This window comes from Brienomyrus brachyistius, chromosome 9 (genome assembly GCF_023856365.1).
Source record: "Brienomyrus brachyistius isolate T26 chromosome 9, BBRACH_0.4, whole genome shotgun sequence".
In the NCBI taxonomy this organism is placed as follows: Eukaryota; Metazoa; Chordata; class Actinopteri; order Osteoglossiformes; family Mormyridae; genus Brienomyrus; species Brienomyrus brachyistius.
In genome coordinates, this window is record NC_064541.1 from 24,238,565 (window position 1) to 24,526,922 (window position 288,358).

The 288,358-nt window shown below is 40.4% G+C and overlaps 11 protein-coding genes and 3 long non-coding RNA genes across 36 annotated transcripts; 4 read left to right on the plus strand and 10 right to left on the minus strand.

The window, feature by feature from the left end:
* Positions 1-8,350: 8,350 nt before the first annotated feature.
* On the minus strand, positions 8,351-40,278 carry bmper (BMP binding endothelial regulator). Of its 3 annotated transcripts, none has more exons than XM_049024812.1 (16): positions 40,089-40,278; positions 39,403-39,550; positions 37,315-37,400; positions 33,451-33,550; positions 31,378-31,460; positions 27,513-27,603; positions 26,672-26,754; positions 22,302-22,401; positions 22,079-22,188; positions 21,695-21,835; positions 20,988-21,092; positions 19,711-19,756; positions 11,487-11,813; positions 10,908-11,244; positions 10,196-10,326; positions 8,351-9,771 (listed from the first exon to the last, which is right to left on the minus strand). In XM_049024812.1, the coding sequence occupies exons 2-16, from the start codon at positions 39,521-39,523 to the stop codon at positions 9,590-9,592; spliced, it is 2,043 nt and encodes a 680-aa protein (XP_048880769.1). In that variant the 5' UTR covers positions 39,524-39,550; positions 40,089-40,278; the 3' UTR covers positions 8,351-9,589. The 3 variants fall into 3 exon arrangements, with proteins under 3 accessions (XP_048880769.1, XP_048880771.1, XP_048880770.1); XM_049024814.1 differs by lacking the exon at positions 40,089-40,278 and adding an exon at positions 40,060-40,079; XM_049024813.1 differs by lacking the exon at positions 40,089-40,278 and adding an exon at positions 39,695-39,877.
* LOC125748562 (uncharacterized) lies at positions 38,745-55,540 on the plus strand. The gene is made up of 3 exons (XR_007399591.1): positions 38,745-39,294; positions 43,641-43,720; positions 55,349-55,540. It is a non-coding gene; the product is annotated as an uncharacterized LOC125748562 (long non-coding RNA).
* bbs9 (Bardet-Biedl syndrome 9) lies at positions 42,946-149,927 on the minus strand. Of its 5 annotated transcripts, none has more exons than XM_049024805.1 (23): positions 149,814-149,927; positions 147,743-147,859; positions 144,338-144,488; positions 141,376-141,440; positions 140,616-140,729; positions 137,373-137,547; positions 135,374-135,458; positions 134,925-135,108; positions 134,262-134,391; positions 131,786-131,967; positions 129,983-130,059; positions 127,125-127,178; positions 126,909-127,011; positions 123,376-123,480; positions 120,561-120,701; positions 118,589-118,684; positions 115,861-116,033; positions 109,635-109,787; positions 87,981-88,163; positions 80,600-80,819; positions 71,649-71,753; positions 44,836-44,893; positions 42,946-44,022 (listed from the first exon to the last, which is right to left on the minus strand). In XM_049024805.1, exons 2-22 carry the CDS (start codon positions 147,852-147,854, stop codon positions 44,877-44,879), a joined length of 2,625 nt encoding a protein of 874 aa, XP_048880762.1. In that variant the 5' UTR covers positions 147,855-147,859; positions 149,814-149,927; the 3' UTR covers positions 42,946-44,022; positions 44,836-44,876. The 5 variants fall into 5 exon arrangements, with proteins under 5 accessions (XP_048880762.1, XP_048880763.1, XP_048880761.1 ...); XM_049024806.1 differs by lacking the exon at positions 42,946-44,022 and adding an exon at positions 44,187-44,727; XM_049024804.1 differs by lacking the exons at positions 42,946-44,022; positions 44,836-44,893 and adding an exon at positions 59,817-62,612.
* Positions 149,928-149,969: 42 nt separating this feature from the next.
* Positions 149,970-152,258, plus strand: LOC125748560 (uncharacterized). Its single transcript, XR_007399589.1, has 3 exons — positions 149,970-150,052; positions 150,841-150,919; positions 151,164-152,258. It is a non-coding gene; the product is annotated as an uncharacterized LOC125748560 (long non-coding RNA).
* Positions 152,259-153,113: 855 nt separating this feature from the next.
* nt5c3a (5'-nucleotidase, cytosolic IIIA) lies at positions 153,114-160,588 on the minus strand. The gene is made up of 9 exons (XM_049024846.1): positions 159,159-160,588; positions 154,965-155,063; positions 154,818-154,887; positions 154,667-154,713; positions 154,446-154,531; positions 153,986-154,075; positions 153,683-153,845; positions 153,367-153,567; positions 153,114-153,277 (listed from the first exon to the last, which is right to left on the minus strand). Exons 2-9 carry the CDS (start codon positions 155,061-155,063, stop codon positions 153,176-153,178), a joined length of 858 nt encoding a protein of 285 aa, XP_048880803.1. The 5' UTR covers positions 159,159-160,588; the 3' UTR covers positions 153,114-153,175.
* Positions 160,589-160,739: 151 nt separating this feature from the next.
* On the minus strand, positions 160,740-180,475 carry LOC125748546 (pleckstrin homology-like domain family B member 3). Of its 3 annotated transcripts, XM_049024827.1 has the most exons (17): positions 180,296-180,475; positions 179,695-180,031; positions 179,530-179,594; positions 173,633-173,792; positions 173,435-173,545; positions 173,079-173,216; positions 172,667-172,795; positions 171,216-171,371; positions 169,594-169,704; positions 167,763-167,864; positions 167,580-167,664; positions 166,858-167,017; positions 166,100-166,187; positions 164,036-164,182; positions 163,528-163,732; positions 163,337-163,422; positions 160,740-161,695 (listed from the first exon to the last, which is right to left on the minus strand). In XM_049024827.1, the coding sequence occupies exons 4-17, from the start codon at positions 173,777-173,779 to the stop codon at positions 161,543-161,545; spliced, it is 1,818 nt and encodes a 605-aa protein (XP_048880784.1). In that variant the 5' UTR covers positions 173,780-173,792; positions 179,530-179,594; positions 179,695-180,031; positions 180,296-180,475; the 3' UTR covers positions 160,740-161,542. The 3 variants fall into 3 exon arrangements, with proteins under 3 accessions (XP_048880784.1, XP_048880785.1, XP_048880786.1); XM_049024828.1 differs by lacking the exons at positions 179,530-179,594; positions 179,695-180,031; positions 180,296-180,475 and adding an exon at positions 179,274-179,486; XM_049024829.1 differs by lacking the exons at positions 179,530-179,594; positions 179,695-180,031; positions 180,296-180,475 and adding an exon at positions 174,204-175,321.
* A 5,509-nt stretch (positions 180,476-185,984) lies between these two features.
* On the minus strand, positions 185,985-191,668 carry LOC125748553 (persulfide dioxygenase ETHE1, mitochondrial-like). Of its 4 annotated transcripts, none has more exons than XM_049024838.1 (8): positions 191,379-191,668; positions 190,984-191,179; positions 190,338-190,482; positions 189,678-189,826; positions 189,320-189,449; positions 188,921-189,010; positions 187,369-187,485; positions 185,985-186,365 (listed from the first exon to the last, which is right to left on the minus strand). In XM_049024838.1, the coding sequence occupies exons 2-8, from the start codon at positions 191,176-191,178 to the stop codon at positions 186,319-186,321; spliced, it is 873 nt and encodes a 290-aa protein (XP_048880795.1). In that variant the 5' UTR covers position 191,179; positions 191,379-191,668; the 3' UTR covers positions 185,985-186,318. The 4 variants fall into 4 exon arrangements, with proteins under 4 accessions (XP_048880795.1, XP_048880796.1, XP_048880794.1 ...); XM_049024839.1 differs by having other exon boundaries at positions 190,984-191,208; positions 191,411-191,662; XM_049024837.1 differs by having other exon boundaries at positions 190,984-191,208; positions 191,379-191,641.
* Positions 191,669-195,068: 3,400 nt separating this feature from the next.
* On the minus strand, positions 195,069-206,983 carry LOC125748545 (DNA repair protein XRCC1-like). Its single transcript, XM_049024826.1, has 17 exons — positions 206,458-206,983; positions 206,157-206,249; positions 205,349-205,456; positions 204,974-205,132; positions 204,419-204,496; positions 203,621-203,741; positions 203,365-203,468; positions 202,333-202,495; positions 201,289-201,529; positions 200,536-200,652; positions 199,761-199,836; positions 199,454-199,559; positions 196,954-196,996; positions 196,728-196,873; positions 196,559-196,649; positions 196,329-196,404; positions 195,069-195,814 (listed from the first exon to the last, which is right to left on the minus strand). Exons 1-17 carry the CDS (start codon positions 206,506-206,508, stop codon positions 195,707-195,709), a joined length of 1,881 nt encoding a protein of 626 aa, XP_048880783.1. The 5' UTR covers positions 206,509-206,983; the 3' UTR covers positions 195,069-195,706.
* Positions 206,984-207,043: 60 nt separating this feature from the next.
* Positions 207,044-209,210, plus strand: LOC125748559 (uncharacterized). 3 transcript variants are annotated; one of them, XR_007399587.1, is made up of 4 exons: positions 207,044-207,304; positions 207,903-208,101; positions 208,188-208,805; positions 208,941-209,210. It is a non-coding gene; the product is annotated as an uncharacterized LOC125748559 (long non-coding RNA). The 3 variants fall into 3 exon arrangements; XR_007399588.1 differs by having other exon boundaries at positions 208,752-208,805; XR_007399586.1 differs by having other exon boundaries at positions 208,188-209,210.
* Positions 209,211-211,881: 2,671 nt separating this feature from the next.
* Positions 211,882-222,173, plus strand: LOC125748547 (sialoadhesin-like). 2 transcript variants are annotated; one of them, XM_049024830.1, is made up of 8 exons: positions 211,890-212,132; positions 212,878-213,267; positions 213,663-213,968; positions 214,125-214,388; positions 214,717-214,986; positions 215,230-215,335; positions 219,023-219,191; positions 220,066-222,173. In XM_049024830.1, the coding sequence occupies exons 1-8, from the start codon at positions 212,093-212,095 to the stop codon at positions 220,168-220,170; spliced, it is 1,650 nt and encodes a 549-aa protein (XP_048880787.1). In that variant the 5' UTR covers positions 211,890-212,092; the 3' UTR covers positions 220,171-222,173. The 2 variants fall into 2 exon arrangements, with proteins under 2 accessions (XP_048880788.1, XP_048880787.1); XM_049024831.1 differs by lacking the exon at positions 219,023-219,191 and having other exon boundaries at positions 211,882-212,132.
* Positions 222,174-225,519: 3,346 nt separating this feature from the next.
* Positions 225,520-226,458, minus strand: LOC125748885 (free fatty acid receptor 3-like; the record flags this gene model as incomplete). The annotated part of the gene is made up of 1 exon (XM_049025553.1): positions 225,520-226,458. A coding segment is annotated over one exon (939 nt), but the record flags the coding sequence as incomplete, so codon positions are not given.
* Positions 226,459-234,233: 7,775 nt separating this feature from the next.
* LOC125748548 (prolactin regulatory element-binding protein-like) lies at positions 234,234-246,624 on the minus strand. Its single transcript, XM_049024832.1, has 10 exons — positions 246,465-246,624; positions 239,136-239,303; positions 238,542-238,737; positions 238,205-238,434; positions 237,812-237,892; positions 236,676-236,800; positions 236,052-236,225; positions 235,888-235,960; positions 235,641-235,800; positions 234,234-235,178 (listed from the first exon to the last, which is right to left on the minus strand). Exons 2-10 carry the CDS (start codon positions 239,268-239,270, stop codon positions 235,084-235,086), a joined length of 1,269 nt encoding a protein of 422 aa, XP_048880789.1. The 5' UTR covers positions 239,271-239,303; positions 246,465-246,624; the 3' UTR covers positions 234,234-235,083.
* A 9,213-nt stretch (positions 246,625-255,837) lies between these two features.
* LOC125748543 (myelin-associated glycoprotein-like) lies at positions 255,838-274,802 on the minus strand. 8 transcript variants are annotated; one of them, XM_049024818.1, is made up of 14 exons: positions 274,662-274,713; positions 271,041-271,415; positions 266,939-267,015; positions 265,969-266,056; positions 265,705-265,773; positions 264,952-265,320; positions 264,054-264,350; positions 262,890-263,147; positions 262,228-262,488; positions 259,972-260,280; positions 259,342-259,441; positions 257,984-258,086; positions 257,586-257,642; positions 255,838-257,401 (listed from the first exon to the last, which is right to left on the minus strand). In XM_049024818.1, the coding sequence occupies exons 5-14, from the start codon at positions 265,748-265,750 to the stop codon at positions 257,243-257,245; spliced, it is 1,959 nt and encodes a 652-aa protein (XP_048880775.1). In that variant the 5' UTR covers positions 265,751-265,773; positions 265,969-266,056; positions 266,939-267,015; positions 271,041-271,415; positions 274,662-274,713; the 3' UTR covers positions 255,838-257,242. The 8 variants fall into 8 exon arrangements, with proteins under 8 accessions (XP_048880775.1, XP_048880774.1, XP_048880778.1 ...); XM_049024817.1 differs by lacking the exon at positions 265,969-266,056 and having other exon boundaries at positions 274,662-274,712; XM_049024821.1 differs by lacking the exons at positions 265,969-266,056; positions 271,041-271,415 and adding an exon at positions 273,842-273,954 and having other exon boundaries at positions 274,662-274,675.
* A 1,288-nt stretch (positions 274,803-276,090) lies between these two features.
* On the minus strand, positions 276,091-283,626 carry LOC125748542 (lipolysis-stimulated lipoprotein receptor-like). 2 transcript variants are annotated; one of them, XM_049024815.1, is made up of 11 exons: positions 283,407-283,626; positions 281,609-281,938; positions 281,193-281,312; positions 280,853-280,909; positions 280,120-280,266; positions 279,714-279,905; positions 279,314-279,370; positions 278,542-278,670; positions 278,110-278,419; positions 277,375-277,948; positions 276,091-277,184 (listed from the first exon to the last, which is right to left on the minus strand). In XM_049024815.1, the coding sequence occupies exons 1-11, from the start codon at positions 283,444-283,446 to the stop codon at positions 277,149-277,151; spliced, it is 1,992 nt and encodes a 663-aa protein (XP_048880772.1). In that variant the 5' UTR covers positions 283,447-283,626; the 3' UTR covers positions 276,091-277,148. The 2 variants fall into 2 exon arrangements, with proteins under 2 accessions (XP_048880772.1, XP_048880773.1); XM_049024816.1 differs by lacking the exon at positions 280,853-280,909 and having other exon boundaries at positions 283,407-283,625.
* Between the last annotated feature and the right edge of the window lie 4,732 nt (positions 283,627-288,358).

Genomic DNA, 288,358 nt, shown 5'->3' on the forward strand with positions numbered 1-288,358 from the left:
ATTCACAAGGTTCTGAATTGTTTTGATTTGCGATTCAGTATATGATTAATAATATGATTCAAATAGGGATATTTTAGTTCAGTTTCAGTGGAGAGATTCTCAGAGAACTAATGCTATAACTTGTATAAGGAACCCTCTAACCTGGTGCACTATTAAAAATAATATTATACGCATTAAGAATTACCCAAAAGCGGCTGTATTAATTAATTTTTTATTTAAAATTACCAGTAAGTTTCAGATTGGTCATTTTTTAGATTGCGCATTTGGATGATATTTCATTTAATGGTTTCTGAGATTTGTAGTGGTCATGCGTGGACAGAATGGAGGATGTGGGAGCAAGCACTGGGGCAAACAAAAGAAGGTTTATTAAAGAAACTGAACTGAACAAGAAACAAACATGATCACTTGGGATCAAAAGGGAGGGTAGGGAATAGATAACCAGACAGAACAACTTCAATGATGGAACTGGGGATCACTAGACTGGGAAGCACTTAAATACTGGAGTAATGAGGGAACAGACAGGAGGCAGCTGGGTGTGATGAACAGTTGGGCAGGAATGAGAGATGAAGCTAATGAGCACTAGGTGTGGCTTGTTAGAGCCACATCAGGGAGGAGACATGGGGGTCAGGCAGGGCAGGACATGACAGGGCATTTCACTGGTTTAAGTGGGAGATCTTGGAACCTGCGGAAATCTACCACCAGCTCCTTGGTTTTTCCAGGGTTGATCCGGAGGCAGTTCCTGTAACACCAGTTCACTAAGTCGTGGGACAGTTCTCAATACTCCCTGTCAGTGATGAAACCAACCATTGCTGAGTCATCAGAGAACTTTTGCAGATAGCAATTGGTGGAGTTATAGGACAAGTCTGCTGTGTAGATGGTGAAAAGAAATGGAGCAAGAATTGTTCCCTGTGGAGCTCCCGTACTGGAGATGACACTGTCAGACACGCATCATCTGCCCCAACGCCAGGCTGATAGGCAAATTGAAGTAGTTCCAGCAATGGGCTCACCAGGGGCTGAAGATGAACAAGGAACCCTTAATATCAGTGAGATACATCAAAAGACAAAAGGAGAGTCAGACTTCAGGCTGCCAGCTTGTTTAATTTGAACCAAAATGAAATATATATTACACTTTACACTCTCTTTTCTTAAGAGCTTCATCCATGGTAATATAATAATGCCAGGTCTGTACTGTCTCCTCTCCTGCATCAGTCCCTCACCCTGCCAGCTTTATTTTCTGTTTAAATTCCTAATTTTTAGACAGAAAGACAGAAACACACACATACACACCCACCTTTGAGCCATACATCACCTAGTATGTGAAAACAGATAACATGGAATTTCAAGTTTCTAAACGGTAAGGCAACACATTTTCATAACAGTTTATTGGTTACCATTGATTACATTTAAAGTACACCAACCTCTGTTTTGCCTGTACATTGCTGACCAGGTTCTCGAAACCCATCAAGCTGAACCCATCTCATAAAATGATAATTAATCCCAAAATAATGATTAAATCAGTACACAGACATTGAAAAGCTATTCACACTCGGACGTGCCATCACCCACTCTGGAGAGCCCATTTCAGTTCTGGCAGGAGACCAACACGTCTCGAGAAAGTGCCGGGTAATGCGCGCTCTATCCCATGGCTGAGCTCCAACCAACACCAAAACCTTCCCCTTCCTTTATAATAATTTTTGGGCATTACATGTGGGCAGGAGACGAGCTAGCCAGGCTCACCCCTCCCCCCAGGCAAGGAATTCTCTTCTCTTGTCCAGGTAATGTGGCTTGCGTTTAAAATTAAAAATACAAAACAAGTTCCCCTTTTCTCTAGATAAAATCAGTATCCCAAACCAATTACTAGATATGGTTACAATTAAAAATAATTAAGCAAGTATCCTTGAGCAGTGCTTTCCCTTCCCTTGGAGATAAGGCAGGTTTCTCATGTACTGACCAGTGATGTACAAACCATATTGAGCAACACTTTTCTTCAGCAAGCCCCTCCAAAACCCAAGGAAACATGGTAAGTGTCCTTGAATAGGGTAAGCATGCCAAAACAAGGATTCTTTCACATAAGATAAGGATACTCTGAAACCAGTCATTTGTGAAAAACAAGTTATATGAGTGATCAGAAAGAGAGGAAAAATCAAAAGTAATTGGACAAATATCCTTGAACAGAATAAGTATCATAGAACAAGAGTTCTTTGGACAAGATAAGCTGATTCTTCTCATGAAAAACAAGTTATACAATTCCATCTTGACACAACAATATTATGAGTGAATCATGGACGATATGGGCGCTGTATCTGAAGTTCAGGATGATTAGTCCACACACGGTTAGAATCGATCCACACCTCAATCACCTCGCATGTATGTCTGCTAGGTGGAGTTGGAGGTACTCCACCAAATAATAAGTACTGTAGTGAAGCTAGACAATTACTACCTCCCAAATCATCACAGTCATGGGGAGACATTCAACATATTTCTTTAATTCTATGCTACTGGAACGACCTGGCCAGTTATAGGACCACCTGTGAGTTTGTCTTAATGCAGTGGTCATGGCCCAGTTTAATCTCGTTGCTTTTACCGTCTACCCCACACAGGAGAAATTCGATCTGTGCTGTAAGGATGACCTGTTAGAGATTGCAGGCTTCTTTAACGTTTCGGTCCCCGCTGAGGGTTCCAAGTGGGCTATAAAACAGGTTCTGCAGGATGAATTAAATCGGCAAGGTATTCTACCTGAGTTAGGCAATTCTCCAGGTGTTGCATCTAGCCCCATCCGGATATCTGCTGTAGCGGAAGCTGGGGTTGGGACTCCGCATGGATCGCAGTGATTTTTGTTTGGCCAGGGAGGATCTCCTTCTTATGATTCGGCTTAGGGAGCTCCAACTGGAGATCAAGAGGCAGGAGTATCAGGCTCAGCTACTCCATCTCCGGGCGGAGGCGATCGAGGCTGATAAGGAGGTGCTGTTGCAGAGGCTGAGCATGAGTCCACCCATGACCGAACCGGTGCCCTAGACACTCCTCAACCTAGCCTCTGTTCTCCCTCAGGTTGGCCTGCCTCCCAGGAAATTGAAAATTCAGGATTTGATGTTAGCCGCCACATCGGACTTGTTCCTGTGTTTCGGGAGAATGAAGTGGATGCTTATTTTTCAATTTTTGAGCGTAGGAAGTTTTTTCGGCTCTTGCGTTAGAGCAAAGCTTGGATTACGAGACTGTGAAGGCTACTTTCTTAAGGGCATATGAGTTAGTTCCAGAAGCTTACCGGAAGAATTTCCAGAAGCTTGATGATTCGCCAGCCAAACCCATATTGAATTTGCTCAGGAGAAATCATTACTGTCCGCTTCACTCGCAACAGAGCTCAGATGAACTGTGACATGAACGAATCATTTCAGAAAGTGAAAAAAGTTTATCAATCAGGACAAAAAGTTTATCAATCGGATTCTTTCCACGCCAACTTATCTCTAGACAGCCTTAAAGGTAATCAAAATACATTTCAGTTGTATCCGTAAAAAACTTTAGCATCCTGGAGCACAGTGAAATTCTGAACAGTTTAGAAATTTTTATAGACGAGTGCTTCGAGAGAATTGCTATTTTGAAATCAGACAAAACGCAGACTTCCTCCACCTGTAAAAACAACTCGTCCTCCAAGAGAAGCCGCCCAGAGGACTCCACAGAAGCAGCTTCTCCTAATACCAACGACATGAAGGACATTTTGGAGTCCATAGATAAACGACTATCTAGCTTAGATGCGCGTCTGTCCATAATGGAAATTCTCCATAAAGAGTTCCAGGCTTTGCGCGAGTCACTGGAGTACAGCCAACTACAGGCGGAATCACTCGCTGCAGAAAATGCGACCCTCAGGGAATCTGTAAAATCCCTCACAGATGGAATGGCGTGCCTTTCGGAGGAAAATAAAAAAAATAAAAGAAACTATGATTGACTTCCAGGCCCGCAGCATGAGAGACAATTTAGTAATTTCAGGCAACCCGGAGAAAGCAGACGAGGATCCAGAAACAACGGTGAAAGAGTTCATCCAAACTCAGCTAAAACTCCCGGAGGACACAGTAAAAACCATCAGCTTCCATCGAGTTCACCGCGTAGGAGAGAAGAGACCCGATGAACGCAGACCTAGACCAATAGTGGCCAAATTTGAGCACTTTAAACAAAAAGAACTGGTTAAAAGTCGCAGGCCGGGAATTAAAAGGAACAAACTTTAGTATCAATGACCAGTTTCCCAAGGAGATCCTGGAAAGAAGGAAGATCCTGTTCCTTATACGGAAAAAATTAATCGACGGAGGCTCCCGTGCTGTCATCACAGTCGACAAACTGTATGTCAGTGGACGGCTCTATCGCGACCAGAATTCCACCCCCTGGCTGTTCTGAATCTGCAACAAGTGATCTGTATCCAAACCAACATTCTCGACGTTTTGCAGATAGATCTAGATATGATAATTGCCGGTCTAATGAGCTTAAGTTATTGTCGTCGTCTGTCTTCCTTTATTATTATTATTATTATTATTATTATTTTATCCTTTTCTTCTCTTTTTCTTTTTGTCCCTTGTTTTTCCTCTGTTGATTGCTGTTGTCACTTTGGGATGTTGCTTTGGCTCCTGCACTGTTTTAGTTCACGTAAGGCTCCTTCCACATTTTTTCACTATTTTTTCTCTGCGTCACATTTCTGATACCTTTCAATTTCCTCCAATGTTGCCATTTGCTCAGTGCGCAGCATAAATAATGACACAAAGTATAGTCAGGGCCAACACAAACACAAGCATACAACACAGATATATATATGTTCACTTCAGACACATACAAATAAGACAGATACACACATGCAGGTCATACATGATGCACACAGACACACACACACACACACACACCTTTAGCAAACATCAAACATCTTAACAAGTAATATAAAGATGTCCACACTGAGATTTATTGTATAATGCTCTGGGAAGAATGCACTGAGATAATGCTCTCCCCGTCTATATCATAAGCGGGAGGGGGGCGTATCCCTTATTCTGACTGGGCGGGGAGCATATGGTTTAGGAGATAAGGGTTGCCGTTAAACTTTAATAGAATGAAAATACATTGCATGTATTTGTATTATTTCTAATTACGTTTTTAAGGATTAATAAAACATATAGCAGGATGAATGCAAGCTAGCGCATAAACGTCCAGCGGGGGTCTGTCTGGCCGCAGCCACGTGTTCTTAGGAGTAGGCACAAGCGCCACGGTGTATTTTAAAAGAAGAAAGCACCAAAATGTTTTAAAGAAGAAAAACTTTAGCGTTAATTCTTCTTTAAATGGGCGCATGCGCTCTCTCTCTTTCTCTCTGATTCGCTCTCCTGTAGCACATACGCGTAGAGCCACACAGTATTTTCTTTAATGAGTCAACTCGTTGCGTCAACCAGCTGTCAAATTGGACAGCTGACTACCAGTGGAAATTGTTGTCGTAATGCTAACTGTTGGCCCTAGATTGTGAGAAGCACGCCACCATCCTGGCAGAATGCACATTAACTCTATATGTTAATCTTGTTTATTTGTAAATAGTATAAAATAATCTATTTCTAATTTAAATAAAAGTCGATCTCTAAGATCAAGCTTCTAGTACACTAAGAGGCATCCAGATGATGATGTGGGCATCTCCAGGTTTTGTGAGTTACGTCCAGTTTGGTGCAAGATGGTAAACGCCTCTGGTATGCACTCAGTTTGTGTATGCCAGATCCACCAAAATGTGAAACTAATGACTGCAGCCCTTCCAGGATCAGATACATAAAAGGACATTCTTGAGAAAATGGTGTGTTGAAAATGGCTGGGTCCATGCCTCTTGATCTCCCGGGAAAGGGAGGGGACACCTGCGCCGGGGTTGGGTCCCACTGGCCCTTCCCCCTAGCTCGCTTTCGTTCCCCATGGTTGTACCTCAGCGGTTGCCTGAGGTTCCCCTGGCTTCGGCTCGGGGGTCACCCTCGGTTCCACCTTCGGTTCCACCTTCGGCACTTCGTTGACCAGCTGCAGTCCTGCCTCTGACGTCTCGTCAGTCGACTGCAGGTCTCCCGTCGTCGACTCATTGGTCACTTGCGCCTTGGCCGGCTGTGGCTGCACCTTCACTTGCCACGGCTGCTGTTCCCTCCTCGCCTCCTCAGTTGTCCCCTTCACTTTCCTCCTCGCCCCCTTTGTTGGTCCCTCCGCCTTCCTCCCTCACTCTTGCTGAGGGTCCCACCTGCTGTAGCCTCATGGTCACCTGCTGCCCCTGCAGCTTCCACTTCTTGGTTGCCGGGGTTCCCTTTGGCTCCCCGTGTCCCCCTATCCTTTGCCTCGGTGCCCCCTGCCTTTGCGCTAGTTTGAGTCTGAGTCTTTTTGGGAATGTATGGCTTTCTTTAGCTATTTTCGTGGAATACCCCTCAGATGAAGCTTCCGGAAGCACTGAAGCTGTGCTGTCAATTGTTTTGAAAAGTGGTTAATTTCTCCATGCTTTGAATGCTCACTAGCAACACCTGGTGGTGAAAAGAGCTTTGAGGAGGACATGGTGCAAAACACAGACTAGTGCAGGGTTTCCCAACACAGTCCCTGGGGGGGGGGTGGGGGGGGGTTCAGGACAAATATATCATTCCTAAGGTAAGCCCTATGAAAAATAGTTTGAATACTACTGCGCTATATTAAGGATCATCATGGCTGTATCACTAACATACCAGGATTACAATAACCAGTTACATTTTATAGTTTATACAAATTGTCATCATATAATATTTTATCTCCTTTGTGGAACTGGCTCCATCTCAGACTATCACAGCTATTACTCAGCACAACCTCAACAATCTTTTTATTGTCCAAATAAGCAAGTACTGCATTTGTGGAAACAAGCCAAAAAAGATTTTTTACTTTCCTTTTTTACTCATAAAATGCAGAACTGGCAACACTGAACCTAGTACAATTTTACTGTATATTCCCTAAGTGAAGCTGCAAATGTTAATATTATTGCAAATGTTATTGATATTTGTCAATACTATACATGTGTTGATGGAGAACCTCTGTACAAACTAATAAAAACATTTTACAAAGCGCTTTCCACAGATGCGTTTAGACCTCGGTTTTAATCTCACCATGATACAACGCACAACGCATGGGGGATTCATTTAGGTTTATATAGGATTCAAAACTGCAAATGAAGAAGTAGCAGGTCTTTTGTTATTAGTGGTGGCCAGATGAAGCTTAAAGCACTAAAGCTGTACTGCCAATTGTGATGAAAAGTGGCTCATTTCTCATAGCAGGTAAAAGCTTTAGTTATATTGTGTTACTCAAACAGTTTATCCCTTTTTCCATATCCCTTATTCAGATATTTTTATCATAAATAGATGCATTTATTTAAAGATACAGGAATTGATGTTTTGTATACGGTATATGTAATGAGCAGAGTGACTTGTCATGTCCCAACTTGACCACCAGATAGAGTCTTGGAGCAAATTCAGATTTTTCTCCCTGCAGAACAGTTTTGCTAGAAAAGTAGAGAAAACCCATACTTGCATTTCTGAAGCCTTGTTCATTTTGGTGGAAACTTGCATTAGTGTTTTACAGTTACTGTTTAGATTTGTTAAGATGTTAAGATCCATTTTTTAATATATATTGTTTTGCATGTATTTATGTTTGAACCTCTGATGAAAAAATTGCAAACAGTATCTCTTGGAGTTATTTAATAAGTAGCCTACTAACTTGCATGCGGGTTCACAAATACTTCAGGGGAGGTGTATCAGCTCCTGGCTATGTTAAACTTTGTGACACAGCATTATCACTACTTGAACAAGCTACAATTTAAGTTTGCTCCTTCCTATAGAATGTAAATTTACAATGACGGAATAAGTTGAATAGCTTTAGCAACATTTAGTTATTAGCCAAATGTTAGACTCAGCACTATGACAGTTCAGGAGTAGTAATTCACCTGTTATAGCTTACTCATTTACCTATTTTGTCATTTATTTACTGAAACTCAAATAAGCTGAGCTGAATGAATCAAATATTAATCAAACATCTGTTTTGTATTCCCAAATAGCCAGTCACTGGCTTTTTGGTTTAATTTAAAGTGGCAAGCCAAAAAGAGGCAGTGCTTTTACTGCAAATTTTCCAAGACAGGACTAACAACATAAAATATAACACAAACCAAATGACCACGAAACAACGGCTGTCGGGTTCAAATCACATTATTAAAAGAGCATTTTTAGAAGTCAGTAAAAGATGATAAAGACAATAGTAAAACAAAATTACATTACATAGTTTTTTTTTTTACAGTGAGAACTACTTTTACAAAAATACAATCTGTGGAGCTACTGAGTTGTGTGCGTTGGGGGGGGGGGGGGGGAGGCTGTTATTTTTGCTGACCTTTTCTCCTACATTTTCTCGTAAGTTTTGCTAATTTTGAATCCATCAGATGAGACTGCTGGGGGAAACTAAGAAACACACAAGCCAAGAACATTTATTGGAATAAAGCATAAATCTGAAAGGCCGATGCCATGAGAGGTGCAAAAAGGTCAGTAGTAGAACATGGCATGAGCATTTAATTCCATATCAAAATCCAGAAATTGTTTCAATAAAATAAATTTGAGGTTCAGACCCCATGAAGCCATTTGTATTGCCACTACTAGAGTTCCTGACGGGCAATGAATGGGATAATGTGATGTATAGTCAATAACTTTTTATTTACATGAAAAACAATTACATATAATGCTAAATAATTATATATACTTCTAATTTGTAACTGAACTGAATACTAATACCTTAAATTATCACAATACTTCTAATAACTGTGGCTTCACTGAATAGAGCCAAACTGTAAACTGTCAAGAAAAAAAACACAATATAAACACAAGATTACTCTGTACACTTTACAAAATGAGTTAATCTTTGTTACTGCTACAAAAAATCCAACTTTTTAAAAACCAGAACTGAATGTCAGGACAAATATATATTTACCCATATCAAATCACAATATTTATGATTTTGTATTTGCTACAATGGTACATTTATGATACATAAATTAAAATGGCAATATAAGCATATGTTGACTAGATTCTTCTTGTTATGGCATATTAATTAGGTGGACCATTTGCTATATTCCTGGTCAAGAAGTTGGATGATTCACTTCATCTCCTCCCCAAACCTTTTATTATTTTTAAAATTATCTTAAAAAATAATGGTTCCACCTCTACTGCTCCACCCTAATGTTCTCATTGTTGCTTTTTAAAGCACCATTTCGACAACAGACTATCTAAGCTCACAGAGCATATTACCTTTACTTTGTGGAGGCAGACATCTGTGGATCTTTTATTCAGGGAAGTTTTGTAATAGACTACAGTTCCGGGGAGAAAATGTGCCATTCTGGTGGTACTGATATGATGGTGGTGGGGAGGATTTATGTCACAGTAAGGTTGCACATCCACGTTACTTTAGCTGAGGTAGTTTCAGGTAAACAGCAGATGCCCAGTCTTCCTCCTGTCTCCTGGTCTTTCACTATGTCGCCTCCCCCACAGTACACAAATCCTAGTCCACTGTCCCACATGACCCCCCCCCATCCACAGCACAACCATGGCAGTCAGTGTCACTGCCCAGGGCACAGAATTGGCCTGATGCAGCGGCCTTGGAAAAGCACCAGGTCAGCGGGGCAGTGGCAGCCAGCCACACAGGGCTTGTTGCAGGGCCCAATCTCATTCCAGTTATCACATGTCTTGGCACAGCCAGGACCGCAAGTGTCATAAACAGCACCGTGTTTGCATTGGGTGGCTGAAGGGATTAGAAGAAAAAAGGAAAAGACAAAAACATTATTGTGTTTAAACTGAATCATTTAATGTTATGAAGTTTAAGTTTTCAGTCCTAGCCTAGCTCTGCATATAGATTGTGTTGTTAGAGAAACAGTGTATTCAAGCTATTCTTCTTCACAAGCTGCAGGAATGAGTACAACTGGAATGTTTATGTGTATAAAAAGGTACAAAATGCATGCTTTTATTTGGTCACTTTTATTACTGAGACAGTATAATTCCCTGTTTGAATGAACTAGGACACATCTGTCATTCAGTTACTTAAAGTCTGTGAACTATGAAGTAAAATGACATCCAGTATCCTTATCTTCTCCAGAACAAAATTGTCTCCCTTTTTTATGATCATTGTTTTAAAATATAAAATTAAACAATTGTTTTATGCCCCTTACCCATGCAGTTCTGCTCAGGCTTCCAGAGCACCGGCGAACCCTCTCTCTGGCAGGCACGGCTGTAGGCTATGAAGGATTCACAGTAACAGTTCTTGTGCACGGGACACTCACACATGTCTGTGACACAGGACCTTAGAAGCAAAATAAGAGGGCACTAAGAATACTGAGCATTTCTGCCAACAAATAGGCTACAGAATGACCAAGGATGGAATGTATCTGAGAGTTTAATTGTGAAACTTCTATTCGAATTTCCATAGCTGCCCACCCAACATTAGTGTTAGCCTTAGTTAGGGCCCATGGCAGGAGTAGCATGGCAGGCCCTGGATGCTTCGGGGAGTAGTGATAGAAATTTTTTAGGATGACGTGGCAGGCCGAAGGAATCCTTTGAAGATAATGACATAAAGGTTCTGCTGTAGTTCATTTATTTCAAACAGCCACCAGGCTTGTAGTGGAGGGGAAACTTTCACTCCCAGTTTTGGATCAGGAGACTTTTTATTTTTTATTTTATTCATTTTGTACTTTACTTGGGTGGTTTATCATCAGTGTTTTAATCTGAATGTTATGTCATTATGTCATACAGTTACAGCACCATCCATCGGGTGACTTTTCTTCATTACCATGAATTACTCAAAAGCATGTTAAATGGGAAGGGACTGACTTACCACAGTCTGTCCAGAGCAACCATTCACAAATTATCTTCTTTCACACATACCTGTAGAACGGCAGGAAGTCTACCACAGGGTGACACTTCTCAAACTCCCAGGACTTGAGCTTCTGGCATTCACGATGGGCACGGAGTTTGACCTTGACCAAACCAGGGCACAGGTGGAGGGTGGGCTTGTGCGGAGGTTGATTACAGATCTCATTGCTTTCCACCCGCCAGCTCTCAGCAAACTCATCCACATCAAACTTGAAGTGACCATCACCGCCAATGACATCATCCTGCTTGTGCCCGTTGTAGTTTCCGCAGAGACCGCAGAGGCTGTTCTTCAGGTGAGGTGCAGCCACCACCTCCACAAAGCTGTCCCCATCCCATGTTACCTCCAATCCTGCTCCAGGAAGGGAAAGCGATACAACCATATTTATCTGACCTCAATGTACAGGATAAAACAGCAATAAATGCATGTAAAACAAGGCAAAACAAATCTAGATTATATTAACAACTTTACTGTTTGTTTAATAATGGCAGAAACAGCCATAGATTTTACTACATTAGCTTAAAGCACTATAGGAAATGGTTTGTGACAAGAATTGTCCCCTGACACCCAGAGCGAAGGCCACCCCAGCACACCTGCACTGGTGCTGAGCTTAAGTAGGTAGCTGTCCAGGTTGATGTGTACTCCAGCTCCACTGTACGGCAAGGCAATGCGGCTGCCATTCAGGCGTACAGTGAGGTGCTGGTGTAGACCTACACTGAGACCCGCCATCTGCAGCTCCACGGACTTGGTCCAGGAGAAAGAGCGTGTGCGGCGGGCGTCATTCCTCACCAGCACCTGGAAGGCGGCTGCTGGTGAGCAGTCCCGGGTCAGCACGTACTGGCATGTACCCTGGAAGTTAAAGGTGCGCCCATCGAATGTGTTGTAGTGGGGGTCCCCAAACGCTGTGCACACGCCAGGTTCTGAGGATCAGGATGAAGGTCATTAAAATACAGATATCCACATGCCATTACACAGTACATACACAGACATACAGCTCAGGAATCTTTACTATCTATGGGTAATTTCATCAAAAAAGATCTGCAACTTGGTATTCACCAGCATTGATGGCTCACTGATTCTGTGAGAAATGATTTTCCTTTTACAAATTTAGTTTATTACTGTCTGGCTTAAAAACAAATATCTACATAGCTTTTTCAATACCACAATGTCCTCTGATACGTATTTAAAATGAGCAGTAAAATTGAAATCAATTTATTTGTTTAAAACTTGTAGGCTCTCTCTCTCTCTCACACACACACACACACACACACATACAGGTTTGTAATTACATCTTTGTGGGGACTTTCCATTCATTTCTATGGGGAAAACTGACAACAACTCATGACGATCTTAACCTCTACCCAGCCCTAACCTTAACCATAAGCAATCAAAGAAACCATGAATCCTTTGCCATTTTCTCTTTTTTGACTGCATTGACAGATCTTTGTAGGGATCTGAAAATTGGTCCGCACAACATCAAAATAAGTTATTACATTGTCGGGGACATTTGGTCCCCACAATGTAATATAAACCTAATCCACATCCACACACACACCCAACGTGATTCAGATAATAAGGCAAAGGAAGGCCAGCATTCCAAGTTTTATGGCTTAGGGATTTAGAAACCCAAAAATAACTACTGTTTGAGCTTTGTTTTGAAGATCCAGCGTAGCGCAGGCTGGTACCCCCTTGTGACCAAGTCTGCGTGGGTGAACACTTAGATACTGATAACAGAATGAAACAAAGAGCGCTGGTGTTTTAAGAATCCAACATGCACCCCCTCCCTCCTCACACACAGTACCTCGAAGAGAATGACCTGTATTCAGATTTGCTTGTTGTGTGTGTTTTGTCTAAGTGAGTACCATTTGTCAGTATAAATATCTAGATGTTATGTCTATAGGTTCCTTTAAATGATCTGAATAATTTTGCTACCCTCACATAAAGTATTATTGCCTATTCTATATTCCTCACATAAACTCTTTCCCTCTATATATACACTGCTAAAAAAAATAAAGGAACACTTTGAAAACACATCAGATATCAATGGGGAAAAGAAACATGCTGGATATCTATACTGATGTAGACTGGGTAATGTGTTAGGAATGAAAGGATGCCACATTGTTTGATGGAAATGAAATTGTCAACCTACAAAGGGCTGAATTCAAAAACAAAATGAAATGAAAAATGAACAAAATGAAAATCAAAGTGAAAAATGATGCGGCAGGCTAGTCCTAAATTTCATTAGTAACTCAGAGTCATACTCAGTAGTTTGTATGGCCCCCACGTGGTTGTATGCATGTCTGACAATGTCAGGGCATGATCCTAATGAGACCACGGATAGTGTCCTGGGGGATCTCCTCTCAGATCTGGACCAGGGTACCACTGAGCTTCTGGACCTTCTGAGGTGCAACCTGGTGGCATCGGATGGACGAAACATAATGTCCCAGAGGAGTTCTATTGGATTTAGTCCAAAAACATGCTGAGACATGCTGTCTAATTGGAATTACTAAATTGCCCATAGGTGTGCGTGTGTGAGTGAATGGTGTGTGAATGTGCCCTGCGATGGGCTGGCCCCCCATCCTGGGTTGTTCCCTGCCTCGTGCCCATTGCTTCCGGGATAGGCTCCGGACCCCCCGTGACCCAGTAGGATAAGCGGTTTGGAAAATGGATGGATGGATAAATACATATATGTATACATATACACACACACACCAGCCACTTTATTAGGTACACTGGTATTAAGTACCGGGTTGGACCCCCTTTTGCCTTCAGAACTGCCTTAATCCTTCGTGGCATAGAATCAACAAGGTACTGGAAACATTCCTCAGAGATATTGGTCCATATTTACATGATAGCATCACACAGTTGCTGCAAATTTATCGGCTGCACATGATGCGAATCTCCCGTTCCACCACATCCCAAAGGTGCTCTATTGGATTGAGATCTGGTGACTGTGGAGGCCATTTGAGTACAGTGAACTCATTGTCATGTTCAAGAAACCAGTCTGAGATGATTCGAGCTTTATGATATGGTGCATTATCTTGCTGGAAGTAGCCATCAGAAGATGGGTACACTGTGGTCAAGTGTGCTAAGAAAATGTCCCCCACACCATTACACCACCACCACCAGCCTGAACCGTTGATACAAGGCAGGATGGATCCATGCTTTCATGTTGTTGACGCCAAATTCTGACCCTACCATCCGAATGTTGCAGCAGAAATCGAGACTCATCAGACCAGGCAACATTTTTCCAATCTTCTATTGTCCAATTTCGGTGAGCCTGTGAGAATTGCAGCCTCAGTTTCCTGTTTTTTGCTGACAGGAGTGGCACCAAGTGTGGTCTTCTGCTGCTGTAGCCCATCTGCCTCAAGGTTCGACGTGTTGTGCATTCGGAGATGCTCTTCTGCATACCTTGGTTGTAATGAGTGGTTATTTGAGCCTTTCTATCAGCTCGAACCACTCTGGCCATTCTCTGCTGACCTCTGGCATCAACAAGGCATTTTTACCCACAGAACTGCCGCTCACTGGATGTTTGCCCTTATTCGGACCATTCTCTGTAAACCCTAGAGATGGTTGTGTGTGACAATCCCAGAAGATCAGAAGTTTCTGCAATACTCAGACCAGCCCATCTGGCACCAACAACCATGCCACGTTCAAAATCACTTAAATCACCTTTCTTCCCCATTCTGAAGCTTGGTTTGAACTGCAGCGGTTCGTCTTCACCATGTCAACAAGCCTAAATGTATTGAGTTGCCACCATGTGATTGGCTGATCAGTAATTTGCGTCAATGAGCAGGTGTGCCTAATAAAGTGGCCGGTGACTGTGTGTGTGTGTGTGTGTGTGTGTGTGTGTGTGTGTGTGTGTGTGTGTGTGTGTGTGTGTGTGTATATATATATATATATACATACACACGCACACACACACACACACATTGCATAGTTTGTTTATTGGAAGCGGTATACGCAGTTGAAATCGTGGTATACAAAGCGGCGCTTTGTTTTTTAGAATGCATACACCAACTTGTTCATTGATAGTGGTTTTACTTGAGTTTATTTTATTAACTGAATTAGCATAGTTTTATAATCTGTCTTTCTGATTACAGACAGAGGCTTTGTCCACTTGACTTGCTTTTAGGCAATATAGATTCATCAAATGGATTCACCACTTAAGAGTAGGTGAAGGAACAGCAAGAGCACCTTTCCGCAGTCTACCAGCAGGCACGGACACACCTTTGTGGAGTCGGCAGCTAGTCGAGCAAGACATCAAGCGTTCCCTCTTCTGATTTTACCCCCTGGCACGCTGGTGTATTGTCGATCACTTGTGTCTGGCTATAATATTCACGACCGCTGGGACAGTATTTTGTACAAGGTTGTAAGGTGTTTACAAAATTAGACCTAGGGGCCAGCCAGGGCCAGAGAAGAATATACACTGGCAGGAGTCACACGCCCTTCCTATCAATCCATCTACATCCTTATTTGTACCTGCAGTTGTGCAATATAGTCCAGAAGGTCTACATCTGAGAGTGGGGGACTTAAACGGTAGTGTAGAGGAGGAGGGTGACCCTGCACTATTGGTGGTGGTTGATCCACCTTGTGCAGATAGGCGAGTTGGCACCCTCTCCCCAACTCCGGCTGAACAACAGGACAAGGTAATCGAAAAGTGAGGTGACCAGGTGATACGGTCACAGGGGATTGATGGGGATGGGGCATTGTTAGTGTCTGCGGGCACTCAGGTGTTGAGGAGGATCAGTAGGACAATGGCCCGACACCATTCAAATCCTTACAACCTCCCATGTACAACAGTTTGACAAGTAGAGGGAGAGGAGGGGTTTGGAGTTTCTTTTATAGTTGGTTCCCTTATGGCTGACTTTAGGCCCTGGATGTAGTGGGATTTCTTGTCACCGGGATGGTGACATTAAGGGGGGCGTGAATGTAGAATGTATGGTGGGGAAGGATGGAAGCGCCACTTAATTGTGCCCCGCCCCTTAGTGTTGATTAGCCCAGGTGGCAGAGGTGATTTTTTCCTTTAAAAGAGTTGGAAGACTCGGTCGAGAAAAGGATAGCGTTGAGGTGATTCGGGAAGTTGTGGGTGCACATAGTGCAGAAGGAATTATGTGAGTTTCCTCTTATACTGCCTCCAGTTATATTGTGGTTAATTGGAACTAATTTGGAGTGTTTTGTTTGTAGTGCGTTCTGATATTGGAAGCGGTATACGCAGTTGTGAGCCAGCAGAAGCAGCGCTTTGTTTTGGAGAGAGGTCTAGCGTCATAAGATTCAGGCCTTATTGCTTACACCGACTTGTTCAATGGTACTCATTGGTACTGATTTTACTTGAGTTTATTTTATTATCTGAATTAGCATAGCTTTACTTGCATCTTTCTGATTACAGGCGGAGACTTTGTCCACTTGGCCAACCACTGTTTTTCCTGTTTTTTCCTGTATTCGATGTATTTTTCCTTTTTTTTTCTTGTTGTAATTTGGTGTTTGATCTCAGACAGTAGTTATTTTTGGGTTTCTAAATCCCTAAGCCATTAAAACCTGGAATGCTGGCCTTCCTTTGCCTTGTTATCTGAATCACCTTGGGTGTGCGTGTGGATGTGGATTACGTTTATATTACAAATGTCCCCCACAATGTATTAAAAAACTGTTATTTTGATGTTACCCGTAGCAATGAGATCTCCACCTGTGCTCTATTTTTAGACTATTAGCCCCAGTATAGTTCCTTTATTTGAATAGCCTGCAATGTTTATAGCGTCTATACTGGTGCAGATTTGCTAGGTTAACGGTGGAAGCTGTGTTTCTTACCCTTTGTGCGGGTCACACATATATATATATATATATATATATATATATATATATATATATATATACACACACACACACACTTTAAATTAAAGTCCACTCTCTTCAGCATATGGTCATAAATTCATCAAACCGTTATAACACCCCTAGACCAAGGATCCAGTCAACTGTCCCAGATCATTGGTCCAGGTGTTGAATTCCCAGTGATCAATATTCATGGACTTTAGACTTCAAATTCACACCCCTTGGGATTCCATTGGGGGGGTGGAGCAGAACCGTAAGACTGACGATACCTGCGTGGAGACCAGCCGCTGACCAAGGGGAGAAGTAAAAACTGCAAACTACGAAAAAGCTGCAAGACGCAGAGATTCGCTCTAGACCTCATCCCCGCTGATCATCTCATCACCTCTCCACCAAACTTCCAGAGGCTCCATCCACAACCATGTAAATTCACTTTCATTCATTTGATAATATATCGTGTTCATCCATTTTATAATTTGGGTCTTGCTTTCAAGATCAAGGACTTGTATTTGAACTGTATTTCCCTTGTAGGGTACCAATTTAAATTAAGTTACTGCCTTCCCATATTCCATCCACCTCATTGATTTTATTCAGTTTTGTTCTGTTATTTTGTGTTTGTTTTATAATGTCTGTTGTGTGTTAGTTGTAGTGTTAGAAATAAATGCATGCCTTAAATACATCTTAAATATCTATTGTCTGCATCACTTCACTGGTGGGAAATCATTACTAAACAGAGTTTTGCCACAGAGTTGCTACATACCTAGTAAGAATTACATTCACGGAATGAACATTCTAACCCAGGTTACGTAGTGATACTGTAATTAATAAATTCCATTCATATCATGGAACTAAAACTTCCAGTAACTGATTAATTGAAATCTCCAAGAAAAATAAACCATTCAAGCATAATAATTAATTAATAATTAAATAATTATTAATTTCCCTACATATTGGTAGAAATTATTGAACTTTTTCCCTACATACTCAATACTCTCCAAAACCTTCTTCCCAAATTGTATATGGTAGCTCATTTTCAGAGACATAATTAACAGAATGTCATCCTACATGATACATCCATCCATTCTCCATCAGCACTAGCACAAAGTGGATTAATATCCAGAGGTAACTGAAACACTGCTAAATATAACAGGCCATGTACACTGATCAGCCATAATGTTAAAACCAGCTGCCTAATATTGCATTGGTTCCCCTCATGCCAACAAAACAGCTCTGACCTGTTGAGGCAAGGACACCACAAGACCTCTGAAGGTGTCCTATGATATCTAGGACCAAGACGTTAGCAGCAGATCCTTTAACTTCTGTTAGTTGCAAGGTAGGGTTTCCATGGATCGGACTTGTTTGTCTAGCACATCCTACAGATGCCCTATTGGATTGAGATCTGGAAAACTTGGAGGCCAAGTCAACACCTTGAAATCTTCATATTCCTCAAACCATTGCTGAACAATTTTAGAAGTATGACAAGGTACATTATCCTGCTTAAAGAGGCCACAGCCAGCCAGGAATATTGTTGCCATGAAAGGATGTACTTGGTCTACAACAATCTTTAGGTAGGTGGTACGTGTCCAAGTAACATCCACATGAATGCCAGGAGCCAAGGTTTCCCAACAGAACATTACCCAAAGCATAACACTGCCTCCGCTGGTTTGCCTTCTTCCCAAAGTGCATCCTGGTGCACTCTTCTCCAAGTAAATGATGCACAAACACCTGGCCGTCCACATGATGTATCAGAAAACATGACTTATCAGACCAAACCACCTCCATGGTTCAGTTCTGATGCTCATATGCCCATTGAAGGCACTTACGACAATGGACAGGAGTCAGCATGAACATATGGCTAGCATGTGGTTACGCAGCCCCATAAACAGCAAGCTGTGATGCACTGTGTGTTCTGACATCTTTCTATCATAGCCAGCATTAACTTTTTCAGCAATTTGTGCTACAGTAGTTCTCTTTTAGGATTGGACCAGATGGGCTAGCCTTCGCTCCCTATGTGCATCAATGAACCTTGGACACCCATGACCCTGTTTCTGGTTCACCAGTTTGCATTCCTTGGACCTCATTTGGTAGGTACTGACCACTGCATGCTGGGAACACCCCACAAGACCTGCCACTTTGGAGATGTTCTGACCCAGACATATAAGTATCACAAATTCTCCCTTGTCAAAGTTGTTCAGGTCCTTACGCTTGCCAATTTTTTCTGCGTCCAAAACATCCATTTCAAGAACTGACTGTTCACATGCCAAATAAATAATGGCATCCTTGACAGGCATCATCGTAATAAGTTAATCAATGTTATTCACTTCAACTGTCAGTGGTTTTAACATTAATACTGATCAGTGTATTTTTTCCACAAATAATGTAATTTTTTTCAATTAACAAAAAATATTTGACTAATCTCTGGATTGTTTGATTACCTCAAAGTATTTTCACAGGGATACAATACTTTTGCAATGCAAAATGTCAACAATGACACTTTAAGCCTACTTAAAATGGAATCTTAATCTTATACAAAGACAAATGAAGTCATTAAATCTGTCAAATTTTACTTAAAGGCATAAATGAGTGTCGGAGACAAATATTTCATTCTAAACAACCCTGATGATCAACTGATAACATTAATTCTAGAACAAATGGGGATGTCACTGAGGACCATTTAATGGCTGGGAAGCCATTTCTTTACAGAAAGCATCGTTGAGTGTCCAAATACCCAAATAGTGTCAGACAGTTATGTTCTTATGGTGATCTGCTTGGTGATAACATTCCCATCACTTCCGTTTGGAGTTGGAAAAAGGGACTCCTATTATACTAGCAGCAATCTTGCTTGGTTACAGCTTTAGCCAAGAAATTCATCTACAAACACACAAATAATCCAGTGTCAGCCACAGTAACTGTGTGCACTCTATTTAAAAGAGGGTGCAGGGAGGTGGTGACAGGAAGTAAAAAGAATAGTAACAAGATCTATAACTTACTCACTTTCAGTACAAACGGGGCAGCAACCAGTCCTGTTGAGTACTTTATTCTGTGAAAGACAGGCAGAGTGCCAGAACATTAAAGGCTGAGAGACAAGCTCTGCCTCTGAAATAAGAGACAGCTGGCAGAAACGGGAGCTTGTGTCAATCTTTCCATGGAAGGGCACATCAGAGGACTCTGCCCCCCCCCATCTCTGCCAGTGCCCCCAGGCAAGTTGCACCCCCAACTGCACATATATACATTTCATTCTTTCAAGTCTTCAGAGAGACACAGAGCCGACTTTTCACTTGCTAAATATAGAGTACAATTTGGCCGTGTTCAAGCAACCACTTTGACATTAAATCGTGTAAATGTCCAAATCAGAGGCTTGGATGGTGGCGAGGGGCCAGTGGGTAAATGATGCATTGGCCCCCAGGAGACATGCACCACAACTCTTTGCTTTCACAAAGCATAATTACACCATGGAAAAGGGGGTGTTAAACTCATTCAATATGTAGTCTGGCAGTCGCAGGTTTCTCATGGCAGGAAACTCTTAAGTTTTTTTGAACTGATGAAGAATGAAAGAGTCAGAAGTTATTCTTAACCCTTAGACTTCATGATGATGTAATGACACTAAACCCTCCAGTAGTACAGCTTGTAAAAACTATTAACTACATTCTGATTATCACCACCACACACCAGAGATGTATGCTACAGTTTACCAATACATACCAAACAATTACTATGTGTGTCCAAGAGTGTCTTATAAAGTAGTTTTGTTGCTCTTAAAGTAGGTGTTTGTCATCTATTAGTGTGACTGATAATAGTGTGTTTTAAAGGAAAGTGCACTCTTTATTGAATTATAGCTTTCTGACAGATACAATACACATTTAGATGCACAATGCTAAACATGAAATTTAGAGCAGAATATTAGATAGTTCTTCTCTCAAGCCTTATATTTAGCTTGCTATATTTAATGTCAGACAGGCAATTCCACATTGTACTTTCCTACTCAGTAAACAGACTGTCAACATGACAACAAGCCTGTGTATGATTCCGGAGAGTGGATCTTTGTGGTATGTTTAATGTGTCGACACATTTGCCGCCATCATTCCAAGCCACCATAAAATGCATCATGGAATGATAATTCCTCTCTTGTTGTCGTCTTTTTTTAGATGTTTTATATGCTTTTTATGCACCATATTTTTATTTTTATGTTGCCTTAATAATCACACCATTGTAGTACCTGAGCATAGGAATGGCCAGGGGGAGAAAATGAGCCCTTCAAAGGGGACACTCACCGAGGGGCAGGTTGTGATTGGCACACATTGTTTCGTGTGACACTCTATGGTCCCTTTAATGCATGCACATAGTGTGCAGTTCACTGATGACCATCGGTCCCCATCCTTAAGAAGATAAATAAAGCATTAATTTCTTTAATTAATTGCTTTATCATCATATTCCCCTATATAATATAATACCCCATATAATACCCTATATATTCCGCCTGGATGTGATTTTTATTTATAATTAAGTTTTTTTAATTAGGAATTCCACCAAAAAAAAAGAAAATAATGTTCCCTATTTTTTTTACACTCAAATACCCAGTCAGGATCACAGTGACAGGCCATTGAATGTGTATGTTTTAATTATACTTGAAACACATAATTTTAGTTTGTTTAATAGTCAGCCAGCACAATAGCATGAGCATATTATCATAAGTATGAGTGATTTTTAACTTCCATGAAACAGAAATGTTATTCCATAAATCACACACCAGGCGGATCACAGTATCTAGATGTTATTATTGTATCACATGGAAAAAAAAGAGTATAACTTAGCATTCTACTTTTCAAACACTTGCCAACTTCTCTCTTGGCAGGGTATAAATTACTTTTTGTACCAACTTGCTCTGAGGCACTGTGGGAGTGAATATATGTATAATCTGCCATTTGATAGTGGTCATGCACTCATGTTCAGCCTACCAGATAACACTAGGTGTTCTCACCCTGTAGACTTTGTTCCTGACACGGCAGTACTTGATATCCTCCACCTTCATGTATGACAGACACTCATCACAACAGTGGTCTGAACTTCTCTGGCAGCTTCCAGGCTTAGAGCATCTCTTCCTGCATACTATCGTAGAATCCTAAGAAAGAATGGCACTCTGAATGTTTCTGTGTGTACAATATGTTAGAACTGGCTCTTTTCAGAGTGTGCTAGTGTTTTTACTTGCTTGCATTATTGTATGTTCAAAATGATAGTGTACTGCTAGCAGAAATTTTCATATAGCACTGATGTTTAATATAACATGCAAGGTAAAAGATGAGCAAAAAATCCTAAAGAGCAGTTAAATTCATATCTGTACATTCTGATTATAACCAATACTAACCTTGCAGGTACAGGAGGTGCAGTTATCGTATTTAAAGGAGGTGCCATTTTCATAGACCTCACTGCGGAACAAGCAGCTTCCCAATGAAAGGTCAAACACTTTTCTCTGGCCTGCAACAAAAAGAAGTTCTCTGTGTGATCAGAAAGCTTTGGTAGGATTGTGAACATTATCAGAAACACAGGTTCAGCCTATGAGAAAATGATACAGCGGGACTGAGAGTTACCTAAGCATTTAGGGCAGCACTTTCCAGGTGGGGTGTGACTGAGGTAGGCGGGGCAGGATAGTACAGGACACACCTCCCTCCTGCACATTGTTCTTCCACCCTGACAAGAAACATTCAAAGCTACATCAACTGCACAGACCCCAAGTAGGCCTTTTGCAAGTGCAAACACATACACAGTCCAATTAGGTTAAAGTCCTAAGATGTCTTGAAATCATAAATAAGCATTGTAATGACCTGCATCTAACAGTCCAAATATTAGTCAGTATACTATTAAATGCAAAGGTGTGAAGTAAGCAATGATGGATAAGAAACTTTCTGCAACCCACTTCAAAGAAAGTACTATGACATATTATGATGAACCAAAACATTATGTAAAATTGTTAATGTCAAGGTCTGGGATATATTGGATGGTAAGCTAACATTCAGTACATGCTGAATATCCAAATAATTTATGCAAGATGACTGCCTCAAAGCATCTTCAGAATGGCAAGGCTTGTGTGTCAGCCAAGCTCAGCAATAATCAGCACCTACTGAGCATGGTCAAAGGGGGGGGGGGGGGAATTAACCGCCAACAGGGTGTTAGGCGGCCAAGACTTGTCGATATGAGATGGAGCGAAGACTATCCCATCTGGTGCAAACCAAAAGAAGGGCCACTGTGGCACAAATGCCAGGCGATTTTGATGATGGTCACAGGAGTAATGTGTCATAACACACGATGCAAGTCCTGTTGTGTATGTGGCTGTATTTTGGATTTGCATTTGGATACTTTAAATACAGGTAATCTTTTTTATTTATTTGGAATAAATAAAAGGTCTAAAGGAAAAAGCATAAAGCAGCCAATGCCAAAGTGTGCGCATAGCAGCCAATGCTTTATAGAACCTTAGAACTCTGACCTAATAGGCCTGTTTATTGAGGCATTCAAAACGAAGGATGCATCAGTACCATTTTTTCAGACCGCGTAAGAGCTCGCTGTCTGGTATTCACCGAAACCAATGCCACTTAGGGAAATACAATATCTAAAAAACAATATGTGATATTTCATAATTAATTGATTGATTGATTGATTAAAATATCGGGATAAGCAATAATATCAAAATTACCCCACAAACAACTGGGCACTAAGCGACACATTTGAATTCTTTTTGCCGAAACAAAAGAAAACTTGAAAGCAAGAAAAATCATATATGGACAACACGGCAAACCACAAGCATTAAAAAATTAAAACTTGTTGATTAGCGGTGCTGACCATCAGGTATTTATCAATACCAAGAACTAATTATCTAAGTTCAATCAGTCAATTAATCAATCAATCCTCTTCATCCCTTGTGGGACATAAGGCTTCAATGAGCTCTCTCCATCGCATGCAGTTCTTTGCAGCATGTTGTGCTTCTCCCCATGACAGATTCATCTTTTGAAGTTCCTGTACCACAGTTCTACGCCAGGTGTTTTTGGGTCTTCCAGATTTTCTTTTTCCAGGTGCTGTCCATCTTAAGGCAACTCTTGGGATGCGGTTTTGCTCCATCCTTAACACATGTCCAAGCCATCTTAAGCGTCTTAATGTAATGTCGTTGGTGATGCTTTGACTGCTTCCTTTCTTGTATAGTTCTGGCAAAGATCTGGCAGATTCTTCTGAGGCATCTGTTGTGGAAGACCTCAAGTCTCCTCATGTCTGTACTGACTGCCAACACTCTGAACCACACAGGAGGACAGACTTTACATTGCTGTTGTACAGGATCATCTTTGTTTTTAGGCTGTATTGTTTAGTTGGGTAAAGGCACCCTGAGCTTTTCCCAGCCTTGCTCTAATGTCTTTATGGACAGTGCTGTCCTTGCTGATAAGGCTGCCAAGGTAGGCGAAGTCCTCCACAAACTTGAGTGGTGCTCAATTCACCTGGATGGGTGCTGTGGGGGTGGAGTTTATGCACATCACTTGGGTTTTGGAGGTGTTGATGTTAAGTCCGGCCTGTCTGGCATATTTGTTGAGCCTGTCAGTTTTCAATTGCATGTTGGAGTGGTTTGCTGAAAGGAGAGCAAGGTCGTCTGCAAAGTCAAGGTCTTCCAACTGAGAGGACAGGGTCCATTGGATGCCTCTGGGTTTGTCTGCTCTTGTGTTGGTTGTGATCCAGTCTATTGCAAGTAGGAAAAGAATGGGAGAGATGATGCACGCTTTTCTCATTCTGAACTGTACAGAGAACCATTCAGTGAAAGTGCTGCCCATAAGCACACAGCACTCAAATTTTTCATAGAAGATTTTTATCATTGTAATTATCTTAGGTGGGATTCCGTAGTATTGGAGTATCTTCCAAAGAGTGTTATGATGGACACTACCAAATGCATTCTTGAAATTGACAAAGTTGATATATAGGGGTGTGTTCCATTCTAAGCACTGCTCTAGGATGTTTCGCAGTGCCAATGGTTTTGTCCATACACCCTCTTCCTTTTCTGAAGCCTACTTGTTCTTGTCTGAGCCTGGAGTCAATGGCTGGCCCCATTCTGTTAAGAAGGACTGCAAAACACTTTGCTTGGGATGGACAGAAGGCTGATTCCTCTCCAGTTGTCACAGTTTTCGGTGTCGCCTTTCTTTGGGATTTTGACTATGAGGCCTTTAGACTAGTCTTCGGGGATGGTATCACTGTTCCAGATGTTTTGGAAGAGATCAGTAAGGACTTTAGTTGATGTTAAAATGTCAGCCTTCAGCATCTCCGCATGGATTGCATCCAGGCCACATGCCCTGTCACTATTTAGGGATAGGATGGCAGTTTTGACCTCGGAAAGGTCAGGGGGGTTGATGTTGATATCCAAGATGTAGTCTGTTGTTGTGATGTTGGCAGGTTGTTCTGGCTCAGGGTGATTGAGCACTTCCTGGAAATGTTGGCCCCATCTAGCTGCTTGCTCACACTCTGATGAGCGTTGACCCCAGAGGGTCAATGGCAAATCATAAATCTCTATGTTATTAAGCTTTGTGTGTAACCTAAGCCTACCTCCCCAACAAAGGTGATAATCGCTGGGTAGTCACTGTGAGATACAGACACGGGGTTACTTGTCTGATATCGATTACCTATAATATCATATTGCAGAAGCCAAATACGGCTATTTTATTTCTACAATTTGGACAGTTACAAACAGGGACAGACTTACCATAAGGCAAGGGTAGGGAGCCACCTGGGGCCACCAAAAACAAGGGACCCCAGGAAATTAGAATCTCCAGAAGTTATATTTAAGGATATAACATAATATGATCACTTAAATTAAAGCACCATATCTCTTATTTGCATTATCAATGACTGTTTTCAGGATAGACAAAGATGCCCCCCACCCCAGCAGTAATGGACTATTCCGAAGTTGAAACACTACCTAGCTTTCTTTCTACGCTAGAGTCTAGTAATAAGCTAGACTGCTAGATTGGTGTTTCACTGCCAAATGAACAGGCACAAAGTACCCTAGAAGAAAACGGTCCAAAGACACAAGACTAACATTACAGTTCCTGTGTCTTTTATACTATTTCATTAGAATGGTATACAAATTGTAAATATGGATAGAACTAAATTAAATAAAGCATGAAAAAATTGAAGGCTAACCTTAACCTCAGGCGTGGATAAAAGGCACAGGCTATCCTAGGTTACGGCCTAGAGTCATGGCAAAACAGGGAACGGATGGACTTCCTAAATTTGGCCAGATGATCCACCGGCATGGTACTCTCCTCCCCGAGATCGGTTTTACCAAATTGCTTACATGGCTCATTACTTGGAATAAAGTGTTTCAAAAGACTCTGTGCAAAGAAGACTTCCATAGAAGAGATTGTATAAATTGTAGAATGTTGCTGCTGGTGGCAATTTTGTCATACTTTATTATGTTCAGTTTTTAGATGTTTTATTGGATTACTTGTGTTATATGAACTTGTTTTCGTATCTCTTCTTGATATGTTAACAAAGCACAGTATGCTTTGGATTTTATTGCTCATTCTGAAGTCCTTCCACACTGCGGACAACTTGTGATCCACTTTATTCTGCCCAATAAAGACAATAAACTATGTCATCATATGGTATCGATGATAGGGATCAATGCATTGTCACAAGAATGAATACCAGTACATAAGCACTGTATCAGACCAGACTGATGCACTTCTATTCAAAACACTGCAGATATCACCCCAAGCAGAGGTTTTTGGATGCCTTTATCTCAAAATGTGTTTTTTTTTTGTAGCAGGTTTACTGATTATGTTTGTTTAATATGCTAATCTTTTTCTTTGAAAATGCATGTTGAAGGAGAGAAATGCAGTGCAAAGGCTAACTGAGGGCAAGATCAGAAAAAGCTCCAGAGACCAATGGGCCAGAAGAGCAATTGTTTATGAGCAAAGCAAAGAGCACTCACAGTGCAGGAGCAGGTGATACAGGGTTGTCCCTCAGGGTGGAATTCCTCCTGCTCTTTATATAAATGGCCTTCAAAGATGCAGCCTGAAAATGTAATGGAGGAATTACGGCAGGATCCACCATTCTCCTTGCTCAGATCAACTGACCTGTTCCTATACCAAACACTCCAGGAACAGACTTATCCTATGGTCGACTTGGCAAAGAAATAGCTTTTTTTTAACCCAAACAAGAACAGGCAGAACCATTGCCAATCTTGCAATGTAAGAAGTGAATGACACACTTTGTACTAAATGATGGTCAAATAATGCGTTATGCGTTATGTAACCAGCTGCTAAGCAAATCATTTAAGTCCACCCGTTGTCAGAGTACTTATTCAGTACAGGTTCACTGACAGCCTGGAGCAGAAAGCACAGGGCACCAGGCAGGAGGTACCCAAAATAGAAAGCCAGGGCATCTCAGGGCACACATACGCTATGAACAATTTAGAGACACCAGTTCACCTAACTGCATATAAGTGAGCTGCAGGAGGAAACTGGAGTCAAGCCCAAACATGCAATCTCCACACATTAAAGAGAGGCTGGATTTTAGTTCTCCAACTTGGAGATGCAAGGCAACATTGCTACCCACTGCAGTTAACTAATAAAACATGCTTTATGAAAGTGTATAATAAAATAATATGAAATCACATTTAACTACCACCAAAATGAAGAATGACTTCTGCATTAAAATTAAACCTTGCCATAAAAGATGACATTATATAGTGCAGCTAAAGTATTTACACATGAATGCTGGACACTGGGATGTTTTAAAAAGGGGTGGCATTCAGCAACAATCAAACTTACCAGGACAAGATGGGCAGCATTTCTTGGGGTGAATCTTGGGGTTCTTACAGTGGACAATACATCGCACCACGGCTTCTGTGATGACACCTTCCTGAGACCCAAAGGCACATAAGATGTAATATGTTAAGTCAAGGTTAACTTACTGGACCCAAGGTGCATATCGCTTCTCTATCATCAGGACTTTCACACTGACATCGATTACGCAAAAAAAAAAAAAAAAGAACTGCATTCCAGTCCTCACATTTTAAAGCTTTATTCTAGTGTCCTTAGCCTCGAAGGCATGAAACTTACTAAAATAAAGCTAGTGCCAAAACTGCAAAAAATGTCTGTTAAAGGCCACATCACTATATCAATGAAGAATATTATCAGAGGTGGATATTTCAGGTCCAGAAAGGTAAAAAGATTTTGTTTCAACCAACCAGCTAAGTAGAAAGAGTCACAGAGTACTCAACTGCTTGTTTCAGGCAAAATCTTGGTTTGATTTTTACTTTCTGGCCCTAAAATGTCCACCTCTGAATATTATGCCATCTTTGGCAACAAAATAAACTCCACCCTCTTATCTCATTCATGTCTTTTCAATTGCTGCAAGCTGTTAAGATGCTGATATCGAACAGCTTGAAGTGCACCATTCAGTCATAAGGCATTTGGCTAATTTTGCAATGAATGGAGTTTAATCCATGCACTGATCTTCCATAACTCATTATCTACAGGGTTATAGTGAGTCTCGAGTATACTGCAAGCGACATAAGACAGACATCACCCTCAACATTCACACAGTCCATATTTTCTCCTGAATCCTAAGACCAGAAATATATTGTACGGTGTTATAAGCTAATGCTCTTCATCTAATAGTGCAAATAATATATAAACAGACCAAATAAAAGTCTGGCTTAAATAAAAAAAGACTTGTGATAAGCCTCCTATGACAGTCTTTCAGGTAAGAACAAGTTACAATTTAATCCGGATGGTGTGATTGATCCCCCCACTCAACCACCTCCTTGTTAGCAAAATCTACACAGGAGGACCACCCTCACAGAAAATTTTGCTGGGTTGCATAAGAACATAAGAAATTTACAAATGAGAGGAGGCCATTTGGCCCATCAACCCCGTTTGGGGAGAACTTAACTAATAGCTCAGAATTGTTAAAATCTTATCTAACTCTGATTTAAAGGACCCCAGGGTTTTAGGTTGCGCTACACTAACAGGAAGATTATTCCATACTCCTACATTCTGTGTAAAGAAGTGCTTTCTCAAATTCATTTTAAAATGTTCTCCCGCTAATTTCCACTAATGGCCACGAGTTATAGTATTTAAACTAATATTGAAGTAGCCATTTAGCTGAACAGCATCCAGACTTGTTAGAATTTATATACCTGGATCATGTCCCCCCTTAGTCTCCTTTGCTCAGATTCAGCTCAGCTAACCTCTCCTCATAAGACATTCCTCTAAGACTAGGAATTATTCTTGTAGCCCTATGTTTCTCCCTTTCCAAGGCAGCAATGTCCTTTTTAAGGTATTGTACGATCATAGCATCACCTCTCTTGACTTAAACGCCACACACCTAGAGATGTAACCCAACATCCTATTCGCATTTTTGATTGCTTTCCCACACTGGCGAGAGTGGGACATGGAAGCATCAACATATGCACGAGGTCTTTCTCATAATCAGCTAGCTTTATTTCAGAAGGAACCCATAAGATATCTATACTTTATATTTCTGCTCCTTGCATGGATTATCTTACATTTATCTATGTTAAATCTGCCAGATATCAGCCCAGTCGCTAATTAAATCAAGATCCCATTGTAGCCTCTGAAATGCTAGTTCAGTATCTGCTATACCACCCACCTTGGTGTCATCTGCAAATTTAACCAGTTTCCTGTCTGATAACCAGTTTTCAATCCAAGCTGCTACAGTTCCTAAAATCCCTGCAGCTTTGAGCTTAAGCAAGAGCCATTTGTGGGGGACAACATCAAAGACCTTCTGGAAATCTAAGTAGATCACATAGTAGGATTTTTTGTGATCATTTTCTCTTGTGGCTTCCTCAGTAGATTAGTTAAACAGGATCTACCTCTCCTAAATCCATTTTGGCTATCCCTCAGAATGTTATTTGAACAGCAGACCTTGGTTTTATGTCGCTGATGTAATTTGGACCTTAGGTAAAAATAATTGAGTACCTCTGGGTTAGAATGTCAAACACATAGTGGAGTGGGGGGGGTTGGCATGCACATATTGTGCTGTGGAAGTTAAATAATACCTATATCTATGTTTTCATAACAGTCATGTGCTGTGTCAAGCAAGACGGAGCAGGTTTGGTTGCAAAACTAATGGGCGGTTTTATTGACTCAAATGAACAAAGACTGGAAATAAACTTGATCTCAAGGGATCAAAATGGGAGGACTGGAGGAAGCAGGGCACAGTCAACACAAGGGTACAACATCAATGACTGGCCTGGGGAAAACAGGACTGGGAAGCATTTATATATTAAATTCATGGGGGAGCAAACAAGAGGCAACTGGCTTGATTAATACAGGGGCAGGAACAAGAGGTAAGACAAATAAGCAACAGGTGTAGATTGTTCGGGCCACGCCAGGGAGGAGACAGGAGGCTCAGGTGGATATGTCAGGCAAGACATATCATGTACATTGATGTACTTTGCTGTTGTCATACGCCCTGCTCTTCCGATCCTCCTGTGTGCCACGCCCCCTCATTAACCTCGTGTGAAATCCCAATTTTTACCAGCTGTTTCCTGTTTTTTTTTCCATTTAGCCCCATGTATTTCAGTCCGCATTCTAGTATGTTTCCCCAGGTCTGTCATTGAAGTCTCATTGTGTAGTGCTGCCTGTTTTGCCTGTTCCATGTCCCAGCTCCTATTTCGCTTTAAAACCCATTTTTCCCCGATCCGTCATGTTCTTCTCATGCTTTGCCGTTTCGTGCACCAGGCTTGGTCACGACAGCTGTTTGGATCTTCATTTTTACAGCGAAATTAATTTTTCAGTAAAACTCAAGGAACATCACACTTTCGCTAGCCATCTACTTTGGCACCAAGATTGACACATTGTAAGGACAGCATACTGTTAACAACTTCCCCGTTTTCTGATTATTGGATGAGGCACTAAACTAAAGGCAAATTACTTAACTTAACAATTTTTGAAATATAGGGTAACAATAATATATTGAGGAGCAGACATGTTGCTGGCTACTTGCTGAGTACTTAGGCTGTAAGCAAATGGATGAATCATAATAGAGCATGAGGTTGAAGAAACTGCAGGGAAGGGATTCATTTGAGCACATCGGTGGAAAATGGAGATTATCTGGATCTCCTTCCAGTGAATGACTACAATAAATCAACTGCATATCCTCCTTCTCTTCTCATTTTCTATTCTCCTCCCCCTCATGTCTACTTTTTTCAGCCCCCACAACAATGAAAAACACCAGACCTCCGAGTCTCACGTGTTCAGTTCTAACTCAGTGTGACTAATTTTTCCTATTTTGGTATTTGAAAATCTTTGCTATAAAATTCACCCTCCTCCCACCATAAAACTTCTGAAATACCATGGTATGCCATATTACCCAAGCCTAGTTAATCAATAAATTTCAGTCAACACATATTTAATCTGTCCTAGTAAGCAAAAAAGGGTATGTGAATTTAATAATTATTCCTTTTCAGAATTATTTAGTATATATATTTGACAAGTTTTTTACTGTTTTTTATTTTTTACTTTACATCCATCCATCCATCCATTTTCCAAACAGCTTATCCTACTGGGTCACCGGGGGGAGTATCACATTGTGATATTTGAATTTTTTCCAATTGCAACAGCCTTATGACTGAACATGTACCTAGTAAAAGCTAATGCAACATACCTGGCAGTGGTGGGTGACACAGGGCTTGGTGGAAGTCATCCATGTCTCTGAGCTGTTATAAGACTGGTGCTCCAAATGGCAGCCTATGGAAGAGAAAATGTAAGGGGATCAATGTGCACATCTTGGTATTTTATCAGTCTGAATATTTTTCTTACAACTAACAATGCAGCAGACAAGATCAGTCTTTATGCAGATTATTAATTACAAAAAATTGAGAATCATTACAGTAAGTCATTACACACAAATATTCTAAAATACCTATTGATTAGGTGAAATCAACAATCCTCCCTCTTAAAGAAGACCAGTATAATACTGAAACTTAATTTCCATTGTTCCTCGAAATGATCAGCTCTAGTCTAAATTCATTTCAATAAATGACAAAACAAATAGAATAATCAGAATATAAAAAGATTTCAGTTTTTACATTTATTTAGCAGATACTTATATCTGATGTGACATACAAGTGAGAGAGTAGGGTCAGCCTCCCGTTAGCAGCTGGGGTGAAAGGTCTAGCTAGTGATGTCACTCTGTTGACCATGGGATCTAAACAGTCAACCTTTATGTTCTTACAGTAAGTCACTGCTTGCTGACACACATAGCCACACACCCTCATACTATCTACAGGCAAGCCTTGCCTGGGCTGAGAAATCCAGGCACCATGTTGTGTTAATTTAAATAAAGAACCATCACAGGAATCACTTTATCAGTTATTCACTGAAGGATATTTCCATGACAAACACAACTCATAAAACTCAGGTATGACCTGGAAACCACAATATGAGCCTTGAAGCACTAAGGGACCATTCATCGAAAAAAAAAACACAGGTTTTATTGGACATTGAGTTCAATAAATATATTTGTGTGTGGTAACAATATATTCAGCTTATATTTGGTTAAGGGCTATGTTCAGCTGTTATACTGACACCTGCTTGGCAAGGCTAGGTAGTGCATCAGTGGTCTTATCCTAACCAACCTAACTCACCACAAGGACACAAAAATCAAGGCACATTTCTTAATGCATTTATGATTCTTTACAACATGTTCTTGCATGACATGTTTTGACCACTTACACTACTCTACAGCCACTAGTGCAGTGCATTAGTAACAAAATACCAGAGGCACACTTGTGTCTGCAGCAGCTAGCCATAAGAATTCATTACATATATGCTACAGCAGAAATATCATGACCTGGCTTTCAATGAATATATCATAAATACAACATTATCACATATGTAATTGTGAGAAATAATTCTTTCAAAGTACAATATATATACAGCATATTTGATTAATCATCAGCAAAAATAAATCAACTTTCAATTGAAATTACATAGAATACTTGTTACTTTATTGTGCATTCTAATGAAGAAAACTTTTAAATTACTGCAGCAAGTTCCACACCAAAAGGCCTAGGTCAGGGGTGGCCAATATTATCCGCAAAGGGTCAGTGTGTCTGCGGGTTTTCGCTGCAACTCCCTAATTATATTGCTAATTAGAGGACTGATTGGCTGAAGAGTCCTCACACCAGGGTTTGAACAGCTGTCGTAAAGGTTATCCCCAAAATCTGCACACACACCGGCCCTTTGCGGATAAGATTGGCCAATCCTGGCCTAGGTCAACTAAGCCTGAATATTGCAAATATACTGGAAAACTAAAATGTTTAACATTTAATTATTTAGGAGATACTTTATTCAGAGCGACATACAGTTGAGGAAGCAAGATCAGTCAGTCCCTGGAGCAATCAAGGTTAAGTGCTTTGCTTAAGGCCCAATAGTGACAGTACTCTACTGACTAGAGTATTTGAACCACCAGCATTCTGACCATGGACGCTTCCTAACCGATTGAGCCACACACCAATCCATGCTGCCATCCCATCAGCCATTATCATGAAAATCAGTGTAATGATTAAAGGAAAGCTATAAAAATTGGCCAACAAAAACTGAATTACACTATTCCTATATGAATTGTTTAATAACGCATCATTCCAGCAACATATAAAAATAAACGGAAACTCCTCTATTAAGGTAGCACTGAGAAAACTTGAATGAACAGGATAAGTAAAAGTAATAGCCATACCTTTGCACTGCTCACAGCAGGCTCCTGTCTGCTTTACTACCAAGGCACAGTCGTCGGACACTGCTGGGCACTTCTCCTGCTTACAGTTTGCCTTCTTGTCCTTAAGGGAAAAGAGAACTTTTTCTTAAACTTGCCTCCTACACACTTAACAATTGTGTTTATTTATACATCCTCTTGATTCACATTGGGGAGATATTTCATCAGCAGGATGTACCAAAGGGAACCCTCCCCCTCACGTACTTGGAATTTACCGACTGCCCCACCCCCTGGAATTTACTGTGTGGGGTTTTCCCCCTCTGGACCTAGGCTTTGTGTCGCTTATGGAATTAGGACATCAGGGAAAAATAGTTGAGTACCCTGGGTCTAGGGATTCTACTATAGCATTCAGCTTTTAAGTAGCAGCACATCACAAGTGAGGGGCTTTGGCTTCCATTTCAAACTTTAAATAACGTAACACTTTCCCGACCATAAATTAAAAAATGGTGAAGTACACTTTCCAAGTACTTTCCATGTACTTTTCCGAGGATTAACATGTATATTACACACATATTATACAATACTGGAAATTTTTTAAAGAAAACAGTAGAATCTGTGTATTACATTCATCAGTATGACAGGCAGACTGAACTAACCAGGTTTAGAGCCATATATAGGTGTAGCTAAGTAGCAATTCACAATAGTGTAGACAGAACAAAATACAACATACGAAGCCAAGGCTGGAATAGGTCAGTCACCAGCAGGTTCATTCCTTGGAGTTGCAGAAATATACACATCCTTTTATTTCTCCTGCTAGTCCTCACACAAAATGAAAATAAACCCTGACTGAGTTCGCCTCTTCTCCTGTCTCTTTACCCTCTGCCAAACACAGATAATAGTATCATCTTGCCTCATATGCAGCACTGCGATTTCAATGACAGGGTCAGACAGACAAGATAAATAGACAGGAGGGAATTGCCTTCTAGCAGGCTGAGCCATTGTCTCATTGATTTCATTTCATCAGGAGCTGCTGCTGGTAAATGAGGGAATTCATTAGTACATCATATCAGCAGAGGGGCTGATGCCTCTCTCCGCATCTCAAAGAGCCTAATGGCCTGTCATTCACTGCATTGTTGCAAGGCTTTCATTGTATCCATTTGACCCATCCTCTCTTCCAGGCCCACGGTCCCTCGGGTGCCCAGAACACTCTGAAACATTAACCCGCAATCATGTTTCCCTACCCATGTCTAAAGAGAATCACAATTTTTATTACAACTGAATTACTCATTATTTAGCCCACATGACCTGTTTGTTAAATTATAACTGAGATAGTGTACTGTATATCTAAATATTTACTTAAACTAATAGTATTCCATGACATTGATATGATTTTTAGAATTAACTTAATTTAAGTAAAGCTCATAGTAAAGCTTAGAAAATGAAAGGAATTAAGCTTTCATATTTTGGTCTATATATTTCCTTTAAAGTCTCTTTAGCTTAAAACTGTTGTTATAATATAAAAATGTTTTAATATAAAAATGAATTTGGTTGAAACAAACAAGCACTATGAGTCAAGCCACAGTTAACAACCACCGGAATATATCATTGTTTACAAGAAGTGCTGCGAATGTTTCATTAATGGGCCAATTGTCAGTTATACCTGAATATATCCCCTTGGTTTTAGGAGAGTTCCTTAAGTTAAATAATATTGAGGCTTCAAGCAACCAGTAAAAAGTTTTTCATCCACAAGCCAGGACTTCTTTGTCCCTGTTATTATGCAGGGCCTTCATAACCATGCTTACTTGGATATTTTTTTAATGTACTTGCTTGATTGTACTTGCAAAACAAAAATAAAAAATAATTAAAAAAATGTACTTGCTATATATCATAAAGTCAGCATTATTACTGACTGGGCCATTCATAATGTAGGTGAAGAGGCAGTCTGAATATCACCTCAACTTTGTTTTAGGATTTGAATTCTTGGATTTTAAAAATGTCTCTTTAAAACTTTGCTAATATACTACATTTATTCATTGATAGAGACTTTCTTTTCCAAAATCAGTAAGAGCAAGATGCAAAATAGTATTATTATTTTTGCCAGCATTCAGAGAACATATGCAGAGAGTTCCTCTAAAATCCGGCACTGCGAAAGCTCCTCTTACAGCGGCCTAATCCTGGTATACAGTCTGGAAATGCAACATATCAGAAAACGTATGCCTCATTCAGATGCCTCCCATATTGAACACCATGTGGGGTGGAGAAACAGATTATCCACTCAGGTACCTCTATTAAGACCAGCTGCAATGGACTGGTGGACAACGTTTAAACTAGCATTACAGAATAAAGTCCTCCTCGTTCTCCTTTCACTCTACCAAATCATCTTCACAAAATGAGAAAACATGCTGTTTAAGACCCCTGCTACCTAGATTTTCAAAACAATGTTCCCAGCCTCCAAGCATCCTTATAAATGCTACCTAATGCCATAAGACTCCTATTGCCAGGAAATGCTTGGATTCTCCCAGGTCAGCAGCCGGCAAGCCCGATGGTCAGCAACAACCAGGTGACTGTCCACAGGAAAAGTAAGAAAGCACATCACAGCCCGTAATGTGCAGACAAAGATAAAGAATATAAAATATTTACATATTACGAGATGCCACAATTAAACACTGAGATATAAAAATAAGTGATGTGCACTGTATTATTGAAGAATTGGTCTCTAATAGCTTTGAGAACTTGTTAAGAACTTAATTAAGAACCTTCATTAATGGAAATTTAGATTATACTGGAGTTTATTTTACAGTACATTAAGACGTACAGAACAGAATATCATTGTGGAAACGTTAATGTAACAAAGCGAGCTTTTAGCGGGGACACAGGGGTAACTATAAGTGTGCTCTGGTTTCTGTTCTGTGTGGCTGCTTCAACGTTAAAAAAAAAGCAAGCCGTAAATTTAATGTGGCATTTTCAGCTTCTAGTTTTAGTGGTTTTTAGCTCCAGTTTGGTCAAAGGCAAATATAATGTTTTTGAATTGTGTTTGTCAGTAAAACATTGATGTCTAAGTAATGATAGATTTGAGTATGCATTTATAAAGAGTAAGCTTTAAATGCTATTTTAAGGTTTCTGTAAAAGTGACTTACAGTAAGAAACTATGTTATGTAATTTTGACAGTTAATACAGCAATAGTAAGACTAGTACTTCAAAGAATCCATTGAAATCAGAAACTTCATATCATTAAGATGCACAGTTAGAGACTGTGATGTGATGACAAAGGGATGATTCATATGATTCATTTTCATTTACCACGAGTCTCACTTTGCTTTCATCTGTGTGTGTCTCATAGGAGGATTAGTTGGGATATGTGAAATGTACTAGTGCTTGTTGATGGAAAATGATCATAAATCTATGAAGAATTTACATATGTATGTACGTATAGAGACACACGCGCATATGTGTACACAAACAATACATGCACACACACACACAGAGTCTTGGGCAAGATAATGGACCAAAATGTAATGTTCAGGATTCAAACCCACTGAGTCACCATGATGCCCCCAAAACTGTCCAGTTATTTTCAAACAGCTTGTCTGTAGTGCGTTACTTTCTGAATGCTTTCAGCTATTTGCTATCTTGGGTGTCACCTGCCATTTGGACTACCATAATTGATCACATAATACCAGAGCTGCCACTAACGGCTATTTTCTATAGATTAAGCAGTCGTTTATTTTGTCGATTGGTTGATTAATCTAACCGATTAATTTTCCTCCAGAAAATCAAGTTTATCAATTTTATTTTGAAAACAACAAACTGTATGGCATTGCTGGGCTTTAGATAATGTACACCAGCTTTTCAATTTTTCAAATATCAGTGTAAAAAAAACAGTCTCACCAGACACACACAGGTGATACAAGGGTTGTCAGTGATGTTGGGGATATGCAATACTTCCCCTTCGTTTTCACAGCTAGCTTCAGTACCTGTGTGAACCACAAAACGATAAGAAACTGTTAGTGAATCTTCAATATTCTCATTGTCCTCTCACTGTTGAGGAAATGAGTATTCAAATGGAGTGAATACAGTTTAGGCACTGTATCATATAATCAAGCATGTTGCAGTGAGTGTGAGTGACAACCACAGTCACTTATGACATACAATTTCAACAAGACATATCCATGTCAAACCACAGGTGACAGAAGGGTCAAATCACGCTGCAAGATATAAAGTAATACTCTACTGATTTACAGCTAAATTGCATATTAATCCATTTGTAATACATGGATATATACAAGTAGCGAAATTATACTATCCATTGTGTATACCTAATGCTGGGGAACCTACTTCTAAACAGTAGCTTTTTAAGATACAAGCAACTTAAGATTAAAGACACCTAAGCTACAGCCAAGCTATTGTTTTAATACAGTAGTTAGCTACACTGCAATAAAAGAGAAAAACTAGCTCGAAGTACATCGAAGCTATTTCATCCAGTAATATTTAATATTTATGCTGTAGGATACTCTTAAAGCAAATAAATTTTAAAATATGAAACATGATGTTAAAACTAATATGAAGATCTAATTTTTTTAGCAATGTAATGTTAAATCACAATAACCTTTCAGAAAAGTTCTTTGTTTGGTGTAAACAAGAGCGCTACAAAATTGCTGTGTGAAAATTAAAGGGTTACAACAACAAAAAATATTTTGATAATCTGTCCAACAAGTGCTCCTATGCATTTTAATGAAAGTGCTTAAAATCCCTTTAACATCCATCCCCACAGTATTCAAGGGAAAACACCAATCAGAAACACCTGGTGCTTTGTAACACCTGACAGACTAATTGAAAATATTTATCTTTGTAAGTCGTTGTTGACTAACGACCGCGATATATTCCGACTGACCGATCGAAAGTTATTTGGTTGCATTACGTCCCTCTATTTTATATGCAAAAATTATCATATGTATAGTATACCAGATAATAAAATTATATATCTTTAATTAAGTCATAATTCTTGCGTTTTTTAACATTTTTATCACCATTTTCTTAATTTATTATTGTTATAACCTTTTTATCATCATTTTTTTTTCAAAGGGATACTGATGTATACTAGCCTGACCACGGGATGAATGAATGGACGCCTCGCGGGGATGCTCGCGCAGCCGGCAGTCGGGGCAGAAACTGTCATATTCTCTAGCAGGACAGTCCTCGCGATGCCAGACGCGGCGCAGTGGCAGCCACAAATCTGCGGTCTCGGAACGGTCGTGAAGTCGAATGGTTGTAAGTCGCATAGCTCGTAAGTCGACAACGACCTGTAGTATTTTTAACGTTGTAGCCATGCTACATCGCTATTTATAAAAACATATAGTTGGTTACCGGTAAAGTTACAGCGTTTTAAAAGTAGTTGCGCTACTGATAAAAGTAAAGTTAGTAGTGTCGCTAATTGTAGTAAGCTATCCCCAACACCGTGTACACTAAAAGGAAGTTACTTTGGAAAAATTCATTGACAGTCAAAGTAATTTTGAGTCTAAGTAAACCCCTGTATCCTTCAACAAGAATAAGAATATGTTTCTTCTTTAGTACTAAGAACATAAATGTTACATGCTAACTTGTTTTCGAATATATGCGCAGGCACACTGACACGCCAATCAAAAACAACACTTTCATAGTGAAAACTGCTAGCGTACGTTGCAATTCTTTCTAGATAAACTATCTTCCATAAGATAAAAAAAGATTCCTTCAGGAGTATAAATGTCTTTTGTTGACTATTGCCATAGGCGTTTGCCACATTCAAGTATTAAATGAGGAACCAAATGTAGTTATCCTACCGTGTTAAGTATCTTTAAGTATATTATAACAAAAGTTGTGCTGAAATTAAAGGTAAGTGAATTTCAGTCTTGTATTCTTTCATCAAACAGGGACAAACAGAGTAAACAGTTTTGACTGGAATAATTAAGTTATTGGTAAATACGAAACGATCAGACTTACCTGTAATTAAAGGTGTGCTGGACTGGGGCAGTCGGAGTAGCAAAAACAGAAAGAGCACAGAGTGCATGAACTTCGCGGAGAAACTTGCAGCATTGGCGTTTAGGCTTCCAAACAACAGCATCCTAATCGCGTCCCGTCAAAATAAAACCTAAACAGTAAAATTTTAGTAAATTTTAGAGAAAACAAACGCCTGTTTTTCTCTGAAAACCGTGTGTGAATGCAAGCGACGATACTGTGTCAATACGCATTTGAGTTTGGCTCGTAGCAGTAGTGCATAACGCATAACCTTCACCTTATCAAAATGCAGAGCGACATTGATTGTGCTCTTTGATATCCGAGACCGACCGGACGCGTGGAAATTACAATGGCAATGTCAGGGGGGCAGAGAGGAGACAAGTTTGACTCGGGGGAGTCCTTCCTCTCCAGGTCCTCTGGAAGAATGGCAAATAAAAGAGTAAAAATATCATTTCTTCCATGCCAATTACGCACACACAACACACACGCATATATATATATATATATATATATATATATATATATATATATGTGTGTGTGTGTGTGTGTGTGTGTGTGTGTGTGTGTGTGTGTGTGTGTGTCTGTGTCTGTGTCTGTGTCTCTGGCTGTAATACAATCTATCCAAACTGTCCGAATACATACAGTGCGACCGCGCCGCTGCGATGTCCTACCTTGTGCCCTGACAAATGAAGCTACGCCAACAATAACGCACAGCCGCAGCGCCAGTTAAACGTTGGAGAGGGGGTCCACTTCCAGGCATGGATAGTTCAGCCCCGCTATATTTCAATCGCCCAGATATTAGTGATTTGATGAAGCACAGCGTTACATAGTCTGGGAGAGATCCAGTTACGTACTCCTTTCGCAGCTAACAACCCAAAGTGGAGAACTAGCTCGCATGTGGCTATTGTAAATCCAGTAATTCTTGGGAGGGATTCTCAGCGGTAGCTACATTCACATAACTTGGCTACATTTGGCGTTCATATAATTAAAATGAACCTGAATGATGCGATTGTTCTATCAAGTTCTCCCTGTATTACATTTAAAATAACCTATTATTTACAAGCTATTAGTTACATACAAGAGAATTAGGCTACAAGGATTTCTTTATAGTTACACTGTTGAAGGCGTCTTAGTTTTGAAAATATTTTATTTATTAATCGCTCTGACATAAACCCATAATATAATACGTAATATCTATATTCTAAGAAACTGTGTGTGGTGAAAATTAAGCGTCATTAAAAGCAAACCTGAATAGTTTCGAATCTCCCTTTTTGGTTTAAATTAAATAGCATTCTCAAACTATTTTTTAAAAATAAAACATAACAAATGTGCTGGTCTTTATTTTTTAAACTTAAATTGTATTTAGCAAATCTATATGAATGATGTGTATGATCAATCGAATGTACAGGCACATATTCCAGTAATTTTGACACGGGAAAAAAAAGAAATCGACGCTGATTTTATGTAAATTCATGCACTTCACATGACAGCCTCTAGATGATATCAAAGAGCATCCTTGCAATAAGTCACGTGTTCTGGCATTGCGTACCACAGAATCTTATGTAATACTTTAAAATATAGTCAACTAATGCCCCAGAGGATATATTGATAGTGATATTTCAATTGTGTTATATATTACTGATTACTTTGTTATACTTTTTATATAGTGACGATAATCTACTGTTACACCATGTTTTTGGGGTGAGGTCTGATGATGCCCTGGTAATATTCATTACACCTGTTATGTTATCATCGGTTATGACACAGGGATGTGTCTCTTTAAACAGGAATTGCACATGGTCTGTAGCACACTGAGGAAGGCATTATGCAAAAATGCATCTGTGTCGTGTGCAGACTTACAATAAAAACATATTGAATCAAAGTCGGACTTCCTTCGTTTGTTAAACTTCATTGATTCACTTATTGCAATCGGGCACTCTGACAATGACATTATACTACTAGGAGTGTAGCCCATTCCTCTGTACCATATTAAATATAACTAGCAACTGTCACATCAGTATTAATTGATGTAAGGAATTGATACTTTTGAAGTGTGAATATATATATATGGTGAGAGTGAGCGTGGTGAGAGTTTCAAATGTTCTATAATATAAATATATATATATATATATATATATATATATATATATATGTGTGTGTGTGTGTGTGTGTGTGTGTGTGTGTGCGCGCATAGTATATTTCACTAAACACCAGACAGCCAAGGAATGAAGGTTTCAATATGCACATGAACAAAGGCTGCTTTACTCAACTTTATTTGGTATTTCCAAATATACAGGGATATGTTAAATACTAATGGTTCCCAGGTCTATATGTTTATTGCATAGATTTCAATGGGCTAAAACAATGTTTATGATTCTGTTCTCCTTGAAGTGCAGAGAACACACTAGATTATACCAAAAGGAACTAAACACAGAACTAATCATAGGCTAAAAAGCTTTGTCCTGTTCATTACAATTCTTCTATTTACAAATGGCTATTTGTTTATTTAGCAGAAGGTATTATCCAAAGCACTGTACAAATGAGGAAGCAGCATCAGGCAGTCCCTGGAGCAACTGGGGTTAGGACCTTGCTCAAGGGGTCAACAGTGATATTACTTGCTAAAATTATTACATTTGGATTGCCTAATTCAGAGTAAATACTGTCATTTAGTCACATACATGATGTATATATAATGCAAAATTTCAGCTATATAAAACAAATATTTTAAAGGAAATCAGGACGAGAATATGAACAGTATTTTGCAAATGGTGTGTACCATCATGAAATTGCCTCTATCTGTTGAACATTAATGTCAAAAATCAGTTCAATAAAAACCAAGGTAATCAAACAACAGATAAAACCAGAAAATATGTTTCAGGTCACTAAGGGCTTAATATCTGGCAGAAGCTCCCTTTTTTCTTTCTTTCTGCCACAAATTTTGAATAAAAGTAAATATGTACATGAATAATTCCAGCGTCTCACTGTTCTGTGATGTGAATAGATGCTGGTGATATTTTCCAGTATGATTGATGCAAGCAAGCAGAAGAGTTTCTGTCTCCTACCCAGCCTCATTTTGTGGGGATCAGAGATAAGGATATGTTTTATGAAGAAGCGTATGTGAGTATAATAGAAATGAAAAATAAATTAAAACATACTAAGCACAGGGGGCGGCACGGTGGTGCAGTGGTTAGCACTGTTGCCTCACACCTCTGGGACCCGGGTTCGAGTCTCCGCCTGGGTCACATGTGTGCGGAGTTTGCATGTTCTCCCCATGTCGTCGTGGGGTTTTCTCCGGGTACTCCGGTTTCCCCCCACAGTCCAAAAACATGCTGAGGCTAATTGGAGTTGCTAAATTGCCCGTAGGTATGCATGTGTGCGTGCATGGTGTGTGAGTGTGCCCTGCGATGAGCTGGCCCCCCATCCTGGGTTGTTCCCTGCCTCGTGCCCATTGCTTCCGGGATAGGCTCCGGACCCCCCGCGACCCAATAGGATAAGCGGTTTGGAAAATGGAAGGATGGATGGATACTAAGCACAACCATTTCACATACTAAGCACAACCACAATTTCTTTGTTCCACAATGCCTTATATCCATGCATGCGTAGATGCTTAGGATGAAGAGGTGGTAATATTCTGTCAGTTGTGGGATACTATCCATCCAACTATCCATTTTACAAACCGCTTATCCTTCTTTGTCGCGGGGGGGTCTGGAGCCTATCCCGGAAGCTATGGGCACAAGGCAGGGAAAAACCAAGGACGGGGGGCCAGCCCATCACAGCGCACACTCACACATGCAATCCTATGGGGAGTTTAGTAACTCCAATTAGCTGCAGCATGTCTTTGGACTGTGGGGGGAAACCAGAGTACCTGGAGGAAACCCCATGATGACACGGGGAGAACATGCAAACTCTGCACACCCAGGCAGAGACTCGAACCCGGGTCGCAGGTGTGAGGTAACAGTGCTAACCACTGCATCACCTTGTGGGATACTAGCTGTATAATAGTGATTCTGTTTTCAATATGTCTTCATTGTTTACTGAAAGTTACTCTTTTAAATTGAGGAAAATACTATTGTTGTGAAGATAGCACCTGCTGAAACTTAAGAACAATTTTGTGAATGAACTGCAATGTAAAAGGCTGAGACAGGCTTACAGTAGATCTAGATGAAAAGAAATGGTGTGTGTTTAAAATAAATCTGTGACTGAAGGAAACTCTCTTGTCACAGGTCCACTGAGCATGGATGCTGAAATACAGCAGAGTGTGGGAAGACAAACTCCTGGGCTAGACCCACAGGCTCCACCCATGGTATGGAAACTTCTGCTCTCTTATGGGTCATTCCAAGTTTGAAACAGTCCTGCTGTTACTGCTCAGTAAAAATAAATCTAGAGAATTTATGTTCATTGCTGCATCTGGGTCTTGCTTATATGTCTAAAAACACTCCTTCGTTTCGTTGGAAGTCCATTAGCCTTCTCCAGTCTCAGGTTCCTTCCTTTTCTCCTTAACCTTGACAGAGGTCTTCTTGGAAATTTTCACCTTTCTGGGATCTTTTGCAGACTCCTTTTCAGCCTCCATTATGGATTCCTTCATACAATCTTTCAAAAAAGCATCTGGAATTGTAGAGGTGACATGATCATTTATTTTACCAAAACTGCTGACATCCGTACCAGAAGAGTATGGGAAACGGAGCATGAAACCAACAGGTTTCTAAAATATGTTTCCCCAGTGTATTTGAACATAAGTTATATAACATGACATTGTGAAAACAGTACACTTGCATTAAGGGCAGCCTTTATTTAAATACTTGTTCCTTCTGTTTCAATCAATGAATCAATGAATGACAATGTGTGTTCACATGACAATACATGCATGAAAACACATACATTTGTGTCAACTATGACCCCCAACAAATTCTGGTGCAATATTACATCATTTCTGATAGTCCACATTGTCTGGCATAAAACCCAAAGGCTTCTCTATTGATATTAGCTCTCTGCTTATTCACATGGCCTAACAGCTTTTGAACTTAAGCCTCACCTGCTTGGTTTTAAGACCGTCTGCTGATCAGCATTATTTTGATGACTCTACAGCTGTTTGATTGGTTACCGGAAGCAACTCAGTAGTTTAGTGCTGTAACCTTACACCTCCAGGGTCATGGTTTTAATTTCCAGCCGAGCTACTGTGTAGGTTATTCTGCATAGATTTCTCTTAAAACACCCAGTTAACCTGACATCTCTAATTTGAAAAACTGTAAATGTGTTACAGGAAATGAGTTGGTGACCTATCCAAGGTGTCCTCTGCCTTATGCCCTGTGCCTGGTGAAAGAATTCCAATATTATGTATGGCCACATATGCCAAAAACAGTACCAATAGGGCTCAAAATATGATGCATTTTTAAATTAAAAATTACAAAGCAATCATACCTTCAGTGCCCTTGGAGTAATGTGCTCAACAACTCTTAAAATTACAGATGTACATATGCTGCAAGAAAAAGGAAAAGTCAGCGTGTCACAATTGTAAACATACAAGACTTCATAATATCCAGCCTTTTATTAATCTTCCCAGAATCACTTGTGCCTGTGCCCTCAAAGCACGTGGCTGTGGACTGTGCAGCACACATACTGACTGGGCGTCAAACCTACAGCCCACAAATGTAACAATTACAGAACTACACAATTACAAAATATGTATAGCGCCAAATTACAGTAATAAATAGCCAAATATAATAAAGGTAATAAAAAAAGATTGTCCTTCTACCTTCATAATTTCCCAGCCATCAGCTGAAAGGCCCAAAGAAGTAAAACACAGGCCAGCTGTGCAAACATTGGTCTTAATCCCTAAAAGCCATGGTACGTTTAGCACAGAAATTGGGAGCTTGTAGTCGAGACCACATCTCCCCTGCTTGTGGTGACTATATACATGGATAGTGGATAACACTCACATGCTGCTGTAGGGACACTAGTCACTTGGGTCAGGTTAAAAAAAATCATAATCAGCTCAAATAAATAAGACGCATGTTCTATATGTTTCTACCAATATCATTGGAATATCATGTGTGTTTAACGGGGTGGGGGGTTCAGGGCTAATTTGGTCCCTACCAATGCTGAAAACAAATGCATGGTCTTAGCTGTCAAGGAATCGACTAGACATAAGTGCAGTTAGGCTGAGCTTTCAATGAATGCCCAGTTACAAGTGTAAGCAGCAGGGGAACAGAAGCTACACAACATATTCAAACACAGCAAGAACCTAATAAGACAAGTATTCAAATCAACAAAGCACAACACTAAGAACATTTAGTGAGCACTGAGAGGTGAGGTGTTCCTGGAACAGATGGGTAAGAACCTGGATATTTTTAAAGCAAAATAAATCAAGCAAACACACAAAACATACATATACTGCCCACAATAGCCAGATCAATCAGTATGCAACAGGAGCTAGAGGGCTACAGCACATGTAGATATGCTGACAGAAGCAAGAGGACCAGAGGAACAGAACAGAGTAAGAGACGTGTTACTGTTAAAAAGATGTATGTGTGTGACAACATCTATATCAAGCGCTTCATTTAAATGTCATAGCCTACCTAAGTATTGCTGCTGACCATGTCCCTCCCTTAATGACCGCAGGCATGTCACAAAGTTAATGGTTAAAAATGAGCCAATTTTTACCACCAATAGTTCCCTTTAAAATGGTGACCCATTTTTAGTGAAATATACTGCTTTGCACACCTCTGTGCTAAAGTGTTATAAAAATGTCTGCTGTGTGGAATTATTTTTAGGTTAGCAAAAATGATGATAGAAATGCATTTTGCAAACATTGCTCTGCGAAAATAGTATGGGAAGGTGTTCTCACACTAGTCAATCTGTACAGTGCCTGAGCACATTTGACCCCCAAAGTTCAATTCGTTTGCCTAGTACAGATTTCGGCAACCTTTTCAAAGCAAAGAGCCATTTTATCTTAAATGTCTGAGACGAGATTTACAAAGAGTATACAATTGGATAGAGAAAAGGGTTTGAGACACGATTCTTTTAATGCGACATCGGTATATACGCATTTAACATGAAAACAAAACTTCAAGTATTTACAAAAAATAAAGAAAAACTATTTCGGGGCGGGGAGGGGACTCTGTTTTAAATCACTCGGATGTGTAACAGTGCAAAGGTGACTAATATCGCAATATCGCTGTTCTGTAGCGATAGTCTCACACCCTCACCTCCTCTTTCTGAGTAAAGTTCATTTGGCTCTGCTGTCGTTTGGCCTTCACTCTTCACTTCACTACTTGTAACTGTGCTGACCGAGCAGTGCAAAATGTACCCACCAATAGAAAATGTACATGACAACACAAGTATGGTCAAGCACGCATATTGAGATTGTGTAAGAAGAGTATTGGTGACTAGCGGACCAGGGGGATTAGTATGGATACAATTCCTTGAGAAGGCACTGCGCTGATGAATGGAAACAAAAAAAAAACGAGCATGCAGAACTGTAAAACGTATTTCTTCCATGATTAAACTCATCACTATTGCTGTCCCTTGTAAAATTTTCTTCTGTTTTCTTCCGTTAATAAAAAAAAAATAAAATCAATATAAAAAAACGTCCACACAGCACATTATGCTTGATTATATTACTTCTTAAAACACAGCTGTAGGTACAGATGCTAGTTTGATGGTGATCCCTTACATAAATCAATTATTTGAAGCTTGGGAGATCATATTTAACTAGTGGACATTTTAGTTTTTTATATAGTATGATGCATGCAGTTCTAACATATATGTAATGCTGGGTATAACTGAGTTTCGGCAGTGGTTCAGACATATTGAGTTTATGGTTCTGATTAGATGGTTAGGGATAAATAGCATTAGCAATGCCTGTAATTGTGTAATTAGTACCAGTGCTACAGAAATGTAATACCAAACAGCTTGTGCGGTACCACAGTACATTTTCAGTACCAGTAACGCTCTAACTCATAGATATTTGGTAAAGCGTAGGACTATCTCCTTACTGGTGCAGCACGAATAAATAAATATTGCTGCAATCCATACTTGATAAATGTGTGTGATAAAAGTGTCTTTCCTTCCCATGTTTTCCTCAAAACAAAAAAGTTACACAGTAATGACGAACAAATATCCTTATCGGTGCATCACTAACACAAATGGCCTCCAGGTCAGGTCAGGTCAAGTTGGGGAGCATGCACTGATGCATTACTCTTCGGGATCCCGACTGGCGACCCCCCCAGACAGACACACGGTCCAGCCCCACACTCTGGAAATGGGTGTCCATCTGCCGCAAGCAGGCGTTACATGGGCGTCCCCTCAGCCTGATCCAGCCACTTGGGTCCTGAAGAATGAGGATCCTGTGAGCCGGATCACCCTCAGGGAAGCATACCACATGATTAAACTGATGCTCCCTTACAATGCAGGTAATGTGCCTCATTTAGGACTCCCCTAGCAACCGCTTGTTCAACAGAAAGTCAAACCAGCGGTACCCAAGGATTCTCTGAAGAAACACAATACCGAAGGAGTCAAGTCTTCACCTCAGCTCACCAGATAGTGTCCATGTCTCACAGCCATAAAGCAAGACAGGGAGCACTAGTATTCTAAAGACTTGGACCTTTGTCCTCTTGCAAAGATATCAGGAGCACCACACACCCTTTTCCATTGACCTCATGGCCCCCATGCTTTCCCAATCCTTCTGCTGACTTCATGGGAAGAGTCACCATAGACATGAATGTCATTGCTGAGGTAAGTAAATCTCTCGACAAGGTCAACATTTGTTTCACAGACAGACAGACTACTGATGGGTATGCCTAAGAAGTCATTTAATGCCTGGATCTTGGTCTTTATCCAGGACACCCACAATCCCAGAGACTCAGACTCCTTGCTCAGTCCCTTGAGAGCCCCGATCAGACCCTCCATTGATTCCGCTAAAATCACAGCATCGTTAGCGAAATCAAGATCAGTAAATATTTCTTCACCAATGGACACCCCATAGCTACTGGACCCCATGACCCTCCCCAACACCCAGTTCAAAAAAGTATTGAACATAGTAGGAACAAGAACACCCCTGGCAAACCCCAGAATCAGCTGCGAAGAATGCGGAGGTTCTCCTTCCACTCTGGCCATGATGATTAGCAACTTCGGGGGGATCGCGCGAAGTCTTAGGATGTCCCACAGGACAACTCGATCAACCGAGTCAAGCGCTTTCCAAACATCTGAAAAGAACCTCTACCAATATTCGCGCTTGTGCTCGATGAGAACCCTCAGTGCCAGGATACAGTTGATGGTAGACTTCTTAGGCTTAAAAGCAGACTACTCCGGTCTCTGACAGGAGAGCAAGTCATCACGGATCATGTTAAGGATGACCCTAGCAAAAACCTTACCCGGTACTGAAAGCAGTGTTAGCCAGGCAATCAGCCTTCCCTTTCCAGATAGGGACTAGAAGTCCCGCTTTCCAGTCAGTTAGGATGACACCTAACTCCCAAATGGAAGCAAAGATTGCCTGCAATGCCAGGAGGACAGCCTTACCACCAGCCTGGAGTTGTTCTCCCCGGATACCACAGATCCCTGCAACCTTCCCTACCACCAGCTGATTCACCAACCGTGCAATCTCAGTGAGACTGGGTGGTTCACAGCTGATTAGAGGGTCGGTTTCGAAAACCATGGACCCAGGTAATTTTGCCAACAACCAAGAAGGTAATTTTGCCAACAACCTAGCTGGAGGGTCAGCCTTAAATAACTGCCCAAAGGAGCCGGCCCAGTAGGTCACAACTGCAGTGTCATCCGTAAGTACCGTTCCGACACTTTCCCTGACTGTAAGTCTCTGAGGAACAGATTCAGATGTGCATAATGCTTCAATTCCTCTGTAAGCAGGATGCGGGTCACAGATCACAGGTGGTGTCACCAGCTGACAGATTCATCTAACAAACGCTTTCTTACCTGCCATCAGAGCCCTCACCGTCATTTTTCTCAGTTCCAGATACAGACTGGAGTTGCCACCAAGCCGTGCACTGTGACTCCTCTCGATAATGTCCAGGGTGCCCTGTGACACAAAACACCTCTTTCTGTGGAACACTGGCAACACCAACACAACCCTCAGCAACCTTTGGGGTCTTATCAAAGAAGGTCTCCCACATCACATTAGAATCTGCAGTCGCACCCAAGTCTGCAAGTTCTTCACTCAAACTGCATGCAAACTCATCAGAAACAGCCTGATCTTGGAGTCTGGCCACATCCAGCCCCATTCTCCTAGTATGTGGTAGCCTACTGGATCTAAGCTGAATCTTCAGAGTAGCAACAACAAGTATGTGGTCAGAATTCACAAACTGGGCACTTCTGTAGACCCTGCAGTTCTGCAGGAGCCTCCAGCGTCTGCCCACGTGGACGTGATCAATCTCCTTTGCTGCACCACCAGTATAGGAGTACCAAGTCCAATGATGCAGCTCAGGGCTTTGGAACCAGGATTCAGCGACCTGCAGCCCCTGACCTTCCACAAAGTCAAGGAACATGGAGCCACCCATGTCACTAGACCCATGGGGACCGACACAATCTTCATAGCCCACTCTGTCAGTGCCAATGGTCGCATTGAAATCACCCATGACCAGAGGAGTGTCACCTCATGGGCATTCATCAACCACCGAGCGAAGTTGTGAGACATCACTCACCGCGGTCGGAGCATACACTGAAACAACAGACAAAACAGCCAATGAGTCTCATAATACGCTCATTGAAAGGACTGACATCAAATACCATCGAGAGATCACCTACAGAGATCTGGCTACTCCCCGATCTGGGTACCTCAGAGAGTGCTGCCACCGAAATGTGAAGTTTATTTAGCTATCCTGACAGCAGAGAAAGAAGGTAATTTTGCCAGAGAGACATCCTCCCCAGATGGGCCACTTCAAACTGGGACTCAAGTGCCGCCATGCAGCAGCCGACGCATAAGCACTACACCAGCCCCGATCTCACACAGGCCTGACCCTATTAGCTCGCGGATGGTTTAGACTCATCAGGGGTTGAGGTTTCCAAAGGCTTTTCCCCATCCCCTTCATGTTATGTGCAGCCTTCCTGTGGGCAGCTGCAGCAGAGGTACTGCGGAGAGCAGAAGGGTATCATGCCTGTATATTTCGAGCTGTTGTGAGTTGTTTTACAGTGGCTGGAGTGCCAATCCTGCCACCAACCCCCAACGTTTTTCCTTGCAAGTTGGAGGACCGCTTGCAGGGCTGGATGCAGTTTAACATCATACCCAGGACTCCACAGTAATCAAATCAAAATCCGATATAGCACCTGTGGGATGTGGTGGAATGGAAGTTTTGCATCATGAAGGTGCAGCTGACAAATCATCAGCAACTGTGTGATTCTATCATGTGAATATTAACCAAAGGAATATTCAAGCACCTTGTTGAATCTATGCTTTGAAGCCAAAGGGGGTCCAGCCTGGCATTAGCAAAATGTACCTAACAAAGTGGCCAGTGAGCACAGATCTGAAATTTCTTTTGATGTTTTTATGTCACCATACTCTTTTGTGTAGTCACATGTAAATAACATGAACAGGGCCATTAAACAATATGTAAGTTTCAGAAGTTCAAAAGACAGTAACAATGAGCCCTATGAAGAATATTGCTATTTGCAAGCACATGGAGCTTTATAAAGACAAACAAGATGGTAATACAAGTCTTCACTCACCTGGAAACAATGCATTCAATGTAAGCAGGGACACAAATGAAGCCTGCTTATCCATCATAAACTACATGAGAAAGAAATACATCATGATACATGCAATGTGAAACAGACCGTGTGTATCACACCAGCTATAAACACTGCTACTGACTAGCATACTCAAATTCAGCACAGAGCCTGAGAACAGAAAGCCTATGGATATCCAGGGTGAGAAGCAGAAGAGAAGGAGATAGTGACAGTCAAAGAATGATGAGAATGAGGATAGGAAAAGTGGAGGAAAAGAGTGATGAGAACATTGAGTGGAGAAGGACAGGAGACTTTAATCTCGTGAGGGGTCGCAAGTATTATGTACAGAACTGGGGATGACTGGGGACGAGGTTGGGAGAGAATGCTTCCGAGAGTGTGATCTTGCTAAGAACATTCCTATGCTTACCAGAGATATTTTTTCTTCATTCGTACACACCCAGTTACAAAATATCCCCCTGCTCAATCTAATAAGAACTCCAGATCTACAGAGCAGCATGAGCTTTAGCCACATGCAGCTGTGGAACATCCGAAAGAGGCAATTATTGCAGCGGTCCTCAAAATCACCCATGCAGCATGGCTAGGCAAACACAGTCACAGCTAAAACATATGTCTGCATTTCTTTACAAGCTGCACACTATCTACACTACTAGTTGCAACAACACAGTCAGTTATATGCACAAATTCAAGTGCTTGATGGCACTAGTGTGTTACTTTCATAGCAAAAGCTCTGTTTTGTCTGGAATATATATGATGCTTTTTTCAGACTGCTAAGTTTGTCAGAGTTGGCTGTGTGGAAAAATCCTAAAGAGAATGGAGGAGTAGGGATTGAAAATGACAAAGCTATGGTACGTATGGTACAAGTTCAATTCCAAAACAAAAACATTGTGATTGTTTGTCACTTTCCTGCTTCACAATCCAAACCAATATTATGGACAAAGAGCAAGAAATTTATTTATCGATCTTTTATTATACACTACCTATAATCATAATTTTGTCAAAATCAAAAATGAGCAATGCAATGACAGTCCTAGAGAGACACAAATAGATTTTAAAATGAGACATCTTAGGTGGGCTTCCCTTTCTTTAGTGCAGTCTCTTTCTGTAATGGTCCTGTTGATTGCCCTCAAATTAGGGCTCATCCGGTTTCACAAATCAAGTCTTAGTAAAACCACAAAAATACCTGGGTGCAGATCAGTAGACATTAAGTGGTTAGTGAACCAACAGTAAAATGGCAAAATCATCCTAGTTTTAGATACACAAAGCAAATATTTTTTTAATGCATTAACATTTTATACTAACCTAGAGTCCACATGACAAATTCAGCTGGTCTCTCAGTAACTGTTTAGAGTGAGGACAGAAAACAGAAGAGGGAGGACACTGGACTGATGCAGCCCATTCACTAATGCCAAAGCCAGAGACAAAGAGCTAAACTTTCCCACAGATAGTAGAGAAGACAACAATGTGTGCAATTAAATCCTCCTTGAGTGAACAATGGCTCCAATTGTCCCATTAGCTGCCTGCTTAAAACACAGGAGATCCACCGCAGCTAGAGGGAGAAGTAAGTCTCGTCATGACAGTAATTTGTGAAACAATTATATTTGGGCCTCTGTAACGCATACCAAGAGACTATGAGGTTCCTACTGTTCCACAGAATCAGGGGGGTTGGGGGTGGGCAGGGTCTGGGTGGGCCACACAGACATAAATTCTCCAAGTAGAGACACACAGATAGTAGCTCTGTATTCCACAATAAATCCTTACACTGCGTGCGTAATTCAGTCCGGCACTCTACATGTATTACAATTAGAAAGCCAATTTTAATTCCACACTTCCAAACTGATTGGGCACAAATATATGATATATGTGTGTTGTTACTTATTAATCACAGTAAGTTTTCAAAGTTATACTTGATCTAGAATAACTTAGCCTTTTAAATAGCAAAAACCCACCAAATAATAGTAAAAGGTTCAATATTTTTCTTTTAATCTTAAAATTGATTTTTGCTGAGATCCCAGGGTGGCCAAGCCACTGCATATCTCTTAATGTACTTTCACTCCCCTGGGTTGGGCATAACGGGTGTAGAAAGGCCGTAATTATCTAATGATTGTGTTTAAGAGGAAAAAAACAGACTGGCTCATTAAATAAGGCTTTAAGTTAGCAAACTGATGCTTTGTATTTTATCTTTCATAACAAAAATGACATACTATTTTATAGCATACCTTGTGTTATCCATATATTCTAGTATTTATTAAGATTATCCTGTAGGTTTAATTGTCATGTATCCTTGTATTCATTAAGATTTTCACGTAGGTTTATTTTCATATATAAATATATCCTTGCATTTATTAAGATTTTGTTGGAGGTTTTGTTTTCTTATAGGTGTGTATACCCTGTGATGGGTTGGTGCCCTATCTTGTGTTATTCCCTGACTTGCGCCTGTAGCCTCCTGAATAGGCTCCAGACCTCCGTAACCTTGAATAGGACAAGTGAGTCCTGGATGGATGGATGGATGGATGGATGTCAAAAGCCAAAGAATGTATCATTTATAATATTGCTTTATAAACATCTTGGTGTATTAATACAGATTCAATCATATAATACCAGGAGCCTCCTTAAATGGCATTAGGGTAAGATCTCTACACCACTCCCACAGATGCTGGTTCACCATTCTACATGTCTTTGTTATGCAAATGAAAGAGTTAAAGTACTAGATCTAATCTGGCAAAGGACAAAATAAGGGTCCAAGCCCTGCACCTGGTGCAGTTAGAGTGTACTATCACGTGTGGCCACTAAATTAAATAAACAATTTTACAAAATCCTGCAGGATTTCTGTGTTGATTCTTTTCCCAATTTTACTTATATTTTACATTATGCAATGGATATCTTTTGATCAATTCCATTACATAGCAAATTTTTTTTTTCCAGATGTATTGTCTTCTCCTCATACAGGCACAGGTTGAAATCTTACATATTTACAGTTTTCTTCAATTATATTCATATCTGACTGCAACAAAGAATTTTCTGGTTGCATGCAGATAATGATTGGACTGAAAATGATTTCCATTTTCTCAGATGCAAGATACTTTGTTTTTTTAGGGGGAAACACTTGGCTTGAACTTAACAAAAGCCTATCTGAAAATAAACACCCTGCCCCAGACCCAAGAATAGGGACATTTTTTTTTCTCCTTAATAGCACCATGACATTAATCTCAAGCCCACCACCTCCCACCCTTAGGGGGGTAGTGGAGGTTAGGGGGGAGGGGGGGCACCCGGTCCCTTAGCACAGTGACATCCTATTCCAAGCTGACTCCTCTAATTCCTGCTTGCTGACAGACAGCTTGTCCGTCGCAGATTCCTGTCTCGGATCTAGGTGCCATCAAAGACGAGGAGGCTGTGTCTAATCTCCCCAGCAGATCAGGCACATCTGAAGGGCCCAGGCAGCCAGGCTCCCCTGCTGTGCATACCTCCTAGCATGGATATCAATCAGGGGCCAGACGGCGGGCCGAGGCCAGCGGGCTACACAGGCACCACACACAGACACAAATGAACAGGATCACAAGAAAACCTGCATATCATCAACACATACACACACAGCATGGATTCAAACACAAGAAGTCCACTGCTCCACCAGCACTGGCTTTCCTCATCATGCCTAATTTAATTCAATTTATAGACAGACCACCTATAGTTCAAAATATTTTAAAGTGCAGTGACTGAGAGATTCACTTGTGATCACTAATCCATGTTTAACATTCTATTTAAACAGTGAGTCTAAAGATGACATTTCAGAAACAGAAGATTGTATCAGCAAAAGAGTGTCTCGACATCATGCTGGTTTGTGATTTTTTTGTGAGAGAGAGAATAGCTGTTTATCGTATACCAAGTACAATGGGCACAAAGGCTTATCTCGATTTCTTGTGTGCAGTCGGTTGATTGTGACGGCTACTGATCGCTGGGAAAATACCACTTTAGTTTATCTGCATTGTGTTTCGGCACCCACAGTAGGCAGAGGTTTGTACTGTGAAGTGGTACAGTAAGTCTAATGTGAACATTGAATAGCATAGGCAAATAGATCTATAATTCGTGGTCACCTTGATGATTCTTAAGTAGTAAAACCAATGCGCACCAGGACTAACAGATGATAATGATAGGATTAACTAGTCTCAGCAGTTAACACGAATTACACTATATCACTATGCTCAACAACACTGATCTCATGAAATGTTTCTTTGCCTTTCAGAGTTGGTGAATTTATGCTCTGTGGATCTGCAGCAGCACTGCATAAGCTGAGCACTGGCAGGTGGAGCAGCCTGAGGCCAAAAGGGGCAGCAGCACTGTGCAGGTCATGTTTTGGCAAAAGGAGCAGCCTGAGGCCATGAGGGGCAGCGGCTTTGTATGGGCCACGTTTTGGCAGGAGGAGCAGCCTGAGGCCATGAAGAGCAGCAGCACTGTGCACTCCACATTTAAGCAGGGGGAGCAGCCTGAGGCCATGAGGAGCAGCGGCACAGTGCACTCCGCATTTAAGCAGGGGGAGCAGCCTGAGGCCATGAGGAGCAGCGGCACTGCACTCCACATTTAAGCAGGGGGAGCAGCCTGAGGCCATGAGGAGCAGCGGCACTGTACAAGCTGTGCTTTGGCAGCGGTTCAACTGAATGTTATAATAGTTTTCCTAAAGGGAACATTTTACATACTCTTTCCTTAAGTACAATCTCCTACATTTTTACAGCATTAAAAACAAAGTAATAGGGACTGTGTGTTCAATAAATGTACATAAAAAACATTTGCTGTGGATTATCTAATCTTTTTTTCTGCAAACCATTCTGCCAGCAATGAATAAAACACCTCTAAAACATAGCATTGCATGTAAAATTATTTTAATGCACTGGATATATTGTAAAAAAAATATGAATATGGACTTTAAAAGATTATCTATACATATATACTTCTAACACAGAATAAATGTACACCTTCCAATTTTCCATCCTTCTTGTGATAATGCAAACCAATCAATTAGAATCTTAAAACTGTCTATATTCAGTATTAGGCCACAGTGGATCATTTAATAAAGTAATAATAATATGTTTCATCTGAGTTGCTTAATAGAAATAAAGACTAAGCTGTGAATACAGCGAAAAGAACACTGTATATAATTTCCTTTAGGTCTGTTCTTCCTTTTCATGCAGAACAGTACATTATAAACAAGCAAAATGTTAAAGGAGGGAGGAGGCTGTCGGAAACCATGAAGTTCGGTTGGTGGCTACATGTGAAAACCTCTACACTTAGTTCCTGACCATGACGTCAAAATGCAGGGCCTGCAAAGCCAAATGACATGGTGTTTCATTGACACAGCTGGCTGCCAGAGATGCCTAAAGCAGATACAACATTTCCATTTCCAAGCCTAGTATGAGTTTCCGCTATAGCACTACCGCAATATTACTGAGATTAAATGTTTAGTACACAAAGAAAGGCAGTGCAGAATTAAAAACTCACATCTCCAATAAAGTGGAGAACACGTGTTTTGTATTAAAGTTATTAAAATCATTAATTTGTTTATGTTTACATAATAAAACGTTCTATATAGCATGGTAGCTGGTCTCTAAGCTAGAAGTGACTCACATAAACCATGCAGCTGAACCAAAGGAAATGTACTTCAATATTTTCCCAACACCTATTTCTAGAAGCAAAGGAAAGGTTTTTTTCCTACTGTAGATGTGATTTTTGGCATTGACAACAACGAGGGCCTATGACTGTGCCTGACCAGTGAGGGGCAGCAGCATTTTGACCCATGCTTGTTTAGGGATATTGCATGGGGGTCTCACAACAGACTGGTGCATAATATCCTTATTGACAGAGGTAGATCAATAGTTTTTGCCATATCAGATTCTCAGGTGTTTATCAGTTAGTGTATTACTCCATTTGCAGGGAACTACGATTTCAAATAAAAGAACAATGAAACGACGAACTCAAAAGTTTGAGGTCATTTAGAAATTTCCTTGTTTTCCATGAAAACCTACATGAAATGTAGTTTGAATAGGAAATATACCTAAATAAATAATAAATAGAAATGGTAATTGACAAATTAAAATAATTTATAATAATAATTTTTTAATTTAAATGATTTACCCCCTGTCGACCCCATGTCGTCGTGGGGCTTCCTCCAGGGACTCCGGTTTCCCCCCACAGTCCAAAGACATGCTGAGGCTAATTGGAGTTACTACATTGCCCATAGGAGTGCATGTGTGCATGACTGGTGTGTGAGTGTGCCCTGCGATGGGCTGGCCCCCCATCCTGGGTTGTTCCCTGCCTCATGCCCATTGCTTCCGGGATAGGCTCCGGACCCCCCGCGACCCAGTAGGATAAGCAAGTTGGAAAATGGATAGATGGATGGATGGATGGATGGATGGATGGATGGGTATTCATCTAACTTTGCTTTCATCAAAGAGTCTGCATTTGCACCAATTACAGCCTTGTAGACCTTGGACATTTTAGATGTCAATTTGTTGAGGTAACGATGAGAGGGGAAAATGGTGGCACAGGAGGTAGTGCTGTCGTTTGGAAACTGGAGGGCTGCCGGTTTGAGCCTTGGTTCTTCCTCACCCCATCAAAGTGTCCTCGAGCAAGACACTGAACCCCAAATTGCTCCTAGTGTGCAGGTTGGCACCTTGCATGGCAGCCTCCGCCACCGGTGTGTGAATGTGAGGCATAAAATGTAAAGTACTTTGAGTACTCATAGGAATAGAAAAGCACTCTATAAATGCAGTCCATTTACCATTTCCACATCAGTATAGATATCCAGGATGATTTTTTTTTTCCATCGAGATCTCATGTTTTAATAGGGTTCCATTAATTCTTTTAAGCAGTGTAGTTATCCTCTAACTCAGTTGTGCACAGGAGCCTCCCTCTCCTCTTTCTATTGTGGTTAGAGCCAGTTTGCGCTGCTCTGTAAAGGGAACAGTACACAGCATTGTACAAGATCTACAGTTTCCTGGCAGTTTCTCAAATGGAAAAGCCTTCATTTCTCAGAACACTAATAGACTGGTGAGTTTCAGAAGAAAGTTATTTGTTTCTGACCATTTTGAGTTTGTAATCGAACCAACAATTGTTCGATTATTCCAGATACTCAACTGATGTTCCAGATACTCAACTGGTCCAAATAAGACCAGTGTTATTTCTTGTTTAATTAGCACAACAATGTTCATCTGTGCTAACATTGAAACAATTGAAAAAAGATTTTCTAATCAATCAATTAACCTTTTAAAATGAAAATAAAACTTGCATTAGCAAACACAACATTCCACTGGAACACAGGATTAACTGTTGCTGATAATGGACCTCTGTACACCTATGTAGATATTCCATTAACAAACAGCCATTTTCAGCATTAAAATGTGTACACAGTATTTATGATCAATCAGATGTTATTTTAATAGACAAAAATCTTGTTTTAATCTCCAAAAGCATGGATATTTTGAAATGACCCCAGACTTTTAAACGGTAGTGTATGCTTTTGATTATTTTATTTTAAGAATTATTTATGTACATGAGTGAACAAAAAGAAATTTCACGGAATAAAAGAAAATAGGCTACTATGCCTACTTTACACAGTTTTTTTACACTAGTTTTTACACATCCAGCCCAGAACTTTAGGTTAGAAGTGTTGGAGCTAGTTCCTGATATTGCTGGGGGGATAGAAATAGGGAATCCTGATATTGCGTAGGAGGAGGACATAGATATGGGGGTTTTAGAGCCGGAGGGCATAGTTGATATGGATGAACCACAACAGCATGGCCAGGGTATTGATGACAATGCTGCTAATGTAGATGCTGACAAAATACACAGACCCAGATTCAACAATACAGAAATAAGGCAGCATTTTCATTTTGATGGTATAGACCATAATGACATAATCGAATTCTACAGAGGGGTGATACAAATCTTCCGAAACATTGTGGACAGAGCTTTAGCGGGTCCAAATGATTCCATACAAGTTGAACTGCAGGGTGATTCAGTAACTGATCGGGTTACAATACACTCAAGAGGTGTAATCAATTTAGATGATTTACTTATGATGATAGAGAATCTTTCACAAAGTAAGTCAGAGATCTTTTCAGATGACACATTGGAACTTTGGAACATTGGAACCATACCCTATCAAGAAAATTATCCTGGATTGCACCAATTTAGAAGGAAGCAGAGTTTTTGGAGAGACGTGGAAGGTTTTGGCAGAGAACTTTTCCGGTCAACGATGTCTCTGAAAACTTTCAAAATAATTTCCAGGACCATCCATTTTGATGACCGTGATGATAGACCAGCTCGACGGCAGAGAGACATGCTAGCTGCCATCAGGACGGTGTGGGACAAGTGGGTGGCCGGTCTCCCCCTGTTTTACAACCCTGGCCCCAATGTCACTGTTGATGAGCAGCTGATGCCATTTCGGGGCCGCTGCCCATTTCGGCAGTATATACCATCTAAGCCTGCCAAGTATGGTATAAAGATTTGGGCTGACTGTGATGCTGCTTTATCTTATGCATGGAACTTGCAGGTTTACACAGGGAAACACAATGGAGGAGCCCCTGAGCAAAATCAAAGCATGAGAGTGGTCCTTGATATGGCTCTGGGACTTTCTGGACACAACATCACGCGCAACAATTTTTTCACATCGCAAGCTGGGACAGGTGCTGCTAAAGCGGAACTTGACTATGGTGGGAACAGCACGCAAAAGCAAGTCTGAGCTCCCTCCAGGGTTGCTGAAAACAAAGGAAAGGCCTGTCCAGTCATCAAACTTTGTGTACACGGCTGACACGACCCTGGTATTGTATGTACCAAAGAAAGGAAAAAAATTTGCTGCTCATGAGTACACTGCACTGGGACGGGAGAATCTGTGGCCAGGAGCATCAAAAGCCCGAAATGATCATGGACTATAATGCCACAAAAGGAGGGGTGGACAACCTCGATAAGCTGGTGAATAATTACAGCTGCAAAAGGAAGACCCTACGATGGCCTTTGGTGATATTTTTTGACATGTTGGATATATCCGCGTACAACGCCTTCGTCATTTGGATGTCACTGAGTCCAGAGTGGAATAAGGGAAAGCTGCAGAAGAGGCGTCTCTTTCTTGAGGAATTGGGGAAAACACTGGTGAGACCTCAAATTGGAAGACGGTGACATCTTCCAAGAACCCCAGTCTCTGTAGTTACTGTTGTTGATCCTGTTGCCGCTTGTTGTTGTTTCATTTTTATATTATTATTATTATTTTAATTTTGTCTTTCTTCGTTTGTTTTGTTTTTTTTGTGTGGCATTCTGTGTGGTACTTTTTTCTTTATTTGTTCCCCCATCATTGTTCTTCCCTAACCTCTGCTTGTTGTCTTCTTTATATATATGAAAAAGAAAAAGAAAGAATGGGTCGTTCTGAAGAGCTCAGGGAAATCAAGTATGGTACTGTCATAGGATGGCATAAAGCTCATAAAGTTTCTATCCCGGATATGACATTAAACTACATCAAGCCTAGCAAGCAGTCCAACTTGCAGGGCAACTCACAACTGCTTGATTAAAACAAGCTACAAACAAGGTACTCTTCTGCTCTCTGCGGGAGTAGCGGTGCTGCAGCCGCCCACATCATGAAGGGGATGGGGGAAAGCCTTTGGAAGACCCATCCCTGGACAAGTCGAAACCGTCAGAGAGCTAATCGGGTCCCACTCTGTGGCGAACCCATCCAGGCAGGAACGTGAAACGTCTTGTCTCTCTAGCAAGATGACCATCTTCCTCTGCTGTCGGGGAAGCTTTGTAAACTCCGCATTTCAGTGGCAGCACTCTCCGAATTACAAAGACTAGGAAGTGGTCAGACTTCTGTAGGTAGGTATACCTATTATTGGTCTGGTCAGTCTGACGGCTGCCATACTCAGGGAGTAGCTGTTGCTATAACGGACCAGCTCTTCTCGATGGTATGTGATATCACTCACTTCATGGTGAGTGATGTCTCGTGGAGGGAGACATTTTACTCGCAACGTCGCTTGGTGGTTGAAGGGTGCACACGAGGTGACATTTCTCTGGTCATGGATGACTTCCATGTGACCACTGGCACTAACAGGGCGGGCTATGAGGATTCAGGATGAAAGTGGTTCCATATTCCTTAACTTTGCAAAAGGTCATTGGCCGCAGGGATCTGTGGTATCCGGGGTGAACTTCTCCAGGCTGGTGGTAAGGCTGTCCTCCTGGCATTGCAGGCAACTCTAGGGGTACAACACTGATTCTGGGGTTTGCCAGGGGTGTGTTCTTGCTCCTACTCTGTTCAATGTTTGTATGGACTGGGTGTTGGGCAGAGTTGTGGGGTCCTGCAGCTGTGGGGCGGCTGTTGCTGAAGAAAGATTTACTGATCTTCACTTTGCCGACAATGACGTGATCTTAGCAGAGCCAATGGAGGCTCTGATTGGGGCTCACGAGAGACTGAGCGAGGAGTCTGAGTGTCTGGGATTGTCGTGGATAAAGATCAAGATCCAGACCTTTAATGACTTCTTAGGCATAGCAATCAGTAGTGTGTCTGTCTGCGGGGAGAATGTCGACCTCGTCGAGAGATTTACATCCCTTGGCTGTGACATTCATGTCAGCTGAAGACTGGAGAGCATGGGGGGTCATGAGGTCGCTGGGAAAGGGTGTGTGATGCTCCCAATATCTATGAAAGGGAAAGCCATCGGGAGTTTCATCCTCAGACGAGTCGAAACAGTCAGAGAGCTAAGAAGGTCAGACCTGATGGGAATCAGACTTTGTGTCACCTGCTGCATGGAGGCACTTGGGTCCCAGTTTGAAGCAGCCCATCCGGATAGGCGCATGGAACGTCTTGTCTCTCTGGCAAGACAACCATCTTCTAACATCCAGGCATTTAATGACTTCTTAGCATAGCCATCAATAGTGTGTCTGTCTGTGGGGAGAATGTTGACTTTGTAGAGAGATTTACCTGCTTCGGCAGTAACATTCATGTCTCTGGTGATTCTTCCTATGAAGTCAGCAGATGGATTGGAAGAGCTTGGGGGGTCATGAGGTTGCTGGAAAGGGGTGTGTGGTGCCCCCGATATCTTTGCAAGAGGACGAACATCCAAGTCTTTAGAGTCCTGGTGCTCCCTGTCTTGCTGTATGGCTGAGACATGGATGCTATCCAGTGAGCTAAGACAAAGACTAAACTCCTTCGGTACTGTGTCTCTTTGGAGAACCTTTGGGTACCGCTGGTTTGACTTTGTGTTGAATAAACGGTTGCTAGAGGAGTCCTGAATGAGGCACATTACCTGCATTGTGAGGGAGCGTCAGTTATGGCAGTATGGCCATGTGGCGTGTTTCCCTGTGGGTGATTTGGCTTGCAGGATCCTCATTGCCGAGGACCCAAGTGGCTGGACCAGGCCAAGGGGACGCCCACATAACGAATAGCTGTGGCAGATGGATGGCCATATCCAAAGGGTGGGACTAGACTGTGTATCTGCCTGGGGGATCGCTGGCCGGGATCCCAAGAAGTTTCTCTGTTTAGGAAAAACAGAAGCTCAGCCACATAGTGGCAGATGATGTAAAGAAACAAAGCAGGATCACTGAGGCACACAGTGAGTAAAAGTCGCCAATGCTTTGACCACTCAATTACTGCAGAGATACAAACTTCCTCTGGCATTAAGCCAAGCACAAAAACCAGGAGCTTCATGGAAAGGACTTCCATGGCTGAGCTGAATGCAAGCCTCACATCACCAAGCACAATGGCAAGCATCAGATGCAGTGGTGTAAAGCACGTTGCCACTGGACTCAGGAGCAGTATGTTGTGTAAAGTGACAAATCATATTTCTATTTCTGGAAATCAGATGGACAAGTCCGGGTTTGGCGGATGCCAGGAGAATGTTACCTGCTTGACTGCACTGTGACTGTAAAGTTAGGTAGAGGAGGTTGGGCTAGGCCCTTTAGTTTTAGTGAAGGGAACTCAACACTTCTGACAATTCTGTGCTTCCATTTTTTAGGAAAGGTTTGGGGAAAGCCAAACCTTTTCGACTCCAGCTTGACTGTTCCCTAGTGCACAAAGACAGGACCATAAAGACACGCAAGAACTTTACTGGTCTGCATAAAGCTCTAACCTCAACCCCATCAAACACCTGTCGGATGAACTACAACAGAGATTGCATGCCAGGCCTTCATGTCCAACATCTGTCCCTGACCTCACAAATGCTCTTCTGGACAAATGGACAAAAATTCCCAAAGGCATACTCTAAAATCTTGTGGAAAGCCTTCAGAGAAGAGTGGCAGCCATTATAGAGGCAAAGAGCAGACCAAATCCATATTCATGCCTATGGATTTAGAAAAGGGATGCCATAAAAGTTCCTGTAGGTATACTGGCTAGGCATCCCAATATTTTTTTCCATATAGTGTATTTGCATGAACAAAGAAATGGACAGGTGTTCCTATAAATGTGGCCGGTGAATACATATTGCTTTTTTTTTTCTTCAAGAACAATACTAAGAAAGAGTAATGGGATCAACTTACAGTAAAAATAGTCCAATAAAGAAGTTGTGACACATGAATGTGTTACTCTCCTATTTTGGGCTAAACACTAGTTTCAGTGACTTTACCTGTAATAAAAGGCTATTTTCTATTGCCCTTTCTGTGGGAAAAGTACCTTCAAATATGCAGCTAATGTTCCTATTAGTACCAGAACTAAGATCAAATTTGCTAGTAATTCTTAGCAGCACCCCATCTATCCAAAAACTGCCTAGTAACACAAACCCATTAACAGCCCAATATTATTATACTCTTATGGTTCTTTCCACCAGTAGTGACAAAAGAACCATGTTGACTCATCTGGAAAATTCATTCAATTTGTATAAAGCAGGACTGAGACACACTCTTTATGAGCTTAGGGGTTTCTGCCTAATAAATTCCTCTTTGTCCATAAAACAAGGTCTACACAGATTATTTGTGGATTATTCTTTATACCACTTTCCCCTTTTATTTGCTAAGATTTAGTAATGCACATAAACTAGTTCTTGGTCTAAAGTGCAATGAGTGTCTCTGGTCTTTTATGCCGTATGCTTTCTTATAACTGAAACGACAGTACAGTAAACAATATAAATACCAAAGTATATAAATATGGCCCACCATGGATATAAATATAAATACCCATTTTCTAACCAATTATCCTGGTTAGGGTCATCCCTTCTGCGGAAATGTATTTTTTGCTGCTATTGATTGACAAGAGGAAGTAGATAAATCTGTACGAATACCACAGAAATATTGCTCCCTACATAAATAAGCTTTATAAATATGTCGGAATATTCAAAAAAGCAATGAACCACAAGATACTGATATATAATATATATTTTTCCCAATAGAAATGAATGAGTGGTCCCCATAAAGATATGTTTACTCGACATGTGCGTGTGTGTGTGTATACAGTATATATAATTTCACTCCAGCTGACATTTCTGTGGGGTGGCATGGGGGCTTAGTGGATAGTGCTGTTGCCTGACACCTCCAGGGCTGGGGCTCTGAATCCTGTCCCCAGCTCTGTGTGGGTATAGAGTTTGCATATTCTTCCCAAGTTGTGTGGGTTTACTCTAAAGTACTCCAATTTCCTCCCACAGTCCTCAAATATGCAGTCTGGCTACACTTCTCTATGAATGCTATAATAGACTTTCAGCTTATCCAGTGTGTACCCAGCTGTGTGTCGCATGGGATAGTCTTCAGGTGACTTAGAAAATGGACGATATTGCTGTGTATTTTTTTGGTGTGGTTTCAATCATCTTTGAAAATTAATGTAGAACTGCAGCTTATTTCAAAATAAGATGAAAGGCCCTCAGAAGCCGTGTCATAAAGAAAAGTCACAACACAAATTTAATAATCTTCCTGTGCCCAGTTTATTATAATATAAAGCAGTCTTAAGCTGCACTCTGGTCTCTCACATTTGGTTCTTGATATCCCACACAACCACCCACCAATAGATCTAAAAAACATCTTGTTTCTCCAACCAACTTAACTATTTCCCAGATTCCATCTGGTTGGTGCCACAAAAAAGAGCTTGCTGTAAGTTCTACCCATTCTAGTTGTTAAAATTCTCATTGTACTCTCCTTTGTGAATCTATTTTCCATCCAACCAGAGAACATCTCACACTGATCATATAAGATTGGCTTTTGTTTTTTTTTCTCTTTCAGTTGTATTTAAGTTTCATATTGTATAGTACTAATAAATGCATTTTGATTTATTTGTATTACGTTTGCTAATTTTGACAATTTTTATCATAAATTGTACACTAATATGCTGGATATTTTAGGTATACTTATATCAAATTTCGCTTCTTTTAAATAACATAAGAAATTTACAAAGGAGAAGAGGCCTTTTGGCCCATCAAGCTCATTTGGGGAGAACTCAACTAATAGAGCTGTTAAAATCTTATCTAGCTCCAATTTAAAGGGACCCAAGGCATTGTGTATTAGTATTAGTGTATTAGTTTGCACTACACTAACAGGAAGTCTATTCCATACTCTAAAGAGGTGCTTTCTCAAATCTAGTTTACAATGGCCACAAGTTCTTGTGTTTGAACTAATACTGAAGTAAATATTTGGTTGAACATCATACAGACCTGTTAGACCTGGATCATGTCCCCCATTAGTCTCTTTTACTTGAGGCTGAACAGATTCAGCTCAGCTAACCTCTCCTCATAAAACATTCCTCTAAGACCAGGAATCATTCTTGCAGCCCTATGTTAAACTCTTTCTAAGGCAACAATGTCCTTTTTAAGGTAAGGTGACCAAACCTACACACAATAGTCTAGGTGGGGTCTTACCAAAGAATTGTATAGTTTTAGAATCACCTCCCTTGACTCCACACACCAAGAGATTTAACCTAACATCCTATTGGCCTATTTAATTACTTCCCCACACTGCTGCGTAGGATGGTTTTACTTAAGCTTGCTTGTATTTTCAAGAAGTAGCATAAGCATAATTAGCCAGATGACGCATAATAAAAATAATAATAAATCTTAAATACAGTAATTCCTATTTTGCAATAGTGAAGCACTGCAATGATGAAGGTTTTAGGGCTGAAGATACACTGTATGTCCAGAGCAGAAAAGAATTTGGGTAAGCAGTAGCACCCCTGGTGTTTAGACTCAACTCCAGAAATATTGGCACCCGTCAAGAAAGTGAGCAAAAACATTAATGTAATATAGAAAATGCATTCTGAAATTAAGTCAGGATTTCATGATATTAAGAATGGAGAAATTGCTAACTATTCATTTAATAAAGATTATTACTGCAAAAGTGTTATTTTATCTTTGGAAAAGTTTTTTTTCTGTCAAAAACGTATGTAAAATTATTGGCATAAGCATAAATTATTGGAATAATCTAAATAGAACCAATGGAATTTGCCTCTTTAGGGAAAAAAGTTTCTTGATATTACTTTTAGTGTTTAGTAACTTTCACTGGGGTATGAATATGAAGTAACACACAGGTAAAATCCTTTTTGCTTTCCATCAAAATGAACAAAGTGAAAGAGCACTCAACTCAAATAAGGAAAAAAAGCTTTTAAGCTGCATAAGTAGGGGAATGGCTACAAAAAATGGTAGTCAGTTGAAATTTCCAGTTAGCACAATCAGAGCTTGAAGTGTTAAGCATGAACCTGGAACTGTTGAAAATTTCCCAGGAAGGGGACCCATCCACATATCACCTCCATGCACAGTGAGGAGGATGCTAAGAGATGCAATGTGGAGCTCCAAGATCACAGATTCACAATTGCAGTGTTTAACTGAATCTTGAGGGTTTACTGTTTGAAAATCAACAGTGAGACACCACCTCTATGACCAGAAGCTTTTTGGATGAGTTCCATGAAAGAAGCCCTTCCCAAGACCAAGATAAAAATCCCAGTGTCTGAACTTTGCCTAGCAACATTAGAGTTACAACTGGAATTGTGTGTTATGGTCAGATGTGGCAAAAATTGAGCTTTGTGGCTACGCACATTTTCGTCATATTTGGCAAAAAGGGGGACTGCATACAAAGAACAATATACCCACAGTAAATTATGGTGACGGTTTTTTGATGTTTTGGAGCTGTTTTGCTGCTAGTGATCCAATGTCTCTTGTTCAGTTCAGTGGCATAATGGATTTAATTTAATACCAGATCATTTTAGCCCAAAATCTTGTTGACTGCCAGAAGGCTGAAACTATGCCATGACTGAGTCTTCCAAAAAGACAACGGCCCAAAGGACACATTAAAATTGACAAAGAAACGGTTGCAGCAACACAAAATCATGGTACTGTAATGGCCCTCTCAGTCTACAGACTTGAACTCAATTGAAAATCTGTGGTCACTATTTTAGAAGACAGTTCACAAGAGAAAATCCAAAGAACGTCAATGAGTTGGAGATGTTCTGCGTGGAAGAGTGGTCCCATCTACATGTGTTCTCCAACCTTGTTAAACACTGGAGAAAGAGGTAGAGTGCTGTCATTCTTGCCAGGAGAGACTCCATCAAATACTGAAATTTGGGGGGGCTAATAATTTTGGAATCTGCATTTTTGATAAAAATTTGTATTGCTAAATGAAAACTGTATTTTGCTCCAAAATTCTGCTTGAAATAAAAGCATGAGGGTTACCCATTTTTTTAACCCTAACAAATCACCTCTTGCATGTGTGGTTCTTTTTATACAATAATTTTAGCTCACTTTCATGAAAGCACCCTTCCAATAATTCTGGAGTTTACATTTACATTTACAGTATTTGGCAGACGCCCTTAGCCAGAGCGACTTACATAAGTGCTTTAAGATGCTGCAATGAATTTTTCCGATACTAGCTCAATAAGGACCCAAGCTATGAATACCATCTATCCGAACACTGTTGAGAAAGTGCAACAATTTTTTTTTTTTGTACACATACACACACACACGGAAAAGAGCTGAGTAAAAATACAGAGTACTACTTCAGGTATTTCTGAAAAAGGAAAGTTTTGTAAATCCTGTCCAGTCATTATAGGTTCCTGTATCATCCATTACCGGCTGCAAATTAGGTCACGTCTGAGTGGCATCCTCTGACTTCTTAAGTTTCTAAGACATTGCACCTTCAACCTTTTTTCTCCAGCATATTTAATCATCCCAAGGTTAATATGAACTGGAAAAAAAACCCTGGAAAAACCTATGAACTGTTAAAACCCTAACAGACACAATTTTCTATTTTGTTTCTTACCATGACAGCTTCCCAAGATGATATAGGACCAACAAGAAAATAGCTGAACATGAAAGGTGATGGCTATTTACCCATCTTTCACCGCTGATGATTGTACTGTACATGTAGAATATACTCCGCAAGAACCACAGACATTTTTTATAATATGACACAGGAAATGGAGTTTTTAATATTTTATGAGTGGTATCACTTTTACAGAACATTGCTGACTCATAATCCACAACATACCTTTCACAAACTGAAAAGAATATGGAATACCAGGAGAGAATGTGTGTGCCAAGCATCTCACTGTCCTTTTGAAAAATATCTACACTGGACAAGAAGAGACACTCAGGACTGAATATGGAGAATTGACTGGTTACAGATTGTTAACGGCATTAGACAAGACTCCATACTAAGTAGAACTGGAAGAAGACACTGTGAACACAACATGGTGGAAGAAACATCAACAACATTTGATATGCCAACACCACACATTGCAGAAAATTAGCAAGATCTGGGGAGTTAAAGAACAAACTAAAAAAGACAATGGCTATGACTAAAAGTAAACGGTATGACCAAATAAATGGTAGATAGCTTTACTCTTCACTTTTGACAGTGAAGACATTAACGAACGATGCCAAGAAACTTTCAGACTGGAACTTAGCAAAGATGCAGGGAATGACCTAGAAAACTATAACAGGGACTGTCGTTAATGACAGCATTGTATTCCCCAGACAGTCTGTCACCTGCTATGCTAATCTAATCTGTACTCTAATCTAATGTAATCTAATCTTATTAACACAGTTAATAAATGTGTTTTTACCTAAATGCTCTGAGTCATAGATGTGGCATATAACCCAGAAACTACACCTACTGTATTAATTTACTGCACATACCAATTCCATGCCAATTTGCTGAATCTTTTCCCACCATTTAGGTGGTTACCTGTACTTATTCGTGTAGTGTTAGTTGTCTTAAAGTCCTCCTAATGGAATCATGTCAAAACTGCCCTTTTTTGCCATCATTATGTGGTGTTGCCTCAGTTTTGGGGCAATCTGTCTCAAAGTTTCATCAGTTCCAGTATGGCACCCATACAATACTTCTAAAAACTTAGAGAAGGATCCATGTGTTAAAGTGTCATATATATTACTCATACTTTTTATATTCTGTTTGTTTCTCTTTTTCACTATGACCAACATTTCCGAGACATAACAATAAGAAATATAACAGATACACTAATGGTCTGGATGGAGGGGTGAGGGACTTTATTTTGCGTGATGGCTGAACTCACATTCTGGGGTGGCTTTCCAGAAAGGTTTGTAATGCTAAGTGGTTAGTTATCTTATACTTGAGACTGATTGTAATTAGCATGCATTTCCAGAAACCCTTCGTAACGAAATTAGTTTGTTATCTCATTCATAGATATATGAGTGCGCCAACCTACTCTGTATTTTCTACGTCATTCTATATTTGAACATAGACTGTAAAATAGCGTAAAACTGGCTTATTGTTGTAACACCTGGACGCAATTTCAGGACATATCAGGGTTATGCCCCATTCAGAACTGACTTGCTAATTACCTTGAAAATGAAATTCAGTTCATAAATCAGTTGAAATCATGGTGCAGAATCACAATTCAACTTTGAATATAATGAAGTAGAATTAAAATGAAATTGATTTCACAAAAATTCATATGCATAGTGTAACTCCAGCTTTAACAATGCAGCTTAATATTTCAATATAAATTACACAGCATGTTACAAGGTAATATGCAACTATCGAGGACATTTTACAGACATTGCCGCCAAGTGGCCTTGGAGTGCACATGATGCACATGGCCTAGGAGTGCACATGATGCGCATGGCCTGGGAGTGCACATGATGCGCATGGCCTGGGAGTGCACATGATCTGGTCCAGCGTAGGAGTACGTCAAATGGCAAAGGATGGTGCATTTGCTGATGGCTGGTTATTGGGACACATCAGACATCCTCTTAGCTAGTACCTGCTGGTTCCAATGTTGGATACCCAAACTGTGGCTGAGGAGAGGTGTAGCACTGCACAGCAAAGAACGCACACTGCTATAGAAGGTGCTTTTAGTATTGGAAGATGTCATTCTGGTGCCTACACAAGTACATAGAAACTCTAAGATTTTACCCTGCATGCTGCTGTATTGATCTTGTTGCATGTAACATTGCAGTAATTATTTTATTAAAATATATTTTAACCACCTCCCTAATAAGTTGTTTTAAGGCTTCTATTGAGAAGTGTTACTTCCTTTTCCTATTGCTGCTCACCATTGCACTTTTTTAATAAAGACACAACATCACATTTGAAGCTTATTTTTATATTTTCAACAAATAGGTTGATTTATTGTGTTCTTAATTATGGTTGCTTTGATGTTTTTCATTGATTTTCTAATTAGTTTTTTTTACATTTGCATATGTCTGGAAGTACTACGTAAAGTTTGTTCATTAATTCTGGAATAATGAAGGGTTTCTGGAAAAGCACATAGACCTCACTCGTTCTTTACTTACATTGTTCATTATCTTGTTCGTTATTCACTAAGATCGATAGCTTTCTGGAAAGTCACACCTGAATAGTTAAACATGGTTAACTGCTCTCCCTTTAAGACGCACATGCACACACACGCAGAGTTGAGGGTGAAGCCTGGGGTCTGTGCGCAGGGTCAGGCTATTTACCCATTGGCCCTGAAGCAATTTTTTGTGACGTGTCATAATGCAATTAGGTTCACCAGAACCACACCTGTTTTTTCTTGTGCCACCACTTGTATTAGGGCTAAGTGACATGATTAAATTCCCCAACAACAAGTTTTGTGTCTGTGGGGGGAGAGGAGGTTGAAGTCTAGCAAGAAAAAAAAACAATATAGACCTCATTATGTACAGTAATATTCAGAAAATCAACTGGCACCCCAGAGTTTAAGAATAACTGACCTGCACAATGTTTCTATATTATCATAAATATAGTAATATATAATATTTGTTACATTTCATCACATGTTGTATGTGTACAGCTGTGTATGTGACAAATAAACCTCTTGAATCTTGAATTATTACAGAATATTACAAAATTCAAATGTGTATGAGTTTGGCTGATCTTTCGTGTTTCCATAGCAATTACATCTGGTAATGAAACCCAACTGACACTAATTGGGAAAGTTTGGGAGAAAAGCACTCCCAGGGGAAGGTACTGGATACTGAACTTTGTTTGGGTTGACAGTTAGTTTGAGACAAAACTTTCCAATGGCTTATTATTTATTTATACATATTTCTAAAATATTGACCATAACTCAATATAACTCAAGTTATATTGCTGGTTTAATTTGAATGGTGATCTTCACAAAGCCATACCTGAAATGCTTTTCTTAGCAGACTGCTTCTTCTTCACTAATTGTGCGGCTGACACCTGCCTCTCTGTAGGCTCAAATTCTACTTCAGAAACAGCTTCAGAGTCCCCTGGGAAAAAATAAAAATATATAATAAATATATTGGACAGTACAAAAATGTATTAAATATCTCTATAAACAAGACCAATGTCATTTTAATACAGGCATATCAAGTGAAAGACGAGTGTTCCACTATTAGTGACTGGGTCGAAGTTGAAACAGCATATGGCTCTGTGCTGGTGATCGGAAGGGTGCCAGTTTGAGTCCCATGGCTGGTAAAGTAATCATATCACTAGTGGGGCCCTGAGCAAGGGTGCTAACCTCAGGGGTGCGGGACACTGGCTAAGCCTATGCTCTAACCCCAAGCATTACTCAAACCTGCACAAGTCAAGACCAAGGTGAGATATGTGAAGACATTTCACTGCACTCACTCCCTGGCATTCTACTGAATAGACCAAAGTGATACATTTATTCAGAGCACTAAATCCAGATCATCAATTTCACCCATTAAAGAAAATAGTTTTATTAATTTGTCTAGAATAGCATAACTTAAAACTTAGTTTTAAGTTAAAATTAAGGCCAGTTGACAATCACAGTATAAAATTATTTATAAACAAATAAAACTACATCCCATTCAGGATATTGCCTTGCTCATATACTATGCAGCCAAAGTCAGACTTCAGCTCCCCTGTACAGTATACTATTTAAATGACCTCTATGATAGTGGTGCCAATCTGGAACTTATTAGCTTAAGTTTCATCTATCCATCATCCATAACCACTTATCCAGTACAGGGATGTGGTGGGCTGAAGCATATTTTGGAATGATGGGAGGAAAGCTGTACAAACACAGGGAGAACATATGAACTCCACACACCCAGAACAAGAGGTGGAATTGAAACCCCCAACTGTGGAGGCGTAAGGCTACAGTGCTAACCGCTAAACAATCAGGCTTCCCAGGAAGTAAAAATAATCTGTGACAGCCTGTACTGCATAAGTGGTATGGAATTGGATGGACTTAAACAAATAAGAATAAAATAGTAAGTATTAGGTGGGTCACTGAAATATTAAACAGTACAAAGTGATAATGGCTTTAATTTGAATTACCAGAACAATTTATCCCGGCCGATAAGTATTCCTTTCAAAAAACATGTTCCTTTCTCCTTTTTGGCATCTCAGATTGAAATAGCAGAGCCGAAACCACTGAAAATTGGATTGTGCTCAAGCATCTTAAAAAAATGACGTTCAGACTGCTGCTGGTGAGAGAAAACCCACCAATGTTATTACTGCTAAAATAGCACTGCACAGGAAATAGTGCCCAGGAAAAGCATTCAAACCCTCAAATTATTTTCATGTTGTGTTGCTTTTAAGCTTTAATTCATACCATGTTGAATTACAAAAGTTTGGACGGACAAAATATGTGTGAAATTCCTCTTACACTATCTGGATGGAAAACCCATTTAAAAAGGTGTTAAGAATACTAAAAGAGCATTCCACACATCCGAGACTAAAATGACATAAATCAGGAACATTCTACATTCTAACTAAGCACAATCCATCCATCCATCCATCCATTTTCCAAACCGCTTATCCTACTGGGTCGCGGGGGGGGCGGAGCCTATCCCGGAAGCAATGGGCACGAGGCAGGGAACAACCCAGGATGGGGGGCCAGCCCATCGCAGGGCACACTCACACACCATTCACTCACACATGCACACCTACGGGCAATTTAGCAACTCCAATTAGCCTCAGCATGTTTTTGGACTGCGGGGGGAAACTGGAGTACCCGGAGGAAACCCCACGACGACATGGGGAGAACATGCAAACTCCGCACACATGTGACCCAGGCGGAGACTCGAACCCGGGTCCCAGAGGTGTGAGGCGACAGTGCTAACCACTGCACCACCATGCCACCCCTAAGCACAATCATAATCTGTTAATCCACATGGCACCATACTGGAACTACATAAAAAAGTCCCTCTAAACTCCATCCACCTTCTGCTGCTTATCTGGGTCTGTGTCACAGGGAGAGCATTCTAAGCAGAGAAGCCCAGATCTCCCTCTCTCCCTTCTTCAGAGGTATACCAAGGCATTCCCAGGCCAGGAGAGAAATAAAGTTCCTTCAGAGTGCTCTGTGTTTACCCCAGGGTCTCCTCCTGGTCTTGGATATGCCCAGAGCTCCTGCCTAGGAAGGCACCTAGGAGGCATCCAAGACAGATGCCCAGACCATCTCAGCTGGTTCCTTTCCATGCAGTTCCTTTGAGCCCAGATATCCAAGCTCCTCACCCTATCTCTAAATGTAAGCGCAATCACCCTGTGAAGAAAGCTGATTACTGGCACTTGTATCCGCAATCTCATTATTTTGGTCACTACCTGTAGCTCGTGACCATAGGTGAGGGTTGGAAAGTAGATCAACCAGTAAAAACTGGTTTATACTTCCACATCGAACTGATGCGATAAGTATGGTGTAGTCATGGATCATAATGGCCCTCGCCATAGCCTAATGTGCACCTACCCTGAAATGTAACTACACATCGTGGCGACGCAGACTTCACGGACTGCGATTGGTCTGTTTGGTAGCATTTTATTTTTTATGGGAGTGAAGAAAGCGTTCATCCCAGGTGTACCTATATCGTTGAATAAAACTGAAGAGCTATTTATATCTACCATTACATAACCCACCCTGGGCATCATAACAAGAGGTCTAGATGGAACTCTCAGCGCTAATTTCACTTACCTCCATTAAGTTTATTCGTATTTTACAAATTGTAAAAACGTAGTACAGACACGAACTTTGTAGTGACTTTGGTGTGAAGTGACTTCGTAGGGGCCGGACAGTTTTCCAAACTTGTCTAAGGGAAGTTAGAGGGGATACACCATACCATACTAATGGCGTCAGTTCGATGTACTGCTACAGCAAGAGTTGACATCAATAAAATATGTTTTCAAATGTTTTTTTAAAAGCATGTTTTTATTAATTATTATTAAGAAATCATTTGCATTTAGCTTGAAAGTACAACCGACGTCATTAGATTATTAAGTGCAGCGGTACAGGATAAAACTTACCACTATTGAGCTAAAAGTACATTAACAATCTAATACAATGTCTGTTGTACTATCAAACCAAACGCAAATGATTAGCCATGAGTAGTTCTTCCTATGCTTGTGGGCATCCATCTTCTTCTTCAGCAATAAGGATAGACTAGAACACTTGCAAGCATAAATGCTGTCCCTGTCAGTTCCAGAAGAATTGCAACCTTGGTACATACAATGCCTATAGTACCTATGGTACTCCAAAAAAAACCCACACTGGATAGAATGCCAGTCCATCACAAGGCACATACACAGCAAGCAACTGAGAGATGTGACAGCACATTTTTAAACTGCAATTGGAAATATACATAATATATGGAGAACATTACAAATATAAGATCTTCCTGAAATACAATTAAAAACACGTAGACAACTTGTTCAATACAGTATGCACAAACATGGCCAGACCATGTTTGTGTGTGTTGTGCAAGGGTATTATTTCAGGAAGGTCTTATACCACCATGGCCCACAGGCTGACACACACACAGGCTAAGTCTAACCCTAAGTCTACAGGTTGAGTTAAAAAACATTAGACTCTCTAAGAGGAATGTCGAAAGAAAAATAGCATTGGAGGCTGAGAATGACAATAAAATTTCTTCCAATATTTTTACTCCAACAGAGCTCTAAAAGCTGAAATCACTAATTTGCAGGATAGTAAGGGCCTTAAAATTGAAAATGAAATTGCTATGGTAAATGAGTTTAATGATTATTTTATATGAGTGTTCACAGTAGGGAACATGAGTAACTTACCACCATTTAGTACCAATACAGCATCGTCTTTAACCAATATATGTATAACTGAGGCTGATGTGGAACTAAGCCTAGCTAAGCTCAAAGTAAATAAATCATACGACCTTGATGGTATCTTACCTATAGTTTTAAAAGAGATAAAGGATATTCTTAGCCAACCTTCAACTTTAATATTCCAGAAATCGTTATCTGCGAGTGTAGTACTTTCTGATTGGAAGCAAGCTAATATAACGTCCATATTCAAAAAAGAGATAGAAAGAGATAGGGATAGAAGTAACCCAGAAAAGGCCAATCAGTTTAACTAGCATTACTGGAAAAATAATGGAAGCTATAATCCAAGTGAAAATGGTAGATTACCTGGATGCAAATAACATTCTGAGGGATAGCCAACATGGATTTAGGAGAGGTAGTGTCACGATCACGCCGGAGATAAGCGGCGATCGTGCGGGTAAGGAGCAGGCAGGCAAGCGGGATACGGGAAAACGGGGTTTTAATAAGGATAAACGGGTCAGGGAACACTGGACGGCAACAGACATCAGGAACATCAATGACGGACAAGGGAAACCGGGGAGACCAGGACTTAAATACACAGGACTAATCAAAGTAACTAGACAAAGCTGGAGACGATCAGGGAAATACACGTGGGTAATCAGGGGGCGTGGCACACACGAGGAGCGGACGAGCCGGGTATGACAGGTAGATGCTGTTTAACTAATTTACTTGAGTTCTTTGAGGAAGCCACAAGGGAAATTGATCACAAAAAGGCCTACGACGTGATCTACTTAGATTTCCAGAAGACCACTGATGTTGTCCCCCACAAACGGCTCTTCCTTAAGCTCAAAGCTGCAGGGGTTTTAGGAACTGTAGCAACTTGGATCAAAACCTGGTTAACTGACAGGAAGTAGTGAGTAGTTATTAGATTCACAATGTCACAGTGGGCCTGCGTTCATAGTGAGGTATCGCAGGGTTAAATTTTAGGACCACTGTTGTTCCTAATTTACATTATTGATGTTGACACCAGTACATACAGTAAACTGGTTAAATTTGCAGACGGCACCAAGGTGGGTGGTGTAGCAGATACTAATCTAGCAGCAGAGAGGCTACAACGGGATCTGGATTTAATTAGTGACTGGGCTGATACCTGGCAGATGAAATTTAACATAGATAAATGTAAAGTAATCCATGCAAGGAGCAGAAATATAAAGTACAGATATTTTATGGGTTCCACTGAAATAAAGGTAGCTGATTATGAGAAACTTATGAGACCTTGGTGTGTATGTTGATGCTTCCATGTCCCACTCTCGCCAATGTGGGGAAGCAATAAAAAAGGACAATAGAATGTTGGATTACATCTCTAGATATAGGGAGTTTAAGTCAAGGGAAGTGATGATGCGATTATATAATTCCTTGTTAAAACCCCTCCTAGAATATTGTGTGCAGGATGGTCACCATACCTTAAGAAGGACATTGCTGCCTTGGAAAGGGTGCAATGTAGGGGTACGAGAATGATTCCTGGTCTTAGAGGAATGTCTTATGAGGAGAGGTTAGCTGAGCTGAATCTGTTTAGCCTTAAGCAAAAGAGACAAAGGGGGGACATGACCCAGGTATCTGGATCAGGTCTGGATGTTGTTCAGCCAAATGACTATTTCAATATTAGTTTAAATACTAGATCACGTGGCCATAAGTGGAAATTAGCGGGAGAACATTTTAAAACGAATTTGAGGAAGCACTTCTTTATATAACGTGTAGTTCCTGCAAGTGTAGCACAAGCTAAAACCCTGGGTTCCTTTAAATTAGAGCTAGATAAGATTTTAACAGCTCTGAGCTCTTAGTTAAGTTCTGCCCGAATGGCTTCCTCTCGTTTATAAATTTCTTATGTTCATACAGTATATACTCTATACATGATACGGAGAATAAGGGTAACATGCGGATGATACAATTAACCCTGGTCACTACTTTACAGTCTAATAGTGCAAAAAGTGCTGATCTGAAATGGCAGATCAGCAGTGCATGTGCTATCAACCACAGTTTGACAGCTATACATTTTTAGAATGTTACTACTATACTTACGCGTATAGCTGTTTTGTCCCCTTGAAGGTGATGAAGGTTCAGTAATGTAGAAATCTAATACTATTATGACACTAGATATGAAACATCCCATGATGCAAGGAAATCAGGGTTTGTTCCTGCTTCAGTGGCATTTCTGGTTTCCTATCGCCTCATATAAAAGCACAATGTTGAGATCACAGATATGAGACTGTCAGCACTGCAAGAAATGTAAACACTCTGTATTTATAGCTAAATAAGAAGTCAGTCACTTTGGGATTCTGTAACAAAATAAGCTATAAATATGGGACAATTGCTTGTACAAATTGTATTTATACAGTGTAGGGCTATAAAAGTCCATCATTGTTTAAAATTTAATAATACAATAGTGACAAGAACTACCAAGTACTTCATTTCTTTAATTATGAGTCCCACAATGGTCCCATTGCTGCTATAGATTTAGAATTTGCTGCCTAGTGCTTTCAAGAAATATTCACATACATACCAAAATGAAAAAATAAACATACACATAAAGTTAATTATATTAGCTATTTATTAAAATAATGTTGGTTGCTCCATATTGGCATTAATGTACATGCTGCTAAGGTTAAAATGACTTTAAAATCTGAGCACTAGTAATCGACGGACTCTAAGAAATTTTCTTTATCTTGTGTAATCATGAATGACACACAGTCCTATTCCCTAGAGGATAGTGTAAAGCTGCTGAAGTGTAAAAAATAAATAAATAAAATGAAATTTTGTTTATGTAAGTAAATATATTAATGAGCAATTCATGAGGTAATGATTTTTTTGTATTTTTTTCTATCTATACTTTTCCTTTATACAATTTCACAGGCAACAGTGGTATAAGCACAGATACATTTGCAACGCTCTGTAGATGCAGTGACACTGTGACTGTGATTAGAGCTATGCTGCTAAGAATTCCACATTCCTCACATACTGTGGACAAGCATAAGCTGCAGGATTTTAAAAGATACTGATGAGATCAAAGGGACTTGTCACCCTGCTAGCAATAGCACATAAGTAATCAGCAATGATGGCTAGATGGTGCCACAAGATGGATAGCTACAATAAGTAAATTATTAAAGGTTCCAACTAAATTACCTAGTCAACCTAAACACGAAGAAAGAAAGTTAAGGGCATATTGAAGCCTATATAAAAGATATTATAAAAATACAATAACAATTCTATACATAAAAACAATAATAGTTTGCTAGACGGAGTATTTATCATAACCGTGAAACCAAAATTATAATTTTATCAATCCATCCATCATCTACCACTTTTCCGATAATTTTACCCATTTATTTTAAAAATAAATGGCCTTATCCACTTTTATTTGTATCACTCATAACTTACAGGAATGGAAAACTTAGCATCTTAAGAGCGAAATATTATTACAGGGAAAAATGATTGGCCCACAAGAATTGGTATTTAGTTGCATTGTATTCAAAGAGGTCTGAGATCCAAGTATTGAGTTACTGAATTTATCATATTCTGAGATTACAGACCCAAACCGTCCAAGAATCAAAGGTCATAGACAGATTAAATACAGAACAATTAAGAATAATGCATAAACCAAATCCATATCACAATCTACAAAGAGAGTTGGAAGACAGGTGAAATTCTAGAAACCAGTGGTCATGGGACAGAGGCAACAACTGTCAGCAGAAAGCAACCACAATACCTCACAAAGAGTCACATTTTGAGAGGTCTTCATACCATCCTTAGTCTAATCAAGGAACACCATGCAGTTGCATTCAGTATTCAGGTGATGCTGTTAGGGCATGGCTGCAGGGACTGTAGGCTGACGGGTGGCATGACATACCAGAAATAATTTAAAGTTTTGGATTTTGAGCAATGATAATAGTTACTTAAAAATAATTCTTTAAAGTAATTCTTGTTTTTTTTTTTTTTTGCTGCAACTTCCCCTTGCTTCTTTGTTAGAATGAATGCCCAGTGCTGGATTCTGAATGGGACTTCAATTCGAGCGAATTGCTCCAGAAATAGAGAAGTGTTTCATCCAGCATTCTGATTTATATTTTGGGTTATTATTCTGAAGGACAAAAAAACCTTCCATAGACAGCCAGGTTCAAAACAAGATTCTGGATACTAATAATTTAGGCTTCAGGACTCCATACTAGTTTTCAAGGCCTCCAGTATCAAAAGCATCAAGATACTTCTACATCACTAGGGGCCTCCGCAATGTTTGTCTGATTTCCATTTCCTACAAGTTCTGACCAGGTTTTATTGGTTCACAGGACATTTTCCTTGAAAGACCTGTTCCATGCTTAAGTGTTTGCAACCCAGCTTTTGTGGCAACCAAAACATGCAAACCTTCTTAGTTTAGTAAGTTGTGGATAGTGTGAGCTGAAATTTTTGTCTTAGATCTTTACAAATCAAACTTTACATTTTTGTAAACTTTGCAACCCATCTTTTTTAATTGTCAGTTCTACTGAGCATGATATTAGTGGTCAGCTGGTCACATCCACCTCCTAGGAGACACCAATCACTGGAAAAAATATTCAGAACCCAACTCTCAGGGCTTGTTAAACTATACATAATACTTACATGGTATTTAGTCTGTAGTTAGTAAAGGCAAATCTTACCTGACTAATGTACTGCATTTCTTGCAATTAAAATTGAAAGGAATGCCCTAAGTGTTAAATAAGAAGACTTAAGATATTAATTATGTATTCTAAATAAATGAACTAAATAAACAAATTTATAGTGTACTGATACAAAAAATGGAGAAATAATGTGTACATTTAAGAAAATATACATTCTATTTTAGCACTAGGTGGTATATAAGACACACAAATCAGTTTTAAACTCAACAAAAAATTGGCTTAAATTGAATGAGGATGAATATGTAGGCTATATATTCACATATTCAGTAGGCAAAACATAGCTGCTGCTTCTAATAAAGACATAGATGCTTCCATGTCTATATCACAACTGTAATACAGTCAGACATCAACACAGTGAAGGTCAGGTGACCTCTTACCTGGCATGATGATAGGTGAGTGAGCGTGGCCTTCTGAGGAAAGCCGGCCCCCTTTGCCTAGACGATCACACAGCAAAGCAATGTGCTTCTTCAGTCGGCCTGTGTCCCTGGGCATGCTCAGCTCACTGGTGCTCAGGCTCAAGGCCTGGTCTTTGGGACTGCGTGACAGGCATGTGTGCAACAGATGTGATACAGCTGCATCCACACTCTCCTCCCAACCCTAGGAGAAATGAAAAGCCAGAGAAAAAAAAGTAAAATACATTTTAAAACTATTCTGTATCTGTTAGGGTGGCCCAAACATTTTCTCTTTTTTTGAAAAAAAAAAGAAAAAAATTTGTGAAAAAAATTATGAAATTGTGCACAGACCACCTGAAGTTTTGAACATTTGAACAAAGGATATTTGCCATGTGGAAACAATCAGGGAGTCATTCATATTATTTAGTCGAAATAATTTGTCACAACAACATTTTTAATAAAAAAAATATAAAAAATTGCAATTCAGTTTGCCCGGACAGGCATCAATTGACCTAGAGTATAGTTTTCATAACCTGACAAACCGCAGGCACAGGCCCCGACAGTTGTCAGTTATCAGTGAAGCTCAAGGCATATTTAATGCAGTATTAGCAATTAAACTTATCAGTATGTCAGATAGACCTATTTCATCCAGCCAGAAGAGGTTCATTGCTAGAATTACTACAGACACTCCTCTACTTACGAACTTTCAACTTACGAACTTTCAGACATATGAACGAAGAGGACTGCAAGTCCAAATTGTGTTCCTTGGGCTTCCATTTCCTGGCTGCAATATCAATTTTTTTTTGTATGACTTCTGGCTGCTACTCCCACTGCACAGCAGAGTAGCATGCATACTCCCAGCATCCTAGTTCTTAGTACTTGTGTATACCCTTAAAATGATGTTGAATAACAACTTACGAACATTTCAAATTACGAACGGCCGTTCGGAACGCATCTCATTCGTGAGGAGCGTCTGTATACTGATGCAGAGTTTCCTGCATGACCTGTAAAAGGAGCTGCTTCAGTTCCTCTTCATTGGTCAACAGTTGATTATAATGTTGGATCAATCTGACACCTGTTTCTGCACTGTCATGACTGTCATGGGAGCAATAATTCTCTGGGCAGCTTTACCCGTATAATGTTGATAATCTTTCCATGTTGCAGGAGATGAGGTCAGAATTGAATCCTGAAAGTCCTAGAATTTCGTAGAATTATGTTGTTTCTAGTGACAAATGAGCACAAGGATTTACTTGTGTCATTTTGCATGCAATCTGTGAGGGGGTTTATCAGTTCCTTCTTTTTCAGTCAAATTTTTGAGCGTGTCCATTTTCTTGGCATCTGTAAGTATCAAAGAATACTAGATTGACCAAAACCTCCCCAAGGTACCACAGATGATGACCAAATGTTTTCATGACCTGACTGTTATTTGACAAATGGCCTGTGCAACCTCTAAACATTTGTCTCAACTGCTCTCAAAATTTCTTCTCATATGAGGTCACGAAAAGAGAGGTTCCCCATTTTAAAAATCAAACTTTTGTTTCATACAGTTGACAATTTTTGTCATACAGTTATGGGCCACCTTAGTGTCCGTATTCTATCTGCATGCATTTTTTCAATTGTTAACAACCAACAATCTGAATGGTTGAAAGAAGATCAACAAAAATGTAACTTCACAGGATTCCTAATTAAAGAAAATATCCTCATTATCCTGTCCTGTCTTGTCCAACGCATCCTGTACTTGCTTTATGTTCACAAATGAGAATCCAATTTTAATAATTTTTCAATGTCTATCTATTGAAGGAAATTAACACAGTTTCTGCCAGTCTAGTTTCGTTGTCAGTAGTACCATTCCACCCTAGCCCTGCTCTGGCATATTTCTCTCACTCAGCCTAATATAGCACATATGTAGTAAAATGCTGAATACTGTCCAGGGTGCCCCTGCCCTGTGCTTTATTCTTCCAAAGGCTCCCAGCTCTCTGACCTCATACTGACTATTTTGTTATGGAAAAGGACAGATGGATTTCAAGGTAATTGATTCCAAACTGAAACCACTCCCCATCAAACCCAGCATTACTTTTGTGTTCATTTTAAGAGGTAATTTAATGTACAAGGACATGAAGTATATATAGTATATATATAGTATATACACTGAACAAAAATATAAACGCAACACTTTTGTTTTTGCTCCCATTTTTCATGAGATGGACTTAAAGATCTACAATTCATTCCAGATACACAATATTACCATTTCTCTCAAACATTTCTCACAAATCAGTCTAAATGTGTGATAGTGAGCACTTCTGCTTTGCTGAGATAATCCATCCCACCTCACAGGTGTGCCACATCAAGATGCTGATCTGACATCATGGGTAGTGCACAGGTGTACCTTATACTGCCCACAATAAAAGGCCACCCTGGAATGTGCAGTTTTGTCTCACAGCAAAATGCCACAGATGCCACAAGCATTGAGGGAGCGTGCAATTGGCATGCTGACAGCAGGAATGTCAACCAGATCTGTTGCTCGTGCATTGAATGTTCATTTCTCAACCATAAGCCGTCTCCAAAGGCGTTTCAGAGAATATGGCAGTACATCCAACCGGCCTCACAACCGCAGACCACGTGTAACCACACCAGCCCAGGACCTCCACATCCAGCAGGTTCACCTCCAAGATCGTCTGAGACCAGCCACTCAGACAGATAATGCACGGCCCCATGTTGCAAGGATCTGTACACAGTTCTTGGAAGCTGAAAATGTCCCAGTTCTTGCATGGCCAGCATACTCACCGGACATGTCACCCGTTGAGCATGTTTGGGATGTGCTTGACCGGCGTATACGACAGCGTGTACCAGTTCCCACTAATATCCAACAACTTCGCACAGCCATTGAAGAGGAGTGGACCAACATTCCACAGGCCACAATTGACAATCTGATAAACTCTATGCGAAGAAGATGTGTTGCATTGCATGAGGCAAATGGTGGTCACACCAGATACTGACCGGTTCTGAGTCCCCAGACCCCCAATAAAGCAAAAAACTGCACATTCCAGGGTGGCCTTTTATTGTGGGCAGTATAAGGTACACCTGTGCACTACCCATGATGTCAGATCAGCATCTTGATGTGGCACACCTGTGAGGTGGGATGGATTATCTCAGCAAAGCAGAAGTGCTCACTATCACACATTTAGACTGATTTGTGAGAAATGTTTGAGAGAAATGGTAATATTGTGTATCTGGAATGAATTGTAGGTCATTAAGTCCATCTCATGAAAAATGGGAGCAGAAACAAGAGTGTTGCGTTTATATTTTTGTTCAGTATATATATATATATATATATATATATATATATATAAGTGGATATAAAAAGTGTGCATACCCCTGTTAAAATGGCATTGCTTTTGACCCAAGCAACACAAAAATAACATTGAAAATAATTGAACATTGAAAATAACAAAAACATTAATGTTATTTCAAACTTTTTGCGACCTTTTTTTTATTTTTTATATTTTCCCCCTAACAGATTTGTTTGTTTTTCGATTGAATTGTACAGGTTATATGTCACATTAAGTTTAAGTCCATCGATCAATCCATTTTCCAAACCACTTATCCTACTGGGTCGCGGGGGGTCCGGAGCCTATCCCGGAAGCAATGGGCAAGAGGCAGGTAACAACCCAGGATGGGGGATCAGCACATCGCAGGGCACACTCACACACCATTCACTCACACTCACACACCATTCACTCACACACCATTCACTCACACTCACACACCATTCACTCACACACCATTCACTCATACTCACACACCATTCACTCACACACCAGTCACTCACACACACACACCATTCACTCACACATGCACATCTACGGGCAATTTAGCAACTCCAATTAGGGCACAGAAACTTCCTGGATGAAATGCATCTTGAAATATTTTTTTTTTAAAAATTAGTTCCCTTTGAGTGTAATGGTTCAACTGGATTCCTTTGGTTTTTTTAACTCGGAGATGGATGACCCAACATGGTGCTGACAAGCGCCCTGACAGGCTGTTTTTTGCCATCAAACACATCGGTCCTAAATGAGTCCTAATAACATATAATCATCCCAGTAATGATAATAAACAAGAGACGTCTGTTCTTCCCATAATTTGTGGTTCAATTAAACAAAGCAGAGGGAAGAGAAGAGCAGGTGAAAAGGAAGAAAGAGGAAGAAAACGGATCGGGAAAGTGGACTTTTTTCTGCACACAGACATAGCATACATGGGGTCCCAATAGGAACAATCCTATGCCCTATTCGCCCCAAAATCATCTGTGTTCTCATCTGTGATTTCAATTAATAAAAGGGATAAAAAAATTTAAAATCAGAAATTACAAATACAGAAACACATTTCCTTCGTGAACATTTTCACACAAAAATACTATCCAGAAATGAACTTAGGCAGAATGTCATCAAAGTCCAAGAGCAGAGATAGTTACACCCTATTTACTGCGTCATTTCTTTCACCTAAAGCTCAGAAACAACAGAATTTAATTAGATGAGCAGCCCTTACACAATAATACAATGTTTTTGCCTCTCTGACATGCTGAAATTTGCACTCGGAACTCGAAATACTTATGGCTTCAGAATGAAGGGAAGACTACCCCCCTCCACAACCACAAAATAAAAAAAAATGTGAAGACACACAAAAATAGAAGCAAAAAATGCGTCAGCATCTGAGCTAAAAGGCGTTATGGTTCACCACACCAGTCGCTACATGGGCCAAGGAAAATGAGTCCTGTGCAATTAAACCAAGAAGATGGGCTTTTTGTGGACAAGAGAGCCTATGGGTGGGCCAGGCCAGCAATGTTTACACCAGGGTACTACTTAGACCTGCTGTAAGATTCTAGTGGGTTTAAAAACCACAGTGATTTGTGTGTAGAACTGACAAGGAAGACAATCAAGCTATGGAAAACTTCAGTCATTCCTCTAAATATCCAGTCCTGAAATGCTGATAGTCCATGAGAAACTCAGACCACAGCAGACAGTTGCTGCTGTTGTCCCTATATCTGTGCCGCAAGCAAACATTTAAGAGATTGCACCTATTAACTGTGCAATTTCTCGTTAAGACAATAACACAAAAAGTACTTGACAGACTTTTACAAACTAAACAGGACACAATGTATGGATGAAGTTCTGGTTCTGATTCAATTTTGAAACAGATCACCCAAAGTTGCTCAAAAATTGAAATAACACCTCTTAATGACACTAAAGGGAAGGGTAACTTCAGAATACATCTGACCTTATGAATATAACAACTCATAATGTATTTGATGGTCTTGAATTTGATGTCATTACTACTTCACCAAAAATGTTATTTACATAAAGATATACACTTGGTTTCATTCTCACACAAATTGTCCCAAAACTGACGGAGCAGCACTATGAGGCAGCACAGGAATATTTTGAGCATGCCGCGGTATTTTTGTTTGGGAAAATTTATCATGGGATACCCTCACTCCTGCTCAAAAGTTTTATTATGGGGGACCATAATAGGAGTGTGAGAGGAGTAGAAATAAGATGGGGTGGTGGTGTGGGGAATACATTCATGTCGTGCTGATGGCATCCATCCCTCAGTCCATCTATGTTCTATACCTGTGTATCCGGTGCAGGGTCACGTGGGTTTGGAGCCTATACAGAAAGCTTCGGGTAAGTGAACTAACTAATACCTGAAGTATGCTCATTTCACTAGACTATTGCAAGTCTACTGTCTATCGCAAAGACTTTGTCTTATTGTGTATGAGCTTCACATCTACTTAACATCTATTATCTATTCGGATTTAGTGTCTGTGTAACAGTAGCTGTTCTTTGCACTGGGTGTGGCTGAACAAGTCAGCATTTGCGAATGGCCAGTAAAACATTATGAATCATGTCTGCACTAGAATCAGCAGCCCCTAACTCATCTCTTTACCAAGAATAAAAGATAATATTAAATATTGTATAATATATAAAATAAAATATAGTATAAAATGTAATGTAAAAGTAATCTTCCACAGGTTCCAAAACAGACATTTATTTACACGCCATAATTAAAAAAAAATGGGAAAAAAATATTATTAAGCATGCATGGGGTCAAATTAATTGTTTTCCATATGTTCTGAGCCTTACAGTTAATTGTGTAGGAAAACAAGATAAGGTGATTTTCTCAAAGTCACTTAGATGGTTTCAGTTCTGCTGACTGACAGAGGAAATTATGGGTTGTTATTTGGACTACTGAGGAAAACAGGAGGCTCTGATTTGACGTTTCAAGATTTATACTGAAAAAAGAACTTCCTCAAAGTCCAAAGCCATTTGCAAAATACTCCCATGCACATTCATATTCAGATACTTCACAAATGTGTTTGTATATAGTAAATGCAGACAAAAAAGCCATTTACATGTGTTGAAACACTAAAGCACGCACCTAATGAACATCAGCAGCATAAACCAGAAAAGCTTTCCACATGAATTCTGAGAAGAATCCCTACCAAACCCACTGTTTAAGCAAACCACAATGTTTATGACTCTAAGCATATTCAAAAAGACTAAGAATAATTGTGACAACCAATCTGCAGATGCTCTAGCTGAGGCTACTGTCACGAATATATCAAAGTAGATAAAAACAAGTTAATTAAAGTTACATATATGTATATATGTATAAATACATTTCAAAATACTTTTAGCACATGTCTTTCCCCAATGCACTTTTCATGTTTGTTAACTTTACGAATTTCAGATTTATGAAAATCTTGAACCTTGAATTGTTAGGCATGGATTAATACACATAAAACAAAGCAACAATCAATATCCATCATCAAGCTATGATACAGGAATACTGATTAGCTTGAAATGCTTTGTGATTATATAAATATCCTTATATTTGTTGCTGCACAAACAAAAAATGGGTGAAGGATTTAAAAAAACCATAGTGCAAAATGTTAGTGAAGGGTAAAATAAAGCCAATTAATTGTTGCAAAAGTTTTCTTAAAGTGCAAACAATAAGGGGCTTTTCACTGGGTTATGTGAGTGGAATGTTAAAAATACCAAAGCGAAAGTGGGTTGGGATGGCATGTGGTCCCGGAAAGCAGGAGGCTCAGTCTGATACCTGTGTGGGGAGCATGGAGAACAGGGCAACATTCTTTTGTTATGCTATCTCCTAAGAATGAGGCCAGCGATAAGACGAGAAAAAAGATGAATGCCAATGACAAGCAGAGATCCTAAGACTGTGATACTCTTACTAATGCTAACGTGCTAATGGGAGGTATCATCAGAGAACTCAGAGTAGACCAGCTACTCACCAGCTATGGGGTGTCAAACAGCAGGGGCAGTAGGCAGCTCAGGGCGGGGCAGATACTCACCAGCTGTGGGGTTTCAGGCAGCAGGGGCAACAGGCTAGCTTCCAGGATGGCTATCTGACTGGCATTCAATCCCAGCCACAGTGAGATCAGTGTGATGAGCAGGTGAGTGGCACTGCACAGGCGGGCAAAGGCCTGGCACAGCAATGCCTGGTTATCTTCTGCTGCATCTGCCAGGGCAATGACCTTGAAGAAGGGAATACAATCAAGATGAAGGCTAGTTGGACTAAGGATGTTTTCACGCCTACACCTTTAAGTCTGTTTAAACTGGACTCTGGTTCGTTTCTATCTTGGTGAAATTCATTTGGGCAGATACGAATACAGTAATTGCACTCGGGTGTGGACCAAAATAATCATACCGAGACCCTTGAGAAGAGGTGGTCTTGGTCCAGTCCCAAACAACCTGTGGTGCAGTTCGTCTGTGGTAGGATTGTGATTCAACCTGAATCTGACCCAACTACCAGGTGAACTCAACAAATTTCAGCTAAGTGGCTCAATATTAGCTCCCCTTCTCTGCTCGGCCGTCTGAAGGCGGCATGTGATCTTCTCAAAGTCTGAAGCACTACAGCATTTTTCAGATGTGCCCTCGAAGTGTATTCAGCATTCTACTGGTATAGAGCAATCTGGTATATTACCCAGAGAATTACGACAACTATATGAATTCCCATTTTTGCTGTTGCTCCATGTCACACTGCACAGTAATATACAACAGTTCAGAACACAGGACCATCTTCCTGCATTTATTCTCTTACTGCCTGCATAGACACATCTGACCAATACGTGGAGTGTTCTCGTGTGGTTTGTAGTAGGGCACTTTGGTTCGTTTGGATTTTAATCTGTGCAAAACCAAGGGGAAAAACTCATCAACTGATTCTGACCAGAAGAAACAAACTATAAGTGCGAAAACACCCTTAAGAAGCCTAGCAGGGCCCAGCTCCTGCCACACTCAGTGTAAAGCCAAGAGCCGAGGCTGCTGCTGTCGGCACAACAGAAAGCTTTCTCACAGACCCAAAGCAGCAGACGAAAAAGACTAACGAATGCACAACAGTCCAGAAATCACCAGAATGCCTCACTGCACTGGAGGAATGAAAAAATATTTTTGGCACTTCTTATTCAGTAGCCACTTCACTCAATTTAAGGCATAATTACCAGCACCAGCCATTACATTCAAAAAGCAATTTAGGCAGCTGTAAAATACATAAAAGTAGCATGTGAATTATATAAGATTTTCCTTGTGTACAGTAATGGTCTACAACAACAATTTATTATGCATAGGAATTTTTTTTAGAATAAGTTTTTTACAATCTGGATACGTAATACGTATAAATTTATAGTACAATATTTGTGGGATGATTGGGGTAATGGCCAAATATAACTGCACTGTGAGGATGTATAATTTTTCGCTTGAAAGAGAAGTTTACTTCTTTATCTTACATGAATAAGAAATACCAACTATATGCCAGTATGTGATTGTGATTGGCCGGTACTTGATGGATTTCCACTGGATACTTAGAAGGCGAACTGGTGTCTCTGAGTTCCCAAAAGAGTGTGATTGTGTTCACCAAGTTATGGATGTGTTCCCTGGTTTGTGTTCTATACTTCTAGTTAGGGCTGCTCTATATCACAATGTGAATATATGGCAGTTAAAGTCATGGCTAAAACAGTGCTATAAAAATGAAGATTGATGGAGACTGATTGACTGACTGATACCAAAACAGTAGTATGTGGCGTGCTCCGTTAACCACGTTTAATAAAGGTAAGTAGAAGCCAAATACAAACGCTCCTCTACTTGTGAACGAGATACGTTCCGAATGGCCGTTCATAACTGGAAATGTTCGTAAGTCGTTATTCAACATCATTTTAAGGGTATACACAAGTACTAAAATTCTGGGAGTACGCACGCTACGCAGCGGGAGTAGCGGCCAAAAGTCGTACTAGATGGAATTGGCCTGAAGAAAAAAAAATGATGTTACGGACAGCAAATATGAGGCCAAGGAACACAATTTGGACTTATAGTCCTCTTCATTTGTATGTCAGAAAGTTCATAAGTTGAAAGTAAATAGAGGAGCGTCTGTATATGAAAATGACCAACTTTTAGGTGGCACAATACTCCTCACATCAATATTTTAGGCACACTATCTGGGTATTATCTGCTTATCAAATTGCGGGCATAAGTAAATGTCCGTATAATACAGAAAAGCCAGTGTCCAGACAAATGTTTATGCCCGTCATCTAAAGCCCTGCTGATTATTGCGCATGTGCTATATAGTCTTGGTTGTATTGCAATGTGATATTGTGCAGATTACATCTAGTTCAACAGGTATGGAAGATGGATGGAAGCATTTGATCATTTGAGTGTGTTATGCTGATTACTGCAAAAGATGCCTGTGAATACAAAAAACACATCTCTTCTCATTCAATGAAATCTTCAAGTAATATGAATCTGTCAATGCAAGGAACAACTATTTCAGAAATGAAATCAATAGTCCTGGGGTTCCTTAAAGTCATAATTCAATTTCAGTTCAGATATAAAAAACTTTTCTGTTATAATGAAATGAAATAAATATAGAAATTTTATCAGCATTATTATTATTATTGTTATTAGTCCATGCTGAGGCTAATTGGACTTGCTAAATTGCCCGTAGGAGTGCATGTGTGAGTGAATGGTGTGTGAGTGTGCCCTGCGATAGGTTGGCCCCCCATCCTGGGTTGTTCCCCCGCGAGCCAGGAAGGCAAGCGGTTTGGAAAATGGATGGATACATTATTATTATTATTATTATTATTATTATTATTATTATTTCTTATTATTATTTGTAACCTACAATATAGGAGCCCAACATCAGAAATCAAGGCCATATAAAGATTAAACTACTTAACTACAGAGTAGACAATAATGTTGAGCACATTATTCAGAACAGATGTGCTGTTGAAAGGCATTTTAATTGACGATTGGTGCGCACAGCGGCTAATCTTTGAACTCTTAGACTATGAAATAATAAGAACCTAGATTCTACTAGTGGCACCAAAGAAGAGACTGTAACATCTGGAGGATGTGCAATTGAGACAGAAATAGCTAAATAATCTGGAAAAAAAGCCAATCCAGCTTGTTCTGTATTTCACAAAGAAATCTTGTCTTTCTGGTACGAAAATATTGTCCAGCTGTGCTGTAATAAAAACTTTCTGATGCGATGACAAGACAGTCTACACTGTACACACTGTTTAAAACACAAAAGGATGCCCAAAGCAGTTTGGTTTCCCAACCTTCAGGTGTGACCCTGAACACACCTTGAGACACTGACCATAGCAACTGCACAATGCTTAGACTGCCAACTAAACAATGCAGAAGAAAGCATGAGTCTCTGTAGCTCTGTGCAGTCAAGCCAAGTGGAATCACACTTAAAGTTCTAAAGGATTCTTTGTGAGAAGGAGCATGCAGCTGATTGATGCCAACTAAGAGAACAAAGGCGCCTTTGCTCACACTGGGGGTGTGGTCCAAACTGCAGAATGTATATTCATATTGGTGCTAAAAGTTTCCTACACAGTGGATTAGCCATTAAAACCAAAGCGGAGCTATTTGGGAGGCTCTGCCGACTAGGCTGCGTCTCCTCTTCCTTCTTCCTTATCTCTACCTACCAGTCTGAGCAGACATGTAGCACAGCCTTCAAAAGAAGCTCTCATAGACAGATGGAGTTAAGGGTACGAGGTTACACAAGAAGCAAGAGCTTTCCTTGAATTCTGTCTGATTTTAACATTTTCAAAATAAATATGCTAAGGCAACTAAGACAACATCAAACCAAGAGGCAAACAACAAATATATCAAATACCATTTTGTGGTTATTTGGAAGATTATTTTAGTGTTATTTGGAAAGTTTCAGACCATTCTGCTATGTTGTGAAGAAAAGCAAGACTACCAACAGCAAGCAACAGCGTGACAGGAATTGATTTCAGGGGCTAAGGACTAATTTTCGTAAGGAAAAACTGCACAAGAACTGTTTTTTATACAACTAAATTATTTCACATTATAATAGTAGACAACTGGAAACTTCAGTAATAAATTGAATGCACTAAAGCTGTTTCCTGGAACACTTCAGTGCCATATTCCTATGCTCTGCATCACTAGCTGTTGCTGAGTATATTATAATGCCAAAACAATTTCTGAATATACAAAGCAACACCAGCCTTTATAAAGTTTTCATTTTTAAAAAGTAGCTTTGTTTAATTTATGGTTACTTTGTAAGCAAGAGCAAATATTTAGTTTGACTACATAAACTAAGAAGTAAGAAAAAGCTTATGGTTTACTAGCCAGTCTGCTTCGCCATGCTCACTTAAAGTTATAAATTGTGTATCACGAAAGAAAGAATAAGCCGCCAAGATGAAGTTTCTCTGAAGGCTCGCCACTCTGCCTCTCTGTGACGAGAACAGTGAGAAGTACAGAGACCTGAAAGAACCCTGAAATAGATGCTCATTTGGTTGTAGAGGAGTCAGCTGAGATGGTCTGGGTGTCTCACAAGGACGTCAGTTGTTCAGCTCACAAGTGAGCTGTTCCAATTACATTGGACGGGACAGGGACTGTGAGGCAGAATCAGGGAACTAAGGAGGGGTGACGCCTGGGTCTAAGGCCTTACAGAGAGCAAGCAAGAACTTACTAGGGAGGTTTTCACTACATCCCTCAGCATGAAAGGTGGGTTGAAGATAGACAGATGATGTAAATGACAACCATAAATGTCAGAAAAAAATAATGGTGGATGTTCTAGGCATGTTGGCAGTTCCTTTTAGGTCAAGCCCAAGAATTACCCATGGGACATGGCTAACAACAAAGGATTGCCCCACACAGGGGGCGGGACAGTCTTTCCTTGGAGGGCTTAAAAGCCTGTGCTGGAACAAGGGCAAGAGAAGCCAGTCACACTTGCACACAAAGCCAGGTGCGAAGGGAAATGAAAGCCAGTCACAATGACATGCAATGCTGGGAGAGAGGTAAAAGGGAAGCTAGTCACACTAACATGCAGTGCCAGGGAAGAGGGGAAAGGGAAGCCAGTCATGCTGACATGCAGTGCCAGGGGAGAGGGGAAAGGGAAGCTAGTCACACTGACATGCAGTGCCAGGGAAGAGGGGAAAGGGAAGCCAGTCATGCTGACATGCAGTGCCAGGGAAGAGGGGAAAGGGAAGCCAGTCATGCTGACATGCAGTGCCAGGGAAGAGGGGAAAGGGAAGCCAGTCATGCTGACATGCAGTGCCAGGGGAGAGGGGAAAGGGAAGCTAGTCACACTGACATGCAATGCCGGGGGAGAGGGGAAAGGGAAGCTAGTCACACTAACATGCAGTGCCAAGGAAGAGGGGATAGGGAAGCCAGTCATGCTGACATGCAGTGCCAGGGGAGAGGGGATAGGGAAGCCAGTCACACTGACATACAATGCCAGGGGAGAGGGGATAGGGAAGCCAGTCACACTGATATACAATGCCGGGGGAGAGGGGAAAGGGAAGCCAGTCACACTAACATGCAGTGCCAAGGAAGAGGGGATAGGGAAGCCAGTCATGCTGACATGCAGTGCCAGGGGAGAGGGGATAGGGAAGCCAGTCACACTGACATACAATGCCAGGGGAGAGGGGATAGGGAAGTCAGTCACACTTAGGGCTTATTTATACTCGACGCTAACAACGGATATGCGTACGCATCATGGCAGCCATAAGAAATAAGAAAATATTTTGAGTACTGTTGTGTCCCACTGTGTACAATGTCTTTAATAGCAGTTTAAGTTTCTAAAGAAAGCAGTATCGTATGTTCAAAGTACAAAATTAAATTCTAACTTGAAATTCTAATGTTTTTTTCAATGCAGTTACAGTATTTATAAATCTTGCTTATAACATTCGGAGAGAGGGTGGGGTTTACGTTTCCTTAAAACATTTATATCGTTGTAGGAAACAAAAATTTAGCAAGCTGTGCAAATTTAATGACCACTCCTTTTCAGGATTATCTAGTATATTTTTAACATTAGTTTATAGTTTACTGCGGCTACTTTTGCATGAATTCGGTGTGCGCTCTTCAAGCCTTTCTTAATCATTTTCATCCTTGCTGTTTAAATCACTCATGAATAGACGTGTTTGTGGGAAATTGACTTATTTTGAACAATTTTGTTCTTTATAAATACAGCAATTAGTATTGCAGAAATTAATATTTTCCAGTGTTGTGCAGCCTAATTATGACTCACTAACTACTACGAAATATCTAACAACATACAATGCAACATTCAACATAGGGTAGTAAAGTGGAGCAGTGGTTAGAATACAGAGAATGCTGCGGCAGTATAAAAAAAATAGCAACTGGATAGCTGTTGAGGCAGTGAGTGTACATCATTTCCTGTCACAACCTCATACAAAACAAGTGAGACCAGAAACGGAGCAGCCGGCCAAGATGGTTTTCTCGCACTGCCCCCTGGTGGACATGACCTTTAATCCCCTAGATAGATGTAAACTACATGTGCAAGTACAGTCAGTACACTGCTTGCGTTGTGTATGCGTTGCGTAGCCTATGCGTTGCCTTGCATGAAGTATATTGTGGCCCTTACATGAAAGCTAGATGAGAAGGCAAAAGGAAGCCAGTGACACTAACACAAAAAGCCAGGTAAGAAGGGAAAGCCAGGGGAAAGGGGAAAGGGAAGCCGGTGATGCATACATGCTTTCTGTTTGTGGACGCTGGAGGACGACTTCCCTGAAGGGACCATCATCTTTGTTGTATACTGTTCCCTCACTCCTTCAATAAGGCTCACCCCTGGAATGACATTGCCTACCAAGCGTCAATGCCTGCTACATTACATACTTATTCTAAATGTCTCTACTGTATGTCCATACTGCCACAGCAGATCTCCAGTATGTTTCTGCAGACTGTGGTTTACTGTGCTGGGACATGCAAGACTGGCTTGGTACAGAGCCTGCCAGACGTGTGCACACATCCTCCATATGCATAAAACATGTTAAGTACTTTCTTGAAAACCCGTAAAGGAGAATTTCTTACTGAGATATGTTCCCAGGTTAATGAGGAATAACAGTTTATCCTATTGGAAGAAATTTCCTTTCCCTAGCTAAAATGGTTATTGAGAGTAATGTGTGGTTGATAAAATCCAGAGGTGGACATTTCATGTCCAAAAAGTGAAAGTCCAGGCCAAGATTTTGTTTCAACACAACCAGCTGAATACTCTGTGCCTGTGACTCTTTATGTTTAACTGCTTGGTGGTTACTTCTGCCAAAATCACATTCAACATAGTGTATTAGTAAGCTGCATTACCCTGAGATATAATACAGAAGTGGTAATGTTACTCTAAGGATCATGCTAGAGAGCATACAGTAGGTACTGATCCCCATCATCCCCGACTCCCATGTTACAATAATAATGTTACTCCAGTAGAATCATGGTAGAGAGCATATTGGTACTGACGCCTATTGCCACTGATTGCCATGTTATAGAAATCTAAAGCCTGAAAGTAAGACATTCCTGTGTGGGCCAATATTGTATTGTGCCTATAATCAAACCTGTGACAGTCCTGATTTTGCCTAAAACATGCAATATGGAGGGGAAAAGTCAATTATTCAAAAAGTACAGAGCAAATTACCAATTGAATTATAGTTATTGACAGCTCTTTAGAAAGGAAAAGCAGATGATGAGCAGCCTGAAATAACATTAAAGTGGGGGAAAAAGCAGGGATGAGTTACTGAAAAAGGCAGACAGAGAAGAAAATGGTATAATGTAAATCATTCACAGAAATCCTCTTAGCCAACACAAAAGATTATTACAATTAAATGGGGAGAATGAAAATAGATTCCTCAAGCACAACAAGCTGAACCCAGTGGAAGTGGCAGCTAACAGGTAAGACATCTGTTTTGTCACACACAAGCAAATCCACAAACAAATGCACAGATACACGTGGAATTATCCTTATATTGTTATGTTTTAACAGAACATGTGCACAGACAGACAGTGGCAACCTCACAATCCTCAGCATCTTTCTAGAGCTGATATTCAAAAGGACAGAATAGTATCTCCAAGGGAAGAGACAGCATGAAAAGGTAGATTGCTGCCTTGCCACGCCAGTAATCCTAGATAGTATCTGCCTTTTGTCTTTAGTCAAGGCACAGAGATAATGGCTGACCTGATAAGAATAGGGTGCTTGGAAAAAACAGTCCTTGTTTATGACATCCTTCATTGGCTAAAGAAAATTCTGGAAAAATGTAAGTGTCTGATAGCATCTGTCAGCCTCTATAAGCAACAAGAGATGGCTTATCTACCTGGGTGGAAAACTTGAAACCACACAATCGGATAAATAAGCCTGTTCCTTTTTGTTGCCTGATATATTCCTTTTCTACGGTGGCCCTGAAGGTCAAAACACAATGACATTTCAGAAAACGGAAAGGGTAGGACCACACTTCTTGTTTGTGATTGGAGAGTACCCTTCGAGTGACATGGTGAATTTATTTTGTACTTTCTCTGTATACCTCGCTTACAGTAATCATGAGGAAAGTAAAAGGGCTAAAAGTATTTTAAATTTAGCACATCGGTCTGTTTTTTTTTTTTTAAAGAGTTGGATTATAAAAGGATTATAAGAGGATTATCTTTTTTATAAATTAGTGTATAATTAGTGTGTGGTTGGGTTAACTGTGTGAAATGATTTGAAAAAACTTTCTGAGGAGTAGTCGCTCCATCTTTTCAGTCCTAATTCTCTAAGGCGTGTTGTCAGGGTGCTTAAAGAAATGTTAATATTATGGTACGTAGCAAGCAAATCGATAATAACCTTGTATGAATGCCACTAAAGTCACTAAAATGGTAATATGTGCTTATTTCTAGAGTCTAAACCATAAATATGCACCCAAAACACTTTAATTTCATTTAAAAGTTAGCTTAATACATCACCTTTAAAAAAACAAATGTTTCATGTAAAAATAGAGTACAGTATCGCCTAACGGATATTTGTCACACTAGCACATTTACAGTACAGTATACTAATGCTACCCCTACTAATTCATTGAACATGGAATTGGCTGCCATTTTCTTTCACATTCACAGTAATGTAAAATGAGTAAATTAACCCTTTCAGTGTTTATAGCAAATGCGTCTTGAGAGGGAAACCCGGGATGCATTTGCTATGTACGTAAACATTAGCACCTTTCAAGAAATGTATGATTTTTGTGCATTGAATTTACGTTAACGTGTACTTACTATTACAAAATAGTAAATGAACTATTTTCTAATATGTATATAACCATTAGTGTTCCTGTCACGTATTGCCAGGGCACGGATCGGGGAAGTAGGGACAGGATGCAAGGAGTCGGGGAACATGGGTTTTAATCAAAAGGGGAAAGACAAGCAGGACAACGGAACAGGCAGCAAACTGAAAATGACCGGACTCGGGAAATATACTTAAACGCAGACTTAAATACATAAGACTAATGACAGCAACTTGAAACAGCTGATCACACGGGGATTCACGAGAAACATTAAATGAACTGTCGTGAGTGACATAGGTACTATCCAATCACAATCACTCCAAGGGTACTGTCCAATCACAAACAAGAAGTGTGGTCCTATCCTTTCCATTTTCTGTAATGTTGTTGTGTTTTTGAAATGTCGCTGTGTTTTCTGTAATGTGTTTTTGAAATGTTGTATTTTTGAAATGTCATTGTGTTTTCTGAAATGTTGTTGTGTTTTGACCTTCAGGGCCACTGTACTTTTCAGTTTGTCTTAACAGCGTGATTGGTCATTCCAGTGTCTCTATTCCCCTTGGTTAATGCTGGTACAATAATGGGAACACAGTCAGTTTATGGTTAGAACTACTAACAAGCAAAGAAAAATGTCTTAGTAAATGTAGCTGTCACGGGACGAGGTGAGCGATCGCGAGCAGAGCGGCGATCGTGCGGGAAAGGAGCTGGCAGGCAACAGTATACGGGAAAACGGGGGTTTATTCTGGCTTCGGGGAGCCGGGAACACTGGACGCAGACTGACTTCAACTGACATTAATGACAGACAAAGCAAACTGGGGAGACCAGGACTTAAATACACGGAACCAGACAGCAGGAAACAAGACACGACTGGGCAGGATCAGGAAATCACACGTGGGTAATTAGGGGGCGTGGCACACAGGAGGAGCGGACGAGCCGGGCATGACAGAACCCCCCCCCCAAAGGCGCGCTACACCGGGCGCGCCAAGGAAGGGGGCGACGGACGGGACGAGGCAGAACAGGACCTGGAAAACAAGAACAGAATTAACGCAGGACAGGGAACAGGACCGAGGCACAAAACAGAGCGAGGGACAAGACAAAAGACAAAACCTGACAGAGGGTCGGGAAGGCAGACAGGCAAACCAGGAAGGGAGACACAGAAGGAACGGGCGGAACAAAGGGGCCAGGAGTGCAAGGCGGGTACACCGGGGCACAAGGAACAGAGACGGGAGGAACAAAGGAACGAGGAACGGAGAAAGGAGGAAAGACAGGAGGAGGAGCAAACAAAGGAGGGACCAGGGCAGGAGAGAAGGGAGAGAAGGCGGGGGAACAAAGGGGAGCCCGTGGGAGCCCCAGCGGGCGACGGGAGGCAGCCGGAGGGGCCGCAGACGGCGGGGAGGCCGGAGCCGGAGGGGACTGAGAAGGGGCCGAGGAGACAGGGCGAGGGACCCGCGGAGGAGCCAGGGAGGGAGCAGGAGGGAGCACCGGGGAAGGGGACGAGGGAGCTGGAAGGGGCCAGGGCGAAGGCACGGAGGAGGGGGGAGCCGCAGCAGGCGGCGATGTCCGGGGGAGGGCCGGAGGTAGGGGCCCCGCAGGCGACCGAGGAGCCGCCGTCGGAGAACCCCCAGGCGACCGACCAGGACCCGGAGAGGGGAGCGAGGCAGGGCGACGAGGCACCGGAGAGGGACCCGCAGGCGACAGCCGACCCGGAGGGCCAGGACCCGCAGGCGCCAACCGAGCCCCAGCGCAGGCGAGGCAGGGCGAGCCAGGGGGCAGGGCGGGCGGGACCCCAGCCCTGCGTCTGTGTCCCCTCCCTTTACGGGACACAGACATGACCCCAGGTTGGGGTCGAGTTCGCCGGGGCGAGGGAGAAACTGTCACAGGGGGCGCCTCGGGAGCTGCTGCAGCGCGGTCAGGAACTGGAGCGCTGACAGGAGCTGCAGGTGACTGCAGTGGGGGCGCCTGCCCGGGAGCTGCAGCAGGTGGCTGCAGTGGGAGCGCCTCTGCAGGGACAGGAGCGCGGTCAGGAACAGGAGCGCGGTCAGGAACAGGAGGTGGCTGCAGTGGGGGCGCCTGCCCGGGAGCTGCAGCAGGTGGCTGCAGTGGGGGCGCCTGCCCGGGAGCTGCAGCAGGCGGCTGCAGAGGGGGTGCCTCTGCAGGAGCTGGAGCGCGGTCAGGAACTGGAACACGGTCAGGAACAGGAGCTGGCTGCAGAGGGGGCGCCTGCCCGGGAGCTGCAGCAGGCGGCTGCAGAGGGGGCGCCTCTGCAGGAACTGGAGCGCGGTCAGGAACGGGAGCTGGCTGCAGAGGGGGCGCCTCTGCAGGAACTGGAGCGCGGTCAGGAACGGGAGCTGGCTGCAGTGGGGGCGCCTGCCCGGGAGCTGCAGCAGGCGGCTGCAGTGGGGGCGCCTGCCCGGGAGCTGCAGCAGGCGGCTGCAGTGGGGGCGCCTGCCCGGGAGCTGCAGCAGGCGGCTGCAGTGGGGGCACCTGCCCGGGAGCTGCAGCGCGGTCAGGAACAGGAGGTGGTTGCCGTGGGGGCGCCGGCCCGGGAGCTGCAGCGCGGTCAGGAACTGGAACGCGGTCAGGGACAGGAGCGCGGTCAGGGACAGGAGCTTGCTGCAGTGGGGGCGCCTGCCCGGGAGCTGCAGGTTGCTGCAGTGGGGGCGCCTGCCCGGGAGCTGCAGGTTGCTGCAGTGGGGGCGCCTGCCCGGGAGCTGCAGGTTGCTGCAGTGGGGGCGCCTGCCCGGGAGCTGCTGCAGCAGGGAGAGGGGGCGCCTCAGGAGCTGCTGCAGCTGGGGGCTGCGCTGGCTGCACGGGTGGCTGCGCAAGCGGTGGCGGCTGCGCAGACGGCAGCGCAGAGGGCGGCCCGGGCTCAAGGGCCGTAGTTGCCAGCGGAGGCGGCTGCGCAGGCGTCGGTCGTTGCGCCTGCTCGGGAGCCGGGTCCGCGGATAGAGGAAGTGCCTGCTTCTCAGTAGCAGGCTGCAGAGAAGGGGGTTGTACGGATGGCGGAAGCGGCGGCGTCGGCAAGGGGTCAGGAGCTCGTCTAAGACGAAGTAGCTCCTGCAGGTCCTCCGCGAGGTGCTCGAGCTCGTCCGGTCCCGACCTGGGGGTGAACGACTCGAATCCTTTCTGGAGCCTTGCGGTGAGGAGCGTTGCTGCGGGACCCTCGGGAATGGCTGGGTCCCCGATCACCCTCCAAAATAAGCCCTGGAGGGCGAAGAACTTATGCGCCAACCGTTCCTGAGGCGAGGGTGGTACCTCGACAGGAGGGACTGGCCCGTCGGGCAGCGGAGGCACGGTCGCTGTCCTCCTTGGGAAGCGGGGTACTCGCGGGATCGCCTCTCCACCTGCGCGGATACCGCCCCGATTACTCAGTCCCTTGGGGCAGTACTGGTGCAGTGCGAGGGGTGGCAGCTCATCCTCCGTAGGCGGATTAACGCCCGGAATTAGGACGAGCTCCTCCTCTTCATCGTCGCTATTATCCCAGAGCCGGGACAGGAAACAAGCTCCGGACTGGAGCGGCTTGACCTCTGGGGCTAGGACCGGCTCTCGCTCTCTACCCTTGTTAGGGAGCCCAGGGCTTGAGAGCGAGCAGGCCCCTAAAGCGATCGATTCCTCCGGTGCCTTTCTTCGTCTCTGCTTCCTCTTCTTCGGTGGGTCTGTCATTCTGTCACGGGACGAGGTGAGCGATCGCGAGCAGAGCGGCGATCGTGCGGGAAAGGAGCTGGCAGGCAACAGTATACGGGAAAACGGGGGTTTATTCTGGCTTCGGGGAGCCGGGAACACTGGACGCAGACTGACTTCAACTGACATTAATGACAGACAAAGCAAACTGGGGAGACCAGGACTTAAATACACGGAACCAGACAGCAGGAAACAAGACACGACTGGGCAGGATCAGGAAATCACACGTGGGTAATTAGGGGGCGTGGCACACAGGAGGAGCGGACGAGCCGGGCATGACAGTAGCATTAAAAGTACTTACAGCATTATAATATAAAGTTGCTAGTCTTTATAATTGTTTAAAATAAAGTTAATTTGCCTACACAAGGCTGTGCTTTACTATTTGGATTCCACCGGGGTGAGCTTCTGCAGATATCAGTGGGGATAGCAGGACATACTTAGCAAGAGTTACATGAAATCTACTTTGGTGGGATCTCATTAGCATAATCTTCCCAACATTCACTTTGAAGTTCCCATACTCAAATTAATGATCTCATATGGAAAATGGAAGTAGAGTGTGGAAATACACAAGAGACCTAGACAAAGAAAAACTAATTTAACTATGATCAATTTAGGATACACAAATATATCCACCTAATCTAAGGTTTTCAACAAAGTTAGTTAAAGTTAGCTTTTGAGAGTCAGGGAGAAAATATATTTTCATGCATATAGGCAGTTTCTGTTCTTGTATGAACAGTGGCGGTGCAAGAGTAAACAAAATTATTTGATGTATATTAGACGGCTTATAGATAATCATTTACAACGGGTCACTCCCTGGTAATTTTAGTGTACCTGAATATGCAAGCATATAAATGTACTTCAATATTCCTTCATTTTACACCTCCGTTTATGCTATGTATTTCCAGATAATTAATTCTCTGAAGACTCTCTTTTTGAGAGTTTTTTTTTCTGAAAAAAAAGCTCTTTTTATATGCAGTAATGGAAAAGAGTTGATACATCACAGTAAATTTCATTTTAATATGCATCTACCTAAGAGGTATTATGCACCTGAAATTAAGATGAATTATCCTTCTATGTCATTTTCTACATGTACACTAAGCATTATGATACAGACATACAGAACTTCATGGTCTCAGGCAATCTAAAGATTATTCAAGATTATTTGCAAACACAGAGTGTCTAATCAAAGCTGTATAAAATCATAGTGAGCCCTTAAAAAAGCACTGGGATGAAAGTGTCCTTCTAACTAAGAAGAATTAGACGATGTCCTAATTTAAGAGTGCCATTTTCAGTAACAAGGTGCAGCAAGTTAACTGATACATATAAGAACTATTTAGAAGCAGTTAACTGCCATCTGTAAAGTGCTGCTAGTGCATGGTTGTGCAAGTATGTGCCCTGAGATGGACTCCCATCCCATCGAGGGTATACCCCAGCCTTGTGCCCTCTGCAGACTGCCCCATAACCCAGTTCAGGATAAGAGGTTGGAAGATGGATGAATTTTAAGATGGTTGATAACTGTAATACATAAAATACACCAAGGCAGATGGAAGAATGCACTGTGTTTGCATAATTATTTATACTGCAGTCATGTTTCCATATTTAGTAGCCGGGTTGCCTTCCTGGCCCTTTAATTAGCAAAGAAAGTCAAAGTAATTTTAGCAATACACATATAGACCCTTTAATTAACAAACTGACCACTCTTCAAACTTGCCTCCCATCCTGCTATAATTTAAAAATGAGTCAACTTTTTCTCTGGCCAAAGCTCTTAAAAGTAATATCACTGCTTTGACACCATACTAAAGCCAGCACTTGCATCATAAACAAGAATTGCATGGAATGACATTAACTTCCATCATCCACAATGCCTTGCTCTATACTTAATACATAAAAAGACAAACAACTACATTTTTGCAGTTTAAAAAAGCAAAAACAACACACTAGCAAAATTACTGTTTTTACTTTTACACAGTTGCAGTTTTTCTTTTTAAAAATAATTATGGGATTGGGAAAAATAATAACAAGCTAATAAAACATTACTACCAAGCATTAAATATGAAGTAAGACCAACCTTAATCTTCAAAACTGCTTCAATCCATCTCGAAATGTTGTCGCATAAATCTTGAACACTATGTTGCTACGTATTGAGATATTGGGTCATTCTTCTACAATAGGGGTTCCCAATTTTTTGGTCTTCGTGGACCGATTTACGTCATACTGAACTGTCATGGATTGATCGGCGATTTCATAATTTTAAATGTTTCCATTTATTTCACATGGGGACAGGACACATAAACATGAGTATAGTCTATGTATAGTTTTTTGGAAACTAACCCACCCCACAAAATCTCCAGCGTTCCGTAACTGGGTGGAGTACTGGTACTGGTAGTAGTACGTGGACTAGCGGTTGCGAACCACAATTCTACAAGATAAGCCCCCCCTTCCTTGAGTGATTTAAGAGGTGGAAGTGTAATTTTGCTGAACGTCCCATAAAGGCTCGATGAGATTTGATGCCTGGGGAGGCCAGTAAAGGTGCTGACATCATCTTGGCTTCTATGAATCCATTCCTGACTTTGTTTTGTGGTGTATATGGGAAAATTATCATCATGGAATATGGGAAAATCTTGAGGGAGTAGCGTTTTCACCATGTGGTCCTACAAAATGACCTCATAGGTACACAAATTTGCATGATAAGGATTTGATCAAATGACTCCAACAATTGCTGCCCAATAAAACAGACACTGTGGGTCAGAGGCATCCTTTGGCTTTCTCCAAATCTAAATGTGTCAGGATATAAAATACTGTGCAAAAGTATTTTTTTATGATTTTATGTCTGCCAAAATGTCACCTCAGTAATTGCAGAAACAATCCAAAATACCCATCTATTTCACTCAAGCAATAGTACACAATGTTTGGCTCATGAGTCCCTCATTGAGTTCCATCCATCCATCGATCATCTGTAACCCCTTATCCTATTCAGGGTTGCAGGTGGTCCAGAGCCTATCCCAGAGGCTATGGGCACACGGCAGGGAACAATCCAGAATGGGGTGCCAACCCATCACAGGATATACACACACACACACACATACACACCATTCACTCACACAGCACGCCTACGGACAATTTGATAACTCCAGTCAGCCTCAGCATGTTTTGGACAGTGGGGGGAAAACTGGAGTACCAGGAGGAAACCCCACGATGACACAGACAGAATATGCTTTTGAAGAGTGGAAGTAATTCTTCCGAATGTCTGAGCTCCTCATCCTATCTCTAAGGCTGAGCCCAGTCACTCTGTGGAGGTAACACATTTCTGCCGCTTGTATCCTTGATCTCATTCTTTTGGTCACTACCCAGAGCTCATGACCATAGGTGACGGTAGGAACGGAGATCGACTGGAAAATCCATATCTTGGCCTTCGAGCTCAGCTCCCTCTTCATCACGAAAGAATGATACAAAGTCTGCCATTACTGCCAACGCTACAACAATCCATCTGTCAATCTCCCTCTCCCTTTTTCCCTCACTCGTGAGCAAGACTTCAAGGAATTTAAACTCCTTCACTTGGGGCAGCAACCCATCCCCCACCCGGAGCGGGCAATCCACCCTTTGCGGTTCAAGAACCATGGCCTCGAACTTGGAGGTGCTGATCCTCATCCCGCTTGCTTCACACTGAGCTGCAATCCACCCCAGTGCATGCTGCAGGGTACAGCGCAATGACAACAACCAGACCACATCATCCAAAAAAAACAAAAAAAAATTTTCCTCCTGGGAAGCACACGTTTCATTGCAAGAAAATATTTATTAATTAAATGTGGAACCCATACAAATAGCAAAGGGAACATCTCACCAATTCTGTGTATTACAAAAAATAGCAGATACTGAGGTTTCTGAACATCTGTCCTACATCAGGCAGGTGCAATTTCCTGGTTGGCATATAGAGAGGTACCAGCTTGAAGTGCTAATGATTCAGATGTGTCACGGGAGAAATTTTTCATCTAATTAAAAAAAAAAAAAAATTACTTATCTTCCTGTTTAGATGACCACAGTCAGGCATTCCAGTCCAAAATTATAACCAATTGCATCAGTTAGGCAAGAAATGATGATTTATAAGTAATATTCTGAACATGCAAAAGAAAAAAAATCCAATAATTCTTGTAAGTTTATGATATTTTAACAAGCCATAAGTACAAAACAGAACTGGGTAATCTCGGTGTCATCTATGATATGTGGTGGATCACTTTCTAAGTTAGTACGGGTTCTGCGCTTAAATTTAGTGTATAATGTTTGTCCTCTAATTGTGTTCTGATTTTACATTTGCTGCCCATTTACTGGCTATGCCCAGAATGCAGGAAAGGGGCGCTAGGCACCAATGCTATGTCATTTGGTGGTATGGGGAAGAGAAAAGGATGAATGTCCGGGCCATGGGCTTGTCTTGCCATTAAGAGGGTAGATCTCGGCTATTTTCTGCTAGGAAGACACTTCACCCTCTGTTCCCCCAAGTGACCCCCCTCGATGTATCAGTTTCCCAGGGCCTCCATGCCCTTGATTACCTGGTGGTGATGGACTTTTCATCTGGATACCCATAGCTTGGGGAAGGACCTACTCTGCATTGTCAATCGGCACCATGGCCTAGATACATTTTTTTCGAGCACTTTCAACATTTTATATATAAATACGGGATGGCTTCAGTATCTCAACATGGCACATACAGGCGTGCAGGTGCACACTAAAGTGGCCACTTTACATCACTTTGGATTCTGGGTAAATACCCATGCGCCATGGGAAAAACAAGCAAACTTCAGACACAGGACAGGGTGTGGATTCAAACCACAGCCCCCCCCATAACAATGGTGACATTTGGCAACAGTGCAACCCACTGGACCAGCCTCAGTCACCTTTAATTTATTTATATAAGCCATGAAATTCAGGTGATCTCACGCAAATAATAAGAATAATATAGAGCTTATTCATTTTGGGGAAAAAATGCCAGAAAAACATGTCAGTCACTTCAGGCTTTAGTGGCATAAGAGCAACAACTACCAATGCGCAAAATCTCAAAGCACATATGAAAATACCTGGATACTGCACACAACTTAACAAAATTCACTCTGCTCTTGGTTAAAATACTTCCTCATGTCCTAAATTCCTAAACAGCTGCTTGGTATTGGGACAACACAATCAGGGTTCCTGGGTTCCTAACAGGGTTTTCCTGAATTGGCGCACAGTGGATTTTTTTTAAAAGAAACTTCTTCAGTTAATGAAATAGTTCTCATTAGCTTTAAAGCTTTGCATCTGTTTTTATTGATAAATTGAATACAACATAATATATTAAATAACCTATAGCACTTGATTTCAGGCTTTGAGTTGCACTGTAAAGCTCTGTTTTTGCAGTAATATTGCATCAGTGAAGTCAGCAGGGGCTTCGTTAGCCATCGAAAGGCTACGGCATTTCCGGCCACTGCCTTAAGAATAGCTCATTTTCACATGTTTTTCTAATCTCAAAAATCCTTTAGTAAAGTTAATTTGTGGAAAAACAAAAGCAATATGGATGTTTGACTGGTTAAGACAGAAAAAAATAACTTTTCATCCTGATTTCTGTCAAAAAGGTCTTTAAAATGATTTGAGTAAGATACTAAAATGACAAAAAAATAAATAAATGACCGTATAAGGAAATATTTGTATCATGACCTTAGTATAGTGGAGAGGAATGTGCTTTAATGATCCACAGAGCTGGAACTTCGCTCTCAGTAGGGCCTCCCTTGGAAAACAGTCCTGACAAACTACGATCCAAAAAAGAATCCCAATGAAATGTACCAAACAAAACAAGTGTAATGTTCCCAGAATATGGTTATCAGGTCCCACCCCTGGAACAAAGCCAGAGGGTGGTGTTCACGGGTGAAGGCCTAGTGGCTGGGCCACCCAAGTTACCCAGCCGAGATCGAAATGGATGGAGCCATCTTGTGGGCTTACCACCCCGCAAAATGAAAGGTGAGGGTTAGGTAAAGTGCCATTTGGGCGGCAGGCATGAGTGGGAAGGAGCCAGATAGATTAGACCTTAGCAACAGATACTGGTTTTGGGAACATAAATATAACCTCTATGGCAGTACTTAATTTGTAAATCAGAAGGTGCTGGGAACGTGAAAGGCATATGAGAGTGGAGGGATAGTGAGGTGGGCGCAGGTCCCGGGATGCGTACAAAACACGGTGCTGAAAAAAATTATTTTTAAGAATACATCTCATACAATAAAGAATGTGAGACTGGTTGAAAACGGGTCTGTAAATTAAAATATATACTTATTTTATTTATTTTATTCCCAGAAAGCTGCCAGATCAGTGAAAATAGGTGCCAGAATGCAGAAAGTCAAAAACAGTGAAATCCCAGACTGTGTTCCAGCAGGATCTGCCACAAATTATGCATTTGTGATGAGGAAGGAGCCTGAGCTAGTATAAAAGACGGAAGAGTATCAGCTAGATAGTGTTGGTGTCAACTTCACGCACAGTGTGGGCTCTAAAAGTAGTCATTGGGATCAGAAATGCAGAGGTTTTCCAAGAGTACCATAGGGTTGTCTTTGTGCGACAGCGAGCTGCAGACATACAAAAACTCTGACTGATATTTGGAGTTTGGAGTACCCAGCCTTCTCAGAGAAAGCAGGTGAGGCGCTCAAAATGACAACACCTCAGTGTTATTATAGTTTATATTTTAAATTTAGTTTTTACTTTTATATTATTTTTACTTTTCATATAAAATCCAGTCTAATTTTACTTTTCAGTGAGGTTTTGTTTTGTTTTAAAGAAGTATTTCTATCCATCCATCCATTTTCCGCTGCTCATCCTCTTCCAGGTCACGGGGGCAGCAGTCTAAGCAGACATGCCAAGACCTCCCCCTCCTCAACAGCCTACTCCAGCTCCTCCAGGGGGATACCAAGGCATTCCCTGACCAGCCAAGAGATAACATCTCTCTAGTGTGTCCTGGGTCTGCCCTAGAGTCTCCTCCCAGTTGGACTTCCCTGAAGTACCTCTCCAGGAAGGCATCCAACTCTATGCCTGAAACATCTCAGCAGGCTCCTTTCAATGTGGAGGGGCAACAGTGGCTGTACTTGGAGCTCCAAAGTCTATGTTTAAGGCTGAGCTCTGACACGCTGTTTGGTCTCATTTTTGAGTCACTACCCAAAATTCTTCACTACAGGTGTGAGTAGGAACATAGTAAATCAAAAGCTTTGATTTTTGACTCAGCTCTCTCTGCACCATAGCAGACCAGTACAATGCCCGCATAACTGCTGACACTGCCTAGATCTACTTATCCAGTGATCTACCACTTCAATCGTTCCTCAATCGCAAACAGCAATGATGCGATCCTGAGGTCACCGACCTGGACAACCTCCACCCCTTTACTGCACCTAGAAATTCTGTCTATAAAAATTATGAACGGAATCGGTGACAAAATGCAGCCCAACACCCACTGCAAAAGAGTCTGAATTTCTGCCAGCAATGAAAACCAAGCTCATGCTCCATTTACACAGGGACCTAATGGCCTGTAACATAAAGCTCTGGCACCCCATACTCCTGAAACACCCTTCACAGGACCCCCCAAGGGACACGGTCATACGCCTTTTCCAAGTCCACAAAAACACATGTAGACTTGGAGGGCAAACACCCTTGAACCCTCCAATATCCATGTGAGGGTAAAGAGCTGGTCCAGTGTTCCATGATCACGATGAAAGCCACATTGTTCCTCCTGAATCTGAGGTTGAACAAACAGATGTTTCCTCCTCTTTAGTACCCTAGCACAGGCCTTTCCAAAGTGGCTGAGGAGTGTGATGCCTCTGATGTTGGAACACAATCTGTAATCCAATTTCTTAAAGTTTGGGACCACCACCCTCATCTGCCAATCCAAAAGCACTGTCCCTGATCTCCCTGAAATTGTGAAAGAGGCACGTCAGCCAAGACAATCCAACAACATCAAGAGTTTACAGGAATTCAGGGTGAATGCCATCCACCCCCAGAGCCTTATCACTGAGGAGTTTTTTTTTTTAACTACCTCAGTAATCTAGTGATGAGTGCATCCTCCTCCAAGTCCTCCTTCAATGAAGGCATGTTAATAGATTCAAGAGGTCCTTGAAGTGCTCCTTCCACCATCCATCAATATCCCCAGTTGAGGTCAACAGCAGTCCATCCCTGCCATAAGCAGCATGAGAAAAGCTCTGCTTCCCCCTTGTGATTCGCCTGACAGTTTCCCCATACTTCTTCTCAATTCTCAATTTCAGAGAAATAAGCAAAGTAATTAGATTTACAGTGAAAATCTTCAGTGATAGCTTACTTGTGTTTTACCAAGAGCACCTTTCCTTAATATAAAGTCAGTATGGTCCTCAAAGTTTGATTGGTAAGACCTGTAGCCTAAGAGCTAACATTTTAGATATTAATTCTGAATCTGAATTTAATAGAGCTGCAGACCATCCAACTGACAACCTATGTGACTTACGGCTCATATGATCAAAGTTATTAACAGATAAACATATTAATTCTGTAGCAAGTAACTGATGTTACCTTACACAGTACTTCCTGTAACAACTAAACACCAAACTATTTTGTAAGAATTCATTATGTATACCATTGTGTCAAGACTTGTAAAAATGCATAGCTATGAGATATTAGAAGATAGGCAAAGAGACAGAATCCCACCTTTGATGTAGTTTGGTACTTTGTTATTGTGTGAAGCCTTTCCCTGAACTGTGCCCCTGTGGCTACATGCCCATATGTACAGTAGTAAACCCTTACTTGTCGGTAGGTTCCCTCCATCAAGGTATCCAAATTCTGCAGTGGAGCTGGAGTCTTGTCTTTAAAGCGAGTCAGTAGTCGCCGCTGGATGGCGCGAAACTGCACTGCCCTCTCCGACAACAAGTCATGATACTTCCCTGCATTTACACGCAGCTGCAATGCAAGCAATACAGTATTCAATACAATGTTACTGCAACCTCAGATTATAGCTAGCAAAGTTGTTAAGGTACATACAGCACTGGGCAATTAAAAACAAAAAATTGGAACAAATAAAGCATGAGTATAACACTGCCAAATGGCACACAAAGCACTTATCGTGAAATACACAAATACAACAGAGTCTGGCACAGGAAACTGACATATACTGAACAGTCTACAAGAAATGCATACTGTAAGGCAATCTATATTATACAAAGTAGATCACATTGGGCATATTGTCAACTTCCTGCTCATTTAAACAAATCACATTCTATCCTTAGTAAGAACTCAGGACAACTCAGCACGAAGAATGTGTGACTGTTTCTGGAAGGAGTATGGTAACCCATGCAAAGTTAACTTTAGAAGAGCAGAGATTTTGTTTCCAAAATAGTAGCTATAGTCAGTCAGGAACAGCTGCCACTTCTGCGCTATCTTGATATTGAATGAAACACAATTTAGTGAACTAGAAAAGATGCTGTCAGGACAATGGGGACATATTCACCAGACATTCCAGTCATCCCTGCCCCACATCTAATCCTCATTCCCCCCGAACCCCACAACTAGATTTAGGGCTTTAGGAAATGAGAGCATGAGAGCAAACTTTACAGTTGGCACAATGCAGTCAGGCAGGTGATGTTCTCGTGGCATCTGCCAAATGCAGACTCGTCCATCAGGCTGTCAGTGCCAACGTGCTTCACACTGCTCCATCCGACGTTTGGCATTGCGCTAGGTGATGTGAGATTTGTATGCAGCTGCTAGACCATGTAAGCTCATTCCATGAAGCTCCTGGTGCACATTTTTTATGCTGGGGTTAAAGCCAGAGGTCATTTGGAACTTGTAGTTATTGCAGTCTGTAGGACACTGACGACTGTCACGCACTATGCACCTCAGCGGCCCCGCACTGTTACTTCACCTGGTCTGGCACTTCGTGGCTGAGTGTCCGTTGTTCCTAAACACTTCCACTTTATAATAATACCACTTAAAGTTGACTGCGGAATATCTAGCAGTTAGAATTTCACATACTGATTAGTGCATAGGTGGCAGCCTGTAACAGCACCATGCTTGAATTCACTGAACTCTTCTGAAGGACTTCTATAAAATATGTAGGTAAACCTGACTGCATTGCCAGTTGCTTGATTTTATATACCCGTGGCAATGGGGCTGAATGAAACACAATTCAATGACTGAGAAGTGTAACCCAATACTATTGTCCATAGAGTGTATAACTGAACAAAATCTATTTATTTTTGCACATTCTACTGACATGGCAATTTGCTGAATAGCTCCCCACCAAACAGGTAGTTAACAGCATTTCTTTGTCTGTGTCATAATGCTCATTTCTTAAATATGCCATAGAATGAAAATCTGACTTTACCTTGGTATAACTGAATAAAGACTGTTCGGTACATGCAATGACACACCATAAATCTCAAACACTGTTCTTCTGACTTCCAAATATAAATCTCACATATGTAGAAGAACGTTTTGGGTGTAAACTAAGAAATGTTTGAGTTGTATTCGCATCCAGTGACCTAAGGAAATTTGGTATCTGAGACTGGAGAAAATGTCTGGTCTGAAAGTATCTTCATAAATGTGTATTTGGGAAATGATGCAAAGATGTTATCAATGAAAATATCTTTAAAGCACAAAATGCCTCTTCTGTGCCATTCTTGAAATACAGGATCAAGTAAAGATGGTTGAAAAAGACATTTGGATAAAATTAGACTTAAAAGAGAGAAATCTTACAAACCAAAGAATGCTGTCTGAGCCCACACCCTCACAGTGTGCCAAACAACCAGACTGTCGATTAATTAGTTAGGGGGGAGAGGGATTGAGGATCCAAGCAGTGATGGAATTGAAATATTTTTAGCAGAATTAAACTCCATTGACATCCACAACGGACATGTATCCTGGTTTTGGAAATAGAACCAAAATGCAAGACACAGTATATTAGCGGCCTAGTAGTAATAGCAGAAGTTAGGCATCACTTTTAGATTTGTGAAGATGAGGATGTTTGCCCCTCCATATACAGTATAGGACAATATATCTGAATCTAAAAAATAAAAAAAAATGATTTAATTATAAAGGTTGGCATAGAATGAAACAGATGATCAACCCCCATCTTCCAGATCTCTGAGATATCCTCTCGACTGCAGAGTGTGACGGCATTTGGCTCTATGGCCTGGTCAAAAAGTACTGGACTATAATGGATCTTTTAGATGAGTTCCTGATTGGAGATTGTAGGGTTGTGACTGTTGAGAGTTAGCAAGAACTGAATCATGAGGCACTAGTACACCAATTTTATGCATGTGATAAAGCTTGGTCCAAAGTGAAGTTTTTTTAAGGTTGTAAATATGTAAATACACTCCACTTGGTCGAATGCATTCTCCGCATCCAGGCAAGGGACACACTCAGGAGCCTGACTGGAGGAGGAGTACAAAGTGTTAACTAGCCGACATACAATATATTTCCAAAAGTATTGGGATACCTGCCTTTATACACACATAAACTTTAATGACATCCCATTCTTAATATATATACACTTTAATATGGAGTTGGCCCACCCTTTGCAGCTACTGTATACTGTAACAGCTTCAACTCTTCTGGGAACTCTTTACAAGGTTTAGGGGTGTGTTTATGGGAATTTTTGACCATTCTTCTAGGAGAGCATTTGTGAGGTCAGGCACTGATGTTGGATGAGAAGCCCTGGCTTGCAGTCTCCGCTCTATTTCATCCCAAGTGTGTTCTATCAGGTTGAGGTGAGAGCTCTGTGCAGACCAGTCATGTTCTTCCATACCAGACTCACTCATCCATGTCCTTATGGACCTTGCTTTGTGCACTGGTGCGCAGTCATGATGGAACAGAAAGGGGCCATCCCCTTTTATTATCAGGAGAGAGCATATGAAGATCTAAATGGTTTTAAAAGTTCTCCATCGAAGTACTATAGTTGGAAATTCAGTAGTATGATGTCCGGCGTAGAAGTTCCTGAATCTGTCATTAATTTTAGACTTATCCGAAGTAACTTTGCATCACCCATTCTAATTATTGAGATGTGCTGATTTGTCACAAGGGATATAAATCCCACAGCTTCTGGGTTAGGCTCTGGACCCCCCACAACCCAGAAGGATAAGATTAAAAAATGGATGGATGGATGGATGGATGGATGGATGGATGGATGGATGGATGGATGGATGGATGGATGGATATAAAACCAACTGTTGCTCTTCAAAAGCTGGCATTCAATTGAATGTGCCGAGAGGAGGCTGAATTTAGTTTGGGGTTCTAGGCTTTTGGCCTCAGCATAAAGCTGATCTTTCTTTCTTTAACTTGATTGGCTAATTCTAGTCACTCCCTGTGGGTATTTTTCTTCATATGCACAATATTAAAATAAATAATTTGTCCCCTAAGCTGTTTTCAAAGCATCCCAAACAGTCAGACTACAGGTTTCAGGGGTGGTGTTTGCACAGAAAAAAAGTTTTTTTTCTACTCAGTGAATTTCACAAAGTTATTATCTGACAAAAGGGTCGAACTAAAACACCAGTGTCTTTTCAATTAAGGAACATCAGGAAAGGTCAACACATACCGACTGTTAGTATCTGATATTACATTGGGTTGCTCAAAGGAGACATTTTGATTTATGAGAACCGAAACCCCTCTGGCTTTATATATTGTACAGTGGAGGCGAAAAAAATTAAAAGTAATAATAATCAGTCAGCTGCAATTGCCAAATAGACATTCGTAATAGTTACAATGTAGCAGGGAGGTCGGGGACAATGGGGAGGTCTATAAAAGAATTCTGTAGGACACAAACCTTCAAAAGATTCCTCTAAGAACAGAATGTGCAAATCTCGCTATTTGCTCCGTCCACCTAAATTGGTGACTTTGGCCATTAGCTTGGAGTTGTTCCCACTGAGGCTAGAACAGACATTCTCTAGATCTCTAACATGCTGGCTGAGATCATTCGAAGCAAGCTTGAGAGATCCTAGTCGTTGGCCGTGGTCTTCCACTGCAGATTGGACTTGGGCAAGTTTATTTTCCAATTAGGCTAAAAGAATGTTTAAATGCGAAGATTGCCTCCATTATTAAGCTAGTCACTGACTCGCCTTTTTTCCCCAATTTCCCACTCTTTGAAACCATTTTGTCACTCTTAGAAGACATTAACAAAAGAAAAAATTGAAGATGTTTAGAAGTTTGGTTGCGAAATAAAGAGAGAAAGTAGTAGAAAAAAATTAATCGTAAGCGGGAGACCCTATACTGTACTGTATGACACTTCTACTCCATGTGGCTGCCGACCAGAAGTCCAGCAATAGGAATTTTTCAGCTCCATTATAATGTTATAGAACTACAGTCCGTCATTCACAGAAATGTTGTTATGCACCGTATGACTGTGGAGATATTGGTTCTGTGTGAGCCATCTCACTGCCTGACCGTAAACCAGCCAGAGCAGAGCTCATCAGCATATTAATGTGCCCACCAAAAAATGGAAAAAAACTTGTTTCAATCTAGGGCCAAATAATATGATTGTAAATGGGCCTGTAAATACAAGGAATTCTTCAACATACCATGACATCTTGGACAATTCTATGCTTCCAAATTTATGCGAACAGTTTTGGGAAGGCCCAAAACAGCATGACTGTGCACCAGTGCACAAAGCAAGGTCCATAAATGCATGGTTGGATGAGTTTGATGTGGAAGAACCTGACTGTCCCACACAGACCCCTGACCTCAACCCCTTCAAACACCTTTGGGATGAACTAGATGGAGATTACGAGCCAGGATTCACACCCAACACCTGTGCCTAACCTCACAAATGCTCTTCTGGATGAATGGGCAAAAATTTCCACATACATTCCATGAACTTCGAAAGCTTTCCCAGCTGCAAAGGTTTTTAGGTGGAAAGTAGCGGGAGAATATTTTAAACTGAAACTGAAAAAACACTTCTTTACACAGGATGAGGTTAGAGTATGGAATAGTCTTTTTGCTAGTGTAGTGCAAGCTAAAACCATGGGCTCCTTTAAATCAGAGCTAGATAAGATTTTAACAGCTCTGAGCTATTAGTTGAGTTTTTGCTTTTATTGGTCCATTATCGATAATCGGATCGTGCTATCTCTAATAAAAATGCACACTTGATCAGATCCAAAACTGTAACTGAAATGACAGAGGGGAGCAAAAAATTGGAACTACAAGATATAAAGCAGCAAAAATGGAGCCATGAATCTACCATCTAAATTTATTCCATGGATCTTTTTTGCAGGCTTGCCAGGAATATTGTACAAGTCAGTGCTTCTAAAACTGTAGGGCACAAGATCATTTTATGAATATTCTGTAATAAAATGTATATTAATTTTTGGTTGCTAGTCTCCCCATTCTGCAATTTTTTTCTGTAGCAGTGCAGTAGCCAGTTGCAAAATGTATTGTGTGGAACATTTATCATGGGAGAATGTAATCATTCCCTAGTCTAGTCCAGTCTAGTCAGTGGTGGCACCGGAAAGATCAGGCACAGATCTTAAAATCTAAGTATGTTATAAATGGTGCACAGGTGATATTAAAAGAATATCTTAAGATGGTTGACACAAATTCACTACCAGTATAGTATGCTTGAAATATTGGTAAAAGTCAGCTCAGTGCTAATCGTCTAATTCACTTAACGACATAGTTGTAGGAATGGAACTCGGTCGTTTAGTGAGGAGTGTCCGTATTCCTTGTTGTTCTGTGGGAAAAAAAATTGTATACTCAAAGTGAAAGATCCAAGTTTAAAATACTTTTATTCATTACTTCTCATGTTTATTGCTGCAGTGTCTGCAAAGTTTGAAAAGAATCCATAAAAAACATTTTGAATTATCTTAACGGGATCAAGTGTCAAAACTATGACATTTTGGAATCAAGTGTCAAATCTAGCACTAGGCAGTGGCTCAAAATGTAATTTTCTGGTGGACATTTGGACCCCGCGATATAAAATAAACCTAGCCCCCCCCCCCCACACACACACACACACACACACACACTTGATAAAGAAACAAGTTCTCACCTCAAAGTGATGGTCCACAATTTGAAAGTACTCTGTCAGAGGGACAGGTCCCGCAAAGCTCTTCTGGAAATCTTTAACTCCTTGTTTAGTGAAATAGTTGTTAATGCGCTGAATGAGTTCCTTGGTCACCAGCCACATATCTTCAAAGACGTCACTCTGGATCCTATAGCGCTCTTAAACAGGTAGGAAGAGCATGAGAAGGAGAAAGAAAAAAAAAGAATTTCAATCAGAGATAAAAAAAAGTGCTAGTTTGTCAAACAGCAAAAGCAGAACAGCCTTTTAAAAAAGTCACTCTTGCTGCAGCGTGTGATATCACACCAAAAATCTGCTGTAACTCAACTGATATATTAGTTCCCAAGTCCAATATAGCACACAATCTCATTTGTACTTCCACGATTTTCAGTCAAAGGGGAATGCACTGCACAAAGTACAACGCAGCATGGTCTTAGTAAGAAACACTACCTGCATGCAAAAACAGCTATCCAAGTGGACAATAGTGATATCAGAGTTGTGAAAAAAATCATTCTTTTGAATCGGTTCTTCTCAATGAATCACTTGAATGGGTTTTCACATCTAAAAGAATCAAACTTTTTTGTCCATCCACGCACTGCACACGTCAGGTTCAGATTCTAAAAATCTATATAAATATTTGACAAATTATGTAAAAACACAAAGTAAACTTTTTTAAAACACTTGCATTTCCCTTTTCGTAGATTGTGTGTGTCCATGTTGCCCTCAGTGACCCTCTGCATATTGCAATCTGTGATTGTGCAGTGTGCATGCCCTGCCGCATGGTAGCTGTGGCTTACTAGTTGCTAAGTTTTGGAGTTGCATTCCCTAACATCATCTTTCCCATTGGATTTGTGTATTTTAGTACACGATATTTAGTGAATGTGCGATTTTTAGGAACTCATTAGTCACACTGTAGCAGGACTAACATTACAGACATAAAATGGATGGAATAATTTGTATATGGTCATCATTGTATTCCAGAAATTGGTAGCATTGAGGGTTTGAACTTATCTACCAGGGTTTTAACTTTTCTGCCAGAAAGTAGGTCAAAAACGGGTTCATAAGTGTTTGGACAGTCATGCAATTTTCAGGGGCTCAAAGGTAATTTGACAATTGACTGACAAGCTGTTTTATGGCCAGGTGGGGGCTGTTCCATCATCATTTCATTAACGATTAAACAGGTAAAACATTTAAGGTCTCATTTATTAAACTCTGAAAAAAATATTTTGTGAATGAAATATCTATGCATGAAAAGAAACAAATGTACGCACACACACAAAAAAATATATATATATCAAATCTGGCATGTGTAGGTTCAGGGGCCTCAGGATCACATCTCTGCATTTTCGCTCTCCTGATGAGGCATCAGTTATACCTCAAACGGAAGAGTTTATCTCAGAGTCTTGTTCACAAGGGAAGGAAGAAGGTAGCTGGAGATCAACAGGATCATACATAGTCGTGATAAGGAGAGAGCTAAGCCAGAAGGCAAAACTATCAATTTCCGGTCAATCTACATTCCTACCCTCACCTACGGTCATGAACTTTGGTTAGTGACCAAAAAGAATGAGATTATGGATATAAGTGGTAGAAATGAGTTTACTTCTCAGGGTGAAGGGCTCAGATATGTAGGAAGAGTTCAAAGCAGAGCTGCTGCTCGTCCGCATCAAAAGAAACCAGTTAAGATGCTTTGGGCATCTATCTAGGATGCTTCCTGGGTGTCTTCTTAGGGAGGTGTTTTTAAGATGTCCAAAAAGGAGGAGGCCCCGGGGCAGACCCAGGACATGCTGGAGTGATCGTATCTCTAGGCTGGCCGGAACTCCTTGGTATTCCCGAGAGGAGCTGGAGGCGGAGAGAGGTCTGGCCAACCCTGCTTAGCCTGCTCACTCCAGGACCAGACCCCAGATAAGTGACAGATAATGGATGGATGGGTGGGTGGGTGGATGGATGGATGGATGGCATGCACACATATCCCTAGGATGATCACAGAATTCTTTCCCTGGTGAAAAAAAATCCCTTCACAATATCTACCAAAGTCAAGAACACTCTTCAGGAAGTAGGTGTATCATTGTCACAGTTTACAAGAAAGAGAAGACTCCATGAATGTAAATACAGAAATGCAAACCACTGGTAAACCCCAAGAATCAAATGCCCAATTAGACATTTCCAAAAAACATTAAAAAAACTCTGCTCCGTTCAGAAGCAATATTCTTTGGAGAGATGAAAAGCAAGTATGAAAAATGGAAAGAACAGAGTGTACCACATCATCTGTGAAACATGGTGGAGGCATTGTTATGACATGGGCATGTATGATGACCAATGGATCTGGGAGACTAGTGTTGATGATATTCTCTTCTTCAATTGATCCACCGGCATGATACCCCCTTCTGCCAACTGGCAAATTTTACTGACAGCACTCTCCAAAAAGTCATAAAAACCTGTTACTTTTCACCTTTTGGGGATATTTTTTCCAGTCCCCACAAGGGGAAACTCAGTTTTATAAAAAATCCATTATTGCAATGAAAAAACTTATGGTTATGGTTAGGGCTGTGGAGGGGTTAAGGTTGTCATAGTTAGCATTGGCATTTTTCCCATAGCAATGAATGAGTGATCCCCAAAAATATATGATTACATGACTGTGTACGTGTGTGTGGGTGCATGTGTGTGTGTGTGTGTGTGTGTGTGTGTGTGTGTGTGTGTGTGTGTGGTATGTACTCACGAGATGTCTTGGAAACCTGTACAGTGACTACAGATCCAGCAATGAGTTGGAACGCGACAGCATTGCACTCCTTATCCTCGGATGTCATCAGGAAATCTTCCTCAGGAAGGAATTCATATTAAAATGTGAGAGAAGAGAAATAAGAGGTGAATATTGGTCATAATTAAAATGGCACAAGTAACACAGGCACTTGCAACTAAAGACTGGAAGACTGAAAACAGAAACCTGGAGTGTCCTCATAAACATGGGCAGAACATGCAGATTCCACACATATACACAAAGAGGAAAGGAAGCACAAAGTGCTGGTCATGTTAGGCCAGTGTGCTACCCACTGTACCACTGTCCTGCCAGATACTCAAGATGTTATCAGTGGAAATAATTTGCTTCACTCACGATGGACACATTTCATACTGCATTTAAGCATGTTTGTGGAACACAGATGTGGAACCCTTCACAAAATGAAATCTACGGACTAGTTTATCAGCTATCATTCATAATTAAAACTCTTTAGGTCCTATTTTCCACTGGCACACCACGTATGCATATTTTCAAAGATTTTGCACCTGCTTTCCACTGGTAGGAGTGGTGTTTTTTTAATGCATAGCCAGGCGCATTATTGGCGTGTTGCTATTTTAAGGCAACAAAATGACATACAATACAATGCTATTTAACATTGGCATGCGTGATGGATGTCTGTTGGGCATAAATGAGGAAACATTAGAGGACTTTAGAAGGCATGATGCTGAACCGCATGTATCGATGCCAACATGCCGGCAACAGCACGGGTAAGGAATCTAAATTGTGAGATGTAGAAAAATAACAGCCCTATTGCCTTTTATTTGAACATTTTAAAACACCTTAAAAACTGTAGGTTGTGTCTTGTTTGAACAAAGATTGCACTTTTATTTATATTTTGCGAACTGCAGATCCAAAATTTAAATTTAAAAAACACACAAGCATAATTAAGTCCACCTTCGCAGTCGCTGTTCTCATTTTCCTCATCTTCTGACATCATTACACTACTTTCGGCAGAGCATGGATGATCTGTAGTGATGCGAGAAAATGAGGACACACACTTGCTGCTAGCTCATCGCACACCTGCTTCACCTCAAAACGTTTTAGTTGCAACCGTGGTGCTCCCATGACTTACAAGCTTGTGCCTTTTCACCTCATGCACAAGCTCGACCGTTTCCTTGGGGGAAAAGCAGTCTTGTTTACCAGGTAAATGTGCCATTATAATAGTAATCCACTCTAGATTAAGCACCACTGCCTTTTAAAAGTGAGGTGACGCGCCATTCCGATCTTGGTACTTGTCTGGGTTATTCAATTAGCCAAATTGCGCTCATGTTACCCCCCTCCCTGTCACTCTTCTTCTTTGGTATCAATTCAGGTTCATTAATTTAAGTGCCATTAATGGGATGGCACCCATATCCATCCAAGTGCTCCTCAAGACCTATATCCCATCTGACGCTCTTCAGTCAGCAAAGCAACACTTCCTGAAGATAACTCCACTATAAGAGAAGTCTCACTCTAAATGCTTCTCATGTGAGGTTCCCTGATGGTGGAATGGACTACCAAACCACACCCAGTCATTAGATTTTCCTCTGAACTTTCAGAAAACACCTCAAGACCCATCTATTCAGGGAAGACCTCTACTAGCCCACACCACTCTATGCTCCCTTGCTAGTTTCTTATATTCCCTTAATGCTCTTAGCTCTAGTGTTGCACTTTGTCTTTTGATTGAATAGTCCTACTTACATTGGTTCCTGGGCATTTACTGGAAGCTCAATTTAGCTCTACTAACATAGCTAGTTGCAAGCTGAATCCATATAAAGGACTATCTGACTTGTGCATCACTTTCGACACAGTGGTGGCTATATATATATATATATATATATATATATATATATATATATATATATATATATATATATATAAATTCTTAAGAACATCAACATAAATTCAGATATACCTGGGTAGAGTTCTGTAAGATTGACTGGAGATTTGTTGGTGTCAATGATGATTTTGTGTTTGGCGTGATTGGATGGAGTTGACGGCCAGCTAACAAGTCGAAATGGAAGGGTAAATATACACTGGACCACACGAACCACTCCTGAAACAAAGAAAGAATCATCATATTGATCACCAGAATTGCATATTAGTCATACAAAGCAAATGAATACTTTAATCAAGATGGGCATATTCGAGATGGCAGATTAAGGACAAAATCTGCATTTCAGCAAATAGGCAGACATATACCTGTGTACTGAAACACCAATAGAAAGTTACAGCTTAACAATAACCCGGCAGTGGCTTTCATCCTTTGTGCAAGAAATGGTGACCAGCAATATCAATGTGTTATTTTAATGAAAGCAGGACAATTTAAAGTATTTTACTTTAATGTAGTTTCATATCCCTAAAACCCTTAAAGGATATTGCTTCATCCATCCATCATAATACCAACCTTGTAGAGCTTATGCACAGTGCAGCTGATACTCTAAATGAGATACGTATAGTTCCCTGATTCCTGGTTTAAACACACATTTTAATTCTAGACCAGCAATATACCCATTTCTGTCATTAAAGCTGCTAAGCTAACTACAGAACTAAAACATAATTGTTGTCTCCTGAATATATCAACAAAACCCGTTAAAATAGATTACGCAACCTTGGCTGACATGTTTTGTTTTTTGCAGCCATAGCTAAGCTTCCTTGTGTTGTTCAACCAGTTATCTGAGTTAGGGTCCCAGGGCCTCACTGTGATCCCAAGCAGCTTAAGGTAAATGGGATGACTGCTCATTGCATGGCACGCACTCACACAATAACATACATCACAACAATTAATAGACACAAATTAACCCAGCTGTATGAGTTTGTACTGCGGAAGGACACCTGCATGATGCTGGAAGAAAATGCAAACAGAGAATGCAGGCCAGATTCAAACTCCCAACTATGAAGGCGTGAGACAACCTACACTATGTACAGTGTTCATTTATCTCAAGTACTGCATTATACAAAGCAGCTATTAATAAAAATATTACCTAAGCTCAAGCACATAAACCACCTAAAGAACCATCTAGCTTGGGCAAAGAAAGGACACAGAAAGCTTCAGCTGGTGCGTTGATATGATCTACTTTATACCACCTGTCCCCGGTCATCATATCATATAAATGCAACACCCCCCTGTGTTAGCTGGTGGCAGTGGCCAGCTTCCCTGACTGAAGCATGCCAAAGCCCCTGTCAAACCTGCACACAGCACCTCATAGCAGCCTTGCAGCTATCATATTTCCGGTGAGCACGAGTGCTTCTATTTAAAACATTTTCGATTTCTGCCTCCACTGCTGCACTTACCTCCAGGATTCAGCTCTTTTTCCAGGAAGCAGTGCAATGAAAACATAACTGTTAAGTATAAGGATCTTACCACAACCCAAACAAAATTATTAAATGATAATGTAAAAAGACTGTCAAATGGTAAAGAAAGATTTGCCATAAAAAAATGACAATCAGCTTATCATACATTAATATATATTCTTTTATGTGGGTGGCAGATATACAAACCGCTGTAATTCCTACACCGTTCACCTAATTTGTATGTAAATACCCTCAAATTAAAGCTGAAAGTCTGCAGTTAAAGCACATCTTGTTAGTTTCATTTCAAATCCATTGAGGTGGTGTATAGAGCCAAAAAGATTAGAATTGTGTCGATGTCCCAATATTTATGGACCTGACTGTAAATCCTCTGATCTGGAAAGCTGTCCACATACACTATCCGGCCAAAAAAATTGTCACCATTTGAATTAAAATCAGCAAGTACTTAAGAGACTGGACCACTGAACCATTATTACAGCTCAGCAACGTTATTCAGCAATAAAGTGAAGTCAGCTGAGCAAATGAATCTCCTGAATGGCCAGGTTATCCCATCAATGGATTTTTACTTTCCTACCGGCATGGGCTTATTCCAGAATGATAATGCCAAGATTCATCTGGCTCCAGTTGTCAAAGAGTGGTTCAGGGAGCATGAGGAATAATTTTTACACACGAATTGGCCACCATAGAGTCTTGACCTGAACCCCATCGAAATCACTGAGATGTGCTGAAGAAGACTGTGGAGTAGTTCAACTCACCTATCATTGATACAAGATCTCAACAAGAAATTAATGCAAATCCAGATAAAAAAAAATGTTGAGATCCTGCATAAGCGTGTAGAAACAAAGCAATGACGAATGTGTACCATAATCAAAGCTAAATGAGATCCAACGAAATATTAAAGTGTGCAACTTTTTCTGGCCAGGCAGTGTAATTAACAACATAAACTAAGTACTGAATACTTATCATTGAGTCTTATAAATTAACATACTCTCAAAATAAAATTGGTTTCAAATGAACCACACAAATGTTTAAATGAATCCACACATTAAGTTCTTGCCTAGAGCAACTTGCTATGATTTTTATTGGTTTTACTCCCCAGTGTTGTTTACTGTGTAAATGGAGACACATATCCTCTAGTACATGGCCTTTCCAAAATACCCTAGTACTACTTAAAAATATTTCTGCATTGGCACTTTCATTTCAGAACCAATGGAACAAATATCAGTTAAGATTATGCATAAAAAGAGAAAGCAATAGTTGTGTGCCACAGAAAGTGCCTTAAACCGTGAATTTAGAAAGGAAAATGAACAGTGGAAGAAGCAACACATAGATTCAGAAAACTATAATAAATATAGTAAACTATAATAAATATCTTTCCATGCTTATTTGACCAAAATAGCAATATGTCTGCACCCTACCAGTGGGTGTACTGTAGGTCACCACCACATGTCCTTCTAAATCTGCTGGAGGGTAGGGTTCTTTGAGATAGGCTGAGAACAGAACCATGCACGTGGAGCCGGGATCTGTAAAAAATAAAAATAAACAAACAAGCAAATCATGCAAAATTCATTAATTAATATAAGGAACACTGTGAAGGGAAATGTCTAAAAAGACTGCAAATGCGGTTTGGGATCTCCATATTTCATGTATAAATGAAATGTATACTTCCATAGTCTTCAGTGGGCTAAACTTATTAATCACCTTCATTAATTTTAATCATTTACAAAATTGTTATTATTATTCTGCTTTTCATTTTGGATTCATTTGTTAACTAAATCTGCTCTTATGCATTTTATTAGCATAATAAGGATCACCTTTAAATAACTTCTATTCTAAGTATCTGGTTCAGCAGGTCACAACTGCAGAGTCATCCGTAAGGACTGTTCCATCACCTGCCTTGACTGCAAGTCTCCGAGGAACAGATTCAGATGTGCGTAATTCTTTGATTCCTCTGCAAGCAGGACATGGGACACTAGACCACAGATGTGGTGACACCTACTCATAGATTTGTCTAACAAATGCCTCCTTATCTGCCCTCAGACCCCTCACAGCCATCGTCCTCAGTTCTTGGTACAGACTGGAGTTTCCACCAAGTGGTGCACTGCAACTTCTCTCAATAATATCCAGGGTGCCCTGTGAGATGAAACACTTCCTTCTGGGAACTCCGGCAACACCAACACAAGCCTCAGCAACCTTCAGGACCTTATCATGGAAAGTCTCCCACATCACATTAGAGTTGGCATTTGCACCCAAGTCTGCAAGTTCCTTACAGAAACTGCATACAAACTCTTCAGAAACACCTTGATCTTGGAGTCTGGCCAGGTCCAACCTTATTCTCATAGTAGGTGATGGCCTACTGGATCTAAGTTGAATCTTCAGAGTAGCAACAAGAAGTCTGGGGTCAGAATTCAAAAACTGGGGACTTCTATAAACCCTGCAATTCTGCAGGAGCCCCCAGTGTCTGCCCACATGGATGCGATTGATCTCCTTTGCCGCACCACCAGTATCAGAGTACCCAGTCTAACAATCCGGCTTAGGGTGTGGGAACCAGGACTCAGTGATCCAAAGCCCCAGACTTTTCACAAAGTGAAGGAACATGGAGCCATGCTCAGCCCAGTCTCCAGACCTGGGGACTAATAGCCAGCCCTGTCAGTGCCAGTGGTTGCACTGAAGTCACCCATCACCAGAGGAGTGTCACCTTGTGAGCACCCATCAACCACCAAGTGAAGTTGCAAGTAAAATGTCTCCCTCAACGTGACAGCATGCAACCGCGCCCCACGCGCAGGTACCCCAAGCCTGTCTAGTCGCCGCGGAGCTACCGCCGCCCCTCGAGCGGTACCACTTTCGGGTGGCACGGATGGCGAAAAAAGGGGCAGCGCCCGTCCCTACAGCGCCTGACCTGCCTGTCCCGCCTGCGCTTGACCTGCCTCCGCCTGCTGCAGCCGCTTCGCCCGAGGCCCCTCTGCCTCCGCCTGAGGAGCTGCCTCCACCTCCGTCTGCAGGCACTCTGCCCGAGGCCCCTCTGCCTCCGCCTGCTGAAGCCGCTCCGCCCAAGGCCCCTCTGCCTCCGCCTCCGGCCGAGGCCCCTCTGCCTCCGCCTCCGCCCGAGAAGCTGCCTCCGCCTCCGCCCGAGGCCCCTCAGTCTCCGCCTGCTGTAGCCGCAATGCCCGAGGCTCTGCCTCTGCCTCCACCACCTCCCGCTACAGCTACGCCCGAGGTCCCTCTGCCTTCGCCGCCAGCTGCAGCTACGCCCGAGGTTCCTCAGCCTCCGCCCGCGGCTCCACCCACACCTGTGACTATAACCCTGTGACTATAAGTAGAAAGTTCTACCCCCTATCATCCTTTCATTTTACAAAGGCACTATTGAGAGTATCATGACTGGCTGTATCGCTGTGTGGTTCGGAAGCTGCTCTGCCTCCTGCCGTAAGGCTCTTTAATGGGTAGTGAATACAGCCAGCAAGATCATCGGCACCTCCCTGCCTCCCACATGGACACTTTCCATATCCTCCTCACCCGTAGATCCATCAGCATTGCTGGAGACTCCTCCCACCCCTTACACTCCCACTTCAGCCTCTTGCCTTCAGGGAGAAGGTACCGGACCCTCCGGACCCACTCCACAAGACTCTTAAACAGCTTTATCTACCAGGCTGCCAGGAGGCTGAACTCTGTCCATTACATCCCTACTCTGCCTCCTGCCCCTGGACAGTAATTTATTTTTTCACTGACTACCTCAAGAACTGTTTACACTCATACCATTCCACTGCTAATTGGTATTTGTATTTGACTTATACAGTATGATTGCTATCATTTGCGCTGTATTGTTCACCATTTGCATCACTACCTTATCTATGTTTACCATTTGCTTAACTACCATAATATTACCATTTGCAAAATCGCCTCTTCTACTCTTACCATTTGCACAACTGCCTCTTAAACTGCTATCCTTTCCACAACTGACTATATATTTATTGTTACCATTTGCACTTTGTACCATCTGCACTTGTCGATATGTCTCTGGCCTTGTCAGTTTGTCCTGTGTCTTTTTTTTTCTTCTTTGTATAAAATGTGTATAATTCTGTAATTGGAGGGTATGCACACCAGTGAGCAAGAAACAACATTTTGGTTCACATGTATGTCTTGTACATATAATGTGAATTGACAATAAAATATCTTTGACTTCGACTTTGATATTGGATATGTTGATGGAAAACAGCCAACGTGCTTACTACTAGTACTACTACTACTACTACTACAACAATAATAATAATACATTTTATTTGTAACACACTTTACATTTGAAACAAATCTCAAAGCGCCACAAAATAAAAACATCATAGCAAAAAAACATACATGTGGCAACCCACAAGGTTAATTAAAGGCCATAAGTTCTGCTAAAAAGAAATGTGTCCTTTTAACTCATTTGAAACATCCGAGTGGGCATATGACCGATGCAAGTTATTCTCCTCAGTGCATTTGAGGCACTTTTGCCAAGAAATTCAAATCGGGCTAAAAAAAATTATCACTATTAACATGCAACAATACTTCGTGGCAGTGAACACAGGATTTAGTTCATCATGATTGTTATATTTTTGATAAATTCATTTTACATATTTATTTATACAATGTGCAAATAAATGTCTCTTGATGCATTGACTTTGATTAACAACTGTTTCTAACTGCATTTGTGTTTGCAATTTTAATGATACCTGATTTCAAAACAAAATCTTTTTTCCTGCTGCAAAATTGCACTGAACCATAAATCCAAAACTGAGGTTTGTACTGAACGCTGAGTTTTGTGTACTGCTACACTCCTAATGCATAAAGCAATTAGTATAAAAAAAAAGACCAAACCCATATTGCACAACAAAAATCCCTGGTCCATTCTTTTGCCCAGGAGTGTACATACACAGTCACTGGCAGGACACAGACTGACAGACACGTAGTCACTCACCCATGGAATCCAGTACAAACTGCTCCTGGGTCACCGCCAAAGGAGGTTGCACACACACACTCAGCTTGGGGCTCTGCACTGACAAATGGCTCATCAACTGGATCTGGAAAGTGAAGAACAGGAACTTCCATTCTCAGGGACACCCAAAGTATACATGTTGGTATGAAGCCTATTCCCTAAAAAAAGAGGAAGAGTAGAAGACCCCAGCAGCCCTACCTTCACAGTAACTGAGGGTACAGGGATGTCAGCAATTTCTGTAAGCAAGGCACGCTGTGGACAAGATGAAAAATGTTGTTAGAATCAGTTCTGTTATTAGATACCAAAGGCACTATAATCTAATAATTCAGAGCTCAAGTAGAAAAGAGCAGTAGAATGATTAACAATCATGGAAAGCACATAGTTTCCACGGCTCTGTAAATTATCCTTTAAGCCTATTCTGCTCACTCAGGAACTTGGCTACCAAATAACTGATTGATTAATAATGTTTGCTGTTGTTGATAAAAATAGAGGATATGGTTGTGGAAAGATTTAATGGAAAGTGTAAAAAAGGTCTCAAATAAGACACACCAAACATGAACTTAAAATTTCGAGAGGCTGAACTTTTGTTTGATTTCCCATACAGAAATGTTTTAGGAATACAAAGATGTATATAAAGAAAGTAGAATCTTAGAACACTATTTTTTATTCATATTATTAAACAGGGAGAACAAGCCAGTATAAACTATCATAAAGACCAACAATTCACCTGTACAGAAACAAACAAATTAAGGAAGCACCATCTGATTGACCACTTTTACCTGGGGTAATTAGTGGTGCACTGATGTAAACATTTTGAGCAATAGTGATTACTGATATATGTTTGTTTAATATTGCCAATGTGTGTAAACCCAGATTAGTGGGAGAACGTTAAATGGTCTTCATTCTGTAGAAAATAAATAAGCAATCTATGGGCCAGATTTAATAATTAATTATAAACTTGTCAAGGGCCAATACTTTGAGGCCTCTTATAAGTGGTGAATGAGCTAATGAAAGTGTAAATATTGTCCGGCCAAAACTGACTCATCAGATCAATGTTGATATCCTGAGTTTTTAAAAATATCAGCCGATACTGATATATTAAGCAATATATTGCACATGTCTACTTTTTATTTAATTTGCTAATTAGCTACCTCGGAGTATTGATCATTATTACCGTAGTTCAACGAACCATTTTGTTACAAAAAAAGCAGAGCAAATCCTAAAAGCATCATTGTGCAAATATTATCTTAACCATTGACCAGAGTATTATGTGCTACAAAACAGAGGTAGGTTTCCCAAAAATGTTGTCGTGCACAGAACAGTAGCACTTCCTCCATAAATTCTAATGAGCCTTCATCTGATATCCACCATTTCTGAAATTTGTGTGCATCTAACTGCAGCATATGAGCGCAAATTTCCAAAATGTAGGGTGGAAGGTAAAGAAGCACACAACCTTGAAGCAGGATTATTTTAAAGGAGAATTAGCCTCAGCATGTCTTTGGACTGTGGGGGGAAACCGGAGTACCCGGTGGAAACCCCACGACGACATGGGGAGAACATGCAAACTCTGCACACATGTGACCCAGGCGGAGACTCGAACCTGGGTCCCAAAGGTGTGAGGCGTGTACAGTGCTAACCACTGCACCATGCCGCCCCATTAGTAACATTATACTCTAAAAAAAGATTGTTACTTAAAAACCATAGCAAACGGGTATCTGAGGAACACTGGAGTAGACAGGTAGTTTACATACACTGTTCAAAAAAATTAAAGGAACACTTTGAAAACACATCAGATATCAATGGGGAAAAAAATCATGCTGGATGTCTATACTGATGCAGACTGGGTAATGTGTTAGGAACATAATGTCCCAGAGGTGTTCTATTGGATTTAGATCAGGTGAGTGTGGGGGGCAGTCAATGGTATCAATTCCTTCATCTTCCAGGAACTCCTTACATGCTCTTGCCACATGAGGCCGGGCATTGATATGCACCAGGAGGAACCCAGGACCCATTGCACCAGCATAGGTTCAAGGATTTCATCCTGATACCTAATGGCAGTCAAGGTGTTGTTGTCTAGCCTGTAGAGGTCTGTGCGTCCCTCCATGGATATGCCTCCACAGACCATCACTGACCCACCACATAACATTCTCCATGACTTCTCCAGACCCTTTCACATCTGTCACATGTGCTCAGGGTGAACCTGCGCTCATCTGTGAAAAGCACAGGGTGCCAGTGGCCGACCTGCAAATTCTGGTATTCTATGGCAAATGCCAATCGAGCTCCATGGTGCTGGGCAGTGAGCACAGGGTCCACTAGAGGATGTTGGGCCCTCAAGCCACCCTCATGAAGTCTCTCTCTGACCAAACAATCAGAAACATTCACACCAGTGGCCTGCTGGAGGTCATTTTGTAGGGCTCAGGCAGTGTTCATCCTGTTCCTCCTTCCACACACAGTGAGAGGGGGCAGTGCTCAAACCACCAAACACAGAGGTGTGAGGCGACAGTGCTGCTACCGAGCCACTGTACCACTATTAGGTGAGATACCAAAACTAAACATCTATTCATGTTCACTATTCATCCCAAATGTAGTGATTTCAAAGAACAACAAAGAATTTAGGGTCTTCCTAGGTTCAAAAACGCATCCAGTTCCATAGTTGAACCTAATCGGGCTCAAAATCCACCTTACTAGTTATTTATTTACATAACATTCTTCCTGTTTTAATTTAGCTTGCTCGTTGTGTGATTAGTAACTATAGTAACTATAATGGGGAGGCCACTTTATTTATAATTCATTATTTAATTTCATTTAAGTTGTGTGGACCAGGATATACCCTCCAAAATAACAAGAACAAGGCTTTTCATGCAATCTTATGCTTTTCTGCAATTTATGTACATTTCGGATGCTCTAAAACATTACCCAAACTTGTAGTTACAGTGGGCAGCTGCAGGACACTAGCAGTAGGTACGAGAGGTGACAGCTGCTCCCATGCAGTGTGAAAAGGAATATAAGAGAACTGTGTTGGCGAGTTTGTCAACTGCAATGAAGGGCTCACATACAGACATGGCATCCATGCTGGCAGAGACTGAGGCTGTGACTTTCAGCTCGTCTTCCAGACTTGTCTTGGGAAGGATATCTGCAAACAGGCAGAGAGAGAATGCTTTGCAAATTAATTATATTAGCCTTGTTTTGTAATACATCACATTTTATTGCTAAACATCTTGTTGATCTCTTATCCTGGTTTGTTGAGGTGGGAGTGTCAAACCTAAGAACGTGCAGATGTCGCTATGTTTGAAAAGAGGATACCTCAGGGGACTGTTATCTTTTTACTTTTACACCTATTTTTACACCTTCTCCCCGATAGACGTAATAGCTGTACACAAATACTTCAAATATTAACTTTGGCCTGCTAGAGAAAAGGTTAAAACCTGCAATACCAGCTGACACATCGCCAGGTCTAAAGTAGAAAACTGTGCTCAGCCCTCAGCTGCATCCTATCTTTCATTATTAAATACTCCAACATCACCAGCTTGAGTATATAGGCCTGGCTACCCCTGAGAACTCTGCATGGTGTAGTCATAACCTGGAACAATCTTTTCCCCCAAAACTGGAAGCAGTACTAAGATGGCATCTGTGTATCACAACCTAACATTTCAGACATTGGTCAAGGGCATCTCAGTAACTCTTGCCCTGGTTTTGATGAAATCCTTTTGCTTATTTGAAGTAATACAAATTGACAATTTCAAAAATTAAGTTTTATAGTTGTGTGTTTCAAACTAACTTGTACAAATTAGAGAATATTGATATGGTTGTGAGAATAGCCAAAAACTCCCTTTGTGTGAATTCTACATTAATTTGGGAATTCAATGTGTACATATTTATGATTATAAGTTTGAATGTTAGGTGTGATCAATCACAGAATACAATGTGACTAATAATTCAACTCACAGCTCTAATATTCAACTAATTATAATGTAATTGGTATTATGCAAATACAAATCGCAACTAGCAAAATGAGTCATCGGACAACCCTAATATTATACGTATTAGTATCGTTTTCAGAATTTCCCATTTAATGTTGACTTAAATGAACATTTTTGGAATCATATTGGTGTGGTGTGGATGAAGGGGTACTTAAGATGTACAGAAAAGGCCTTGGGGAACTTAAGCCAAAAAAGGTTGGGAACTACTGCCTTACAGCATGAACAAACAGTATCATGTCGGTACAATAATCTCAGCAGGTTAGATTTATTAACAAAGCCATTCAGGCAGAGAAATATGTCCTATAAGTACACAGGTATGTCAACAGTGTCTAATTAATAAAAGATCTCAGTGCCCAGATTTGAAAGCAGGTAAAATTGAAAGAAAGTTCTGGCTACTGGCTACTTTGAAAACAAAATATGCAGAATTATGTATGGTTAGAGTATCCTGTCAAGGAATTTTGCTGAAATTTTTATAATTATTACAGCATTTCTCAAAATTTGCAATGTGTGTGTGTGTGTTTTAGAAAATGCCAATTAACTGGTAAATTGCGGGTTCAGGAGATATATGTAATCTTTTTGAATTCAAAAACCATGGGCCCCGGCACACACACACACACACACACACACACACACACACACACACTGTATATGCAAGTGGTCTGTGGATTCAGCCATTTCTAGCAGGAAAGCTGTAGTAAATTTGAAAAACTGCAAGCTCTTGCAAATATTGTGTGGTATATTTGATTTTGCATGAATTACTGTGACTGCAGAATTGCTAAATCCTGGGGAGACTGATCTCGTGCAAGGTGCATTCACAGGAAGCTGTTATAGGATGGGCAGAATTCCCCCTCCATGCCATCCACATACGCTGCTGATCACCTTGCATCTTGGTAGCCTCCTTGATTGTCTTCTGCAAGGTCTTCATTTCATTATCCACATCATCATAGTTCATTTCCCGTGCTTCTGCTTTCGGAGCAATAAAAAAGGACGGGTCGCTACCCATATAGGAGCACTGCAAGTGGCCCTCTTCACTTAGCGTCACCACTACACCCTTCAGATCCCTGTAAAGAACAGGAGGAAAAGAACCTCAAGTCACTCAGTACCTGGCAACCCTGTGCCAAATGAGCACTAACTGCAATCATTAGTCTCCAGTGCTAAACGCAGGCCATGCAACCTTCATTAATGCAGTGCCAACAGAGACCATAAACTGAAAAAAAATATTATTCCTGCACTTCAGACAGCACAGTCAATTCACAAATCTCAATGTTGGGAGTGTTGAATGCTACCCCACACTTTGTGTGTGGAAGTTTAATGTTCCCACCAAAATGTGAAGGTTTCTACCCATCTGTTACTTTGTACAGTACATAGACTGAGATATAAAAGCTTTGGCAGGATCAGTTTCCCATCATTTTGGTTAGAATTAATTAAAGAAGAGATCTCGGTGACTTTGAAAAACAATTGTCTGTTTCCAAGTGTTGTCTTTTTTCTTAAGTATTTAATGTGATGTTAGGATGCAAATCTCAGGGCAGAGAATCTTACCTAAAACCACAACTAAAGGGAAATACACTTACATCATGATGTTCAAGTGTGGATTTAAGATCAAGATAAAGCACACAAGTAATATTAAACCTGCTTAGCATTACGCTTCCCCCTGGGAAAATGTGCAAAAAAGAAAGAAAAAATTTGATTCCGTGTCACAGAAACTTATTCAAACCAAAATGACATTACATTACAATACAGCAGGAAAGGAATGTCTATTGTCCAGTGCTGTACTGATGCAGATTTAGTACCTGTCCTTCATGTGACATGTTTTTAAACAGTCACCAATGCGCAGCCCAACCTTGCGATCCAGTCAGTAGAAGTATGCTTCTTAGCGCACGCTTTAAAATTAATTTCATCCACTAGATGGCAACAGAATCCTACCCTGAGCATTATTCGTGCTTAATGCTGTGTATGGGGGCGAGGGGGGGGGGTCAAACCAGTTTACCCTGAATATTTCTCAGGGTTAACCATTTTTACATAAAATACTGAGTTTGATTCAAACTCAGGGTTAACGCCAAGGAGATTAAATACCTGAATCCAAATGTCAGTTTAAGGCGTAAAGTGCCAATTTCATTTAACCCAGTAAAGTGGTTGGGTTGCAGTGCGTAAAGCAGAATGGTAACACTTTCCTTGGGTTTCATGTGTTTGCTGTTTGTGGGCATAGTCACAGTCTCTTTGGGCCACTTCTGATTGATGAGCATGACTGGCGTGAATAGCGGGCACTTCTGATTGGTAAGACTGTCACACAAGCAGAATGGCACGAATTTGTGAACCTCTTTTCACAAGTTTAAAACCCTGGGGCAGACATGCTCTATATTGCATACCGTAAATCGCAGCCATTGCAATTTCTAAACACATTGTTTCAAATCGCAATTTCAATTTAAAATCAATAAATCATTCAGCCCTAGTCACAGGCACAGAGCCCTATTCCACTGAACCACACAACATGGTAAAGCATGGAAAAGGTTTTTCTAAGAATAATAGGCTAGGCTGACTTGGGGAAGATACCACAGGGGAATAACCACTGAAGGTCCCACCAAGCTGCTCCAGCAATTCATTTCTGAAGAGAAATGCCCCTTCTATGGTGCATCCAATGTAAGCTTTCACCATTCACCGTTTCTTTGCTGGATGGCACTGTCCCAAGGTCAATAAAAACTAGGGTTGGGTATTGAAAAATAGTTCCATTTTAGAACTGGTTCTAAATTTCTAAGAACCCGGAATTTGGAAAGATATTTGAAGTACAGTTCCACTTATCGACTCCTACACACACATTTTTAATGAACTATGTAAGGGTTAATGCAAGACAACTCCACTTATACATGACATAATTATACATAATTATATAATTAATTATTATACATAATATACATAATTATACTTGACATAATCAGACATCATTTTCATGTTTATGAACCGAAAATGCACTTATTAGCATAACTACTATGTAGACTTGAGTGGTATAACGGCAAAAGGCATGCTGCGCTATTTCCTTACAGCTAAACTGTATTGTGGGGAATTCCACCGGAGTAGCGTTTTTTTTTTTTCAAAATACTGTGCATCTTGGTGTAATGTCTGGACGATATAAAATTACACCTCGCCTAATCCTACTGCTATTAAATATTTTGGTTATATACGGCCCAAGCCACCATCAGTGGTTAGCTCTGAAATGTCCAGCTGCTATAAGACCATACGCCAAAGATATAATAACTGTGGTTTAAGTGGTCAGATGCACTCCAAGCCGTGCTGTGAAGAAAAAAAAAAGTGTATATATATATATATATATATATATTTTTTTTTTTTTTTTTTTACTTACTGGAAGTTACCCACACGGACTGCAACAGGCACACAGGAGAGCTGGGAAGCCCATTTTAGTGCTGAGTCCTGATAAACAAGCAGCACGCTGTTGTGGTTTGCTAGAAGAAGGTTGATGGTCCCTTCACTCACTTCAAAAGAAAGAAAACACAAGTCTTATTGACTTTCTTATTGAGGCAGAGAATTAAATCTAGCTAAACTAAAACTAAAGCAAGTTGAAAGCAGGGCATTTGGAAAATAGAAAGATCGGTGCGTTCTGTTCATTTGACCTGAGTTAAGAGAAACCAGGAAACCAGTCAGGATGGGAAAATGCAGTCACAGTGCTGCAGATATGCTGTATATCTCTGTATTTTCTTAAGTTGCTCACATACCACAATAGCTATTGCATTTCTTACTAAAGAAGTGCAAGAGTATTGTGTAATTTTCTAACAGTACTGCTGCATTTTATTAAACATTTGTAGTTTTATTTAACATACGAATTCTCAAATCAGCAACAATTTTATTATCACTTATAATTTCATTTCTAAAAAACAGTAACCTGAGTATTATCTGATATACAGAAATATAGCCTGGTACAGAATGAAAACACAGTGATGTGAATATTACCTCAGATATTGAAATATAGCATGGTACAAAGGAATTGACACAGTGATGTGAATATTACCTGAGGTATAGGGCAAGAAGCAACTCGGGTTATATTCCAATTTCTTCATAAAGCGAATTTGTCCATTATCTTTCAGACAATACAAGTTTCGCTCCCCAAGCACAAAAACTGAAGATGTACACTGGTTAAAAGAGGAGACAACAATGTCCAGGGCCTGTTCCCCAATGACCAGAGTCCAGTCCGCCTGCATAAATACATTCATGAAAAAGATAACTACACAGAAGGAACAACAATCAACACCAATGCCGGAAAACTCAAGAAATGCCAAAAGAAGAACATTGTTTGCCAGAACATCACAAAATATAGTTCCTTTATATACTGTGATATATCATAATCACTCAGCTTATATGTATAGCTCCAGTAAAACTAGAAATTGTATGAAAGATTAAACAATACTTCTTCCAAAGGATTATATAATTAATTATGAACTGTGGTGGCCCTGGTCTTACCATCAGCTTCTTCCCAGAGAGGTTCCTCTGCTGCTCCACGCTGTGATTACTGTCCGTGTCTGCGGCTATAGCTAATGCCTCGTACCTTTTTTCGAGGCAAAAAAAAATACAAGAGCACAGTTTGAGGAAAAAATTGTGTGTTTAAATTATCAGTGTATATAAGCTGCATTCCTCATGGGCAACGTTTCCAGAGCACTGATACTGATATTAGTATTGATATCAGGTGAGAAACAGTGTTTATGTGCTGGTACTCATCCTTGTGACAATGCACCAATGTCTCTTACCGACAGCATGTGATGATATATCGTTAAGGAGCAACTTATACAGGAGTAAAAAATGTCTGTGATGTGGACCTAAAAATTAATTAGAGGTGCAGCGATTCGATATTTGGATCGGTATTGGCACAGGTTTATGCCTATTAGAAGGATTGGATATCGGCCATATCAAACTGATCTACGTCTGTATAAAAAAAACAAGACGGAACAGTCGACTGACATAAAGTATTATGCACATGGTGCAGGAAGGAATTTTCTTTTCACCGAAGCGTATCCATCTTAAAATACCACATTAACGTGACGCATACATTAGTCGGGGATGCTGCTAGCAGTTTGGCTAACGCGTCGCCCAGCTTGCGACAAACCACTCTCACAGAGCGTCGGGGCCTCAGTAAGTCTACCTGGGACAAATTGACTGACACAATTGCCAAGTGGAGCCAACAAACTGCAGACCTATTAATATCCTCGAGGACATGGAATTTACAAAGGTTGCAAGTTGCCTCTCAAGATGCACTGTACAAAGCTCCAACAAGAAGCACAATAATGTCAAAAAATCATGGGCTCTATGAAACTGAGGAAGGAAAAAAAACATGAGGATTTAGCTGTAGCCAAATAGGTCGCCCTGAAAGGTGACTACCGGACTTCTGTGAATAACAGTAACTATCTTGGTGTTACTGCACATCAAACTGTTGCATGGGAAATAAAGTCACTCGCATTGAAAATAATGAAGACAGAGGAGCATCACTTCGCAGAGGCATATGCTGAAGATTCCTTAAAAGTGGCACGTGAGAGGGAAATTGAAGGAAAAATCACAACTGTAGGGACTGATTGTGCACGAAACTTGACAGCTGTAGCTAAACTTTTGCCATTTGAGCATATGCCTTGTGTGGCTCACATCTTACAGAGATGCATCACTGTGAGTCTTGGTGACAGTGGATTTGTGAGCACATTGTCCAAGTGTCGGAAAATTGTTAGCCACTTCAAACATAGTCCAGCCAACGCCTTAGAGCTGGAAACACAGCAAATAGCCCTGGGGCAGCGGACTTCATATTGTTTGCTTTCCGCCATTCTAGCTTACCAAAGGTTTCTTAGGAATACTCCATTGCAGGGGTGGGCAATCTAATCCGCAAAGGGCCGGTGTGTCTGCAGGTTTTCGCTGCAACTCCCTAATTAGATTGCTAATTAGCGGACTGATTGGCTGAAGAGTCATCACACTTAGGTTTGAACAGCTGACCTAATGGTTATCCCAAAAACCTGCATACACACCGGCCCTTTTGCGGATAAGACTGGCCAGCCCTGCTTTATTGAGTCATCTGTCACCCAGCCCTCGCCACACACACCTGTACAGTACAATGTGTCAGCAAAGTTTGAAAAAGATTTGCAAAAGATTCAAGTGTACAAAACTTCTCTTTCTTTTCTATGACTATAAAATAGATGGAATATAAAGCTTTTGTTGTCATTGTGCAAAGATTATATTTACGAATTTACACAAATATCAGTTCCAGTTCCTCACCATACAATGCCTCTGTAAAGTTTGAAAAAGATCCATCAAATATATTTCGAGTTGTCGTCTTAACAAGAAAATGTCTGCGGAGGTGTCACACCACTCACAAAAGCATATGTGTACCCGGCTGGAATCTCAGAATCTGCACAACTGATTTTTGCTATGCAATTCTGCACAATTACAGAAATGATATACATGTTGAGCAATAACAAGCACTCACTTGTAGCTCTCCACCTGGCGAGCTGAGGACACTGTGATGAAAGTGTCAGTACGGGCACAATAGCAAAGTGGGCCTGGCAGCAGGAATCCGGGCAGGAAGCGGCCAAAAGCATAACTCTCATGCTCAAAGAACATGAGCATCCCATCCATGGACTGAATGCAGATGAAGTGGTGACCTGCAATTAGAGTTAGGTGAGGTAAAAGCAAGAAGGAGAGCTAGTGCACACAATCATTATAGACTTCTTTTGAGTTTAACAATATCAGATTTTTAAAACAAACAGTGCTCAGCATAAATGAGTACACCCCAACAGATCTGTCAGAAAACCATTAGTTTCCTTTCAGAACCAACATTTTCTATGGGATACTACACTACAAAATACTCCCACAAATGTGGCCCATTGATTGCAAACCATGCAAGACCACGTTGCAAAAATGAATACACCCCATTGAAAGTCTTAGGAGCAAAGCAAAATTTTTTACTACAAAATCCTAATTAACAAGAAATCAGCCACAGGTCAGTCCAATTATTCATTAAACAGACATTTTGACTATAAAAGGGAATTATTTAAGAAAGAAACCCCTTCCCATTCCCAGGCGCACAGTTAGCACAAGAGACAGATGGGTCCCCTTCAGATTCAGAGTGACCTCGATCCGCCCCCCCCCCACTCTAGAACAAAAAAAACAGCATCTGCTGTCTTTGCATAAGGAAAAAATATCCCGTCAATACTGCGTTTGTTGAGTTGCAGCACAGACAGTTGGCATTAGTGTTTACTGAGAAGCCTGTATATCGTGTCACGTCAGCATCAATCTACATGTGCGCAACACTGATGCTCCTAGCAGCACTTCTTGTGTTTTTGTTATTGTTAAGGGGTCCTGAATCGTACGAGCTGCCTCATTGGTGCCTGTCAAAGTTGTAGCCGTAACCATAGTGACCACTAGGCCCATCTGATGGATTGAATAGAAGGATGAAGCCAACGAAAAGGCAAAAAACAATTACAGCATTTTTTCAAAAACCAAATGATGTAAGTAGACTATCCCTTACTTGCTGCCTGTTTAACTTACAACAGGCAAAAAACAATTACAGCGTTTTTTCAAAAACCAAATGATGTAAGTAGGCTATCCCTTACTTGCTGCCTGTTTGACTTACAACAGGCAAAAAACAATTACAGCGTTTTTTCAAAAACCAAATGATGTAAGTAGCCTATCCCTTACTTGCTGCCTGTTTAACTTACAACAGGCTAAATATGAATGCCTTTCTAGGGTATCGATATTATGCTAATGTTAAAATTAGTGCTGTCAGCGTTAATGTGTCAAGGCAGTTTTGACGCAGATTAATCTGACTCTCTGTCATTAATCGAGCGAGCATAGCAACGCTCCTAATAATTGACATGTGTTCACTACACGGTGGCAGATACTTTCTCTATTTCAACCAATCACTACAGTTTGGTTGTGGCATATGATACATGCTGGAGTGCATCGTTTGTATTCAGCGTTACTGCTTTCAGCCCTCCCTCTGCTGATTGGCCCGGCTCCCTGACGCAGTTCCAAGAGGTGAATGAAATTGAGCGGCGTTTGCCTGGCTAAGCTTGGTCCCCCCAATTCAAAAATCCCATCTGCGCCACTGCCCATTCCATGCTGTCAGTAATGTCACCACATGAAATGGGAAAAGTCACAAGACCCGAGAAAGGAAATAATTTCTTTACAAAAGAAAGATGAAGGCTACAATAAGATCAGCAAAGCTTTACTTATCAGTCAAAATATTGTAGCAAAAGTAATACAAAAATTTAAGAGAAATGGAACTGCAACCATCTCACAGACGTTCAGGCCATCCACAGAAGTGAACACCTTGATGGGAGTGTCATCTGATGAGAAGGGTTGAAGAAAATCACCATGCAAGTTTACTGCAGTTAGCTAAAGAAGTAGAAAGCCAAACGGGGACTATTTCCTGTGACACAATATGACGTACACTGCAGAGGAATGGCATGTGTGGGTGTCGTCCACGAAGGAAGCCTCTCCTAAAGCCCATGCACAAAAAAGCCCATCTAGAATTTGCCAGAGCCCATGCTGAAAAAGATGAAGACTACTGGGACTCTATACTCTGGAGTGATGGGCCCAAGATAAATGTTTTTGGAACTGATGGCTTCAAAACTCTATGACGTCACAAAGATGAGGAGTACAAAGAAAAACACATGGTGCCTACAGTGAAACATGGTAGCAGCAGGGTCCTTATGTGGGGCTGCATGAGTGCTGATGGTGTCAGGGAGCTGCATTTCATTGATGGTATCGTGAATTTACAGATGTACTGCTCAATATTGAAAGAAAAGATGCTACCATCACTCCATGCCCTTCGTCGTCATGTACTTTTTCAACATGACAATGATCCAAAACACACATTTAAACCCATTGTTGCATTTCTGAAGAAGAACAAGGTGAAAGTGATTCAGTGGCCAAGTATGTCTCCTGATCTGAACCCAAGTGAAAACTTTGGGGAATTCTGAAGAGACAAGTTTAGCATCACTCACCATCCAGCATCCAGGCTCTAAATAAGGTAAAGAATGGAAAAAGATAGATGTTGCAATATGTGGACAACTTGTTCATTCCATGCCAAGAAGACTTTGTGCTGTCCTTAAAAGATCATAGACGTCATACAGAATACTAGATGTAGTAATATTTGTTGGGGGTATATTCATTTTTGCATCACCTGATTTGAGTAAAACTGAAGATTTTGTAATCTAAGTTATATTATTAACCTTACTTTCATGTTCATGAGTTAAGCAAATGTTTTATAAAACTTGGTCTTGTCAAAATTTTAGAAATTGTTCTTGTGTTCATTTTTGCTAAGCACTGTATGTAAAATAATACAAGCTTCTTTGTGGACCTTGGAAATTCTATATTTGTCATAACTAGAACAGCTCATGCCATCAAGGTGGATGTCTATTGCTACTGCAGGTGAATTATTCAGGCAGGTAAGGACCCTATTATTCACTGCAGGAAATTTAATAAGCTGTCTCATCAGGTCTGTTTACCACTGTTTCTCGTCTATATCCCGGTAGCCTGGTAACACATTCAGATTCTCAGCAGTAAGCATGATTCCTTAATTTTTTTTTTATCAATTTCTGATTACAAAAACTTTAAATATAAAAATATAAAATGGTATTCAAAATATCTAACAGAAACCAGCAAACAAAAATAAAATTTGCAATTACAATATTTTAAAAAGGGCAAATAAAAAAGCGAGCGGTACCTGTGACGCCTCCAAAAGGCCCATAGGTCATGTTGCAGGCGATCCTTTGGAGGTTATGCTCATACATCAGCTTAATCTGGTACTGGATGCCATGGTCCACATTGCCTGCTGTGGCTGTGGAAACATATGCGCAGGGCTCCATAATAGCTTTTTGTTTCTTTTAAAATATCAGACTGCTTCATTTTTTGGAACATGTTCACACCATAGCTAAAGTGATTGTTTTGCTGCTTTTATCAGTGTGCATATACGTACATACTCCCTCGTGCAGATAGAGAGCAACTCAGCAAAAAAATTAAAAATACACACGGAAGTCATTGAAGAAGAAAAAAGAAACTTCCAATTGCGATTCGTTAATGCAGCACTCATGCCAAAGCAAAACGTCCTAATGCCTATCATACACCGTGATGATACCACGTAAAATTTTAACTCGCACACTCTCAAAATATGGTCACATATATACTGATTATGGACTCAGTAGGATGATGGTTTGTCACGATGGGCCACCTAAAGCAGTCTCAATGGGATATTATAACTAATGAAAAAATAAAAATAAGCATAAATATGGCAGCGAAGAACACACACAAAAGCAGGAAATGTGATGAGACAACTCTAAAATGCCCTTAGGATGGTCATGTGAGTGCATAAGTAGTTATGAGAAATCAATGAAAATGTTACAATACAGAAAATCAAATGTGACTGATGTTAGTGCTGCATATGTTAATTGTGCTTGTGGTATGCCAGTGATTTAAGGGTACCTTACCAGTGACAGCAAAAACGGATAGCTTTTTGGGATGTAGGACGGCCAGATGCAGTAGATCTGAACACCTGCAGAATATATAAAACCACATAAAACATGAAAAGAATTTGAGCACAGAGGACATATTTGCAGTGTGGTCATGTTCAATTATTTGCAAACAATGACCAATAACAAACGAAAATAGAGTTGCAAGCAGTGATTAGAGGGGTCCAAGTACAATGGGCTAGCAAACTGAAGACAAACAGAATGTATGTGCTGGTAGATGGTCTCCATAGGAACTAGGGCTGTAACAGCACATGTATTCATCATCTACTGTTCAGTACATAATTTTTGGTTCAGTATGTACAACAAAACTAAAAAATACATTTACTGACACAGGAGAAACCTAAATTCACAAGTAGGTGCTCAACACAGAAAACACTGTGCTGATTGTGGCTAGGGATGTCACTATCAATTACATTAATAATCCAGTAATCTACTGATTAATGTAATGATTTTGGTAAGTTTAATTAAAGATGTCATACCTTCATAATACATTATAATGGTCAGTCTAAGGATAAATAGAGGATTATAACATCTTCTATTGACAGTCATAAGCCATTGAAATGTTGATTATAATTATTTATAAGCTCCAATGAAGCTCTCACCTGTAATGCACTATAGATACCATCCTAATGCATTATAATGGTTAGTATAAGAATTAAGGATGCCTTGAACTACATTATGATTATATCCATAGTATATTATAAAAGAAAACTTCCTAAAGAATTCATCATGCATAATAAAAACGGCTATGATGTACAGTATTATGCCTTTTTATTAATACTTCTAGCCATGTTTATAATACTCTATGTATGCATTATTAGAACATAAGAAATTTACAAACGAGAGGAAGCCATTCGGCCCATCAAGCTAGTTTAGGGAAAACTTAACTAAAACTTAACTTAACTTAAACTTAACTAACTTAACTAACTTAACTAATTTTTCCCAGAGGAATCTACCCGAGGGATTAATAAAGTTTCTATCTATCTATCTATCTATAGCCCAGAGTTCTTAAAATCTTATCTAGCTTTGATTTAAAGGAACCCAAGATTTTAGCTTGTGCTACACTACCAGGAACACTATTCCATACTCTAACTATATATATATATATATATATATATATATATATATATATATATATATATATATATATATATATATATATGTGTGTGTGTGTGTGTGTGTGTGTGTGTGTGTGTGTGTATGTGTGTGTGTATGTGTGTGTCCATGTGAAACATTTACATATTTCTTAATTGCTTATTCGAAATAAATATTTACTAAAATGCTTTGTTGTTTTCTTGTCTTCACTCTCCCTATCAAAGTAGGCCATTAACGCATATTGCACAGTAGTTCCTTCAGCATCCCGAACTTATTTCATGTGCATTTCTGCTGATTTGTCACGAAATTACTATGCATTTTAACATTTATATGCTTATTCGTACTTCATTTGCAGTTTAAAGTTTAAAACCATAGTAATTTATTGTCATAGCAATGCAAATGCACCTAAAGTAAGTACACATTTTCACTGTTACAACAATCAACTGCCGCACGTGTCGCTTTTAAAGGTGAATGCATACTTGCGTGAATGTTATATGCATCCCCGTGTATTAGCATGTGTGACTTGCAGTTCATTTATGAACACATCTCCGATTATGACTCACTGTTTGACTAGAACACACAAACAGTAGTTCGTGTTGGACCGCTGAACAGCAGGAATAAGTCATTAGCAGATGTACTCAAATAAAAGACACTCAAAATTTTTGAGCGAACTGTGTAGGGTTAAACCCTAGAGCAATAACAGACAAAGCTAAAAAATAATGAAGCATAAATTCAAAAAAGACTTGCGTTCATCGCATCTCGCTTGGTCACTCCCCAAACTGTAACCCTCCCAAAGGAACATGCAAACACTGGCGCAGTCACTGGTGTGAATGCGATACGGTTTTTGGTGGGGCCGATGTGAGCTCCAGCCGAGCACCGGCACCAACACCAGCTCCAGTGAGGGCTTGGTGTGAAAAGGGTAACAGTTCCGGTGTACACACCAGCTTTGATATCCAGCAATTCTGGAGGGAACCCACAAATTCTCAGGGTGTCCCAAAGGGCAGCTAAGTCAATGCTTTATGAAAATCGACAAGGCAGCAAAGAAACTCTGTTGATATTTGCATTTGTACTCGACAAGAACCCTCTGTCCCAGGGAGGGGTTGAATGAAGTGAAGTGATTAGTTGTCATTGTTGACACACCACAGCACACAACCACAAAACGTGTCCTCTGTATTTAACCCATATGTGATATCATAACATAACAGCTAATTCAGTGACTTTTGCAGTGGAAGAGGGGCTTTTCTTTGGCACTTTTCATGATTCTATCTGGCTTCTGATGAGCCAGGACTGGAGTTGGACACCCCTGATCTAAAACCATTTAATATCCATCAGTATTTCTGTTTCGCACCTTGAGTCTTTTTAGCCATTAGTTGGCTTAGCTGGGATTAGACGTGTATTAGTGATAGCAGGCTAATGAGCTACATGTAGGGTTTCAACCATTTGCCCACATTCGGTATGTGCAACCACCTGCTGTTGTATAATCACATCTAAATTCTAGTCCTCGAACATAAGATAACCCCAGTTTGTTAGATTTAAAAAGGGTGTAAATAGTTCAGTGTGTTCAGAAACTCTTCTCAGTGTTCAGGGAAGAGATATAGAGATTTTCAATGAAACTCTTGCATGTCAGTCCCTTAATAAAATCAGGTTGTGTGCAACTGGGCAAATATATTAGCAGTACCAAATGTGAACAACATGATTTCAGTAATACATGTTTAAATTGATGTTTAGAAGTCAATTTTTCAACTCTCACGATAGTAAAATCGCCAACTTGAAGAACAGAATCAATCCCCTCCCACCACCACCACCCCTAGGGCATATTACTTACGAGACAAACTTGCCCATATCCAGCTGGATGATGGGATCCTGGAGCTGCACTTCAAGAAGCAGGTCTTCAGCATGAATGGTTTCCCCAGGCTTAAGAGGATGGGGGGTGTAAATCCTGAGCAGGCCCATGTAACTCCCCACAACAATCTTATCTGCATGAGTAAGAACAGTGCAATGAACAGCTGCCTTGATTGGTGAACCTGCTATGTAAGTTTTCATGAAAACAGCCTAATCAAAAGGGGTGCAACATATCACAAAATTCACAGTTTGGATCATATCTTGGTTTTGAGTCATAAATCAGATAATTGTTCAACAATTTTTTTTTTTTTATACATGCATATATATAGGGGGCGGCAGGGTGGTCTAAAGACATCCTGAGGCTAATTGGATTTACTAAATTGCCCGTAGGAGTGCATGTGTGCGTGAATGGTGTGTGATTGTGCCCTGCGATGGGCTGGCCCCCCATCCTGGGTTGTTCCCTGCCTCGTGCCCATTGCTTCCGGGATAGGCTCCGGACCCCCCGCAACCCAGTAGGATAAGCGGTGTGGAAAATGGATGATTGGAAATAAAATCAGTGTTTTAATGTGAGAAGCAGCACCACTGATTTTTTTAAATGTGCGGGCAGTCGGTAGCCTTGTCAGCCAGCATAGACACTGTACTGTACAGAGCTGTCTGATGTATAATTACAGTATTGTAATGAACTCTAGTTAACTATATTTTACTTTTTAATTAAATTTGTTTATGTTAATTCAATCAACGTCCAAACCGTTTAACTACCTGTTTTACAGAACACGATAGAGACATTAAACAGGCAATACCTGCACACACGCGTAGAAAGTACACACAAAAATGCAAGAAATATTAAATAAATGATCATTTGTGAACACTTTACCTGTATGGAGGTGAGCGGATGGAATATTAGAAGTGGCAGGTGGAGAAGATGAGGGACGGAGGGGCTATTTACTGGAAAAGGAGATCTGCCTCAATCTGTACTTTTTTTAGCAGGTCTGTTTTGTTTTGTTGTGTTCCAAGTATTTAGTCAAGTTGTGGCTAGATTTTTCTCAAGGCTTGGTTTGGTGGTATTAATTGTTGGCAGGCGGGTGGTCATTTCAATGATTTACCTACAGTTCCCTACTTTTCAATTGGTGTAGAATTTTCCTGATTTGTCAGAAATGTTGCGTACATTATTATGTTTGCATAATTTTTTGTCAAGTTTTCATGTGCTGGATTTGACGTTAAATTGCATCTGGCCCTGCAAACAGTCCTCCAACTTGCAGGGGAAATTTTTGGGGGGTAGGGGTGGAATTGGCACTCCAGTCACTATAAAACAACTCACAACAGCTTGGTCTAAACAGGCATGATACCCTTCTGGTCTCCGCAAGAGTAACTCTGCTGCAGCCACTCACAGGAAGGCTGCATGCATCATGAAGGAGATGGTGGAAAGCCTTCAGGAGCCTCACCCCCAGAAGAGTCTAAACTATCAGAGAGCTAATAGGGTCAGGCCTGTTAGGGATCGGGGCTGGTGTTAGTGCTGAGGTGTCACCTGCTAAGGATAACACAGTGCTGTTTAATTGTTGAACAGAGATTGTACAAAGTATTAATGGAGGGGTGCCCATAATCATGGAATATGTAGTTTTGTTAAAAATATTTTTTTTCTCATTCTTTCTCAAAATAAATTATGGTTGGATTATTCTTATTTTTTCAGAGTATGATAAAGCTGATTCATTAAATGGATTAATTTCTTGTAACCCTTTTTACCCATCACAAGTAAATAACTTTAATCCTGATACATATAGCCCTTTCACACCAAGCCGTCACCGGAGCTAGTGCTGGTGCCGATGCTCGGCCAGAGCTGGGCTGGAGCTCACATTGGCCCATCGAAAGTCATTTCGCATTCACACGGCACTTGGTGCCAAAAGGGTTGAACGATGATGTCAGTGTGTGCATGTTGCTGTGGGAGGGGTACCGTTTCAGAAGTGAAGACAAAAATGGAGGACCATGCCAGATAAGATGAAAGCAAGACTTCTGAATTTACCAAAATGCTTACATTATTTTTTAGCTTTATATGTTATTGTTCCTGGGTTTAAAAATTTCTGTGTCCCCCATTCACCTTTAACAGCGATACATGCTGCAATCAATTGTTGTAAGAGCGGAAATTCATACTTTGATATTTAATATGCATTTGCACTGCTGTGACGAGAAATTGTCATGCATTTTAACCTTTATATCGCAACTGAAGTACAAATTAGCATATAATGGTTAAAATGCATAGTAATTTCAAATGCATATAAAATAACTAGGGAACAGTGAAGAAACTACTGTGCAATATGTATTAACGGACTGCTATGATAGGGAGAGTGAAGGCAAGAAAAGAACAAACCATTCTGGTAAACTTTTATTTTAGAAATATATAAATAATCAAGAAATATGCAAATCTTTCATGTGGAATAAATAATTATAAAAAGCGATGCTCCTGTACATCTGCATTCTCTTCACCTGTGGTAAAACAAGCACACAAAAAACAGGTCAATTTCACTTAAATTACTGACATTTCAAGCAAGATGTGTGTGACTGTTACTTTCATTGTTGTAACAAAGCAGATAGTTGTACATTATGTATCACTGGCAAGAACACCAAAGTCAAATTCTAATTGTAACTTAATAGTTATCCAAGTTGTTGTTACAAAAAACATGTTGGCTGCACAAAAATGTTTAAAAATGAAGCAGCCCTAGTCACAACAAACGTCCAATTCACAAAACACAATGAAATGTTTAACGATATGCTGTTTTGTTTGACGGATCCTTGGTAGAATCCAACATACACCAAACATAATTAAAGTTCATAGTCACATTACAAGTAAACACAACAATAACTTACCCGGTTCCTCCAAAGCAGTTGCAGAGTTCAATGCTCCAGTTGCCTGGTTAGTAGGGCTGCTTCCAAACATGGAGTACATGATATTCGTTTTTAGGGTGGCCAGCACCGTTTTTATTTAGCTTTCTTTTTGATTTCCTGTATTCATTTTCACTTTTTTTTAATGACTTGCTATGCTATTCTGATAACCCCTACCTTCTCATTCATTCTGGATTGCTTTGTAAAGTTTAGTTTTCTGCTCTGATGACTCTAACCCGCCTCCTGACATCACACACTCCCATCTCTGGGCCAGCAGTCTTTCAGGGCCAAAAAATGAGCTCCGGCCCAGATATATCGGCTCGGCACCGCTGGTGTGAATACAACATCTGGGCCAGAATTTAGACTCAGCATGGGCACCAGCCCTGGTGTAAAAGGGCTAATGGTATGTGCTGTCCACAAGCCATTACACCTGTTAAGCAAGCTTGCCATGTTGAATCAGCAACTTCGTTAGTATGATATTTGCTCCATTTCTACTCATAAAGCTGGAACTTACCATGTCCAGAGCCACTGTTATCTACATCACCGATACACAGGCACCCCTGGTCAAATTCCTCCCTTTCTCCCAGGACAGTGAACCACCACTCCCGAGCTTTAAAGAGAGACATTCCACCTTTTAGGAACAGAGGAAAAAATGTTTCAGTGAAAATGCATTTAAACCCCAGCAGCAGACTAAGATATAAGCAGTGTGCATATTAACAGCATGAACTGTTGAATGAAACAATTACAATGCTGCACTAAAAGAAATGCAAGATTAAGGCACCTGCCAAAGGAAAGCATCTCTCTATTGAACAACTTTCAGCTCTGGGAAAAATTAAGAGACCGCTCCATATATATATTTTTTTAATCTGCATTTTTAAATCCTGATTTAATCTGGTTCTGCTGGTAGAAGGCTAAATGGCAGGTTGATTCCAGGATCAAAGTTTCTACGACAGCAGAACACAAGAACAAAGCGAAACAGGAGACACTGGAATTGACCAGAAACCAGTAAGGTCCTTTCTAATGCTAGAGATGACCGTCAACTTATCAGACAGTGCCTTATGAATCAGAGGATGACCTCAAATGACCTTCAAAAAGAATGGGAAACATTAAGTGCAGGTGTGAAGTACAGTTCAGTGAAGTACAGTGTGAAGTACTGCTAGAACTCTATTACTCTTAGAAGCCCTTAAAGTGCCATAAAGGAAGAAAGAAGCCCTTCATCAATGAGAAGCAGGGAAGAGCCAGACTGGAATTTGCAAAAATGTATATTTTACATGGATGCATTCCCATGAACCGAGAAATGAATGAAACTAAATATGTTGCTGTCGTCTCCGAAATTTTTCCAGAACTGAATATCATAAAATCATCCATAGCATGTCAAAGCATGTTTTTATGACATTTAAAATTAAAACATCCTAAATAATTTTGAATGCAAAGAGTTTGGTGTAATAAAATATATTTGAAACTGACTGAAAACTGGGAAAAAAAACTTCAAAACATACTTGTAATTTAAGGCCAATTTGACTCTATAAATGTTTTTGGCATAGATTAAGCAATTGTAAATGTCATGGCATCAACAAGTATTGATTGGGGTAATATACTGTGGGTCAGGAATCAGACATTTTAGGATTCTTGATACTAAATTACTTGTTGTGTATAATACCATTGACTTAACTCTGTTTTCAAGAATCCAAAGTTTTCTAGGTATCCTCAAAACTTTCATTTAATATATTGTTACTACACATTACTATACTGAAAATCTGGGGATGGAGCACATGGCACAATGTGAAGGAAACTGCTCAGGTCAATACAATATGCTTCCCTAATTGGGAAGGACGTGGAATGGAGAGTTAATACATTATATTCTACATCAAAGATGGGCCCAGCTCACATCATACCTTCCGCCAGGTTTATCGGTCTAGTCAATGAGCTGGATAGACTAAACACGTGTCTGCTAACACAATGCAAAAAATATTCTTAATGTACATTAATTCTAGGAAATTCACCTTTACATATTTAAAAGTAGTGGACATGAATTACATGCATGCATTTTTAAATAATTATAGCTTTTTTAGATTTCAAGAGCTTACTTCTTCAGCTTCTGAATGCACAAGATATAATCGATTCAGAAATAAGAAAGCTTGCTAGCTAATCCCTCTCGCTACAGTGACGCAGTATTGTAAGAAGATTAGCCAAATTAACTAGAGGGGATATTTAAGCAAACAGTTTTATGGGAAATCAGAATCAAATAAATGCATCAGATGCTAATTTTTCAATGTTAAAAAATGCGACGATCAAATGGATAGCAGGTGATTTACAAACCATAACCAGCTGACAAAGGAAACCTCTAGCTTTCGTACTGACCTATTTTCACATTTATATCATATCTCTTACATATAAGATCACAAGGTAATATGTCTCTAATTAAAAAAAGAAATTACGTAGATAGCATGATAGCCAGCTTGCTAACAACATAGGAGAACGATTCAAGTAGCTAGACAGAAATAAATTAATTATTGTCAGGGGTACATTTTTGTATAGCCCCCTAAATTAATTACAGTATTTATAATGAAACTCTTATACTGTACCTTAGAGGAAACTCTAAGCTTTAGTACAATTTCAGCAGCTCCACGGTTCAACTACTTCACAGAATCTCACCGTTGTCATAGTACTATAACATCAACGACTTAGGAAACTTCTGCGCATGTGCTTTCTGCGTATAGCCTTTTGGGAAATGTAGGACTGAAAATGTTTTTTTCATGAATGACGTCTTACGCCCCTAGCTTCCGAGACTCCGGACTTCCGCGACATCGCATAGGACAACTTGGTATGAAAATGAAAGTATTGGTGGACAGAAGCAGCAGGGAAGCTTATTAGTGGTAGTAGTACTGTGGTGAATTGATGAGACTGTCCTAGAGTAATAAGGAAGGGATCGTTACTTTCTCCTGGAATCTGCCAATGACAGACTCATCCATCAGACTGCCAGACAGAGAAGCGTGATTTATCACTTTATCAGGCGCCTCATCACTTGGTGACCCCGTCTTGTAATTTTACATGGTCTCCCACTTTGTGGCTGAGTTTTTGTTGATCATAAATGCTTCTATTTTGCAATAATACCATATATAGTACAATATCATGTAATATTTAGCATAATATGTAATAATTAGTAAGGAAGAAATTTACAAACTGATTTATTGCAAAGGTGGCATCCTTCTGCAATCACATACTTGAATTCACTGAACTTTTCAGAATGACCCATTCTTTCAAGGGTTCCACGGAAATAAAGGTAGCTGATTACGAGAAAGACCCCAGTGTGTATGTTGATTATAATCAATGTGTCTCCTCCTCTTAAGATTGGTGGTAAGCAGCGTTTTACACGCACTGACTAACTAGGTGCAGATCCCAAAATAATTAAACAATTATCCTTGAGCAGTGCTTTCCCTTCCCATGAAGATAAGGCTGGTGTCTCATACACTGACCAGTGGCGTACAAAACATACTGAGCAACACCTTTCCATGTCTTTAGCAAGCCCTTCCAAAACCCGGGGAAACATGGTCTTTGAATAAGATATATTTCTTTGTTCTACATTCAAGTGTGTTTTATACCTCTTTGCAGAGCGCAGAGCCAACAGCCATTAGATGCCTTGTCATTCTTGGAGATAACGCGTCTATGTCCTTCAAGAGCAGTTCAATGAGTAAACCCTTTCTCCATTTATGCCATTTACATATCACATTGTCCAATACACCACCTACTGTCACAACATGGAAAACACCTATGCAGGAACACACACAAAATGGCTCGAACAGCTTGTTTACAGTACCTAAAATAAAACAACATTGAATTTAAAAAATCATAATATTAAATAATTCTATACAGCTTATTGTAGACAAATTGCTGTTACCTGAATATCCTTTTTTCTTGTTTTTTGCACTATGTAGAGTCACTGAGGGAGACTCCGTGGACATTCCAGTGGGAATCCTCTGCTATGAGGACAACAAAGCTGCAAGCCCAGCATTGCCACAACTCAACCCCTGAAATGAGGCATCATCCTAGAGGGCAGCCTTTCAGTGGAAGCACTCACCAACCTACCTCAAGCAATGTACCTCATGTGTGGCTTTGCCTAAAAACTGCAGTACCTGAAGTGCTTGAAAAACACTTTTACCTTCATTCAGCAGGTAATGCTAAAATTAGGTCGAGGTGAACCATCTCCAAAAGTTCAGAAGCTGAAGAATGAGTTTGCAGTGTAAGAATTAAGAATTAAGTATTAAAATGTAATGTTTCTAACAAGTTCTTCCAACAAGCCGCTGTTCGTGCTTCGGCAGCCGTGTGTAAATGTTGGCTCCCCAGAGGTTGCAATGGAGGTGAGCGCAGTAATTCGGGGAACCTCAGACAAGCCCCAACGCCAAGCCCATAAACCGGCACGTCTGCGGCTCATGTCCCACTCAGTCAGTCATTCCCAGGGTTGCCAACTTTGGTCAGCTGGCTGGAGTGAGATTTTCAATTTGAGACAAGTCAGCACACATACAACAGCTCTTCATGTCTGTGTCTGGATTGTTGCACAATTACTTTGCACTGACTAGAGCAAATAGTCTTGCAGTTGCTCATTTTGTATCTGATTCTTCTTGTGCTAGATGTATCTAGTATTGTTTTTTTATTATCATTATTCCACAGACGTCACATTTTAGAAAAGTTTCAGTTTTTTTTTTTACCAATTCTGATCCTCACTGCATAGTTGTTCTTAAGGCTGATGTTCTTGATGCCTGCTTTGTTGTGTGGCACATACATACATACAGTTTTTCTTTTGCACCTGTAGTATATGCTGCTACTGCATAGTCAGTATATGCTGCATGGTCAGTGTTTTTTCTCAAACTTGATAATTGTTCACAGAGCAAACAAAAAACTGTTCTCTGATTGTATTTGGATTGATATTGTTTCATAATCAATTTGTGTGTTTCAGTAAAATAAATGAAAAGTACTGCATTGTGTGGTCATAGACAAAATAATTTAATTGGGATATTCTTATCTAAAGTATTATCTTAAATTTGAATATATTCATATTTTAATAAAAACAAGGAATTTAAATGTATTTGACTTAAGTTCTATTGTACTTTTAAGTAGCCTCTAAATTTAATTTCTATTGCTGATTACTTAAAACATTTAAGTGTATATAACAAAAAATAAATAAATTCTGACCACTGTACGTTTAAGTTGACTGTACTTGGAGAAATTAATTTTTTCTACTGTCAATAACAAACTATTTGAGGCAATCACTTGACAACCAACTTATCTGGGTTTACAGTGCATGGAGACATGTTAGGAGGTTTGCAAAAATCCCAAAATGAAACTGAATATGATTTACAATAGATTAAGGAAATTAAAACTTGACAACTGTATATATTCCAATTCGATGAAAAATGCAATGCAAACGCCATACTGCAATAATGCAAACAGCATAATATAGAATATAATGTATTCTTTTCCTGCGATGGGCTGGCCCTCCATCCTGGGTTGTTCCCATTGCTTCCGGGATAGGTTCCGAACCCCCCGCGACCCAGTAGGATAAACGGTTTGGAAAATGGATGGATGGATGGATGGATTCTTTTCATTAAAAATGCACTGTTTATAGTATATATTACTTTATTGCTTTCTATCAGGTACAGTTATATAAATTAGGAAAGACTGAATTTTTATGAGTTATTTATGTCTAATTTTATTGTAGTCCTTTTGTGACACTATTCAAATTCACAAAAAGAGTAAAACCTAATTAATAAGAATTTGTTTGTTGAATCTTCTAGTTAGTAAAAATAAGAAAAAATCCACACAAATTATCCCAAAATCATTTCAAGGCACAATTGAACATTCACCACCATTTTTTAAGTTACAAGTAATATTTATGTAAGAACAAAATCCAAAAGATACTCGGAAAAAAAATAAACATATGGGATCTGAGTCAGATGATCTTCTGGAGGATGGAGTTTGGCACCTCTAATGTTTCATCCTGCACCAATACAATATCATATGATTCCAGATACTTCTGCAGCAGTTCCTCCACCTGTGAAGGTATAGTTTGTTTTGAATAAAATATTATCTTTTAAAAATAATTTTTAGTTGAAAAATAAAAATTACAATGACACTAAATACCTTATCATTCAAGAAGCCAATTTTGAGAATGTTTTCTACATTGGCTACACCATCTGCCATGTGGAGATCACCCAGTGAATCCCCCAGAAGAATAATGTTGCAGTTGTCCTTCAGCAGATCAAAGTACTCTGTATTCTTAAGTGCACCATCATGTTTGTTGTATACATGAATCAGTTCACCTTTGAATCCTCTCAGAATGCCCTAAAAAATAATAAGCATTACTTAAACATTTTCAACAATGAATACTGAAAAAAAATTATTGAGAGAGTCTGATTTTTCCAATGGGGAACCAAGCACTTAAGGTTAATAAGCTCACATTCTCATCAAAGTCCATAAAGTTGGAGACCACTTTGACATTGGGGTGATAGACTCCTGCTTGACGTATTATCTCCTCAAGTACATCTCCAAGTCCAGCAGAGAAAATGAACACAGGCACATTTTGCTGTTGCAGTTGGTCAAAGAACTGCTTGTACCCATCCCTGTGAATATGGAAATTTAAATTGGGTTTGGATTGTTTAATATAAATATTGAATAAATTAAATAAGAAATCTTTATAATATGTAATATTCTTATCTTGCAATTTATTACCAATAATCACCTTACGTCATTTTTATCTTACCTTAAGCATGCATCCGATTCTCTTACTACTTCCGGCAGCTTGTTCTTTTGCAATCGCTGTTCCACCAGTAATGTGTGTGATTTAAAATACCTGAAATTGAGATGAAAATTTTAATCTATAAATTGTTTCAATTCATCTTTCTTGGGTCTCAGATGGCATCAGCGGGTTTGTCTGCCTGTAGAATGTCTATTGCACCAAAGAAAGCACAATGTAGAGAACCACTGCTCAGATAAACAGAAAAAGCTGGAAAGGATGGTGAACTTAGCATCTCATCATTGAAATATTACTTGTTACAATGGATGTCTTACATAACACTTTTAAAAGTATTATCAACTTTTTCTTTTTTACCAAATTTCGACATTTGACATACTAAAGCATAAGGACAAATGTGTATATTGTAGTATTGTTTTGTCACTAAAAAACCTTTACTTTGTCACATGAAGTCATCTTAAATACTCACCACTCCACTATAAATGGATATTTCTCTTGCACTGAAAGATGCGGGTTGATCTCAATTGGATAATATGTGTCCTTTAGCTTGTGAAGCTACAGAAAATACACACATTAAAGAATATGGCAGAGGTGCCACTTTGATATGAGGTTGACTTTTACATTATCTATATCTTGTAGGATTTTAGGCGTATACATGACACAATAATCCTGTTAAAATAATACACATACCTTCTTTTTACAGTCTGCTGTAACCAGTTGGCAGTTGTCGATGATGTCTGTAAATCAGGAAGATGTTTGGTTTTCCACCCTAATCCAATCAGTCACTGATATGTGTGTTATTGACATGTTCTGTTCAAGAATAATCACTTGGTTAACTTACTATGACAAGTAGGGCATTGTTTGCCATTGTTTGAAAACCGGCTTAATGTCCTGTCAAAGTCAGTGATAATCTGGAAAGCAAGACAAATCTAAGGTTAATGGATAGAGAAGCAGGATATCATGCCAATACAAGCTGTGGATCATATACCTGGAGTTTGGAGGCTCCACCTTGAATCAGGTTGCAGATAATCTCCTCCACATGCTGTGGGTCCTTCATATGAACAGTAGACTTCTTGAACTGGGGCATCTGGATGATAAGAGTTAGTGGAAGAAAGACAAATAAGTCCAGTGCGTAAACTGCTGACCAATAAATGTGTCAGAAACTAATTTTAAAAATTATTTGTCTAATTTTTTGTCTAATTAATTGGGATTACAAATACTAAAGGTGCAAATATATGAAAAGAAAAACAATAAAGCTGGCTACTTTAGAAGTAAATACTTTTCTTTTTGTTTAGGATGAGCTATGGGAAACGTCTGTAAAACACTAAAACAGGCCCTCTTGTTTGTCACAATTATACATCAAATTAATTGTTAAACACACTTATGTAAACTTCTAGAAAGAACTAATTCCTGTATGCTGGAAAATTAATTATAAATTAAAAAAAAAAAATGAAAAACCAGGATTTTATAAGCAAGACAGCAAGACATTATTATAAGTAATTTGAAATCAAACAGTGGCCTATGTATGTCCCATGATATAAAAAACATCTCAACCAAACAGAAGAACAATACAATTCACAAGCATGAGCTGCTAATGCTGAGAGAGAAGTAACATTTTAAAAATCATGCATTATAAGAATTTTGCTTCATGAATTCGATTAGAAACAACTGGTATTCAAATTATGATTGGCTGATGGTGATTGAGAAGTATATTGATATATTGACAAATCAATTCTCTAATACATAACACTCCCAGCTTTTTTCAAACAGCTAAAACCAAAAAACGAAATGCAAATATCAAAATAGCGGAACATAAGTGATTTTTTGCAATGTACAAATCTGGTTTTGATATTCTAAAGTGTGTGCATTGTTATAGTTTTATTTTTTACTTAGTATTCCTACTTTTAATATGTGTGCGACTAAGAGAGTGTCTGTAGGCATGGCAAACACAATATGCTAACACCATCTATCTGCTCAATAACATTGCTTTTAGTTAAAAATGCCACACAACTACTAAGTGAATATTTAAATTTCAGACTGATATCCATTCAACACCTTCCCCATACATGAATAGCCAAAAGCTTTAACTATTATCAGTAAAAAAATGTATATAGTTTATTCGTGGAAAATTGCGAATATTAATTGGCTCACAAAACCTCACAGAGCTTAATTACAGATTTTGACTTCAGAGCTGCTACAAGATCAACTCACTGGGAAACAAGGGCATTGATCAGCTAGTCAAACACTATTTGTATGATGCTTCAGATTACCAAATTTAATCTCAAATTAAAAGAAATCATAACTTTTGAATTTAGAGAGTACACAAATTCAAACTTCATATTGTATATGAACAGCCATCCCCCAGACTGTAGTCCCATACGTTCTATTGCACTAAGAGCAGTAAAAAAAACTTTTAGACTATTAAATTGATGCAGATAACAGGTTATAAAAATCATAAAACAAGCAGCTGCAAAATCCTCAAACCAAAATAGAGAGAAACACAGCCAAATGAAGACAAGGTCTTACTGTTCTCTGCACTCTTGACAAATAAGAAAGAAAACTCCATATGTCAAACATGGACTATATCTACTTAAAGGGCATTGGCTAGAAAGACCTAGTAATCCCACCCTTTCTGACCTCTCCAAAGCATTAGAAGTTGCAAATACCTACCCAAACTCTTCGCCAACCCCTGTGATAAATCCCATTAGCTAAATAAGCAGTTGCTGTTCCTTTGACATGAAATTTCAAAGGAGTATCAAAGGCCAGTAGGTGAAAGGTTACAGCTGAGATTTCACAGGCAACATTTGATCCCACCATAGTTTAAATGAAAGAACTAGAATCAATCATCTCACTTTGTGGAAAAGCTTATCAAATTATTTTGGTTGAAGTCATCAGCCTTATCTTTGTACCTGAACAGTAAATATTCTAATAACTGTGCACAGATGTGAAGGCTATATGAAGTTGTCGATTTATTATTTTATCTCTTTAGATCCTAAAATTCCCTTTATGTCCACACCAAACAAGCCATTAATCTATATCAGAAAATTACACACAATGCATTTCCAAATTACTCCAAGCTATTTTTAGTTAAATAACAATGCAGGCACTGTGAAAATGGCCAGCAATCTGTGCAAATATTCCTCAGTACTGACTGAAACTGTATGGATTGAAAAAGGAGATATTATGCAACATCAGCTGTTCTTTGATAGTCCCTTAACAGTCGACAGTCAACCTCACACCAATAGGTAAGCTTGCAGATGTCATAAGGATATAAAAGTTCAGCCCATAACCTAGAGTATCTGTTATCTTAGATACAAGCTTCTCATTAAAATCAGATGTAAGTGCAGTATCGAAGGCTTCCTACAGCTACACCACATCACCAAACTGCGACGATTTCTTACTATTCAAGACACAGAGAAATTGATACATGCCTTTGTATGCAGTAGGTTAGACTACTGTAAAGCTCTGTTATCTGGGAGCACACACTGCACACTGCACATTAAATACCTTGCAGTGTATTCAAAACGCAGCAGCTCAAATTGTCACCAGGAGCAGGAAGTTTGAAAACATAAGCCCTGCTCTTAGTTGCCTACATTGGCTTCCTGTTAGGTTAAGGTTCAAGGTTCTCCTACTAAGGCACTTAAAGGTCTAACTCCTGCCTACCTGACAGAATTACTTCATGTTTATAAGCCACATCATCCACTCGGATTACAGAATATGGGTTTCCTTGTCGTCGCACATATAGATAAAGTGACAGTGGGTGGTAAAGCATTCTGCTAGAGGGCCCCTATATTGTGGAATGGTTTATCAATCTATGTCCGGGATGCTGATTCAGTCTCAGTCTTTAAATCTTGACTGAAGACCTATTACTTCAGTTTAGCTTACGTGCAACCTAACACACCATAACTATGGCTGCTGATGTTGCTGTACATGTCATTTTAATCTGCTATTCTTGTCCATTTATGCGTCAACACATGTTCTGACCATCCATGCTCTCTGCCTTCCCACATGTCCGGATGGTGCCCGGGGAGGGTGACATCACAAATGGGACCACTGAACTGTATAATTATGGGCGCAGCCTTTAATGCCGCCCGACACAGGCCAGTGTGGTGAACAGAATTATTGATGGACTTTGGCCACCCTACACAGGCCAACATGGATAACGGACTCATTGATAGACTTTATCTTGACCCCTAATCACAGCTTATACCTAGCATTCAGCAAGCAAGTCCACTCTTTTCTGGTTTCTGTAATGTTAGCATGCCCAGGGGGGTTTGGCAGCCAATTGACTTTGGACCCCCAGAGGTATTTTTCTCCTTACTTGGGAGTTTTTGGTTCCTCTCCTCTATTGTCATCTGGCTTTCTTTATTTAATTTCTTTCCTTCATTTTCCCATTCTGTATTATTCTCTTTAATGATGTTTAATGTTTTAATGTTTATCACAACATATCCATGTAAAGCACCTTGGGACGACCCTGTTGGGAAAGGTGTCATATAAAAATAAATTGAATAGAATAAGGACAGGAATTGTATGATCACATGATGAGCTCGAATGGAGTTCATCTAGGGCAGGGGTGGCCAATCTTACCCAGAAAGGGCCGCTATGTGTGCAGGTTTTTGCTGCGGCTACCTAATTAGATTACTAATTAGAGGACTGATTGGCTGAAGAGTCCTCATACCTGGGTGTGAACAGCTGACCTAAAGGTTATCCCAAAAGCCCGTATACACACCGGCCCTTTACGGATAAGATTGTCCTAGAGCAGGGATGGACAAAGGTATAACAATCTGTTTTATGTTTATCTTTCTCAGCTGCATTTGCAAGTTTCTGTTATTGTGATTTTGTGTACCTTCTTATGGTCTCTTTTCTTTACTTTAAAGAAGTTATAGCTTAATTTTTGCATCCAGCAGTTTGATCAACAATACAAGCACATTTTATGTACTGTCTTTTTGCAATAAAAGAGTACAAAACACCTTTGTTGCCTAAGAACGTAAATGTTGTGTCAAGCAGTCAAGAACTTTTCAGTTTAGAGGACTATTGGCGACTTGTCTGGGCACCTCCGGTTTCTCCGCTTCTTCTTGCAGCTTTTTGTCGGGGAGTCTATGGGCAGATCACAGTCTAGGCCGATCTGCTGCCTGTTTATCTCCGCCACCCGGCTCTGGAGCTGCCGTAAATTTAACCTCACCTCTTTGGCCAGGAATGCATCCTTTGATCGGGAAATCCCTCGCAGTATGAATCACCAAGGCACGAGTCGTGGGGTCCTCTTGGATGTCTGGCTGTTGCGTACAGTATACAGTCTCGCTGACTAGCGTGCTGTATTCCGTCTCCGTCAGTGGAGGTGTCTTCTTCTTCGTGAAATCTGTCATTCTGTGACATCCAGGTGCACGAGCAGGGAGCGGAGAAGCAGGTCCGGGAGACGGGAGTCCGAAAACAGGAATTTATTGTGGGTACGAGTAACAACTCGGGACACATTTCAATGATAGACTTGGTGATACAGACTCAGATGCGGACTTAAATACACAGGAAATATCAAACTGTTGGAAAACAGCTGGTTATAATCGGTATTGCACACGAGGTAAGTGAGGGGGCATGGCACACAGGAGAATCGTACAAGCTAGGCGTGACACAATGTATGGTGATACATACCACTCACTAGTTCCTACCGCTACTCAATTCTTGTTGCTTAATTGATTTATATCACACTGTTCCTAATTAAAAATTTCGCTATGACAAAACAATCCATATACAAAAAGCATGAACTATATATGTCTGGCGTTTCTTTTATAAAGAGCGTGAAGTGGGGCTGTTAGCGGCCCTGTAATACTCATCTTGTCAGGGTACGCCTACTATCAGCTAGAGAGAATTACAACTGTTTCGCAGACCAACCCTTGGGTGCACGTGTGCGCACATATCCGGGGGGTTTGCAGCGCTTGCAGGGTGTTCGTCTTACTCCTAAAGTTAAGGCAAAATTTTTGTACCAATTTAAAATATGACAATTTTCCCAATTTAACAAATACAGCTAAAGTTTTTATACCTTTACACATTAACAAAAACAGTTAATGTCTTCAATAGCTAGTGTGCTAGGTCCCGTCCCCCCACTGCGAGCATTTTTTCAGTTCTTTTTCAGCTTTTTCACTTCTTGGATGCACTCTACAATGTCCACAATCCCGAAAATGCAAGGGTGACTGTGAGAGCCAACATGCCACTTCATTCTTTTTAATAAAACGAGGCTCCAGGAGAGACGTGAGAGTTGTTATCTGGGGGTTGTAGGTGTTTTTAAAACAGTGTCTGTCCTCCATTATTAAAAAAAATCCCATCCGCACACTGTTTTCACCTATACATGCATCTGTGTGTCATGGACAGCAAGATGGAGTAGGTGAATAGAGAATTTCCCCACAGGGATGGTTAATTTAGAACAAAGGCATCATTCTGTATCTCTCTCATAAAATCTTAAATTACTATAATATAAAACAAATGTAAAAGCACGCATATAGGTATCTTCAATGACATTTTGTTCACAATAATATCTCCAGGAACTCAAATCATCACTTTTTTCAACAGGATATTCAAGAAACACCAGAGAAAAAAAAGTACACCACATATTACTCTTTTGTTGTTTCCAGTGTACTAGCAGTTTTGTTTTGCAACCATCATCTATTCTATTTTGAAGATATTACTATTCTCATTGCTTTTCTAAAATACTATAATGTGGTCTCAGATTCAATGTATTGGTGTCCTGATTCATAAAAAACAAGGACAAGTGTACTCCTTGTAGAATTCACAAACTTCATTGGCAAAAGAAGGTCAACCATAACAAAGCCCTTTTGAATTTTTACTTGGCATAGACAGCAGAATATTCGATTCTAAGCATAACATTGCAATCATCTGCTTAAAAATTCAGTGGAGTTCAATCCAAAAAAGACTCTTTTACTTTTTCAACGTTTCTTCTTTGCAGAAGCACAGAGCGAGTTAGGATAGATAATGCAAGATACATAATAACCTACACAGAATGGTTACACGATACATTCATACTGCATTCACCAAAGATAATTATAACACACTTAGCTATGTAGTAATGTACAAAACAGCTATTACAAGAACTGTCACCTCATACCTCTGGAACCTGGGTTTGAGACTTGGCCAGGGTTTCAAGGATGTGAAATTTGCATGTTCTCCCCATGTCAATGGATGGAATTAAAAATCCCGTCACATGGGGGTGGTTAAAATGATTTGACTCATCAGTATGTAACTTATTGATATTTTAAAAATACTGTGCTTCACATGATAAGACATTTGAGTTACAAAAGATGTATATGCAAATTTGTCCAAGCTGCTATGTGTTTTATGTAAAGCACTGTCACCAACAATGAAAGATTTAGGCTCAGAAGTTTGTCTTAACTAGCCCAATTCAATGAATAAATAATTTGTATCTTCTCATTCAATTCTTATACTCTTCATTACATCCCCTATCCATACACAACCAATTATGCCAAAGCTCCAACAAGACAATCAAAGTGCTTCCCTCTCAGAGACTGACATTGCATAAATAGAGATGGCCCTGCATGCTGCTCAGAGAGTTCCACAGCTTGTGTAACGGCAGTGCTCGTCTGTGGCTGTAACAATGACATCCATCCAGATCCTCATAGCCTCCGGGTTCGGAGCCACCAGGAAGAAGAGGCGCTCATAGGTCTTCACACAGAAAGTCAGGCTGGGTCGGGGAGACTGAGCAACAGACAATAGTACGGGACCTGAGTCAATGTGAATGGAATCATAAAATTCTGAAGAAACATTAACTGTCAATACTGCCACAAAAACATTACATAAAAGTTCATCTTTGTTTTTAATTCCAGGAAAACCATTAAACCTTAGTAGAAAAGGGGTTGTCAGGGAAGAACATTGTATTCCCCAGAGTCCCACCTCCCAGTCTACCCATCTAATCCATACTCCTCCCACACTCCCCAGATTCTATAATATAATACAGAATTACTGGACAGATAAAGTGGAAATGTGAAAGTCAATAAATGCTTTTACCCAAATTTTCCGAGTTGTGATGTTACTTTGTAACATCAATTAATTTATTGCACATTCCACTGATATGCACAATTGTTTGCAACCAATAAGTTTGTTAACTGTATTTCTTTGTATGTCTTAATGTCATTTATATTAATTGTAAATATGTCTGGATATTTATTAATCCCATGTAATCTAATCCTGTGTATTTACAGTTAATAAGAATGTCGTTAGGCTTTTTATTGTGTAAATGGAACATATCAGTGCAGGCATACAATTACAGTAAGTCTGTTGGGGAACCTGAGGATTAGTGTTTGGACCCATCTTGTATATTGTGTGATCGCCATGTATTGAAAAATAAAATGCCATGTCCCATTTTGATCCAATATGGGATGTGATTTGTTTTGTATTGTCTGAGTGCATGGTCTTGAGCTCAACTGAGCTTCCCTGTACTGAAAGCCTTTTTGGATAAAAGTGTCAGTTAAATATGAGTTCCATGTATATCGCGCATACACAGACACAGACACACAAAACAAACAAACAAACAAACAGTCTGCGGCCCTTCTTGACCTCCATATATGAGTGTGTACTTCTAGAAATTGTACAGGTTGGTGAGTGTGGGATGATTATGGATTAGACGGGCAGATCAAATGAGAGGGTTGTTCGAGGTATCAGTTAGAAATGGTGTGTTAAGTACAACCATTAGTAAGCTAAATATGGAGGAGACAGCAGGTTCATCAGTGGAGGACAGCGATCAACATTATGTTCATGCTTGATCAAGCTTTGATCTTTGTTTCCATGCCACTTAGTCACTTTAAACAGAGTTTCTCAACATGGGGTAAAGTTTTAATTACAAATGTGGCATAAATACATTTTGATGCTTTTTAAATAAAGCATTTTCACTTTTTTAAAACCCTGTGTCTTGGCCCAACTAATCAATTAGTTGATTACACGAACACATGATTAATCCATCCATCCATTTTCCAAACCGCTTATCCTACTGGATCACGGTGGGTCCGGAGCCTATCCCGGAAGCAATGGGCACGAGGCAGGGAACAACCCAGGATGGGGGGCCAGCCCATTGCAGGGCACACTCACACACCATTCACTCTCACATGCATTCCTACGGGCAATTTAGCAAGTCCAATTAGCCTCAGCATGTTCACATGATTAATCAATTTTCAAAATAATTGAAAAAATATTTTTTCCAGTGTCATATCACTGGAAAAAACAGAAAAAGGAAAACCGTTCTGGATAGGTTATTTTACTGCCCTGCAGTATGACACTGCCCACTGGAAGCACTGTAGAAAGACACATTGATGTGTCATATTATATCTGTGAGGGAACACTCACAGAAGGTGCTGTGCGCAGATGGTCATAATACACCTCCTCTATGGCCTGGAAGTAGATCACACCCTTCAGCTTCCTTTCATCGTGATCTGAGCAGACAAAAGAAAACAAGGATTAATATTATATGTTTAATTTTGCTGAACCACCACAATGTAATGTCTGACATCAAAAATTGAGAAAATAAATAAAAACACCTGTGTAGTAGGCTAGTCTCCGATGGTCCAGATCAAAGACGAACCATCTCCTCTTCCAGGTCTTAACTCTGCCCCCACACTTGGTCAGAAAGCCTACACAGCGCCGTGGAGATAGGTAGACCCCCAGGCACTCAGCCACACCATGACCCAGGGACTCCACATGAGCCCGGAGGTCAAATGTTGGATGCAGGGAGAGTGGAAGACACTTAGGAAATAACATACATAGAATTTTCAATTTTAGTGTGATTATAGATTCATACTGAGCCAACAGGCATTCCAAATTCATTTAATATATTAGGGATGTCTGGCCTTTCCTTGAAATAGCCCAATCTTATATACCTAAGTGAAGTATATAATTATGAACTAGACCCCTTTATAGAAGTGGAGCAACATTTGAATGCTATTTGATAACTGCACACCTCTGTTAATTAGAGTGTAAATGGGCCTTGCTTCCTCAGAATGGACTGTACACTGTCTGTAGTCATTAATAGCCATTGCTTGAGAGTACCTCTAGACTTCCCTGAAATGGGCTGTACACTGTCTGTGATTGTTCTGTATCAGCAGCTGAAAGTGTGCGTTGTTCAGCTGACTCTGAGTACTGAGAATCAGGTGGTTTGGGTCTCCTCTCCTGCTCTGCAGTCTTCCTCTTCTCTTCCTATCATGGACACGAATCAGATTTATTAACCATGTTATTATGAATATCTCAAAAGACATTTATCTGTTGTTGAATGTCTATAGCTGTTTTATTTTTAATAAAATATAATTCAAGAAGAAACTGACTTTGACAAATGAGTTTATGACTTTTATACAGTTCAGCTCCATCTTAGAGTATAACCCATGCATTTACAGTTGCAAGAGAAAATTCTTATGTACAACAATTTGTACATAAAAAATGCTTTTAAAAGTTAATATTTGTATTTTTTTTGTAATAGATTTATGGTGTATTTTAGCAAGAAGCAACTGACAATTATTTTTTATTTCCATTGTTTTTCCATCAGCTGACCTCGCTGAGCTCTCCTCAACTCCAATTGAAAACATTTACATAAGAAAATTATTTTAAAAGTTAATATTTCTATTTTTTTACTGATTTCAAATGCATTTTAACAAACAACAACAACCGAGTCCTTTTTTTCTCCCTTGTTTTCACTCAGCTGATCTCACTTACCGCTAGCGAGCGAGCCTACGTTACCATATCAGGAGCATGTATGCACATTTGACTCAGCCAAGCATCAGAGACAGGAATTAACGCATGCACTGGCACAATTCTGACACAATTTTAAATTTTGCAATTATTTAAACAATTTTACATTTATTGGACATGTTCGCATTTTTGAAAGCTCGCTTCTTGAAGGTTCTTTCTGGCAACTTCCCCCACCATCAAATCCAACTGCCTACCAGGTGGTGATCAGTAAACAGTTCAGCTCCACTCTTCACATGGGTGACCAAAACATGCGGAAGCAAATCTGGATACAATTACAAAATCGATCATCAAACTGTAGCTAAGGGTGCTCTCGTGCCAGGTGCATTTATGAACACCTTTATGCTCAAACCACTTGGTTTCACATCGAGTAGGTTATTCCTTGAAATACATCCTTCCAGGTTTCACTGTTATTACTCATGTGAGCGCTAGCCCTCTGGAGTCAGCATCTAACTAAATCCGTAATCTGTCTTATTTTCAAAACGTCCATTGTCGGAAGTGTTAAAGTTTTTAAAATTAGGTTAAATTGGCAAAAAATTAAACCATGTCACCTTACATTGTTACCTGCATCAAGGGTGTGTAGTGCCGCCCTCACCTGACGATCGCTATTCGCATTATAAATAGTACATAAGCACAGACAACAGTCAGAGCCGGGCCCACAAACTGAAGTCGAAGGGAGGCGGCCCTCTCATCCACCGGGATGAACTCCAACATAGGCATCGAACCAGGGGACTATATGTAGACCCACACCTGCCTGGCACGTCTCATCTGGGGCAACTCCAGAGTGGAAGAGTGCAGCCCCTCTCCTGGAGTTTCGTCCGGAGTCCAAGCCATCGGTTGAGCTGAGCCCGACTATGTGTAATATCTCTTTACCTCCTGCACCAGCTCAGGCTCCTTACCCACCAGAGAGGCTACATGCCATGTGCCTAAAGCCACATTTGATAGCCGATGATCTGTTCACTAAAGCCCGTCTTCAAATGTCACCCAATCTACATGGCACCCAAATCCTACAGCCTATCCTGCAAATGGTGGGTCCACAGAAGGGCAGACCCAAGTTCTTCTTTCAGGCTATGCCCGGCCAGGTCCCATGGGTAGAAACCAGACCACTAGGTACTCGCCTTTAAGCCCCCTCCTGCCCCCCCCCCATCTCCCCCAATCAATCTGGGGTCACATCATCCTTATTTTCTTTCCTGGGGGTTTTCTGAATCACAATTTCTCTGGCCACTCCTCATGCCCTGACATCATAGCTCCATGGATCACGCAGGCACACAAACCCCTCCACTACAAAAAGGTAGTGATTCATTTTTAGTAATTATTTATTTTGTACATATTTAGCAGTGACCACAGCACTGGATTCCTAGAGTGGGATCTCACCCGGTCCCTCAGTAAGCGCTCCCTCTCGGCTTTAGCTTCCCTGAGCCTTCGCTCCATCTCCAGCAGGTCTGGCACAGCAAGACAGGGACTGCAGGGAAAGTGGTCTGATCATCTAACTCACAAGCACAACAAGGGCCACCTGCCAGAAGTGCCTGCAGCCTAAATGAAATGTAAATATAAATATTATACAGTATGGCCTACTGTAAATTTCCACTCTAAATATACATCCATCCATCCATTTTCCAAACCGCTTATCCTACTGGGTCGCGGGGGGTCCGGAGCCTATCCCGGAAGCAATGGGCACGAGGCAGGGAACAACCCAGGACGGGGGGCCAGCCCATCGCAGGGCACACTCACACAACATTCACTCACACAGGCAGACCTATGGGCAATTTAGCAACTCCATTTAGCCTCAGCATGTTTTTGGACTGTGGGGGGAAACCGGAGTCTCTAAATATAGATTATTATTAAAATAAATCTTTATATTTAGTGACTATAGTCCACAGAACAGTTAATATATACTCTATAATCACAGTCATTTTATGCCCTCTGAGGAATATGGAAGTTGAATACTTATCACATCAACCTTGGACTTTACGCCACTGACACATTTGTAACAAGACAACAGGGAAACGATCTCTATTGTTACTCAACAATTCATATACTAAATCGAGCCATTACTTTGTAAGAAAACATTCTAAACCCATCTTTAAAACTGATAATAAAGTTTTAAATGAAGGAGATATTCCTGCACTGACCTACATGTCCTGGAGCTGCTGGCGCTGTTGCAAGAAGTGATGAGCCCACAGTCATTATAACTCTGCGCTGTGAGTCTGTTTCCATGCTGATGGGAAGCCCACACAGGAGGGATGACAAGATCCTCGGAAACTTGACTGTCTGGGATCATTTTTGGAGACCCTGTACAAAGATGATCAAGTATATAAAACGTAAATATTGTATGTGGCACGCTTTTAGCCATTTTCAGACAGAAAAAAACAAAGAGGTGTGACAAAATGAGAACAGAGAAGAATAAACCAATATGAAAAAATGCACATGGAAGCTACGCTGAGAGTTCAGCTGTCTATGCAATGGCTTATCGACTGGCAGCATGGATGCACTATGTGCATATGGGAAAGTCTTCTCTTTCCTCCCTTGGAGTTCCTTTTAATGGCACTCACCGTGTTACTAATCAGAATGCAGCTAAATAGCATATTACACAGTGTGACTGCTGCATATTTTCACAAAAACACATTAACTGACCATTCACTAGTGGTCAATGTGTACATACATCAATGTAGGCTAATAGCCATGTCATATAACTTTTTACTCGTTTCAGTGTGGATGGAAATACGATATGAAAACACCTGCGTGGATTGAAATGGTTTTCATTTGAAAGCTCCATTAAGAAAGCATAGCAGTGGATGTAGCCTTGGCCAAAATAATACATTTTGTGACCTTGATTTTAACAGCTATGGCTTACCTTGACCAGAGGAAGGTCTATGAGTAAACTTGTTTCGGTGAGAATTCTTGTGTTTGGGAATATTAGACATTTCCTTTGGTGAGTCCTGTCAAAGTCATTTTAAAGTGAGTTCAGCATCTCTAAAGTAACATGAAATGTAAAGAAATACATTGTAATGTTTCTGCCCATCACTTCCCTTCATACCTCTGCTACCCTGTGAATGCTAAGAGGGCTCAGTGAGATCATACAAGGGGTAGACGATGAGATGCTGAGCCAGTCACAACTTGATTTCTTCTCCTTCGGGATCTATTAAGGATAACCACAGTTACACAGCAAGCAAATTTGGAGAGTAGGAGTAAATGATAATGGCAGAGAATAAAGCTTGGGCTACCTAACACAATGATAAAGGTCATTACAACCCCTCACTACCTCTCCCTCTACCCTCCCAGTAACTCCCCACACTGGCTATCCCTCTACCCTCCTCCAGTTCATCCTTGTGTCTTTTCAGCCTTCTTCTTACTTACTCTATTAACTCACACTCTTTTCATCTCGCTATTCCGGTCAAATTCTGCATGTCTTGGTTTATTTATTCACAATAACAGCATCACCAAAGTAAAGGTACTGTACTCCAGACTCTCGTGCACTTTTGATGCAGTGGTGGATTTAGAAAGTGGCTGATGGGTGGGCCTGAATTAAATATGGGTGGGCTTGAGCAAAGCTCATTATCACATGTTTTTGTAAAAAGGGTTGGATATTTACAATAAGGTGACAGCAACAATAATACAGCCACAAATACCGTGCCCTACCTAAAGAGAACCACTAGAGGGAGCTCACATATTCAGACCACTGTACAGTACAATAGCTATGTGGAAAGACAGTCACTAGACATTTCATTAATCTTAATGGGTAAATCCCGCTGTGAGAGGTATGGATCTTCTCATTTTAATGTAGCTCTTTTTCAATTCTATTTTCACACTTAAATCATTCTTTAATTATATACCATTACAGAAAAAGTATTATTTTAATTATCTTGAATGAACATTTTTGAAGACAGTAACAACTGGGGCTGCCGTAATTAGTCGATGTAGTCAATATTAATATTTTAAATTGACACACCATTTTTTGAATTTTAATAAACTTACCTTTATGATTTCTAAAAACGTTTCAATTCATTACAACAAACGATTTCCTTTAATATCAGTACGTAATTATTCTGAATAGGTCAAAAAGGTGGTTTTACACCAAAGAGCAAAGTGCAAAGGCACACCACGGCAGTGCTAGCGCTATGCATAAGCTCCGGAAGAGAAAACACACAGGCACTATTCTAGACCACCAGAATAGGCAACATTCTCTTTAAAAAATTATTTGTGAACCGAGTTAAAAATGAAAACCATATTTACGAATAAAAAAAAAAACACCGCCAACATCATTTACCTTGTTTAACCACAGTATTTCATCTTCTAAAAACTGTCCCTTCCTTCGTTGCGATTTCAGTGTTTATCGCTTGTGTCGCACGTGGCATGCTATGCCAAGCCAATTTATTAAGCATGAGGATATGCCAAATTTATACAGATTACTAACTTTTGGGCATCACAATACACGTCATTAATATTTTTAGTAATCTGCTTATCAAATTGTGGGAGAAAATATTTATATATATTTTTGAGCGAACATTATCTAAAGTCCTGTAATGGCATACAGTTTGCTAAGTTTGTTTAATTTAAATGGTCAAATTGATTTTCTGGAGGAAAATGAATCATTTAGATTAATTGACCAATCAATAAAATAGTTAACAGAGTAATCTATAGAAAAAGAGTCGTTAGTGGCAGCCCAAGTAAAACCTACAAAGCAGTATGATGGCTCGATGTTTAGTACTGTAGTCGCATCCATCTTTCAAAAAATATCAGAGAATTTGAGAAGTTAAGCTGAATGGATGCTGTTCACTGAGTACAAACAACTGAAAGGAGAGTCAGCAAATCATTACAGTACGTTACATTAGCTGTGCCCTGCTGATAGGGGCAGACTGCTGCTTTACCCTTTGAGAGCTGTGCAGCAGCTCTCTTCGTTCCTGTCTCAGTGTGTTGAGCTCTCTGTCCTTTTCCCTTTCTATCTCCTTCACTTGTTTTTCAAGCTGGAGGACACGCTCCTGCAAAACAGTAAGAGAGAGTGTGGATCTCTACTATGGAAATGAGCATCTGCTAAAAGCTGTAATTGTAATTGTAAATAGTATCACTGAAGGCACTGCAGATACTAGTTAATTTTCCTTTTTAGAATCTTCAAAAAGGCAGTTGGTCAAAAAATACTCTACTTACTTCATCTTGGAAATAACTTCACCATTAATATCAACAATTTTTGTAATGCGAAATTTACATCTTTTATTTATGTAAATACACAGACTTCAGGGAATACATATTGTTTTAACACCAGTCCGCCACAGATGCTTTGCTATAGCTAAAAAGGGAAATTTTGACATTTGATTCTGTTAAAAAGATAAAAACTTTTTTTAAGTTGATGGATCATTTTCAAACTTTGAAGAGCCATTTTATGGTTGGTGACCTGGAAATGATTAAATTCTGAGACCGATCATCCCAACACTGAAGCAACGATCTACACCAGGTTTCATTTTCAGACAAATCACCTGGAAAATGTAGCAGCAGCACTGTGTGGCAGCAAAAGATGGAAACAGCAGCTATAGAAGGCATTTGGTTTTGGGAACACAGTAACTAATGATTGTTACAGGAAAAACAATACTAAGTATATACTTGAGTTACTTTCATTATAAGCTAGCATCGGAATATTCGGTAACATTTTACTTGGGGGGCACAAATTACCTAGTATTAGTATGCCTAAAATTCTTATGTACATTTCGTGATGCGATGCATTGTATGACAATGAACTTCTTTGTTTGTACTGTAAACAATACGCAGTTGCCACTATGTGTGAATGGAGAATATAAATAACACTTAAATAGGAATTACTTAATAATTTACGTTATTAATGAAGTATTGTAATTTTATGTACTGATATGTGACTTAAAAACCATCACAACATGTTTATCAATTACTGAAAGGTACCGCTATACTGTAACAGAACATTCTCTCTCTATTTTTTCTTTTTCAGATATTTGACCTCTGAAGAGATATAGTAAAGACATACATCTACAACTCTTTTTTTATACATTCCACAACCATTCTTGGGCATAATGTACACTTCTTTGTGTTTCGGGTGGTTCTTTGGGGCGCTTTTGGGGGATGTTTGTGCGTTCGCAGCCTGAAACATGGTTCACGAACCAGTACAAAAAATTTTCGAACATCTGGTTCGTAACCCGATTTGTTCGTGAACAGGAGTGTTCAGGGGTCGAGGGTCCACTGTATTATCTCCATCATCGGACTGACAAAGTTCTGAATTATGGTTGCCAGGATACTGCCATTGACTGTAGCTTTCCTCTCAATGAGATATAAACAAGGTGAGCTGTGACACAGAACAGTTGAGATTTAATACAAAAATGTATCATATAGAAAGGAAAGTGTGCTGCAGCGAGTACAGAAAATATATTTGACTCACATGACCATCAAATTGTATTCCTCCAATAAAATGCTTGGCATACTTCACCTCACCTTCCTGACTCTTCCCCCATGTGAATGGTCCCTCAGTTACCTGAGCCGTGTTGACCGTATGCTGGTGGCGTGACATCTCTCTCTCCCTCTCACTGTCACTCTCTTCCTCCTCCTCCACAACCCCACTTTCTCGCTCCAGAAATCGGAACTCCATGTCCTCAAAGCACCTCACTGCTATCTCTATGGCTTCTTTCTCCTAAAAGGAACAATGAGAAGGAGCAAATGCTAATTGAAGGAGAATATATGGAGGCATGAATACAAACGTATAAAAATATAAATAAATAATTAATAAAATTCAATTACATAAATAACATTCTTAATTGTAATGTGCTTAGGCAAGTCGTCTTCAAATGTCTCTGGAAAGGCCACCAAGCCATCAAGAAGACAATTTTCTGGCAATGAAAAATAACCAATTTTTCCAATTGCCACAATTTCTATGAAACAATACTCTCCAATACAATAGTGTCCAATCTGTTTTGTGTAATGAAAGAGCTTAGCTCAGCAAGATGTTTCATAACAAGATTGAAGACCTTAACCCTCTGAGGTCTAGGGGTAGGGAACACACTTTCACTGACTGGGGCATGGTCACGCATTTCATTCAATATCATAAATTTAATTAATGGGTAATAAATTATTTCTTATATATTTGTTTTGGCATTATCTTAATTTTAGTTTTGATCCCAGATATCTGACCACCAAAGTCTTGGCTACATGAAGATGACTAAATGGTGTAGCTGCAACATTCAGTTGGATAAATAAATAAGAAAAACCTAACTCATGTCACTATTTCTGGCCCCCTTCCATTGAATATGTAGGAGCTCTCATGTGTATGCATGAGCCAATCACACCTGGCCACATCCCCCCCCCCCCTTTTATGGTGCTGATGGGGATGTATCTGGATCGTGTTTCACCGTTGTGTTGTTCATCAAATTATCATGCGAATACGATTTGAATACTCCGTAATTCTACTTAGAATGCGAATAGCGATCTTCAAGGTGAGGGTGGTACTACACGCCCCCCATGCAGGTAAAACAAAAAAAGGTACATAAAGATTTCAGCGAGAGATAAACTGAAATAGACGGGAAAGATACGATGCATCGCCGACAATGCACTCAACCCAGTATCTTATCCAATCAGGGTGTCATATTAAATGAATCACAACCAGTCATGGGTATGATTATATTGCACTAATTTACCAGCACCTCATTCACTGTGAATGTGAGTATATGTGTGTGTGTGTGTGTATGTATATATTTTATTCTTTGGATTTTATTGTAAATTCTGTGTATCTGCTGACGCTCCAAACGAAATCTCATTGTACTTGTACAATGTTCTTTATCTTATCTTATCTTTAGTGCCAGACAAATAATTATTACTAAACCTGTGTGTATGTAAACTTTTTTTGTGTGAGAAGTAGGGGTGCAAGGCAGAGAAACTGATAACTGACAAATAAATTGTTAGCAAACGGAGAGTCGAAAGACCAGGAGTTACTTGCTGTAGCTGGTGTAGTAGCTGCTCTCTCTGGCTCTCCGGCTGGGACAAAATGTGCGCCTCCTTCTCCTCACAGTGCCTCTTCAGTTCCCCCACTCGTTCCCGCTCCTGCTCCAGGGCAGCTCGCTCCTAAAGCAGAATAGCCATATGCTGGTCTATTGATTAAAACTCAGTGCTTACACCGCTGAGACCCAAGCTCGATTCCTGTGCTGGGACTTAATCCAGAGACTGATCCTGCTTTCTCAAACAATGAATGTTACTTTGGATAAACCATCTGTCACATACATAAAATATAATTATTTTTCGGCACCCTTCAGTTGATTGTTGAATTCCTCTACGTTCGTTCATTGTGACAGAGGATGCAAATCTAGATGCATATCTGGATGCAATCTGCTTTGTGCAGGAGATGCACCTGCTGCTTCTTGAGCTGCCGTTGTGGAGCCCTCAGCTTTCCTTCCTCCTGCAGCTTCTGCATTTGCTGCATGTGTCTGCAAAGTCGCTCCCTCTCAGTCTGTAGCTCCCCGCACAATAAGGCCACCTCAAGCTGCATCTGTAAAGGATATGCAGACACTTTAGAAACACTGAATGAACATAAACGATACACTTACAATAATAAGGCATTTTCAGATTAAAAAACATATTTTGCTTAAACACAAAATGACTTTTTCATTTATTTTGCTCCAGTGATTCAAGTGCCAAACAAATGCATAAATGTATATTTCCCCCTGACTTTTAGGCAAGAATTATGTTATAAGCTAATTTCCATACTTCTATCTTCAGTTCCTCCCTCTGCTGATCAAGCTCTGCGATTCGCTGCCGCAGCATGGAGGGCGAGGCCAGGCCTTGTCTGGGCTCCACCTCTGCATGTTGGGTATGGGACTAAGGAGCAAGACTGAAGTTAAAAAACAATATAGCTGTTTTTGCACAAGCTGTATATGATGATAACACAGCCATCATCTCCCTTACGTTCTCACTCTCAGTGCTGCTGCTCTCTACATCTGACTCCGCCCCCGATGACACAGGGCTATGTCCATAAATCACTCTGGTGCTGGCTGGAAGTTGTCTGCCTTTCTGCCACTGACTCCTCTGCATGCCTGTGTTGTGCTGAATCATTTCTACGTGAAGGCTATTGAAAACAAAAATGAAAGTTAAACCTCCCAGACTCATAAAAGTTCCAATAACGCATAGTTCTATACTATTTAGTTGGCATGACAAGGAATAGCAGGGTAAAAAGGAGTTGTACAAGACAGAGAAATATTACAGGTCACGGGAAGAGGGAGTAAAACTATTGCCAAAACTGCTTGGAACAGAACATAGAAGCAAACAAATTACACTAATGCATTTATTTGGATCAACACACCAAAAAAGGCCGTCAAATGTGCAGCACACCTCAAACATCAACTGGTATGAAAACAAACCCACACTGGATGCAACTGCTATTTGTCATCAACATAAATGGAAAGCAAATATAGTTTTACATCATGTGTGAAGAAGTATGGGAGCAGAGCCATGATTCCATGATTTCAATGATCTATACCTTTCCCAGCCTTGTTATGTCCTGTGAGCTCTTTCCTTAATTGGTTGTGCATTCAGGGCTATGAAGCTGTAGAGATAGATATATTTGAATGATTTGAATGAGAAGTTTCAAAACCAAGCTAACATGCATAGAGATAAGATGAGGTGAATGAGGGACTAAAGAAGAAGGAGGAGAGACAGGAAAGGAAGAATAAATGAGTTATGGTGTGCTAATATCTGTTGTAATGTCTCCCTGTAACAAGGCCTGGAACAAGGTCACAGAACAGGCTCATTCGGCTTGTCATACAATAAGAAAGATCAAAATCCTTCATTTGGTTCCAAAGAAGGGTGCCCTAGTGAACATTTTCACAAAAAAAGCCTTGTGTAAGTAGTAGTAACTTCAATCATTAACCCCATAAATCATCATTCCTCCATAAAAAGAACAGTCTTGATGTTTCCATACTAGAAAAATTACAGGTCAATTTCAATTCTTCCCTTCTTTGGAAAGATAATTGAGTACGCTGTTCTCAATCAACTAATCCTGCTCTTAAACACAAGTGGTTGTTTTGACAGACTTTAGTCAGGTTTCCACCCTTACCACAGCACCGAGATTGCTCTCATCAAAGTTCTGGATGATATCCAGCAAAACACTGATTCAGGCAAAGTCCTGGTTTTACTAGACCTAAATGCAGCATTTGACACAAGTGATCACAAAATACTCCTGGAACGGTTGAAGACTTAGTCTCACTGGAACTGTCTTGAACTGTTTCAGGGCAGACCTAGACGGCAGAGATAGTTCTGTCGAAATCTGCAGATAAATCAAGGCATTGAACTGCAGGGTCCCACAACGATATTTCCTAGAGCCCCTCTTATTCAACTATATGCTTCCTTCAGCTCAGATTTTGCAAAATAACAATGTTGGTTATAGTTACATGGATGACACACAGATCTCCCTGGTTTTGCCAAACAATGATTTTTATTTTATTTTTTTTTCGGGAAGAGAGCAGAGCAACTACCAGTTTGTGCCTACCTTGAGTCTAAGGCCACAAAGACTAAAGACCTTGCCAGAAATATAGAAATTCATCTTGCATGATGAATATCTGTTTCAATAACCATGTTAAGGCTATAACTAAGTCTTCCTTTTATCACCTTAGGAACAACTGTATACTCAGAGGCCTAATCTTCAACCATGACCTTGAAAAACTTATTTATGCCTTCATCTCCGGTCAATTGGATTATTGCAATGCTGTCTTGTATGGCCATTTCAGAAAATGCATAAGAGAGCACCAACTCATCTAAAATTCTGCCAATAGATTGTTAAGTAGGACAAAGAAGAGTGAACATTACTCAAGACCTTCACTCCTTACACTCCCAGTTGCCTTTAGAATCCACTACAAGGTGCTGCTGCTTGTTTAGATGTCACTCAAAAGTCTTGGCCCAGTTTACATCACAGACCTTTCGACTGAGTATGAACCTAAAAGGCCACTAAAATCATCAGAGGCTGGTCAACTAATGGTGCAAAGAATGAAAAGTAAGCAAGGCCAAATGGCATTCAACTGGAACAGACTCCCGGAAGAGATTAGAAACAAACCAAATATACCTGTAAAATAAGGCTTAAAAACTTTATTCCACTGTGCCTTTTGATTAGTACTGTAATCAATTCTAATGCTTTTTCTTTTAATATTTTTGTAGTCTTTTACATGCAGTTTTTTCAATTTCCTATTTAATGACTCCTATTACTTGCTCTAATTTTATGTAAAGCACTCTGAATGACCTCCGTGTTGGAAAATGTGCTGTATAAATAAACCTGCTTTGCCTAGCCTCAGTACACCTATGTATAGAAAGCGTGTCTGTATTTTGTAATGTGAGGCAGCACAATTTTTCAGTGCTGCCTTAAAACACGAAAGAAGAAAAAATAAGCTATATTACACAGAAATGTACTGCACCATAGTTAAAATCACATCAACAAATCACGAACGTCACAACATTACAGGAGAGCTATGGCTGCAAGTACAAGTGCTGTTGCCAACCGTCCACAGTTTATCCACAAGAACATAAGAAATTTACAAATGAGAGGAGGCCATTCGGCCCATCAAGCTTATTTGGAGAGAACTCAACTAAGAGCTCAGAGCTGTTAAAATCTTATCTAGCTCTGATTTAAAGGAACCCAGGGTTTTAGCTTGCGCTACACTAGCAGGAAGACTATTCCATACTCCAACTATATGCCGTGTAAAGAAGTGCTTCCTCAAATTCATTTTAAAATGTTCTCCCGCTAATTTCCACTAATGGCCACGAGTGCTAGTACAAAGCGGACATAAGCCCACAGACACTGTAAAGCTTGAAAATACGTTTAGCTTATCAATACAATACGTTTAGCTTATCACGTAGTGCTTTGCAGTTACGAAACATTTACATAGTTTTACACAACACGTCAACACTCGACGTCGACACGGAGACGCATTTTTATAATTGCCATCGTCGATTACGTCCAATAATCGTCCCAGCCCTAGTCTCAACAAACCAGTTGTTCAACTGGTTTGTTGAAACAAAATCCCGGTCTGGACTTTAACTCTCTGGACCTAAATTACCCGCCTTTAATACCAGCTCATTTCCTACTAAAGCCTATCAAGGGAACATGAACATGAACCTTAAGCATGCAAAACATGCATAAATAACTTACACAACTCTGTAATTCCTCCTTCTTGAGTCACAGTTATATTTTTTATGTTCATGATAACCTGAGACAGATGCATTTTCATCACCTCTGTATTACTTGAATCAACATTGCCTTATTTGAACAAATGCATTTTTTCCACTGTACTTGAAACTATATTCCTACATCCTGTTCTGAACAGTTCCAAATAGAAAGTCTTTTGTTTATGCATAAGAATATAAGAAGTAAATATGAACCACTGCTATGACCTGAATTTCATGACTTAAATGTTTTTTGACAGCCCTAGGTCAGGATAATTGGTTAGAAGACATACTGACAAGTTGAAAAGGTTTATTTTTAATTATACGTTTCTCAGTTATTAATAGTAAATCTGGGAAAACACCATATATCATCAAAAATATATATACTACCTACTGCTTGAGTTCAGAAATCATTTCAGTACAAAATCATCATTAGCATCTGCCCCCAGAGTTGCAGTAATTTAAGCATGTACCTTTGATTCTATCCTTGATCTAGACATAATCATTTCTGATGACGATGATGATTAATTTTAGTATTATCATGAAGAATAATAATAATAATAAAATGTATTATTACGTTTATTTAATCAGATTTGTTCAAATAAGATACAAAAACTTTCACAACAAAACTGGCCATGCAAGCATAAATATAAAACGTCTCAGTTACACGAGAACACCTAAAACCACAGATCTAACAATAATAATGAAATACACACAAAAACAAGAGCTAAAATGACCACATTCAGCAAGTAAATGTGGATGGATGGACATTGAAAATCATGGGAATAAAAATAGAAAGCTGTCTATGAAATTCAAATATATAAATATTATTATACTACTAATATATATTAGTATACTACTACTAATAATATATATATATATATATATATATATATATATATATATATATATATATATATATATATATATATATATATATATATATATATATATATATGGGGGCGGCATGGTGGTTCAGTGGTTAGCGCTGTTGCCTCACACCTCTGGGACCCGGGTTCGAGTCTCCGCCTGGGTCACATGTGTGTGGAGTTTGCATGTTCTCCCCATGTCGTCGTGGGGTTTCCTCCGGGTACTCCGGTTTCCCCCCCACAGTCCAAAAACATGCTTAGGCTAATTGGAGTTGCTAAATTGCCCATAGGTGTGCATGTGTGAGTGACTGATGCGTGAGTGTGCCCTGCGATGGGCTGGCCCCCCATCCTGGGTTGTTCCCTGCCTCGTGCCCATTGCTTCCGGGATAGGCTCCGGACCCCCCGCGACCCAGTAGGATAAGCGGTTTGGAAAATGGATGGATGGATATATATATTTTTTTTTTTTTTTTTTTTTTTTTTTTTTTTTTTTAAAGTGGCAGCCGTCTTAATGGAAGTGTGTTTGTGAAGGAGTCCCAAGCACACAAACATACACGCCTACAACTGCAGAGAGTTTCGGTTACAGTCACAGATATGTCTGAACAAGTGAAGGCTGAACCGGTTTGGGGAAACAACTTAAACAAAAGGGAGCAAGGATTAAGAGCTACAGGTTGCCACAGCAGTCCTTCAGGACCAGTCTCTGGCATGTTCATGAACACGTATTGCATGTTTATATGCTGATGCAGATAGACTGGTTAGATTTTAATTTCAAATCTCAATATTCATGATGATGCCAACTAATCACGAATTACATTAAAACAGAAGGCTATCCTTACCTTAGCTTGATGAGTCTCACTACAGACCACAAATCACTGCACTACACATTTTAAGTTATTTGGTGACAGAAAAGAAATTAATGCACCAGACGGTCAACGTATAGCTCCATTGCACTGGCATTCCCAGTTTGTTTCTGCAGTTTATATGTAAATACCAAGGAATGAAATGTAGTGTTTACTTCAAATCCATAACAGACACCAATGACTTTGTACAGACCCTTTTTGAAGTTATCGGCACTGAATATAAACGTTGGTTAGTGAAGCAAAAATAAACAAACAATACTATCCACCATCTTCTAATCAATTACTCTGGGGCAGCATCCCAGGCAGCAATGGTACACGCCTGGCTGACACCCAAGGCGGAAGCTAGAGTACCCAGCGCAAAGCCGCACAAAATGGTCAAAACACGCGGTACAGCCTAGCTTTCACGCGCTAGCACTGAAGTCCGGTGAGAGTGCTAAGCAAGCAATTTCACACATGACCGAAATGTAGGCCTTACGCCACTTCATTTTAACGACACCTGGATGTAACAACAGACATTTTAGCGTTTCACTCATAAAATTCAAGCGCTATGGTTTATTTGGAACACACACTCACGATTAAAATACAATAAGAATGAAAACTGTACTGGACTTTGTAAAGACCCATTAAAAAATAGATTGATTTATGTAAAACTAAATGTGTATTATAACTTACATGTCAATATTCTCGGAGTTTAAAATAGACAGATTCTGATGGCTTCACACACAGCAGATTCACCATAGCCCTTAGTGTTCAGCTAAGTGTTTAATCTGGAACAGGGACGATTCTTTTAACATTCCGTGTTAGTTACTCCATTGAGTCATACACTCATGCTTGACGAATGCGTAGTATTTTTTTCTGTACAGGACTTCATTACAGGCTACCCAGAGAAAACAGAAACACGAGAAATCTTTACACGGATACAACATACCTGTTTAATACATCCTGGGTCTTTTAAAATCCTTTATGCTATTTCGGCAAGTACGTCATTTAAATCTGTAAAGAGAAAAATGTCTTAAATACGTATTTCAGTGAAGTACGTTTTCCTTTTAAAGTTGTTTAATCAAGGATTTACAGCGGAACTCGAACGACTTACTCATAGTTTGCTACGTGCCTTTGCTATCCGCCTCATTTTTACTTCATCCAGTCTTTTCCAATCAGAGGGAAACCACCCAATTGAATATGCAGGTGTACAGCACTGTACAAACCGTGGCGTATGGAAAAGGTGTTCTTCATGGAAGTTGGAATGAAAACATGCCTTTATCTCCAGGTCGGGCACTTCGTTTACTTTTAACCCACAATAATCATACAGATTGTATGACTGCGCAGGAACTTAGAAAAATAGGCGGCGTAGTAGGAAGGTTAAAATGAACGGTGAACTTCTGTCCGGCGTTCAGCGTGTGCCAGCCACATATTGTACTTCTTTAGCATGGCTTTGGGGAAACAAGATATAGGCGTACAATGTAACTAAAAACATAAAATGCAGATGTGTACATGAAAAATGTGACATTCATTAGTTTAAAATTTGTCCGCCAGTTTTTTTTCTCATCTGGGAGAATTAAGCTGCAATAAAAATTAAACATTGAATTTACCCGAATTTCCCATACAAGTAAGTTTCAAAATGACAACTCTTAAATAACAATAACTATATCTACTTTATATTAGTACAGTTGTCTAAAGATTGTTAATGTATTGACCTCGGTAAGACTGTCATCCAAACCAAAAACAAGTAACAATATCATTCTGCCCTCCCGTGTTTAGGAAAAAAAATCTGTTAATACACAAAATAAATTCTCCCCATGCATCAGGCACAAAAGTTAGAGAGGAGCAGGACAAGACAGGAAACGTGGTAAGAATGTCTTTAAAAACAGCTGCACATTAACATGGGGCAGAATACATTAAGTTCTGTGCTTTGTTCTCAAGAATGTAAGGTGTGACAATAACATACATTGTGTGAGGCTGATGCTTAAATCGTCACATTGTTGCCAAAATTTTGTGTGTGTGTGTGTGTGTGTATAAGGTTACCAGTGTCATATGGAGCTATAGTAATTAATATTAGATTATAAAAGGGTAGGGAAGTATTCATAAATTTCGTGTAGAAACAAAGGCTAGTTACAGTATTAAATGGAAACTCACCAAACCTGTCTGACGGTGTTTCTCACAAACAGCATAACAATGTGCAGCACTGTATCTTTACAATACTACAGCTGGGGGTCTGAGTATTATTCCACTGCTGTGTGTGTAGAGCTTGTATGATCTCCCCGTATCTGTGGGGGTTTACTCTAACAGTGTGTTAGTGTGGGTGTGGAGCTTGTATGATCTCCCCGTATCTGTGGGGGTTTACTCTAACAGTGTGTTAGTGTGGGTGTGGAGCTAGCATGATCTCCCCGTGTCTGTGGGGGTTTACACTAACAGTGTGTTAGTGTGGGCATGGAGCTGGTATGACCTCCTCATATCTAGGTGAGTATACTGTACTCAAACAGTGTGTCAGCATGAGTTTTGAAACTGGGATCCCTCTCAGGGTCTTCCCCTGCTGTCTGCCCTGTTTTTGCATGTTTTCCAGAACAAAAATGAAGTGAAAAATGAAATAACAACTAGGTGCCTTCCTGAACAGAATGCAGGTTTCCCCTAGTGTCTGAAAGTAGAGCATTCCTATGAAACCTCATTGACTTGCCAATAAACAAATGCTAAATATTGTTTTTACTTTTCTTACTTTTTTTTGTAAACGTGAAAATCATCTTCGGATTTCTTTCTGTTAACGAAAACAGGTGCCAATGTAGGTCTTTCTTAAAAATGAAGCAGCGTGAAACGAACATATAGCAGGGGATAGATGTATAGAGCAAAAGATAATAATAAAAAATGAATGTGCAGCAAAACCCACAATTCTGTTATCTGTAATTTCAGTATCTGCAGAAAAGGACACCCATAATTCAGGGGTGGTGTGTGTCTCTGTTATGAAAAGACTGTTGGTTCAAATCCCAGTCTTAGTAGACAGATTTCACCATTGGACCCTGGAGCAAGGCCCTTAGCTCCAATTGGACCTGGGAATGGCTGAAAGTAAAAAGCAGTTTCTGTAACTTTGAATCTGTGCCAAATTTCTATACTCTAGCTAAAAATCAACAACTTCACTGAATTTCTATACTCTAGCTAAAAGCCAACAACTTCACTGAATTTCTATACTCTAGCTAAAAGCCAACAACTTCACTGAATTTCTATAAGAATGGTTCCTGATCTTCCATTAGTCATTAGGAACAATGTGAAGAAACAATAGACACACGTCACTTGATACTACCAGACAATTTTTGAACAAATTGTTTACGGAAAACTTTTTTCATCAAAGTTATTAGTGGAAAATGTATGCAAACCATTACATTTACAACCAGGGAAGTAGGAGCAGGGAGATGGAGGATCGAGAAATGTGGGATTTATTAGGAATTACTCGAACACAGGACACTGGCAATGTGCAACGTTAATGACTGGACTGGGGAAACATACTTAAACGTAGACTTAAATACACTGGACTAATGACAACAACAAGAAACAGCTGGTGAACACGAGGAATCCACATGGGGTAGATGAGGGGGTGTGTCAAACAGGAGGATCGGACAAGCGGGGCATGACACAACAGAGGTAACAAACTAGCAATGGTGCCATATTTTTTCCAATAGTAAACTACTTGCCCTACTGTGGCCTGATAATCTTCAAATATTTATTTGTAGCCCTTTACTGTCTTATGAGCTTAAACTACTCAGGTCTTCTGAAATCCCCTTTGATTAGCCTATGTAATACTTGAACTAAATTCTGTTGCAAAGATCAGGTAATCAAAACTGTGTCCATCTGCTTTCTATACCTGCTTGCCTTATGCAGAGGTGCAGGGTCCAGAGCCTATCCCAGAAACTTTGAACACAAGGTAGGGAATAACCCAGGATGGGGCACCAAGCCACTGCAGGGGACAAACACCATTTTCTTGTGCAGTTTGGCAACTCTGAACCCTGATCCCAGAGGTGTGAGGTAACTCTGTTAACCATAATAAGACAAGGCAGGTCAGGTTAAATCCAATCCAGAATTGACTGGAACCCTTTTTATTTCATTCATAACACTTACCCTCTAACTACCCTCCTTTCCAAAGAGTTAACCATAAATCCAGAGTTTCTTGAAGCTTGTAGGACAGAAATTCCAGGCTGTGTGACCAACTGCAATTAAGCACAGTATGATAAGATGGACATTATTCAATAAATCATTCACTGCTCACCTGGCATCATTCAAGTGAGCAAGTTCTTTGACAAGGTGCAAGTATGACTACACACAAATAAACTTGCAACAAAGGACTGAGCAATAAAGATGATGTGTGTGGTGACAGAGCGGCCATCATTGTCTTGTGGTTTATGACTGGTTTTGAGCAAACAATGTCCCTTGTCTTGTTGTCTGTATTAAGCTGTTAAACACAAGCTATTTATGCAGAGACCCAGAAACAGTTTGTCACTTTTCTTAATGCAGTCAGGCTCAACAGGTCTGTGTCCGTGTAACTACTGACTAGGTCTATGGCTAAGTTAAAGTCCCCCATGATAAATTTAGCGGGGGGGGGGGGGGGGGGGGGGGGTCGGGGATTCACCAATGATAAATTTAGAGGGGGTGAAATGGCTGTTCACAAGATGGCTGATGCTGCCCTCTGTTCTGCAGTTCCAATTTTGATTCGATTTAGAGTCTATCATGAGGAACATTTTCAGGTGTAGATAAAGTATAGGGAACCTAAGCGCCCTCTACAGGAAGAGCACCAATTCAGAGCCAAGTGATAAATAATTGGGACACTTTATTGTGAAAGGAGAAAGAATAGTAGAACTCATAATAAACAAAGAAGCAAATATATTTTTCTCAAAGAGAAAAGAAAAACACTTACCTATTTCACAACTGGAACAAAATAAATGAAACCAGTCCATATATTTTTGAAGCAGTAATAAGATCCATTAAATACATTTTGACTTGTAACATGCACAAGGTCAAACGTCATCTTTGTTCATCCTTATGTCTGCTGCTAGGAAGCGATGTCGTTTCAATGTTGGGATGATCGGTTCCAGTGTGGCACACATACAAGGCTTCTACAAAGTTCTAAAAACACCAGCCTAATAGTCACTAGTCCCTGTTTTCTACCGGTGCAAATCGCAATGCATAATGGTTTTGCTAGTTAAATCTAACCGCAGTTCACGAAACAAAGCAAACCTGCTAAAACTTGAGACGCATATCTGATGGGCTGAAACAAAGGCAAATGAACATACTGGGATGCTGGTGCCTATGAATCGCTCTCAATGTCGCGGTACCTCGACCGAGTTCGACGTGCGAAACCTGTCTTCCTGTGTTCGGTGTGAATATTTTGTATATTATCTTCAGTACATTTAGTGACACAGTAATCATGGCCACTAAGAGAGTGAGCAATGATAGCAGCAACCCAAAAAGGAAAGTAATGAGAGTATCTGTGGAACATGAAAAGGAAATTATAGCGAGGGTTGAAGGTGGTGCACATATGTGTGCTCTCATGTCGGAGTCTATTGTCATTTCTTCCATGTTTACTGCTTTCGTATGTGTGCAATTTCATATGTGCATTTGCTTTTATTGATTGTTAATGCTTTTTATCATTAGTTAGGGGGAGGGGTGTATAAGTTTAAATCATTTGGGTATTAAGGCACCCTGCACTACTACTATTATTTTGGGGCTGCTGGAGACTTCTGGCGTAGCAGGCCCCTCCTGGCCCCAGCCCTTCTTCCTACCCCGCTTAGGATCACCTTGGTGTTGTGGGGTAGGCTGGTCTTGCCGCGGGGCCTCTTGCTCACAGGGTCAGACGGCCCTGCACAGTAGCTCCTGCTCCAGGAGCTCATGCAGCCGCTTGCCCTGCTCCAGTTGGCCACTAGCTTGCTCCTGGACCAGTAGAGCCTCCAGAGGCCTCAGTTGGGACTCCTCTAGCAAAGGCGTTTTTTTACACAAAGTCAAACCAGCGGTACCCAAGGACTCTCCGAAGAGACACAGTACCAAAGGAGTCCAGTCATCTAGATAGTGTCCATGTCTCACAGCCACACAGCAAGGCAGGGAGCACCAGTACTATAAAGACTTGGACCTTCGTCCTCTTGCAAAGACATCCCCCTTTCCAGTGACCTCATGACCACCCATGCTCTTCCAAGTTGTCTATGGAGTCACCAGAGACATGAATGTTGCTGCCAAGGTAGGTAAATCTCTTGACAAGGTTGACATTCTTCCCAATAGCAGAGGAAGACGGTCATCTTGCCAGACAGACAAGACGTTCCATGCACCTACCCGAATGGGCCGCCTCAAACTGGATCTCAAACGCCGCCATGCAGCAGGCGATGCCTCAGCACCACACCATCTCCGATCCCCAACAGGCCTGACCCTATTAGCTCTCTGACTGTTTCGACTCCTCCAGAGATGAGGTTCCTGAAGGTTTCCCCCCATCCCCTTCATGGTGTCTGAGCAGCAGAGCAGAGAGCAGAAGAATATCTTACTTGTTTGATTCGAGCAGTTGAGAGTTGTTTTACGGTGGCTGGAGTGCCAATCCCACCACCAACCCCCAAAAATAGTTTCCCTGCAAGTTTAGCTTGCAGGGCCTGATGCAGTTTAATGTCACACCCAGGAATGAGTCCAAACATATATAAATTAATAACAAATCAATTTTGGAATCAGTAAGGCGATATATGAATTGCTACACAAAAGAATTGTGATACATAACTGAATCAATTCTTCCCCCCATCTCTAATACTTACATTTGTGGGAATGTCATGCCCGGCTCGTACGATCCTCGTGTGTGCCACGCCCCCCTGATTATCCACGTGTGCTTCCATGATTGTACCCAGCTGTACCCTGTTGTCTTGCCTATTTCAGTCCATGTCTTGCCTTAGTTCTTTGTCTGTCATTGATGTTTGTTGAGGTCTGTGCTAATGCTCTGTCCTGCTCCTTAATAAATCCCCAGTTTCCCCTGACTTGCGGCTCCTTGCCTACTTCTTGCTCGCTTGCCTGCCCGTGCGCTCACCCGTTTAACCAACGACCGTGACAGGGATAGACTAAGGGTTTTGAGAGGGTTACACACAGGTAATCGTTTATGTGGTGCTTTTTGTATGAATTGTTTTGAGAAATGGACTTACTGTTTTGCAGATGTTAAGCATGATTTGAGAAATGTACCAGACGACTGAAAAAAACTGTAAAGGTGAGGTGATGCGCCATTTTGATTGGTTCGTTGCATGTTATGCCCAAGCACACCTCTGAATAATTAAGAGAGTTAGCACAACCTTTTTGCACCTTGCGCTGGCGCAGAGTCTGGTTATTCGGCCGTCAAAATAGAGAAATGGATTTGGACAAAGTCTGGGGAATACACTACACCACACATTAAAGGTAACAATTATAATTCCATTTGAATTTTTAGCATATAATACAGGTATGAATTCTTATTGGCATTAAAGGCAGTAAAATAATTGTCTATCATATTGTACATAGTATTTAATACACAATTTGCATGCTTGTAAGCACAATACCATTTAACTGCTCAATTAAAAAACTGGTTTACAATGATATTACTTTATTACATCAAAATGATCTATTGGCATTTTTGTTTGGCATTTTAACCAAAAATCAGATAAGTAGAGCAAGACAAATCATTATGTTCAGTCGGCATATGTGTAATTTTCTGATTCCTTTGAGATGCCTCCATTGTTTTTTAAATTCAAATGTCATGAAGTCCACACACCAGGTTGGCAGGTACTGCTATGTCTAATAAAATAGAAAAAAGGCAAAGCAAAACTGAATAAGGCAGGAACAAGAACAGAAGGAACAAATTCCTCTTACAGTACTGTGCAAAAGTCTTAGGCAGTCAAAGGAAATGTTTACAGTTATTTATCTGGGTAGTAAATATATATTTACTCTGAGCAAAAAACACAGTTTAGTATAAAAATATATGCATATTAGTAGCAACACAACAAAAACTAAACAGTAATTTCTTTTTTTTTTCCTTCAAAAAGTTACTGGTATCCCGTGGGCTGACAGGAAGAAGGCTGATTAAGTACTTGCAAATTTCTCCTCACCGGCACCCCAGCCATTCCATTTATCTGTTTTATCACAAGCTCACAATTAATTTAGATAGTTTAAGGTGTGCTAGTGGTCAAGTAAAAAATATACAATATTGGACAGTTGCTGCAAAAACTTGTGTGACATTAGGAGAGGTTTTGAAATGGTTAAGCTAACATACTTTGATAGATATAATGGCAAAGTTCTGCACCAACATGAAGATCTTTTAAGCATCATTTTCTATGATTGCCTAAGACTTTTGCACAGCACTGTATATGAGGAATGCATAAAAGGCCATCTGCTACTTCACAGATTGAGAAAGTCAAGAAATGTACATAAAATTTTCATTGCTGCTGCAGTTTCAAAAACCAACAAAAGTAAAATCAGACAGATGTTAAGTTGCATAGAGACAAGGCAGAGAGAATATGATTTACATTAGTTACAATAAATTGAGTGCAAATCACAACCACAACTTTTCATACTGTTTTTTACGGAATAATGTACTTGCTTATATTTGCAGTTCTTAAACAAGTTAATCCTGTTTTCAGCAATGACCAGGAATTCAATTGTTTTTTTTAGTCATTCTTTTTATAGACCGCTATCATGCAAACTCATCAGACTCATACTCATGTTTCTCTCATGCTACAAACTAAAAACACATGAAAAGTAGTATGATAGCTAAAGATAACTAATAAAGACAATCTCATACCTATTTTTCCAGGCTTGGGCAAATTGAGATTATCCATAATTTCTACAAATTCCTCCAGTGTTTTAGTCAACCGTGGGTTAAATTTCTTTTCCTCATCCACAGTAGACACCATCTGACCTTCAAAATAAGTGTGTATGGTGGTTAAAGGCAGTATATAATAAGTATTGAAAGAGGCAGATCTTTCTAGAGATACTTCATATTTGTTCAACATTTTAAATGGATAAATTAATACATTAATGTATATATATATATAATAAATATATATATATAAACTCAATAACATTTCAGTAACTAAACAGTGTACAGTCATCCACTGACTTATATCCTATCGAGTAATGTCCAATCGTACTTATGTCCAAAGTCCCATAAGAGCCTTAATGAAATTTATTGGGAGATATCCGAAGCAGACATAGTGTAAATTAGTAGCTGTATTTTACCATGTGTATGACACACAGCAAGAACTTAAACTAACCAATTGTACTGCCACTACAGAAGTTTAGTTAAATGTGTTTTATGTTGTATCTTATATTGTACAGTATACAGGTATCCCCTGTTTTACCAAAGTTCATTTTGCTCCATTTTTAGGAAAGACTAATATTAGCACCTGTTTTCATTAACTGAAATAAATCCTCTTCTGATTTCTTTTGGTTAGTGAAACAACAATGAACATACATTATTCGTACTTCATAAAGGCTGTGTATTTATCCTACCAGTCTTGCTTTTGTTATATGTTAGTGTTATTTTAGGTTTTACAATGCTTGCAATAAGTATACTGGATACTGGCTTAATTCAGTTAAAATATTGCAAATATACTGCTTTTATTTATATATATATATATATATTCTAAATTAAAAATTCATTGACAAGCAGTCTCATTGGGTACTTTTTAATTGGTAACACCTTTGCAATAACAAAATGCCAAACATTTGCGTTTAGTAACCCTTTGAGAAACAGTGACTACAATTGCAATTAATAGCAAAATGGCTGGAAAAAATAAGACTCTTAATACACAGAAAATGTCTATATTGAAGATATCTGCACATATGCTAAACATTGCTTGTCAACATTGCTTGAAACCAATAAATTTGCATCATTTTAAAAGAATTAAGTAAGTGTCCCAAGACTTTCTGTGAACACTTTATTTGGTATGATTTGGTAGGTTATTTTTTTGCGTCTAGGAACTCCCCTTATTTTCCCCACTTTACACAATTTCGGCTTACGAATGGTTTCATAGGAATGCTCTCCATTCAGGTAACAGGAAAAACCTGTATTTGTCATCTTCCTATAATCATCAAGACACTTCCAGACTGATTTACATTCTCACTTCCAGAACATAACCTGGAAGTTGATGGATACCTGTATGACCATCTGGAGAAAACAAGTGCAGAACGACCAATGTACTGTATACAGATAATTGCCCAAAAATTTTAGACCCACCCCACCACCCTATCTCACTACTTTACCCCCCCCCCCTTTAATTTTCACTTCTCAATGAAGTTACTAAATATGGTCCTAAATTCTAAAAACAGAACAAGAGAACATTATTCAGTACCTTTGTAGTCATGAGCAGGATAAATGAGACAGTGAGCAGGTAAGGTGAAGATCTTCTGATGGACTGACTGGTAAAGTTTTTGGGGACAGCCTTGGAGAAGGAAGTGAGATATGATCAGAATAAGAAAAACAAAACACTGAATAATTACTCTGAGATGTTTTATCAATAGATAAAATCTGTTTATCTGTTTTAATAGCAATTAAAACAAGAACACAAAAAAATAAGGAATAAAGGAGAAACATATATAGGAACAGTGAGAAAAGGTCACCTTACATACAGCACAATGACATGCAGAGGCTACTGGCACCTGCAAGTTATCAGTCTATAAATATTACAACATACAGGCGAGTAGAAGGAGAGACGAGAAATGGAACAGAGGAGGGAAGGTGACCTCAGTACCCTGCTGGAAGTCAGTCCTGCCACAGCCCCTGATTAGCAAGGCATCCCCAGTGAAAGCCATGGATTGGTCATCCAGGACAAGCGTCACACATCCATCTGTATGTCCTGGGGTTTCTCGTACAACCAGACTCTATGTGAAAAGGAGTATAAATCTTGGTTTATGAGGTTAATAAGTCAGTGCTCAGTTTTGTCAAATTGGGAAACAATTATTTACCAGATTCTCTTATTGCCAGAGGATTTTACAGGAAATTTTAAGTAAAAATAATTTTCAGATATCAAAAAGCCATCCTTCTGCTCATTTAAGGACTATACAGTATATTTTGATCGTAAGGAACAGAATGCCCCCCTTTTCTCTCACATGTTTCCCAAAGGTGATGTAGTCTCCCTCTGAGAGCTGGATGTCAGCCATGGCTCCACTGTGCAGAGAGATGGCGCTCTTACACCCAAAAAGCTTCTTTTTCAGACTACCAGTGCCAGTGACATGATCTGCATGGCAGTGGGTGTTGACTGGAAGACATTGAATACAGGACACATCGCACATACACAGGAAGAACAGAAAGCCTAAATATCACAAATTTATGCTAACATGATTTGCTGATTGCAGAAATAGTCCCAGTTACAAAAATAACACTTTTGAGAACCAAATTTGGTATAAAACCAAAACTAGACAAAATAAAAACACAAGAACAGTGTAATAATTAAAGAGACAATTATGCTAATCTGCAAATGGCAGGATGAGGGATGGAAAAAATGGTAAATATGGAATGGAAAGGAGAAACCAAGGAAAGGTATTTGAATTGGACAAAGGAACAAAAAAATCATTAAGAGAATTTTATTTGGAATTGTAAGAAAATTAGTAACATTATATATTATAAAGTTTACCAGTCTCAGATTCATAATTTCAAGCCCAGTAACTGCTCCTTCAGCTCTTAGAAGACACATACTTTCAACAGCAGTTCTAAGTTAGAAAACACCCACACTGCAGACCATAGCCCACCCCAGTGAACCCTGTAGTTACCAGCCACTTTTAGACTCAGACTTAATTCCTCGATCAGTTTCACATCTCTGTCCACTGTCTCAAACACAGGATCAATGAGAACTGCCTCTCTGGACTCTAAGTCACCCAACAGGTATGTGTAGGTACTGCTGGTAGCTTCAAATAGCTGAAACATTATGAAGAATAACATGAGTATAGTGGTATATAGAGAGACGGATTTCCACACACTGTTGAACTAATTCTGTTAGCTGAGATGGTCCTTTCAAATTGAGGAACAGTGTCTGATTCAGGTAACCAAATTTAAGTTTCAATAACAACTGAACCGTCTAGAACCACTTAAATAACCACCTCCTAGTTGTCAAGTCTTACAGCTTTACCTGGTACCAAAAATATATGTAGCAAACTGTTGTCGTATACAGCAAAGTAGTAAAACTTTACTTACTAAATAGTGAGGTAGCTTTAAATTTACGGCTAGTGATTATACTGATATTGTAATTTGCTGTACTGTAATTTGAATGTCCTTAATTTTATTCTCTCTCTCACACACACACACATATACAGAGTAGAGTACCTAAATAGCCGTAAACTACAGCAAATTACAAAATTTGTGAAGACCCAGTAAATATCAATCAGTTTTACAACTCGGGTAACAATAAAACTAGCTCACCTGTCTGAATATTAATCCTTTTCCTTTATCCATTGCTGAGCAATAGTGTTTAGTGCCTGTTTTCATACAGTCTTGTCTGCCGTAAGAATTGCGCTGCAAGTGTACAGAAGCAGGAAGCGTCCCGCACGCAGTCCTGGACGCTCGCAGGACGTAGGCCAAGGTTAGCTTCATTCTGCTTGTCATCGCTGAATTCATGCTGATTTCACTATATATCGTCACCCGGCACTGTCGAAAAGATCACGACCAAGATGTTTACATTTATTCAACTAAATGCAAAGGATTCAGGAATTTTAATGAACGTGAGCTGCACATCAATTCTAAGGCTACCTGGTTTTATGCATAAATATTGATTGCATAATTTTAAAAAGTGAACATTAATCGATTACTGGGTATACCTCGTATAAACAATTACGCTAACACGTCGTACTTTGTTCTCTCGGAATTTATTCCTCTTTCTATGTCAAAACAGCTAACCAGATTCGATTGCTGTTAAAATACCGACGTTATCTTGCTATCATTGCCAGAACGAAGAACTCGCCAGACCGAATGCACTTGAATGTTGTAAGGCACCGCCTCTGTCGGTCAGGCTGTTATACTAACACGCAAGTCACGTACGCGGAAGGCTGGTTACATTCTAGAAAATGCAAACGTCGTAGATGCAAAAAAAGCACGCTGAATTACACTAATCAAATAAAAACGCCCTGCATTTAATAATAGTTGACTATCAGGAGGCTATAATTTAATGTGGATGTGCATTTAAACATCGATTATTTCAAATGAAAATATTTCAGTTGTAATTTCATTGTTAAAATAATCAATGCAAAAATATAAGGCTTCCACAATTCAGTCCCAAAATATATATAAAAAGGTTGCATTCAGTGATTTTCGCTGCCAAAATTTCAGTGGTTTACGGTCCGAAATTCAACCTTTTACATCCGGGACTATCCCTGCAGAATATTCAATTCGATGTAGTCCTTAAAGAAAAAAAAAGTTGAATTCTTAGTGAATATAATATGATAATTAAAAAATAATTTGTCTTTGAAGTTGGAGCTATCCATGGCCTCCACCATTATTGTTGTAATGACTTGGGACTTGGGGCTTAAATAAAATCCAGAGTTTCCCACTGATAAATACAATTTTGTAGTGGCATTCATGTGCTCTCATCTTGTATTTCCGGCTTTTCCGACATGACTTGAAGGCGGGGTTAGAGCGACAGGCCAGGCCTGGAGATGAGTGGTTGCAGCCATATACTGTTGATCCAAACTTTTATATTGGGGTAAGCACCCCTTTAAGAGACTGACCTTTAACATTATAACCTTTATATTGACTGTGTCCAAATTAAGGGGCTGCACCCTTCTAGGGTTGCATTTGAAGACTGAATGTGTGTCCCATTTTGAATGGGATCTTCAAATGTGGTCTAGAAATGTGTCATCCTTTAGCTGAGTCAGGAAGGATCCATCTGATGGATCCTTTGCAGCTCGATATATCCCAAGCTTCATTGTGCACAGTTAAAGTGCACACCAGTGCGTTCGGATATTGCTAGCTGCTGTTTCAATATGCAGCAGGAGGGGCGGGGCTGCATACACAGCTCAGGGCATCTTGGAAATGTCTCACACAAGCACACGCGTGCCCTCGAGACAGGAAAAGGACGAGAATAGTGATAGTAAACGGTTCGAGGTGAGGAAAAATACGCACATTACTCGCAACTGACACGTTAAGCGCCATCCACATGGCAAGCGGCGAATCTCCCGGCGCTCGTGAAAGCCACTGGATCGGTGAATATCATATTGAAAGTTGGCAGGTCTGCGAATGGCTTCCCCTCGTTTGTAAATTTCTTATGTAGTGGAGGGGGGAATATGATGTGAGATTGTTTTTCAGGGGTTGGGCTAGGCCCTTTAATTGCAGTGAAGGGAACTATTAACGCTTTGGACATTTTCGACAATTCTATGCTTCCAACTTTGGCGGAACAGTTTAGGGAAAGCCCTTTTCTGGTCTAGCATCATTGTGGCCCAGCACATAAAGCAAGGTCCATGTAAGGGTGAGTTTGGTGTTTTAGCCAGGCCTTTTTGTCCAATTTGTGCCTGACCTCACAAGTGCTGTTCTATGAATGAAAATTCCCACAGACACACTCCAAAATCATGTGGAAAGCCTTCCCAGAAGAGTGGCAGCTGTTATAGCAGCTTGGGGGGGGGGGGGGGGCATCTCCATATTGATGTCTATTGATACAGAATGGGGTGTCCAAAAAGTTCCTGTGGGGGTATAATGGCCAAGAGTCCCAATGCTTTTGCACAGAAAGTGTACATTTCAAATAACCCTTTATCCACTACAGGAACGCAGTACCTATAACAGGAAGCAGATGACAGGGCACACTCTCACTGGGGTTTAGCAAGAATAATTTGCCCATCTGCATGGTTTTTAGACCATAGGAGGAAATCTGAGTACCTGGAAGAAACCCACACAGATCATGTAAACTCAAGTGTCGGCGACAGATAATTGGGGCACCCTTGGAGGTGTGAGGCTATCATGCTATGCACAGCACCCCTTAGAGTTTCTGTAATGTTGCATAAAAATGCTGCAGAGAATGAATGCAATTAGTGACCAGTTTTATATATTACTAGTACTTCTTAAATACTTATACATATTGCGGTACCTGGCCTGGGTCTTGAGAGCAGTAATTTTCTTAAATCAGGGACCTCCAAATGAAAAGCAGACCACAGCCAGGGAGCAAAAGCTTATCAGCTTGTGGTATTTTCTGGTCTTGGTGCCAAAGATGGACCAGGAGGTCAGTTGAAGTTTGTTTGCTAAATGAATAGTACCAACTTAGTAGTAAGTTGAGGAGAGGTCATTCTGGTATTTCACATGTATTTTTTGCCACAGTAAATTATCTTTCATGTGAAATTACAGCCACTAAAATCAGCAACCCCGATCTGTAATTATCAAGCTCAGAATGGCTCAAACAGTAATTACACTGTGGTGCCATCAGACGGATGTAATAAAGGTAGAATTTCATATATTACTTTCTTCAGTATCAGGAAGCTTAGTCTGACCCCCTACCCTTTGTGCAGATCTTTTTGTTCTCATTTAAATGCAGTTTTTATTTGTGGCCTTGTATTCCTGAATTGCTGTTAACAATAAAGCAGCCAAATGATGACCCTGGATGCTCTACTCAACTGCTATTACGTAACCCTCAGATTTAGTTCTGACTTGTTAGTCTTGATGCTAAACAGTTGTATCCATTTTGAAGTATAGTAACATACTACTTTAGCATTTCTTTGAACCTGAAAATTATTTAAAATCATACATACTGCAGGTCCGCATTGATTTAGTTAGCAAAAAAGTATTTATGATGGTTTATAGTATAGTCCAGGAGTCTGTTATTCTTTCATCATTAGTATTTATATCCTGCATTTTATAAAAGCAACAGCACATTTTCATATATCAAATGTATCGAAATTGGAAGTAATTTTACTAGGTGAAATTAAAACACACACCCACAACCAAAGCCTAGAGAAAAGTATCTATATGAAATTCAAATTAAATGTAACAGCATACTGTACATTCTATGAAAACTGAATGATCATGATGCAGTGATTCAACTGTCGAGACCAAATATGAGGCATAGTATGGTGTAATAATATAATCAGTGTAAGAGCCTTGTGTTCTGCAGAAAACACAAAGTCTTTGACTGTGAATCTAGAACTAAACGGAATGATGCAAATTGAAGTGACAAACCTAGAAGGCACATATATTACACCTCAGGGCAAGTGGAGAAACAATCTGTTGCCTGAGGCAAGAAAGACCTTCAGGTGTCCAAGCTTCTGGAGGCTCATACATTACATCCAGTCCTTTTTGGCAGACAAAGAACAAAATATTGCGACAGGTGTCACGTGCTGGATTTCTCCATTTATGGCTCTCATCTGGCCTACTGGCAAAACAGAAATCAGGCCCATTTACATAATAGATCCATTTAAATCCCGGGGTCTAGGAGTTAATATGGAAATTGCTGCTCATCACAAAAGAAAGTTTTGTTTTAGGGACACCCGTATTGGCTGTGGGTAGCCCAAAACATACAAAAGTGATTCAGATTTCTCTCAAAAGTGTAGTTTTAATCAAGCTAGAAGGTAGGAAATGTACGACTGAAATGCAAATAAAACAATTCAGGAATATCTAAAAACTTTCAAGAAAAAAAATTAACACAAAAATGGGACTATCCAGACTTCCAAAAATATTTGCAAGTAACACTGCCTTCGGCCACAATTCAAACCATATATATGTATTGTTGTTAAAGAGGAGTCTAAAAATTAAAAAGGAAACCCAAGGCTACTAATTTTGCTTTCTTTGTCTGACATGGATCCCTTCACAAAACAACACTGGTTGTTTACCTGTAAACCAACCCAATTCCCTAGTTACAGATGAAGCCTTTTTTGATTATTGGTCAGCTCCGCTTGGGGGGGAAATTTTTACTAACTTGAAACAACAAACCATATCAGGTTTAAAGAAATACATAAAAGTTTTCAGAGAGTTCTGTGCTATGTATGTGGGACAGGTTGAGATGCACAGCTCTTGAACCTGATAAACGTTGCAATGTGTCTACCACAGCTAACACTGTGCTGCAGTACATTGCTCATCTCAAATGGCAGGGCATTCTGTGAAGTACCATAAAGGTTTGTATGCTAAGCTTTCTCATCAACAACAAAGTGTGCCTTTGCAACAAGTCTTTTAGTTAAGGTACAACTGTATAGGGCTGGTAAGGCAGCATCTTCTGACGATCATTGATGGCAAAAATCCAGGTAGGCTTTACAAAGCACAGACTGCAGTTCTCTATCAGGGCCTGGAAAGTGATACACAAGAGAGCCAGGCTGGTTACAAGCAAAAACAGTCAACACACTGACAAGCCTTTCATGCATACAACCCTTCACATTTAAAAAGCTATTTTAGTTTGCCTGTAACACACCTCAAACTGACATGACAGTTTGCTTAGATTATACATTATGTAAATTCATACATTTTGCATACAAAAACGCACAACTGCCAGAGGTACTTCGTGTTTTTTTTCCTCAAAAACTGGAGTTCTGTGCCGCATTGCAAATAGAAGTGCCAGAGGCTAAACTCAATTTAATGCAAATGTTAAATGAGACAAACACAATGGCACTGCATGTTAAAGGAAGAACGAAAACGTTCTGCAACATCTGATTTGTTATTTGTTGAAAACACCAGAACTACTGCAAAGCAAATATATGACCTATATTTTACATGATGGCTCAAAAGGTGGTATGAGCAGATATGGAGGAGCAGAAGGGGGTGAGACGTGAGCAGCTGCCCTATGCCAAGAGCACTGCGCTTACCTCCTCAAAGGAGCTGTGCCACCCCTCAGCAGTGATGACAAACTGCACCTTATCACTCATGTACTCTTCAACCACTCTGGCAGGGATAAGACAATGGAATTATTTTGACTAACACAGAAATCTTGGTGTGTCCTGTTGACAAGACATCCTTCCGTTACTAATGTGCCCTCCCAACTCCCCCAAAAGACTCCCCACTTTCCCCACCATCCTCCCTAAATCTGCATTCTCACCCATTAAAGGCAATGATGCATCTCAACAAAAGGCGCCTCTCATTCTGGGAGAATTTGCCAAAGAGGAAAAAACGTTTTCCAGTCAGGAAATCTGCAGGGGGGAAAAAATATGGTCAGAGATACTACAGATGGAAATGGAAAATGAATAAGAAATGCAGCGGTGGCCCACCTGGCAGCTCTGGGATGGGCTTGTCTTCCTCTGCCTCAGCATCGGTGTTCTCATCAGTCGAGCCTCCATAAACATCTGCATTCCTGCCTCCTGTAGTTTCCCTGGCCTCCCTCTCATCTCTCCTCTGCAGGCTCTCACCTTTGGCTCTGCAAAACAAACCCATTTTAAAAAGGTCCCAGATACAGAATTGTGCAAAGTTGCAGTAATAGTGTTAATGACTGTTTACCTCTTCAGTTCATCTTCGGTGTCCATTCCAGAATCTTCATTCCCTGTGGATAAGGAATTTGGGGAAATGGTGGGGCAGTGTTAAAGCAAACACAAAACATGAACTCTACTGGGCTTTGCAGATTATATAAACATTAAATATAGAATCTGTTAAACTAACTCTGAGTAAATTCTGACTAACGAAATCCAAATTAGTATAGGGTATTATGCATAAGCTCAGAAACTCACCCAAAAGCTGAACCTTTCCAATTTTCATGTTTATACTGCTTTTCAGTACACCACAAAAAAACTGCTCAGTTATCGCTGCTGAATGTAAGCCACTGACTGCCTATGTATCAGAATGTAAGAAATGCAGTTTTTTTGCTATTTATATGACCAGATCGGATAACAAATACAGCAATGTTGTGCTCTGTGGGTTCATCTAACAGGTATACATCTACTACCAAAAAGTGAGAGCATGCTATTTGAAGACACTGACAGACCATGCACATAGAATCCAAAAATATATCATGGGTAATATTCTTTTTAAAGTCTCAGTTTAAATTCTCAACAATACTGTTGGCATTATGAGATAATTGATGATCAGTAATCATTTCCGTACACTGCAGTACATTTCAGTGATAAAACTACTGGCATTGTGTGATAAATGTGGCCCTGTAAACTACTCCCTAGTGGTGGGTGATATGACCATATTGAACAAATGCAACTGCAATGTGAAGCAAATGGCACATTACAAACAAAGTGCTCTCGAGGAGTCAACTAGGCATAAGTGCAGCTAAGGCAAGCTTCCAATGAATGCCCAGTTATAAGTGCACTACTTATTATAACTACAGATCAAACTGACAAATGCCTACCATTACACAGCTGCATGTTTAGGTGTTGCAACAGTACTACCATGAAACAAATAAATTTGATGTGAACCAAAACAATTTCAGCCTGCATAATATCTCAGCGCTGACTGAATATCTCACTTATTTGTCAATTTTCTGTCTCAGTGAATTTCAACTTATTGAGCAGATCTTAAACTAAAAGCGCAATTGATCTTTTCTAAGCAGTTAGCTAGCTTGGTTAATAATGGTCGAATAAACAGTGTGTGGAATGGCATATGAGGAAGAATTTCTACTTTGATTGTGTGGAATTGGTTTGGATTTGCAGTCTACTGTAATTTGCAAACTTTTCAAAGATACCGTCTGTACAACAGGTGTCAACACAGCCAATTTTATGTATTGTGTGCATTTGTTGTAAACTGAGTAATCAATCAGTTTCTATGTGCAGTATTTTACTGACCTTTATTATTATTTAGCTACATGCAGTGTTTCTTGTAAAGGATAGAATTAAGTGGTTATGGTCAATTAATAGTACTACATACATGGGTCAGTCCGTGCCAAATCAACCAATGTCCAGAAAAGTTCTGGAAAAGTATACCAGGAGAGCAATTTTCAGCTCTCTAGTATGCTTAGAAACGAAGATATGGTCTCCTGAAAACCCTTACAAATTATATACACGATTCGCGAGTGCAAAAAAGGGGCGTGGCACCCAAATTTGAAAGGGCCATAACTTTGGACTGCATCAGAATTTTTCAATGAAACTTGGGGAATTTTCAGTGTTCTCTATAAGGATCAAAATACCAAGTTTTCATCAAAATCAGGAATAATGCCCATGGAGCCCCTGGTTGATTTGGCATGGACTGACCCACATGTCAATTTAGTTGTCTTGTAAACAATAAAAAGCATTGTAATTTATAAATATATCTTGATTCTAACCAAAAATACTGTAATATGACATTTTTTCCATATCACCCACCCCTACCAGAGCTCCCAATTTGCCAACCGCTTTCATTTCTCACATTTACAACCTGTTCTTAAGGGTAGAAAACATGTGGAGACATACAGAGGGGGAAAATGCACGTGGAGAGGTATTGTCTCACGATTTATACCCTCACAGCGTTCCATATGTAAGCCCTGAAAAGCAATGAGTAGGAGAGCGCTAAGCCCTAAGCTCTCAAAATCTCCACACACATTTGCAGACCCGCCACGACAAAAATCATGTGCCAAAAGACAGCCAATTGAGAGGTCCTCCTGAGTTGCAACTGATGACTTGTCAGTATATACAACTCTTGCAGTAAAATACTTTTTAGCCTTTGTATGCATTTACAGATGTCCATAAATGTACATATTTCAGTACACTAGAAAATCTCATTACGCATCTGATTATGCACACAGATTCTGAATACGCATTTACGGATTCCTGTACACATTTATAAATCTCAGTATGCATTTACAAATTCTTTTACACATTTACAAACCTTAATACGCACACACAGATTGAGATACAGTCACACAACTCTCCACGCACATTTGCAAATAATTTTGCTACAATAATAGCCCCATATGTTCCCCTTTCCCCAATAAAACTGGAGTATGGCTTAGTCAAGCAAGCAAGCAGACGGGGCACATGGATGTGTGCTGTGTTTTCCACACGGGAGCAGTGTGCTATATGACCTGGTTCATCTGCATCAGTGGAGCCTGCATACTCATTCTCCGCCTTTCCTTCTTGGTCTGATTTCCTAGGGGTGGTCTGTTTTCTCTCTTTTTGCATGCTGCCTTTCTGTGCAGGAAAAATAACGACAAGAAGTCAGAATAGGTGTCAGATCCTTAAGGTTGTGTTAAACACCCTTAGTATGAAAGTGCTTCAAAAGTTTGTCCAAAATGCACTATGTCATGTGAGCATGTTAGTCTGTTTATATGCTGTCTTTGATTACATCACCATTGCTTAAGGTTAGTATATAAAGTCAAGCAAAATAATCACCACTTGTTCCTCTTCACTTTCATCTTTCTCCCCACTGCTCTCCTCTGAGCTAGACTCAGCTCCATCCATTAGGTACCTAACACATAAATCAGATGAATAAGATAAGAAGTCAGTGGAGAACAGTGTAATATTTATTAAAACCATAGCTAAACAGATAAATCATCTCCAGTGAAATAAGACAAAATATGCAAGGTGACAATTTTGACATTTGTCATTTAACTTGACAGACACCACCCTTATTGTGCAACTAGTAAGCAACAACATTAAAGGATAGAATAAACATAACAACATCAGTATATTTCACTAAATCCTTCTTGGCATGTCTGGATACTTTGATGAACACAAGCTACTTTACATTTCCTTACTGGCGATGCAATGGAAAACATGAAAAACAAGTTAATACTATTTATGCCGTTTTCATTTTTTCCCAGGCAATATTTGTACAAATAGCTTACTGCTTTTGATGAATATCTTCCTCTTATCAAACCAATATGAGTAGTATTAGCCCCCTATCAGAGATTAGATGGGAACTAAACTGTCAGTGTCTACTGGAATCTTATGCATTTCTAGGACTATATCTGAAATGGACTTTCTTCGGTTGTTCCTCTGACATTTGAGACATGCTATGAAGTAAAATTCATTTTACAACCATAAAATTAGGCAAATCTTTAAGAAGCTAAGCATGCTTTATACAGATATGCATGGTTTCAAAAAGGGACTGGAACGAAATAAACTGATAAATTGGTGGTTCAAAAGAGAAAAAAGTATTTTTTACCGTTTGTAAGATATCTTTTGCTTCCTCTTGTAGCAGTCAAGCACCCACTCCTTCCGTACTATAGTGCCCCCTGCTGCTTTCACCTGGCTGTACTTAGGAGTGTTGGCAAAAGCACAGCTTTAAGGGGAAGACAAAGGTTTGAGTGATCACATTAGGGCTTATCATCAAACCAAAAGAAGAGAATATTATATGACTAAGAAGAAACAAAAAGAAGTTTCAGGGAGATAATACAACTGTAATTTATGTTCTAAGATAAACTTCAACACCAATAAACATGTGAAGTCATCCAAGTCCATAACTCCATCATGACCTTCGAAAAGATGCAAATGAAACTTCTTTACTGTGAACTTTCTTTGGGTTAAATCTGAATTGGCATTGAATACTGTTCATTTTCATGGAAAACTCACCAAAAATTAAATTAGTATTTTTCTGGTTTTTAAATTCCACAGAATCTAAAAAACAAACACGTCTGACACCCGGGGATATTTTATATTTTGAAGAAATACAAACAAACTACTCATCGTTTTTGGATGCGCTAGCCAGCAGGTAAATCAGGTCGCCCTTTTAAAATCCCCAGTCAGATTCTGCTTCAGTTTTTAATGGTTCTCAAAATTAAAATGAAAAACACTTCTGTACTAGCCAAATTCTGTAGAATTTGTATTTTCTCCATTATCTGGTCTGATTCCCACCTCTAGCTTCTTGAAGTAAAATTAGAGGACCAGGATGGAACACACTCAAAAAATAAAGACTTACATGAGATGGGTGGCGTCTGGAGTCCAGTCTGGCCGGTATCGGGCTCCCATGCTTAATGCCTTGTCACGCAGCTCACCCCGAAAGGGGTTCTGAAAGCCACTCAGCACCACCACCACACCTTCCAGGATCTTTTTCACAGACACAACCTCACTGGGCTTGTTCTGCACTTTGGTTCTTGACTGCAGTCTAGCTGGGCTCTCCCTTTTCTCACTGAGTTCTAGGTTCTTCTGTTCTGAAGTACCTGGAGTAGAGAGTGCAGGTGGCAATAAGAATGTAGATGAGCATGAAGGAAAGGAACAGTCATTAAACCACTGACCAATTCAAAGGAGGGAGTCTCAGGAAGAGGACGGCTCACTATATAAATAAATACTTATTTTATATGAATAAATTACCATGCATTTTAACTTTTATACAACTAATTCATACTTCCCCCCATTGTCTCTTTGGTTAACGTTCTGAGTCTGTGCTATAGCATAAATAATTAGGACCAAAGAATGCATTTGGAAATATCATTGTAATTGGTTTCATTCTTCTTTAACATACTAATAATGGGATGGAACTATGACATTAAATACAGTAGGTAATACTGCATATCTAGGTCAGTTATATAAACTTAAGCAAAAATATCAGTAGTGATGGGTTGAATAAAAAAATCATCAGTCTATTCAAAATGAATTTCTCAACATATGCCTTTTCCTATATATTTATTGAATTTGGATATTTACAATGTGAAATCACTAATAACTAACCTTTTGTGGCTTAAAAAAGAAATACATCACAATCTCATAAATCTACACCCCAAATCCATATTTGTAATGGGCAACACAATTGTTTTTTCATGGCAGAATAGTAGAGAATGGCATTACACAAAAAATATGCCCAAACCTAAAATCTTAAACTTATGCTGTTTCGGTGAGTACAATATATTAAAAATTCCTGTATAGTGGGGTGTCAGACGTTTTTGTGGATTACAGTAAAATATCCTGCATAAAATGCATCCCAGTGACTGTTGATGTGAGAGAAAGTGCATGGGTGAAAACTCACTCTTGTTCAAGCCTGAGTTGCCTGCAGATGTTTGTTTTGGCCGCTGTTTGGGTACCCCACCACCAGGCTCAGTTGTGGCCACGGTGCTAGCTTTCTTGGCAAGGGGCTGACTGGAACCTGAATGGTGTTCCTTACTGAACTCAAACTTCCTTTTAGCTGAAGTCTAGGAGGTGATAGAGAAGATGATGAAGAAAGAGATGGCTACAGGACACCTTGTCTGCAGAACCTAAAATTCTTAAGTACGTGAAGTCCAGTGCCAAACTTTCAGGTCAGGACACCTTATATTCATGTAATAAATATCCAAATGTTAATTAGATGGTAATCTGCCTGAGACATAAAGAAAAAAATAGTTTATAATGATCATCGTCATATAGTGATTAATTTCACCCAGATGTGATCACTATAATGAACTTGATAAGTAACTAGGACTCTGATGCTTTCTCCCGACTTCGGCTGTTGCAGCTGCCATGATAGACAGATAAACTGACGATTTGTCGACATGTACGTGACATCAAGTACCTTTTATTAGAACGAGTAAACCTGACACAGCTAAAAAATGAAAGGTCATCCAGCTAGTTACTTATCAAGTTAATTGACAAAAATGAAAATTGAAGACATTTTCTCTGTAGTTTTAGTTTATTTTAGTTTGTTTTCATTTTAGTTTGTTATCTTTTTGTCAAGCCTTGTTTTTTTATTATTGAAAATGATTTTTCACAATTAGTTTTTGTTATTCCGTTACTTTTCATGAACGATAACGCTGGGTCTCTCTAAAAATGTTATCAATTCTACTTCGTTGCCCATAGAATGCCACTGCAAAGTATGACACAGATCCAACACATGATTTTTCAATTATCATCTTAGAACAGTACCAAAACCATATGCATTTACCGGCATTCAAGGAATACAATTAACTTATGTCAAGGATTATTCATTTCAAAACCTTGGCCAGAATAGAGAATGCATTTACAATGGGGAGAAGTTCCAGTGAAGTAAAACATAGAGAGGAGGAGATACAGGCTGCAGCTGCCCTACCTGTACAGAAGAAATGTTGGAGCCAGTGGGCTGGGGTTGACTGCCCCCAGAACCAGACTGCAATGCTGCAGCTGCATAGCTGAGTTTCTCCTTCTGAGGTGAAACTGAAGCGAGGCAAGACAGTCAGTAGTACAATGCTCACTGTGGTCCATACAGGCCGGGCATCATAACAACTGGCAAATTTTCAAATTGTTAATGTTTGATGTTTTTTCCCCTTCTAAACTTAATTTGAATTAAGTGAGAGAAGCTTCCCTACCCTTGGGACTGGCACTGAGCTTGGGGGCACTGTCCCGACTGAGGAAAAGGCTGCCTGGCTGCAGACTGGGGCTAGTGGAGGGAGCCTCTTCCTTCACCCGGAACTGGCCCAACTTTGTCAACTTCCATCAATGGAAATCAAACACAAACATGACAAAGCCAAAATTACATTAGGACAACAGAGCTGCCTTAAGATGAACATTGCTTTTGACTCCTTCAGTCTCTCAGTAATGCAACCCTTCTATCCATCCATCCATTTTCCAAACCGCTTATCCTTCTGGGTCGCGGGGGGTCCGGAGCCTATCCCGGAAGCAATGGGCACGAGGCAGGGAACAACCCAGGATGGGGGGCCAGCCCATCGCAGGGCACACTCACACACCATTCACGCACACATTCACACCTACGGGCAATTTAGCAACTCCAATTTTGGACTGTGAGGGGAAACCGGAGTACCCGGAGGAAACCCCATGACGACATGGGGAGAACATGCAAACTCTACACACGTGACCCAGGCGGAGACTCAAACCCGGGTCCCAGAGGTGTGAGGCAACAGTGCTAACCACTGCACCACCATACCGCCCCCGCAACCCTTCTAATTTTATATAAATAACAATGTATATGCTTATAAGATTATGGAATCAAAACACTACAGCTGTTTACAACCTGGTTGACCTACTGCAAAATCCTATCGGAACATTTCCCCTAGATTTTTGATCAATTATTTAACAAGAGACTCTTATGAAACTACAGAGTGGATATAGTTTAACAAATGGAAAAATGTGAACAAGAATTGTCATACTGGAGGCGTTGCTGCTGGTGGGTCACTTTTGTCTGGGGGTGAATGGAACTTCACAAAGGCAACTCCATAGGCAATGTTCTGTCAAGCAAAGACCACATAAATCCACAGGTGGCTGGTGGTATTTGGCAACCACAGGTCAGTGAAAGTCACTGTATAGCAGGCTTCCAAGAACACATTTAAGCTAGGACTGAGAAAAGGCTTAAAGGCAAGTTATTACTCTAATGCATGTGCTAGGTGAAGTTACACAGAACTGTAAACAGCCAATCATAACAAATAATTACTATAGAAAGCTGAAATGAAATTACAATGAAATTACTGTACATAAAATACACACGAGCATGTATAAAACATGTAACAAAGTTATCTAGTGGTGTTTAATTTTGGTGAGCAGTGCAGTCATTTTCAAATATTTCAGCTATTAAACTCCATTGAACCAGTGCAAGAAATGCACTTTAGGTGAATGGCTTAACAGCTCATAGTGTTTGACAACATTTAATAGTTGATCCTAGGACACATTCTAATACAGTTCATTCCATATCACATACAAGTTTTTACCTTGCTGTAGGGTTGCATGCATATGATCTTGACCCGGTCCCATTTCTCCTGGGCTGTGGCCTTTACCAGCTGATTGGGCCCAAAGAGGCGCACTCTGTTGCTGTTGGTGCCATTGCGACTCTCTGAAGGGGACATGAAGGAGGACGTAACCAGCAAAACCTACAAAAAGGTATGAAGAGGGTTTCACAAGAGCAACAAGAACAAACCACAAAAAATGTACAGAAGACAGGTGCCAACACCTCAGTATGGTTCATTTGGTCTCATGATTAAAGAACCATGCCATGTGGCAAATTGCTAACTTACCCAAGCAAAAAATGCACTTGGGTCTCATACAGTGAAGACATTGACAAATAATAGGAAATAAGGAACATGTACCTCGTAGTCCTGGTCCTTGATGGAGGTTGAGTGCCCCACCAAGACCTCAATAAATGCAGAGCCCTCGTTCCCAATGTCAATGCTATGTATATGCTCCTCTTTCTCAAACTGAAACAGAACAGACCATCCATCACAAGAGAATACCCCTAGGTTTACAGCTTTTGGGGGGGGGGGGTGGCAGACAGACACCGACAGGATTCATGGTGTTCATGTGTTTCTTTTAATGACAGCAGTCAAAATAACAACTGAACTAAACATCAGAACATTTCTTTTTATAACATATTTTCCGACGCGCACTCTCTGTCCGCTGGCGGGAGCGTGCTCACCCGTGTGTGTGCGCACATGTGTCGGAGTGTGCATCGGGGCGGAACTCCGCCATGCGCAATACAGAAAGCAGAGGAGAATTGCAAACGCGTGACCGTGTAGAGACAAAAATGATAAGCTGTTGTGTAAATAAGATAAATAACAAGGCTATTTAGTTTGTTTAATAACAGGACAATGTATAGACCTGTTCAATAGGGAAAGTAACCTTAAATGACTTCTGTTGTGATGTGGCGCTATATAGAAAGTAAAATTAAATTAAATTAACTTGACCTTCAAGGAGGGGTGAGGTGGCCCCATAATATAATGGTTGGGGAAACACCGAAAGTCAGACCCCTCAGGGGACCGAAGAAACGGTTTCAGGCTGTATTCATACAGTGAACTATATCTGAACACTGCCTGGATGTAAACGTAAGACATATGCAAAAAATACAACGTACTTAGATTAAGTGCAATAACTTCGGCAAGGACAAGTATATTAAATGACCTGCAAAATCACGGAGATTTGTTTCTCCCCAGGTCGTGCTGCCTTCCACTTCCTGTAGGTGTCAGAATTTAGCAGGTTTTCCGCCTTGTGAGTCTGTGGTAAAGATTCATAAACCGAGATAGGTAAAATTAGTTTACTAATTTAGTAACTTACTATAATAAGATCACGTATTTAAACGTTTTATAGGCAAAATTACTTTATATAAAATGAACCTTACAACTTGAAAGACAAACAACATCTAAACGTCGCTATGATGAAATTTCAATTCAAGTATAGAGATATAATTGAGTTGTACACTTACACTATCCTCGCTGCTGCAGGATACAACGTGTTTCAGTTTAATCTCCGGCATATCTTCAGTGACAATACAACGAAAACGAATCAATAATTGATGGCGAAAGCGTAAAGAACGTAATATTATGAATATTCCAACGGTTTGAGTTCTCCCTTTCGTTCACATAACTGGACAGGCAATGCATAGGTGCATTTTGTTATAATGTGATAGAAACACGCCAAAAGTATCGGCCTGAACAAGTAATTCTGTAAGCACGCTGCATATACAAATTACTAATTACACAGTAAAATAATTAACCTAGCGTGGATACATGCATTCATCGAACGGACTTCAACAAAGCGAGCGCAGCGAGCTTGTTACATAATCATGAAAACAAATTTAAAATGAAAAAAGTCTTAAACTGGTCATTACAGTGCGAGGCTACGTTTTTTTTCTTTGACAACTATTGCTTTAAGTACAATATTCCTGTAATTTCAAAGCTTTATTTACACGGAACACTTTTCACTAAAATCCTTCTCGTTTAACATCCTGTTACGACATTTCCGGGAGATCTATTTGTACCTCGCATGCGCAGCATTACATTTTACGGCGATCTGTACAACCTGTTGCAACTGTCCGATTTCACGTCAGCGCTGTGGGTATCCGATTTGCGATTCCTGCCCGATCTGCGTACCCATGCGCCACACCAGCTACCTAGTGTGCAGTGAAGTTATGGTTACAGCAGGAAAAATGCGCGGTCAGACTTTTTTCCAAAATCTTACAAACTATCTCTTAGGTAGAAAATTGGTCGGTGAAATCTCACCAAGGGATACGGGCGAACTGTGCCGTGTATCTCCAAACTATACAATCAAAGGTATGTTGATTTATATCTGTTTCACATGGTGCGAAATCGAGTTAGGTACCGGTATATGTGTTATTATTGAATCTGTATAGTTTGCTTGCACAGAAGTTCCTTCATAGAAGCACTGGTGTTTGTGCAGCCATGTCAAATTCGATATCGATTAATCCAAAATTTAGATTATTTTAATTTTTAATATTGTTGAGAATGTTTTTTGCCATGTTGATGACTGTGGAGTCGACTGTGTTGACAAATGAGTTGCCATGCAATTTCTTAGAATTCTTTATTAAGTGTCTAAAAATTACAGTGGGTTTCATGTTAATTATTAGCTTTTATCATTATTATTTATTTTAGCCCTGCATAAATCTCTGCATGCAACCAAATCTTGAGGAAATGCATTGAGTAATTATTTAAAGCAAGCCCACATTCTGTTTTTGCTATGCATGTATATATGTTATGTGCGTTAAAGTTCTTTTTTTCTATTAAAGTATATGAGCTTAACATGGATAAATGATGCATATCAATTTACTATAAATACAGATGTAGGATATTCTATCCATGTCATTAACTCTTCAGCACTAAATCAAATTCATATGTTTGTATTATTTTAAAGGCATGGCCAGAGATTTGCTTACTGGAGTGAAGAAGCTGTGAAATTACTCCAGGGCAACCTTCAGCCTCTTTATAGGTTGTCAAGGACAATCTCTACCAAAGTCCCACCATACATGCAAGCAGTTGTTTGTCATACTGCAGAAGAGAAGAAGCTCGTGGACTTCATTGCAAACAGTGAGGCAAACAAAGAGCATTTCTTGGTATGCTGCCTTATTCTTGGCTATGTATATTTATGTATTAGTACCTCACACTTGCTAGGCATAATTATTAAGTTTTTTTTTCTCAGTTCTAAAAAGAAGATTCTCAGCTGCAATACACCGTCAAAGTGGCTGAGCAGGTTCCAGAGAAGTTCCACGTTCAGGATGCCTGTTGATAAGAGATGCTTGCGCAACTTTAACCCTATTATTGAGAAATCAAAGAAAAAACTCCAAAGAGATCTTTCACTGAAAAAGAGAGTTCTATTAACAAAAGGAGAGGGTTATCTGAGGTTAAACTATGCAGCCGTATTCTTACATGTTGAAAATCAAATTAGAAAATTGATATATGAGATGCTATTTTATTCTATAGAAGTATTCCAGCGAGTGCGACGTGGAGGTCATGTTGACAGAAATTGAGAAAAGGAACGTGATATTATTTGGTGGTTTAAGCAGTGGCATCAGCAATAAACGAAAGTTGATGGAGTGGCAGAGTGTGGCGGAGTCAGTTAAAAGTTGGTTCCGAAATGCACACGGTAGCCGAAATTTATAAGAAGTAGTTGGACATTAAAGTCGACGTGAAAAAACAAGTGGCCGCTCACCGTAAGAGTCTTAGCAGCACAGGTGAAGGTAGCGTAATTCCCTGTCTCCCTTAGAATCCCCCTTTGAGCAACGAGTTGCTGCAATGACTGGGGACACATTTTTATCAGGTGAGGGGGACTCCGAAGTCAGCATGGGTGGGTTTTTCTCATACCAAACTTGTTTGAATTACTTGCATGTTTATGAATAACAAGTAGGGCGCAGATGCGGTGTTACTTGTGTTTATTGTTTGTTTCTTCTTACAGACAATAGTACAAGAGGTGCCCCCAGTGCCAAGGACGACACAGGCGGCGATGGTACTGCTGTGCCGAGCACATCTTTGGGCGCTGGCTGCACACATTCCCGTGCCTCGGAAACCGGGGGGGCGACCGTCCGGCCGCGTGCTGACTGAAGCTGTGCTGCATCACAAAATGCAATAGCACATGCTGTAAGAGATGTTGCCAATGAAGGAAAACATCTAATTGATACGGTGTGATATTAACAACACATTAAAAAAATAATAATAAAAAATTAAATGCGGTGTTTGGTTACCTTGCTATTACATTGAAACGAAGTTGTAATGCTGTTCCATTTGGCAGAGCCAATTTGGTGGCTCAGGGTCAGGTTCATCTTGCCTAAGCTCTTCAGATACCAGCAAGCCACGATTTTGTGCCAGATTATGCAGCACGCTACATGCATGTACAATGCGACACACTTTTTGCTGACTGTATAGCGGCACCCCACTGGTTTTGTCCAGGCAGTGCCAACAGCTTTTAAGCTGCCCTACAGTGCGCTCTACCACCGCCCGAGCCTGAGAATGGGGGGCATCATCATAATGCCACTCTTGTTCATTCTGTGGGTTTGGAGCGGTGTGAGAAGCCATGACTTCAGTGGGTACTGGGTACCCACTGTCCCATAAGGAACTGTCAAATGGTTCAATCAAACAAAGCTTACAATATTGGGCCAAATTATAAAATGGGAAAAATCTTACCGATCAGCCTGCCATCACATACCACCCCATTTTCACTGTTTCTGAGAATGAGCGAATCATGGGTTGAGCCAGGCCATCTAGTCACAACATTAATGCAGGGGCGTTAGAAGCATTTTGAATGTGGGGAGGACACGCTGGCATAAAACTAATATTTTTTGTTAAATGTGGTGGGTGTCACAATCGTCGCGGAGCGGGGAATCGCTCGGGAAGGCAGACGGGCAGAAAGCAGACAAGGCAGGCGAATCTTGGGGTAAACAGGGATTTAATTTTGGGCAGGACAAACGGGAGTAATGGGCAGGTACTGACACTGACAAACATCAATGACGGACAAGGGACACAGGCAAGACTTGGACTCAAATAGACAGGACAGATCAAAATAACTAGACACAGCTGGGTACGATCAGGGAAGCCCACGTGGATAATCAGGGGGGCGTGGCACACAGGAGGATCGTACGAGCTGGGCGTGACAGTGGGATTCAAACAATTATGATATGTGAGGGGGACATGTCCCTCTCAGACTTAATGGTGGCGATGCCCATGCATTAATGAGACACATGTTCAAATCGCACATAATTTGTACATTAATAGAGTGAAAGTGATTTCTATTTACATAAACAAGTTCGTTCTCCGAAGGTTCTTTTATAGCAATGTGTGAGCAGTCGACTCCGATTACTGTACATTGGGAAAACCGGACATCTCTGCAAATTGCGCTTTAATGTTTGCCTGTTCAACCACAGTGTAAGGAAATTTGATATATCTGGGTGACAAGTGGATAATGCCATCCCATTCAGCTGGCATCGGGCCACTTAGTGTTGACTGAGAAATACCCATTCGGCTCGCAAGTTCTCACTGAAAAGAACCTGTGGCTAAGAACCCGAGAGTGGACAGAACTTTATTATGTATTAAAATGATGTGAGATGTGTATAGGGCTCTCGATGGAACAAACAGGCACGCTGGTGTGTGAGTGTGCCCTGCGATGGGTTGGCTCCCCATCCTGGGTTGTTCCCTGCCTCGTGCCTACTGTCTCCAGGATAGGCTCCGGACTCCCCGCGACCCAGAAGGAAAAGCGGTTTGGAAAATGGATGGATGCTTTATATGAAAATAAAGAAAGAAAACAAACACTGTATTTCATCATTCATTTTTATTCCAAAAAATTCTCACATTCATGGGCATGACCAAATATAGGCCACCAACCTGCATCATTTTCAGTAGATTTCAGTTAGGTTCACAATGTAAATTAAAGAGTCCGTGTTCCATGTTTTTCTTGTTTCTAAAATCATCAAGGGGCGTAGCCTGCTTTTCCTGCTTGATGAATTAATTATATTTCTTGCACAGCTGCACCTCCTTTTTTGAGTTAAGTCTCGTGGATATGATCATGCTGATGTGGGGAGATTATAGTAACTCAAAAATGCTTTTTAAGGGCTTCCTCAATGGACAGAAGAATAGACCTTCTAGAGAGCAAAATGTAGTCTTTGGAAAAAATTGTGTTGAATGATTTTTGAGAATGTTGATTTTATCTAACAATTTTATTCTATTGATTCAATAGAATATTTTCCAAATAAATCCTTTGATTTACTGTCATATCTGTAATGTTTACTTAAACGTTGTTTAATTATTATCTTATTATTGTATCATAGTTACAAAATGTAAATAGAGAAATACATTTAACAGCGTTGGACTTGAGAATTTTAGGGTTACTGCACCCTGCATAAAAAAATGCAGGGAACAGACAAGGGCCTGTAATGTGATGAGTCAGTCCCACATGCTGAAAATCTTGTTGAAAAAGTCAAAATTTTGCTTCTGCTTTTCACAGCTGCCTGCTGTTACATATAGACTACTACAGTTATTAAAGTATAAGAACAGAAGCATAATCATTTTAAAGATTAGAGAAGAGGATGTTTGATGAAATTCATATATTTAATATTTTTATTTTTATATTTTTTTATATTTTTTAATATTTTAAAATACTTCAGTATTTTATTTGAGTCGGGAATGATGCAGCCATGCTTGGGATCATTTGTCTATGGAATGTTTTTTGTTACTCCACTTCATATTCTGAATTTGATATGCATACATGACCATCATCTGTGCATGAAATTTTTATAAGTATAAAATGTCCTTTTGCCAAAGTTAAATTAAAGTATTTAAAGATAAATTATTTTAATATTCCTAATATTAATGCAATTCAGTGTATTAATGCACATTAAAACTGTTATAGAAAAGTTAATCTGACATTAGTCTTGAATAGGAAAAATGTTAGATAATCTACAACAATGACAATGTTGAAAAAATGAATAAAGGTTTAGGAAACTAAGACAGCAAAATCCAACTTCCCCAAACTTTTTTTTATAATCTTCCCATTTCCTCAGACTTGCTTGTTTAGTTCAGGATCAGCTGCTTTTGTTACTCTCTGGTACTTTCACGGTCATGGGTCTTCATAGAATTCTCTCCTTATGTATGGTATTTGGTGAGTCAGTTTATTATCTTTTTTAATATTTAAAGGTAATTAAGGTATAATTTATTGGCATTACAAATCTGAATATTTGTCTTGATTGTAGAAGCAGTTATATAAATAAGCTTTTGTTATGGCTTATATAAATATAGTTTCTTTCCAGAACCTGTTGTATTATTTTACTTTGAAAGACAAAGTAAGCTTTTAAAATGTTTAATTTAATTTAATTTAATTAATTTATTAATTGTGTTATATTTTACCAGTATGCTTCATTTTGTTGTAAATTAACTTGAGGATTATACTGAAAATCAAATAGAAATTTGAAATTAAGCTACTGTATGACATTTCATCATGGAAATTGTGTGTGTGCCTAACAGGACATCAGATATGTACACTATTTTAAAGGAATCAGGTATTTGATTACTATGCTGTGAAATAATGCATCTGTAATTTACAGAAAATTACATTGGGACAATAAACATGAAAAGACAAGCACTGTGTTTCCACATTTCCTCTTTTCTTAATTTAACTCACTTGTGAAACATCCCTTATCACAAAAATAGCTGGGCAGACTACAGAAAATGGTGCATCCATCATTCACACCTCTAGAATTGCATTTGATTTTATCCCTAGTATATTCTCGGTCTGCACATTCTCCCTTCAACACATCTGCATTACAGAAGTGTATTTTATATTTGAATCGTTGTTTAATTGGTTGATTCTCTGCAGAATGACATGAAACTCAATTCTGTCCTGACAGGTTTTTTAAAAGAAGGCTGCCCTGCCCGTATTTCCATCCTGATCCCAGAAATAGTGCCTGCAGTATTGGGCTCATGTGTGGTTATTCCCTGCCACTTCACCATTCCCACCAGTCCCAGGCACACTGACAGACAGCCCGTTAAATACCACGTCCACTTAAGATACCGCATTTTATTTGGCAAAAGGACAGCTTTCAGTAGTGATGACACCACTGAAGTGCACAGACATTTCAGGGGAAGAACAGTGCTGGTGGGAGACCCCAACCAGGGGGACTGCTCTCTGCAGATTGACAAATTGAGCATGAGTGATGGAGGCCGCTATGAGATGGAGCTGAAGGAGATAGGAGCAAGCAAATGGACGGTCTCCAAGGCCATCTTAATCACTGTGTCAGGTGAGGAGCTTCTTTTCAAAGCATTTTCAGAAGGGCTTCTGGGTGATTAAGGTACCTTTCTTCAAAGCACAAGGCAGATTAAGGCTTGAGAAAAAAATCTGAATAAGGATGACAATTCACAAGATTCAGTTCTGACTGTTTCAGTAAAGTCAGAAGTCCAGTCAAGTTACAGAATTTCATTGTACTATAGCACAATAACAACACAGCCCTCTAATCTTAACTGGACCATCATCCTCCTGAAGGAAATTCCAGCTGATACGTAAGCTAAGGCTACATCAGCATGGACGTGAACCTCAGGAGGACTTACCTGCTTATTTTACTCTTTGTGAATTAAACTGAAGTGTGATTACTGAACTAGCAAAAGGAATTTAGCTATGCTGTTTATTTACATCTAGGCACCCCTCCAAAACCTGAGATCAGTGACCCTGGCACTATCATTGAGGGGCAGCTAGTCACTCTGAACTGCACAGTCAGTAACAGCTGCCCTGATCAGCCTCTGCAGGTTCATTGGAGCTGGGAGAGAGGGGCCAGCCACTGGCATCAGGAGCAGAGGCTGCTGCCTCAGGTCCATGGGCAGCTTCAGGTCCTCCTCAGCTCCCTCTCCTTTAATGCCTCCCACACAACTCCGCCTTGGGTCAAATGCCTCACCACACTCACAGACGGGCAAAGAGCATTTACAACCAGGAATCTGCACATCAGATGTAAGTTTCTCGTTTATTCTTTTCCTGTTGCGTAATAGCACAGGCAAAGCAGTTATTGCCTTTATAAAAAGTACATTTTAAAAAGTGTTTTTTCCAGCCTTTAAGGTTTTTGCCTTAACTAAACTTTTTCTTACATTGTTGACCATTCTCCACCAGTTCCCCCAAGAGACATTGCCATTCAAGTCCTTAGCCAGGCAGTCCAAGAAGGGGGGAGCGCATTTCTCTCCTGTTCCTGTAAAGCAGACCCCCCCGTTACAGAATACCAGTGGTTTTACACTCATCAAGGACTTACCATCGATCTGCACCAGCGCCTGCAAACAGTCCGGGTCTACAATGTGACGCGAGAAAAGAGATTCCACTGTACTGCTAAGAATCAAATCGGATGGGCAAAGTCTACCCCAGTCACCATCGATGTTCAACGTGTGTCTATCACGGTCATGTTCTTAACAACCTAGTATAGTAACTCACACATTATGAGCTTGTTCTGAATACACTTATTTAAAATGATAAATTTTTCAATGAGCTAATTGATTTCCATAAGAAAATATTAGTATAGTATAGTGTTATTTTACCTAGTTTTTTGTGTTTAATATTATAGGTACAGGGTTAATACTTTTTACCATTTTTATCTTCTAAGTATTAAACCTGTACCTGTAATATGTTCCCATTAATCTATTTCTTCACCTTCGACCATTACTGTCTTACCAGCCTGGTTATCTTATTGATAGCTCAAATCCTTGTTTCGTAGGCCAGCCGGTGATCTCCCAAAGCTCCTCCTGCAGCTGGGCTATGGGGGGGCTCCTGTGTCAGTGTGTGGTGGACTCCAACCCCAGATCTGCTGTGACCTGGAGTGTGGACGGGAGCAACTCCCTGGATGGATACAACACTTCCGTTTTAGCACAGGACAACCCACTAGTAGCTGTGCTGAGGAGGGATATGGGTTTGCCCCTAAGTGTGGTTTGTTATGCCCACAACATGCTGGGGAATGACTCCGCCATGCTAATGAATAGGAGCGAAGGTGAGTATAAAAAACTATTAACTCAACGTCCGTCAGTTGGTTTATAGAATGCAATCTGTTTATTCGCAGTAATTGTCATATTTACTGTACATACAGTTCTCTGATAGTGATGTATTACTCAATGTTCCAATACATCTTTTGATATGTACATTGTGTCATTAACCCTAATGTGACAGCACAAAGGTATTACCATTCATTTGCATGTGTTACAGTAAACCTATTATCATGTTTATTTGCTGACAGAATCACTGCTGTGGAAAGTGATTTTTGTGGCAAGCATCTTCCTCTCTTTGTTCCTACTCATCCTTCTTTTCCTCCTACTTCTCCATTATTCCAGAAGGACAAAAAGGTATGTGTCCTGTAAATTGTAGACCTTGTCACTACTTTAAATATCACCAGTTTAGTTCCTCTGCATCACAATAATAATAATAATAATAATAATAATAATAAAAGTTGGTGCCTCTCCTGGAGCTGACACCTTATCGTGGTGGAGGGGTTTGCGTCTTCCAGTGATCCCAGGAGCTAAGTTGCCTGGGGCTTTATGCCCCTGGTAGGGTCACCCAAGGCAAACAGGTCCTGGGAGAGGAATCAGATGAAGTGTGGCTAACAAAACCCCTAATGAAGAAAAAGATATTGGCTCCACGATTTCCCTTGCCCAGACATTGGTCACCGGGACCCCCCCTGGAGCCAGGCCTGGGCGTGGGGCTCGAAGGCACACACCTGGTGGCCTGGCCTACACCCATGGGGCCTGGTCAGGCACAGCCCGAACAAGGCACGTGGGCCCCCCACCTATACTACCTACCTTCAGTGGGCTCACCACCTATAGGAGGGGCCATAGGGGTCGGGTGCAGTGTGAGTTGGGCAGTAGCCGAAGGCGGGGACCTTGGCAGTCCGATCCTCGGCTGCAGAAGCTAGCTCAAGGAACAGGGAATGTCACCTCTCTGATGGGGAAGGAGCCTGAGCTGGTGCGCGAGATTGGGAAGTTCCGGCTAGATATAGTCGGGCTCACCTCGACGCAGGGCTTGGGCTCTGGAACCAGTCTACTTGAGGGGGGTTGGACCCTTTTCCACTCTGGAGTTGCTAGCTGGGAGAGGCACTGAGCGAGGGTGGGCATGCTTATTGCCCCCTGGCTGGGCGCCTGTACATTGGGGTTTACTGCAGTGGACAAGAGGGTAGCCTCCCTTCGCCTTCGGGTAGGGGAACAGGTCCTGACTGTTGTTTGTGCTTATGCGCCAAACGGCAGCATAATACCCACCTTTTCTGGAGTTCTTGGAAGGGGTGTTGGAGAGCACTCCTCCTGGGGACTCTCTTTTTCTGCTGGGGGACTTCAATGCTCACATGAGCAATGACAGTGAGACCTGGAGTGGCGTGATTGGGAGGAACACCCCCCCCCCCCCCCCCCCGATCTGAACCCAAGTGATGCTTTGTTATTGGACTTCTGTGCTCGTCATGGATTGTCCATAATGAACACCATGTTCAGGCATAAGGGTGTCCATATGTGCACTTGGCACCAGGACACCCTAAGCCGCAGCTCAATGATTGACTTTGTAGTCGTGTCATCGGACTTGCGGCCACATGTCTTGGACACTCGGGTGAAGAGAGGGGCGAAGCTGTCAGCTGATCACTACCTGGTGGTGGGTTGGCTCCGGTGGTGGGGGAGGAAGCCGGCCAGGCCTGGCAGGCCTAAGCGTATAGTGAGGGTCTGCTGGGAATGTCTGCTAGAATCCCCTGTCAGGAGGAGTTTCAACTCCTACCTCCGGCAGAACTTCTCCCATATCCTGGGGGAGGCGTGGGCCATGCTCCGTGCTTCCATTGTGGAGGCAGCTGACCGGAGCTGTGGCCGTAAGGTGGTCGGTACCTATCAATCCCTGAACCCGCTGGTGGACACCGGCGGTGAGGGATGCCGTCAAGCTGAAGAAGGCAGCTGGCGGCTACCGGCAGGCCAAGTGGGATGCAGCTTCAGTGGTTGCTGAAGCAAAAAACTTGACTTCCAGACGGCTTTGAGGAGATTCGGGTCCACCATCCGGCGGCTCAGGGTGGTGCGGTGCAACATCGACACTGTTTATGGTGGGGATGGGTGCTGCTGACCTCAACTTGGGATGTTTTGGGTCGGGGAAGGGAGTACTTCGAAGATCTCCTCAATCCCACTGACACACCTTCCAACGTGGAAGCAGAGTATGGGGACTTGGGTGTGGACTCCCCTATTTCTGGGGCGGAGGTCGCTGAGGTGGTTAAAAAGCTCCTCAGTGGCCAGGCCCCGGAGGTTCATGAGATCTGCCCTGAGTTCCTTAAGACTCTGGATACTCTGGGACTGTCCTGGTTGACATGCATCTGCAGCATCGCGTGGACATCGGGGGCAGTGCCTCTGGACTGGAAGACTGGGGTGGTGGTCCCCCTCTTTAAGAAGAGGGACTGGAGGGTGTGCTCTAACTATAGGGGGATCACACTCCTCAGCCTCCCTGGTAAGGTCCATTTGGGGATTCTGGAGAGGAGGGTCCGCCGGATTGTCGAACCTTGGATTCAGGAGGAGCAGTGTGGTTTTCGCCCTGGCCGTGGAACAGTGGACCAGTTCTATACTCTCCGCAGGGTTTTGGAGGGTTCATGGGAGTTTGCCCAACCAGTCTACATGTGTTTTGTGGACTTGGAGAAGGCATTCGACCGTGTCCCTCGGGGAGTCCTCTGGGGGTTGCTCCGGGAGTATGGGGTGCTGGGCTTCATTTTAAGGGCGGTTCGGTCCCTATATGACCGGTGCCAGAGCCTGGTCCACATGGGTGGCAATAAGTCGGACTCGTTTCCGGTGAGGGTTGGACTCCACCAGGGCCGCCCTTTATCACCGATTCTGTTCATAGTTTTTATGGACAGAATTTCTAGGCGCAGCCAGGGCGTTGAGGGTGTCCATTTTTGGTGACCTCAGGATTAGGTTTTTGCAGATGATGTGGTTCTGTTGGCTTCATCGGACCGTGACCTTCAGCTCTCACTGGAACAGTTCGCAGCCGAGTGTGAAGCGACTGGGATAAGACTCAGCGCCTCCAAATCTGAGACCATGGTCCTCAGATGAAAAAGGGTAGAATGCTTTCTCCTGGTCGGGGATGGAGTCCTCCCCCAAGTGGAGGAGTTTAAGTATCTTGGGGTCTTGTTCACGAGTAAGGGAATGATGGAACTGGAGATCGACAAGCGGATTGGTGCGGCATCATCAGTGATGCGGGCGCTCTATCGATCCATCATGGTGAAGAGAGAGCTGAGCCAAAAGGCAAAGTTCTCGATTTACCAGTCAATCTACGTTCCTACCCTCACCTATGGTCATGATCTATGGGTAGTGACCGAAAGAATGAGATCATGAGTGGAAGCAGCCGAAATGAGTTTCCTCCGCAGGGTGGCTGGGCTCTCCCTTAGAGATAGGGTGAGGAGCTCAGTCATTTGGGAGGGACTCAGAGTAGAGCCGCTGCTCCTCCGCATTGAGTGGAGCCAGATGAGGTGGCATGGGCATCTGATTAGGATGCCTCCTGGACGCCTCCCTGGTGAGGCGTCCAGGGAGGTGTCCCGGGCATGCCCCACTGGGAGGAGGCCCCAGGGAAAACCCAAGACACGCTGGAGGGACTATGTCTCTCGGCTGGCCTGGGAGTGCCTCAGGATTCCCTCGGAGGGGCTGGATGAAGTGGCCGGGGAGAGGGAAGTCTGGGTTTCCCTGCTGAGAATGCTGTCCCCGCGGCCCCACCTTGGATCAAGCGGGAGATGATGGATGGATGGATGGATGGATGGATGGATGGATGGATGGATGGATGGATGGATGGATGGAAGTTGGTGTGTCAAGGTCTGGGATATATTAAATATGAAGCTAACATTTGGTGCTCATAGTCAAAATGTTGAATGAAATGGGCAGGGGAAAAGATCTGAGTGACGTTTTTTGAAAAGGGACATATAGTCAAGTCATTTTAAATTTGAGAAAGTTATTTAAATCATAGGTGCTGGATAAAAGCACACAAGTCACAGAACGAATATTCACTGGCATCAGCTAACCAATCATTTATATGCACAGGCACATCCTAAACTATGGACATCCTGCTGTGCACCAGACAAGCCTGGGGCTTTACCATGAGCACACCTCACTGTACATTAACTGTACCGAGGTCACCCACATCTACACCAATGGCAGCTACCAGCTTGTTTACCAGAACTGCACTCCAATCTTCATTCAGAACAAACAGGTAACACACTGAGCAGATATATGTTCTGTAAGTCATAGACATTACAAAGACACTATGATCTGCAGTGTGGATGAGAGCAGTTCCTTGGATGGATACAACACTTCCATTTTGGCACAAGACAATCCGCTAGTAGCTGTGCTGAGGAGGGATATGGGCTTGCCTTCAGTGTGGTTTTTTATGTCCACAACATGCTGGGGAATGCCACTGACCAGCAAGAGGTTTGGAATAATACATCACAGCCTACACTGTAGCATATATGCTTGTTTAGACTATGTGGTTAATTTTACCATTACCATTATTATTTTACCAGGAATGCATTCTAAACTTTCAGTCCATGCTACTACTAATAATCATATACATATTAATAGGCCTGTGTTTGTGTAAGGGCGGAGTGGTGGCTCTGAGGCTAGGGATCTGTGCCAGCAATTGGAAGGTTGCTGGTTCAAGTCCTGTGAATGCCAGGAATAATCCTACTCCATTAAAGCCTTGAGTAAGGCCCTTACCTGCAATTGCTTTGTCCTGGGTATGACGTTAATCTGAATGCAGCTCTGCAAGCAAGGTCCTCCAACTTACAGGGAAAATTTGGGCGTTGGTGGCAGGATTTGCACTCCAGCCAATGGACTCCCACTGCTCCATTTGGACTAGTGTGGTGCTGAGGTATCACCTACTGCATTGCTGCACTCAGCTTCTCATCCCTGAGGTGGTTTTTCATGTGGTGCTTGCTCCTTACCTCCATCTCTTAGGAGGTGTGAGGCTCAGGTTGAGCCAACTTATTTGGGGCCTCACATCATGGCCTTGCTTGTTATGTTAGCCTGGACACAGCATCAACTGTGTTACCAGAGTAAGTGCTGAGAAGAGTGTTGCATCCCCACAGAGACACCAGCGGAGGAGGCAGGTGGACTTTCCAAACAGGGCCCTACGTGAGATGCAAAGCCCCAGCAGTGACACTGAAACAGCCATATATGTTGAGATTATCTGAATTAATGAAAGCTGTTCTGCCTGTTGTTTTATATAAAAATCTAAAGTATAATTAAAGGCATGATGTGCTGTGGTTAAGTGACGTGATAACATTTTAAAATGTTCACATGCATTTCGTTTCTCTATATATTACTGTATTCACTAGAGGGTAAATTCTTCCATGTGCGTAAATGTGTCAAAAAAAACTCAGAGCTGCATGCCTTTTTTCACTTAAGCTTATTTGCCCATCAACTTAAGTCTGTGGTTTACATGCACTTAGACTAGATATGCACTTTGGGCACAGAAACACCAAAATACAAGCATGTGTTGCATGTAAATGTTCCTTAAAAGCATTCTGCCACTAATTTAAATGCTTTTAATTGCATTTTTCACTATGCACTCTGGAGGGCTGTATTGAGTCACACGCCATTACCTGTCCAAATGCAATATTGCAGTGTTCAGAAAGCTAAACATGCAATAAGATTAATTTTTTCACATTTAATATACATTTATTACAATCCAAAATGCATGTGAATAATTATGTAATTATTTAACATAACAGTATACAGAAATATATTAGTATATACAAACAGTTTATCATTCGACCAGATTGACATCTGACTTGTCAACACGCCTAGTAGGAGAATCAATAATTGGTTCAATTAAAATGAGTAATGGAAGAAGTCGCAATCCTAAGCCACAGTGCATATACTTGCACTCCTGCAAGAGTGTGACGGACAATCAGAATACTCTAGCCTCACCTTAATGTACTTCAACTGACTGACATTGGATACATAGTATGTTTGAATTGATCATGAAACGCTCCGTTAACCAATACAGGAGTCAATTTGTCATATTTTTTACATACACTTATACATTCATACACAGCAGAACAGGGGACCCAAGGGAACTGACTGACCAGGACGTTTGCCTAATTGGTAACAAGTCAATACTTAATAGGGTAAATGTGTAGGTTTATAGTGCTGGTTTGGAATAATACATTACACCTTACACTGTAGCATATACGCTTGTTTGGACTATGCAGTTAATTGCATTATTATTAATGCCTTCTAAACTTTCAGTCCATGCCGCTAATAATACTAACATTTAAACTTATATATCAATTATATATTTTACTGCACGTTAAACTGATAGATCATGCTACCCTTTGCAGCAAAAAATTATTATACTGCTATCATGTGACATGGTACTTTGTTATAGTTTTATTTCACTTCAATATGAAATTTTGCGTATTTTGCATTTGTTGTAACCAAATATGTAATCACTCCAAATCAATGAGGTCAAGAAAAAAATTGGAAAAATAAACAACATACATTTATGTAACACACCTTGTCTACTGACTTTGCTACAGCATAATAGTGGCAGCAATCAAGGGCATATAGGGTCACCCCACCATGACTGGGGTACCTAACCCCATAAACACTCAGTCAGACACAAGTGCAGGTGCTATGAAAAGCTTTTATTGAACAGACAGAGAACACAAACATCCAAAACCTGATTAACACAGTGCAATAAATGAACAGCAACACTACCGATTCACATAGTGAATCTATTTCCTGGGATTACAATACAGTTAATATTTGGGGTAACACAAACTAATAGGACAGCCAATCAGCACCTTGTTGACTCCAGCTTTGGAATGCTCTAGGTTTTGAGCATGGCAGTCCAAAAGCCGTATAGCTACATATGTCAATGAAAGTCCCCATTATAAGCCAGTTTTCTGATGCTTGTAAAACAATTATTGAAGAAAAGGTTCCTCAGAGTGGTTGTGGTGTAGTTATAGTCTGTTATAACTACTTGTCTAGCCCAAATAATGTTGACAAAAAATATAATTATGAATTAAGATGAAGATCTAGGATCCTATTTTCCACTGGTGTAAAGCGTATCGCAACTACAGAGGGCTAAGAAAATTTGATATCTAGGTTGCCTGCTAATTGAACACCCTCCTTGCGATGTCTTGATTTATGAAAAATGCTTGAATACTTTGGAGTCTTGAAGATGTTTTTGATGTATGTTGCTAAATACCGCTCACTAGTTCCAACAGCTATTAAACTGATAATAAACTGGTTGCATCTTATTTAAAATAAAACTAACAAAATACAACTAAATTGTTTTATTCCTTTAATCTTATTGGTTTAAAGATTTATACTAATTTGTCATACAAACGTTTAAGCTACGGCACTTTAACCCGCCAATTAAACAACTGTAGTTAGATACTTCATCCAACCCCCAGCCCTATGCCAGAGCCCCATCCGGCATCTCAGGGCGGGAAAGCAGTGCAGCATCAACACGGTTTACAGTGGGGATGGTGCGCTGCTGACTTCAGCTTGGGACATTGTGGGTCTGTGGAAGGAATACTTCAAAGACCTCCTCAATCCCACCGACATGCCTTCCAATGAGGAAGCAGAGTCTGGGGACTTGGGGGTGGACTCACCTATCTCTGGGGAAGAGGTCGCTGAGGTGGTTAAAAAGTTCCTCGGTGGGGTTGGATGAGATCCGCCTGGAGTTCCTCAAAGCTCTGGATGTTGCAGGGATGTCTTGGTTGACACGCATCTGCGGCATTGCGTGGACATCGGGGGCGGTGCCTCTTGAGTCATAGACATTACCGGCAGACCGGGGTGGTGTTCCCCCTCTTCAAGAAGGGGGACCGGAGGGTGTGTTCCAACTATAGGGGGATCACACTACTCAGCCTCCCTGGTAAGGACTATTCGGGGGTGCTGGAGAGGAGGGTCCGTCGGATAGTCGAACCTTGGATTCAGGAGGAGCAGTGTGGTTTTCGCCCTGGCCTTGGAACAGTGGACCAGCTCTATACTCTCAGCAGGATCCTGGAGGGTGCGTGGGAGTCCAACCAGTGTACATGTGTTTTGTGGACTTGGAGAAGGCATTCGACCGCGTCCCTCGGGGAGTCCTGTGGGGAGTGCTCCGGGAGTATGGGGTGCCGGGCTGCCTTATAAGGGCTGTTTGGTCCCTGTACGACCGGTGCCAGAGCTTGGTCTGCATTGTCGGCAGTAAGTCGGACTCATTCCCGGTGAGGGTTGGACTCCACCAGGGCTGCCCTTTGTCACTGATTCTGTTCATAACTTTTATGGACAGAATTTCTAGGCGCAGCCAGGAAGTTGAGGGTGTCCGGTTTGGTGACCTCAGGATTAGGTCTCTGTTTTTTCGGACGATGTGGTTCTGTTGGCCTCATCGGACCATGACCTTCGGCTCTCACTGGAGCAGTTTGCAGCCGAGTGTGAAACGGCTGGGATGAAAATCAGCACCTCCAAATCCGAGACCATGGTCCTCAGTGCTCTCTCTGGGTCGGGGAGGGGGTCCTCCCCCAAGTGAAGGAGTTTAAGTATCTCTGGGTCTTGTTCACAAGTGAGGGAAGGATGGAACGGGAGATTGACAGGCGGATCAGTACAGCGTCAGCAGTGATGCGGGCGCTGCATCGGTATGCAATGGTAAAGAAGGAGCTGAGCCAAAAGGCAAAGCTCCTGATTTACCAGTCGATCTACGTTCCTACCCTCACCTATGGTCATGAGCTATGGGTAGTGACCGAAAGAACGAGATCGCGAGTGCAAGCAGCCAAAATGAGTTTTCTTCGCAGGGTGGCTGGGCTCTCCCTTAGAGATAGGGTGAGGAGTTCAGTCATTTGGGAGGGACTCAGAGTAGAACCGCTGCTCCTCCGCATTGAGTGGAGCCAGATGAGGTGGTTCGGGCATCTGATTAGGATGCCTCCTAGACGCCTCCATGGTGAGATGTCCCAGGCATGTCCTTCTGGGAGAAGGCCCCAGGGAAGACCCAGGACACACTGGAGGGACCATGTTTCTCGGCTGGCCTGGGAATGCCTCGGGATTCCCTCGGAGGAGCTGGATAAAGTGGCCGGGGAGAGGGAGGTCTGGGTTTCCCTGCTGAGACTGCTGCCCCCACGACCCAACCTCGGATCCAGCGGAAGATAATGGATGGATGGATCTTTACTCGGGCATCCTCTATCATGCCCATACTGAATGCTCGCTCGCTCGTGCTCTCTCTCTCTCTCTCTCACACACACACACCATTAATAACTCATTCAAACTGAGTTACACTTGGCTCTCAGAAATTTTCAACTGCTGATTTTTTTTAATTCAGGTGAATACAGTGGTACCTTGGAACACAAACTTCATTCGTTCCATAATGCTGGTCAAGTTGCGATTTGGTCGCATTCCAAGTTGAATTCCCCCATAAGAAATAATGCAAATGAATTTAATTCATTCCAGACCCCCAAATGATTGCCTATTTAAACTTATCTATCAATACAATGACAAAAAGCATTAACAATCAATACAAAATTAATGCATACATGAAAAAGCGCACACACAATAACAATAAACAAATAAATGACAATTCCATACTCCGAAGCGAGAACAGACACGCCTTCAAATCTCACTATAATTTTCTACAGATACTGTCACTGCTTTCCGCTTTTGTATACTAATATCAGTGCTCACTTTCTTGGGGAACATGATGGGGAACACTAAATGTACTGTAGATAAAGCACACAAAAATTCACACCGAACACAGCTGTCGCACATCGAACTCGGTCGAGAGGGAGAGCGATACTGAGAGCGATCCATAGGCACCAGCATCCCAGTAGGTCCGTTTGCCTTCTTTTCAACCCATCAGACACGCGTCTCGATCAGTACAAGTTTTAGCAGGTCTGTTTTGTTTTGCCGTGTTCTGGTTTTCGGTCGAGCTGTGACTAGATTTTTCTCGACTTGGTCGAGTTAAGGGGTGTTCGATTTCCAAGGTTCTTGGAAAAGTTCTTCCCGGCATGTTTCACGTTAATTTTTAAAGGGCCCGCTTGCTCTCTTTCCAGCAGTCCTTGCGCTCTCTGAAATTGGGAGATGTAGTACATTCTAAGCGCAAGTACAAGAGAAAAGCACAGGAAAATTAATTTCTGCTTAGTGAGGTGAAATAAGTATATCTGCATATCGATTCAAATAATATGTTTTGTAATATTTCGAGACTTATGGCTAAGACCACGTCAAAATGGGCTCAAGACCGAGATGAATCCGAGATTAGGTCGAGCGGTCTCAAGACAAAGACCGGATCTCGAGAACTATAATTCTGGTAAATAGTAAAAGCAGTTTGAGATAACCAGCTGAGATAAACCACGTCTTCAGACCGTGAGAGGAAACTCGATCAGCCACAGTGAATATTTTATCATCAGTTAAACAAAACACAGTACCACATAGGGAGAAATTGAGTATTTATTTGATACAAAGTTCACTATTGCATGTATAAGTTTCAAAGACAAAGCAAAAAAAGACATACAGATATACAGCTTTAAAAGATAAGTGCAAATATTTCTGATTTCCACTTTAATTCAGTTTTCCTGATGGGTGTTTTCAGTGTTGGTTGTCATGGTTGACAGCCTTCCTGATCTGAGAATGAGGCTTCTCAATCCTGCAATCTTGAGAATAAAATACTTGACCATTTCCTGAAAAGTAGAGGAGGAAAAATAGAATATGATTGGGTCTAAGCATGTGTTAAATGTGCTGAGGAGCAATGTGTAGTCCCTCCAGGGTGGGCTTTTCCCGTTCACGTAGCCAAAAACATGGGAAGAATTATATGGGAGGAAGCAGATCACGAAAACCAGGAGGGTCCCCGAAGCCATGCCAATGGCTTTCTTCTTCTTTTTGTGACAGATCCGGGACTGAGCAGAGAGGATGCGGATACAGCTCAAGTAGCAAAACGTGCATATGAGAAGAGGAGCCAGGAACATCACTACAAAAGACTCCAGGCGTACAGGAAGCAGGATGTTCAGCTGCTCCTCTGTGAAGTTCTCATAACAGACAGTGGTGTCCAAGGTTTCATTCCCCAAAGAAAGATGTTCTACGATGAATACAATGCTACAGTGGGCAGAGCTGATGACCCAGATCCCTACACAGGCAACTGCAGCATACAGTGGCTTTTTCAACAGTCTGTACCTCACCGGGAAGGCTACACCCAAGTAACGGTCCACGCTGACAGCCATGAGCAGGAGAGAGCTTGTGTAGATGGTGGAAAAAAACACAAAGTAAGTGACTGGGCACAGGGAATAGGGCAGGGACCACTTCATATGTGAGGCTACCTCATACATCTTCAGTGGCAAAACTAAAAGGAAGAGCAAGTCTGACACAGTTAAATTTAGTAGCAGGATGTCAGTGGGCATGGGCTTGTTGTGTACTTTAATGCAAAAGATGCACAGGGATAGGATGTTAGTAGGTAGGCCAATAAGGAAGGTGAGAATGTACACAGATAGTAGGAGGCTTTCCATAGTCAGAGGTCACCCACCAGGGATCTGTAAGAAAGATATGCAGATGAAAACGTCATCAACTTTTGTTATAATACATAAATATGCCTTAAGGTAAATATTTTTTCAGTTCTGTTAATATTACAAATTTATATCCAAATTCGTAATGAAGCATTCAGCACTTTTGTAGATGCTACTAGATATGCTATGATCGGCAAGCAATGGAATTAAATCAGCCGGTTTTACTTAGTCGATGGCCTTGAATTTGACCAACCTCAACTATCGACTTTGCAGATGGCGTACAATATGGTCTGGCAGTTTTATAAGATAGCTGTTAAAGATGACAGAACACCACAAAATTCATTAGACATTTGCGTCTTCACCTAGAGGAGTACAAGAAATGTGAGCACACGAGCGCAAGAATATCCTTGTGCTCCATGTATGAATGTGGAGAGAGTGGCTGCTCAGTACAGTTGCGCAAATTTTGGATGAGAAGAGGAACACACCTTCTCCGAAAAATGGAGAGATGCTTATATTTCTCAAAGAAAATCAAAGTCGTTTCTTGGAAAAGCCTTGGTCTGTCACCAGCCCAAGCGCCAAATTCTGACCTGTGTTTTTGTGGAAGTAAGTGTGATTTTACTCTGTGGTCAGTGATTGGTATTGGACGATTTTGATTCCTGTTATCATTAATTGGTGATACAAAAACCCTGGTGAGAGCATCTCTATTACCTAGACATTTAAACGTCAGGAAGAACATTGAGAATAAGATGACATGCAACTCTTCAAATTAGTCTCTGCCTGTTTGGAAGATCACTTTTCCAGTCCAATGAATGGAAACCAGATCACGGTTGAGCCATTTGAACAGGGCCTTTAACATCAAAAACTGCTCCAGTGCTGCTGGAATAATGGCTATGTGTTTTAATGCCAAGCTTTGCTCTTTTACCTATGTGTGCACATATATCTCATAAGAGAGCAAAATAGGATATACAACGACTAAATAATTCCAATATAGCTATGCTAATGGAATAGCAAATAAAGTATCAACATTATCAACAAGAGGAGGCCCATACTTAGGGGAATTCTTCACTAACCACTGAACTGCACACCAAAGACAAGTATGCAGCTATAAGCAACTGGGATAAAAACTGTAACCCATAAACTCAGTCACAAATGCCCATACAAGCAGTAGACCTTGCTACATGGTCAGAGAAATCCAGAGAAACAGGTGTTTCTTATCTTAAATTCATGCATAGTATACTTCAAATATACTTCCATTGAAAACAACAAAATACATGCAATTTGTGTCTCTTGAAATAATACAAAATATATCTAGGACTTACACATTCTTCAATGTGTATGATTACATATTAACCAATGAAGTTTACTGCTAATTGGTAACTCTGGTATGCAGATAACGGCATTTTCCTTTATGTTTGCCCCACTCTACTCAGAGGATTAGTGGCTTATTTTTATTTTCATTTAACCAATATTTCCACATTAAGTATCCATCCGGTTGAACAAATCCAGCATACATATGGCAAGAAAACCTGAATATTACTAGCTTACTGTACTTTCATGTATCATGTTTAAAGGGACATAATTTCCATTTGCCAGATAAATATAGTACTGGTACAAACATCAATGGCAAGTAACTAATGGCAACTTACCAAAGAAAACCTGTGAAATGCAGTGAAAGAGAGATAGATGTGATCCAATTCCCCATATGGTGTAAATATGTTATAAAAGAACCTTCTTGATATTTAGTGTGACACCTTGTGCATGTACTTTTTTTGTAGATGGTCAAAAAATTTGCTTACATGATAATATAGACACTAAACATTAACTAAAATGCAAAACCTCGCAGACAAATTACGCTTTCGAAGATGGCTATGCATATACTTCTGTTCTTAGGCAAGCCCAGTCTGATTTTCAATATAGAAGAAAATAAGGCTAAAAGCTACAAGTTTTACCTACCTCAAAGCTGCCAAGCCTGGGACTGGATATCTTGTCCTTCAGATATCAAGATCACTGGTCTGAGTGTCTTTCCCTCACAAGTTCTTGAATTCATCAGAAATGAGATGGTGAATGAGATAGTGTGTTTTATCTCCTGCTCTGCTTTTGACCTTTCTCAGATGCTTGTCCTGCTTCCTGTCCTTCCTACATTTCTTCCTACTCTTTCCTCTCTGATATTGATCTCTGTCTTGCATCTTTGTAAACTTGATGTTCTACTTGCGCTGATAAATTATGATCAGATATTTTTTGTAGGTTTACTGTCCACTAATTTCTCTTTGTATAACTGTAACATATACATTAAACATGGCACTTTAACATTAAGCATTAACGTTATTACAGAGACATCCTTTCCTGATCAGGAAAGCTCTAAGTCTTGGAATATTCACATTTATGCTTTTGTTCAACACAGCATAGATGTAGATTACACTCAGACACAAGGACTGCTCCATTCAAGCCAGGGGTCAAAGTCTCCTCATGTTTCAAACAAAAGTGTCTGAGCAGTGCTCATCATGGTGACCCACTGTCAGTGTAGGGCCCCCAAGGTGAATATTTTCACTTGGTCTGATCTCACCCGCTGTCCACAGTTGGCTGATTTAATATAACACTGTTGAGTTGGTCAGCAGGACTAATTATGCAGTTATCAGCAAGCTTTGCACACATCATGTGCATTTTTAAATTGTGTAAATTGATATGTATATTTGTGTATTTATGTTATTAGTAAATGTTGGGAGTGTGTAACATTTGGGGAATGCATGTGTTTTGTTAGCGTGAGTCTTGTAAATTGTTGGCTTCCTTGTCTGTACCACTGCTTGTATTAAACCAGTAATTGGTGTTAATAAAGAACTGTCATCTGCTTTATTAATATGAATTGCCTGCTCACCACAATACGTTAATTTGTAGTCTGTATGTAAGTCTGCTGCATCAAAAACATTCTACACCCTCTAAGGACATGGCTTGACATACATAGAAAAAACACGGTGGCATTATTTGAACTATGTGACAGATCTTTCTCGCTGATATGTTTGATTTTGATCTGTCTGGACATTGTGTGTGCGGCCATCTTTAGTGTTGGATCTTTTTCATGAGTGATAGTATTAGGACACCTCTTACTGACAACCAGATACCAGGTGTGGAAATGGGAACTAAGTCATCAAGGTGTGGTTTCCCATTCCATCTGTAGCCCTTTCCTCCCTGATGGTCATGCGATGTAGGTCATGACCAGAAGAAGAGGTTGTGAGCCAAAATGAGGATTCTTCCTAGTGTTGCCAGGTTCACTCTCCATTGTAGAGTGATACATAGCATCTCATAAGGATACTGCAAACACGTTGCTTGTCAAAAACAGCTTCATGGATCTTTTACAGAACTTTGCAGAGGCATTGTATGGGTGATGAACTGGAAATGATTCAATTTGAGACAGATCACTCCAGAACTGAAGCAGTGCCGCATAGTGATAGCAAAAAAGGGCAGTTTTGACACTATTGTGTAATAAAGTTCATATTAATTTTTCATTGCTAGCCTCCTTCTTTGGCAAATTTTATGCGTAGCAGTCTAGTAGCTGGTCAGAGAAATGTACTGTGAGGAAATCGGTGAAATTCCTTGTGGGGGAATTCAGTGATGTCACTTTTTGTTTTGGAGAGGTGGGGAGAGTGTGTAAGGTAGGCTTGTAATAATATTTTCTTTAGACTGCAATATCTTCATTCAGTGACATTTATCGTGGGGGAATTTAATCATGTCACTTTGCCATAGACCAGTCCAGTCTAATCAATGGTGGTACATGAAAGAACAAGCACGAGTCTGGTGAACTTAATTACATTAAGATAAGTACCAGCTCCAGGAGCACAAGAAAAAATGACTTTACAGTTTAACCATTTTTATCCATCAAAATATTAGGCAAGATAAAGTCACTTATTTGTCATTATTCCTTGTTGATTTGTGGGCAGGTAAATAGCATAGTCTATGTGAAACAGCCAAAAGTTAAAAATATTTTGATTTGTAAATACTGTTCTTATTAATTGTAGCTAATCCCAAGTACATACTGTACTTAAGAACATTCATTTTTCTTTAGTTTTTTTTTACTGTTCAAAAGGAACATGTCACTGTAGGTGTGCAATCAAGTCTTTTGGGACATGTGAGGAATAGAGCTTGAATCCATCCTGTATATTGCACAGTCTGCCTGAACTGCGAAGTAAAATGCCGTATGTGGTAGCATGTGACTCTTGAGGCGCATTTGTGACTTGAATTCTTGATGGGAGAATTGACCCCATAAAGAATATAAAATATATAATTGACATAAATGGACATTAAGACATACACAGAAATACAGTTAACCACATAATTAGATAGGAAAGATTTTGAAAATTGGCATATAAGTGAGATGGTCAATGGGGTCTATTCTCCCTTCCAGTAGCTAAGTCAAAAAGTGCTTAAAATGTACTTATTTTTGAGTTACACATATTCTCCCCTAATCAATTTGAAAACTGCAACAGTTACAGTGAAGCACAGTGTTTGAATTTTGTGCAAAACAATAGACTGCAGTAATGGTGGACCTGACTAACAGCCTAGCAGCAACGTTTTTCGTAGTTTAAAGACATAGCAGCAAGGTCTTATTTAAGCAGCTAAACAGAGAGTTACAATAATCTAAATGTGACAAAATAAAGGTATGAACCAATATCTCAATTTGAGCCTTAGGCACTATTGTTCTTAATTTTAAAATATTCTGTCAGGAGCAATACAGGGACTTAAAATGAGTATTCAAATTCAGAGATTGATCAAATGTAACCAGCACCCAGGATTCAGATACAAGTTTGAGAAGTTATTTGTCATCCATATGCTAATTTCAGTGAGGGATTCAACCAAGACAAATAGCTCATATAGGTTTTGGGGTGGGTCAGCGTGGTGGTGCAGTGGTTAGCACTGTTGCCTCACACCTCTGGGACCCAAGTTCGAATCTCCGCCTGGGTCATGTCTGTGGAGTTTGCATGTTAGTTGCAAAATAGGTGAGGAGCACATCGTTTATAAAATCCACATAACCCAATGCAGGAGTGTTGAGGACAACTGCATATTATTGCAACTGAAGTTTTCTGATAAGATTATTGCAAAATTGCCTGCAAGGACAGAACGTTGGTTTGCACCTTCATTCATGGCCTTGCACCTTGGCATAATAACCTACTGGAAAAAATAATAAACAAAGGTGACTCTGGAAGGCATGGTAGCTCAGTTGGTCGCACCGAAGTTTCACACCAACCAGGTAGGGGTTTTTAATTCCACCCCTTCTTCTCCTAACTGCTGTGGAGATTCCTCTAGTTACAAAATAAGAATCACGTACCTTTTTGATTTAGAAGTAACAATTACAATAACAACCAGTTATATTAGATTACAGGCCAATTAACAATATATGTAAGTTATGAAAGGGGATCAGGCAATCAGGCTTTGTGATATTCAATGTGAGTTTTCAAAGAGGCCAAATTGCAGGTGTACTGGTCACAAAAAGTGAAAAATCAAATTCAAATGCAAATTTTATTTGTCACATGCATCATCATACATAGTATAACCTGCAGTGAAATGCTTATTACAACTGCTCCAATGAAATATTGCTAGAAAAAACTGCATAAAAAGAAATGAAAGATTAGATATAGTACTATCTATATTATATACAGCGATACACAAAATATATATCTGCTATGTACATATATATTGCACTATAGAAAAACAATGAACATGGAAGAACAATGGGGTGGCTTAGGAGTATGGAGTGCATAATATAATATAATATATAATATAGCCTACAATGTTATGCATTGGGGGGGGGGGGGGGGGAAGAGTGATGATGTCACTCTGTCACCGTCATTTTCTCGCATCCTGGGTATTGTCCTGATTCAGACACTGAATAGCTTGAAGGAACAAGCTTCTCCTCATTCTCTCTGTGTTGGCCTTTAGGGAACGAAATCGCTTCCCTGACCTCAGCAGGGAGAAGAGTCCATTGTTCGGGTGGCTGGGGTCTTTCATGATCTTTCTGGCTTTTGTTCGGCACCATTTGGTGTAGACAGACTCTCTCTGGAGAGTGCGCCTATCCTCTTCCCAAACCTTGTGTCAGGAGACTTTCAATGGTGCAGGAGTAGGAATTCCTTAGCATCCTCAGGCAGAAATCTCTGAGGCACCTCAGATGGAATAGACGTTGACGGGCCTTCTTAGACAGGGAGCTGGCGTGGTGAGACCATGACAAGTCCTGTGTGATGTGGACACTCGGGTATCGGAAACTGTCCACTCTCTCCACTGGGGTCCTGTTGATGAAGAGGGGATTGTAGTTCCTCACCTGCTTTGTGCAGTAGTCTACAATCAGCTCCTTTGTCTTGCTGGCGTTAAGATTGTTCTCGTGGCACCAGCTCTACAGGTTACTGACCTCTTGCAGGTAGGCCTTCTCATTGCTATTAGACATTAGGCCTATTACTGCAGTATCATCAGCAAACTTGATGATGGTGGTGGAGTCCGATGAGACTATGCAGTCATACGTGTACAGAGAGTACAGTAGGGGGCTCAGAATACAACCCTGGGGGCCCCAGTACTAAGGATAATTGGAGTGGAGACATGTTTTCCTACCCTTTCTGTTTGTGATCTGTCCGTAAGGAAGTTGACAATCCACTGACACAATAATCTTTTAATAAGTCAAGTGAAACAGTCAGGCCACATCTGCCAACAAAAATTACATCTAAATAGGAACAGCAGTCGCAGTTAAAAGGTCACATACAGGAACTGATGGATATTTAACTTGCAAAACACCAGAAAAAAATTGGTTTAGAACTGAATGAGCAACTCTGTGCATTCATGAGCTTCACCAAGCTCTAGCCTACGGCAGGACTGCTGCTAAGAACCCACCTGTATCCAACACTGATGCACAGAGCTGCTGCATAGAGTGCTAAGCTTGGACTGGAAATAGAGGGAAAAAAGGGACACGATCTGATGTCAATCTTATTTCCTAATAACCCCATCTAAATATTACAGGAGGACCTAAAGTACATTTCCTTGTCCCTTTTTCCAAATAAAGGGAGCCTTTTATTCTTCAACAGACCAGTATCCCGCTGCACAGTCACTCAAGGCTTGTATCAAAGCATTCCAAAATGGATTCACACTTTAATGGGAAAGACCTCCGAGGCGGGAGAGCACAGATAAACCTGATTTTATTAAAATCTAAATAACTATTTTAAAACATGCTATTGAAAGTTCTATTGTTAAACATGCTATTGGAATAGTTTTTGGACTTTCTAAACTCAAGATGTGACATTTGAGCTCTCTGATTGGAGATAATAGCAGCATGATCTAAGACTTAGAGAAAAAAATGTTTTGTAAAAATGCCAAAGGATTTTAAAGGTTTAATTTTGGTTAATGAGATGTTTAAAGGTTTTCCAAAAATATAAATATATTAGAAAATCATATGAGCATAATTGTTGTGTTCGGGTTAAATGTTTTCCACTGGAAAATAAATCTATATTCTAAATTCTTCCCTTCTAATCAAAATGTTTAAGACTCCAAATATTCAGTAGCTTAATATATTATTTTGTGGTACTATACTACAGTATCTCTATTCCATTCCCATGTGCATTATTTGCAACATAATCATATAACAATTAGAACCAATCCAAAAGTCCTAAAAAAATGCCATTAAAAGGTCAATAAAATACAAACATTTCACAGTTCAATTGAAGTATGAATTTGTAGAAATTCCCAACTGGTTCATTCACAAAATGTTGTCTTTCTTCTACAGAAACTGAAAGGTACATGGCAGTAGAGTCATTCCATTCATTTCTGAAGTTTTATAGGATGCTCATGTGTGGCATTCAAACATTTACATTTTATATATTCAGCAGCTGCTTTTGTCCAAAGCAACACAGAAGCGAGGTGACACAATCTATTAGCTTTTTAGCTCAGTGGCAGACAGTGGTGCAAAATGTCATGCAACAAAATGATGGGATTTTGCTGGTATGTCTCATTAATGATACCGTATGTTTATATTTCATATTTATGAATTCTGAATTTAGATCATACAATACTAAGGAAAAGCCGGTGTCCATGCTACAAATGCAAGCTTTAAAATAAGTTTGCTTTAATACATTAAGAGCACTTGGTGTGTGACCCAGGAAACACCCAGGGAGAACACTACAGCATCAAAGCACAGAGGAGACACAGTCAAAATAAAATGTATAATACTTTCAATTACAAACCCCAGACAAACATACTGCACATTTTTTTAAACAAACACACCTGTGATATATGCAACATCAGTTTGGGGGGGGGGGGGGAAGGTTAAGCACAAGTATAGAAAAGAGGAAAGATTGCTCTCCAGCTCATCTATGGGACATCTGTACAAGAAAGCAGATGTGAACTTGCTCTAGGTCTCTCCAGCACCACCCTCTGGTGACCCTGCTCACTGTCTCCATTGGGCTCACTGCTTAACAGCAATCGCTTATAATTCTAGTGGTGAACAAAGACCTGTATCAAAAAGTGAGAATCCTGCTATTTCTATAACTACCTTCCATTATTCTGATTTATAGGATTACTTTAAATAATTGCATGTTGTTGCTCAAGCATCATCCATGAAGAGGCAGCATCCTTGGGTCCTGGATGCACTGGATGTGGAGCCCACTCAGGCTAAATGAACCCTGGGAAGACCTGCTGCAGGAGGAAGACCACAGCCACGATGAGGAGGCCACACAGTAGCAGCACCAGCCATATAGGAAAGGACCCTGGTAAGAAGGGCAAGACAAGGAAGCCTTATTCACGTTACTTGTTTTTTGTAATCCATCCCCAGCCCGCAGGATTTCAAAAATTATATAAAGAAGCTTGAAACTTGACTTGAAACAGAAGTTCTGTTGAAAATTACTACTGGATATTTACTATATTGCCCAAAAGCAAACACTTAAGAAATAAAGATTTCTAATAAATGTAAATATACTTATTTCTTTACACAATGGAAGAGATATAACTAATCTTAATTCAGCGTTTCCAGAAGTAAAAATTTGTATAATAATAATTTGCATTTCATAACAGTCATTCATAATACCAACCATTTTTGTCATTCAATATATATTGTCCATATCCCTTAACAATGCTATTGTAGGACTATAAAATTACTGCATTACCCTGTCATAGGGATATTATGCCGTACACCTGTAAAACTTCCACTACTTATTTAAATATACACTTACTGCGATTTGGAATGATGTGCATCTGACAGCGGCTGTCTACCGCCACACTTAGCATAGCTACTTCATTGTCTCCCAGGAAATTCTTGCCCTGCACCACTTCTGGGAGGAAGGCTAAGTCCGTCACCACGATACCGTGAGCTTCCTGTACGTAATACAGCCTCTGCCGGGGACACAAAAAAGGGAAGTCATAAGTCACTGCACGTGTGTGGATGGAACTACGTTTGTGTGCAACTGTGACTGTAACTACCTGTAGTGAGAAAGCAATAAATATGGCCACTGATCCGGTTACTGTCCCCAAACCCAGGAATGTCCCAGAGTCACTAAAACAGAAAAAACAGAGCTGCTATAGTGCAGTAGAATCAGAATCAAAGCCGAAAATTTGAGAAACACAAAATGATACCACATTCTTACCTAATCTCAAGACAGGAGATGACTTCTTTACCACAAGGTTTAGTGAGGAGGGGCAAAAAGTTTTGCCCGTCCCATTTGGTGATATAGCAAGTGGGGGGTTTGCGATCTCTTTTGTGGGGCACCTGAACAGTGTAGAGTCTAAGAACACCTGGCAGGTCCTCTACCTTTCCAAACCTAAGTGGGGGAAAAACAAACAAAAATGCTTTATTTACCTTTTGCACAAGTACAGGTACATAGGAATGCTTATTTTTGCCAACCCCATTTTGCTTTGCATAGCTTGAGGGTAATAGTGTAAGGTCACCCAACATGCAGCACTCCTGGAGCTGAGAGTTAAGGGACTTGTTTAAGAGCCCACAGACATGTGACTGTTCTGCTGACGCCAGAGCGCGAACCAGGGATTTCCTGATCACAAGCACAGAGGCACACAGCCCACTAAGCCACTTACCGCCCCCTGAGCGGCTCACCTCCCCAAAACAGACAGAGAAAATACACAGGCACTTATTCACAAATAAAGTAATTTATTTGACAAAATGGGAAATACTAACAAACAGCAGGCAATAAAATATCTGTTTAATGCCACAGTGTGGAAACAGCACACAGTACCGTGGTAGGCAAGGCGGGTACCTGCAGGCCTGGTAGCGATACGTCTTTTCAGCGATGTGAGGCAGGCTGTCTTGCCAGCGCAGACCCATGGCCAGCTGGTCATCACTCCAGACACAGCATGCAAAATCACGCCCCACTGTCACAACCTGTTTCAGACGCACACAGACAGAAAAGCTTTACTGTACCACTGAAAGTGGAGTGTGAAAAGGTTAGGAGAGCAGGGGGCTGTCCTGGGAACATTACTGCTGCTCGATCTATGGCTATATTGAGGACAGACTTTCTGTATGTTAAATAAATGCATATGAAAACAAACATGAAGGATGAAGGAACAGAGGTAGTGATACAGAACATCTACACATGCTTTAAAATTTAGGATTTTTATCCGATTTATGCATTTTTTGCAACCCCACAACAGCCTTCCAGATGATCCTCAAAACTCATATCTCTATTAAACGAAAACCACATTAGCTTGTTTAATGTCAATATAAAACATCATTCTACAGATTCTGCAGCCACATGAAAGGGTTTGTAGTTTTATGGAACAAAACTATTTGGCAATGGCGTGAGAAGAGGAAAGAAAGCTACCAAATACAGAAATTCTTGGAGGAAAAAGATTAATATCAGCTGCTCTCTGCCTAGATACATGAAATTAAAAAGTACAACACTGATGTGACCTATACGGAGCCTCAGCCTGATTGAATTTTAAAGTGCAAGTTCCACTGTCTCGCTGAAATTCAACTGAGCTTACAGAAGGAATGGGCAATTGTTCAAAGATGTAGGCGTTGGATGTGGGTGGAAAATGTTGATGTTGGCGGTATTTCAAGTTAAAGGTTCTTCCAAAAATTTAGAGGTGTGTTTAGTTTTACTTTTCATTTTTAATTAAAACATTACCTTCTCCACCTGGATTTTGTATATATAAAGGAGAAATCAAATGACTGAGTTACTGTCATTTAGAGTTATCGGCATTAACATTTTAAAGTATTTCTTAATGTCTGCATGAATTACAAGTGCATAAGGTTTGTGATGCATAGACCGCAAAATGCACAAATACTTAATATTTAAGAGTTCTTATGATGTCCATTGTTATATGTCAACATATTATCTGTAACATACACGTTTCAATTAAAATCACTCCTGAAACACAGTTCAATTCCTACCTTTTTGTCTGAACTAATGTCTAAATCTTGAATCTCTCCTTCATGAGCTTTGAAATCCAGTTTCTTCTTCAAAGAAGGATACTAGGATAGAAAGGCGGTTATAAGAGCAGGTCTTTCAGTTCATCCATGATCAAGTGAACTTTTGGCCCAGTAGAGGACTAAACATAGGTCTGTCACCTAAAGTTCACTGAATATTTTTCTTGCCAGCATAGCTGCACTCTCAGAAAACAGAAGACAGAAAAGGTAGAGCAGAGAAGAAGCAGAAATAAAATGGAACCATCAAGAAAACCGCAGCGATGGAGGGAGTGAAAAGGTGGAACAATGAGACATCACTGAAAGGGGATCAGAAAATGCTGATAGACAGACAGCCTGAGCAATGCCGTCCCACCTCACCTCCCATACACGGACGTGGCCATCGGCACCCCCAGTCAGCAGGAGGTTGCACTCCGGGCTGAACCTGACACATTTCTGTAGTGCATCAGTGGGGCTCAGGTCAGAGCACACCTCACCCAGCACCTCCACCTTCACTTGGGAACTCTCATTCCTGGTCTCCAGTCTACTGCCTCCCCCAATGCCCCGATGACCATCTCGCCGCCTGGGGCCATCAATATCACCACTAGCACCTGTAGACAACAGCACTGGCCAGCTGATCATGGAGCTTATAGAAGAATACAAATTACTAAAGACAGTTAAAACAAAGACTAAGAAGCAGACTGCTTTGGCTTCTTACCCCGCTTGGTGTTATCCTTGCGAAGCTCCTTGGGTGAGAGCTGCTGAAAGCGCATCAGGCAGCAGCAACCATCCTGTCCAGCAGCCATAACATTGCCTCCAACAGCCATGTTCATGGTGGCACGTGTTTCTGTGTCATGGGAGTGCAGCAATGTGGCACTATGCTTCCCCTCAACCAGCTGCAGGCTGAGAAAGTGCTGCAGAACAGTCCCATCGGTCAACTTCCAACTGAGCACACTAAGTATACTTTACCATAATTTACCATTTTCATTTTGATTAGTTTCCATCACTTTTCCAATTATGCAAGTTACACTTATTAGCCTATAGTTCGATTACTTCTATCCCCTTTTTTGAATATGGGCGTTATATTAGTATTCTTCCAATCAGAAGGCACCACATCAGCAGATAAGGATTTGTGAAATAGTAAAGTTAAAGGTGGGCAAATAATATCCATTATCTCTTTCAAAACTATAGTTAAGATGCCATTACGGCCTTGCAATTTATTTATTGTGAGCTTAACCAGGCTTTGTAGCACATTAGCTTCAGTTACACATATTTTAGTCATAGACGCGGGATTAGTACAAAGAGCACTAACCACTCCATTCTTAATACCGGTCTTAGAGGCGCCACCCCCACCAGCTGTAACAATCAATCCCGTTTCTTGATGAAAATGAACCGTGTACAGGGGGAAGGGGGCTCTGTACAAGTCTCCAATCTTCCGTCGACTCATGGCTGCCTTTGCTGTGGTGCCTGAAACCCACGTCTAAAAAAAACAAAAAAAAAAACATTAAAAACAAATTTATCATCCTCAATTTAATGTTACAATTTAACCGAATAAAAACACAGACATATAGACCCTCCAATTCGTGTTCTTTAAATTTCAGTTTCTACTAAGAAATACATTCTTTCAACTAGTGTTTTAAACCATATAAAAAAAAAACTGGACAGGTCAATCATGAAAAGTAAACTTCAACTAGGAATATTTTTTAAGTCAGTCCTATGCTGTGGGATACACATTAGAGTTAAACTTTTCAGTCATCACGCATCATTGTGTCTACAACATCTATATCTATTAAACATAGTCAGGAATTTTGTAGCACAGGTGTTCTTTACTGAAAATTTTCAGACCACATTTTTTTTCTATCTTAACTGTATTACAGATAAATGCTTTAGTAATAAATATACAATTTACAAAAAGAACAATATGATTGTTCTGTATATTAAAGAGCAACACTGAGGTAAACCATCTCTTCTAGTCGCTCCCCCAATGCCTCGGTATGCCAAGCATCACAATATTAAAAAGATCTCCATACTAACGGAAATTTAATAAACATGAATAGACAACACTAGTTTTGCCTATTGAGGTGGTCCATCATCCAGAACAGCGCCTGTGTGTTTCCCTTTCAGGTGCTCATGCGTAAATCATGCGTACCATCGAAACTTTGCAGTGTAAAATCACCTTTTTGTTTAGTGATACAGTGGAACCCGCTTATAGTGATCACAGTTATATGAATCAAAAAACTTGGGACAGAATCATTCATATACAAATACTGTTTGAATAAATTGCTTATAGTAATCAAGCAGTACACTACCATCCATCCATCCATCCATCCGTTTTCCAAACCGCTTATCCTACTGGATCGCAGGGGGTCCGGAGCCTATCCTAGGAGCTATGGGCACGAGGCAGGGAACAACCCAGGATGGGGGGCCAGCCCATCGCAGGGCACACTCACGCACCATTCACTCACACATGCACACCAATGGACAATTTAGCAACTCCAATTAGCCTCAGCATGTTTTTGACAACATGGGGAACATGCAAACTCCACACAGATGTAACCCAGGCGGAGACTTGAACCAGGGTCCTAGAGATGTGAGGCAATAGTGCTAACCACTGCGCCACCATGCCGCCCCAGCAGTACACTTAAAGTGTTCATTTTGGGTCTTTTTATACATGACAACATACAGAACATTTTTTTAACTATGGTAATTCTTTCTTTTTTTTTTTGCTTTACTTTGATAAGCCTACTTTCCCTTGCAGTAACCTGTCTGTTTCTGGCTAGCTACCTGAAGCTCATGCTGAGTGCATAGAAAACATGACGGGGAAAAAAGTTATTTTCCCTCAATGACAAATATAGACTCATCAAAGCTTATGATAAACTGCCAAAAACAAGCCACTGAAATGCAACGGTGAAACTACAATAAGCCATATTTTATGTACAATATTGTACTTTAGCAGACAGAGGCGACAAATGAAAATGATGAGGCAGACTGACATGAAGGTGTTCTTCATGTTACTCCTTAAAGAATCCCTACAACAAGCAACAATAACACAAAAGCCATGAATGACAGGGAAACACGGGGACATTACACTGTAAAGCACACATGGTGGGTAATTACACAATGGCTTAGATACGCACGGATCAGGCAAGAACCGAGTACAACCACAGTTAAAGGCATACGCAACAACTGGACACACAGCACAAGAAGTACCTACACTAAAAAAAACAAACAGGAGCTATATACAAGCCATACACAGGGCTATATACATATGCTCATGAGGCATGCCAGGACATGCAGATGCCGCAGGTATAACAGTATGATAGTGTATTGGAATTATACATAGTTCAGTAATTTAATTTATACAATACTGTAATTCGAAAACTGTTCGAAACAGCTGTACTATATTTTTAAAGTCAATAAAATTCTAGAAATAGCAATGCTGTCCATTTTAATACCTTATATTCATGTAATAAATATACAAATGTCAATTAGATGGCAATCTGCCTGAGACATAAAGGAAAAGGGAAAAAAATCAGTTATAATGATCAACCATTTATATTTCACCGAGACAGATGTGATCACTATAGCGGATTCCACTGTAATTAAGTACTCCCATAGAAAGGTAATGATATTAAAGGAAAAAACATTTCTTATAATGAACTGAAGCATTTTGTAAATCATGAAGGTAATTTCATTAAAATTATAACAATGCGTTGATTTAAAATATTGATGTCAATGTATTTTCAACGTTGTCGTCATCAACTACGTCAACTAATGGCAGCAGCCCTAATCCATATTCGTAAAAATTTTCCAATACCAAGGACTGATACCATTTAATTGCAACTTTATTTTAAAACGCAAAGCCATGACATTTTGCCTTTCTTTTGCTGCCCAATTGGATTTTGGCATCTAGCAAGAGATTCGTCAACCAGAAACATTTGGGAAGGATAAATTAAAAGAACATCAGTATTGGCAAATTGGCGAGTATATGCAGAGGATGTCAGCAGTTTGGACATTTTTTAAGATAAGGTATAAGGATAGAAGTAAAGCAGACTAAGTTCTGTTCTGCTAAAGTATCAAGAAGAGGAAGGGACAACACAACCACTTTGATCAAACATTTAAAGACACACCATAGTGCAGAGTACACGGAGTTTGCTGATGTTAGCAAAGATCGCAACAACAAACTTCAGAGCAAATTCTGGAGAAGTGAGAGAAAATGTCTAGAGAAAACCCACGAGCCGTAAAAATAACAAAGGTTCTTACTCACTACATTGTTCTCGATTGCCCAGTCATTGTTGTTTGTTGATAATGTAGGATTTTGTCGCCTTCTTGGCATACTGGAGCCAAGTTACCAGATTCCCAGTCACCACTACGTCACAGATGCTGTTTTACCAAAGATTTTCGATGTTGTTAAAATGTACACTAGCAGCGTGCTAAATGATGTTTCAGCCTTCAGCTTCATAAGTGATATGTGGTGTACGCCTGATGTCTCTCCTCAGTTTAACCACACAGTGGATTGATGAGGATTTTATTTACTTTAATGCCTGCTGCAGCAAGTCACACTACAAGCAAAGCCATTCAAGTGCTTACACAGCAGCCAAGCTATAGCAGACGCATGAGACGATATACTTCAGACCTGGGGCATTCCAAAATCTTCTGTCTACGTTGTGTTCTGAGACAATGCAAAAAATATGATAAAGGCCATGAATAATGCAGGACTCCTTAGCCTGCCCTGTGCCGCTTACATGCTCCAACTGGTAGTTTATGATGGCCTATTGTCACAGAAATGTTGTTCATATATTTGCAATTGGGTGGAAAACAGTCAGAGATTTTAAGCAGTTTACCTTAACCTACTCCCGCCTCAAAGACATTCAGGTACAACTTAATCAGCCCATAAAAAGATTACAGCAAGATGTGCAAATGCACTGCAACAGTACGTTTCACCTGATAGAGTTGCTGCTCAAGCAGAAATGGGCTCTCGGCACATTCAGGTCCGAGTATGAACTCACTGACCATCTCACTGTTCACTGGTGGACACTACTTGTGGAAGAAGAAAACGCTAGTCGTTTTGGCTCCATTTCGGGAGTTAACCAGAAAAGTGAGCTCTTCTGACGCTATTACAGCAGAGGTGATTCTTGCAGTCACTGTGCTGCAGAGATTTTTATTCAAAGAAACACATGAGGACCATGGCATCAAAATCCATGAAGGGAACCTTAGCAGCAGCTGTTAAGAAACATTTTTCTTATGTTTAATAAAAAACCTGCTCTACAGCAACTCTTCTCGATCCCAGGTAAAATGAACGTGTGTGTGTGAGAGAGAGAGAAATGAAAACAAAACATGTCATTATGGCCTGCTAAAAAGTTTTAGTATTAGACTTAGATACAATCCATTAATATAATGGAAAATGCGGTTATTTTTTTATAAGGCTGATCATTTAGGCAAACGTGCATTTTCAGCAGCTAAAATGCTTTTATCCGCTTCTGTTGTAAGTGTAAAATTAGTTTTTTCTCTGCCAGAGATGGTGATGCGCAAACTGCTGAGGTTGTATGTAGAAGAGGCAGACATGCAGGAGGATCAGGATGAACCATATGCCAAAAAACCATGCAGGGTCCAGGCCAGCAGCAGTCTAGGCAGTGTGTATGATGAAATAGCAGATGAGCAAGCATTGACATCACTGAACAGAGCTGCAGTAGGTCCTGTTGCACAGCAGAGACCACAATTTCTTGAGAAACCAATCCACTGCACTACTGGGCGGTTAACAAATTGCAATTCCCCACTGTGGCACAAATGTTGCGCAGGTACCTCTCAGCACCATGCTGTAGTGTTGACAGCGGAAGCCTATTCAGCCCAGTGTCATATATTGTGAATGAAAACAGAAACAGGTCATACTGAGATGACTATTCTTCAAAAAGAACCTAGCTCTTACTTTTCCAAAAATGTTTAGTTCTTAGAAACAGTAATATTATATGCTAAATGAAATGGTTTTATTGACATTTTAATGAAAATGTGGAGACAGTACCTGCATGGAAACTTTGTTTACACAATGTTTTGTTTATTATTAAAGAGAGAAGGAGAGGAGTGAAAAGGTCCCAGTGATAGTAAAATAAGTGGGCTGGGATTATGTACCGTGGCCCTAACTAAATATCATTTCATGCCATAGTGACACATTAATGAATGTTCTTTGAATTATAATTTCAATTGAAAAGGAGGACTCTTGTACCTCAGAGACCTTGTTTACACAAAGTTTTGTTTATATTTGGTTAGAAATAGCCTCAGGTTATGCATTTTATTTGATACTCATGTTAACATATTAGGCTGTCACAAGCAAGTCTGGAAAAAAATACTGTCTTTCAGTTCATTGCAATGCGATGGTATAGCAGTAAAAGTTTAACATATCAACTATTAAGTTTAATTTACGGGTCCATTGGTAATGCCCCGTGAAAACTGTAAATGAACTGATGGGGTCCAGACAAAATCTCATTTGAGTATTGGTTTGGTTATGCCTGGTTAGGTCATTATTATTTTCAATGGCATAAATGCTACCTTAAGTACTCAAATGGCTACTCAGTATCAGCAAGGGCTGAAGAAACTGGTATCGGTGCAACCCTAACCATCGGTATTGGTCAAAATTCCCATATCAGTTCACCACTACCATATTGTTTTTCCTTAAAATATGCTGACATTTGATGAAGATGGCCATTACTAGGTGCTTGCATCTTGCCCTCTTCAAAGTAGTGTTGTCAGCTACTTCGAATGGAAAGTCACTAAAGTCTACTTGAAAAGTCCCTAAATGTCGAAATGTTCCTAGATGATTAGCCTATTGATAACGTCATTGCATCATACTCGCCTAGTGTCAATGTCAGCCCTTTATATCTGTTTGCCTCTCTTCTACTCTCTGTGCTCCGATATAATGTATTTTCATACAGTGAAATTCCCAATAATGCTGTTCATTTGTATGTTTTCCTACTTCTGTTATCAGACAACAGAAAGGGTATGAAAAAGTGACTGAAATGCAGCCCATTTACAATGCAAGTTAACCAGCAATCAATTTCAAGCTGCTGCTCTGCACTGCTAAAATTCTGATTTTATAACTGCAACGCCATCTGACAAAATCATTGCACATATAATTTAATGACAACAGATGTGGTGCGATTTTGATTATTTTTACATGTAAATCGATCACTCACAGAGAAAGTTAGAAGCAACAGAATATCTTTTACATTTTTTTTTCTCATGGTGCACAACCTACATACGCGATCAGCCACTCTTTGAATTTAGGGATTGACTCCCATTGTGTTCTATACTTTTGAGAGTACATTTTAGTGTGACATGTTAGCTATCTTTTAAACGTGTGTGTAGTGTCCATGGCAGTGTGCATTTTTATTTATATTTCTATTATGAGTACAGGTTTAATGAAGATTAAAATGTATGTGTTTGAATAAAGTACAATGTACAGACTTGTCAAAATAAATTCTCTTAATTTAGAGAGTTCCGAAATGGAAATTAACCATCCTTGTGTGATAGTGGGTGATTAAACACTGATCTCATGGTAATGGTCAAAAGGGTCAAATTTAAATAAAAAAAAACGAGGCGCAAACAATACAGATTACTGAATACTTGGCAGCACTGCTGGCACATGTACAACTCATTCACGTCTGTTTCAGCTGCCAGTTGGACTGATTGTGCAGCCCCCACCACTCACTGAACAAAGTAGATGCAGAGGATGGTGTCGCTCTCTGTCGCGGGACAGTACTGGTGACTCTTGTATGGAAAGCAGTAAGGTTCGTCTACAAAGTTGTCAGATTTGTCACTGGTCACTTTTTTGGAAAGAAAAAAAAAAACAACAAAAAAGCTGCTAAAGGGTGAAGTCGCTAAGTTGGCAACACTGCTTCAAAGTTTATGAAAATGCGACGACTCGACACAACACACTAACCAACGTATTTACGTAATAGATTACGTCGATGCGTCATTCCAGCACTATTTCAGGCTACGGTTGTATTTGTCTAGAGCAAAATAGACTATTTGTAATGCATGATGTCACAAAGCACAAATCACACACCTTCTGCCCTACAGTTAATTCAAAATCCAGAATTCTAACCATAAGCAGAAAATACAAGTACATTACACTTAACAGCACTCCCATTATGTTCAAAAGTTCATAATTCTACTTATGAATCACTGAAAAGTTAGATCTTTGTTTATCGAAAATGTGTTGTGCTTTGGTGCTGATATGCTCGTCATAGCATTCTGCAAAGGATGGTATTAGGTAGTTTCACGTTTAGTCGTGGTTAAATGCTTAGCAGTCTTACCGGGAAATATATATATGCAATAAATAGTTCCCACAATACCTGAAGTGTAAGTACTCGTCGTGCAGCGTGTAGCAAATTAGACAGTGAGTAGAAATAGCATTTATTACTTTACTTTTAAGTTGACAATATGTTCGACTGATGATTTACAGGCGAATATTTGTGCCGTTTCCCCTGCAATAACAGTGCTGCTACAGCTTAATAGCTGAGTATTGCAGTTTGTAAATCTGCGGCCAGTTAGCTGCAAAGAGTTAGCAATTTCACATGGACAGTTTATGTCATTGTTTTGAAACGGAGCGACAGCTCTAACAAAGAGCAAGCAAATCCGCACTCACGACGTCTGCTGTCCAGTCAGGTCCGACTCCTATTTGCGTGGCAATTCAGTGTAAAACTGCAAATCTTTCCATTATGAACTGTCACCAAGTGGACAAAACGAAGGCACCAGGCTCACTTCCGCGATTACACGTCAGCGTTCCCGGTACGCGATGACGCAATGAGGCCGAAACGTAGCGGAACGTCAGCCACGGTCCAATGCATGCTGCATGCTTAATTAGATTTGGGAGGGAGCGCATAAGACATGCCCATCATCCCACCCCCCTTCCGGCGAAGTCCATGGATATCATTATATTCATTATATTACACACGAGAAATATTGTGTTTCCCCATTTCCTGTCCCTGGAAGTGTGCATTTGGCATAGAGACTCGAAGTTGACGTTCTAATCGACATTTAGTAGTGTTAAACCGTTACTTAGGATCAGCTCAGATCAAGTCCTAGTCCGTTTGGTGCCCTGGGCGTCCCCCCCCCCCCCAACACACACACACACAAAACATATTAAGGATTGTACATTTTATTGTTTTCAATTGTACATTTTAAACTGTTGTCAGAACCATACTGAATTTCACCAGATAAACAAAATGAATAACTCATGGGTTTCGGTTTTAGGAACATTTTTAATGACTGAACTCCATACAACAACTGACAAAAGAACTAAACCCTTATAGTGCATTTATGTACATATTTGTTTTGCTTTTTAAAAGAAAACACTTTCTTAAATAAATGAAAATTATGTAAAATAAAATTACTGGAAAAAGGTATACATATATCTTAAACTAAGGCATAAATTAAAATGGCCTTTATGTTCTTGTACATTTATAGGAGGCATAAAAAAATGTTCTGACAGGATTGTATCTCCTGGATGAGATAGGAATGCTGTGCTCATGTTCGTGTGTGTAAGTGAATGTGAGTGAGAGTGTGTGTGTAAGCCTTTAAAGGAGCATATGTGGCGGTTGGATAATTCATTGTGTCAGAGGTTCACTGGCCCAAGGCTGTTGGGGGAGGGGGGGTAATTTTTATGTTATATTTATAATATATCATTTACATTATTATAATTATGTAATATTATTCATATTAATCTAAATCTGCAGAATAATATTACTAAAGCCTTGAAATGGATCTAGTTGAGTACACCCCATGCTCCCCTTTAGACTCACCCCTGCATGCTGTAGGTATCACTGCAACAAAGTGTGACGGCTGCTGTCAGCCCGCTGCAAGTTGCCAAATTTAAATATCGCGTCAAACTAAGCTAACAGTTTATCTGCATACAAGCAGCTTCTATTTTAACTTGTATAGCTTTACTGTAGCTTTGCTGCTATGGAAGACAATATAATGGCAGGTATGGGAGCAGCTGCAAACATCGCTTTTCTTCACCTTTCAGCTTGTTGAACAGCTGATTTGGTTAAGGACTCTCGCCAGCTCTTTACCAGTGAAGGTTCAGTAGCGATTACAAGCACTGCTGCTGTTTTCCTTCACTCCTCCTGAGTTCACCATCTCTGTAATGGAACCGTGTCTTTGTTGTTAATGTATAGACAGGCTCCAGTTTATGTTAATAAACTACGACGAATAAACTAATAGACTACGACTACGGAGTTCAACTTCTTTTAGAAAATTGCTATTTGATGGAGAAAACAATGTTCCTGTGTGTCCCCTTAGTACAAAATTTCTGATTGCGAGAGACTGAATGATAGCAGAGCACAAGTCAGCGCCGCTCTCCATCTTATTTTCTCAGCCTGCAGAAGTGCCATCTCTTGTTTGTTAATTGTTTCACCTTTTTTAATCCTCACTACCAGTTCTTTCCATGCTTTCATGGAGCTATGGTGTTCAGGACTATTGAAAACAGCTTGCAGCGGAAGCAAAAAAGGCTGTTGTTTTTCTCAGAATATACTAGCCAGCTTTTAGTCATCCTTTCACCGCTAACTAGTGTTTTCTTAAAATACTGGTGGTGGCAACTTCTTCCATCACCCTCATTTCTAGGACAAAGAAAGTCAGGTGCTACCTTACTTGGTCCTTTGCAAATCAGCTGTATTCGAATGCTGTCAGTGATATCGGAAGGCCAGTTTGCAGGGTCCGTAGGCAGGGGGTTCAGCTCCAGGCATTTCTATGAGCATACATTTGCATTAGTATACACAAGTTATTTGGAATACACAGCATTCATAGTGGTCTTTGCAAAATATTATACAACACACACACACACTCAGGTTACACATAATCACACCTGAAGTGGCTGCTATTGGCTCTTCATCCTCAGGATCAGACATTTGTGGAGACACATATGTGGCTGAGGAGGGGGACGGCTCCTCATCTTGGGTAGTGACAGTGGCAGAAGGTGCTCCAAAATATTTCAGGAGTGCCCCTGAATAGAAACCCAATATAAAAATCTGATACATGCACGCATGATTTCCATAATTAAAACAAACATATAAATTTGCCCAATTTATCAAATATTCAGAATTATATGTATAACAAGCCTTTTATTGAATAGGCTATCACAATATCAGTGTTTGGAAGTGACGCATTACTCCGCAATTACAGTAAGATAACTTTCCTAAATAATGTAGCCAAATAGTGTAAGGGATTTTTTTTTTCTAAGTCAGCTAGACTACAACTGAATACTTTCACCTGGTTTTAGCGTAGCATAGTATGCAAACGGCTAACAAACAGCCATTATAATTCGTCATACGTTGAGAATAGGAGACAAATCAACAATATACCTCTTCCAATTAATGGCTAATTAATATTATGCCGAACACGGTCCAAAAGATTCAATAATCATCAGTGTCTACTGTCTGTCTACTGTTTACTATCATAGCCAAATGGCTAACAAACGTAAACAGAAGTTTTCCCAATCGTTACTAATTAATGTTATCTTGTTTCAGGATACATGTCATGCATAATACCTGCCATTATCTTATTCTTTTCTCTTTTTTCTAAACTGAGCACCTGGTGGCTTTGACCTTTTCTTGTCCATCTTATATCGGTGTTAATTTTGCACTCCAGTATCAACACCCATCCCCCAACCCGGGAATCACCACAACGTAAACTAATAGGCCTACACCTTAGTGCACAGATTCGGTTTGTATAGGGTTTTTTTTCTGTGATTTCGCACAATCCAAGAAAAATTAGTTGTGACATAATGGGCTTGGATTGACAATATTATGAATGAATTGTGCCTTATTTGGAAGCACCCCTGCCCCCTCCCCTTTCGACAGGTTGTGTGTGAGACTTCAGCACAGCAGCAGCAGCAAGCAGCTGCACTGATGGCCCTCGTGCTCACTTCCCGCATATATGGGTGTGATAGAATTTAGAAAACACATCGGTGCAAATTATAAGTATATATCATAATGTCTGGTGCTTTTGTGTTTGTTTGTTTGTTTGTTCTTATTTTGTTTTATTTTGTGAGCTGGTTATTAGATGCCCTGCCAGCCAGAGAATTCCCCGCTGCCCCTTCCCTCTCCTCTCCTCTCCTCTCCTCTCCTCTCCTCTCCTCTCCTCTCCTCCCCGTGCGGCAAGCAGCAAGTAGCAGGCGCACCTCGCAAATGGAGGGCGCCCCTTACTCCCCACAAATGGGCAATAGAAAACCCAAAAATGCGCTGGCATGATGTTGGGGCAGCATGGGCGCACAAAAAAAAATAATATATATATATTTTTTTTGCCGATACCCACGATGCCGCCCTGGGCAACGGCCCATGTCGCCCATATCAAAAACCACCACTGCTTAGGATAAAGAGAACAGCATAGTAGGAAAATGAGTCCCATCTGTAATCTGGGCCTGAGAAGCACTTAACCACTTTTTAACTTGATGAATAACGGTTAGTCTGAGCATTAATAAATCACCATCTCATAACTGGTTAGTCTTCAGATTATTGATGAAAAGCACAAAATTACACACTCCTTCCTTTTGTGCTTCTAGAATAACTACTGAATCATAAACAGAAGCAGACTATTTTACAGCCTTGTTTTGCAGGAAGGACCTGCAGAATTTGCCTGATGTCTAGAGTTTTGAATAAGCAGTGAATAGGGGTGCAGGGTTGCCAGCTTTCATGCGCCTGGCGTGACACTCATGCTTTCAAACTCTCATTCTCAGGCAAGAAATCTTATGGCAAATCTGTTTTATTCCTTTATAAACATACAATTAGCTGCATCAAAAGCACTGGGGTAGTCTGCAGACCCTATAGACTATTTACAATGTAATAGCCTAGTTTCATACTAGTGGGACATTGTGCATTGTGTCTTTACCACACACTGCAGGTTTCTCAGCAGGGCCATAGCCAGGTCTTTTCTATCTTTAGAAGATTACAGTAGCATATTTAGTAATGCTAAAATATGTATTAAATTCCCCAGTCTCACCAAAGAGTGCAGAATGGACTTGTGCACATAAGAAATCTAAGGACGAGAACTCATATAGCCTGTACAGTGTATTGCACAACGCATTACTGTTTTATTCTTCAGGAACAGTTGCACTTATCAACTCCAAAGGCATTTTTAACTAACTACAGTCAACTTCAGTAGTCTCGCATGAGCGGTGCACTGCTGTCTTGTAACCATGTAGGATCATGCACTATATTTAAACACTTAGATATGGTTGGGAATAATGCATTAACAATGTCACTAATATTGTAATTAGTACCAGTACTAAATGATTGTGGTGACATACAGCTTTCAAAAATGCAGTACCGTTGTAATTTTTTAGTACCAGTATCTTATGCAATACTAATTCCAACCCCTTAAGATTTAAGGTTTAAAAATTACATTAGATAACACTGACATTTCAACTGTTATCAACTCACCTGATTTTACAATGGTTAGCTAGAAGCGTTATCCTCGTGGCATTCGTTTTGACAGATGGTTCTTAGCTAGCCGGCTGTCACTGTGCAATGCCATAAAATTCTTCCACTGCTGCTGCACTCTGCTTCAGTGGGTGGTCTCTTGTTAAAAATAGACTATCAGAGCCAAACACTTTCCTTTTATATTCAATATTGTTATATACAGATAGTCCACATACATCATTCCATGCACCATATTCATTTATACACTGTGTGTCTGCCCTCCTGTTGTGTTATGTGCACTATTTGTGGTTTGTGTTTGCACTCATGTACCTATCTGCACTTTACCCCTGTAATTGTGTACATGCAGGCCCCCTGTGTGTCTTTTGTTGCACTATGGTCCTGGAGAAGCAATGTCTCGTATGGATGGCATGACCATAAAGTCCACTTGACTTGATTTGACTAGTACCTAGGTAGGCCAATGACTGTAAAGGTCTAGGCAATCAGTGGGGTTACTTTTTATGAAACGGTGTGCAGCCATGTCACTTTCCTTTGAATAGCTGCAGCAAAAGAGGGGCGCCAAGCTTTAACCATGGGGGCATTAATAGTTGTGACCAGTGACTGGAAATGACCAAGAAGTCTATTGTACTGTCTGTAAGAAGTTGTTTGGGCGGCGCACGAAGGATTTTAATGCCAGGAAATCCCATATGCTGTAAACCAGCCACAAAATGGCCATGAAGAGTTAACAGTGGGACCACATTTATCAAACTTTGTGTAAATTTCATCATCGAAGAATTGACGATGAAAGCACTTTACTGAAAGCACTCTGGATTTGTGTTGTGTGCATGTGAATATGCAGCATCGTGAGGGAGGGTGCACAGGCAGCATATCATTTGGTAAGTCAAAACAATGCCCATTATCTGTAAGAGACATTCCAAAAACTGTGACCTGCTATAGCGTTTTGAGTGTATGAGTCTCATTTAAGTCTCATTTAGCACTGCCTATCCCCCAGAAATGTATGATTGACAAGACTCACCCCCCCAACCCCCTCAGCCCCTGGCTACAGCCATGCTCCCAGTCACCTCACACCACATCAGGAACTGGTACATTCCTTTAAGACAGCTGTTCACAAGGTATTTCTTTCACTCATCCACTCATCCCTGCTTTTCGCTGGTACTTGTGACTAGTGACATGGTATATTGCAACAGCAATAAAGGGTTTGAATCAAATCAAATCAACTGCCCCGTTATGACTGTTTTGGACATTGTTGGTAGTGTTTATTGTTGATTATTAGAGGTGTAATTTACTATTGCCATCAGGGAGCTGGGGGGGGGGATTTTGTGTACATGATTTTGTTATAATGTGGGTTTTTTGATACAGTTGCATTATTCCTTAGAGTATTTGAACATTAAAGGTTTTCAATAATAGGATATTTTGGAATTACATAAATGAAAATATAGCTTCAATATGGGTGCACTCTACCAAAAAAAATGTAAACTCTGATTGTGAATTTTGAAGTCTTGGTCTTGTTTTGGTCTTGATTAAAAGTTTTGATCTCGTCTTGGTCTTAACTAAGTCTTGGATGAATCTTGATCTTGTCTTCATCGCGAAACAAATGGTCTTGAACACATCACTGGTCTCATTTTTTTTTCTTGTTTTCCAGCCTCATAATAGCTTCTTTGACTTTCATTGGCACAGCTCTTCTTCATTAACCCTGTGTGGAACCAGCTATTTCGCGTTTCCTGCCTTCAGTCTTGTGTATTTAGTTTGTATTCAAGTCTGTTTCCTCAGTCCTGTCATTGAAGTGTCTCGCTGTTGGTATCTGTTTTTGTCAATAAACCCTCAGTCCGAATTCTCCGTTTCCCCGATCCTTGATTCCTCGCTCCCTGCCTGTTCGTCCAGCACGCGACGTCACAACAACAGAATAGAATAGTGTCATTGTACAGTGAAATTTGGTATACTGTACCACTCAAGTGACAATGCAAAAGAAAAAAAAAACATAAAAATATGAAGTATATGGAAAAATTATAAATATGCCAGCCATATGTTGAGAATTTCACAAAGATAAAAAGGACTGGATAAGGAGCAAAGTGCCAGGAGTCATAATCATGAGGTAAAATGGTAACAAGTCAGCAGTAAGAACAGGTGAGAGAAATTGATAGTAGAAACTCTTATGACTTAATCTTATTGAATAGTCCCTAATCACAAAGTGAGTATGATCATTAATAAATGCTGAAATAATTCTACTCTAGCTTTGGTTAATTTCTTCTTTTGTATTCCCTCTTCCCCTCCTTGGCCTTTTGCTTCATACAGCCCACTGTCACTCCTACAGGGGTGGGGCAGCACAGCGGCTAGCAATCATCTCATTTACACCATAAAACTTAAAGTAAGAACAGCCAAACTGCAATTGTGAAGTACTGTAGCCATGCTAATGCTACTAAGCAATTCTTTGTCTCGTGTCTTCCTCGCCTGCCCTGCCTACCTCTCCATGGCCTGCCATCTCGCCCGCCCTGTTTCCCTGGTCGTCTCTGCCTTCCTGCCTGTTCTTGCCTGCCCTTGCCTACCCTGCCTATTTTCCCTGCCGTCCCATCCTGGCTGCCTCCTCCGTTCCATCCCTTCATCTCCTTGTCCTGTCTCTCTCTGTAGGACTGATCTGTCCGGCTTTGAACCCCCCCGCATCTGACCAGACTACCCGTCTGGATTTCCCCTTCGGCTTTCGTTGCTTTTGGCCGTGTCCAAATGATGTTGTCATAATGATGTTGTCAACAGGTGATGTTGTCATGCTCATTGTATCACTGTCACCTAACCAGGGAAGCCTGTTCCTGCCCACGTTCTAATAATCACTGCTAGATCTTATTTTGGACCATGCTCCTTCCAGTCAGGTTTTCCTGATGAGTCTCAAACATTTAGTGTTTTGGGCACATCTGCCACACTTGAGATTTTTTCCTTACTGGCAGTTTAAATGTTTCCCTTGCAATTTTTTCTTGCCTGCCTAGTTTACTTCTGATTTCGTTTTCACCACTAAACTCTGAATTATGCCTTGTCCTCTGATAGCCTGTCTCTCATCGCCTGACCACCTCTTGTCCCCCACCTGTCCCACTACAATGTATGCATTTATAATAAAACATCAGTATCTTCTTTTACCATGCAATGCATTACACATTCATGGAAAAATGTTAAAGAGAAAGCTCTGGCTGAAAAACAAATGTAATTAACCATAAAGAATTTCCAAAATCTTACTTGGAAGATACTGCAAAGATATGGCAGGAAGTCACATCTGCACATTAGCCAGAGAACACTATCCCTCCTGTGGTAAAATGTGGTGGTGGCAGCATTAGCTTGTGGGGATGTTTTTCAGAACCAGGGATTATTAATCTGATCTGGACTGACGGGAAGATGAATGGTGACCAGCACAGACAGATCCTGGGGGAAAACCCCACTACCCTGTTCCAGAAAGCTTAAACCAGGAAAGGGGCTTATCTTTCAACAGGACAATGACCTAAAAGCACACTGCAATCAAGAAAACCGATGTCCAAGTGCTCCAGTCAATATTTTTGTATTAACCTCACTGAACATCTTTGGCGAGACCTAAAAATCACTATCTGCTTGTAACTTGGTAAGTAACTTGGTATAACTTGGTACTAATTTTTGCAAATAGGAATGGAATTTCTCCACATTGTTCAAAACTAATGGAAACTTATCCTAAAACACTACTGGCTGTAAAAGCTGCATGAGGTGCTGATTGAGTGGGTGAATACTTACAAATTGTTGACATTTCAGTTTTTGGATTTGATTTTGGAGCAGTTTAGAATTTTTTCTTTTAAAAAGCAGCACAAAAAGCTATGCTTGTCAAAGTGGGAAGTAAGGCTAGTGGTGACTTTTCCTGCATGAGCCCTTCCTGTTAATGCAGCCATTGTTCAGTGCAGGACCAATCGGAGCATGTTGGTGGCTCCTAGCATGAAAGGGAAATGTCTCCTCCCACAGTACAAAGGCATAAGGCTTCATGTTTGTAAGTTCCTCTTTGTTTATCCCCTATGAATGGACTGGCATCCTGTGTTTGCTATATCCTGCCCTCTGTTCACAGTAGTTGCATTAGTTAAGCCTTTTCTGAAAACAAAGCCACAGTAAAACTATTTTAGTGAAATCCTGATGCTAAATGAAAGCGGGAGAAGAAATATTTATACGCAACATTTTATGCAATTTATTCCTTTCACCTTAAATATAATGAAGATGCTCTCCCAGAACAATTTTATAAAATAAAGTATCAAAAGCAAATAAATATAAACTATATGTAATATATAATTCTGATACTATTGTCAATTACAAGGTAATGTTGATAGAACGACAGTCACATAACAATCTTTATGACAGAAAGAGATTAAAAAATGAAGTTTAGGTGAAGCTTAATGAATGGAAGAGAATAGAGAATGTGTGTGTGTGTGTATATATATATATATATATATATATATATATATATATATATATATATATACACTGTATATATAAGAGAACTTTAAAACCTTAAATGATGGTAACACTATGCAAAGTATATACATGTATTTACATATTTCTGCGTTTCATTTTTGCATAAGGAATGCTTAAACATGGGTTAGTTACTCATGTTTATTGTGAGCTGTCAAATACAAGTTTAATCACACATGGGTAAAATATCTCTTTTTGAAAATTATTTATTCAGATGTATTGAGTAACAATTGTGGATTTAGTCGCTTAGCATACTGTGTGTCACTCTGGGATTATTTATAATCTTTTACATCATTATAACAAGACAATCTTTATAACAGTGTTATTAATTACATGCTTAAGAACAATTTCAGAATACATTTTTAGAAGCATATTCAGGAAAGGATATAACAATATACTTTACACGATTGGTTTGATTCACACGCAAACTCTCAGTGAAGTATACTTTTTTGTTTGGTAGACACTACATAAGGCTGACAGACTGACCCAGAACAAACTGGTTGCCTTTGCCATGAATGTAAATAATTTAAACTTTGCTATCAAAAAATAAAAATAAATAAAAAACTGCCAGACAATAATATTATGGGGTAAACACTGAAGGACACAAATCACATGAATTCAAAAACTGAAATGTCTCATGAATTGGAACACTGTATGCATGGGGTGACTGAGGCAAACACAACCATCGTAGACACACTGGACCACTTATCAAACACATCAAACTGCAAAGGATTCTCCTACCACCTCAAAACTCCAAAAGCTTTTTCTGCATTTCCCCAGTCCACTGCCTAAACTTACAATCAATAATTTTTTAAATAAAAACAAATTTTCATTTCCATTCACCATTTCAAAGTAGATTACATACACGCCTGAAATCCAATGAAGTTAATTGATGGATAGAATGCAATGAAAAACAGGCCTCATAGATATGTGATGTTTGAGAATCACATTGGTCTAGGAGATGAGGAGGTTGTCTCTTCTGAACTTGAGATGAAGGTGGAGATGCCAAAGCATGTTTACAATTCCTATTCCCTGACATTTCAGCTTGGAAAGGACAAGGCAAGTTGAAGCAGATATTAAGATAAGAAGACTGAGAAAGCAAGAAAGACAGAGATAGCCACAGCAAATAAAAGCTTGGGGAAACTAAACCGTGAAAGAGAATCAGTTTGTCACGAACTCTAGAACCGAAAGTAGCAAAAAGCAGACTGCAGGAAGAGCATATGTTGCAGAGAGAAAGGGAGTTGGGAGCTGAGAATGGCAAGAACTGAAGCTTTAACTTCATTCAAAGTGTCATTCTCCAATACAGCATGAAACAGCCATCTCAGAGGACTGTGGCAGAGCTATTCACTACACTGCAGCCAGCAAGGGCTGGCTGGGTTTGGAGAAACTGCTAAGTTAGTGTAACAAAAAAAAAGAGAATGGGGCTATTGAAGGAGGGCAAGAGCGACAGAGGGAAGTGTGCTGAGAAATGCAGATGACGAGCACCTGTTGTGCATCTCGCGTAGCTGGGGCATCAGGGAAGCAGTGCGATTCATTTGGCCTTGATCTCAGTGTAGTCACTGCCGTCGTCCCCCTGCACAGATGCCCCATTTCGAGACCGTCCCCCAATGAATTCCAGGGCAGCATAATTCAGCTCTTGCTTCTCCAACTCAGCCATGGAAGCCACCGGCTGGTAATCTCCATCGTCTCCCTGGAGTAGAGAAATGGACAAGGCAACTTTTACAAGTGTCCTGAATGCACTGGGAAATTCTGTTACATTGTGTAAATCTAAATCATTACAATGGCAATTGCTTGTCTCTTAGTTTTCACAAGACCAGGTTTTTGCTGACTTAGTCAAACAAGTGCACGTATATACTCTGATGTCTGAACCTTACCGTAGAGGTTTCCTCAAGGATCGAGTTAAACTTTGAGCCCAAAAGCTCAGTCTTTAGCTGTATGGTGGTTAGGGAAGAGAAACAGAGACACAGATGCATAGGAGCGATGAAGCATGACCTCTGTAAAATAACAGGTTGGAATGCGCACTACAGAAGCAGGTTAGAGCAAAGAATCATCAGTAAAGGTAAGAGGAACGGGTAGGACATGTAAACAACTGTTATGTTATATCAATAAAGAAAGGCAGAGGAGTATGAGACGGCCCCTACTTTCAAGAAATGACCTCTTTCATGTCAAAAACAGAAGTCACAGTAGACTACTTCCTTATAAGATGCCATTTATAATCATAGCATTATGAATATAACCATAGCTTATCATTTTTAGCATTAGAATTTCTCACCACTTTCTTCCTCAGATTTTGTTTGTCCTTCTTGACTGCGCTGTAGAACAATGAAGGATTCTCCAGTTTAGATACCAGGTCCTGCCCAGGGTTGCCATTCTCCCTGGGGGACGGAGTCACATGATCAGGCTTGCTAGCTGTGACTAGCTGAATACCACTAATTTAGACATCCATTGGACATCATGTCCAATCTTAGCTATATTGTTAAATGAAAAAGCTATTATTTTCATTTTATTTTGTGTGTGTGTGTATATATATATATATATATATATATATACACACACACACTAAACTATATAGTGTACATAGTTTATCGTAATATATGTATATAGTGAATCTTAATTGTATGTAAATATGGGAGTGTTTTGATGACAACAGGTGAGATATTGACTCAGTAGGTATCACTGCAGCTCACCAGGGTCATGGGGTTTGAAATTCCTCCCCGGCTCTGTATGTGCACAGTTTACATGTTTTTCACCATGAACGGGTTTTTTGGGTACTCTGGCTTGTTTTCCTAGTTCAAAACCTTGCAGTTATGTGATTTGGTGGCGTAGGCCTTAAATCTTCCTCAGTTTGTGATTGTGCGTCCTGCTATCCTGTCGAAGGAAGTCCCTGCCTCGTGCCCTGTGTGTGGAGGAAGATTCTTCCAGTTCACCACGACCCTGTACCGGATAAGTGGGTGTGAAAGATGGAGATATGGAAATAACAATAATAATAATAATAATAACAACAACTACCCATTTGATCATTAGTTGGAATAGTCCAGAAGAAAGTGGAGCAGTGCTTCTTGATTTATAGTTTCAATTCAAGGACGCTATCGGGGTTATACTCTTTTCTTAAGTGTTTTTTGTTCTTTAATAGGGCATCACTGGAAAAGTTAAGCAAATGGAAGTGATACTATGATACTTAATAAAAGATTTAGAAAGCTGTCCAGTTTATTAGCTGTGCCGGTGATATCCTACGCAGGGTTGAATGACAGCATTGATGTGAGTCAGTTATAGAAATGCAACACCGGTTAAAACATTTTCCAACAATTTTTTTGAACAGTTAAAGTAATCATTCCTTAGTTTACTAGCTAGCTCTTACCTTGGTTGAAAAACAAACTAGCTAACAAACTGTCAGCAATGTCGATAACCAAAGCAGGTTAAAAAAGAAATAAAAGGTTACACTTAATAAAAGTAGCTGACAGGGACCTAGGTTGTCTTTGCATGCATTCCGTAGATTTTAATTGCTATTTACTTTTTATTTTCCTATAAGTATGGTATTCTGAGTACACAATGAGAGTATGTTCCCTGCTCCTATCTCCCTCTATATTGTTAATTAGTAGCGCTGATCTTTTTCTAACCCAAGAAACTCACTTTTTATTGTTGCGTCCCACATATCTCACTGCAGCAATGATGAACGCGATGACGGCCACTCCGCCGATGGTGCCAACCACCACAGCCATCATATATTTCTCTGCAGGGAAGAACAGTGTCTGTCCTCAACTGGTCACTCCCACAATGATCCAACAGCGGTTTGGAAGAATTTCATCTCCTAAATGTGGTAATGACTCCTCGTTTATAACTTCATTTTTAGATAGACTGAAATATTTCTTAACTATTTCTTAACATAACTAGTAATAAGAGAAGCAAGGTTCAAAATGTTTAAAAAAAAAAAAAGCAGTGCACATTTCATCCACATAGGATTTTGAATCCTTGTATATCCCATACCCACTAAAATAATAGACAATGAAAGTCACAAACCATGCACATAAAAATTAGAAGCACAATGTTTTCTTTCCTGTTATTGACTTTAAAGAATCTATTTTGATGTTACTGACAAATATCAAAAATAAGAGATCCTTGCCAAAGCAAACAGAAGCATCACAGTTACGACATAGATGGGTTTCCTCATGTAATTTCAGTAAACCTTTCGAGATTTGTGAATATGTCGGTCTTTCATGCAAACAGGCCATAAGTATGCGTGACTGTGGTGGAAATGCTCACTCTCCTGCTGGAGCTCCAGGCGCACCATCTCGGAGCCATATGCATTGCTGACGCGGCAGTGCACGTTGACTGGCCTTTCTCCGTTGCCTCCATTATTGCTCTTCTCCCGTAGCTTTATCATGCCCGTGGCCGTATATCCATCCGTGTGGGTGTAGTAATTGAAGCGGCCCTCCGTGTCGTTTACGGTGATGTTGAAATCGGGGAGGTGGAACTCAATGATAGGCTCGGGGTTTCCTGAGGCCACGCACACGCACTGGACGCCCTCACGCACCACTGTGCATTTGGATTCCTCCAGGAACACTGGGGCGACTGGTGCAAGCAGAAAGGCAGCAGGTCAGATGTGCAGCAGTTACGCATTGTTTTGTTAAATTAATCAACCAATAATTTATGCATTGAATCTGCTTTATGTTGTCAGAGTCTTTTTGGTACATGGACTGGAAAATGTATGATTTGCATTGAAGGGCCTTAAGGCAGGCTCATTATGAATAATAATAAGAGATAATTATCAGTAATACATGAAGGTACTGTATCTTAGTTTAAAATGGTGAAATGTCTCATGAGATTACTCTTTTTCTAAAAACTAATTATGCAAATTAAAATAAACATGCGTACAGACAGTCCCTGTATTTAAGTCAAATGTGTAAGTAAGTCAGAAAAATAATAATATAGTACATAATTTTATCCATAAGTTGAATGTACTGTTATCATTATTTAAAGTTCAGAATATGTAGGCAACTCCTAGTACAGTGGTCAATTAACTTGCACTGGTGATCAAGGAGGAGTCTTTCTGTCGCACTTATGGTAACATAGATATTGAAATTAAATTACATCTCAATATTAATTCCATAATCTTTCAAGCTGTAAATTAATCTTGATAATTATGTAAATAACATTTCCACAGTTGTGGTTTAGATTTATTATTATTTTTTACTGTAGCATGTAGTTAATTTAATTTAAGTTAATATCATTTATATTTAAATAAGTTTATTGACATTTTATAAAGCACTGAAAGAGCCCAAAGTTTTAAATAAAAAATTGTGGGAGATTGACAAGAAAAATGGCACCAGAGTTTGATGATTCTATGTTTGGCATCCAGTGTAAATAAACAAGCAAACTCCCCCAATAGCTAATCTAGTCTAAATAAATGGATCATTAGGGTCAGATATTTCAACACCTTGGTCAACAATCAGGTCTTGTGTAAACCTACCCCCTCCAAGTAATTCCCTTATCTAGGTAATTATAGCCCAAGTTCAAGTGGTATCTCACAATGTTAAAATCCTGGATAAAGGCTGTTGCCTAAGAGCATTAAAGTGGCTTCTAACTCATTTCCCTAAGAATCCACTAAATCAGAAACCATTCTGTCCAATACTGTACAGTCTGCAACTGTAATCAATCTCCCTTGAAACATCCCTTGAAAAGATTTTGCACAAAATCATCCAATCACAAAGAATTACCAAACTTCAACCAGAATTTTTAAAATAGTATCTCCACCCAGATTAGGCTAAACAAATTGCACAGCAAAATAGCATATGCAAAACCGCCTCTCAACCAAGAAGGACATGAGTATTCTTCTGAATTTATGACTGTCAAAACTCTCCATGGACAGATGAGTGAAACTTTTTTGGCAGACATTGACTGTGCTGTGACAGCCAAAATCCATGTGCTGCATTCTACAATAACAGCCTCATACCAAAAGTCAGGGATGGTGGTAATGGTGGTGTTTTGCTTTGCTGCATCTGGACCTGGTTATCAAAGAAGGATATGCATCTTGGCTTGGTAGCAAGACAACAATCTGAAACATTCTATCAAGCATATGTCAGAATGGTTGAGGAACAACAATATTAAAGTTTAAAACTAGTCATGTTATGAGGTTTGTAGGGAAGTCTATACTTTAAGAAAGGGGGCTATCAGACAAAACAGTCAATGCTGCCAAATCCAGGTTTGGTTGAAGAGAAAATGGAAAGGAGTTTTCACAGTACTGTATGTCCTGTCAGTGTAGTGCTAAAATTATCATGCATCAGGATTGCCCAATTGCGGTCCTGCAGGGCTAGTTTGCAGATTTCCCTGCTTAGACAGACCTACTAAACCTGATAAAGAACAGATTAAGATGTGTTTGAGCAGGGGTGTGTGTTGGATTGTGGTCCTCCAGGACCAGAATTGGGAAGCTCTGTCTTACATGATGCCCCTCATGCTGATGGGGCCACATGTCCTGCAATAAAGCAATAAAACTTCTGGGGTAAGTGATTCGGGACTCACACTCGACGGTGACGTTAAGCGAGCTGCTGGATCGGCCGTGTTCGTTTTCAGCCAGGCAGCGGTACATGCCGTCCCCCTGGGGGGTCAGCTCCACCAGCTCCAGTACAGACACCTCCTCTGCTGTGATGGTGCCCACCAAGACACCGTCCTTCAGCCAGGTGAGTGTGGGTGGGGGGTTTCCCTTGGTGCTGCAGTGCAGGACCAGCGTGGAGCCCTCCTGCACAGTGATGGAGCTATTCACCCAGGGCTCCCGCGGGGGGTCTGCAAGCAAAATGCAGAAAGATGGAGGAAAACAAAAAAGGGCCATGAGTGGTGTGCAAGGAATTTCAAATAATGTGATTATTATTTTTTTCAATTTTCATGCGACTCATTCTTTGCTCCCAACAATATCAGTGTTATTTATTGCAAAATACTACTACTTAATACTACTTATGTGCTACTTAGTACTGGCATGGCACTGGTGCATGTAGTTTTGTAATCTTAATTTACTACAAAGGAAGAAAAATATATACATATTACATACATACACAGTTTGAGATATTAGTATATACTCAAGAGAGTGTATATTAATCTAAGATATACAAACACTTTCTTGTCGTAACTTTTGTAAATGGAGCTTTAAAGTCTAATTTCCCTTCTGCATTTCCGGGTTGGAGACTCACACTTGACAGCGAGGTACATGGAGCTGTTCATGGTGCCATATCCATTGTCAGCAATGCAGGTGTAGACTCCATCCTGAAGGGAGCCCACCTGGTCCAGCTGAAGGGAGACGTTCGAGGCCGTATCCCAGAGCAGCTCCTCATCGCCAAACATCCAGGAGATGCGGGGAGGAGGGTTGCTGTCCACCTCACAGTAAAGTGACACCGAGCTGCCCTCCATCACCTCCCGAGACACATTCACCCAGACAGAGCGAGGAGAGTCTGTCAGGATGAATCCCGGCACATCAGTATAAGGGAAAACAAAGGTGTGAGGCAACAGTGCAGGGGAAACATGGTGGCACAGTGGTTAGCACTGTTGCCTCACCCCTCTGCGACCAGGGTTTGTGTCTCCACCATGGCCCCATGTGTGTGGAGTTAGCATGTTCTCCCTGTGTTGTTATGGGGTTTCCTCCAGGCACTCCAGTTTCCCCTCACAGTCCAAAAACATGCTGAGGTGAATTGGAGTTACCAAATTACCTGTAGGTGTACATGCTAATCAATACGTCATGGAGATATTTAATTAAATGAATGAATTAATTGATGGTGAAATTTAATGAACACATGGAAAAGGTGGGGTGCCCCTGAAGAAATGTTTGGGAACTGAAGGAGTGTTATTCAGTCATCCAGCGAGATATCAGTGACTTTTGGAGAACACAAGAAATTATTCTTAGTTCTATAGGGTTGCTCTTAATTTATATATGTTCCAATGTTAAACGTATTTTTTTCTGAGCAAATTTACACTTACTAGTCAGATAAATAGCTTTAAACATTTTTCCCACTGCCTAAGACTTTTGCACAGTACTGTATTACACACTTACCATTGTTACACAAATAGAAATATATGTGATATGTATTTCTCTCTGCCAGATGCTTATTGAGCTCCTGAGAGACCTGGCTCACAACACAGGGCTTGCACACAATAGCTCATTTGCAGACACAAATTCACCTAACTAGCATGACACAGATTGAACACAAAAACTTACATACAGAGTAAGCGCTACCATCCCTGTATGCCAAAATTCAAATAAATATGCATTTTTGAATTAATGGGCAGTCACACTAGCTGTTTCTAATTTTCTTACAGGCATCTGTGAGCAGTATAATGAATTACGAGTAAGTAACTCTTACATTTGATATCGAGGGAGATGAGTCGTTCATAGATGAAGCTAGTGTTGGGGAAATGGACCCGGCAGCCCAGCAGCAGGCCATTGTGAATGGGCTTGGGCGTGAAGCTTAGCGTGCTGGACAGCACTGCTGTGTTTCCCTCCTCCACATAGTCGGAGATGAATTCAGCATCCAGCAGGTACTCTGTGTAAAGCCAGCTGATCTCGGGGCTCATGTCGGGGCAGTTGTCCGGGGCATAGCATGTTAGATCCAAGTTCACATTGCTAACAATCTCTTCAGGGACATCAATATCGGGTTGGTCTGAAAGGCAGACAAAGGCGTCGCATTGAGATGCTATTACAAAGACCGAGTATGAGAAATGAAACATCCATACTGAATTAACAAGATGCTAAATGTCATCCTGCTCATGGTATAATACCAAAGCCCCAGTCAGAATAGAATTTCTTAAAGTCTGTAAAATTTAAGAGATATTTTTCAGCACAACAGAAGTGTATTAAATTGGGGCTCAAAAGAATTTTTCAGCCGTGTGCAAGTGTTTCCATTTTGTGGTGCCCAATTACCACTGTTCTGTCTGGATAACTTAACAGTAAAATGTAATTTTTAATGAACTGTACATTGAAGATACAGGCAAACTTGAGGGAAATCACACCATCAACGTTAAATATCAAGAAAAATGTCATCAAGTCATTATCAGAAAATATCAACACTTTCCAGTTATCAGTTAGCAGTGAGGAAGAAAATGAGTTTTGTGGGTGAGATTCTTTTACGCTGCATGTTACCGATTGATTTAACCTACCCTCTGATTACTTGGTTCATACAAGATTAAACCAGGCAGTGATGCGATAGCACGCAGTTACCCATGCAAGCTAAAAACCAAGCCCTCTAATCCCACACAACATACCCAACACCTTGAGCTCGGAGAAGTCGGGGTAGGTAAAGATGTTGGCACCCCCTAGGTCTGCCCGGAAGTAATACCTCCCAGAATGTTCAGCGCCAACATTGCTGATGCGCAGGGTGCAGTTCCTCTGATTCAGGTCACCTAAAAGCTTTGTGCGGCCCTTGTAGCTCTCGTTCACTATGTCGGTGCGTGATTTGAAGACCACAGGGGGAAAGAACTGTGGGTAAGGCTGGCCGAAGTACCAGATGCCATGTACACCACGTGAGGGACGAATGTTTGATGGGTACATGAAGGTGCAAGGGATGACCACGCATGAGTTAGTCATGGCTGAGATGTCCCGTGGCATCCATACATTCCACTGGGCACTGGCGTCTGGGAGAGAGGGATGATGGAAAATGGGAACAGAAAGTCAGCCTTGCCTTCTACAAATCATTGCCAAATAATCTATTTTTTTATATTTATTATAACATATTATTAATGTAAGAAACAAATCCATTCATTCTTTATTACTTTCAGGGAAAAAACAAGTACATGTTAAAAAACAGAACAATTACTAACAATATAAACTCTATTCTCTTGTATTTCCAGTACAGATTCGAACAGATGTGTCACATGTTAACCTAAGAGGTTGTCATTATGTGCAAAAAAGACAAGAGGTTGATTGAGGGTGCCTGTAATACAATTTACTTTGTTTATACATGGAATCCCCTTGATGTTATTAATAAGTAACAGAATTTCAAAAACAGAATACTTTACCTTTTATAATCAGCAAAATAGGAAGTAGCAGTTCTGGGTACCACATGTCTTTAGATTATCACTTGATTTCTGCAATAGATGGAAATACTGCCTTTAATATACAACACTTCAGGAAAATTCTGTGCACTGGAAACTTTATTGTATTTTGGATTCATTTATAATTTGATAAATATCTGATATTAAATATATGAATAATTAGTATAAGTTCAAATAGCAATCATAAAGTGGTTGACAAAACAGTAGAATTTGTGAGTTTCTACTTTCTTTCAACCCTTCACTATTTTCTTGTGATTCCTCCTTCCGGTACCAGAAGATAATTCATAACAAGTCTGCCGGTCCCTCCTCTCTCTTTCTGCAGAAACAAGTGACATCAGCACCAGTCAATGACATCAGCTCTCCTACCGGCACAAGCTCTGGCCTGGCACCAAGTCATAGTGACCAATCACGCAACACGTTTTTGAACTCCTCCATTATTATAGCGTAAGATGGTCATACTGATTATAACTTAATACAATACTGGAAACCTACACCAAAACATATGATGTCAAATCATCAGCTGGATCCTTTCAATCAGTTTCACAATCCAACAGTGCAACTACAGTCCAACCTGAAACACTAAAGAAATGATTTCTAGTGTTTAGTTTGAGAGCTCGTTGTCTTTGGGAAAAGCTTATGCACGAATTGTAATACTGTGTACCGCATTATAAGCTAAAGTGTGAATGTGATGTCATAAGTGGGGAGGCAACATACATACTCTCTCTTAAAAGATGGTGGGCAGTCTTATAAAACACCTTATATTAAAACAAATCACACGCAACTCTCCTTACAACTGGAAAATCAGAACCCTTCAAAGTCCAGTGTGAAAAGTAATCAAATAAGTAGTCGTTTCAATTCTTTTGAAACATTAATCAGAGGAATAATTATTGCAAATATTAGTCAATTAAAGATAGTTATTTCTTTAATTATGATTTTAAGACACTTATATCTGTCTACTCCATATTAAGGATAGCACTTATATAATATAAATTAGTCCAATTTTGTAAAGTACTGCACAGAAGCTAGTTTGATGAAATCCACTTTTGTTAATACAAAACTAAGGCATTCCATGAATGTACGGTAATCCAGACATAATTTCTTGAAGTTGAGCTGAGATAACCGTGAGCTATGTGCTAACAGAGCAGAGCCATACAACAACCGCAACACAGTCAACAGTAAAGAGCCCTGTTTAACTTGCCTCATGCCAGCTGCAGTGAAGTTCACGGGTCTCTCTTTGGTCCTCCCTGAGTGGAATATGCTGCTCTCCGTGGAGGGCTATGACCGAGAGAAAGAAAAAAATGACTGTTGCAGGCTACACAACTGCGTGCCGTGGGCAGTTTTGAATATGCATCTAGAAATTTCTCACACTGCCTGGGCCCACACCATGCATACCTTGCCCTTCTTGACATATCTTCCAGTTGATGCTCCATCTACCAAGGTTCTTTAATACTACAGTCAATCCGTAATAGTATCAACACAGCTTACACATGTAGGGGAGGCAAAAGATTAACTACTGTAACATTTATATGCTGTATTTGGCTATATAGAATGTAATTAAAGTATCTGAATTAATCAGCAAATGAAAAGGTGGCCATTGGACTATAGCTTGTGTTATTGTAATGCTCAGAGTTGCCATTTACTGTGGTCTTCTGCATATTGCAGCCACTTCTTTGTACTTTAATATGAGTTTTCATTGCATTATCTCATCATCCACATTGCTGGCAAGTAAAAAGACTAGGATCTCATACATAAGAGGGCTATCCTAAAGCAAATAGATAAATATTTAAGAGGAGGTGAGGGTAGGTGTTGGGTCGGGACACTCCCCTGAATGTAGCATTCATGAGGCACTGTTGGTGCAGATGAATGCAGCACATGCCAGACCCGCCCCACCCCCCCACACACACACCACATGCCAATTTGCTGCAGCCAATAACCCTTGTAGTAACAAAGCCGGTATGTGACCTTCCGCCTCCCCATTCCCGCCTCCACTGTCAGTCTCGCACAGTCTCCACATTTAGTGAGTGTGACTTGCACTAAGCAGAGGTCCGCCCAAGTATATATGGGTGTAGATTACACCACTATGGTGCAGAGTTCAAGAATCTGCCAACCGGATCTCAGGCACTAGCGGTGAGGTGACAGTTACTGCAGGTTGTCTGATCTGAACAAGGTGGTGATGTGCGACTGTAACTGCTCTTTATTAGGCACAAGCAGACACTTGTCAACTTCTGCCAAGAACTGAGTGCCCATGCATGTGTGTGAAAATATGTGATCCTGGAATAAAAATACATACGTGTTATATAAATAAATAATGAATATGATATGTGACATGTAACACTATTCAGAGATTATTTAAAAAAAAAAAAAAGTATGAATACAATATTTATAGTTAAAATGATTAGGGCCAAAAGGGGGCTTAAACCACATAGAAATGTACATTCCAGATAATCAGAACAACTAGGCTGATGTGGCATGAATTACAATTCATTAGCGGAAAAGTAATATCTGTTTAATACAGATAAAATTGGACTGGGGAACATATATATAGCTTTAACAAGGACAGAAACAGAACATAACTGTAACCAGTAAATATAAGTTAGATGACATATTAGGGCCAAAGTTCATACGCATCACTAACGCCATAACATCCACCAAGAAACAACAAAAAGACATCGTTCTTTACATGATTAAATTAAACACACCTTTAGCTGCATTCACATAGTCTCACTAGCCACAATTCAGATGAAATATCACAAACTGGGCATTTTCATTCACAACAACAAGCCGAACAGATGACAGGTACTGTAGTTAGGCCTATATACACAAGCACAGGATAACTTTTGGATGTTAGCGATTACAACCAAGATCATCCCGACACCAAGAAATGATTTTTATCCTAGCAAAACAGAGAATATTAATCATTCTGCAAATAGATAGCAATAAACACTAAGAAAATGAAAATACAAGCTACTCATAGGCTCCTATTACCATTTCTTAACAGTCAACCAATAGCAAGTCAAGCATTTCAATTTATGAATATTGCAGAACTGTATTAAGTTTATATTGCAGCAGTTGCCAAGTGACCAATATAATTTCAATCCTATTATTCTCTAGTGGCAGTGTGACATATTGTCAAGTATGGCCTACAGGCTTGTTTGTTTTAAAATTTTAATACTATTCTTTTAAACAGTAGTGCCATTTTGGAGGAAAATCAAAAGAATATTAAAATGTTTAGAACAAAAAAATGTTGTTGTCATTAAGGCAGCACAGTGGTAAATTCTTCAGAACATGCCCTCACACAGCTTGCCACAGAGTCCCAATCTGATACAACCACCGGCTATAATTACCAACAGGACAGATGGTCTTTTGACACAAGTACCCCTTGTCACATCCTGTACATCAAAGCCAAAAGAATTATTTTCCTGGTTCCTTCACAATCAGAGGAATTGTGCAAATCACAGCCACAAGCATGGTGACTTATAGCATGGCTTACTCATGAAGGATATCAACCTTCTCTTTACAAAGTAGCTTGGACAATTAGCTACTTCCTGCTACCTTGAGCGATAGAAGCAATACGGCAAATAACCCAGTGAACTAAATTGCTTCATATAGTGTGCAACTCAAAAGCTATGCTGCTTAAAAGACATCTGAAAAATGCAGCAAAGTATGTACAAAAAAGTCTTTAAAATCAACTATACAGGCAGAGTGATGACTTATAATGCACAATGTAGTTAATGTCAATGGGTAGGTCTGAGAAGATATTCAGAAACCAAAGTAACCACGAAAGGGTGAACACGAAAGAACAAGAAATGGTGAAACACAAAGGCTATATAAGTAAACAGATTCTGTTTGTTTAGTGAGTGGAGAACAGTAGCAGAATGGCCAGGCTGTTTACATTGTGTGTGGGTGTGTGTTTGTGTGTGCGTACATGCCTGTGTGAGCATGATCTCTGCTGCCAAGCTGTGTCTCTGGCTCAGTTACTGGAGCCCTGCACTGCGTGGCCCGGCTTGGGCCCACTGGGCAGATGGCGAGCGACAGGGCCCCTCTCACCAGAGAGCTATCTCTTCCTCTCCCCAGCAGGGGGCAACAATTGGCAATCTCAGAAGCCAAACTCTGGAAAAACCTCCAGAGTTAAAAGTTAAAAAGGTATGCAAGCATACCAGTGCTAAAAATGAGAAGCATTTTGCAGTCTTTGGACCTTTGCACTGAAAGTAAGACATATAGAACACATGGAACGCAAGATACTGCATTGAGCAAAAGCAAAAACGTATCTTGACTCTAAGAGCAAAAACACCTGTATTTTGAAGAACAGTCAAAGAAACCATTCCCCCATGCAGAGGAAGTAAAGACAGACACAAAACATGAGCATATGGTGAAAAGAGCCCTCTACATTCATTATCTTTCAGACAAAAAAATCTGTTATAAACAGGTTTTACATGGTTTGAATAGGGTATGACATTGCTACTTAAGAAAGACTCTAAATATAATACAAGAACACTTCAGCGCAGAACTGAGTGTGACAGTCTACCTCTGAGACACTAAAGAACAAAGATATCAGGTAATTATGTCATGGCTAAATACTATCCTCTAGCCTCCCTCTCACTTTTCTCAAATCTCCCAGAATTCCCTAAATCTGTCTATCTGGTTTGAATTCCAATGCTGGCCTATGTATTAAACGTACAGTAAAAAAAGAATAAAACTGTTGACCCGGGGAAATTAACATGTAACAAATGACAATTAGAAATTACAATGGAAGAATCTTCTGAGTTATGAAAATTGAGATTGCACTAATTTGATAAAACAAATATAGACAAGCTAAACTTTAACCTGGGCTTCATATAACAATAAAAAATAGGATTTTCATCAACTGAACAGTCCAATTAAGGAATATTAACAAAGATTTAAAAATCAACTACATCTAATGTAAAAACCCAATTTAACTATCATTATCCAAAAGTTACTATCAAAGTACTGATATTTTAGTAATGAAAGATAAAGCAAATATCTGTAAATTAACATGATTCAAGCTCACATTTTGAGACAATAAGTTTCATGAAATGCATTTACCTAGAATTCCACAAGAAGCTATTATATTAATAGTAAGCAAAATTGAGGGTGTGCTAAATGCAATGAATTATAAAGCAAATGCCCTAGCACCTTGAATGATAAAAAAAATACAATATCCAAATTTAGCAGGCACGGAAAATTCAATAACCAGCAGAAAAAAGCTTCAAAATATATAAAATACTATGTATTCTACTGTAATCATTCTAAAATGTGTAATATAACAAAGCATAACTCACTAAACAGACGAGTGGCTAGGCCTTTTCCTCTCTCCTTCAGTTTTCTTAGCATGAGTTAGTGGTTCCACATAGATGTCCAGTTGGTGTGTTCTGGGACGTGCCTGCTTCGGCTCTCTCTGTACCATGCCCCATTAGGATGGCGGGGTAAATACTCCCCTCCTTCATTGGACTCTCCCATCTATACTCAGGCACCCTCCCTCCTGTATGAAAATCAGTCCCTCAGGATAATAGTATTGTTCCATTCCTAGGCATGGTCATTCATAAATCCATGGCTTGCACTGTCAGCACTACAAAGGACTGTACTGTTTCCCAGTCCTCCAAAGAAAAAACAACTCAGAAAAATAGCAGTTTCCTTAGTCCATCCTTAGTTGACCACTGTGAACATAGATAGGTGTCAGCATGTAGGAAAATTCATTTTCTCTCCTTAGTGTTGTCTGTGACTTTTCAGAAAATTGAGCCATTGGTTTAAGTCTTTTTAACAATAATATAATATTACTAATTGATTCAGTTCACATTGATATTAAAAGGTCAGTATTGCACAGGTACACTGACATATGATATCATGCAATGGAAATGTGCATCTTTTAAAGAACTGTGTAGTTTCATTCAGTAGATAAAAAGGAATCTTGTCATTTGAATACAGTTAACTTCAGACTTACAGCAGACTCTGCTTCATACATCACTCACACATGATAAACCTTTGGTACCATAGAGGCCTGCCTATAAGTAACCAAGACAAACTGAAAATTATGGAAGTGAAAATGCCTCTTCCTTTTTCTTTGGCAATCAAAGCTGTGGCATGGTGGAAGCTAATGACTGCAAACACTGGTGTAAACAATAAGTGTGAGTGCAGTCGCACTGTGAGATGCGCTTCTCCCGTCCCTAACAGAGGCAGCATTGTTCCGATGTGCTGCCCAGGGAGAAGAACAGGACAGCCCGAGCCTGACACTGACCAGCACAGGGAAGTTGATGCACACACATAATTGTCTTTTAATCACAACAATCCCCTTTTCTCAGTTTCTCGGCCTCTCCCTCTGTCTGCCTTTCTTTTTCCTTCATGGGCCCTAGGAGCATTAGGTAATTGCAAACCCTGACCCTCATCTTTTTCGCCTTGCCTTTGTTTTTATCACAATCATGAACAAATGAATCTATTTTTTGTACACTGTATGATGTAATTGTCTTAAAATATATTAACTTCAGATAAAGAGGAATGCACGACACAAAGTGGAGAGGTGTGCAATTATAAAGTTACGATGGGAAGACTCAGATTAAGTAATAAATAACTGTATAATTACACAATACAGCAGATTACTAAAATGAATAACAAAGGTTAATTGGCCAACAGACATAGAAATATGATCTAGTTAATTTGAAGGATAATTCCATAACATTGTAAGAGTCTTGCCTTTAAAGGTTTGAAAGTTGTTTTCATAAAAACATTGAAAAGCCTCATATGTAACTTAGAAAAACAATGGTATCCTTCACAGCCCCACAAAATTACTGTGGTAAATTAACCACAAAATTAACATGCTTTTCATCATAATTTGTCCATATTCTTTTGAAAACTGCTTTAAGATTTGAGAGTTATCCAATCCATAATGTAGCAATTCATTATCTTCCTTATTCATAATTTGTGGTTGACAGAGTGAATGTGAATTGTCTTCATTGTGTTTTCATAAATTGTTTTCAGTGAGCAGCACAGTGATTAATGATTTGCAAAAATGCTTTAGTAAATATCCATAAAGTAGTTCAGTATATCAATGTAATTATGGCATTGTTCCTGTAAACTGAAAATAAAACTTAAATGAATTAAGTGATAATATTAATTCTGAACCAAGGCTCATGTACATCATAATTATATCAGATTACTCATTTTGGGATTCATCGTGGCAATTAAAACTTAGCATGATCTTTTTGCAGTTTTTACTAGTTTACTGACACTGGATAAACAACCACAGAAATGCATCCTTACAAGCCTTACAGGTATAGCTATGTCAAGATAATGGAGACAGATGGGGTTACAGCCCTCCCAACCCCACTTGGTGCACTGCTCCACCTGTTCACAGCCCCATACCCACTTCATGCTCTGCTCCACCTTCTCACAGCCCCACACCCACTTCATGCTCTGCTCCACCTTCTCACAGCCCCACACCCACTTGCTGCTCTGCTCCACCTGCACACAGCCCCACACCTACTTGGTGCTTTGCTCCACCTGCTCACAGCCCCACACCCACTTGGTGCTTTGCTCCACCTGTTCATAGCCCCATACTGACTTGGTGCTTTGCTCCACCTGCACACAGCCCCATACTGACTTGGTGCTTTGCTCCACCTGCACACAGCCCCACACCTACTTGGTGCTTTGCTCCACCTGTTCATAGCCCCATACTCACTTGGTGCTCTGCTCCACCTGTTCATAGCCCCATACTCACTTGGTACTCTGCTCCACCTGCTCCCAGCCCTATACCCACTTGGTGCTCTGCTCCACCTTCTCACAGCCCCATACCCACTTGGTGTTCTGCTCCACCTGCACACAGCTCCATATCCACTTGGTGCTCTGCTCCACCTGCACACAGCCCCACACCAACTTGGTGCTCTGCTCCACCTGCACACAGCCCCACACCCACTTGGTGCTTTGCTCCACCTGCTCACAGCCCCACACCCACTTGGTGCTTTGCTCCACCTGCTCACAGCCCCACACCCACTTGGTGCTCTGCTCCACCTGCTCACAGCCCTATACCCACTTAGTGCTCTGCTCCACCTTCTCACAGCCCCATACCCACTCGGTGCTCTGCTCCACTTACACTCTGCCCCATACCCACTTGGTGTTCTGCTCCACCTGCACACAGCTCCATATCCACTTGGTGCTCTGCTCCACCTGCACACAGCCCCACACCAACTTGGTGCTCAGCTCCACCTGCACACAGCCCCACACCAACTTGGTGCTCTGCTCCACCCACATACAGCTAACCTCAATACTTTTTCGTACTTAGCAAAGAAGAAGGAATTATGGTGCCCTAAATCACAGCAATTCACTGGAAGTTAATGTTAATGTTTATGAAAACATAATTAAACGATATATTATTATTAAAATATTAAAATATATAATATAAAGATATTATATTAAAATATACTTAAATTAGACCTGGGGGGTCAAAGCAAAGTGAAAAAGGGACCACTACGAATGTTGCAGTAAAAAACATGCGCAACAAACTGACAAAGATTATTAATTTGTGACATTTTATTATTGAATTGACTAGTAAACTTAAATAAATGTCAATTTTCAAAGGTTTCAAATTTTACAATTACACAACCTATTCTATTGCAAGAGCAAAAGCCAACTTGGCAAGATATTTACTGAAAACCTGATCTCAGCACCTAGCTACACCCAACTTCGCCTGTCTCAGATCCATATCTATTACAAGACTGGCATGCCTAAAGGTACAGAAAAAAAATTCCTATTAAAATGAGCATATATAATCACAAATACAAAAATTACGGATGATGAGGGTTTGATTTTACATAAACAATATAAATGCCAGAAATATCAGTAGCATACATACGCAACATTTCCACTTTCTGATGCTAAAACCAAGCACGTCTTTCAAGCATCACAGCTCTTACCTTTTCAGTTGGTTTGTACCGAATGAAGAGCAGAGCAGTGACACCCAGCACAGGCGTGTGGGGCTGTGCCACCTCCCTCCCCCAGCATGTTCCACACGTTCCTCCCTTGGGCTCGAGAAAAACACATATTTGGCAAACACTATGGATTACTAATCACTAACTAGCGCCAGTACTGACTGCTGAAAGGTGACCAGGAAAGGCTTATCTTTTAAAGGAGACATGTTTATTAAAAAAATATCTTGAACTGTGTTATTATGCATGCATTGTTTATTTGAGAGGCAAGCATATACTAACTTTCTGCCCCCTGTAATGAATTACAAGCAATAAAAGGTCATTTTGGGTATATTCCAAGTATGTCAAGTGCTATTAGACATGTAGCGGTAGCTGTAACTGATGCTGAAAACAATTTCTGCAACTTCTAAAGCAGTTTTACTATTAAGCAAAAATTGCAATCCTTACTCTACTGTTGCAGAATCTGTGATCTGGACATGCCAGTAGGAGGCAGTATTCTCTCTTTGGAGGCAGGGGAAACACACATAGTTAATTTCTGTACAGTACAGGGACCAGCCAAACCTGTTGTATACCATTAAGGTAACAGGCCATCAAAACCAGAGGCCAGCTAGCACTTCTTCAAAAAAAGATGACATATTAAAGGGTACACTTCCCTTATTTTGTTTTAGGCTAACTGAAGACAGTATTTAGGACTATTCATCCCAAAAGACATCTCTCTACCAGAAATTACTGCTCAATCACAGCTTGCAATCTGAAACACAAAATGACATCATCTCAAAGTTTTACTGGATTCCTCAGGACAACTCAGTATAAGTATTCTTAATTGGAGTAATCACAAACAACAAAGAAACCGGTTTGAAACCGCAGTGCAGAATCAAACACTTCTACACAGTTCTACAGCTCTACACAGCTATCATTCAAAGTTCCTTAACATCATCCATGACCATCAGCAATGGAAGCAAAGACGCATGAATGAAGAGGAACCTGGAATAAATGACATCCAAGCCATCAAAGATCATAGGAGAATTACCTCTCAATTCAGTCACTTCACACCAGAAAATTGCACTGAGTGCTAGACATGCTTTAGCAGCAGGGGAGGGGGGAACCGAGACCAACAATTTTCCCCACTACTAACAGTAACTCACAACACACATACACTGCACATAATGCATCTAATGGTATTTTGCCATGCTGTAACTTTTTTGCATCCTCTCCTACACTTAAATCCAAATATCAACTAGGTCATGTGGCGATAAAATACTCTTGAATTCGAAGTTTGCAATGTGTAAAAAAAAAAGTTTAGATGCATCATGTTTAGATGTGTCCAGGTGTAGATGATTTGCAGTAAATGAAATTATACAATACTTCACATGATCGCATGGTCACTGTGGGATGTTACAGGACCACCAAATCAGTATCGGGATTTTAAAAAATGAATTTATTAAAAAAAAAATTAAAAAATTATACATTTACATTTTCAAGATATTACATGCCGGCTGAATAAAACCCATACAGCAACAAATACAGCCATAACTCACTTTCACTGTTGGATTGTGGTATTTCAGCGAGATAACTAAATCATAAAGCATTTAGAGAGTGACATGATATAGAACTGAATGAACAAATAAGGCATTGTTAATGACAGCAACTGGGGGACAAGGAATTTTAAAGAGAACACTGGGATATATGACATCAACAGAGAAGGACTGCCAATAGAACTCTTTCAATCCCATTTGTCCATTTGGACACAGTATAAGCTATGCTGGCTTATGACGACAGTATTTTGTCATCTGCGCGTGTGTGTGGGCAAACCACTCTCCAGCACCATTCTGTGCATTCTTCAGCTGCCTTCTGCTACTGGGAATTCCATGCCAGGGGGGGTTAAGAAAAAGATCCACTTGTAATCATTTCACCATTTATATACTATAATTTAGGTATGGGGTGGAGAGGGGTTGATAGAAAAAAAAAATTTTAAAAAAACTTTACAAAAATAGGTCAATGATGAGCAAACTAATTCAAAACATGCACATCTTCAACATTTCACAGGAACCAACCACCTGCAAGAATGTCACAGACAGTTATATTGTTAAAGTTAACATAGTTAGCTACATACAAAAATGTTTAGGATAAAAAGACAGAAAAGTTCTCCATATAAAAACGCACTTGTTGACTTATTATGAAAAAAAAGGTACACAGCTATTCATATTGAAAAGGCTGATATGCAAATAACGAATCAAGGTTACACAGTTTAATGTACAGGGATTCCAAGCAATTAAATTTGTTTGATGAATTTGCATCAACTCAAGCTTAAAGCTTTTTTACTGACTGATTAGGAAAGCATATGCACACAAAGCCTGAGGTATTCATAAGCTTTACAAATAAGTACTAGTAGCAGTTCATAAAATGGAATAAAAACGTGCTACAGATATATTCTGTAATCTTTTTCCAGAAAGAGATTCCCATACTTAATGCACTTTACACAACCAAGCTCTCCCGACTCACAGCTCCATTCTGAAAAGGAAATGCAAAGAGCAATATTAGCGGAATAATACTCCATACAAAGTTCAGACATACAATGTATAGTTATAAGTATTCCAAATGTCCATTTTACTGGCTGTATACAATGGACATTATTAAGGTTCATATAAACATCTAAATGGCTTAAGAGAATACTTCGCTTTCAGTTAAGATTCACACTCGCCTTTCGCAGGTTGCTTTTCTTGGAAGACGCCACGCTCTCATCCTCACTGTAGGGTGGGGGAGGGGGCGGGAAGTCGTCATGTCGGTGGTCAGGGTAGGAGGAGGGTGGCATTAGGGGTAAAGGCGGGGGCCCGCGCCCTGCTCTGCTACGCTCCGAGCGCTCTGAGCGCTCACTCTCACTGTCCAGCCTGTCGCGACTGCGGGCCCGCTGTTGCTCACCCATTTTCTTCCTCTGCAGCGCCTCCTTCAGGAACCCATCGTCATAGTGATCCCTGTCACCCCTCCCACGCTCCCTCTCCAGCTCCACCAGGTCATCTCTGCTACGGCTTTTTGGGTTGTGGGCCCGTTGCTGCTCACCCATTTTCTTCCTCTGCAGCGCCTCCGTCAGGAAGCTATCGTCATAGTAACCTCTGTCACCCCTCCCACGCTCCCTCTCCAGGTCTGTCAGGTCATCTCTGCTACGGCTGCGCCTGCCCTCGTATCTGCTACCCCTTGGGTGCCCGTCATCACGCGAGTAATCAGGTCTGTTCCGGTCATATCGGTTGTAGTCACTAGAAATGCTTCCTTCATTCAATCTGAATGAGAAAAGGAAAGGAAAACAAGATGGTATTTTCACCTTTCAGCCAGGAACTTCATATCAAAATAAATGTGTCAATCCAGTTTTCGCATGCAGTGAAGTACTTGCTACAGCGTTATAGGTGCATAGGAAAACAATCATAGGAAATTTTGCATATACCCTCCTCTGCCTCTTCTAGCTCCTCTTTCATCCCGTGGGGGAGAATAGTTGTCATGGTAACTGTGAGCAACATCATCCAGGTAATCGACAGAGCGTGCACGTCCACGGGCACCCATGTATCCCCCAGAGGGTGCATCACTGCCCCCTGGCCCTCTGTGGTTGCGCCGGGTGTACTGGGACACACTACTAATAGTGCTCATGTTCTCGTCCTGGTCCGGCACCGTGCTCAGGTGAGGTGGCTGTGATCTGCCACGATTCCGAGAGTCCAGGTCATCGTGCAGCGAGCTGACCTCGCTCATCCCGTCCACCACTGACAGAAGGGTCACAGCAAAGTAAAATTACATTCACGACAGAGACTCTGAAAGCGAGTGCTGTCGTTCCAGTAGTGAGGCGAAAACGAAAAAGAAGCAACCAAGAGATGAATAAACTGACAGCGGTTGTAATTGCCCGAGCTATCGCCAGGTCGAGTGGGGTCCAGGTTGGCCAGCTCCCTCTCCATGTAGTACAGCACACGAGTGGCATTTCCATCAGGGTTGGCCTGGATGCGGTAACCACTGCGTGCTGAAAGCAGGCATATACCGTTGTCATATAAAGCAAGGCTTTCGAGTTTACACTGTCCTCAGAGGAAGATTTTGAAAACCCCCCTTTCAATTTTTGCTTATATGGTTTTTAAAAAGTCACCAAATTCCATCCATCAATTTTCCAAACCGCTCATCCTACTGGGTCGCTGGGGGTCCGGAGTCTATCCCGTAACAATAAGCACGAGGCAGGGAACAACCCAGGATGGGGGGCCAACCCATCACAGGGCACACTTACACATCATTGACTCATGCATGCGGGCAAATTATTAACTCTAAATTGGCCTCAGCATATTTTTGGACTGTGGGGGAGAAACCGGAGCACCCGGAGGAAACCCCAAGACGACATGGGGAGAACATGCAAACTCCGCACACATATAACCCAGGCGGAGACTCGAACCCGGGTCCCAGAGGTGTGAGGTAACAGTGCTAACCACTGCACCACAATGCCCCCCCCAGTCACCAAATTGTTTATGCAAAAGAATAGTGTTAGTTAGAAACATTGAACTAGCCAAGACAAGCTAACAACAAGCTTAGTGACAGTTAAACAAAACTGCAAAACCAAATTCAGGTGTGTGTGTGTGTGATGGAATTGTGCTTCATAATTCCAATGGCATCTTACTCACTTCCACTGCCCCCAATGTCCCGATCATGCAGTAAAGGCACCTGGGAGCCTTGTCCAACTACAGCAAAAAAGGAAAACGTATTTAATCACAAAGACTTACCTCAGCTCTTCTCACAATCTGCAGATATTAAAACTAATTTTAAAAACTGAGAAACTACAATATGTACCCATTTAGCTGCTTTTGTCACAAATTAAATTGAAAATCAATCAATAAATTAACTGACAGACAGACAAGACTTATACTCCATCCAACACAATTCAGAGGTGGTCAGAGAGAGCATAGAGCGTATCCCATTTATTTGTTTTAGCTAACAGACACTTGTCCACATACAAGCCATGCAGATATACAGCATAGTAGATACCTTCAAATGGGATGACAATGTTTTTAAAACGTTTCTTACCTGAACTGGCTCCATCGAAGTCTTGGCCATAACTGTTTAATGGTGGGACAGTGGGCAAGGGCAGCATCGGGATGGCAGAGGCGTTTGGCACCATGCTGCCGTATGGGGGCTGAGCGTACATACTAGGGGCATAGAGGGTGGGGGCGTACATACTCGGCACACCCGACTTCACCGCCTTTCCTGCCTCATACACTGTCCAATGAGATCAAGGAAGAACCATGAGATGTTTAGCAGGCAAAGCAATATGGAGCCATTTCCAAATGAGCCTTTTTAAACAATAAAATAGCTTGAATTTCACAGCGGCTTAGGCAAATATCGATTCATTTCATAAACAGGAAACTCTGAAAATGAATCACGCCTGAAGTCCTGCTTTATGTTTAGGCCACGGCAGATGATTCATACTCACGAGCCCTGGGACAGCAGCACTTCTCAGGACAGCAGGGGCAGCTGATATAGCAGCAGCATGTATGCGGGCAGCACTGGCACCAGCAAATCGCAATGAAGAGCACAAGTAACAGGAAGCCCAACACCACCAATACCACCAGCAACCAGTCTGAAAGCAACAGGGGACGACACACCCAGCATTATGGCAGGCATTAGGATTCATAGCCAAACAGTTTCCAGTCCTGCACGTGTTTACCCATTTTACTATGACTGTATACTCTCACAGTGCTACCGTTATCAAAATATAAACTTAAGCAGGACAAAGCTAAACAATATAACCGATATATAGTGTCAGGTTATGTAAATACAACATAGGAAACATGGGACATGCTGGTTTGTCTGACATCAGGCAAGTTTTTGTGAATGTGGCAAGAACTGGTCATGCTCACTGTCATACAACACTTGGCCACCGCATAGAACACAACCATTTTAAACAGAGCAAATGTACTTACCGAATACCTATTTTCATGGACAGAAAAAAATTTGCCATTGAATCTTGATAGTTATGAAAAAGTTACATTTTTACTGTGCCTCCATTGCTTAAAAAAAAAGACTCAAACTTTGCATTTAGCTTTCTAATATATTAATATCTCAAAGTAAGTTTCTCTTGTGAAGGACCCTGTGAGGGGGCACACATCTGAAAAACCCCTTCGCATAAGGATTCAGGAGCTCTGGTTAAGGGGCAAGTTAAGTACCTTCCATGACCAGTAAGTCAATGCCAGGCAGGAGGTCTGTAGTATTAGACTTTCTCTCTGCGAAAGAAAGACAAACATTGAATAAGGTTCCTTACTTAACTTGTCCGCTTTACCATTGTTCTCAATCTACATCTAAGGTCCTTCACAGAGAAACTTAAATGAGACGGAAACATCTACAATACAAAAAAACCCTTTGACTTCTGATACAAGTAAACCAGATCTTAAATAGGTGAGCTCTTCTAAAAAAAAAAAAACCTGGCCTAAACTGTAATGGAGCCACAGCTAAAATGGGACGTTTAGTAGAGGGTGAGGGATCACACACATGCTATTAACAACTCACCCAGAACTATAAGCTCGGTATAGTCTTCACTGTTTCCTGTAAGGTCCTGAGAGGAGACTACAGAGCAGATATAGACGCCACTATCACCCCAAGCCGTCAGTGCTATGCTTAGGTCTGCATCTGAAGACAGGATAAGGATGGAAGGTCAGAGTATAGCTGAATTCAACATTAATGTTGAAAGACTATGCATCAATGATGCATACAGCTAATTTTGTTTTGAGCACAAATCCATTAATTTCAATAAAATCAAGCACTTGTCAGGAGATCCTTGAATTATGTCATCTTCTAAGAAGTGCTTAGACAGAATTACTAGGGACAGTCAGGGTTCCTCAATATGGAATTATCCATTAAATTGTATACTCTTCACCCCAACTACCAAACCAGAGAATGACAATTTAAATGGCCTCTGTGCTCACTGTTGATGATGCTGATTTGGCGGGCCCGATAATAATCTCCAAGGCTGACGGTGCTGCCCTGTTTGGAAGCAACAATACGAACAGTCCGTGCGCTATCGGAACATTCGATGTTTGGATTGTAATTAGGGTTCGCCTGGGCCAGAGCATTGTCAGCACTGCTGGGATTCAGCGCTGCCTGGATGGGATCTCGACAAAATGACTTGTACTTCCAGGTCACCACTGGTGGCTGAATGGATGATGTCTGGTAGTTGCAGGTAAGTGTAACTGGTTGGAACAGGATAACTACGTATTTCTTGGTGGGACAGTGGACAGAGATGGCCATGGCAGAGCCTAAAAGAAAAACAAAACCAATTCAAGGGTTATTGGTATTTTGTGGGTAAAGGGTAATTATTTTAACTATTTAACATAAATAGAATATTAGAATCAAGTTAGCCACACCCCTTCCCCCTTTTGCAACCAAGAACAACCCAGGTGCTTTTATCCCCAGACATGGACAGGGTTATCCAACTTATGCTAGATCTGTGATTGAACTCTTGACCTTTTGTGCACAGATAAGTTTAAATGGAGACAGCACACGAGTCCAATTCATTTACTGTACAACACATTTCCTCAGTGCTACTTAAATTTTTTACGTTTTTCCAAAAAACTATTCTATTCCTACCAATGGTCAAGTCATGTTTTTATTATTATTATTTTTATTATTATTATTATTATTATTATTAATGCCACATACATTTCAGCTTCTACCGAGTACGAATAAAAGTAACCACAAGATATTGTACTGAAGAGGGAGAGAGAATGAATCTGTACGTATGTGTAGCTATATAGTACTTAAAAAATACAGTTCTTAAAGCAGTTTAGAAAAACAGGGAAAATATTATTAAAGGATTAAACATTAAAGGTTAATAACCGCTGAAGACGCGTAATCTCTTCATGAGCGTCACAAAGTAATGCGTGCGTTCGTTGTTACGAGCCATTGTATTGAACCCGAATTTTTAAATGTAACAGGCTTCATGTGTCTGTTCATAAGTAACCTACGAGTTGTCCTTAACTCAGGCGTTGATCCGAGGACTTACTGTATTATTTCAATGACATATTCGTCAGTATAAACTTGTAAAATCTGCCTCGGCTAAAACGAAACCAAATGTTTTTATACACACATACACAGATAGATACACACATACACACATAGAAAGATAGACAGATAGAGACCTGTATAATCTTCTTGTGCTATGTTCACCACATACAGGTATTTTTGCCATGTAAACGAAAGCATTATAGCTGTTCATGGACATAGGTATACAAGTCTCTTAAAAAGGGAGCTGAGGTAGCGGGATACCGCTAGCGTTATCGAAAATACAAGTAGCCAAAAAAAGTCTGCCTGGATATGTTTTGTGAAACTTTCAATCACAGAGTAGCACTAAAAGAATGGAGTCCGCTTACAAAATTCACATTGCCATGACTCATTCGTAATCGCAAAGACCTGCTCCAACAAGCCTACGCTTCATGTTTACGAAATCCACCACCAAACAGAACACATTTATATTCATATACTTTAATGAGTTTTAAAAGACAAGCACTTATAATGCACAAATACAACACGTAATACCCTATACTGAAAATCCCCTTCCTGGTTGTAGGCCTAAGAGCAATTCTGCTAGGTTAAACCAGAAAGGTGCTTATTAATACTTCAAAAAGTAATAAATATATAACAAATCAAACTTTACATTCTGAACATGTCTCTACTTAAAAAACTATAATACTACAATAAGCATGTAAACGAAAAAGAAACACTTACCAATTAAAAAAACGACGACGACACTCGACGTCAGAAACATAGTTAAACTTTTAAAGAATATAATCCACTATATAACTTGATATAGTTAGCAATACAAGTTATGATACTTTCCAACAAAATAAAATGGAAATTGACCTTTAGTTTAGTTTACGTATATTTTGACACTATGACACAGGTAAACCCTCCATTTCAGCTTAACTTTTGTATGCAAATTAGCTGGACAGGTGAGCTAGTGAAGGTTTACAAGGGAAGGCGCAAAAGTCACCAGGGGTTTGTAAAATGTTGTGAAGAAGTATTACCAATAAGAAAACATAATACACATCTGTTGTATTTGTTAAAACGATAAATCCAACGTTTATAACGGCTATGAATAGTAATATGGAATTTTCCGAGCGATTCTTATTCTTTTTGCCGAAGGTACATTCAATAAACCCTCCTCTTCCTGTAAGCACATGGTTTAGACCGGCTGCTGAGTAATTCAGTCTTGCTAGTATCGGTCACTAGCAAAACAAATACTGAGTTGAATATTATCTGATCCTTTTATGGGCATGGCAAAAATCGGAGCTGCGGAATAATAAAAAAGGAAAACTACCTAATTGGGCAATGATTACTGTTTACCGTAATATTATTATCCAGTAAAAGACACGTAAGTCATATTTGGTCAAAGTTAAAATGTTTATAAATTACGCAAACAAAACTTGTGAAATAAATTTAATAAGGGTTTACCCATAAATGAAAATTTGATCTACATATGCCTTTCTGAATTTCTAAAATATATATTTCCAAGAGAGAATTCGTCGCCTGTATCGTTTTAAGTTTCTCTTCATTAAAATGAAGAAGCCACAGGAAAACAATGGCTATTCACAATGTATGAGTTATTATGAGTTATATATATGAGTGGTGTCTCTAGACCCAATTTACGGAGACACGGAAATGTAGCAGTTCCCACACTAATTACAGGGAAATTTTTAGAATTGCACACATTCACTAGTGCACAGCCTAACATTTCCTATAGTAGGCTTATACTCCAGGATCTTAGGTTAATTGCTTGAACCAACTGGGCTCTACAAAAATTGACATATGCAAATATTTATCAGGAGATAAATTACGTAAATCAAGCGTTAAGACTAGACCTAAAATACGTATTAGCCCGTTAAATCAGAAAGGAATATTTAGAAATTTTAATTTTCAAACAAATGTGCATTGTATAATTAATAACTACGAATTTTTTAGCTTGCTATAATTATAATCACGAAAACGTCAAATTACCTTCTTGATAGTTAAATGCACAGGGGAAAAAAGCAATACATCGGGAGAAAAATATAGACTTTTTGCTATTGCTTAACAATTCCTTTTCATCTAATATATGTTTAAAAAAAAAAAAAAAACGCGGTTGATTTTACTTGAGCTCTACATGCACTCTTACAGACAATCATAATTATTCTCGTCCTTGCTATTGACCTCACTAATACACCACGTGGCGCATTTGTCTTCTTCTGTATGGAAATATTTTGTATTACAATATTACTCAAAAGCAAGTGAACCTTTACAAAAAGTCGTCAAACACTTTTTAATAAGAGTATAGCATCAATTCAATTAAACTTCTGGGATATTGATCTGGTCATTTAAGTAGCAGAGGGGGTTGTTAATCAGGTTCAGCTGCTTTGGTGTTAAAGAAATTAACAGGTGCTCTTGCAGGGCAACAATTAGACAACCCCCAAAACAGGAATGGTTTAACAGGTGGGGGCCACTGACACTTTTCCTTCCTCATCTTTGCTGTTTTGCATTTGCCTACAGTCAGTGTCATAGAAGCGATACCTGGACCCTACAGAGGTTGCACAGGTAGTCCATCTCCTCCAAGGTGGTGCCTCAATACATGCCATTGCCAGAAGGTTTGCTGTGTCTACCAGCATAGTCTCAAGGGCATGAAGGAGATTCCAGGAGACAGGCAGTTACTCTAGGAGGGCTAGACGCTGCTTTAGAAGGTCCTTAACCAACCAGCAGGACTGATATTTACTCCTTTGTGCAAGGAGGAACAGGATGAGCACTGCCAGAGCCCTATGAATGACCTCCAGCAGGCCGCTGGTGTGAACGTCTCTGACCAAATAATCAGAAACAGACTTCATGAGGGTGGCCTGATGACTCGAACATCCTATAGTGGGCCCTGTGCTCACTGCCTGGGACTATGGAGCTGGATTGGCATTTGCCATAGAATATCAGAATTGGCAGGTCTGCCACTGGTGCCCAGTGCTTTTCATAGATGAGAGCAGGTTCACCCTGAGGACATGTGACAGACGTGAAAGGGTCTGGAGAAGCCATGGAGAACGTCACGCTGCCAGTAACATTGTTCAATTTTTCCGGTTTAGTGGTAGCTCAGTGATAGTCTGGGGAGGCATATCCATGGAGGGAGACACAGACCTCTACAGGCTAGACAACTGCACCTTGACTTCCATTAGGTATCGAAATGAAATCCTTGGACCCACAGTCAGACCCTACGCTGGTTGAATGGGTACCATGCACTGCACGCACTTTCAATTTAGTGGGGCTTAATAGTGTTAACTGCTGCCTAGAGACAGAAGATTTTTTTAATTTCATACAGACACTTTTTATTTTTTCTTCCAGATCTGCCTCTCATTGGCAGACAATTACAGTGGGTTTAGAACCTAATGACAACCACAGGGTAGAGACTTTTAAAAATCTCTCTGATACTAGATGGTTGGCACACGCACTAGCAACGAAAGCACAACACAAAAACTATGCGATAAATTCAAGAGTTGTTGCTTAAATTGAGTGCAGAATCCAACAAAAATCTTATGACTCAAGATGAAGCTAGTGACACTAGTACTGCTCTACAGGCAGTGGGACTGGTTTTATGTAATGCTGTTAATTGGGTCAGCTTATTGAGGGGTTATGTGGCCAGCCTCCAGGATGATTTTGAAAAAATTGAGATTGAAGCAATTAACATGTCTTCAACTGTGTCCCAAAATTACAAACTGGACACGCAGAGGCACAAGAATAGGAAAAAACAAGCAGACGAATCAACGGAACTGGACTGTGAGCAATCGAGCCATGACAAGTTCAAAGCAACAGTTTTTATTGTTGTAACTGATCGACTCATCGCAGAACTGGATCGGAGGTATCACTCCTACAAAAACATTCATCAAACTTTTGGATGGATGAACAATTTTCCATCCATCCCCTTACAAGATCTTCATATGGGAGCGGCCAATCTCCAGAAGAAATACGCAGATGATCTGGAAGCAGATTTTGTGGATGAAATTGGACAATTCAGAGAATTTATTAAAGAAATCCAGGACACCTCAGCAAGGTCACTGCTGCAGCTTATAAGACAAAGGAAACTACGGCCAATGTTTCCAAATGTTGATATAGCATTGCAACTGTTTATGATTTTGCTTGTAACCAATGCCATCGCGAAGCGCTCTTTTTCAAAACTGGGACTTGTTAAAAGATCCACAATGAACCAAAGCAGACTGAATCACCTGTCTCTAATGTCCATTGAAAGTGATATTCTTTGTGAATTGGATTTTAACAGTCTTATAAAGGACTTCTCTGTCAGAAAAACAAGGAAGAAAAACTTCTAAATTTAGGAATATGTATTCATAACTGCTGTTGCATTACTGCATTTGCTGTTATTTTGTGCTGCTGTATAGCATATCTTATGGCACCTGATTTATGTGAGTATTTGGTGGTTCAGTTGCTGCTGTTTAAGGATGCTGCCTTACGTGAGTATTTGGTGTTTAGTTGTTGCTCTGTAAGGATGCAGTGATTTTTGCCTCAGTGAAACTGGTAGAACATAAGTACAGGGGGGCCCGCAGAAAAGGTAGCCTAGGGGCCCATGACCACCTTAATCCCCCTCTGGTTGTGTGGTGATGGCATATTCAAAGTCTAGGTTGTTCTTTAATTGTAGAAGTGAACTATTTCTTGCCATTATTTAATGTCCCTTACAGAAAGAATACCTAGAATTTCCTCTGCTGTTATAACTGCTAGAGAAAGTAACTTCGATGTTGAGTACCTGCAAAGGTACTCAAATGGTGAACATACTGTATATTTTTTTGTTAGCGAAGAATACTGAGTGTATTTTTAGTAATGTTAAGTGAGTAACATGCAAGTGTAGAAAATCTGTGTGTGCAAAAACGTTTAACTGGTAATGTACCACAAAAAAACTCTTTAATAAAAGTGGCAAAGTTCATTAAACTGAGCACTCATAGACCACATGTTTCCTCAGAGTACAACCCTCCTCCACTAAGCACGTCTACCACCCCACACCCCATAATCAAAACACTGTACACCAAACTCCATACCCAGTGGCACAGCACACAAAATCACTTTAAACAAAGGGAACAGGCCACCCTCACCTAGTCAGTTGACTCTGGCAGACCACTGTCAAAGCACCCAACCTTAAAAGAAAAGCATACAAGTCAGGAGCAGACAAAGGCAGTATTTTTCATACGTGGATTACTCGTTTAGCGGGATGTAATTGTTGACGATTTGGCATGATCCTGAATCTGTCGGTTTTTCGAAACTCTTGCTGGATGTGTTGTCATAGCAGCACATCCAAATCCTCAAACCTGCTCGGAGCAAGTATGCTTTACGTAAACAAGAATTAGTTCACACACTTAATCAGTGTCCGTGCATGGAAATCCGTTCAGTCATGGCCGCGCAATTCATGAATGAGCGACTAATTAATATCGGTGTGCAAATTATATGAAGAGAATTTCACATAGGGAGGGTTTTGTGCAATCTGCAAGATCCTTTATTGCTCCCGAAGGAAATTCTTTTAGAAAGATACCGCTTTAGTCGAGGGGAAATATTGTACCTCAAAGATTTATTAGCAACAGGAAACAGCTGGTGAACACGGGGAATCCACACGAGGTTAACGAGGGGGCATGGTGGATGAGAGGGCAGGATGAACTGAGCATGACATTACCTCT

Excerpts from the sequence above, each read along its gene's own strand:
- bmper (XM_049024812.1), bottom strand. The coding sequence starts at position 39,523 with ATGCTGTTGTTTGGAAGCCTAAACGCCAATGCTGCAAGTTTCTCCGCG. Across the intron at positions 27,604-31,377 it reads GTGTCACCCACCACTGCCAG|GAAGGTGTCATCACAGAAGC; the intron begins GTATGTTGCATT and ends TTTGGGTCTCAG. Across the intron at positions 11,245-11,486 it reads TAAGCTCAGCACCAGTGCAG|GATTGGAGGTAACATGGGAT; the intron begins GTGTGCTGGGGT and ends TTCCTGGAGCAG.
- bbs9 (XM_049024804.1), bottom strand. The coding sequence starts at position 147,854 with ATGTCTCTCTTTAAAGCTCGGGAGTGGTGGTTCACTGTCCTGGGAGAA. Across the intron at positions 131,968-134,261 it reads GTCCGTGTGGGTAACTTCCA|GGATCTGAAGGGTGTAGTGG; the intron begins GTAAGTAAAAAA and ends TGTTCTTTACAG. Across the intron at positions 127,179-129,982 it reads CCAGCATGGATGCCATGTCT|CGTGCCTTGCTTACAGAAAT; the intron begins GTATGTGAGCCC and ends TCTTGTCCACAG.
- nt5c3a (XM_049024846.1), bottom strand. The coding sequence starts at position 155,063 with ATGCCCCAGTTCAAGAAGTCTACTGTTCATATGAAGGACCCACAGCAT. Across the intron at positions 154,532-154,666 it reads CAGCAGACTGTAAAAAGAAG|CTTCACAAGCTAAAGGACAC; the intron begins GTATGTGTATTA and ends TATTTTCTGTAG. Across the intron at positions 153,846-153,985 it reads GAATCGGATGCATGCTTAAG|GGATGGGTACAAGCAGTTCT; the intron begins GTAAGATAAAAA and ends CCATATTCACAG.
- LOC125748546 (XM_049024827.1), bottom strand. The coding sequence starts at position 173,779 with ATGATTCAGCACAACACAGGCATGCAGAGGAGTCAGTGGCAGAAAGGC. Across the intron at positions 163,423-163,527 it reads GAGACTAGCCTACTACACAG|ATCACGATGAAAGGAAGCTG; the intron begins GTGTTTTTATTT and ends TTGTCTGCTCAG. Across the intron at positions 161,696-163,336 it reads ATCTGCGCACAGCACCTTCT|TCTCCCCGACCCAGCCTGAC; the intron begins GTGAGTGTTCCC and ends TCTGTTGCTCAG.
- LOC125748553 (XM_049024838.1), bottom strand. The coding sequence starts at position 191,178 with ATGAATTCAGCGATGACAAGCAGAATGAAGCTAACCTTGGCCTACGTC. Across the intron at positions 189,827-190,337 it reads TCTGAGTCTAAAAGTGGCTG|TCAACACCCACTGCCATGCA; the intron begins GTAACTACAGGG and ends AATGTCTTCCAG. Across the intron at positions 187,486-188,920 it reads TCCTGCTCATGACTACAAAG|GTCAGATGGTGTCTACTGTG; the intron begins GTACTGAATAAT and ends CTTATTTTGAAG.
- LOC125748545 (XM_049024826.1), bottom strand. The coding sequence starts at position 206,508 with ATGCCGGAGATTAAACTGAAACACGTTGTATCCTGCAGCAGCGAGGAT. Across the intron at positions 199,560-199,760 it reads AAAGTGAAGAGGAACAAGTG|AAAGGCAGCATGCAAAAAGA; the intron begins GTGATTATTTTG and ends TTTCCTGCACAG. Across the intron at positions 196,650-196,727 it reads GCCCATCCCAGAGCTGCCAG|ATTTCCTGACTGGAAAACGT; the intron begins GTGGGCCACCGC and ends TCCCCCCTGCAG.
- LOC125748547 (XM_049024830.1), top strand. The coding sequence starts at position 212,093 with ATGGGTCTTCATAGAATTCTCTCCTTATGTATGGTATTTG. Across the intron at positions 213,268-213,662 it reads CATCTTAATCACTGTGTCAG|GCACCCCTCCAAAACCTGAG; the intron begins GTGAGGAGCTTC and ends ATTTACATCTAG. Across the intron at positions 215,336-219,022 it reads TATTCCAGAAGGACAAAAAG|GCACATCCTAAACTATGGAC; the intron begins GTATGTGTCCTG and ends TTATATGCACAG.
- LOC125748548 (XM_049024832.1), bottom strand. The coding sequence starts at position 239,270 with ATGAGTCGACGGAAGATTGGAGACTTGTACAGAGCCCCCTTCCCCCTG. Across the intron at positions 237,893-238,204 it reads GCCACGTCCGTGTATGGGAG|TATCCTTCTTTGAAGAAGAA; the intron begins GTGAGGTGGGAC and ends TTTCTATCCTAG. Across the intron at positions 235,801-235,887 it reads TTATTGCTTTCTCACTACAG|AGGCTGTATTACGTACAGGA; the intron begins GTAGTTACAGTC and ends TGTCCCCGGCAG.
- LOC125748543 (XM_049024819.1), bottom strand. The coding sequence starts at position 265,750 with ATGTGGTACCCAGAACTGCTACTTCCTATTTTGCTGATTATAAAAG. Across the intron at positions 264,351-264,951 it reads CTCCGAGCTCAAGGTGTTGG|ACCAACCCGATATTGATGTC; the intron begins GTATGTTGTGTG and ends TCTGCCTTTCAG. Across the intron at positions 260,281-262,227 it reads GCTTAACGTCACCGTCGAGT|TCGCCCCAGTGTTCCTGGAG; the intron begins GTGAGTCCCGAA and ends TGCTTGCACCAG.
- LOC125748542 (XM_049024815.1), bottom strand. The coding sequence starts at position 283,446 with ATGTTTCTGACGTCGAGTGTCGTCGTCGTTTTTTTAATTG. Across the intron at positions 281,939-283,406 it reads CGTCGTCGTTTTTTTAATTG|GCTCTGCCATGGCCATCTCT; the intron begins GTAAGTGTTTCT and ends TTTTTCTTTTAG. Across the intron at positions 280,267-280,852 it reads TGACTTACTGGTCATGGAAG|ACTGGTTGCTGGTGGTATTG; the intron begins GTACTTAACTTG and ends TGTTGCTTTCAG.